The 256390-nt window shown below is 40.1% G+C and overlaps 2 protein-coding genes across 10 annotated transcripts; both read left to right on the top strand.

Annotated features, from left to right (window-relative positions):
* The first annotated feature begins 48394 nt into the window (after positions 1-48394).
* Usp15 (ubiquitin specific peptidase 15) lies at positions 48395-143544 on the top strand. 4 transcript variants are annotated; one of them, XM_036169852.1, is made up of 22 exons: positions 48395-48590; positions 67463-67590; positions 76657-76787; positions 82027-82153; positions 85518-85663; positions 90268-90329; positions 101725-101811; positions 108241-108385; positions 127731-127904; positions 130590-130748; positions 130834-131058; positions 132786-132869; positions 132960-133054; positions 133155-133346; positions 135086-135201; positions 135338-135610; positions 136248-136318; positions 136618-136733; positions 137149-137298; positions 138042-138145; positions 140315-140403; positions 143105-143544. In XM_036169852.1, the coding sequence occupies exons 1-22, from the start codon at positions 48502-48504 to the stop codon at positions 143279-143281; spliced, it is 2940 nt and encodes a 979-aa protein (XP_036025745.1). In that variant the 5' UTR covers positions 48395-48501; the 3' UTR covers positions 143282-143544. The 4 variants fall into 4 exon arrangements, 3 of the variants coding, with proteins under 3 accessions (XP_036025745.1, XP_036025746.1, XP_036025747.1); XM_036169853.1 differs by lacking the exon at positions 101725-101811; XM_036169854.1 differs by lacking the exons at positions 48395-48590; positions 67463-67590; positions 76657-76787; ... (3 more) ...; positions 101725-101811; positions 108241-108385 and adding an exon at positions 121018-121134.
* A 31670-nt stretch (positions 143545-175214) lies between these two features.
* On the top strand, positions 175215-251931 carry Mon2 (MON2 homolog, regulator of endosome-to-Golgi trafficking). 6 transcript variants are annotated; one of them, XM_036170227.1, is made up of 36 exons: positions 175215-175878; positions 184105-184168; positions 193672-193799; positions 194219-194350; positions 197879-198008; positions 198796-198890; positions 199444-199569; positions 200862-201056; positions 204113-204237; positions 204801-204937; positions 205992-206145; positions 207770-207996; positions 210099-210180; positions 210956-211140; positions 212189-212301; positions 213050-213154; positions 213490-213570; positions 213929-214002; positions 214086-214176; positions 218017-218118; positions 218953-218955; positions 219142-219252; positions 224462-224637; positions 226253-226415; positions 227684-227977; positions 229123-229321; positions 232670-233295; positions 235732-235875; positions 236483-236500; positions 236783-236911; positions 237990-238180; positions 239369-239429; positions 240224-240347; positions 243428-243635; positions 246377-246459; positions 250106-251931. In XM_036170227.1, the coding sequence occupies exons 1-36, from the start codon at positions 175768-175770 to the stop codon at positions 250267-250269; spliced, it is 5151 nt and encodes a 1716-aa protein (XP_036026120.1). In that variant the 5' UTR covers positions 175215-175767; the 3' UTR covers positions 250270-251931. The 6 variants fall into 6 exon arrangements, with proteins under 6 accessions (XP_036026120.1, XP_036026123.1, XP_036026121.1 ...); XM_036170228.1 differs by lacking the exon at positions 218953-218955 and having other exon boundaries at positions 175310-175878; XM_036170229.1 differs by lacking the exon at positions 236483-236500 and having other exon boundaries at positions 175310-175878.
* Positions 251932-256390: the final 4459 nt, after the last annotated feature.

Below are 256390 nucleotides of genomic sequence, written 5' to 3'. Positions count from 1 at the left end.
CCAGAACAAAATTATGGTATGTTTGTTAACTAACTAAATTGTTGGAATATTATCAAAAAAGAAAATAATCTCCTAGAATTATTTTACTAAAGGCAACTTCTAAGGAGTCAAAAACCTTTTAGCAGAGGGAGGGGTTAGGGGGAGGGGTTACAGGGAGGGGTCAAGGGGAAGAGCCAGAGGGGGTCAGGGGGAAGGGATCAAGGGAAAGGGCCAGGGAGAGGGGTCAGGGGTCAGGGGTAGAACTCAAAACTAAAACAAAAAGTAAGTCATACAAAACAAATAATGAACTCATAGCAAAAATAAATGCAAACTAACACTTGCTTTGAAATTACATTTGCAAAATTAAGCCCACAAAAATAACAAAACACAAAATAATAAAATAGAAATGAAACAGAGAAATGAAGATAAAATATTTTTTGAAAAGTCCTCATTAAAGTAATGGAATAACTCTATCCATATTCTGATGCCCCGTACCTAACAACGGGCAATGTCAAAGGCTGCTAAGGGTGGAGAGAGTACTATAAGTGAGTACACATTGCTAGTGACCGTGCAAAGTGGGACAGCCACTTTGGGCGTTTAGAAGTGTCTTCCAAACTGTCTACTCTTACTCTCCAACACAACATTGACAGTGCTGGGCATTTACCAAAATAAGTGTGCTGACATAAAAACCTGTACACACATGTTTACAGTAGCTTGATTCAAAACTGCCAAAGCTTGACAGCAGCCAAGATAGCCTTCAATGGGTCACTGGATAAACTGTTCTATCCAGATAATGGAATATTGTTTCACACAAATACAAAATAATAGCCATCAAGCTATAAAAAGATGTGGAGGAAACAGAACAGTAAATTACTGAGTTGAACAGATGTCATCTGAAAAGTGTTCACACTATGTAATTCTAATTATGTAACATTCTCGGGAAGACACAACAATGAAGACAATGTAAAGATCAGCAATGATTAACCATCAGGGAAAGGGAGAGACAAATAGGGAGAATACCAGAATTTTAGTGCAATAAAACTACTTGTATAATACTATAATAATGGATACACATGGTACTGGCTGGTTTTATGTCAAGTTGGCACAAACGAGGGTCATCAGAGAGGAAGGAGCCTTAGCTGAGAGAATGCCTCCATGAGATCCAGCTGTAAGACACTTTCTTAATTAGTGGCCAATGAGGGAGAGCCCAGTCCATTGTGCATGGTGCCATCCCTGGGCTGGCGGTCCTGGGTTCTATAAGAAAGCAGGCTGAGCAAGCTATGAAAAGCAAGCCAGTAAGCAGCACCCCTCCATGGCCTCTGCATCAGCTCCTGCCTCCCAGATCCTGTCCGGTTTGAGTGCCTGTTCTGAATTCCTTTGATGAGGAACAGCAATGTGAAAGTGTAAGCCGAATAAACCCTTTCCTCTCCAACTTGCTATTTGGTCATGGCATTTCATCACAGCAATAGTAACCCTAACTAAGATACATACATATGCCTTTGTCAACATCCATGAACAAATAACAGCAAAAGTGTGCCCTAATATGGATGATGGGAGTTTGTATAATTAGATATCAGTGTAGGTGTATAGACTGTAACAAATGTACGTGTGAGTGAAAGAAGATGCTTCCAAAGTGACTATTCATGTATGGGGCAGAAGGCATGTGCTAACACTCTATATACATCCCTCTCAATCTTCCTACTTGCCTAAAACTACTCAAAGAAAATGAACATTGGAAAGTAACCCATGTCTGCAATCTCAGCTATGTGGGATGATAAGGCAGGAAGATAATTTGGGGCAAGAAGGTTTAAGAGCAGCCTGTGTAGGACAGCAACACTCAGTCTCAAAAAAACACGAGAAGGAAGAAATGGTGAAGATGGCCCCATCTATAAAGCGCTTGCTATGCAGGCTTGAGGACCTGAGTTTGATTCCCCAGCATGTAAAATTCCAAGCACAGTGGCGGATGCTGGCAATCCCAGCACTGGGAGGTGGGAGTGTGGGGGTGTGGGGTGCGGGGGTGGAGACAGGCGAATCCCTAATGTTGCTATCCTTTTATAGGACTCCTCATGTTGGGGTGACCTCCAACCATGAAATCATTTTGTTGCTACTACATAACTGTAATTTTGCTGCTGTTATGAATCATAACATAGATTTCTGATATGCAGGATATCCAATATTCCACCCTCCCCACAAGGGGTCATGATCCACAGATCAAGAACCACTGCCCTAAGGCTTTCTGGTCAACCAATCTAGCCAAATTGGCAAGCTTCAAATTCAAAACCCCTGCCTCAAAAAATAATGTGGAGAGCTACTGAGGAAGACAGGGAACATCAACCTCTGGCATCCATATGCACCCACACATAGCCACACATAAAGAAAAATTGAAAATACTATCCAGTTTATTTCACTAGCCATAACTAACTAAATAACAGGTACCAAATCCTAGTATAAAAAGATGGCCATTCAATCTGATATTAAGGCAGCACCCTGATAGGAATCTACAATGTCGCCCCCAGGCTCATGATTTGGACACCTAGAACTTAGTGTGTGGCTCTGTTTTTCAAAGTTCCAGAAACTGTGAGAGGTGACACCTAGTTGGAATATGTAGGTAGCTAGAGGTAGCCATTATTGCTCCCTGTCATTTCTTGATACTCTGCTCCTTGGCCTGCCACCGTGTGTGCTGAATTGCTCTACCACACCTTCTCCGTTACAGACCAAATCCTCTGAGAGTGGAAGCCAAAATAAAGCTCTCCTCCATTTGAGTTGTTCCTGGAGTTTTGTTGTTGTTGTTTTGTTTTGTTTTGTTTTGTTTTGTTTTGTTTTGTTTTGTTTTGTTTTTATCAAGGAGAAATGAAAGTAACAAATACAGAAAATCCATATAAATGCGGTGGGATCGCTTTTCTGATTCAAATTGTCAATGTGATTCTTAGGCCCTCGGCACTGGTTCATAGGAGGAATTTGGAGACAGGCTGGAGAAACTTCAAAGTGCTGTAAGCAGAACTCAATAGGCCACTCAGAGTCTCTTAGAAGGCCAGAACTGGGGGCTGGAGAGATGGCTCAGTGGTTAAGAGCACTGACTGCTATTCCAGAGGACCTGGGTTCAATTCCCAGAACCCACATGGCAGCTCACAGCTGTCTGTAACTCCATTTCCAGGAGATCTGACACCTTCACACCAATGCACATAAAGTAAAAAAGAAGACCAGAATTGATAGAAGTGCGCACAGTTAAAGACTGTACTCACAAGATTTCAGGTAGAATCAGGACTCCATCACAAACTGGACAAGAGGCCCTTTATGGTCCATTCTGGCAAAGACTTGTCTACGATTTGGCCATGTGCTGAAAATCTGAATGAGCTGGGATTCAAAAGTAATGGACTGATTAATGTGATACATGAAATTTGAAGATAACATGGAGTTCAAACTGTGACATAATCATTGATGGTTGCTTGTCGTTACATTAGTAGTGATTTTCCGAAGCAAAATGCAAGGGACCAATTTGAAAAAATGTGCTGTTTGGACAAACAAGGAGCAATTTCAGGGTTATAAACAGAGTTCATAGCTGATAAAAATATTAGTGGCATAAAAAAAGTCAGGCACTTCACGCTGAAAAAATAATAAGGAGCCAGGCAGTGGTGGTGCACACCTTTAATCTCAGGGAAGCAGAGGCAGGCAGATCTCTATGAGTCTGAGGCTAGCCTGGTCTATAGAGTGAGTTCCAGGACAGATAGGGCTACACAGAGAAACCCTGTCTTGAAGAAAACTAAAGGAAGAGGAGGAGGAGGAGGAGGAGGAGGAGGAGGAGGAGGAGGAGGAGGAGGAGGAGGAGGAGGAGAAAAATAATAAGGGTGTAGTGGAGGCATTTCAGCAAATAAGGAGACCCCACCCGACACTCAAGGGTGTAAAAGTAAAAAGCACACTTAGAAAATTTTCTGTGTTGAGAGAGTACCTCCAGGACGCCCTGCTCCTACAGAGCCCACGTGAAAGAATTTTCCTGGAATCAGCCAAGCAGTCACGCAGAAGCGGCTGCTGTTGTGAAAGCGGGAGGGGGTGGGGGCATGACAGGGGAACTTCTGCACCACAGAGTGCTGACTTTGCAGGCACACAAATACAAGATTGCCAGAGTCAAGGTGGCTTTCCCTGAGACGCCAGATGAAAGCCCACAGAGGCCAGAAAATTGGCGGCACAGTTATAGTCCCTGCAGGGGAGTATGTAGAACAGTGAAAGTGAAGCTTGAGTTGCAGTGGAGTTCCTGGGGTGTTTGAGATGCTGGAAATGTGGAAATACACATAGGGAAACTGTACAAAAGGGTAATAAGAGACCTAAGGAAGAAGTGACATATATATATATATATATATGCTGGCCAGGATACTCACATCAGCCCATCACATGCCTCAAATGTCATACATGAGCTACAGTATACATGATTCACTATTGCTTAGATGTCTCTATTTCCTGCAGCCCTGTTCATCTTTTGGGGGGATTTGAATATTTCACATTATGGTTAAATAAACCCTTCCACACGGTACTGGCTTTACAGGCACGATAGATGTAAGAGTGAAGGGGTCGTGGAGGCTTGGGCCAATGTCCTCGAAAGCTGTTAAGGTCAAATAACAGGAGGTAGGATCAGATTCTCTACAAGGAAGCCCTGAGGAGCGACTGTGTGGAATTATAAGGGTGAAGCCTAAATTGTAATGGATACCCCAAGATGTTATAGACGCCAGGGTCATAAGACATCCACCGAGAAAAACTGTTGACACAAAATGGATCTGGCCCAAGAGGGAATTTTGTATGCTTTAGGCAGCAGAGATGTAGTAACCCAAGCCTTTGGGGCATGATTCCATTAGAAACTCTAGGTGGCCAGCATGGAATTGCACAACTCGGTGTTTAATCTGCTGCTGCGTTTCAGGCTTGCTTTTATCTGATAGTCTCTTGCCAGTCTCTCTATCCTCTCTTTCGGAGTAGGGATGTTTACTCGGTGCCATTGTAGTTTGGAAGTATGCAGTTTGGTTTTTGTTGGTTGATTGATGTGATGGGGGCTCACGGTTGAGAGACTGCCTGAGTCTCAGAAGGCAATCTGCTCTAGAACTTTCGAGCAGTGGAATAAAGCTGGAAAAGGGGTGTAATGGATGAAAAGTGATACCTTTGGGTGTCAGTTTGACAAGGGGTGGACTTGTGATGGTTGGTCAATACTGTCAACTTGATAGAATCTATGATAACCTATAATAAAGTTCTGAGCATATCTGTGATGCAACGTTATTATTTAATTGTTGCAGGGTTTCAGTTTCTGATGATGAATAAGACACAGAGAAGGTAGTGGTTGCCTGACAATATGATTGTTCTTTATGCTACTATAATTAAGAATGGTTAAAATGGTACCTTTTCTGTGATGTGTATTTAGTCATAATTTCAAAACATAAAATTTTAAAACAAGGGCCAGCAAGATGACGTGGTGGGGAAAGGACCTGGTGCTAAACCTGACAACCTGAATTTGAGGACAAAGAACTACAGGCTGGAAGGAGAGAACAACTCCTGCAGCTTGTCCTCTGACCTCCATAGATGCTGGGGGAATGTCTCTCTGTATGCTGTGAATATGCGTTGCTCTGATTGGTTGATAAATAAAGCTGCATTGGCCTATGGCAAGGCAGCTTAGAGGCAGGCAGAAATCCAAGCAGATAGACAGGAAGAGAAGGGAGAGGCAGGGAGACACCACCCTGCCACCCAAGGAACAACATGCCAGCAGACAGGTAAGCCACGGAATACGTGGCAAAACATAGATTAATAGAAATGGGTTAATTTAAATTATAAGAGCTAGCTAGCAAGCTATGCAATTGGTAATTAATATAAGCCTCTGAGTAATTATTTTATAAGATAAAGAGAGAGGCTAAGAAAAGAAGAAAAAGGAAGAAAGAGAACTAAACAGAAATATTTGAAATGAAAGACAACCTGGTCCTGGCATTAAAAGCAGACCATTAGACTAATGGAACAGGATACAGGGCCTGGAGACAAACCAGCAAAGCTATGGCCACCTAATTTCAACAAAGGTGACAAAAGTATACAAGGGGAGGGAAAGCCTATCCAACAAAGTCGCTGGGAAAACTGGATCTCCACCAACAGAGGGATAAAATTAAATCTGTATCTCTTACTTTGTATGAAGAACAACTCAAATTGAACCAGAAACTTTAACTTAAAAACTGAAATGCCGAAACCACTACAAGAAAACTTAGATAATACCCTTAAACACATTGGGTTAGGCAATAACTGTCTGAACAGAACTCAAATAACCCAGGAACTAGCTCCAAGAATCAACAGATGGGACTACATGAGGTTTAAAAGTGTCTACACAGCAGAAGGAACTCTCCACAGAGTGAACAGATTGCTTACAGAATGGAAGAAAATCGTTGCCAGCCATACTTTAGACAGGGGGCTGACGCCGAGAATTTACAAAAATGTGCAAAAAATTAAACACCAAGAGAATACACCATGCAATAAGTGCGCTCATGAAAGGGATGGATGGTTCTCAAGAAGAGAAATACAAATGGACAGTCACTGTTTTTAAAAGTGTTCTGCATCTGCAGTCATCGGGAAAATGTAAACAAAGCAAGCGTATCTTGAGATACCACCCACCTACCCCCAAAGAGAATGGGCATCATCAGCAAATCTCACAACAAATGTTGGGGATGGTGTGTCTGCTGGAAGAGTAATGCTACTTGTGTAAGTGCAACACACACACACACACACACACACACACACACACACACACCACAATTAAAAAATATTGATCTCACCTCTCCATCCAGAAGAATGTCCCACTTCCTTGCCCGGGTCTAGCCTGGTGAGTATCCTTTGCTTTCCTTCTATCCATGCCTTCTCCCCAATCCGTCATACCTAGCCTGGGTTCCATGTCCAGTTCCCCACCTCGTTTGGCCTCCCCTGGCTACACTGGAACCAATCTCTAGGCTTCTGACAGAACTATCTCTACCAATCCTAACACCCAGAGGCCCCTCCCATGCCAAATCCAACCTTTCTGCCCAGCCACATCTACCTCCACACTACAGGTGTGAACTAAGAAGCACATCTTACCACTAGCCCAGCCCCCTCTTTCCTCCTGAATTCATTCTACCCAGGCTGTTCCCAACCTCCAGGGCCAATCTGCCTGCACATCCTCTCTTCTGCCCCAATCTGCTTTGTCCATATCAGACTTAAAACTAAGAAAAGAAGCCCACATGCCCAGATCTCATCACAAAAAATTACAAACAACATGGAAGACCAAGCCAGTTTCTCTTCTCCAAAGCCTGCCAGCCCTGTAGAAATATTTACCAATGAGAATTATCCAGACAAACCCAAGAGCATAGTTTCTAAAAGAACAACCATAAAATTCATAAAAGAATCCAAAGAGTTTAAAGAAGACAAAGAAACAGCTCAATGTAATTAAAGATAAAGACCTTAAGAATAATAAATGCCTGAGTGATATGAGGAATGAAGAGTAATAAATGCCTGAGAGAATAAAAACATGAAGCTGATGGAAATGACGAAGATAATCCTGGGATGGAGAACAAAATCCAGTAAGGAGACAGAAGCTCTCTGTCTTCAAATAGAAATGACGCTGGTATGGAAAACCCAATAACTCAACGAGAAAACTCAGATGAAAGCCTTTCAAGTAATGAATCAAGCAGAAGATAGAATATCAGGATTCAAAGATAAAGTAGAGGATAAAGAATTTTTTTTAAAAAAACAAGGAATATGAAAAAAATCATTAAACACGGGAAAGAAGCATACAGGAAATGTGGGACACTATGAAGGAAAAAAAAAAACCTTTAATTACAAGCATACACTAGAAAGAAGAATCCCAAATCAATGGCATAGGCCAGATCTCCAACAAGATCATAGAAGAAAGCCTCCCCATTCAGACACCTAAAGACGTAAGAAGCACATGGAACACCACATAGACAATACCAGAAAAGAAAATCTCCATTTCTGTCTTCATCAAATCCCTCCAAAGGGCTCAGGGAACGATGCAGAAGAGGAGACGGAAAGAATGTCGGAGCCAGAGGACATGGATGACACCATACACAACAGACAGTGTTGACATACAGAGGAACTCAACGAGACAGAGCCTACGCAGGTCCCAGCCTGATATGGCCCCAACCCTGAGAGGGAAAAGGTGGACAAGAGCCTCCCAGCCCTAACCAAGAGGCCATCTCCAACTTACAACCACTTGCAAAGGACAAAATAGGTTTCTCTAGGAGGATTCTCACTGTGTCTATAAAACAAACTTAAAAGCAGGCCCCAGCCCCATAATAGATGGTCAACACAAAAATGAACTCAGTGGTATTGGGGGGGTTGTTTGTTTTTGTTTTGTTTCCCCTCTTGTTGCCTTGTTTGTGCATTTTTTTTTTTACCTTATTGATCTTTTGTTTGTATATTATGGTTTTTTAGTGTGTGTGTGTGTGTGTGTGTGTGTGTGTGTGTGTGTGTGTGTGTGTGTATATGTGTGTGTGTGTGTGTGTGTGTGTGTGTGTTTCTTATGCTTTTTCTTTGTTTTAGTTCCTGTTTTTCTTATTCTGTTCTGTTTTTTATTTACCTATTTGCTTCTAAGAGGAGAGAGAAAGAAGGTATGGAATTGGATGAGTGCTGTGCTGGTTTGAATAGGAATGACCCTCATGGGCTCATAGATTTGGATACTTGATCACCAGAAAGTGGCACTATTAGGAAGTGTGGCTTTGTGGGAGTAGGTGTGGCCTTGTGGGAGTGGGTGTGGCCTTGTGTGAGTGGGTGTGGCCTTGTGTGAGTGGGTGTGGCCTTGTGGAAGTGGGTGTGGCCTTGTGGGTGTGGCCTTGTGGGAGTAGGTGTGGCCTGGGGCGCCACCACCCCCCAGCTTAATGTTCTTAATTGAAATAGAATTATATAACCTTCTCCCTCTCTTTCTTCCTTCTAGCACCTCTTAAACTACCTTTTCTCAAACTCTTCCCATTTCTTCATTCTCAAGTTGATAGCTTTTTTTTCTTTGATTATTTTTGTCACATGTATGTATGTCTATGAACACATACACATACACACACACACACACATATACATACATATATATGCTGTAAAGAAAGGCTTCTTTGATGAGAGGTCTTAGTTTTGCTCACCTGTGGGTGTAAGGGCGAGATTTAGAATGTAGTAAGGAATTATGCCAGTCTAGCAAAATGGCAGTTGTAGAGTCTCTTCTAAGATCCATGACCTCACCAGTCCTGGGAAGCTGGGCAGGTTTCCAGTATCAGGAATGCTTTCCATCAGGTTGAGTAGGCTTTAAGTCCAATTAGCTGTTGCTTGTCACCAACATGAGTACCACTTCTTACACTTTCATGCATATCTTGCCATGCCGGTAGTCATCTTGGTTCATAGATGTTGCATCATAATAGGACCTGTTCAATCCTTCCCATGGAAGCTACATCACAGAGAAGAGACTTTCAGGTCAGATTCAGCTCCCATCACCTGAGTCCTATGTCCAAATTATATGGTATCTTCAGCAATAGGAACCCAGTCTCAATCCCCAAGAGGCAAACGAAGGCTACTCAATAATTTATATCATTTTGAGAGTCATACATATAAGGACATACATATAAAGATACACTAAAATCTATGTGTAAGTTTGTCAAAGATCAGGAGGTTAGTGTAGAGGAGGCACATTAGGACTGGGCTCCCTACGACCTCTTGATCTCTGCATTATGTCCAGTTAGAACTCGAACATTGTTCTGCTTATCATACGTTTAATGTTTTTAATAGAAATAGAATTATATAACTTCCCACCCTCCTTCCCTCCTTCTAGCCCCTCTCAATTACCCTTCCTTAAGCTCTTCTCATGACCCCCCTTTCAAATTGATAGCCTCTTTTTCTCTGATTATGTTTGATACATGCGTATAGGTAACATGTATGTATGTGACCTGTATTATGCAACGTGTGTGTGTGTGTGTGTGTGTGTGTGTGTGTGTGTGTGTGTGTGTAACCTGCTGAAACCGTTTTTGTTGTTTGTGGGTTGACTCGACTCTTCACCAGTTTCCAAGACCAATTGGGTCAGAGAATTCTATTCATCCTTTATCTGACCTGAGCTCTGTGGCCCATAGGCGAAATGTAATTTCCAATTAATATTTAATACCTTTGTCAGATTTTGAGACACTTTGGTCATGAAGGCCATGCCATTGTTGAACCCCAAAGCTAGGAGCAGTCCAAATCTAGGAAGTATCTCCTGAAGAAGTTTCCTTGTAGCTATTAGAGCATTCTATTCCTGTTATTAGGCCTGCACCCATCCTGAGAAGATGTCAACAAATACCAGCAAATATTAATAACCAAAAGCAGCAGGCCTGGTCTCCTTAAGTCCATCTCCGAGTGGACCTAGGCCCATCTCCTCAAGCCTAGATCCTTTGTGGGATCTTTCTTCCCACATTGTTTTTTGTTTGTTTGTTTTGTTTTGATTTGTTTTGTTTTGTTTTGTTTGTTTAGGGTTTTTGTTTTTGTTTCAAGACAGGGTTTCTCTGTGCAGTTTTGGTGCCTGTCCTGGATCTCACTCTGTAGACCAAGGTGGCCTCAAACTCACAGAGATCCGCTTGGCTCTGCCTTCTGAGTGCTGGGATTAAAGGCCTTCCTTCCCACTTTGGAGTTTATCTGAGCCTGGGTGGCACATCTAAAAGTGGTGTCTTTGGAATCAGACATTCCAAGTTTGGATCATAATACCTGGGTCTGAGGAGCAAAGCAGTTTCTATGACTCCCAAATGGGTAGCTTGGGTGGAGATCCTGAACCAGTTGCCTTCCCAGACTCCCAGCATCCACCATCCTTGTTTATACTGCTTGGTCAGTTCTTTTTTCACCCCTTCAATCCTGGGGTGCATTTCAAGTGATCAGGTCAGGTCCAGTAAGTTGGTCTCCAGCAGGGCTATCAAGACTTGGAGAGGCCCCACTGGTTCTGGGGCCACTTTCTGGGTGGCCACATTAGCCTCTCTGCTGCTTCTGGCTTCAAGGGAATCACCTTTTGGGTGTCCTTTGCAATGGCCAATGGCCACCCCCTTGAGTAACCTGATAGCTTCCAAAAAGGTTAAGATTTCTTTTCTATGTTTTAATCTCTTTTCCTGCTGGGGTTAGCAATCCTCTTTTCCCCATATAGAGCCTCGTAGACATGGGCCATGTCTTTGAGTGCTTGAGTCAAAGCTAAAAGCCAAGCTGAGGCTCCTCTGCTTAAAGATCATGCCTAGACAATCTTCTCTGAGTCACCACTGCTGCCCCTGCATACCGGATCCCTTCCTGGACAAAACTGCTCCCTTCGGGGAACAACATCTCATCTGGTGTCACCAATGGATGTCAATCATCCCAGTCCTGATGGACAGGATCAAGTCAGTCCCCTCAAGATGGTCATGCAGAAGACCCTGCTTGGAATCTATCAGTGAACCCAACTGCCATAAGCTTAAAACCCGGGCTACTTGACAAGACACTAGGGCGTCATGATCCAATTCCCTTTCCTTACCCTCACCCAGGTTTTTTGTCATCCCATATTTGCATTTTGTTCTCTGACACTACAGATTTTTCTGGTAGTTTCCCCTTCATACCACAGTTCCTTATCCTCTGAAGTTATCCTTTACGCCTTTCTTCTTTTGTGGTAAATTTTTTATCTTTCAAGACACAAATCATTTGTCCTATCATCCAAAGGAGCCTGTTCTAAATGGGATAAGGGTCCTGTCCTACTGTGCGCAGCTGTACCATCTATTTCCTAGTTGATAGGACAAGTTGGGACAGCCTACTATCTGGCAGAATGATCATTTTATAATTTTAACAAAGGCACCTGGGTATAATAGAATTATTGTTGCATAATACACTCTGTGTAAAAGCCAACATACTAATGTTTAATTCATAGTAACATTTTAGCAAGAGGTGCTAGTTTTTAACCTTGCACTAATCCAACATGGGAAATGGTTAAGCCTTTTAAATACTCCATTGTCTGTGTCCTCAGGGAATCCTGTGCATTTTCAAAACTTTATATCAACTATATTAATCATGTTATATAGCCACCACTCAATTTGTAAGCACTTTTCTGTATGCCCAGGCACTAAACTAAATGTTTGACTTACATTTTCTCACTTACTTGTCCCAACAGCTCTCTGATATATAAACTAATTTGCCCATGGTTAGATATTCTGATTCTACAATCCAAGCCCTAAGCCCTTCAAATTTTTAATTGAAACTTACAATTAAAGTTTAGTTCTGCCAGCCTGATAAATCCAAAGCAATAATTTAATTTTATTCTTCATTGTATCCCTAACAACTGATGTCTGAAATATTCCATATACTTCTTCTTAAGTGCTTGAACTAAACTTAATCTATACTGAATTGTATTTGGAAGTTGTCAGCAGAACTGTAGGATGCAATATCAAGATGATATGTTTAGTATTTTATGTATTCTGACTGTGACCAGATAACACTGAGTCAGCTACTCTCTCAGTTTCTTTTAAGACAACCAGAAAGTGTCTTCACAACCTCTCAAAAATCCAATCCCAGAGGCATCGATAAATATATAAAACAGAAAAGTAAATCATCTTAATTCTTAGGAGACCTGGGGTATTTTCTTTTCTTTTCTACTTGCTTATTGGTTAATGTTATTATTGTCTCTTTATTGTTTGTGTGTGTGTGTGTTTTGATCAATGTACAGATGTGAACACATGCTCATGTGGAGTTGTCCTGTGACACTATTCCTGGAACTATGTAAATAAGTCTCTGCTCAAGCCATTTTAGAGAACTGCCAATATTCCAAAGTACAAATCCCACCAAAGTTCAATTTAGTGAGTTTTCCTGGGGTCAACTAGAGGAATATAGGTGAGAGGTCACTTAGAACAGCTGCATCACCAAAATTCCATCCCTGCATGGGTGACAGGTCACAAAAGCTCGATGCCTGGAGCGCACTTCACAGCCTGCAGGCAGCTCAGCAAGCCTGGACAGTGTCCAGGTATCTCAGCTAATCTAGGCAGTCAAGCTGGTCTCTGCTTCGTTTCAGCTGCTTGGCCAGAAGTTTCTGCTTCTTCCGGGCTGCTCTTTCTGACAATCTTGAGAACTCAGGGCATCTTCTTTGTGGCTTGTCCAGTCTGAGAATAACTCTTCGCCGTCTTGGCTACTTGTATACTCTTGGGGATGGAGGGACCCAGTGAATCCACCCAGTTTCTGGGACTTCCTGAAGCTCTCTTGCCTTCCATGATTCCTTAATCTGTTTGCTTCCTGTCTTAAGACGTTTCCTTACAGGATGGAATGCATCCCTTAGAGCATCCTGCTGTTTGACCTCCTCATAAACATCCTAAAATATCTTGTTTCACTTGTCCTTTACATCCTGTGCGTGGAGGAATTTCCCTCCAAGATGGAAGATTTAACCTCAGAGGAAACACGTGCAGCCGGAGTTCAGAGGGCAACTTCCAGGAGTTGTTCCTCTCCTTCTGTTGTGGAACTGTGGCTCAAAGTTGGGCATATGTGGTGAGCAGTTTTACCCAGCAAGGCATCTTGCCAGCCCGAGTTTTTGCTCTCTCCAGCAATCATCCTGAATCTTCATCCTTCTGTTTCTAACTGCAGTCATCTCTGCCTCCAGAATCTTCCATGCTTACGTAATCTGTCATGAGAAAACAATTGAGTTATTAAGGTTTACTGTGGCACGAAACGCTAAACGGTCTTATTAATAAGAAAATAAAACCCAGAGCCAGACATTGGGGTGAATGCTGAAAGATCAGAGAAGCAGAACAAGCCACAGCCAACCTCACCTGGCCAGCTCCTTAGCTGATCCTGTTTCCTCTGACTGAAAGCCTCTACATCCTCACCCCTGAGGGGGCTCCATTGAACTGCTGCTAAAAAGCTCTAGTTCCTGGTCCTCACGCCTTATATACCTTTCTGCTTCCTGCCATCACTTCCTGGGATTAAAGGCATGTGTCCTTCCCATGCAAAGACATGAGATCTCGCCAGGCGGTGATGGCGCACGCCTTTAATCCCAGCACCTGGGAGGCAGAGGCAGGCGGATCTCTGTGAGTTCGAGGCCAGCCTGGTCTACCAAGCGAGATCCAGGGAAGGCGCAAAGCTACACAGAGAAACCCTGTCTCGAAAAACCAAAAAAAAAAAAAAAAAAAAAAGCAAAGACATGAGATCTCAAGTCCTGGGATTAAAGGTGTGTGCCACCACATTTGGCTCTGTCCCCAGTGTGGCCTTGACCTCATAGAGATCCAGACCAAACCAATCTCTGCCTCCCAAGTGATAGGATTAAGGTTGTATGCCACCACTGCCTGGCCTCTATGTCTAATATAGTGGCTGGCTCTGTCCTCTGATCCTCAGACAAGTTTATTAGGGTACACAATATATTGGGGTGCACAATATATCACCACAGTTTATGCCATTTTCATCCTCACTGTAGCTGACTATATTTCCCAAAGGTGCTCACAATAAATATCAACCCACAAGGCTGTCCCTTAAGTAAGTACTATTGTGTTTTAGGGTTTCATTCTTGGCTTATATATTTTTATAATACAGTATTTATTTATCTATTTATTTATCTATTTATCTATCTATCTATCTATCTATCTATTTATTTATTTATTTGTTTGTTTATTTATTTATTTATTTATTTTGTGGAGCTGAGGACTGAACCCAGGGCCTTGCACTTGCTAGGCAAGCACTCTACCACTGACCTAAATCCCCAACCCATAATACAGTATTTCTAAGCAATCCTATTTCTCTGGACTGCAACTGCTATTTGTATGCTAATGGCCCCCAAACTATCAATACTGACCTTCATCCTGAGCCTTTTACACAAATCCACATAATAAAAAACATCTTACTGTCGATTAATACTAATACTGCTCTTAAATAATAGCCCTCATGAATATGGGTGAACAATTATAACGACACCAATACAGCGCTGTGACCAGCTCAGAAAATATTGCACACTTCTGCGCTGGTCCCTTGGTTCGCTCTCACTTTCAACCCAGCTAGCTTTCCATGAGGGAGTCAAATGGTCACACTGAGGAGCCATGTGTAAGTGATCTATCTGACCAAAGCCCCAAGGCAGGCCCCAGTAAACAGCTGGTGTTAACTAGCAGATGTGTAAAGATGCCTTAATGTGATTACCATTCCCCGGGATGAGTCATGCCAGGTGTTCCATCTGATGCCACATGAGGCAGAAATAAATGGTCCTCACTGAGCACCACACAAAGTACAGATCTGTGGGCAAAATCTATTATTGTTACTGCTGGAAGTCACTGAACTTGGGGTGAATTGTTGTAAAGATGACTACAACAGTTAAACAGTGTATGATGCCTATTCTTGGTTGCCAACTTGGCTACATCTGGAATTAACTAAAACCAAAGTGACTGGGTTCACCTTTTTGAGGTTTTTTGTTTGTTTGTTTTTTTGGTTTTTTTTCTAATTACATCATTTCAAGTGGGGAGGCCCACCTTGAGTTTGCATCTTTTGAGGTGGGGTGTTGCAACTGTATCTGGGCCACACTTGATGGCAGCCTATAAAAAGGACAAGGGAGAAGAAAGCTTTTGCTTTTTGCCTGTTTGCCCTCAATCTTGCTGGCAAGTCCATTCCTTACTGGCATTAGAGCCCACACACTTCTTCATGATACTGAAAACCAGCTGAGATATCCAGCCACATGGACTGAACAACTGCTGGCTCCTTGGACTGTCTGTTGGTAGACAGCCATGGACTAGCTGGACCACAGCCTGTAAGCCACGTAAATAAGTCCCCTTCCAATCATTTGTGTTATAAGATGAATATATTAAATAAATATATTTTGCATATCATAAAGTAGTAGTATTTTAAAAACAATAGTAATAATAAATTTACTCTGTATTTAATATAATTTATTTCATAGTTTATAAGAGTAATGCTCACATAAGCATGTAAGTTATCACAATAGGACATAGAACTTAGATGAGTGGTAGAATGCATGCTTAGCATCTGTGAAGCCATGTACTCAATTTCCAACATTGAAAAACATAAAGAGTACATAAAGATATACAAATAATCATGATGTATTGTTATTGTTGGTATTATTTTATTAATGTTAACATTGAATCCAAAGTTAAAATAGAGCCCTTAAAATTTATGATAAATAGATAAGTGAATTAAGTCCCTCTGACTTATGCAAATATTAGTATCAAGAGTGGTGGACCACAAAAGCAGTAAGCATCCATGACTGAACATGTTCTTTAAAGGCTTATTACTGTCTACCTACACACCACGTTATATAAACTCCCTGAGGAAGTATGTCTGATTTGGGGGTTTGGGCACAGAATTTTTTTCCCAACTCTGAGCACAGCATTGATATCTTTCTGGGTTCAGAGACTCTATCAGAGTTGGGGACCCCAAACCACAACTGGCTAAACAGTGAGAGGGTATATGAGTAGTTGTTACTTGGGCTGAAACTACTCCTGCTTTTTATTTGTTTGTTTGTTTTTACTCCATGAAATTGCTTTTTCTTGGCTGATAATCTAAGAGAAACATGATTATGGTAACAGCAAAGTATTTCTTCAGCAAAGAGCAAATAATTTTCATATTCAGGAAGATTTTAGCTCAACTGTAACCAGGGTTGGATCACTAAGAAAAAGGTGCTAAAATAAATGTGAGTTTATAAATATGTTTGCTTTCATTCATTGATCTATAATTTCTGATTTCCCTTGTTAGGTAATTTTTTTAGTCAGCAAATCGCTTTCCTAATTATCTGGCATGAGGGTCTATAATAATTAAAGGCAGCTTTCATTTTACAGTTGTTTTCTAACATGGGAAATTATAGCTGGCAAGCTTGGATGAACCCTTAAAGATCTGTATGTTATTAATCTTTGGAAATGTTATAGTTTGCCATAGTTTTAATCCTTAAACTATGAGATCATATGTGGAAAAATCAATGATGCTGAGTTGCCACTGACTTTGTCGTTATTATCATGCATCATCTAAGAGGCTTGAGTTACACTATGCAGCAAATGTTTATTGAACACCAAGCCCTATAGGTCTCTGTGCTTCCCTCTGTGTGAGACATAAAAATGGGTATGTTCGCAGGTGGAGGGTCACTGGCATAGGGGAATACAGCAAAAAGAATTGACATGGAACAGTGGGACATTTTGCCCTCTCTTCCACTTAGCTTCCCGAGAAAGGATCAGGGAAATCACAAGGATGGCCAAAAATAATAATAGAAGGGAGCACCAAGATAACAGTGACAGTCAAGTCAGAGAATGCATTAGTACAGACTGGTAGACTTCATGTGGATACAATATGTGGCAGTTTAAATGAGAATTCTCCCATGGGAGTGCTTGTTCAGCAGCTGATGGAACGCTATGGGAACATTTAAGAGGTGTGGCCTTGTTGAGTAAGTATGACCTTGTTGAAGGATGTGTGTCATTGGGGGTAGGATTCAAGTTTCAAAAGCCCACGCCATTCCCAGTTAGTTCTCTGCCTCATGGTTGTTGTCTCAGCATGAAAGCTTTCAGCTCCTACTCCAGCACCATGCCTGCCTGTCTGCTGCCGTGATCCCCACTATGATGGTCATGAACTCTACTCACCCTCTGAAACTGTAAGCCCCAAATTCAATGGTTTTTTTTTTCTATAAGTTGTCATGGTCATAGTGTCTCTTCAAAGTCATTGCAAAGTAACTGAGACAGAAGTGGGTACCAGGGGTAGGATATTGCTATGACAAGCATGACCATGCTAGTGTTTTTGTTTGTTGTGGTTTTGTTTTTGAGAAAATGTGGCAAACGTTGGAACTTTGAATTAGAGAGAGCAGCTGAATGCTGTAAGTGGGGCTTAATGGGCCATCCTAACAGGAGCTGGGAAGACAGTAGTTCTGAGTGCAATGTAAACTACGGAGGCTCAACTGAAGAGGTTTCAGAAGAGAACGATATTAGCAACTGGGTTACAGACCATTCCTGTGATCGTTGGACAAAGAATGTGGCTGGGTTTTTGTTTGTTGTTTTGTTTTGTTTTGTTTTGTTTTTGCTTTGTCCTAAGAATCTGCCTGAGGCTAAATTGAGGAGTTTTGGACAAGTTTCATTTGTAGACTAATTTCAAGACAGCCTAATGTTGGCTGTGTTATGTGATTCTTAGTGATCTCTCTTATTTACATCTACAATAGAAAAGAGCAAACAGGGCAAAAATTTTAAAAAAAATGTACAGTTTGAGGAGAAAGGAGCATCAGGAAATTTAAATGGTGAAGCCTTGGTTTGTATGGTGCCCTCAGAGTAAAACCCCATCCAGCTAATCCTGGAATTTGTGAATGGAAAAGACTTAAGGAATAATCTGTCTCCAAAGAGCAACAGCAAATCATGAGTTATGCAAATTTAATTTAAGGATTGGTCAGGTGCCATTCCAAACAGTCAGCAGAGTTTGACAGCATCAGCCACATGGTTCTGTCTTAAAAGTCATGAAATAGTTAGAGGGGTTGTGGAATCTTCCTCTGTGGTTAAAGAAAGCCACTGAGGCTGGGGGTGTGGCACAGGAGTCCCTGCTTGGAGGCCCAGAGAAGCCACTGCATGAAGCTGTGAAGGGGAAGCCTGGATTGTATTGGAGGCCCCAAGGTACTGGAGATGCCAGACCCATGGGATGTTTGCCGGGGAGAGAGCGGCATTCAGGGAATGGAACCAGTTCAAAAGAAATCAATGCATTGCCGTCAACAAAGCTGGAAGGGTAGAGTCCTCTAAGTCTTTTGATTCCCTACTGGGTCTTGGCCTTTCTTTTGTCCAGTATTTCCTCACTATGTCTCTATCCCTCCCTTTTGGAATGGTAACGTGTATTCTGTGCCACTGTATGTTAAAAGTATAGACTTTACTTTTTTACCTTATAGGAGGTTACAGTTAAGATTGCCTTGAGTCTCCAAAAGAGGCTTGAGCTTTGGGCTTTAAAACTGTATTGAGACTGTGAAAGACTATGGGGACATTTGAAGTTTGGACTAACTGCATTTTGCATCATGATATGGCAACAAGCCTGTGGGGGCCAGGGAGTAGACTATGGTGGTGTGAATGAGAATGACCCCCATAGACTCATGTATTGGAATGCTTAGTCCCCAGTTGACAGAACTCTTTGGAAAGGATCAGGTGTGGCCTTGTTGAAGGAGGTGTTGTCACTGGGGGTGGGCTTTGAGATTTCAAAAGCCCATGCCATTACCGGTTTCGGCCTTGTGGTTGCTGTCTCTACATGTAAGCGCTCAGCTACTGGTCCAGCATGATGCCTGCTTCCATGCTTTTCACCGTGGCTGTCACGGGCCCTGATCCTCTGAAACTGTAAGCAAGCCCCAAATTAAATGCTTTCTTCTATGAGTTGCCGTGGTCACTCTGCTTCTTCACAGATACAGAAAAGCAACTGAGATACAGTATCAGTGTTTCCATGAGGCGATTAAAAAACAACAACAACAACAAAAACAGATCTAAAAGGTTACCTTAGGGTTTACGCCTAAAAATAAGTTGTATTGAGTTATATTTTCTTGCAGGCTCCAAGAATATATCATAGAGATTCAGGTGTATATTAAAGCTAAACTTTGAACGGCCAAGGCAAAGGCATTTATTATGAATATTTGGTGTTATCCAGCCTTTAATATTTCAGCTGTCTTCTGCTATGAAACCCTTGTGTGCCCAGACCTACTGGTAAACAGTTCAGCTCTCCAGACCTGCTGAACCTACTAAGCTACTAACTGCCCTGCTGAGCTTAGGAGACAAGCTGGTGGGAGACACATAGCTTTGTTTCCTGTGCTAATGAAGCTCAGACCATCCCTTCACCTTGAGGAGCCCTAGTGGTTCTCTAGAACATTTGACTGAGAACAAAAGAGGTTTTCACATATCAAGGAGAGAGGTAGAATAACATTCCTGAGGAGGCAGAGAACAGCTTGCCCAGGGAAAGAAAAGGCAGGCATTTTCTGTAGACAAGGACAGAACAGCATGGCCAGAGAGAAGAGAGGATGGCAGAGGTTCCATAGAAGGTAAGCAGATCTCAAGTAGAGTTTTCTGTGTGCCAGGAGTAGAGAGCAGCAGAGATGGAGAGAGGGGATACAGAGGACGAAGATGAGACTGGAAGCATAGAAGTTTAGTCGTTAGCAGAACTATGGTCTAGGGAACTGGACAGAACTGTAGTTATGGAGAAAGGATTTCATTCCGGAGAAATAAAGTAGATGGACATAGAGGTTGGTATGTATGGAGTTATTCCTGCCTTGAATGCCTGGTGGAACTATAGCTGAACTGATAGAATTTTGCCCTAAAGGAATAAAGTTAGCAGACATAAGAACATAGTGTACTTAGATTTTTTTTTTCCCTCAGATATCCCACATCAGATGTAGCTAAACCCTGAGAACCCTGGGTACTGCAATAGTATTTTGTAGAAGTTTGGGAACCAGGAAATTATTTTAACCAATTTTTAAAATATCACAATGGATAGAAATTTAAGACCAAACAATTACTGACTTAAAATTAATAAGTAAGAAATACAAATCATGCATACACTGTGTAACTCAGTATTTCTACTTCTAGATACAAATTAGAGAAACTCCCACATTCTAGATACAAATTAGAGAAACTCCCACATTGTATGAGACAGGCAAGGTGACTAGCTTCAGTATTGTTTGTAGATGCCAAATATTGGCCCAAAAAGAAGTATCCATTATAAGGAGAGTAAATAAATAAATGCATTTTGATATGTTTAAATGATAGAATATTACATAGCAGGTATAGATAATACACTAGTAATATGTACATATTACTCTATTCATATATATATATATTTTTACTTTATAGGAGGAATAAAGCAATAGTTGTAGGCCAAGAGGCGTAGATATGGGATCACTTGTGCAGACTGAATGAACACAGTGACTAATTATTAATGAAACAGTCAGTTCTTTTCTTATTTCTCACTCAGTGTTGTTTGTAATTTTATTCTATGGCCAATAAGTGTTGTAGAGTAGTGTGTGCTCTAAAGGCACCTTCTTGCCAGACAGATCTAGGGTCTGGGACTCAAGGGCTAAGTTCTGGGGACACACAGTGAGCAGCCTGACACCAAGCTTATCATGGGAAGGAGAGGAGATTCCCAGGAATCCAGATGTCAGCTCCCTTCTTCCATATTCTGGGCATGTTCATATCTGTTATGGTACAGGTGCTGGGGTGGGTATGTGTCTTTTTATCTACTTAGTAAGAGTATAGTGAGCCTAAGATTGTCTAGAATGTGGACATGGTGTCCAGACCAGATCAAGCCAGCCTAGTGCCCCACCCCTTTTTCCTCCTCCAAATGAAGTTGTGATAACATGGTAACTGGAGGGTAGCAGCTGTGAACATGTGCTTATCAACACCCAACCTTTTGCAAGTAATCAGCAGAGCTGCCAAGACAAGAAGTTATCAACAATTTGGGGATTCAGTCTGGTGACAGTAATACTATCCAGTTTGGCTGTATACGTTTATGTATACAAAAAAAAAAAAAACCAAAAAACAAAAAACAAAAACTTTTGAATGGAAGCTGGAAGGACACTCACTAAATTTATAAGGGGACAAAGAAAGAAATGGGATTGAGTACATAAAGACTCCAAACTATTCTTATTATTTTATCTTCCATATTACAAAAAGATAAATATGACCAAGTTGTAACTGTCGGGGATTCTTATTTTATAGGTGTGTGTTTTATAACTCCATGCGATTTCTTGTCCTTAAAATGTGTTTTCAGACTTTGTTTTAATTGCGCCCACTTTTGCACATCTAGCCTTTGACTAGATCCATGGTGGGTACAGGGAAGTGAAGCTTCCTAGACCAAGAATATTCTGAATTTCGCAGGAAAATTACTATAGATTAAATTGTATATACTGATGCAAATATCATCTGTAAGTAACAGGAACTAGTCGATTCATAAGACTGTCACCAGAAACTCTTTTAAGGGTCTGGGCAGATGGCTCAGCAGTGAACCCCTGTTACAAAACAGAAGTATTGGGTTTGGATCCCCATGACCTCCGTAAATGCTATGTGGCCCATCTGTGCTATGTGGACCACCTGTCATTCCAGCCTCAGAAAGTAGAGGAAGAGGATCCTTAGAACAAGATGGCTGGTGAGACTTGGTTTGACTGAGAGACTTTGCCTCAAAAGAGAAACTGAGGAAGTCTGCCAACATCCCCGGTGGTCCTGCACACATACATGCACCTACACACTTGTGAACACACATGCACCTACACCCCTGTGAACACAAGTGCACCTACACACCTATGAACATACATGCACACCACATACACACACATGAAAAGAAGAAAAAGAACCTTAACAAAACATCGCCTTTGTTCTCAAAATCCAGATTCGTGTGGGTCCTGTAAATGACCCATCGGCCTGAGAAGTAAAAGACAGTGCACCATATAGTCATGTTGAAATTGTAGGATACATTGTCCAGATTTAAGCTCTGCATGAGGATTTTTCAGTATTAGCAAATGGGAGATAGTCATGAAACTTCCTTTAATTCTGGATAAGATTTTCAAAGTCAGAGGTGAAAGACTGGGGTCATACCCAGAGAGGCCTGCCCCTAGGTCCCATCCCTGAGCCCCAGCCGTTCCTGGGAAAGACCCACCCAACTCAGCCCCAGTTGCCGGCCAGTGGGCACAGCTCCTGAGGGAAGGTTCCCCTTCTTCAAGACCCCCCCAGCAGACCCTGCAATCTACACGCCCTGCCCCCACACCCATCCACCAGGGACCCCTGGCACTTCCTGAGACTTAGAAACTAGCCCCCAGCTCCCATCTGGCCCAGAGAGCTCCTCCCATCTAGCGCAGAGGAAGAGAGAGCTCTCATTGGACAAAGAGCCATCATTGGACCAAGAGTAAACACAGGAGACAGGGAATCTGCCAGCCCTGATTAGACCAAGAGCGGCTTCCTGAGAAGTAGAATGCGCCACCTCTCATTGGACCAAGAGAGGCTTCCTGAAACGCCGAATCTGTCAGCTCTGACTGGACCAAGAGCCCTGATAAGACCATGAACGAATCCATGAGGGGATGGGCAGACGTCAAGGCCGAAGTACATACAACATAAAGAGCAATACAGCATCACCAGAACTTAGCCCTCCTCCAACAGCAATACCTGAACATCACAAACTGGAAGAAGCAGAAGAAAGCAACCTTAAGAATAGCATCATGATGATGATTGAGAAACTAATTTAAAAAAAAAAAATGGTGCCAGACACCACAAAAGTAACAGGACTGTGCTGTTTTCTGGGGTTTTGTTTTTTACTTTCTTTTTCTTTTTCTTTCTTTCTTTCTTTCTTTCTTTCTTTCTTTCTTTCTTTTTTAATGGAGTGTGCTGGATGTCTCTACAGTTTTGTTCAAGTGACTGCAGAACCTGGAAAAGCTGCTGCTGCAATTGATATATAATAAACTGCTATTATTGGTCTTTTTATATAAATATATATGTAAAATTTGGATTTTTGGAAACTAGCTGTGCTGTCAACTTTTTTTTGGAAAAAAAGTATTCCAGTTTACCATGTTGAGTTGGCATTGTACAGAAATTTAACAGCCATATTGGTCTAGAAATGTTGAACTTAATTTTTTTTCCCATTTGTACAGGGGTAACGCACTGTATTAAATATGTAAGGTTTTATCTATGTGGGTTTGATTACAAAAACTAATAAAGTATTCTCTAAATTAAAAAAAAAAAAAAAAAGAATAGCATCATGACATCAGTTAAGCTGTGGAGCCCCCAGCTGGATCAGGCCCTCTGGATAAGTGAGACAATTGAATAGCTTGAACTGTTTGGGAGGCACCCAGGCAGTGGGACCCAGACCTGTCCTTAGTGCATGAGCTGGCTTTTTGGAACCTTGGGCTTACACAGGGACACTTTGCTCAGCCTGGAAGGAGGGGACTGGACCTGCCTGTACTGAATCCACCAGGTTTAAATGAATCCCCAGGGGAGTCCTGGTCCTGGAGGAGATGGGAATGGAGAGGGCGGGAGGGGGGAGGACAGGGAAACCCATGGCTGATGTGTAAAATTGAAACACAAATATAATAAATAAAAAAGGAAAAAAAGAATAGCATCATGAAGATGCTAGAGGCCTTTAAAAAAACTCAAAAATGAAATTGAGGAAAAGATAAACAAAAAAGTGGAGGAAATAAAGAAAGAAAATGAAAAGTCAAACAAAAAATGGGAAAAACTCTATTTTAAAAAACTAGAGGAAAAGACAAATAAGACAAAAAAAAAAAAACAATAAATCCCTTAAAGAAAACCATGAAAAGGCAATGAAACAGGGAAATAGAAACAATGAAGAAGACACAAACAGAGGGAATGCTGGAAATAGAAAATCTGAGTAAACAAACAGGAAACACAGATGCAAGCATAACCAACAGAATACAAGAGATGGAAGAAAGGATTTCTGGTGTAGAGGATACAATAGAGGAAATGGATTCATCAGTCAAAGAAAATACCAATGCCAAAACGAATTATAACACAAATTGTCCAAGAAATCTGGGACACCATGAAAAGACCAAACCTACAAATAATAGGGATAGAGGAAGGAGAAGAATACCAACTCAAAGGCACAGAAAATATATTCAGCAAGATCATAGAAGAAAACTTTCCCAACTTAAAGAAGGAAATGCCTATGAAGATACAAGAAGCCTATTGAACACCAAACAGACTAGACCTCCCCCAAAAAAGTCCCCTTGCCACATAATAATTAAACAACTAAACGTACAGAATAAAGAAAGAATATTAAGAACAACAAAGGAAAAAGGCCAAGTGACATAAAGGCAAACGCATCAGAAAATTGTTCCACACAACAGAAACAGAAGGAATATTACCAAACTCCTATGAGACTACAATTACCCTGATTCCTAAGCCAAACAAAGATGCCACAAAGAAAGAGAACTACAGACCAATCTCCCTCATGAACATTGATACAAAAATACTCAATAAAATACTGGTACACAGACTCCAAGAACACATCAAAACAATTATCCACCATGATCAAGTAGGCTTCATCCCAGGGATGCAAGGGTGGTTCAACAGACGAAAGTCCGTCAATGTAATACACCATATAAACAAACTCAAAGAAAAAAACCACATGATCATCTCACTAGATGCTGGAAAGGCATTTGACAAAATCCAACACCCCTTCATGATAAAGGTCTTGGAGAGAGCAGGAATACAGGGAACATAACCAAACATAATAAAGGCAATTTACAGCAACCCAACAGCCAACATCAAATTAAATGGAGAGAAAATCAAAGCAATTCCACTAAAAGCAGGAACAAGGCAAGGCTGTCCCCTCTCCCCATACTTATTCAATATAGTACTTGAAGTTCTAGCCAGAGCAATAAGATGACATAAGGAGATCAAGGGGATACAAATTGGAAAGGAAAAAGTCAAGCTTTCGCTATTTGCAGATGACATGATAGGATACATGAGTGACCCCAAAAATTCAACCAAGGAACTCATACAGCGTATAAAACACCAGCAACCTAGCAGGATACAAGATCAACTCAAAAAAATCAGTAGCCCTCCTATATACAATTGACAAACAGGCTGAGAAGGAAATCAGAAATACATCACCCTTTACAATAGCCACAAATGATATAAAATACCTTCAGGTAACTCTAACTAAGCAAGCGAAGGACTGGTATGACAAGAACTTTAAGTCCCTGAAAAAAGAAATTGAAGAAAATGTCAGAAAATGGAAATATCTCCCATGCTCATGGATAGGCAGAATTAACATAGTAAAAATGGCAATCTTACCAAAAGCAATCTACAGATTCAATGTACCATCAAAATACCAACACAATTCTTTACAGACCTGGAAAGAACAATACTCAACTTCATGTAGAAAAACAAAAAACCCACGATAGCCAAAAGAATCCTGTACAATAAAACAACCTCTGGAGGTATGACCATCCCTGACTTCAAGCTCTACTATAGAGCTACAGTAATAAAAACAGCTTGGTACTGGCATAAAAACCGACATGTGGACCAATGTAATTGAATTGAAGACCCTAACATTAACCCAATCAGCGAGAAAGAGGAGGGATTGTATGAGTGAGAGATGTTGAGACCATGATTGGAAAAAGCACAGAGACAAATAGCCAAACTAGTAGAAACACATGAACTATGAACCGATAGCTGAGGATCCCCTAACTGGATCAGGTCCTCTGGATAAGTGAGACAGTCAATTAGCTTGAACTGTTTGGGAGGCACCCAGGCAGTAGGACCAGAACCTGTTCTTAGTGCATGCACTGACTTTTTGGAGCCTGGGGCCTATGCAGGGACACTTTGCTCAGCCTGGGTGAAGGGATGAAAGGACTGGACACCTACCTCGACTGATTCTACCAGTCTGAGCTGAATCCCCAGGAGAGTCCTTGCCCTGGAGGAGATGGGAATGAGAGGTGAATTGGGGGGAGGGGGGAGGACAAGGGGATCTGTGGTTGATATGTAAAATTAAATCAAATTATTTAAAAATATGGATTAATAATCATCTATAATACCAAACTTATAGTTATTGTTAGGTTTGTGTTCAAGGTCATACAGAGATATCTTTCAGATAGATAAGCAATCTTCAAACACTTCAAAGACCTACAGAATGTGGTATTTAAAATGTTTTAACTTAGACCTTTCTTGACAGTGAGACATATGTGTCCCTGACAGCACCAGTTACTTCAAAGAGGATGATGGGCATTGAAGAAACTCTATATGAAGTTTGTTTTCTTTATGGCAAAAGCTAGCCATGTGGCCAAAGAAAGTGTCCTTGCCTCAACTGCTGACAGCACGCAGTACAAATTAGACAAGCAGGACACAAAAGAAAGTGAACATGAACTTTGCCAAGACAAAATAGGATAGTCCTTCAAAATTTCCTGCTTCTGAAAAAGGTTTGTCAGATATGCTAGGCCTTTAGGCCAAAGATGGATGCTCCAATGTTGCAGAGGTACTTTGGGTGACTGTCCAGGCAGCCTGATGTCCCTGTCATTAGGGAACATGATATCCTTCTAGAGTCTTTGATAGAGTTGAAGGCTAGATAGCTATAGTTTTCTTTAGCTATAATGGAAGATAAATTAGATACAAAACTTTAGACTCACTAAGATAAGATAGATAATTAAGTATTTTATCTAATTATGCCAAATGCAAATGGGTCAGATAGTATTACTGTAATTCTTACTTAATCACTGTTTTTGTTGTATATAATCTTACTATGTTAAAGTTAAAACCTTTCTTTTTAATTAGACAAAAAAAAAGGGGAAATTCTGTGGACTAACTCTCTTGTACACTGTAAAGATTTGTCACATGAATTTGTTTAATAAAATGCTGATTGGCCAGTAGCCAGGCAGGAAGTGTAGGCAGGGGACCAAAGTAAGAACGCTGGGAAGAGGAAGAGCAGAGTCAGGAGTCGCCAGCCAGATGCAGAGGAAGCAAGATGAGAATGCTGTACTGAGAAAAGGTACCAAGCCATGGGGCTAAACACAGATAAGAATTATGGGTTAATTTAAGTGTAAGAGCTGATTAGTAATAAGCCTGAGCTACCGGCCGATCATTTATAAAATAAAATATAATAAAATAAAAAAGATTTTCAAAGTCCATGAAAAGTATCAGGATGTCAGTTTACTACCATGTGTTTTCATATAGAGTCCATGTTTGAATGTCAAGATGAACCCCCTTCGTGACCTCACTGCTAAAGAAATATGGCAGGAAAATGCTTTAGTGTGTGTGATGCTGGATTCAAAATGTAGCATTTCCTGGCTTTAAAAGCTTCCTAAGTACATATTTATATATACATACCATGTATCTTGTAGGCTGGAATAAAGCCCTATAGCCATTTCAGTTTATTAGACAAATGAAGCAATTAAAAAAAAAACAACAACAACATTATGTAGTTAATTAAACCAAGCAGCAATATATACTCATGCTTATTGTAAAAAGTACCAACTTACAGACTAATTTTTGTTTTATTGTGTGCTTAAATGCTAGGAACGTGAACCAGCAAAAACTAGCCACCTTGTGTAAATACAGAATGCTAAGATGACAGCCCAAAAGAAACCTTCTCTAATTATTACAGCTATTATTTAGCAATCATTACACACTGGCGGCATTCTAATCCCTTCCCAGTGGATTTACACAGTTAGCATCAAAAGAAAGATATTAACATCACTGAACCATTAGAATATCTGCTTTTTATTACCCTCTCAAATTGCCCAACATTATTCTTTGTGGTTGTTGTTCCCTCCTACTAAGAATAACCAACAAAAGCTATGGAAACTACAAAGCAGGGAAAAAAAATTATCAAGAGTAGCACATCACTCAAAGTCAACTCTTTGGAGATTCCCCTGACCCCTACAGGTAATTATATTGGGGATGGAGATGAAGATACAGATAGATGTGTAATCATAGTTTATATAGATATAGCGTGTGTGTGCATTCATTCTAAGTATTTTCTGTTTAAATTGTTTGTTACGGGAACAAAGCCAAAGGTCTAGCCCTGGAGATACCTACGGACTATGTCAGGCCATCTGTCCCAAATGTCTGTGTTAGTGAAGGCAGAAAAGGAGCTTAAAGGGCATTACATTACATTACACTACATTACATTACATTACATTACACTACATTACATTACATTACATTACACTACATTACATTACATTGCATTACATTACATAGGCTGATTGCTTATGGTAATAGGGTCATTTTTACCATATTGATTCTATCATTCTGTGAATATGGAGTCTTTCTATCTTCTAGTGCACCCTTCAATGTCAACATGTAATTTTAAGTCTAGGTTTCATACACGAGCAAAACCAGTATTTACCTTTCCGAGTCTGGCTTTTTGGTTTGTTTGTTTGTTTGATCAACATAATGACTTCCCAATTCTATCCATTTCCCTGCAAATGTCATCACTTCGTTTTTCTTTATGTCTGCACAAAATTTCACTGTGTATATGTACCACATTTTCTTTATTCACTCATCCAGCAATGGGCTGCTTCTGTTTCCTGGCAACTGTGAACAGCACAGCAACAACCATGGATGTGCAACTGACTCAGAGTCCCTTAGGTGCAGACCCTAAAGGGATGGAGCTATGTCTGTTTCCAGTTTTTGAGGACTCTCATACTGATTTCCACAGTGACTGCACAAGTTTACCTTCTGACCAGCAGTGAAATAAGTGTTCTTCTTCCCCTCACTAGAATTTGTTGGCAGATGTCTTGTGTCTCTCTGTTTTTATTTTACTGACAACCATGCTGACTGGGGTGAGATGAAACCTCAAAGCAGTTATAATTTGCATTCCCTTGATGACTAAAGATGTTGACTGCTTTCTAAAGTACTTACTAGCCATTTGTATTTCATCTTTTGAGACATGTCATTGACCCTTTTATTGACTGGATGCTTTGGAGGAGCTGGTGCTTAATATATCAGAAGCGTTGGGGTTTGAGAGATGGCTCAGGAGTTAAGAGTACTGGCTGCTCTTTTCCCAGTGCCCACATGTCAGCTCACACCTGTCTGTAACTCCAATTCCAGGGGATCTGACACCCTCACACAGATAAATATGCACATAAGATAAAATAAATAAATAAAACATGAATATATGTGTATCTGAAGTGTTAATCTTCTCTCAGATGAGTAGTTGCCAAAGATGGTTTTCCAATAGTGTAGGCTATCTGTCCACTCAAATGATGGTTCCTTTTGCTTTGCTAAAGCTTAACTTCCCATAATCTCCTTAGCCGATCACATGAACTATGAACCAGTAGCTGAAGAGCCCCCATGGAACTGGATCAGGCCCTCTGGATAAGTGAGACAGTTGATTAGCTTGAACTATTTAGGAGGCCCCCAGGCAATGAGACTGGGACCTGTCATTAGTGCATGAGCTGGCCTTTTGGAACCTAGAGCCTATGCTGTGACATTTTGCTCAGTCTTGGTGTAGGGAGGAGGGGACTGGCCCTGCCTCGACTGAATCTACCAGGTTGAGCTGAATCTCCAGGGGAGACCTTGCCTCAGAGGAGGTGGGAATGGGGAGTGGATTGTGGGGGAAGACTGGGGATAGGAGGAAGGAGGACAGGGAATCCCTGGCTGATAGGTAAAATTTAATTATAAAATAAAATAATAAAAGAATTATTTTCTGTACTGTCGGAAAACATGCAAAAATCTTTGCCTGTATGTATATCTTAAAGCCTTTTATGTTTTCTTTCACTGTTTCAAAGTTTTGGGTTTTACATTAAGGCATTTTGATACGTTTTGAATTATTTTTTGAGCAGAGTCAGATATATGGATCTAGTTTCATCTCTCTAAAAGTAAAAATTCAATTTTTCCAGTACCATTTGTTAAAGAGGTTGTTTCTCAAATTTATGTATGACTTTCACAACTTTGCCAAAAACTTAATTTATAGTAACTGTGCAGATGTATTTCTGGGTCTTTATTATAGTTCGTTGGTCTATGTTTCTGTTCTTGTACCAGTAACATGATTTCTGCTGTTGCTAAAGCACTGTTCTAAGAACGGGTATTTTCATACCTCCAGGGCTTTTCTTTTTGTTTATTGGCTATCTGGGGTTTTTTTTTTTTTCTGCTTCCATATGAAATGTGGGGTCATTTTCTTTCTATTTCTGAAAAGACTGTCACTGGATTTTGATGGGGATTGCATTGCACAGGTAGATTGCTTTTAGTAATAAGAGTCATTTTTACCATATTGATTTTGTCAGTCTGTGAGCACGGAGTCTCTCTATTGTCTTGTGTCCTTCGGTGTCTTTCTTCAATGTCTTAAATATTTGATTGTATAGGCCTTCCAACTCCTTTGTTAGGCTTATTTCTTGGTGTTTTCTTCTTCTTCTTCTTCTTCTTCTTCTTCTTCTTCTTCTTCTTCTTCTTCTTCTTCTTCTTCTTCTTTTAAGCTATTAACAATGGGATTTCTTCTCACCTGATTTCTTCCTCAGCAAGTCCCTTATCGGCGTATCAGAAAGCTACTGATTTTTGTATGTTGGTTTATTTCCTTCTACTTTTCTGAGTACATTTATCTGTGCTGAGAGTTTGGGGGTGGAGTCTATATTGTCTTTTATGTACAGGATCAAATTGTCTACAAATATGGAAAATTTGACTTCTTATTTGTATCCCTTTACTACTTGCTCTTGTCTTACTGCTCTGGCTAAGACTTTGAACACTGTATTGAATGAATTAAAAAGAGCAGACACCCTGTTTTGTTACATATTTGAGGAAATGATCTTAATTAGGTTTGTTGTATATACCCTGACTATATGGAGGCATGTTCCTTTCATTCCTAATTTCTCCAGGGCTTTTCTCACAAATGGATGCTAAACTTTGTTGAAGGCTTGTCGTCACTGACTGAGATGGTCATATGATTTCTGCCCTTGAATCTATTTATGCGATGAGTTACACTTACTTATGCATGTTGAACAAACTTTGCATACTTGAAATGAAGCCAATTTAAATGTGGTGCATGATCTTAATATGTTCTTCAGTTCAGTTTGACAGAGTTTTTAAAAGAATTTTTGCATCTATATTCACTAAGGAACGGAGTCTATAATTTTTGTTGTTGTATCCTTATCCAGTTTTGGTATTGGGGTAGTACGGACTTCACAGATGATTGTGGTAGTGTTCCTTCCTGTTTGTGTAAGTGCATGTGTTTGTGTGTGCATGTGGGGATGTATACACATATATGCATGTGTAAAGGGAAGCAATGGGTTGACATTTCTTGCTCCACTATACACACTCTCTCTCTTTGAGAGAGAATCTTTCACTAAACCTAGACTTCATCTGCCAGGTAAACCACCTGGACAATGAGCCCTAGGAATCATCCTGTTTCCACTTCTCCAGTAGGAGACATGGAGGTGCTTGTTCTCACAGATAAGCATTTGGGGACCCAAGAATGTTAAGCACATATGGTTGTCTCTTGAGAAAAATGCATAACCTGTTTTCTGTCCGGAAGGCTGAGAGGGGATGCAGTTGATAGCCTGGTGACCTTTGTAATATCTGTGTGTTCAGGCTACACTGGTGCTTCCCCCAGACACTCATCATGAACTTGTTTATCTTAAGCCTGTTTTCTCAGTTAGTCTATAGGAGCCATCTTTATGGAAGATGTCACTTGTATGTTACAAAGAGTTTTGATGTAGTCATGTTTGTTGTTCATAGAACATTAAGTTAATGGTCACCTGGAAACTTTTTTCCAAATTGTGCTGTGCTTGAATAGGCCTAAAATAAACTACTCAAGGTCAGATTCTCAAAATTTGAACCAACACCAGCTACTGAGTCATGTTGAACTCAACTGCCTTCATCTCTCTTATGGAACTACCTTCTTATCTCTTGCAGAACTACCTTCTTATCTCTTGACTCTGCTCGCAGTGGTGGTCTCAGAGACACCTGCTCTCCAATGCTAGGATCATAGCTCCATGACACACACCTGGCTTTCTAAAACAAGTAAGAGGGATCAAAATCGGGTCCCCATGCTTGTAGAGCAGGGACTTGACCAACTGAGCCATCTTCCCAGCCTCTCCCTTTCTATTTTATGAACATTTTGATGAGAATTTATGTTGGCTCTTCTTCAAAGGTTTGGTCCTTGATTTTTTTAATCACAGTTTTTTAGGAAGCTGTAAAGTTCACAGATGCACCTTTATACAATTTAGAATTAGTTTCCCATCCCTTTTTCTCTTACAACAAAAGCATTTTTGTATAATGCTATAAAGATATAATATCCAAAACAAATTGAGTAAGCACTGCAGTCAAGTGGCAGAATTGTGCATAACCAAACTTCTCCTTCAATTCCACACAAGAACTATGATTATAGGAGAATATTCTAGAATACAGACATCAATATTTGCCTCTGTTATGTCTTATAGAAAATCTCATTGGGTTCTCCTACATTATTTTGCAATGTATCATGTCCAAAATATAAAACTACATTTTTTTTTTACTTTAGGGATAAAATAAACAGGATTTTCAATAGTATCTCTGACTATACAATAATTTTAAAGACATTTATAACATAACCCTTATGTAGGATATGACTCCAACCTAACATTATAAAATCAATATATAATTAGATTTATGAAAGAATACATAAAACCTATGAGAAACCAAGTGATGTATCTATAAGCACATCATTGCACTCAAAATGTACCATGTGCATGTCTCTTAAGACTCAACACTAATCGTCTTACAAAATAAAATGATTACCCTATCAGTAGAAAATGACAACTTTCGGCTATGCTAAGATGTGATCCTTGATGCTGATCATCAATTTGACACAATCTTGAATCACCTCTGAGACAAGCTGCTAGATATGGCTGTGAGAGGTTGTCTAGATTAAGGCTAATAAAGGTGACAAGACTCACCTTAAATGTGGACAATACCATCCATAAAAAGGAAGAAAACTAACTGAGCATCATTATTCCTTATTCTCTCTTCTTCCTGACTATGGAAATCATGTGACCAGCTGCCTTATGTTCCTGCCACCATGACTGCCCAGCCATGATGGTCTGTACCCTTGAACTATGAAGCAAAATAAAGCCTCACTTCCTTCTTTCAGCTACTTCTATGTAGTATTTTTCCCTACCTAAATGTAAAGTAACTATGTATAGCAACTGTCCTGGTTATATTTTATTGAAAACTTGACACAACATAGAGTGTAAAATTGCCCTGTGGTCATGTCTGTGAGGGATAGTCTTGATTTATGATTGATGCAGGAGGGTCCAGTCCACTGTGGATGGCACCATCCCTAGACAATTGAGCATGGAGTGTATGAAGAAACTAGTTAAATGAACTAGAGGAAGATCCAGCAAACAGTATTCCTCCACAGGCTCTGCTTGAAGTACCTGCCCTGAGTTCCTGCCTTGACATCCTTCTGTGACGAATTGTGAACAGAAAGTATAAGGTAAAATAAATCCTTTCTTCACCATCTTGCTTTAGGTCACAATGTTTTATCATAGCAACAGAAGGAAACACAGTAAAAAAAGATGATGATCCTAACAACTTTAGTACTAATAAGATTTTGCTGTAGAAAGCCCTATCTGTGACTTGTTCACATTATAAAGAAATGAATGTAGATGCTACTATATAAGTTTTTTAATTTTTTCATTAAAATACTTTTTAAATTTATTTATTTTTATTGATGTTTTGCCTGTATGTACATCTGTGTGAAGGTATTGGATCCTGGAGTTACAGTTGTGAGCTGCCACATGGGTGCTGGGAATTGAATCTAGGTCCTCTGGAAGAGCAGTCAGTGCACTTAACTGCTGAGCCATCTCTCCAGCTCTCAAATATTTTATTCTTTCCATTTAAAGGTTGTCCATTATTATAAATGCCTGTGCATTTCATCTTGCATGGTTACAGGGATTGACCTAACTGGGGCCATTAGGAAATGAAGAAAAGACAGACACACTGACCCAGAAATCCTGGGTTTTGGTAGATTGGGCTCTCTACAGAGCAAGCCGCACATCCAGGAAGTTCAGTGTGCTTATTGCTTACATTTGAACAGGGAGGCTGGGTTGCTGCACACTGCTGAACAAGGAGGCGAGTTTAGCTAATCTCAGCAGGAGCAATCTCTGTAGAGGACCAGTCTTTAGGCCATAAACATCCGGAGTGAGAAAATGATGGTGGACATTTTCTGTACACACTGTCAATATTCACATTCAGACCAGAGGAAGGCTTTGCCATCCCCCTGAGACTTACCTGAGGAAAGTTTTGCTGCTTCCATGGGGCTGTGCTATTGGATCCTAGGTACTGCTGTGCCCATATGACAATGCACATTCACTCAGGATTTCACTTGTTCCCTATACTTGTGTGGTGAACAAAATTTATTGTGTATTTTGTGATATTTATATTTAGTCGGTAAAGTGCCTACTATGAAAACACAAAGGCCTGGGTTTGGATGCCTAGAATTCAAATAAAAGCTAAGTGTCACAATGTATACCTCCAATGCCAGCACTGGGAGGCAAACAGAGGCTAGTATCCAGAGCTTCATGACAAAGCAGTCCAGCCAATCAGAGCTCCAGTTCAGTGAGAGACCCAGTCTCAAAAAATAAGATTGGTGAGCAATAAAGAAAGACACTCAATATCAACATCTGGACTCATCACATAAACATACAGGTGTGCACACACACACCTAACACATGCATGCACACACACACACACACACACACACACACACACACACACACAGAGTGTTGCTGCTCTCTTCATAAGAGCCAGAAACTGGAAACAACCTAGATGTCCCTCAACAAGAGAAGGGATAAAGAAAATGTGGTACATTTGCACAATGGAGTATGACTTAGACATTAAAAAACACGACATCGTGAAATTCACAGGTAAATGGATGGAACAAGAAAAAAAAATCATCCTGAATGGGGTAGCCTGGAAAGATAAATATGGTATGCATTAGCTTATATACAGATATTAGCTGGTAAGTCAATGAGAACCAAGCTACAATGCATAGAACCAACAGAGGTTAGGTACAGAAAAAGGAGCTGGGTGGAGGAGATAGATCTCATTAGGAGAGCAAACTAGAAAAGATAATTATTTATGGATGGGGAGTGGGACAGAAGGGTCAGACTCAGAGGTGGAGGGGAAAGGGGACAAGGGAGAGAATATGGGGAGAAGGAGCTAAAATTAAGGGCCATTTGAGGGGCAGTGTGGAACTCTAATACAAAAGAAACTTCCTAAAAATATATATACATATACAAAGGTAATCTGACTTAAATTGCCAAATAATGGGGGAAACAGAGCCTCAACTGGCCATCTCTTGTCAAGTGTCCAGTCCTGATATTCGATTATATCTAATTAAGTTGTTGGCCAAATGGGCCCCATGGGAATACCCAAACAACCCAGGATGTTGCCAAGACTAGAGGTTGCCCTCCACAAACTGAAAGCAAGGCTTTCCCATTACTGAAAACAATATCCACACAACTCACTGGACATGGAGAAGCCAAGCTGGTGCCCACATAGAACCTTCACCCCTATGTGCTAGTGTCTTTGGCACAGGAAGGTATTAGGCACCCTACCAAAAGAGAAAAACATACATCAAGCTAGCCACAAACTCTTGGATCAACAATGTTCTGCACGAAAGATATGCTAGGGCAATGGTGGCACAAAGCTTGTGGGAGTAACCAGTCAGTATCTGGTTTGACTTAAGGCCCACTCTATGAGATGGAACCCATCATACCCAGCACTGCTTGGGCGACCAAGAACCAGAAACAAGATAGCCCAGGGACCAAGATAGACCAGGCTAAAACCAAATACTACTGTTCTTAAAAACCAAAAAAGAAGCAATAAAATGACTCCAATGACATTCTGCAGACTTATAGATCAGTATCTAGTTACCCAGAGATGCTTCCTCCTGCAGCAGCTGGGAGCCAATATAGTGACTCACGGCCAGAAAAAAATGCAGAGGGTGGGAGACCTGGAACAGTCAGCCAGAAACCAATGTCTTATCAAATCTCTCCCCTTAGGGTGCAGGGAAGGATGTGGAAAGAGTATAAAAGCCTGAGGGCATGGAGAACACCAAGAAAACAAGGGCCTTCTAAATCAAGATGATCAGAACTGGTCACAGAGACTGAGGCAGCGTGCTCAGGGCCTGCACAGGTCTGCACCAGGTCTTTTTTGTGTAAAATAGAGTATGACGACTTCCAGTTTTAGTGTTTTTGTGGCATTCCTGAGTGTGCAAATGAGTTGGGTCTGTTCCTTGTGCCTTCTCTTGGGCTCTTTGCCTTCTGTTGGTCTTGCTCAATTCCAGTGTGTTAGTTTTTATTGTAGCATAATATAGTATAATTATAATGATGAGTAATAATCCCTTCGAAGCCTATCTGTTTTCTAATGGAAGACAGAAGGGGAGGGGATCCAGACAGGAGGTTAGGTGGGGAATAAAGGTAAACCATAATCAGGATATATTATGTGAGGAGGAAAAAATCTATTTTCAATAAAAAGAAAACAGTATTAAAGCTCTTTCAAACCTGAAAGAAACTGTATTCCTATTTAACTTACTGTGTCTGTGTCTGCACCCTGTCCATAGGAGGGAACCCCACTCCACACTTTTCTGAAAATGAAGACACCACAGATAGACCTTTCAGAAGCTCACTTCCACTGCCCAGGTCTCCAAAGACTCACCCAAGGCTGCAGGCAGAGGCCACTCCTTCTCACCGCAGCCTCCAAGTCCCCGCACTTCAGTGCAAACAGGACTGTTCTGCAGCTGCATCCAGTCCCCAAGACTTGCTGTTCCAGAGACCTCCAGAGAAGGAAACTGCCGCTCCTGTATAATCTGTTTCAGAAGCTTGCCTTCTGCCAACTTCCTCTGCAAGGGACAGCTCTCAGTTGGCACCCAAAGCCCTGGAGAGCCTTCAAGCTGTAACACCTGCTAGTGACCTCTCTCCCTGTGGCACTCCAAAGCCTGCCCAGAGCACAGAGCTATACTGCTCACAACTTCTCTTGGTTGGCATGCTTTTGCATTCGAACTTTTACTCTCTTGAAGCCCGCTGTGTTTCTGTTTCTGAAGGGAGAGCGACAGAACCCCCCCTAGTTGGGAGCATGGACATTTGGAAACAGACTCTCACTGTATCCCCTTGCAGGCTGACCTGGAATTCACTCTGAAGACTAAGCTGGCTTCACACTTGTGGTGGCCCTCCAGCTCTGCCTCCACAGCGCTGGGATTCCAAGCCTCCCGAGTCCAATTCCTGTTTCTTCTCAGAGTTGGTTTAAGCAATGTGAAATTAGTGTTTTCACATGCAAAGCATGTTAACAGTTGAAACTTTGGGGAAGTATTGTCAGGATCCAAGAGAAGCCCCCAAGAAAGACCAACAGCCGCGTATGCAATTTAGCAAAAGCGTTTATTGTTTCCAACAGGTTAGGGTGGCAAATAGCGACCCCAAAGGGAGGTCCAAAGGTCCTTTTAGGCGGAGTTAAGGAATTCCAGGGAGGAGGGGTTAATCTGATGCTGATTGGTGGAAGAAAGATCAGTCTGAGGGCTGATGGGTGGGAGGCTCTAGTGGTTAGGGACCTTCCAGCTACAGGGTAGGAAACGCTATCTTCAGCTAGCAGAAGGCTGGAGGGCATCTGCTGAGCCACTGGAAGGGGCTTTGGGGTGCCTGCTGAGCCAGCAGAAGGCTGTGGGGTGCCTGCTGATTGGTTGCCCCAAGTGTGGTCTTTCTGAGAACTGCTTGCTCAGCTCCAGCCAGTTCCAGTAAATGGAAGAAACTAAGGCCTGGTCCCTGGTAGGACCGTTAGAAACCTGTGATGGCTCTGGTCTGGCTCCCTAGCCCTCTCAGTATCTACTTATTTGAGAACCTGGCAGTTCTTAACTGTCTTACTTTTGCCGCTACACTGTCTTCTCATGAAGAAGTCTGGCATTTACTTTTCTCTGCAGCGATTTAGAGAAATTCATTGGACAGCATCATTTAGATGAGACCATCAAAAGCAGTGAGAACACTCGTCAAAAGCGGTGGTTCCCAACCTTCCTAACGCTGCGACTCTTTAATACAGTTCCTCATGCTGTGCTGACCCCCAACCAGGAAATCATTTTCTTTGCTACTTCCTAACTGTGCTTTCGGTACTGTTATGAACTGTCATGTAAATATCTGTGTTTTCCGACAGTCTTAGGCAACCCCTGTTGAAAGCGTTATTCTAACCTCCAAGGGTCTGAGCCCCACCCACGGGTCAAGAACCACTGGTCTAAAGGGTATTACTCAACCTTTGCTCTGATAAAAGCACAGGGATTTGGGTGCTGGGTCTTTTTTCTTCTGGGATGTAGCAACTTCCTCCCAACTGAAACACTGCCTCCTGGAAGAAGCTCATTAAAACTCGGGAAGTTCTTTAAGATTCGGGAAGTAAACAACTTAAAAGTCTCAAGAAGTCTGAAGACTGAATTTACCAGATGTGCAGTTTTTATGAACAGTAAGGGCTGTTGAGGAGAGGGCACTCCCCAACTCCAAGATGTATAGAGAGCTCTCGGGTCTTGGCTTTCATGGATCTTCATCCACACTGGGCTGCTGCTGCTGCCTTTGAGTCATCCTGGAGGTAACCCCTCACCTCCACTCCTGTAAGTAACACCAAGTCATTTGTGCACAGAGTTGGTCTTTGGTGGGACTGTGGCTCTGGATGGCTGTCAGTGTCCTACCCAGAGACGACATTTGTTCCTGTCTCTACGGTAGTGTCACACACCACTTTGGCCCACTTTTACCTCCTGCTAACATTAGTTGACTTAGAGTTTACGTTTGTTTTTAACTTCCCTGAGAAATCATGCACTCAGTAAGTACTTACCGGGGAACCACTGTCCATATAAAATCATACCAAATGCCTTTGGAGATAGAAAGGACTAAAGGAGACAGAGAGGAACAGGGGAGGGAGGAAGAAGGGAGAACATGAGGCTGGAAAATGGGCTTTGATTTCTGACCTTTTTCTAAGAGTGGTGTGATATCTTGGACTGAATGTATTTATGGATCTGCCTCTCATAAGTCATCTGACTCAGTTTTCTCTGGCTGTAATACATGACTGTGATAGTCAACTAACTCGCCAATTGACTGAGCTATGGATGCCCATGTGGTTAGTAGGATATTGTTTCGGAGGGCGTCTGTGATGATGCTACCAGAATCGTTTAGCAGTGGAATCTACAGACTGGGTCAAAATTACACTCAGAAATGAAGGTGGGCACCATCCAAAACGTTGATGGGCAGACAAGAAGAACAAGGAGGTGCTAAGTCTCTCTGTAAGATGGGCTGTCTAATTCCTGGTGTCCTCGAAGATTAGCTCTCCAAGTATTTAAGCCTTCAGATTTAAACTGGGACTTAGTACCATTATTATTCGTTTCTCAGGGCTGCAAGTTTAAATAGAACTATACCACATTTTCCAGTTTAGAAACACACGAATATGGGCATCTTCGTCCCTGGTCCTTCGTAATAAACATCTTTTTCTATATCCATGTAGGCCATGTCTATAACCCATTGATCCTTTTACCTGGTGAACCATAATATAATGAGATTCATTGGGTGACTGTCCTAACTTGCTTCGGAGATTCTACTCGGAGTCTCTATAGACTTTTTTCTGCACGGTGGGTCAATGACTGTTCTGCAGAAACCTGTCTAGAAACTCTCTAGTTATCAACTGTCGCTTATCCTTGGCTGATGTGGCACAGCTTAAATACAGTCAACATAGTTTATAAGTTCTAGATGTTCACTGTGTATGGATGGGCATTTAGTAAAAGCTGATGTTGGGAATCGGATGTTATTGCCTCTGAAAGTTAAAATTGTCTCATAATCACCAAAGACTTCTACGTATCTGTAACTTTCCTCATGGTCATTTCCAGAGCTCACTGCTAAAAAGATAAGCCTTCCATATGTTTCCAACTTGTAACCCAGAGAACAACAGTCAAATTTATTATTATTATTTTTGTTATTGTTGTTGTTCAGTGTACCATGGTAAGTGGATACAATGACTGATCTCAGACCTGACTAGATTTTGCTTTGTTTTGGCTGCTTGAGATAGTCTGCCCTACTATTTATTAGTATTCTACTGCTGCTGCAATAAATTACCAGACACCTTGTGTCTGGAGACAGAAAAGTGCACTGTCACATGGGTTAGGCCTTTGACACAAATCCTACGAAGCTAAAAGTGATGGTGAAGCTGTATTCCTTGCTGGTGGCTTTAGGCGGGAATTAATATTCAGTTGCCTTTTCTAGCTTCTAAAAGGCATCCACATAACTAGCTCATGGATCTTTCTCTCCTATTCTAAGCTGCTTCTCTGTGTCCCTCCCACCTTCTAAACATAAGCGAAAACACTTCTTTTATTTTTTAAGTATCCTTGTGGTTAGCCTGGACTCCATTGGAAAATGCAGGATAACTTCTTCATTTCAAGGTCTTCAACCTTAACCACACCCACAAAGTCCCTTTAGCCATGAAGAAAACTCATTCACTGGTTCTGACATTGGAATGTCTGCCTTCCCCATTATAAATCCATAGGCAAAATGACTGTAAATCATGTCTTTTATCTGTCATGCTTATGGCTTAATAAAAAACTATTCATAAACACACAAAATATGCTTTATCATTTATTCTACCATCAGCTTCTAAGTACACTGTTTTATCCCTAAGAATTCCTCATACAGATCTGGTGTTGTAACACAGGTTTGTAATTCCAACACTCAAGAATTGGAGACAGATGCATCACTGGGCTGGGTTAGTCTAGGCTACAGGGTGCATTCCAGCCACCCTGGCCTTATAGCGGGGCCCCATCTCCTAAAAACAAAAACAAAGCAAAACAAAAGAATTCTTCACAGAAAACACTAGGCATAAAGTTAGCCTTACGGTCCTTTTTAACCCTTCTAGTAGTTGGCTATCTTTAACTTAATTTTAACGAAACTGTTTGCTATTACATAACAATTGTGTGATCTTAATGAAAATGAATTTGTTTCAATACTCACATTTAGTGTCAGCCCAGAACAGTGTATACTGAGGTCTTCAAATAGCTTCACATTCATTATTGAATTCACTTTTTAAACAAGTGTGCAATTATCTTCACTTTGAAAACAAACTAAATCTTCCAGTATTACAGAAGTAGTATGCACAAAGAGTTGCTTGCCCTCTTGTATGATTAAGAAAGTTGGATTATCTATAGACGTATACAATTATTTCTTACTCTTCCAATGAATCCCTTCTGTTGTAGAAATTGTGTCCAGTATTTATTTGTGTAGCAGTCTTGGACCATTACAAAATTATGAAACATGATTACCACCATTCAATCGGTCCTAAACAGAAGCATACCGGCTAGCAAAACAAAGTAATGAGGAATATTTTTATAACATCATTGAGCTTGCTCTTCTTCATTATTGGTGTTTTCTCACTTTACCAAACCTACTCTATGGTCAGTAGTGTCTTGCTGCTGAGACAGGATGGGGAGACGAGTGTTATAAAGAGTGCCTTGTCAAAGTTCCATCAGGATGGGAGCGCAGATATTGTTTAATAATTACTATTATATTCTTCTAAAACTCTTTGTAAGCAGTTTAGATCTTTGGGCTCCTCCAGCCAAATGAAGAGAAGCACTGTGCAAAGAGAAAAGCTGAATAATTCAGTCCTCTCTTGGGAGAAACCAATGTTAATCTCTCTGGAACCTGAACACTGGCAGACTCCGCGCATCATTAGTTTCTCCACTTTGGTAGTATAGGTGTCAGTTTTACCAGCATAAAATGTTCTCAGACTTTTGAATGCAATGAGAAGAACAAACAATGAGTATATAATGTTAAAATGATTATTGTGTTCAAGACCAGCATCTCCAAAATCACTTAGCTCTCTCTGCCCTGTCCACCGGGAGGAGGCTTGGGAAAGGAGAAGGCCCCAGAGGCTGCTACTTAAACATTTCTAGATTGTTTTTAATTTTTATTAAATGGCTCTTTAACAGCCTCAAAGTCCATCCATAGAGGTAAATAACAAATTATATATATATATATATATATAAAATAGTGGTTGGAGAGAAGGTTCAGTGGTTAAGAACCCCTGCTGCACTTAGAGAGGACCCAAGCTCAGTTCCCAGCACTCATGCCCATCTGTGACTCCAGTTCCAAAGGACACAACACCCTCTTCTGACAATCACAGGCACCAGGCATGCATATGGTGTACATACATACATACATACAGACAGACAGACAAAACACTCACACATAAATAAAACAAATACATTAAAAAAAAAAAAACCAAAGATTGTTTTTCCCTAAAACTAGCTTTGGCTTGGCTTACATCACTCTTGATTGGACAGTGTAAGTTATTTCTTTTTTTTTGAAAAGTTTCCAGCTGTACACAAATATTTCACTTTAAAAAAAAAATCAAGCACCAAGAGACGATACTTTCTATCAAAGTTTTATTGTGACTGATTCTAGACCTATTGGACTAGATCTGAGTCATTGACTGAAATCAGCCCAGTTTTCTCATCATATAGTGAAATATACAGGGAAGCATGCTGCCTACCTTTAGGTATGGTATGACCTTTCAAAGCACTCTGTGTGTGCGTCTGAAAAGGAGGAGGATACAAACAGCAGCCAACATTAATCTGTAGCCCTCATGCTCCCGTCCAAATTAAACACTCCTGATCTTCCAGAGCCAGAGGTAAAATTTTGTGTGTTCCGGTTCCGTTCATTTTAATGCCTTTAGGTGGGGTGCAGAGCTCAATGGCTTCTTCGCCCATTTACATTAGGCATATCTGAACTGGGCAAGCACTTGCGTTTTAGACAATACTGTTTAATCACCTTAGGCTGCCTCGAGGGGGCAGATGCTCACGGAGATTAAATAAATTGGCAAAAGTACTGGTTAGTCGGTGGCACCAAGCCAGACTCAAAATCCAAGCACTCTGGCTTTCTGTAAGACGTCCTACATGCATCTCACTACTTTTCCCTCCTTTTTATCAGAACCTAACCTGTTTCTTAAGCTTCAAAAGCTGCATCGTGGCACTCCAAGTTTCAAAATATCATTAACAGATCAGGCATTTTACTACACGCTAGTCTGGTGTTTGCGCTACTCCCCCACCTTTGCGCTGCCTTCTAGCTGTTTAGGGAGCCGGTGGTGGGGAGAGGGGAAAGAACACAATTATATAACAGAAAGAGAAAAAAAAAAAAACCCTGAAAGACGAATAAGAACGAGTGGGTGGGGGTTACAGAAGGGTACAACCCACAGAAGAGCGAGGAGAAGGGAAACTGAGCCATCAGGGGGCTCATCGCGCCAACGCTACAAAACTGTAAAGCTGGCAAAGCTAACCTTAGAACCGGCTCCTACTTCCATTCCATACTATTCATGAACACAGCACTTTATAGTCTTTCCCTGTTCACCCCAGACTGAACACAGCTCACCCGACACTGCAGGCTTGGGGTTTTCTTTTTTAAACTTTGACAGTTTCATAGAGGTACAACCCCGCCCTCCCCCCAATACATGGGTAACACTCCTACCAGAAGCCAAAGTTTATGAAATGGGAATTCCAGCCCCAGGTATAGGATCCCTCCCTAGAAGTTTTGGTCGGGTAGCCCCAGAGGCCACCGTAACATTACGGGCTAATGCCAGGGCCCTTGGGTTGCAGGACACCGAGGAAATCACACTAGATGGGTGCTGGAAGTTTCTCAGTGCCTGCAGGCGAGTTATCATGGTGCTGGGAATGTGATACAAGGAGCTGCGGGATGGGCAGTCATCAATGTTCCTACCCAGCTGTAGACCCCAGGAGCCACAACAATTGCCTGGCTGGCAAGACATACCCACGGGTGGGATATGGGTGTGCCAGTTCTGGGAGTAACCAAGCACTTTCTGATTAGATGGGATGCCTGCTCCACAGCACAAAACTCATTCTTACTGAGCCAAACCTGGCCAAGAACCAGCAGAGAAGATCATAGAGCCCTGGAGGGGAACCTACCACCGTTGTTTTTGCTAAACTGACACTTTGTTTGTAAGCCTTAGTCTCTTGTGGAATATTTATACGTGAAGCCCTATCTCTTACTTGTTCAGTACAGGAATCTCTCAAAGTTGAACAAGGGAGTGTTCTAACATCAGTGGGAGAAGAGAGCACTTAGGAGATCAAAAATATCCCTCCTAGTAATAGCTCAGATTTCAAAACCGGTACTTTTTTTTTTTTTTTGGTTTTTCGAGACAGGGTTTCTCTGTGTAGCTTTGTGCCTTTCCTGGAACTCACTTGGTAGCCCAGGCTGGCCTCGAACTCACAGAGATCCGCATGCCTCTGCCACCCAAGTGCTGGGATTACAGGCATGTGCCACCACCGCCCGGCCCATCCCTGGGTTTTTTAACTATCAGGAACAGTGCAGCGAGTCTAAGGAAGTAACAAGAGAGCGTGCTTGCTGCTCAGTGATGAGGACCCAAATGCAACCAACGGGCACATGCCTATCATGCCAGCCTGCTTGCTCCAAGACGGGCAAGGACAAGAGGATTACTGGGACTCCAGTCTACCCAAGAAAACTCGAGTCTCAGATTCAGGGAGAGACCCTGCCTCAAATGAATGTGTGGAGTGACAGAAGACACTGGCACCCTCTTCTGGCCTCTGTTTGCACACACACACACACACACACACACACACACACACACACTCCAACAGACATGCAGGCACACACTCAAATAAGAAAATAAAAAATAACAATCACCAGCCTCGAAGATTTACCATGAGAAGAAGTCAACTCAAGAGAGCAGCAGTGAAGACAGTAATTCTCCATAAACAGTACCAATCCCTCACTTCCAGTCAAAAATCTCTGTGACTTCAGGTCATGAAGTTGTTTTCTCCTCTTTATTCAAGAGGGATGTAAAAAGAAATGATTTTAAGCTTCAGAAACAGATCTCTGGCACTAATCTAGCTGAAATAAGGCAAATTCTAGATTCAGAGGGACACCCCATCTCAGAGGAGTGAGGCAGAACAATGATGCTATTTTACAGGCCTATTAAATAAGACATTGTAACCACATATTGACTATGATGCCAACTAGTTAGATTTCCAAGATGATCTCGTAACCCTGATGTATAATGTGAATGGATACATCTTTATCAAGGGCCCACTCCTTTGTGCACAGTGTAGGTGAAGATTGTTAGGGTATTTTGTTTGTTTGATTTGGGGGGGTCTTTTTTTCTTCTCTCTCATGGCTATAGGTCTCCACCATTCTGTCTGAAGGGAAACTAGAAGAGAGGGTGTGAATAATGCATTACTTCTTGGTTCTGTTATGCTTATAAAATAGCAGACCACAGAGTTTTACCTTTAAAGTCCTGAATGCTTTGTTAAGGATAGCTTTATTGAGATATGATACATACACTGGCTACACAATTTATCTTGCCATCAGCCCTACTCTTCCTACCAACATTTATTGATTGGCTACACACATTGTTTCTTTTAACCTTCATTTTTAAAAAAAATCCTTAATGGGGGACCAGAGATGGAACCCAGCTGGTAGAGGTCATAGGTAGCAAGCAGGAAGTCCTGAACTTGATCTCAGCACTGGGGAGCAGAAGGATCTGAGAAGTTCTGAGTTATCCTGTTACAGGCCCAACTTGGAATACATGAGATTCCCCTCTGTTTAAAAAAAAAAAAAATCGAGGCTGGCAATTGGGCTTAGCAGGTATAGTCACAGCTACCTGAGTTTGATCCCTTGCAACCCACCGAGTGGAAAGAACTGACTCCGGCAAGCTGACCTGTGCTCTCCATGACAGGCTGCTGCATGCACACGCTCAACTCATAAACAGAAAATAAATGCAATACAAATTTTAAATAAAATAAATAAACGACAGATTGAGTATTGGCACCTAGAAGTCTGAAGCCATGTGTTTGTGGATACAGCATATTCTTTGCATACCATGTTGCCTCTCTTTGGAAACTTTGTTCCACTTTAGAGTGATGGAAAGGCGGGGGAGGGGGAGGAAGAGTCCTTGAGAATGTCCATAGTCAGAAAAACTCAGTTTTTTTTTTTTTTTTTTTTTGAAGCTGAGGATGCGAACCCAGGGCCTTGCGCTTGCTAGGCAAGCACTCTACCACTGAGCTAAATCCCCAACCCCAAAAACTCAGTTTTTTAATCAGGAGTGGTCAAATAACACAAGAAACGGCAGTAAATGGAAATTACTTTTAGACTCTCATGGAGTATGAAGTAACACAAAAAAGTACCATGCAGGAGGAACAAGCAGTCATAACCCTGACTCATCCAAAACATGACACCGATAAGACACTTGGCCCAGTTTGCTTTCTGCGAAACATTCCGAACAAAAGCAATTTGGGGGAGGAAAAGGTTTGGGTTGCTCACACTCGGGTTAGTCAAACTGGGTACTCAAGACAGTAACCTAGAGACTTTAAAAACATGAGGCAGAGAGCATGGACCATGGCTTCTTACTGGCTTGCTTTTATGGCTTTGTTCAGCTTGTTGGGTTTTTTGTTTGTTTGTTTGGTTGGTTGGTTGGTTGGTTTTGGATTTTCGAGACAGGGTTTCTCTGTGTAGTTTTAGTGCCTGTCCTGGATCTCACTCTGTAGACCAGGCTGGCCTCGAACTCACAGAGATCCGCCTGGCTCAGCCTCCTGTTTAGTGTGCCACCACCAAAGGGCTCAGCTTGTTTTCTTACACAACTCAGGATCACCTGCCCACAGGGGGCTTGCCACATCAATCATTAAAGAAGGAAATGCCTCATTAACTCGCCCACATGCTGCTCAGGTGGAGGCAATTCCTTAATTAAGGTTCCCCTCCTCCCAAGTGACTTTAGATTCGGTCAAACTGACGAAAACTAAACGGCTCAATCCCACTTTCACGTGGAAGCGTTCAGAACTTCCTGCTAACGCAGCCACGCCCATCTCCACAGCACTCCCACCAACTAGGAGGCATTAAAAATGGAGAGACGATTGCCCATCTTTTAACTTATCACATACCGCTCGCTATACTGGGGGTGGCTGGGTGTCTCCCTTCTGGGAAACAGCAGTTTTGCCACAATTAATTTGGAAACGTGTCTCTTGGTATTTGATATAGAATGATAGTAGACACCAGTGCAGCAGTGAACATGCATACACAGAAAAGCAAATTATAAAAAGAGATGTTTAAGCTCTTACGGACTTTATATCTTAATTCAGTCTTCCCATGGAGGTAATGAGTACTTCGAATTTGGAACCTGGGTGATAACCTTGCGTTCCCAGTTGCCCTGTGACCTTGGTGTTTGATTTTTTTTTTTTTTTAAGAGGCTGACTTTCCCCCTTTGTAATTGTTGGCTTCAAAGGCAGTTTATATTATCTAGTCTAACTTCGGGAATATACACCCATGGAAATTAAACGAAGGAAATGCTAATCTGATACTGATGAGGTTTTTTTTTTTTTTTTTTCCATACCTGGCCTTATTCACTTATTCAATACATCTTTCACCGGGACATGTTTTGCACTGCAGCTACGGTATGGGGTGTGTGTGTGTGTGTGTGTGTGTGTGTGTGTGTGTGTGTTTGCGCGCGCCACACACAGGAGGCGTCACAAAGAGCCTAAGAAAGGTACGGAAAGGTAGGGAAGGTCCCTACGGAGGCACCTGGGAAGGGCAGGCACTGCGTCCAAACCTTTGGTTTCAGAGCGCTCTTTGTGCCAACCGTCAGTGGGCTTGGGCTCTGCTGCGGCTGGAAAGGAAAAGCCCCAAGTCACGGAACTGCGCGCTCTCTGCCGTATCTCAGCCGGCCCCGCCCTCCAGCGGGCAGTGAACTGGCAAAAAAATGGGTTTGGGAGGCGGCCAGGGCAAGAGAGGGGCCAGCCGGGCAAAGGCGAGCCAGGCCAGGGAGAGCAAGCGCCATGCCGCGCCCGGCGGCGGCGGCGGCGAGAACCGTGCAAACACAGAGGTCCGGGGCGTCGGTGCAAGCGCCGGGCCGCGGCGGCAGCGACCACGCCGGGAGGGATGCAGGGGCGAGCCGGAGGGCACCGAAGCGGCCCGCAGAGCGCAGGCGCCGCCAGCCCGCGCTCTGGGCGCCCGAGCCACGCCCCCTCGCTCCCCCGCCCTCGCGTCCCATTTGGTACGGGCCTGCCGGCGGGGCGGGGCCGCGGACGCCATTCCCACAATGCTCCGGGGCGTGCCGCCGCCGCCGTCGCTGCCGCCTCCGCTGCCGCTAGTGGAAGAAGATGGCGGAAGGCGGAGCGGCGGACCTGGACACCCAGCGTTCTGACATCGCGACGCTGCTCAAAACCTCGCTCCGGAAAGGGGACACCTGGTAAGGAACCGGGTCTCGGAGGCCGCGGTGGCCCGAGGCGGGCCGGAGAGCTTGGGGCGGGAGCGGCGTGGCTGGTGGTGTCTCCGGCTGGTGGGTGACAGGTGCGGACAGGTCCGGCGGCGGCCGCCCGGGCAGCAGATTTTTTTTGGGGGGGAGGGCAAAGGTTGAGACCGGCGCGGAGGACCGGGGTTCGCGGTGGGGCGGTGCGCGCCCGGAGCTGTGCGGAAGCGGCGGCGGCGGCTGGGGCTCTGTGCGGCTTCCCGGTCCTCCTCCCTCTGGCTGAGCCGCTCCCACCTCGGGCCTTCCCAGAGATCGGGTGCAGTGGTTCGGCGTGAGTCCGCCACTGGGCTGTTTGTTTGGTTTTTTTTGGTTTTGTTTTTTCGGTTTTGTTTTTGACAGATCCCGGTCCCGCCGCTCCACCACCTCTCTGGCCGCTCTTCTCCGGTTTTTATGCCTTTCCGCCGGCATGGTCGGTCCCCCCAAGTTGCCCCATGCTTGGGGTTCTTGGAGGAGTCTTTCCCGGGTACTCGGGGCTTCAGGATGTCGGCGGCGGGTACCCACACAGGTGGTCCGTGTCAGGGATGATCCACTTCACACAGGAGGACCCCCCACCTCCACCCCCACACCCCATCCCCCTCATTTCCACTTCCTTGTCCAAGGGAGGGAGCGTTGTAGGGACCTTGGGTTTAGGAGAGACACCACGTGGTCCTGGGCTTGATAGAAGCCGGCAGCGTTTCGGTGGAGAAGTGCAGCCCTTCGCCCCGGTTTGGGGGAGAGCGTAGGCCTGCAAAAAACAAAAAAACAAAAAACAAAAAAAACCCAAGTAGATAAGTCCTAAGAAGCTTGGAACTTGAGGGAGCATGTAGAAATGTTAATACTTGTTAGCCAAAGCAGTTGAATAACTTAAATAAAAAGGTGGCTATGTCCGATGAAGGGAAAGTACTGTTTTAAGGGAAGGGTAGTGTGCCTGTTTGTTTTTTTGTTTTTGTTTTTTTTTTTTTAAGTTACTTTCCCTTCTCTCTGTCGCCATACCAGTGGTTTATAGCTTCTCCGAGTGTTTGTTCAGGTACTCCTGTGTGGCTTAGGGGAAAGAGACTTAGATATGATTTATTTCACAGTTCCACCCTTTTTTTTTTTTTTTTTTTTTTTACCTTGCAGTGTGACTTTGAAGCACATTCATTTAAGCCATTGTGCACCTCCGTACCCACCTGTTAAGTGGACAGTAACAATTTTATTGTGTGTGTTCTATATTGATTCAGTTAAATTTTCTGAAATAATCTGGTACTCACGAAATACTACGTTTTGGTAATCTTTTTATTTTCTCCCATTAATCCCTAACAAATGCTGTGGGATTGAAAGCGTTTTCAAGTACGCTAATAGGTGACAGTGTGGAGACCCGAATTTGAGTACTTTGATCTTAGTTTGCAAGGCTGCATAGAGTTTCTGTAATTAAGACCCTTAATGGTTTGAAACACTTGTTGCATTACAGCAAGCGGTATGAGCTTTCAGTGGCTTAAGTCATTATTGCTTATATGCTGGTGTTTCTACCACGTTTATTACTGTGTAGAATTCGGGTATTCCCTAGAACATCTGTGTTTCACTTGGCCTGTGAAGCCTTAAAGATAAATTCAAGCATGTTCTCTTGTATATTGAAGAACTTTAAAAAAACAAAAAACAAATTTACCCATTCATTGCTTCATACAAATACAAATGTGGCAATCTATAAAATAGAAATCTACATATTTAAAGTGTAGTTATTTTTCTCTTTAATGTTTCTGTGAGCTGAGCAATATCCTGTATAATTGGTGTTGACGCTGCAGTATGTTTTAAGAAATAAGTGTTTTGTGGACATTAAACATTTTATAAAGTTGGCTACTTTTTAAGCGAGTGTATTTTTACTTCTTGACAGTTACTGTAAGCTATGTTAAAACAAAGAAGTTAAGTTCATTTTGAGTTATTACAGTGCTTTCATTTCGAAAAGGAAACTGAAGGCCACTTTTTGGGCAGGAGCTAAATGTGGAAGTTTCACCTTCCTGTTAATTTTCTCTTTTGTGTAAATCAGTGGTTCTTAACTTTCCTAACATTTCCACCCTTTAATACAGTTCCCCATGTTGTGGTGACCCCCAGCCATAAAATTATTTTTGCCGCTACTTCGTAACTGTAATTTTACTACTGTTACCATAGTCTCAGGTGACCAACCTAGGTTAGGCTGCTCTAGGGGTCCTGACCCACAGGTTGAGAACCATTGGTGTGAGTGGCAGGAAAATGCATGCACAACATGGTATTAGGAATTTGCAGAAACCATTTTGGTGCATGAATCAGTTCGTGTGTAAATTGGGAGGTCCCATGTGGTCCCGTGTTGTGCCCCCCCCCCCAAGAAACAGTAATTTGGAAAGTACAATTTGATAATGAACTTACAAGTTCTAAATTGATAGGGATGTTTAATGATAATTTAGTTGTTGAGTTTGTTTTGAAACTTAATAGTTGTCTTTTAATACTTAAAAAAAAAAAAACAAGTTCAGATTGGTGATTTCCTTTTCTGGGTTATTTAGGCAAACCCTTCCATTTTATAGCTGGCTATAGGCAGATGGAACGTTGTTTGGGCACTTGCATATGATCATCTGTGAAAAACTGATTGCTGATTGGGCTACTAAGAAAAAAAAGGATAGGTTTATCATAATCTTGAACTTAGTACATATTTTTGAAATTATAGTCAGATGTGTTAAATTTCAGCAATTAGCTCTTGAGCACTTTTCGAATAGGAGTTACTTATAATGGTGACTGACTCAAATACCAAGGCAAATAAAAAGATTTGATTCTGCTTGATATCGGCTTGTTTATTTGTAATGTGAGTGATTTTTTACAGCAAATGGAATACACAAGTCTGAGAGGAAAAGAAACATTTTTTATAATTGGTACTAGATTTGTAATAAGAAGTCCATTCACATTGATACTAGGGTTACACCTGTAGAAAGTGAGACAGCAAACTGACAGTCATCTACATAAGGGGTGAACAGTCTCCTATGTGTTCATCTCTGTTTCAGTTCTGACAGGACATTCAGAAAGCCACAAGCAAAGTCAAACTAGAATTTAGCAATGACAGAAAAAGAATTAACTTAGGATAAATTAGAAAGTTTAACTTAGGATAAATTAAAGACACCTTTAAGATACACGTGGGGGCAGGATTCCTGGTAAGATTAAAAAAAAGTGTTTAATTTTCATGCTTAATTACTTATAAGCTCTTTAGGAACCTAAGGAGTGGTAGTTGAATGAGGTACAAGGGAAGTTATGAGTTGTAAAATGTTCCTTTTTGAGATTTTTTTCAAAATGAACCTTTTATGAATAGATGTGTAAAGTTTCACTAAACTGTATCTGCCAATCATTTTCAGTAATTTCTGTGTCATGTTTATTAGTAATGTGTAGTTCACCAGATGAGCTGTGTCGTGTTTATTAGTAATGTAAAGTTAACCAAATGAGCTGTGTTGTGTTTATTAGCAATGTGTAGTTAACCAGATTAGCTGTGTTGTGTTTATTAGTAATGTGTGGTTAACCAGAGTAGCCGAGTTGTGTTTATTAGTAATGTGTAGTTAACCAGATTAGCCGTGTTGCTTGTTTGTGTAAGCCTAGTAGGTTTAAGTAACTGGAGAGTAGCCTTAACTTGGTGTGTCGTCATTTAGCATGTCGTAGTTTTGTTTCAATACATTTTCAGAGAATCTCAACAGTGAGGTTTGGACAGGAGACGTTGGTTCCCATTGTAGAGCTTCCCTGCCTCCCTGTTGTCTTACCCAGGAACCTTTGAGGCTTTCTTTGATTGTTTATGGAACTTTGACACTTACAAGATGATCTGACAATCATTCAAAGGAATGTGCTCAGTTAGCAAAAAAGACACCATTGACATAAATTCCCAAGTGTATACTCACAAAAGAAGTTTGGTGTTTGCCACCAAGTGAAGTGAGGCATATGTTGTGTCACTTACAGGAAATGAAAATAGAAAGCAAAACTTAAGAGATATTGGCATCTTAGTAAAAATTAAATAGAAAGTAATCACATCAAAGCATATTCTTATTTAGATGCTTAAAATAGTAGAGAAGCAAGTTTACTTAGTTTAACTCTTCATTACAAGCTTGCTAGTGAGTCAAGGGTTAATGAGTCCTTTTTGGCCAAAATCTAGAGGTATACACTGATTTAATTTATTTCATGACATCTAGGCTTGTTGTTTCCAAATCATACAATTTCCCCATTGGTACATTTAAAATATGATTTTTTACAAAGTGGTTTGTGATGGTTATTTTTCTTGCTTGTATAAGAAAAGTCAGCTTGTGGAGCCATAGCCTATGGTTTTACATTTCAAAACACAAACTGCCCAGGTGACGTTCCAAGTGTATGTTGACTTAACTATTCATTGCTAAAATTCAAGGAACTGCTGCTGCTGTGCACATTTGACAAAATAGGAACCCTAAACTCAGAGACCTTCACATGACAGCTGGAATTTGACCATAAGTAGTTTGGAGCTGAAGTTCATGCCCTTAAATCGCTGTACTAAACTGCCTCTTACTTTTAAAGATTCATTTAAAATAGTTCTAATTTAAGGAGAAAAAGAGACTTCTTTTCCTCTTTAGAGATCCCATTTTATATTTAGCAACAGAATTCTAGCATTTTATCCCACACTTGTCTCTTGTGGCTGCTCCGTTCCTATGTGATGGAGTGTGTAGGAAATCTTAGCATCTTGCTTCTGGAAGTTAAATGATGACTACAGACCAACGGGCAAATAACCAGATAGATAGAGCAATTGTCATCTTGAATGAACACTCTGGAGACAAGATTACCTATGATCATTACTATTTAGGCTTTTGAATTTTAATGATCAGTAATCATAAATTCAGAGTAGTAAGGCCCATTCTCACTGTTTTACAGAAATATCACAACAAACATGGTAATAAGGTCTTGTAGTGTAGAATATTTTAGGATTCTATCAATATTTTAAAAGCATTTGTGTATTGCCACAGACACATGAAGTTCTTATGAACAGTCTAGCATTTTAAAAACAAATAGTTTATGACTCATGTTTACCAGCAGAAAAAAATTTGTAAAGTCAAAAAACATTTTTAAGAGAAAGGAGGGTGTGTAGCCAAGTTGACACTTCATGAGTGTCGTAAAAAGCCTCATGGCTCCACTGCTACTGAACAGTCGGTTGTGCTGTCTTGTCATTGCTTATGCCTGTTCCATCATGAGTTTAACACGGTTCTTTTCTCCTCTGGAGAATCACTGTTACGAGGCATATCAGTCATATTGTTGGAAGGTAGTGTAAACTGTTGGGTGTGTGGGCAGAGTAGGAAGAGGAGCTTCCTAAAACAACTAATACAGGACGCCCCTTAAAATAAGTGCTAGCAAACGGATTGTTATTTCTTTCCTGTAGGTGAGGAATTGGAGAGGAATTCATTGGCTTGCCAGTGGTTTGCATGATAATGCCACTGTAAATGAACATTTATTGACTTGCTTAGTCTGTGCCAGCCACTGTTCTAAACTCCTTACGAGTGTGTGCCCTCAAAGTACACGCCCTGAACTCCATTGGCTTTCTGAGCTTGTTTAAATACCTGGGTATAATTCTAAAATCGTAGGAAGTATTAATAATTGGATGCTGTTACTACTTGGATGTAATTCATACAGTGGCTGTTGTCCTTTCTTCTTAGTTCTTAGATAAACATTTTCAAGTTGCTCGGCATTTCGGTTCCTGGCTTTGTTTTCCCTTGACTTGTGTTGTTCCAGCTTGTCCCCATTTTCATTCTCGGGGTTACCGTTTAATTCACAATCTGTCTCTCATTTATTCCCCTGAAGTGACTTCTTTAGACTTTCTTATCTAGTCTGAAGATGAGGAGATGACAACATCTTTAAATTTGAATTTCTTTCAATTCTATCATCTAGTTCAAACCAAAAAAAAAAAAAAAAAAAATTGCTACTAAAGACCCTCAAATAGGTTTTCTAGTAAACTAGGAACTGGCCTCAGTTTCTAATGCACAGTACAGTATATAAGGAAGGCAGCAGCAAGAATTGCTCTTCAATAAATTCAGACTGTGAAGTAAAGTAGGAAACCCTTTTAGGAGTAATTTGTAATTGATTACTGTCTGTAATGCCTTCCATCGCTAAGATTCTACATAGATTTGTTTATTTTTTACTCAGGAGAGTGAATTGTAGGCATGTGCGTGCCGTGAGTGCATGTGAGTTCAGAGAACAACCTTGGTGTTGGTCCTCACCTTCCACTTAAAATGGGATTTCTGTGGTGTTTGTCTCTGCATACCAGGATGGCTAGCCTGTGAGCGTCCAGGGATTCATTCCCCTGTCTCTGTCTGCTATCTTCAGGAGAGTTGGGGGACTTGAGCACAGCTCCCCATGCCCACATGAGGAGTTTTTACACCATGTGAATTATCCTGCAGCCTCCTACCTGGTCCCTTATCACTTTGCAAACAGAAAGGGAGCTGGACCTATTTCTCTTCTCCAGCAGGAGAGCTGAAAATACCAACTGCCTCTTCCACCCTCTGTGAGCTTGACAGACCAAGCTTTGGGGCACAGGGGTAGGGGGTGGGTGGGTAATTCTTCACTGCTATAGAAAATTGTTTAGCAGAAGTACCCACAAAAAGGCTCTCACAGTTACCCCAAGAGTGTCTTTGAAGCCAGAGTATTCTAAGTTATAGAGGTGGTTCAATCAAAGCCTGGGAATATTCAAGACAAAATTTATTAACTGCATGAAAAAAGAGCAACAGCGTCCTTTAATGTGGTAAAAGATAATTTATTTGATGATTTGGGTTTTTTCTATTACTGTCAAGATCTGTTTTTGCAGCTTGACAAAGTAACAGATTAGTCAAGAGGTTTACTTGATATAGAAAAATTTTATTCATATTGAATAAATTTAATGTTGAACGTTGAGATTCTGAGAGGATATATAAATCTGTGGCTGTGGTTTACAAAAATATTGCTTGTGTATTAAGAGCTTTCTTATGTGTATGAAATAAGTAGCATCATTTTTGTAGAGAAACTGGAGTAAAGTGTACACAGTCATATTCTGAATAAGTTTGGGGGGTGTTCTAACCTAAGCAGTTTAGCCCCCAGAAGACTCTAACTGTATACTTTCCTGTGAGTGACTGAGCCATACTCATTGACTCTTTAAAAGTAAACACTTAACGGTATTAAAGTCAAGAGGAGCCAACGTTGTCATCACGTTAGTTAACACCATTTACAACTGTTGTCCGTATGGGGAACCTGTAGAAGTTTCTGTCCTTCCAGTCTGTGCCTTACACCTTCTGACTTGATGCAGGTGGGGTTGCCATTTCCTGTAAATTATTTACCATTTCCTGTATCATTGGACTTTAGGTTACACTTTGTTTATTTCAATCATCTTCCTGATTCTTTTCTAAAAATTTCATCATATGTATTTATTGTGTAAGTGTGTGTGGGCGTGTGTGTCCGGGTGCAGATGTAGAGAGTGGAGGGCAACTTGCTGGAGTCTGCTCTTGTGGGTCCGGGGATCAAACTCAGGTCTTCAGGTTTGGTGGCAAACACCTGTAACGGTTGGGCCATCCTGCCCTTTCCTTGATGATTGATACTTATTTCAAAGAACTCAAATTTGATCCCTATAAAGACATTTCTTAATATAGCTGTATAATCTCTCTACACGTTGAGCTTTATTTTGATATAATTTATGTACTACACAGTATTCCCACTAAGAGTGGGCATTCCTCTGAGTATATACATCAAAATTAACTTTAGAATAGTTTCATCATCCCAAAAGAAACCCCATATAGTTAGCAGTTACCTCCCACTTCTGCCCAAACTGCTTCAGCAACTTTGTTCTAGCTGTTTGCCCTTCCTACTTCAGTGTTTCTTTATTCTCATTAATAATCTTGTCCACAGACTCCCTCCCACTTTCCCATGCATTTCTAGAGACAGTGAATGTTGTATGTCTTTTTACTCAGAGATCTCTCTCCTGAATTTTAACCTTGTATGACCTACAGGTACAAACAGGATTTACTGTGTATGTAACCTATATAAGGGCCAGGAAGCTGGCTGAACAAATAAAGGGGCTGACCCTAGTGACCCACATGTTTGAGTCTCAGGACCCACATGGTGGAAAGAGAGCCAGTTCCTGGAGGTTGCCTTTCTGCTACCATGTGCACATTGTGACATCCGTGCACTGTGTGGAGCAGTGGTGGATAGACAGACAGACAGATGGTAGATAGATAGATAGATACATACATACATACATATATACATACATTCGTGCACTGTGTGGAGCAGTGATGGATAGACAGACAGACAGATGGTAGATAGATAGATAGATAGATAGATAGATAGATACATACATACATACATATATACATACATTCGTGCACTGTGTGGAGCAGTGATGGATAGACAGACAGATGGTAGATAGATAGATAGATAGATACATACATACATACATACATACATACATACATATATACATACATTCGTGCACTGTGTGGAGCAGTGACGGATAGACAGACAGATGGTAGATAGATAGATAGATAGATAGATACATACATACATACATACATACATACATACATACATACATTCGTGCACTGTGTGGAGCAGTGATGGATAGACAGACAGATAGATGGTAGATAGATAGATAGATAGATAGATAGATAGATACATTCGTGCACTGTGTGGAGCAGTGATAGATAGACAGACAGATAGATGGTAGATAGATAGATAGATACATGCCCATACATAACATAGCATTCGTGGAGGCAGTGATGGAATTAGACAGACAGATGTGGAGCAGTGACGGATAGACAGACAGATAGATGGTAGATAGATAGATAGATAGATACATACATACATACATACATACATACATTCGTGCACTGTGTGGAGCAGTGATAGATAGACAGACAGATAGATGGTAGATAGATAGATAGATACATACATACATACATACATACATACATACATACATACATTCGTGCACTGTGTGGAGCAGTGACGGATAGACAGACAGATAGATGGTAGATAGATAGATAGATACATACATACATACATACATACATACATACATTCGTGGAGCAGTGATGGATAGACAGACAGATAGATGGTAGATAGATAGATAGATACATGCATACATACATACATTCGTGGAGCAGTGATGGATAGACAGACAGATGGTAGATAGATAGATAGATAGATAGATACATACATACATACATACATACATACATACATATATACATACATACATTCGTGCACTGTGTGGAGCAGTGATGGATAGACAGACAGTCAGATGATAGATAGATAGATAGATAGATAGATATGCTGACTATCAAAAAGACATTTTAATTGTTTCTATCTAATAAGCTCTAACAAATACTAGAACCCCTTCAGCAACTGGAAAGTGAGTGACGTCCTGAAAGGATGCTTAGCCCACACTACTTCCTCTAGTGAAAAGCAGTTATCCATACTTAAAGTTTGCAAACATTCAATAGAATGTATATTTGGTTTGGAAATACCGTTATGTTAAAAAAACAAACATTTGTGGAATAATAAATGCTAAATTCAGGGCAAGAGTATTCAGAGAGTTATCCTCAAGACTATTGGGTGCCTGCACATGATGTAATTTTTTAAGAGAGGTTGGTTGTAAGGATTATTTTTAGGGCTGTCCTTCTATTTCTTATGCTCTTTTGTTTATTCCTTCCCTCCCTCCATCCTTCCCTCTGTCCTTAGCTCTTGTCCAGTAGAAAAAAAAGTTATTATACAACGTTAGATCAGGGAATTTGTGCAGGAAAGGACAAACATTACTAATTGCTGTTCCTTGTTCTCATGCTCATCCAAACTCTCATGGCAGCTAGAGTTGTGGCGTCCTTTTAATGTGGCCTCGTATTTGAGGGATCAGTGAGTGTGTACTGACTTTCTGGACGAACAGAAGAACAACCATACTTGGCCTCCTTCTTGAGTTCCTTATTTGTCTTATCTTAGGTTTAAAAATGGGTCATAAAAATTAGTTCTTTCTCACTGATGGAGTTAAGATTCATAGCAGAAAGTAGGTTTAGAAATGCCTGAAATCTGAAAGATATGAAGAGCAATAAACCAGGCCACTGATTTACTGGAAAACTACCTCATAGTTGTCTTTGGTTTTACTAAAACACTGGAAGTCTGAGTTCAAAGAAACAAAATACTTGATTTATAATAAAGTACTAGTTACTCTGCAGGCACACTGTTCACACGCCCACAGAGCTTGTTGGGAGGATTGGATGTACCTGAAATGCTCCATCAGGTTAAAAAAAAAAGTTCTGTTATTAAGAGTATTAAAAGTAACCTGAGTTTAACTCTCAGGACCCCATAGTGGAAAGGGAGAGCCAGTTCCTGACCACCATACACAGGTTCTGTGATGCTGAATATTTTGCATGCCCCAAGAAAGACAGTGTAGTGTTGTGGTCTGAACAGTAATTTTCAGTGGCTCTGGAGTGTAGTCAATTTTAAGATAGTCTTCAAATACAATAATGCTACAGTAACAACAACAATAAAATCCTCAGATTTGTTTTTGTGGGAGTATGAGGAGGTGAGATTGAAGAATTTTAGTTGTCTTTTTTTTTTTTTTTTTTTTTTTTTTGGAATTTCATTCATATTCAGAAGCAAATTTAAGAAGCTTTATAGGGACCAGTAAGTGATTTAGCAGTAGTCCAGGTGTAACAGAGGTCTGCAGAAATATGGGGAAACACCGGAGGAGGGTTTAGGAAACTAGAGCAGTTGTGGATATGTGTTTAATACTTTTTGATTTGTATAGATTGATGCTGACAACTTTCAAATAAAGATTCTTGCTTTATTACTTACAAGTATAATCTCATTTTAAAAGAATGGGCTAAGGCTGTAATCCAGTTGGTAGAGCCCGTCCCCAACATGCACAAGGTCCTGATTCTGATTCTTCAGCACTGTGTAAGCCAGGTATGGTGATATACTCTTTAATTCTATCACTTGGGAAGGCATGAGAATTAGAGGCATCCTGGATACATAGAACGTTTAAGTCAAGCTGGGGTTCATGAGAACTTGTCTTCCAAAAAAAGTAAGAAGTAAGTAAAAAGGAGTGAACTCATAATTTTGATTTTTTTTTGTTTGTTTTTTTCGAGACAAGGTTTCTCTGTGTAGCTTTGGTGCCTTTACTGTAACTCACTCTGGTAGCCCAGGCTGGCGTCAGACTCACAGAGATCCTCCTGCCTCTGCCTCCTGAGTGCTGGGATTAAAGGCGTGTGCCACCACTGCCCGGCCATGATTTTGATTTTTAATAGACTTGCAGCAGGGCCAGTAAGACAGCTCAGCAAGTAAGGGTGCTTTACACCACACTTGACAGCCTGAGTTGTATCCCTGGGACCCACATGATGAAATGAGAACCAGTTCTCGAGTGTTTTCTGGCTTCCACATCTGCTCAGTGGTTTTACCATACCCCACCCTTAATACAAAAACCTTGAAAAGTCCAGTTGTAGAAGGGAGAACAAATGTGAGAAAAATATGAGGCAGAGAGAGAAATCAAACAACTATTTCAGTCATTTGTGCCACTAAAAATGGTGGAAGTGGTGAGGCACACAAATGTGGTTCTTGATGATAATAAAGGGGAGAGCACCAAATGGCCAGGAATGTCCGGAAAGTGCTTGGTTACTGGTTACATAGAGGGAGCTGGGCTTCTAGCTTAAATTAAACTACTGGTGGAATGATTTGTTTAAATGATAATAAAAATTAGTAAATGTAGATGTGAAGATTGGAAACTTGGGGTTGAGGTGTCTGGAAAATTCTAGTTGACATGGCTTGTTAATTGGAAATAACAAGAACTGAGAGCTAGCCCTGCTTTGCAGGTGTTGGTGGCTAGAGTGAGTTACAGAATCCGGAGGGCACACAGTGAGAGATGCAGAGAGTAGGGCTTGGTGACACTGGTACTTGGATGGGGGCAGGCTAAAAACCAGCATTTAAGTTGGGAGTGACAGAAGAGGGAGAGAAACCTGTTTATATGCTGGGTGAGAAGCCAGAAAGAGAAATAAGAGAAGAAGCTGTCGGTTGGGAAAGTCTCCAACAGGAGCTTTAGGTCCAAAGACAGGAGTCAAACAATTGGCCTGGAGTTTGAAGAGTTACATTGTCCACATGTGTAAGGAAGAAGGAAGCTGAGACAGGCGTCAGAGCTTCCAGCTTTTTATAAAGTATCTAGTGAAGCTGTCTACTAATTGAGAGAGAATTGTCTGGAGAAAATGTAAAAGCGTGCCTGTGTGTACCTCCTACAGATACAGGTCAGTCAACCTGTCTCCATAATCCTGCTCCCTCCCCTTGCTGAATCAGCCACAGTTCCAAAGTTAAGCTTTGTAATCACCTTCATACTTTTACTATGTATCCATGGGTTTATGTAACAGTATCTGTAGCATATCTTAAATTTTTCTATGATTGTACTGTGTGTGCATGTATACATTTCCTTAACATGCGTTATATGGAAAGTATCTTTTTGTGGCCTTTTTCATACATCATTGTAATTTTGAGATTTATTAATATTACATGTACACTTATTTGTTTTTGTTTACATTTTATGTGATATTTCCATATGAATGGGGCCTATTTTCATTTTCTCCAACTTTCATCATGTTATTGCCATTAATATTTTTCCAGTTTATTCTTGTAAATATGAGCAAGAGTCTTTGTAGAATAGAAATTAACTCTCCCTGTAGATATTTATGTGGTACATCTTCATCTTTAATAGATATTGTCAGTATTTTCTGAAGTTAGGGTTCTTACTTATTCCTGCAAGCTCCCTTCTAGCAGCATAAACATTCTTAATTTACTATACATGGTCTTCATATTTAATATTGACATCTGTATATATTTGCTTGTTTGTTCAGTTTCATTGAAATAAAAATGTTTCTTCGTGGTGTTAATTTGCATCCCCCCCCCCTTTACTCTTTTGGGGGGCTCACCACCCAGCTCCCAAATAAATCACACACCAAGGCTTATACTTAATTATAAATGCCTGGCCTTTGTTTGACTTATTTCTAGCCAGCTTTACTTAACTTAAATTATCCCATCTACCCTTTGCCTCTGGGTGTTTCCCGTTCTCTAACTTCTGTAAATCTTACTCTTAGTCCGTGGCTTGCTGGTTGTGTAGCTAGGTGGCTTGTCCCTGATGTTCTCCTCCTTCTCTGACTCCTCGCTCCTTAGATTTCTCCCTCTATATTCTCTCTGCCTGCCAGCCCCACCTTTCCTTTCTTCTGCCTATTATTGGCTGTTCCGATCTTTATTAGACCATCAGGCGTTTTAGACAGGTATGGTAACACAGCTTCACAGAGTTAAACAAATGCAGCATAAACGGAAGTAACAAACCTTACAATAATATTCTACTACACTCCCTTTACCTTGTTGAGTATCTATCTTATTGAGTGTAGAAACCATTCCAATTTCCTGTTCTAGATATTACCTATTTTTCTTTTCCTTTTTTCACTTAAATGCAAAACAATATCTTCCCCAGTCTGTATCTGATTCCTTTATTTGGGGAAGTCTTTTGTTAAACAGAAGGTTCTGGGGCCTGCAAGATGGCTTATCGTATAAAAGCACTTGCTACTTAAGCTTGATGTCCTGAGTTCCATTCCGGGATCCCACAGGAAAGGGGGAGAATCAACCCCTGAAAATTGTTCTCTGTTTCACACACACACACACACACACACACACACACACACACACACACACACGTGAACCCAGGGGTGTTATCAGGCAGGGGCTCTAACTCTTAGCTGTATTGCCAGCCCCTCACTTCTATTCTCCCATCCATGTATAATTTTTGGAGCAGCTCTGCTGTAACACAGCTTGTGTTTCTATGAACCACCTTGCTATGCAGATGACCACAGTTAAAAATGACCAGGGAGGGGGCTGGAGACGTGGTGCTGCAGCTAAGAGCACTTGCTGCTGTTCCAGAGGACTCAGGTTGGAGTCCCAGGAACCGTGTAGCAGCTCACACACGTCTGTGACTCCAGTTCCAGTGGATCTGGCGTTTTCCTTAGGTACTGAATGCATGTGCTACATAGACAAACATGAAGGCAAAATACCCATACATAATCAATAATAACAATTTTTAAATTATGAGACATACAGAATTGAAAGTAGGGTACAAGACTCAGAACTCTGTCAGTGATACTTAAAAAAAGCCTTAGCCAGGCGTTGGTGGCACACACCTTTAATTCCAGCACTCGGGAGGCAGAGGCAGGTGGATCTCTGTGAGTTCGAGGCCAGCCTGATCTACAGAGCGAGACCCAGGACAGCCAGAACTACCCAGAGAAACCCTGTCTTGAGAGGGGGGAAAACGCCTTGTAGAAGTGATCGCACAGTTTTAGTGTAAGTGGTTAAGAAATATATGAATGCCAAAATAAGTACGAAATTTTATTGTGAAAGATGAGAATTGCTTATAGGTGGAAATGAGAAGTATTACAGCTTGTGGGTTACTATAAATTGGTGCTGGGTGGATTTTCCAGCATGTGCCAGGAGATTTTAATAGCAGGTGAGAAGTGTATGGTTTATAACACATAGTAAATTAAGGTATGTGTACTTGTACATTTCTGTAGGCTAAGTACAGGCAAGTAGTTTTCTTTGTTTGCACATCTCTTCTAGGACACCAGATTTAAGAGGCATTCGTGTTTCAGGTCCAAAGGCATGTCTCTGGCTTCACCCTAGTTCTGCCTGTTTCTATATAAAACACTGCATGTGTTCAAACTGGACCCTCATCTATTACTTTATATGGTGATAAGAACTTTTTAAGAAGCATTGACTACATTCATTGACTTGGAGTGGTATGTGGACATCCCCCAGCACTCACGTGGAAGTCAGAGAACAAATTGGAGGATGAGTTCTCCTCTTGTGCTGTGTGTGTATCGGGGATGGAGCTCAGGTTGTCAGGTGTGGCAGTGTATGTCTACCCACGTCACTATCTCATGGCTATGTGATAAGAACTCTTGACAAGAAATCTGCCCTGCAGTACAGTATTGTTAACTGGAAGCACAACGTACAGCTCATCTGAACAGTCCTCATATGTAATTGAGACTGTATAGGCACCGAGCAGCAAGTTATTTCTCCCCTCGTGTCCCCTGCCATTACTGTCTACTCTCTTTTACTGTGGATATTTTGCATACCTCATGTAAGTAGAAACTGGTTTATTCCATTTGGCACAAGCCCTCCTGGTGCTTCTGTGTTAGTACGTATAGCAGGATTTCCTTCATGTCTTCTGTATCGGCTCCTCTGTCTGTGGGCATTTAGGTTGTTTTTGTGTCTTAAAGTGATGCTGCAGTGAACATGGCAGTGCATATGTGTCTTCAGCGTCTTGATATGTGTTTCGTGAAGTGGGTTGCTGGATCACATATAGTTACTTATTTTGTATGAGTTTGAGGAACTCCTGTACTGTTTCCCACAGTCATGCACCATTTGCATTCCTCCCAAAGCCTGAGTGGCTTTTTCTCCACATCCTCTCCAGCTCTTTGAAGAACACCATCCTGATAGGCAGGAGATGGTGTTCTTGTTGTCGTTAGGATTCACCTCACATTACAATTGCATCCTAGCACGTTCAAGTTTCCAAGACATTTCTATACAATTCTGTAAATAAAATATAGGAGCCTGTAACAGGATACTGTTTCGTGAATTCTACATTTTAAATTATAGTATTAATGGCATTTCAAGCTCACATTTCTGCTTTTAATTCTATTAGATATTTAAGACAGTTAGGGTATCTGTGTCCCCATGATAAATGTAAAAGCCAAAATTGTTTAAGAAAATTAACTGGGGATCAAAACAAATGTTGACTCTCAAACAAACTTGGATGTCAGTACTACCAAATGTCTAGGAACAGACCATCTCCATCCTCACAAAACTAACCTTTGAAAAGTAATGGAAAAGTTACCCTATTTGTTTTTAATTAAAAAAAAACTTCGCACATTCAATATTTAATCATGATAAATGAAATGATAAAAACATGTTAAATAGAAGGTAGTTTCTCTAACATTTATCAAAAACTATAGCAAATTATTTTATCAAATGGTAGAAATTTAGATAGTTCTATTAAAAACAAGAGTGTTTCTTTCTGGCCGGATGTGGTGGCACAGGGAGGCAGAGACAGGAAGTTCTAAGGTAGCCTTGTCTCGATACCTAGTTGCAAGTACACCAGGATTGTACAATGAGATCTTATCTCAAAAAAGAAAAAAGGCTCTTTCATCTTCTACCCTAGACAGTCCTGGTCAGTGATTTGGGTAAGAGAAGTGAAAACTGAATTAGAACATGATCTACAGCAACATTGTAACTTTTTTACACTGAAAAAATCAAGAGGAGCCCCATCACTCCTGAGTCTGATGCAGGAGATCCAGGTCAGACTGGGCTGTAGATTTGAGAGAAAAGGAAAAGTTCAAGGGCATTTCCAACAAAATAAAACTATTAAGGACTTAGACAGCCAGTAGATATGAGATTTTTTTGCTTTTTTTTTTTTTTAATCATTTCTTGTAAACAGCCTCAGTGTCCCATCGTCAACCAATGACTGGATAAAGAAAATGTAATGCAAGTACAGAGTGGGATGCTGTTTTCCCTTTTACAAAAGGATAAAAATCCTGTAATCTGCAGCAGTAGACATGATATTAGTAAAATACGGCAGGTTCAAAAACAGGAATTACTCAAATGCGGAGTCTAAGGGTTAGAGCAGTTGGGAGAAGTGGAGAGGCTAGGGAGAGTTTGATCAGTGGACACTAAGTTGTTTGGACTAAGTTCTGGTGTTGTACTATGGTGCTGTAGATAATGATTATGTAGTGTATATTTCAAAAAGCTACAAGAACACTTTGAATCTTTTTACTGTAAAGAGATGATAAATGCTGAGGGAAGCATGTTTTTGCTGATTTAAACATTGCACTATGTACATGTATGGCACATCACATGGTACCCCCATAAACATAGACAGGGATTCTATGTATCAATTAAAAATAATAAAACTGTGCATTTCTGTGCACTAACTACCAAGAACTATAAACTGTAATTGCTTGGAAACTGATCTTGTTTGGTTTGGTTTGGAGGTAGTGTGGTATGTCTCAAATCCAAGCTGAGCTCAGACTTAGTCTTCCTGCCTGAGTCTCATGGATGCTGGGAGTACAAACAGGAGCCACCATGCCTGGGAAAAGAAGCTCTAGAGAAACTGAGATTCTCTATGGTTTTTTCAGTTTTTGCTTGATTAACAAGGATTTTCTTGAATTGTTATCATTTGAATGTTTTTTATAAAGTGCTACAGGATTATTTTCCTGTTTTTTTATGTCAGTACTTGACCTCAAATAGTAACTACTTATTTAATAGTGAAAATATTTTGTTAACATTTATTAAAACACATTAAATAGTACCTGAGTAATTGAGAAAAATTCCATCCCTGTAGATCAAAAGACTAAATCCACAGTTCTCCCAAATTTTTCTGTTAAGTTCAGTGCGATTCCAATCATATTCTTTGTGTGTGTGTGTGTGTGTGTGTAACCTGATAAGTTTATTTAAAATTCTTTTGAAAACACAAATGGCCACATGTAACTGAGGCAATTAGAGCAATAAGCTGAAGGAAATGTTCTAAACAGTATCACGATTAAGGTAATTAAAACACTATAGAATTGGGACAATGATAAATACGTAGATGAATGAAATAGGGAAAATGTCTCTTGGTGTGACATTTATCTGCAGAGAAAGCAAGTCACATGTTTTAGTATCTTAAATTGCAATGAAGGAAAAGTCCAAAATTTACTGAGTGATTTTTTTTTCATTTGTATATATTTATGGCTTTTAAAAACAAATTTAGCTGGGGAGGATATGGAAAGATCATATTTTGAATGGAAAAATATGATCAAGATATATTGTACTATATGATGTTAAATTAAGTAAAATTTTGCAAAGTGGGTTTATTTAAGAATTACTACCTCAGAAAGTTCTCAGTGTGAGAGCTTTGAGTTGCATAACTGGCAGTGGGATTGAGGCATTGCAGACTTCTTTATATCCACTTTTAGGGAAGGAAATTGCTCATGAATATTCTTTAAGAATTAGAAGGTTTTGTTAGTTGGTGCCTTTGCTTTAGCTATTTTCAGACATAACTGTGGGTTTTTTATTTCTCTAGTGCTGTATGTGGTAAGCCAAAAATGTTAGGATGGTGATCCCTGAAAATGTGCCTTACACACAGAGCCGTAAGCGTCTCCTCAGCCTCTGCTGTTGGGTGTTCTTGCAAGTGAAGCTGGTTACATGCTAGAATGATGTCCAGAGACTGTAAGACTGCTGTGAAGTCAGTCCCGAGTGTAGTGTTGAAACGGAGCTGATAAACTACTGTTTTTAGGTTTGATTGTAACTAGTACAATCAACGTTTAGAATCCTTAATGATAAGTTTTCCTCCCTTTCAGAAACCACTAAAGTGTATATTGTGTTTGTAGATTTCTAAAAGAGCCATTTTTATACTTTTGTCTTATCACATTGTACCTTAAATTTTTTATTGAGTTTTATATTGTTGTTGGTTTTTTTGTTTGTTTGGTTGGTTTTTTTTAAGTTTTGTTCAGTTGACAAGGGTTTTCTTGAATTTTTATCATTTGAATGCTTTTGTAAAGTGCTACGGGGATTGTTTTTCTGTTTTTATGTCAGTACTACTTATTTAACAATGAAAATCTTTTGTACGAATGAAGTCTTTCCTTCCAAGTACTAGTGACAGTATGGCTGTAATTTCAAACTATTCTTGTTCTCAGTGGTTTTTTGAAGGGAACATGTTCTCTAATACAAAATGAAATAACAAAAGGAGATTGATCTGTTGCGATTCTTGTATTTCCAGGTGTTTTAATTAACCAGTTTCTTTTCCTTTCTAGGTATCTAGTAGATAGTCGCTGGTTCAAACAGTGGAAAAAATATGTTGGCTTTGACAGTTGGGATAAATACCAGATGGGAGATCAAAATGTCTATCCTGGACCCATCGATAACTCTGGACTTCTCAAAGGTATTATTTTCTTCAGTCAAGTTGTAAATGTGTTAAATTTAATGACTGTCTGTGGGTGTAACATGGGGAATGTTAATGTAAATAAACTGATAGTTAGAAATTCACTGCAAGCGTGGTGTCATAAGTAGTGCACATCTGTATCCCTGGACAAGAGGCCAAGTCAGGAGAATCACTATTTTAAGTCAGCCTTAGATACCTAAAGAGACTTTCAGAAAAGGAAAAGAAAAAGATACTTGTTTGCAGATCATTCTGAAATTATTTGCTACATATATGACACATTTCTCTTTGTATTTATGCTGTGAAGTGATTTAGGATTTAAAGGTTAAAATCAAGAAAGTAAATTATAAAGCACTGTTTTGGGGAAATGCCATAGCACACATTGTTTTCCTCATGGACACGTGACTTCTTTTCAAAGTTAGTTCTCACCAATGTATGCTCACATCCTTGACTTTGTGCTGTCCTGCAACCCTCACTGCTTGCCTGTGCTTCTCTCTACCTCTTACTATATTTACAGAAAATAATTCTTAAGTACCAGCACTCCCACTTACGATCGAATTGGAGTCAGAGGTACTAGATCCATAGACCTGAAATAACTAAAACCCTGACAAGTATGAAAAGGACGCAGTACATCATTTGTGATTTGATTCCAGGAACCTACATCAAAGTAGAAAGAGGTGACTGACTGTACTGTCAGTCTCTAACCTCCATACATGATCCACACTGGGCATGCACCCACTGTGTGTGCACACAACAACCACCACAATAATATATTTCAATTTATTCTTTGGAACAATTATATAACCATAAAATGTCTCCATTTAAGTGAAAGACAATAAGGAATGCATATTTAACTTCCCACATTTCAGTGTGGTTAGCTGTAGCTGAAGTTATCTCCATCCCCGCCCGGGCAGCAGCTACTCAGACTCAAACACACAGACGCTTATTATTTATAAACTGTATGGCTGTGGCAGGCTTCTTGCTATCTAGTTTTTATATCTTCAGTTAATCCATTTCTATAAATCTATACCTTGCCACATGGTTCATGGCTTACCGGTATCTTACATCATGCTTCTCATCACGGTGGCTGGCAGCGTCTCTGTGCCTCAGCCTTCCACTTCTCAGAATTTTCTCTCCTTATCCCACCTAAACTTCCTGCCTGGCTACTGGCCAGTCAGCACTTTATTTACCAATCAATCATCCACAGCACTTCCCCTTTTCTTTTTTTCAAAAAGGAAGGTTTCAACTTTAACATAGTAAAATTACATCTAACAAAATAATTATCAAGCAAGAATTACAGTTACAATATCTAGTTCTATTTGTATTTGGCAAAATTAAAGAAAATATTCCATCTATCCTATATTTGTGAATCTAAGGTTTTATATCTAACTTAATCTTTTATCATAACTAAGGAAATTATAACTATCTAGTCTTCATCTACATCAAAGACCTCAAAAGGATGTAATATTACCTAAGAAAATAGGGAGAGCATTGTAAGCAACTTCCAAAACTCTGGAAACAACAGAGACAGCTGCCTGCCTGGACAGTCATCCAAAGTTCCTCTGTAAAGTTGGGGCATCTGTCTTCAGCTCATAGGCACAGAGATTCTCAGTCACTTCTCTGTGTGTCCTGTAGAATGTCTGGCAGTTTCCTCTGCAAAGCAGGAACCTGAAGGACCATTTTGCCAAGCAAAGTTCAGTGGTCACCTTCCTATGGGTTCTGCATGTCCAGTCAATCAAGCAGTCCAGGCCAGGCAAGAACAGTGTCTTGCCCAAATGACTGTTTTTGCCAAGAAGATAAATTCCATATAGAGTTTCTTCAATGCCCATCCTCCTCTCTGAAGTAAATCGGGGCTGCCAGGAGCAGACATATCTCACTGTCCAGAAAGTCTAAACTTTTTATAACATTTTAAATGCCATATTCTGTAGGTCTTTGAAGTGTTTGAAGATTACCTACCTAATTGAATTGTATCTATGTATACCTAGAAAACAACATGACTATAAGTTTGACTATCATAGAAGACTAATTATTAATCTGTATTTCTTAATTATCCATTACAATCTAATTGAGTTACATAAACATATACCTCAAACGAGAGTAGAAAAATATATATATATATATATTTACAGTATAACAAAATTAAGTTTAAACTTGTATCAATAAACTAAAATCCATAGCAGTGTAAAACATTTATAAACAAGCTGTTACTATTTGTCCTATTTATCTTATCATATCTGTAGTCCCTTTGCTTCTTTAGAAAGCAGTCACATTTATAATCAACCTACTTTAAATTAAAATATTGGTTTTCTTCTGCCCCACACCAGAGGGCTCTTCTGATATGAGACAGAAAAAAAACTCTCAACCTTTTTTTTGGGGGGGGGGGTGCAATATGCTTGGGTTTAGAGAAGAAGTGAGCCAATTCCGTCTCTAAAGCCAGCTTGGTATATTTGGGAATTTGGGTGTAGCGTCTCATACTACTTCCTGCTGGATGAGGGTGCTGTATCTTATGGGGACACAAAGAAAATTTTAGGCTTATGGGGTAGTCTGTGAGGCTGTATTGTCTGAGCCAATCGCCTTGAAACCATTCTGGATGTTAGATCATCTGTGCCATGGTGTCATCGGAGACCTTTCAGGGGTCTTTGCTGGTCCAACCTGATGTATCTTAATCTGGAACAAATCCATAGCCTCTTGCTTTTTGTGGAATCAAAAGCAGAGCCTCCTTTCCAAAGCAACATATCTTTAGATCCAAATTTTGAAGTCAAGGTATCTTTAAATATATATATATATATTGGCTTAACTCAACAGCTTTTACAATCAAATGTCTTTCTGCAGTTAAAAATACCAAAGACAACACAAACCAGATTCTCTGTGTAATATCCATCTTTACATAGCTTTTTTTAATATTACCTTTACTGTCTCTTTAAAGTCCTTATTTTTAAAAACTATTTCTTTATATAATTGTATATATTTCTTTTTTTTTTCTTCCAAGCCTATGTACATTTTTACATACATTGTAAACCATTCCATCTGAATCTGTCTTATTGTGAATCTGTTGCTTTAAACTGCAGCTTTCTGTGCCCACCTCCGCTTCCCAACATGGTGGTGATACGTTTACCACCAGCTCTGGAAACCATCAACTCTCAGAAGTAGTGGGTCTATGCTTCTTTCAAAGCAGCACAGTGTAGTCCAAAAACATTTTTTTTTTTTTTGTACCAACAAAGGCTAAGTCCACCACGCACCATGTTGCGTTGCTTACAGAAACCTCTGTGTAACTTGGCAGGAATAGGTCAAGCCTGCATGTTGTGGCACTGGCCGCCCGCATGAGACATGTTTCCTTTTAAAATTGGTTATTAAGTATTTTCAGGTCAGATGGAAACTCGACCCATTGGGCACCATTTGTAGCTGAAGTTTTCCTGGTACTTCCAGGCCCACATTCAGGACAAATCTCTCTCACCCTCCAGTTCCGCAGCTGCTCAGACCCAAGTAAGCACAGAGAGACTTATATTATTTATAAACTGTATGATTATGGCAGGCTTCTTGCTATCTAGTTCTTAGATCTTAAATTAACCCATTTCTATAAATCTGTACCTTGCCACGTGGCTCATGGCTTACCGGTATCTTAACATCATGCTTCCCATCCCGATGGCTGGCAGCATCTCTGTGCCTCAGCCTTCCACTTCCCAGAATTCTCCTCTCTCCTTGGCCCGCCTATACTTCCTGCCTGGCTACTGACCAATCAGCACTTTATTTATCAATCAGTCATCCATAGCAGTTAGCCTCTAAGTGCCACACATAGCTAACTTTCTGGAGCAAGGGTGGACCACGCTAGTTCTGATGTCTGAGAGCTGTCAACAGGAACATATGTGGTTGACTGCTGTACTCAAAATACTTTGTGAGATATAGAGAAGTAAAAACCTCAGGCTTCCCTGGTAGGAGGGCTAGTGAGGATTGAGGCACCTCCCAGCATCCTGGCTTGTTGGTAACATCCAAGCGACTGGGTTGTATGTCTGAACTGGTCTGTTGGATCCTGGAAGTGAGGAACCAGGGAAGTGAGTAAGGAGCTTGCTCTAGTTGCCGCAGCTCTTAGTACTAGGAGTATTGCAGGACGGGATGGTTGTTCCCACAGTAGAGAAACAGAGTGAGCCCGTTTCCATGTGCCTATGTGAAGGGCTGCTGTCTGTTGTGTCTCACTTGGGATGCCACCGAGGCCAGCTTAGTTAGATAGGGAATTTAACAATAAAAGAGGCAGTGGCTAGACACAAAGGAAGGCTCAGACAATGGTGTTTTCTGCAACAGGAACAAGAGGAGTAGAGTATGCCTCCAGTATTCTGACCTGTGGTGTGTAAGTTGGGAATTAGAGGAAGAGATTGATGGATCCTGCATACGGTTAAAAGGTTTTTTTTAAAAAAAAAAAAAGAGTCCTTGCCATTGATAATTTACATGTGAAAGACAGAAAAGACACACCCATTAAAAAACATTAGAAAGACTCAGAATCTGTAGCCAGTCTGATGGGTGTGTATGAATGGCATTTACCTAAATGGACCATATTCTGAATCATAAAACATGTCTCAAATCATAAAAAGTATATCCTTTTACCACAGAAGAATAAAACCTACTTTTAAGAAAACATTAAGCCCAATGAAAAAGTAGGCAAAAAAAAAAAAAAAAAAAACTGAATAAATCTTTACTTTACCAAAAGAGGGGTTGGGGAAGTGCAATGAAGTTCTTACTGCACAGGGATGAAGACTTGAGTTTCATCCTCATATAACAGCCTAGTCTACATGGTAAGTCTCTGGGCCAGTGAGACACCCTGTCTTAAATCAGGTGGTCAGCTCCCGAGTAAAAGTGCCCAATCAAAACCCCCTTCTACATACATGCACATGTAACCATGTAACTACACACACGTGAATATGCCCATACAATTTGTGCATACTCATAGTTTTCCAAAAGAATAGGTATGAATGTTCAGCTTTATTAGTATGAAAGAAATGAAGAGATTAGAGGCTGGAGAGGTGGCTCAGCAGTTGAAAGGGTGTGCTTCTCTTGTAAAGGACCCAGGTTCAGTTCCTAGCACCAACAGTGTCAGCTCACAACTGCCTGCGACTTCATCCTCATGGGCATTGGATGCCTCGTGGCACAGACACACATATACACATAATTAGAAGTCTTTTTAAAAAATGAAAATTAGCCAGGCAGTGGTGGCGCATGCCTTTAATCCCAGCACTCAGGAGGCAGAGGCAGGCGGATCTCTGTGAGTTCAAGGCCAGCCTGGCCTACAGAGCGAGATCCAGAAAAGGCACAAAGCTACACAGAGACCCGGTCTCAAAAACCAAAAAAAAAAAAAAAAGATATAAAAGATTCACTGTTTACACTCACTGTCAAGGATAAAGAGCAAATAGACATCTATTAGCCGTAGTACACAGTCATACTATGCTGAGTATTTACCTAAGAGAAATGAAAGCATTTACCCATAAGAAAAGTTCCATGGTAATATTCATATAGTGCTTTTAATAGAAAAACTTGCCAGCAACTCAAATGCCTGTCAACATCTCTGAATGAATAAGCAAATGATAGTATAGTCATATAATGAAGCCTACTTAGCATTAAAAAATGAATAAATTGCTGATAGATAGAAGTATGTATAGATCTCAAAATAGTATAAATAAAGCCAAACAAAAGGAAGGCATATTATTTTATGTGCATTTATAGAAAGTGCAATCCTAGGAAATACAAATTGGTTATAAAGCATAGTTAATGATTACCACAACGGTAGAATCCAGACAAGCAGAGAGAAGGAATTACAGAGAGCCACGAGGGAACTTGAGGGTGATAGATGGATTATTATTTTGCTAGGAGTGGTAATTTCACAGTTGGTAGATAGGACAGAACTTACCCCTCTTTGCCCACATATTTCGTGACATGGGACACAGTCTCCTTTGCACCAGCACTACCTGAGGACTGTGGAAGCCCCTGCAGCAGGAGAGCAGCAGGAGCTGGAGAGGAAAGGCCAAGGGTGGAGAGACCTGGATGGAGGAACAAGATAGTCTTGAAAACAGTCCTAGCGGCTGGGACAGATAGATACTGTGGTCGTCACATTTTGTATTGCACGAGAAGATTGTACCCTAGGAAATGACCTCGTACACAATGATGAAGAATCCAGTAGTGAATTCTACTACTGCCCATCCTTGAGAACAGAATTACTGTACATTCAGACCAGAGATGCTCTTTGGACTGGTCAGCTGGTTTTGCTCTTCAGCCATTTTTGAAAGGCCTGAGTGAGCTCATGTCATTAGTCCGTCCTTGACAAACATGAGATAAGACTATAAAGATCAAAAGGCAAGTAGAAATAACCCTACATTCTAGCGAATCATGCAGGGGACAAGCAGGGATGTTTTCATAAATATGCACAACCCAGACTTAAAATTTATGATTACGGCGTGTTCTGTCCTATAAAAGGAAGTGGTTTTAGTTGAACTGGGTGGTGGTGCTCACACACCTTTAATCCCAGCACTCGAGAGGCAGAGGCAGGTGGAGCTCTGTGAGTTCAAGGCCAGCCAGGGCTACACAGAGAAACCCTATCTTGAACCCCCCCCCCCAAAAAAAGCATGTGGTTTTTGCTGTTAGCCCATGACTGACAGCTGTTGGAATCTCTGCAAGTGTACTGGCCTAATAAATTTCCTCTTCTGTTTAAAAAATTGCCAGTTTGTATAATTTATAATTTATGTACAGTTTATTGTTCAGCAATTAAATATTGTTAGATACAGAAGTGATAAATCAAAAAAAAAAACAAATCTCTTCTCTGTAATTTGAAGGTATTCTCCACATACAAAAAGATAAAGTGGTCATTTTATTCTGTCTACCAAGTATAGTATTATGTGAATTCTGTCACATAATCAGACTATATACCTAAACTCAGCTATTGTAAAAAAAAAAAAAAAAAAATACCATGTATGTCTTGATTTTAGAATTTTCCCAAGATTTCTTCAGGCTAGATTGTGTTATATGGCAAAATATATGGAGTTAGAATAAACAACATTGGTGTTTGAATACAGTCTCTGCAGATTTCTGTATATAGAACCTTGGGCAACTTCCCTTGGTCTATTTACTAATGAAAATGGAGCTACCTACTTCTTAAGGTTACTCTGAAAAAATAAATTTAGAATAAAATAGCAAGGGTTTTATCCCTCCCCCCTTTCTTCCCTCCTAGCTCAGGATGGCATTTTAACAGAAAGAACATGCTATATAGCTGATGACCTCTAATTCCACCCTCCAAGTGCTAGGATTAAAGGTGTACAACACCACCATATCCAGCTAATAGCATGGTTTTCTAGAATAAAATGCTTCATATTGCCTTTAATTTTATATGATTACCCAGGGCAGGTTACTCACTGGCTCTGGATATATTCTTTTTTTTTTTTTTTTTTTAATTTTAAAGATTTATTTTATGTATGTGAGCACTCTATCTGCATGTACACACCTTTAATCCAGCAGAGGGCATCAAATCCCACTATAGATGGTTGTGAGCCACCATGTGGTTGCTGGGAATTGAACTCAGGATCTCTGAACGAGCGAGCAGCTAGTGCTCTTAACCACTAGCCATCTCTCCAGTTCCTCTGGATATATTCTCATACAAAGACATCCATCTTGCAAGGTTGGTTAGAGAATTCTCAGTAGTGTATCTGCCACAGTTATCTGCTGTGTGATGTCTCAAGGTACATTTTGCTTACTTAGTATATGTAATTTTCTGCACTTTCACAGTTTCTGAAAACATATTCCAAATTGTATTTGCTGACAATTTACACTTTATAACCACAGTTTGAAGCCTGTGTTTAAGGTTAGTCCTCAGGGCTAGGAAGATGGCTCAGCTGGCAAAGGCACTCGTCTCCAGGACTGATGACCCGTGCGGTGGAAGGAGAGAACCGACTCCTACAGTTGTGCTTCTCTATGGGTGTGCCATGATACGGGTGTGAACAGACCATGCATGCACGATGCATGTCATCATGTTTAGCTAGTACTCGCTTTACTTCTATCAAAGATCATATAAAATTCTGACTTTCTCATTTTTGTTTCTATATTATATACAACAGAGCTTTCTTGAAGTTCAGAAATCCACAGGTGAATTCTAAAAGAATAATAATTCTATTACCCTCTTGAGCTTTTTTTCCTGCAAGAATAGAACATTCTCATCATAGAAATGCCACAGAAACAGTGTTCCTTTCTTTGATGATTAAAATCTACTCAGGTTAAGAAAATCCCCCTTAGGTTAGTTATAACTCATTGAGCTAGTTCTCTTTCCGTACTTTGGAATCTCAAATGACTAATTAATAAATGAGTCCCACAATAGGACAGTGACATTGCTTTAGCAAAGGAAATTATTCCTAGGTTTCTGCCCTGAAGTATACAAGAGTTCTGAGGTTAGCTTAGATATTTTAAAGCATTTCAGAATTAAAATTACTATTACACAACCACGGTTTCATTCAATTGGGAATGAATCTCAATTGTGGGTCTTCTGGAATAATGTAGATGCTTTACAGTACAACTTAAAAATTTTATCATGGTTTCCAAGCTTATGTATATTGGAGTCATTTGATATGTTATTGATTTAGTGCCTTAACGGGTTGCTATTTGATGCTGGCTAATACCATTCCTGTGCTAACCCTAGGAGACTACGGCAGGAGAACTGCAAACCCTAGGCCAGCCTGGGCCTCTTCAGGAGACCCTGTCACAAAGAAAAGAGCTGCTGACTTAGGAATTTTCTACCTACACTTCCTGTTGGTACCCCCCCCCCCACTACACACACACACTGTTGTGTGAGGGAGTCACTGATACTCAAAATATTTGAAGAACCTCTTGTGTTGGTGTCTTAGCTACTGTCGATGTGTTGGTACTTTAGGAACCAAAGGAAAATGACACATTTAACACTACTGGTTGACTAGTGGTACCTGGAAACGTTTTCAGGCAACAGCTCATTTTGATTCGACCGTTTTTGGAGTTTTGTTTTGTTTTTTCTTTTTCAGAATTTACTATTATAAATACTTCCGATCACTAAGTTTATTTTTCCCTTTGCAGATGGTGATGCCCAGTCACTTAAGGAGCACCTCATTGATGAGTTGGATTATATACTGTTGCCAACAGAGGGCTGGAATAAACTCGTCAGCTGGTACACGCTGATGGAAGGCCAAGAGCCAATAGCAAGAAAGGTATATTTGAGAGTAACTGAGCACAAATATATTTTATAAGTAGCTCACATTGGTAATTCGATGTATTTTGAAGCCTTCTTAACAGATCTTAGGAGAGCCAGGAAAAATTCCTATGCACTGGATCCCAGTAGCTGATAACATAGATAGGAATACTTAGCTGCGTTCTCCCCATTCCTAGGACAGGACCCGGGATTACTGGTCAACACAGAGTGGAAGCCTTTATTTTACAGTTGAAGACAGGGCCAAAAGAAGGGGCCACGTGTCTATATGCATACTGCTTTTCTTCTACGGCAGTTTTAGAGACAAACTAAACGGTGATGAAATGGTTTTTGCAACATAAAATACTTTAAAAATGAAAATGTAAATTTTTCAATTTTTTTCAGTTTTATAATTATAGTCTAGAAATACTAAAAATAGAAATACTAAAAATAAGCTTTGTGTGTGTGTGTGTGTGTGTGTGTGTGTGTGTGTGTGTGTGTTTTGAGGCAGGATTTCTCTGTGTAGCTTTGGAACCTGTCCTGGAACTCCCTCTGTAGACCAGGCTGGCCTCAAACTCACAGAGATCCACCTGCCTTTGTCTCCCAAGTGCTGGGATTAAAGGCATGCACCACCACCGCCCTGCTAAAAATGAACATTTTTTTTAAACTAAAATGGGCAGTACTCTAGTAGAATACCAAATTTCAAGGTGAATAAGCTGAACTTACATGTCTATTGAATAATTTATTTTGATTTGTATAATGGGAATGTAGGTCTTTTCGTTTTATCATTCTTGGAAATTGAGTGCTCTGAGTTGTTAAAGATAGCCTTTACCTGTAAAATGGAACTGTAAGAACAGCTTCAGTGTTTGAAAAACACTTCTACCTTTAAATTGTTTTGATAATTTCATAGGAATGGATATGCATTGTATTTTGAATGTATTCACCCTGTTACCCTCTCTTACCCCCAAAACTCACTTCTTAAAGGAAAATTTGAATGTGTATTACGTTTTCTTCCTTAAACCTGGAGCACATTGCACGCTACAAGTTTCAGTATGGTACTAGATCTGCCAACAAATTAGTTGCCTTTTAAAAATTCTTAAGTCTTTAAAAGGACTTACCAACGTTTGGTTTTCAAAAACTAAGAAAATTGAAGTGAAAAGAAAAAGAATCATGGAAAGTTCACATACTTATAAAGAAAAATTTGAGAAGTCTGTTAGAAGGTCATACATTTGTTCTTAATAATGTGAATGTAAATCTTTCAACCTGTAAAGTAATTTTCAAACTTTAATATACATAAAATTGCCTGGAATCCTTATTAGAGGTGCATCTTCCCTCCAAATGAAACCAGTAGGTCTAAGAAACTACATTTCACTCTGCCCTAAATTACCAATAGAGAGAAACGGTGCTTCAAGAAGTAAACACAGTAACTGTTCTTACAGAGTCTGATGTTCAGCTCTGAATTGTATCAATCTCTGGTTACATTAAAGGATCTGTGATACATAAACAAAAGTAACCAGTTTTAAACTTTTCAACTAACTTTAGTGTTATACACTCAGCCATAAAAACAAGCTAACCAGAAAACAGAGAAATAAGCAAGATATGCAGTGAGCCAAACTGGAAAAGTGACTGTAGATTTATGTGGTGATAATAATAAACTTGCTTGGGAATCGGAGCCACTAGATTAGACATAGAGGCCAGACAGTGGTGGCACACACCCTTAATCCTATCACTCTGGAGGTAGAGATTCATCTGGATCTCTGAGGTCAAAGCCGCATTGGGAACGACTCAGGCGTGGTGGCACACACCTTTAATCCCAGGACTGGGAAGCACACATGCATTTAATCCCAGGAAGCTATATAAGGCATGAGGAGACAGGAACTAAAGCAGTTCAGCTGAGACCCTTTCGGGTGAGGACTCTGAGGATTCGTGGCGTTGGTGAGGTAATGCGTGGTAGCTGTGGCTTGCTCTGCTTCTCTGATCTTTCAGCTTTCACCCATATCTGGCTCTGGGCTTTATAGTAAAGACCCTCTAATATGGGAACAAACAGAGGTGGACTCATAAAGACAGCTCATGGTGACAGCTGACTTAGTAAGCTCCAGAATAAATGACTGGAAAGCAGTGCAAAACTATCTAACAAGACCCCGATGCTTCTGAAATATAAATGATAGACTTTACGTTTGAGTGTAATGGTCAAGAGAGCAGAAAAGTGAATTTTAGGCCGGTTGATGTTTGTAGAAATATGCAAGTGTAGAATTTATACTAAGGAACAGAACGTCTTTGAAAAGTGGAGTTGTGCTTGGCTAGTGACTGAATGCAGCGTAAGAACCTGTCATTGGAGTCTTGGGAGAGACAGGAGTGGAGCAGGAGAACTAATGCCTGAAGTGGGGAAACTGAGAAAGTGCCCAAGACAGAGTCAGGAAACACCGATTCTCAGACTGCAGTCACATAAACACATAAGCAAGAGTTCAGGAGAGAAAAGAATTCCTCAGCATTGTTAGACAAGAAGATACATTGCCCTCAAAAAAGTAAGTCAAGGAGGTGGTTTCCCAGCAGAAACCCTGGAGGACAGGAAGAAGCCTGCTATTCTCAGTACACTACAAGAAAATAACTGCCGGTCCAGAATCCTATGACCAAAGGATGGGGCCTTCAGGAAGGAGCAGAAAACAGGAGGAGCTACGCTCCTTACCCTCCGGTGTATTTTCTGATGCTAATCCCTTAGTTTGGGAATACTGGTGTGTTCTCCTACACCTGGTGGGACATACTGTAAGATTAGGTTAGGGCAGATCTTGGAGTGTATATCTCAGGTGTCTATCATGGGAAACTGAACTGCACATGTCAAGGACATTGTGCGCACTCTAAGTAGAGGCCCACGCAGCCAGTAAAGTGGACTGTCTGTCCTAAGAGCATCTTCGGGTAACTGAAGCCATAGCCCAAAGCTTGACAGAAGCTTCATGAGAAATCTCAACCCAGATCAGTTGCTCACAGAGTTTTGACCCTCAGAGATGATGTGAGATGTTTGTAGTTCGTGAAGTCTTAAGATAATTCATCATGTATCAGTAGGTTGTTCATACTAGTTTTGGTACCTGGATGCCATAGCATTAACTAACAGGAACTATGGTGGCTTTGGCTGTACAGTGATCAGAAGGTATGAAACATGAGTATCAATAAAAGCCTAAAAGACCATGAGCAGACTGAGGAGAATTTGGGGTTTGAGGAGGGTACTGGTGAAAACTTAAAGGAAAAGGAGGAAAACCTTGGCAACTGTAGGAATATGGTCTTTGTTGCTAATGTCTCTACTATAAACTGAAAGATAAAAAAAAGTATCATGAAATTAGTGATTTGACAAAATGGTGCCTAGCACCTACTTGCACTGCCTATAGTCTGTATATAAAGATAATGAGCTAAAGATGGAGTACTTAATACAATGAGGCGGTACTGTACCAGCTTAAAACATGGTCTTGATAATGTTAGAGCCAAGCTTGGACTGTTACATCACCATGGCACGGTCAGGGATGTTTCTCTCAGAAATAGATTACAAGACCTATTAGGAATTAAGGATGTCATTATCTTAATAATATTCACTGATAAACTGATCAAATCCTAGGTTATCAGACAAACTCCCCAAAGGTCAACTGATAGAAGTTATCCTTTGTGTTTCCTGTCCCTAGTGGGATTAAGCTAGAAATTCATAGCAGAGACACTTGATCCCCTACCTGTTTACAATAGTATAATTTTAAATAGTGAAAACCAGAGAAGAGATAAAGATCAGAATTTAAACTAAATGATAATAAAAATACAACTTAAAAAATAGTTAAGTCAGACATGGTTCCTGCTGACATATGCCCTGGATCTCAATATTCAATATTTGGGAGGTGGAGATGGGCTAGCTTCGGTTACATAGTGAGATTGTTTCCATTTCTACAAAACTAAAGAACAGGGAATGGGTCAAGTCATTCTTAGGAGGACCTTTAGAACTAAATGCAAATCAGTTTTCTCGGATTAAGAGAAGGAAGTGTAATTTTAATGAAGAAATACTGTAATGTGGACATTAGTGAAGCTAAATAAGATTACAGTGTATGGTATCTTAGGATTTTACTCAGATATGAGTCCCAGTCCCAAAGTTTCTGTTGCTAAGAGTTTTTGATTCCTAGTTTTTTATTATCAAATAGCTACAAGAAAATCTTATAGGAACTCAGTATATTGTTTCATTCTTAAACAGCATAACTGTGTTAAGAAGATTAAAGCATCTTATTTAGAACTTAGAAGTTTTGTGCTGTGAGTTAAGTTATTAAAATGTGAGACATTGAGGGGTTGGGGATCTAGCTCAGTGGTAGAGCGCTTGCCTAACAAGCACAAGGCCCTGGGTTCGGTCCTCAGCTCTGGCAAAAACAAAAACAAACAAACAAAATGTGAGACATCGAGTCTATAAAACTGTTATAAAGATTTATAACAGACATGATTAAGAGAACATAGCTGAAAAGGTAAAATCATGCTGGATTATACAGGAAACTCGGGATAAACTGTTTGAAAACCCTGGTTGGAACAGTCCTTCCTGGGAATGAAAGAGGAGCTTGTGATGCTTGTGTTGACTTTGAGATGAGCCGCCCTCCCTTTTGCCATATCTGACCGATGTCTCACATTTCAGGCCAATTGCTATTTTCAGAAACAGTGTTCATGACTGAAATCCTACAGCTAACCTTTAGAGGAGCAAAAGGAATATACTTATTTAAAAGGTGAACCTAATGTGTAAATATTTTACCGTCCGGTGCTTTATTACTTGCATGCTTGACTGCTTTTCTTTATTCTGCTTGTGTGCTGCATAGACTTACTAAGAGCCCATTTAAAGGTCAGACAAAGTCATTTTAGAATGAAACGAATGTGTCTATTGCAGGACGGAGCGGTCATTTTAAGAGACATATTTTAACATAAATAGTAATAACAGACCTTGTAGATAGTTACACAAAGCTTTGTAAGGTTTTGGTGTCAGAGCACTGTTAAAAAGGTAGGCATCTATCTATATCTTTATTCAGAGCTGAATGAGAAAATTAAACCGGTAAATTGTTGTTTATTGCATACCAAAATATTCATAAATTAGTAGAATGCCTTTCTAAACTATTAATGGTTTAAGTTGTTTATAATAGCTAATTATATTTCACTGGATAGCTGTAGTTTTTCTGAAGCTTTGTTAAAGATATGTATTACTATGAGAAAGAACTCCATTGATAGAATTCCTACTAATTGGTTTGTTTTTTGTCTTTAAGGTGGTAGAGCAGGGTATGTTTGTGAAGCACTGCAAAGTAGAAGTCTATCTCACAGAATTGAAGCTCTGTGAAAATGGAAACATGAACAACGTGGTAACTCGGAGATTTAGCAAAGCGGACACAATAGGTAATGCAAGCCTGCCCAGAGTGCTGTGCCTGTTGGCTGTGGTGTGCTGTGCTGCCAACCTGCTTAGGGTATATTCATCAACATTATAGAATCTCAGCTTAGAGCTGACTGGCCTCTTTTCTTACTTTATTAAATGAGTTCAATGTTTGTCCCATTTTAATGTAAAAAATCCAATTTTAAAATTAGCATTTGAAAAATTGCATGCCATGTTTGGAACAACAAAATATAAATTTAAGTAGAACTTTAAGTGAACCATGTTAAATAAAAATTGGTCAAGTATGGAGAGAAAAAGTCAACTGGTATTTCCTTCATTCCAGGTAAGTAGCTAAGGCAACAGGCTTGGTGTTGCTATAGCATATTGAGGTGTTTATTCATGGGTCAGCTTGAAAAACAGTCTCAGCTACCAGTGGACACAATTCTCTATAGCTTTGTATAGATAGTGACAATGACTTGAACACATTAAAATTTTAATTAGCACATATTAATTATACATGCCAATAGGTTTAATTATGAAATGTTCGTACATGTGTGAGATTTAATGACATATTCACCCCCATTAGCCTATCTTCTGGAACCTTTATAATACACCATGTTAACAATTATGAACACATTTATCTGCACAGTGTTTATTTAAAAGATAGTAATAATAGTGATCTTGTTGGAAAATACAAATAATAGAGAAACGTAACATGCATAACTCAGCATGCCAGAGAGATTAGCAAATTGTGAAGTTCTGCACTGTGTGAGTGTTCCTAATTTGAGCTAGTCACTAAGAACACTGATTGAAAGTAAGTGAGGGGTGCGAGCTACATTGTAACCATGGTGATAAGCTGAGTATTTAGAGGGCAACTGGACCAGGTTAGTGAAATGGTAACAGTCAATCATCCTGTGGGGTCTGTGACCTCTCCTGCCACAGGATCTTAGCCAGGTTTACAGTACCAAGCCTGAGTTTCGTCTAACAAGCGGGCCTTAAATCAAATCGGATGGTTATTGGCTCCCTGAAACTGCTAGGTGTCCTTACATTATTGCACTGAGAGACCCATCATGGCTGGGTAAGGCTATTGGAAACTTCTCTCCGAGCAACCTGCATACCACCTTTTGGCTCTATAAAAGATCCATAGCCACTTGGAATATAAATGACTACATGTTAGTATAATTAATAATCATAAAATCTCTAGCAAGTTATAAATTTTCATTTTCATGTTATAGAAAATCTGAGTCCATCAGAACCTTTTTTAGATAATTATTTTACTTACAAAACTCAGGAAATCAGCAACTGATTTTAATTTCTGCATTGAAAACAACCACTAGGAAGTTTTTACATTAAGTACTAAATAAAAATGTATAGGGGATAAATGTAATTTAAACAGAATTATCTGTTTCAGAAAGTTTGATCTGACAGAGATTTTAACCCATATACTTTAGATATCCTACTACTTTTTAAGGGCGCAGGCACTAAATATATATCTTAATATAGTAAATGAACTGGATGTTTGGTAACTTGAAATTTCTTATTGTTAACTGGATGTTTTTCAAACTGCTTGGAATTAGGATAATAAGCGCAAGATGGGTGTGTGTGTGTGTGTGTGTGTGTGTGTGTGTGTGTGAGCTTGTGTGGTGTGTGTTATCCTTTTGGTCTCTAAAGAAACTTGATTGAAACTGACTTTTTAAAAGCTCTATTAAATTGTCTACCCAGAATTAGGAAATTGACACATTTTTGTGTTGTTGCTAAATTAATAAAATAATTCTTTTTTTCAGCTCATACTACCCACATGATAGTAAAATGATAATGGGGGACAATTTGAGATAGTTTAGAATATTAGAGCTGAAATACTTAGTATTTAACTGTATCTAAATTGCTGTAAATGGGCACTGAATGTGTTCCAGTAAGAGATAAAATTCAACTTCATATGTTTTAAGGCTGACCACTAAGAACATAATTCGTTCTAAGACTTCTAAAAAAGTTTCTTAATAAAAATTCATAAAATTGGATGATATTCCTACCAGAAATGTTTTTCATAATTTTTTATGTATATTTAAAATGTTTGTTTCCTTCCTGAAGTAATAAGGTCTGAGTGATACATGGAAAAGAAATGCTTAGTCCCTGAAATTTGTCTCCAGTGATCTCGACAGTACAGGGTTCCAGTCACTGGTCCCATGGCCGTCTCTCACCTCCATTATCTTGCTGGTTTCTTGTTGGCTTTTTTAGACTAGATTAGTGCAGACAGGCAGGACAGCAGGCTAAGGAGTGGGGGGGGGGGATTACTGTTGGCTGTACTTCCGTCTTGGTAGCGCGTGTCTTCTGGCCTGACTGCCTTCTTTCTCTGGGGCACATTGCACCAGTGCCAGCTCTCTTTACTCTTTCTCTCGGGGTCTCTGGGGAATTCCTCATTGGCTAGCTCTTAACCCACCAGCAAAGCTTAGCAGAATATACTCCCTGTCTAGAAACACCACCATAGCCTTGATCTGAAAATACTGGTGTCTCCATGCTTGGCCTCCTCTCCCTCGGGCCCCCTCTTTTTTAAATTAATCTCATCTGATTTCCTGGCTTAAAATATTTTATTAATGTTCAACCCAACACTCTTAATTCCAGTTTCAGCCACCTTATATCTTCACTTACGTCTCATAAGAATCTTAATTATATGTAAAGTTAAACTCTCTTCCCTTGCCCAGAAAGCCTACTTCACCTTCTCCCCATCTCAGGGATTAACTGCCTCCTCTCACAGTTGCTCAGGTGAGAACTGTGGATGGATTAAGCCAGCAGTATGGCTCAGCAGGTAAAGTTGTACCTGCGGCCATGCCTGACAATCTCAGTTCCGTCCCTGGAGCTCAGTCCTCTGACGATGACACCCACGCACGCACGTGCCTCCCCAAACACACACTACATAAATACAGTAATGGTCGCCTTTATGTAAAAGGAAATCTGTAAGGAAACGATGGGAAGTTTGGGTTTGTTTTTGCCATCCTTCCCATAATCTCGTAGTATCTCTTGGGAATATGTTCTCATTCTTCAGTGTATGATATTCTTAAACTGAGTGCATTGTGAATATGAATATCTTTTATTGTTGGTGTCTTATATTTTAGTTTCTAATGCCTTTTGCAGTCTTAAATTTCTCAAATAATCATCTCTCAGTGTTAAAATTACCATTTCCCCTTTAAAAACACATAGCTGGCCTCATGACAAAGCTTTTTAATTATTATTTCTTTTGTATTTGTTTTTCTGTTTTTGCTATTTTATATTTTATAATTTATTTTGTACTTTATAAATTTATAATGTAGTCTGGTAAGCATTTAGCACTTTGTAACTAATATACCTATTTTTTAAATATATTGTATTTACATATCTTCCCTTTTTAAATCTTAGATACAATTGAAAAGGAAATAAGAAAAATCTTCAATATTCCAGATGAAAAGGAGACTAGATTGTGGAACAAGTATATGAGTAATACATTTGAGCCGCTGAATAAACCAGATAGCACCATTCAGGATGCTGGCTTATATCAAGGACAGGTATTTTTAGCATTAATTCCTTTTAAGATTTGTTTATCTTTATTTTATGTGTATGTGTGAGTGCCTGTGAGGATGTCTGTACCGTGTACATGCCTGGTGCTCATGGAGACCAGAAGAGGGCGTTGGATCCCTTAGACAGGAACTGGAGTCACAGGTGGTTGTGAGCCACCTAATGTGGGTGCTGGGAACTGAACCTGGGTCCTCTGCAAGAGCAACAGCTGTTCTAAGTACTGAGCCATCTCTCCAGCCCAACAGCAATGTTTCTGTTCAATGCAGCTTTTTGTATTAGAAAACTTTCTGAATGCTATGAGTACATGATGGGTCTATCTCTGGCTACCTCTTGCTAACTCTTCTCTATCCTCACTGGTCAGTAACTGTAATTTTTAGTTTTCTTATTGAGCTTGGAAACGCTACTTCAAAAACAGACTTCCTATAAAGGGTCAAATAATGGTTTTGTCTCTACGGACATCTCTGTTCATCTGTGACTCTTGGGCTGTCACAGTGTAAAAGCAGCCACAGATGACACATAAAGAAGTGGAGGTAGTGCATCCAGGAAAAGTGGGTCTGGCAGAGCTGTAGGTTAAGGGGACCTTAGTTTGTCCATCCCTGATGGGCTCTCGGCTCCCACTTTGATCTTCCCTTTGGTGTAGTCTAAAATCATTAAATACAGTGAGAAATAAGAATTTATAATTACAGTTAGCAACCGAGTCTTTCAGTTAATTTCTGTTCCTTTCCCAGCCCTTGTCTTTCATAATCAACGTGTCCTGCTGCCTCCAGCTTCTTACCTATTCGCATAGTCTTAACTTTCCTAGAGTAATTATTCTAAAATGTGAATCTGTTCTTTGCCTCTCATAAACCTTTCCCGACTGCTTAGGGATTATGAAGTCCAGAACCCTTAGCCAGCATACAGGTGTCTATCTTTAGACGATCCTTGTCTTGGTTGCCATAGTCTTCCTACAGTATGCTTTTGAATGCATTGTTCATTTACCCAGTGGACCTTTCTTCTCATTTTCCTGCATTGATATTTTAACCATTCAAATGTTCGTATTGGCCATCTTATCCAGTTATATAGATGCATCAAATCACATTAATTTATCCTTCAAATTTCAGCCCAAATGCCATAACACCTCTTCTCCTTCCCTTATTTTTCTCAGTATCTATTGATCTTAATTTAAGAAGAATTTCTCCCCTAATTTCTGTATTGATTTATTAGTATCTTTTAAAAATATACTGAGACTATACTATACTGAGGTTCTTGTTTTGAGTAGAGTTTGTTTTTTTTAATTACTGTTACCTAACACAGTGACTGGTGATTCAATATGTAGATGACTTTGTTATGCCAGTTTATTTGAAAATTACTATTAACATCAATAATATGATAGTTATTTTAAAAACTCAGAGAAACTGAGATAAATTGTTAGTAAACATCTGCTATGTATCAAGTATTATACTAGGCTGTCAAAGGCAATTTGGTGAGCTGGGGAACTAGTCCCATGTGCCAGGTACTTGCTCTGCAAGCCTAAGAACCCAAGTTTGATCCCCACAGTACTGTGACCAGTACTGCAGCGATGGAGACAGGCAAATCCTGAGGTTCCTAGGTGGGCCAGTCCAGGTTCCCATGAGGAACACCCACCCCACCACCCCACTGCCCACCTCAGAGAGCAAGAATGATTCCTGAGGTTGACCTCTGGCTGCACATGCATGTGCACATACAATTAAAATCTTTTAAAGAAAGGAGAAAATGGTGGCATTAGCGATATAATAATTCCCCCTAGAATCTCAAAAACTTCAAAGCAGTGATTTTCAAACTTACTTTAGCCATTCTTAAGTGAAACTCCAAAATTGAGAATGCACAATAGGAAAGTTGCCTGATTGAAGATCCAGTGAGACCTCATTAATCTCCTGCACAGCTAATGAGCCCCTTCGTCGTCCACTGGAGACAAACCTGTGCCCTGGTTGCTGTCTGTTGGTACAACAGTAGGGGTGTAATTTGAAGTTGTTCGGAGTTAATTCCTTTAATATTCTAGTGGCCTCATGAAATAGATGTTATTTTCCCCAGACATACAGGAAATGTCGTCTTAGAAAGTTAAAGAATTTGTTGTTCTTGATGACACACACTTATCAAACTGAAGATAAGACTTGGATGAGAAAATTAAACTAGTTTAATAAGATTAAATATTTGTGAGGACTTGTTCATTTGGGAGGAGGTGGGTTTCAAAGAATATACATTAAAATTTTCAAATAAAAAAATTGTGTATGTTGTCTATGTATAGAGACCAGAGGAGAATATCAGTGTCAGCTTTCATTGCATCCCCTTGATAGGGCTTCTCACTGAACCTGAAGCCCACTGTTTGCAGTTCCCTGTTTCTCATCTAACACCCGACCGACCCCTGTGCTGGGATTATGGACATATGTAGCCATGGCCGACCGGCCTTTTTATGTGCATCGTGAGCATTTGAACTCAGCACAACAAGCGAGCTTAATCACTGAGCCTTCTCCCTAACCCAGAACACACTCTTCTACCCACCCCACCTCTCCTGTAACTTAAAGTGCCCTAATTAGAAAGTGAGAACAGAACTGGAGAGATGGCCCAGTGCTTCAGAGCGCTTGCTGCTCTTGCAGAGGACCTGAATTTGGTTCTCAGCACCCACTAGTGGCTCAGAATCACCTGTAACTCCAGTTCCAGAGGATTCAGTGCCTCTTCTGGCCTTCCTAGACTCACGTGCACATACCAGTACCTAGACACAAAACTGTACATTCCTAAAAATAAACAGAATTTTTAAAAAGTAAGAGAAGAAAGTGTATATAGTACCAAAGTGTTTACCTCCCCATACTGGTGAATTTTCCCTTTCCCTTTGATGTGTATATAATTTAAATTTTGAATTTTTCCTAAATTTTAACAATAAGCAAAACATTGCTCAGAAAATGATTTAAATAAAATGAGTGTATTTTATAACTTCCTGTGGCTGTAAAATATGGAATTTTAAGTAAAATGCTACTAGATAGTTAGCAATTACCTATTGCTAAAGATAATGCATAACTTTGAGAGTTTTTAATAGCTGAAATAACTTGTTTTAAACCTGATTTAACTTCTCCAAATGATCATAATATTTATGTATATGCAGATATAGTTTATGAGTTCTGCTTAGTAAATCTTTGAAAATATATATTTCCATATTGAGATGATAATTGGAAAATTGAGATAATGGATACACTGGTAGGTAAGGAGAACATACAATGGGTCTGGATGGGAGGTGCTTGGTACCCTTCACTCTTTGAGTGACACACATCAGCCAGCTTTCCTGAGTGTGTGAGGTATACTCGCCAAAGGCAACTTTAGTAGTTAGTTAACATGAATGCTCTTCCAGCAAATTATGTGAGATTTTTACATAAGTATTTCAATATCAATTACATTTCACATTTTATATTTTATCCATTACATTTTATCTGTTGCATTCTGTGTGACTAGAGTCAAAAGGCCAATTTATAAGTGGTCTGGAAGGAAGCACATAATCCTTCAAGGAGTATTGCTGTAAGGATGTAGAGTAGCGTGCAGAATTGCAACTAGAAGAAAAAGTATATAAACTTAATACATAGAATGTATTCATTTGTGGTGCACTGTATTTCAGTTCATGTTGTCTGACTTTGTAGTTTTAAAGTGAAAATTTAGATTTTTAATTTCTTATTAGTAATATCACAAATTCCTTTAATAAGTTTTAAAATTACATTTTCTTTCTTACATGACTCATCCTTAACAGAAACTAGAAGAAAGGCCTTTTTATTAATCTGGAACATAAAAGGGGAAGGAGTTGGGGATGTTTTTAAAGTATAGCTTTGTCTTGGCATGGACTTTTTATTAACGTAGATGATTTTTGTCTGTCTGAAACATGCTGCAGCAGGGGACTTGAGCTACTATAATTTGATTATTGGATTCTTATAAATGAGACTGTCGGTTATATACTAAAAGATTTTATAATTTAAGGCTGGCAAGATGGCTCAGTGGGTAAAGGCACTTGCTGCCAAGTCTGACTTAGGTCCATGCACACTGTAGAGGGAGAGAAGTGACCCCGCCAATTGCTCTGTCATTTCCAGGAGGGCATCAAGCACAGGCCTGCCCATATATCATGGGTGCCTACACAAACAGGCTCCCATACACACTACAGATAAATCCATAAATGTAATAAAAACTAGTTCTAAAAGAGATTTCAAAGCCCTAAACAAATTACAAGTACTCTATAGTTTGGAATTTTTTTGCTACTGTTTCTCAATAATATTTGCATATTAATAGTTAAATCATGATCGAGCCACTGATAGAACATCTGTTAATTGCACAGTCCTATGTTACAAGTGTAAATACAATTTAAAAACATACACTTTTAACTGAAACAACTTATAGTCTATTCGGCTTACTTACACGTTATTAAAGTTATAGAAACTGATTTTTTATTTCCTTTTCTTCACTGTCAGTACTGGCTTATTTCAGACCGATATTGTCTGTTTTGTCCTTAAATAATCAGTTACTTTAGTTCCTTATCAGCTTATCTCCTAAAGCTGTCTGACTTCATAGCTGTGGACAAACACCCTGTATTGTGTCGTGTTTGCAGGTGTTAGTGATAGAACAAAAAAATGAAGACGGGACGTGGCCAAGGGGTCCTTCTGCTCCTAAGTAAGTGCTTCTCTTGTGCTTTGTTGCATGATTTTGACACTTGGACACTTTGGATACTGAAGTCCAAAACTAGAGCAAAATGGAACTGTGTGTTGCAAGAATACATATATCCTTTATCTTTTCTACTCTATTCTTGGAGAAGTTTTCTGAGTTTACACTTAGATTCATATGGTACAAATTTAAAACCTCCAAAGTCAAATTGCTTTTAGAATAAGTGATAGTGTAAATAAATGTTGCAGTGTTTAATATAGTCAGATCCTTAAGTATTTTGTTTTGTTGAAGTATTTTTGTGATGTTTTTGAAGTACACCTATTAATGAAATGCTTCTTTTATGAAAGATAGTCTGGTGTGAGAGTAGTATTTCCATTATACAAATGTCTCAGAATTTAAGTGACTAAGTAGACACAGCATCTGGAGTATTGAGTTGCTTTTGATGATGAAGGAAGAAAAAGTGAGAGTCTTTTCAAAATCACAAGATCTACACTGCATTATTGAAAACACTTAAACCCATTTATATCACAAGATCTACACTGCATTATTGAAAACACTTACACCCATTTATATCACAAGATCTACACTGCATTATTGAAAACACTTAAACCCATTTATATCACAAGATCTACACTGCATTATTGAAAACACTTACACCCATTTATATCACAAGATCTACACTGCATTATTGAAAACACTTACACCCATTTATATCACAAGATCTACACTGCATTATTGAAAACACTTACACCCATTTATATCACAAGATCTACACTGCATTATTGAAAACACTTAAACCCATTTGTATCACAAGATCTACACTGCATTATTGAAAACACTTACACCCATTTATATCACAAGATCTACACTGCATTATCGAAAACACTTAAACCCATTTATATCACAAGACATAAACTTTAAATCTCTGAGAAGTAATACACGTGTCTATAGTTGTAATATTTCTATAGCCTAAAGAGACCGTTTATATCATACCAAGACCATTTCCTTCTGCAAATACTTGTGCTAAATAAGTGAGATAAATGAGAATTATAGATAACTTCATACCTACTCGCATTTGGTTGATGCCAAATAAGTTGGAGGGAAATTTAATTTTCTGTAACTCTGAATTTCTGGTTTTCTGATGGATTTATGGTTTTCTGATGGAATAATGATTTGTAATTAAATGACTAATATATTTGGTGAGTGGACATGGCAAATTTGTAAAAGCAAACAACCTTGCTACTTGCTTAGAAATCTTCTTCCCAAGGAGGAAAGTATATTTTTGATCTTACGTGAAGTTTTTTTATTGTTGTTTCTGTCTACTTTCTTGTGAGTTGGTGCCTAAATATAGTAATTACCTAGTGGTGTGTATTGTTCAGTGCCCTGCTTAGTTGGACATAGGATAGAATTTAGAGTAAAGCCAAAGTTTTTGTAGGAAGATGTAAAAGCATGTGAGTTGAATGATGAATCTCTCAACAGGTACAGACATGGAAATTATAGACTTCTGGTGAATATTCACTTTAGTGTTTGATCAAAACCACTGCGTTTGTTTTCTCACTTGTGTTTAGATTGCTTTACACTTACTAAATTGTGGAACAATTTTTGAAGTGAAATTGAATTCCATATTCAAATGTCATGAGCTCTATGAGAAGCCTTTTCTGTATAAAATGGCTGAACTCCCCTAACTGTCTCCTCTTCTTTACCTTCTTTTTTTGAAAACAAGGTATTGCCTAAGCTGACCTTGAAAACTGGAGCTTAGGTAATGCTCTTGTCTCAGCTTCCCAATTAGTTGGGACTACATGTTGTAGACCACAGTCATTCAGTCCAGATCAATTTTCCTCTTAATCATTTTAATTTGTTCAGGTAGGTGAAGTACCTAATACACCATACTGACATACCAACTATTGGTGAGTGAAGGTGTGGTACGTGGAAGTACAGCTAGAGTACCCACCAGTTTAGTAAGGTTGCCAACAAAAGTTTACATATTGGTCAATGCAAAATGTACACCAGATGTGTCTTGTATGGTCAAATGACAACTTACCAAATATAAAACATTTGATGTTTTCCCTTGTGTATGTAAAGAATCCTAGAAAGGTAATGATAAAAGAAAATTTTCCTAGTTTAAGAAAGCCTATGTGGCCAAAATCAGCAGTAAACAACGTATTTCATTGTAAAATTTAAACATACTTCAATTAAGACAGAAGATAAATTCACTATTGACACATAATATGGAAGGGCCTTGTAACACTAATGATCAGATAATCTACATAAAAATCTAGATGGGAAGAACCCACCAAATGGTTGTTCAGTGCTAAATGATCTCCCCTGAAAACATACATTAAAAAATGACATGTAGACATGTAGAATACATGTATATACATACACATACATATATTGTGTATGTATATGTATACACATTCATACATACATACATACACACACACATATATATATATATGCATATGAAATAGTGAAAGATGAGGCCATGAGTTTAAAGGAAAATGGAGCAGTATATGAGAAGGCTAGAAGGGGGAAAATGTTGTAGTTACATGATACATGATAAACTCAAAAAAAAAAAAAATCTAGATCAACAAACTGCTGAAAGCTGTGGAAACTGAGCAGATTGGCAATGGACCTTTTCCATGCCTAGGGGGTCAGTGACCTTTTCTTAGTAGGGTAACTGATAGAGACCTTCCATTTTTGGATCATGTGATTTGCAGCTGTGCTGATGTAGCATGCAAGCAGCAGCCTGAGCATTGTTAGCACAGAGGTATAATTACATTGCAGTAAAGTTTTTTTTATAGAAAGCTAAAGGCTTATATTTACTTAATAAGCTATACATCTGTGAGCTCTGGTATATACTAATACTAAACTGTAGAAAATAAAGCAGCATAACTGTAAATAAGGATGCCTAAATTTGTTTAGAAGGTAACTGAGAATTAGTACAATGCTAAGTAAAAGACCTGATGTCACACTAGCCAGAACAAAACAGAAGGCAATGGCCTGTGACAAACAAGTGAGGTGAAAAAGAGATGTCTAACTCAAGATGTGTGGTACGGTAGTGTATTACCACCTGGCAGTTAGGCTGTCTGAACATCTGGATATTCTTTCTGGAGAATAATCTGCAATATAATAATATAATATAATGGATTTAGATGATTGCATTTATTAGACCTGTAGGGGCAAGAGTAGAAGAATAGCAGGTAAGTGACATCATCAAACTGGACATAATCACATCCAACAGAAATGAGTAGGGCCACCAGTTGTTCTGAAACAGTCTACTAGAGAGGTTTTCGGACAGGGCCGAGCATCTCCCTGGATGAGCTTCCCAGTTCTCATTCCTGCCACAGGCATCTTTATGCCAGAGGCTGCAGTTGTAACCCTGCTGGAAATGTCTTTCTCTCAGTTATCTTCTGAAGTGCAGTGTTTTCACTACCCTTAGCTGTTAGCCTTTCTCCTTTTTCGCTGTGACAGAGCAGAAGGCCAGCCTGATCCATGACAGGGTGTTTTAGAGGATGCTTGAATAAACATGCCTGTCTAAGACAGGGAGCTCCTTACTTCCAAAGACTGCTTCCAACAAACTCGTATAACTGTGTGCAAGTTTAGTTTATAATACAGATGAGCAGTCGGGTTTGGTTTGGTTTTACAGTCTGGGGTTCTTTTAGGGGTGGCTTAGGGTTTCTATTGGTCTGGTAAAACACCATGACCAAAAGCAACTTGAGGAATTCAAAAAAGGAACCAGGAGGCATGGAGAGATGCTGTTCACTGACATGCTGGACAAGGCTTGTTTAGCCTTCTCTTATGCTGTCTGTGACCACCTGCTTAGGGGTGGCTTTGTCCCCAGTAAACAGGGCCTGCCCACATCAGTCATGAATGCAATACAGGTTTGCCTGTAGGCCAGTTTTCCCAGGCCCATTTTGATCATATGGAAACCATTAACATTTATATTAAACCATAAATTTTAGGGGCCACTTAAAGGAAATGTTAACTATTATAAATACTAAGGAATAAATATAATTTTACTTAAAACATTTAAATATATTTTAATTAGTATGGAAAGCAACCTAAAATCTGTTAGAAATCTGAAAATCTAAGAAGCACTCAAACTATTCAATTAAATTTTCCTGCTAAATACCAACATATAATTTGGTGTTTTAACTTATACACACACAATATATATATATATATATATTTAAAATGTTCTGTGCTTATGAGTTGCTTTAGAACTTGCATGTATAATCCAGCTTTGAGTATCCAATTTTTTACACTTCACAAAACAGTCTTTTCCAGTTTTACCTTTAAACTGGTTTTCGTCTCTAAATTTTGTATTGTAACTTTTCTCTGCTTTGCAAAGACAAGAGCATTAGTGATCCTAAATGATTGGAAATTCATTGATAGCCAAGTCTATGTTACCTTAAAATAAGAAATGTTAAAGTAAAATAATTGTGGAAGCCTTGGGGTTCCTAAGAAGAAAACTACATCAATAAGTTAACTCTTACTTAACAACAACAACAACAACAACACTACAATGGAAGTTAATTCTTTATTCCTGAGCTGTGGCTCTAGGTTGTGGAGCTCACTAGTTTCTGACTGTATTGCACTATTGTATTTTTTTCTCTGTTGTTTCATTTAGGTGTAATAATTTAAAGCATTTTGAAATAATTGTAGTTACATAATAAGAAAACTAAATTGGTTTTCAGGAATAGTAAAAAATAGTTTAAAAAATTGCCTTTTGTGAAGATAACATTAGAATTTAATTCATTATTACTAAATAATGCTGATAAAAGGACATGTGAGAAGATACTTGGTGAAGAGGTGGAGAGCCGTTGATACTTCTGTGTTTCCATGGACAAGTAAAAAGTAAACACCAGAGGAATTTACCATCAACTGGTTAAAGCATGTGTGACTGAAAGATAAACAATGCCAGTAACTCTTTTATGTTGTGACTGACATGCCTACATGTTCATGTATGCATCACAAGTGTGCCAGGTACCTGCAGAGAACAAAAGAAAGTATTAGATTCCCCTTGGCATGAAAGTTATGCATGGTTGTGAACACTTGTGTAGATGTGAGGAACTGAGCCCAGGTCCTGCAAGACTATCAAGTGTTTTTAACAGCTGAGCCATCATTCCATGCCAATAATTCTTACTCTTGCATTGTTTCCTGCACTGTGTGATGTTCTTATTAACAGAATTCTAAATTGATAACTAAAACTATAAAGCATAAACTTAATCACATAATAAACTTACTACAACCAGTGTTGTAGTATTTTTGCAGAATTCTGCAAGGAAAGAAGAAATATTCTGAGTAGTGCAATCACCTACCACTTTTTTGGGAGGATATATATTAAGCATGTAGGTGACTGGTAATTGTTTCTGTTTTTCTACACCAGCTGTATCAAGCACTTCTTTGAACATTTTTAGAGAATAAACACCATTATAGAGCCAAAAGAGTAAATAGGGCATAGACTTAACTGGGTTAAAACTAAGGACCTATTAGGAAACTTAACACACAATAATGTACCCATTTTATTTTAACAATTAAATTGTACTGGGATCTCTACATTTGTTACATTTTCCTTATTCACATAGTTCTTATAAAGAAGCAGCTATGGAATGGCTTTTGCTCAGATTTCTAATATGTAGGATGAGGGAACAACCAAACCAAAAATGTGTTGGAAATAACAGAAAAGAAGCCAGAGTTTGAGCATGATAAGAACTGTGGATTTGAATAATAAATTATCTTAAACTCTTTTGAGTACCTACGACCCCTTCTTGGCTAGTAGGAGGCACACAGCAAAAATGTTTCTGAATAGAAGTAATCACAAAGTAAAAACATTTAATATTTGAAGAGATTCAAGTTTTTCTTTAAGAACTTGTTTTGGAATAATTGGTAGAAATATGGAGAGTTTATGATTGGTGTTATTTTTTGTTTGGCTAACTTTGTCATTAGATTTCATAAAGTTAGGATGACTGTTTTGCTTTGGCAAAGTTAGCTACATTTTAGCTGTTGAACATTGTGGTGTTAGATTTTAATGTATGTTAAATATTTAGTTAATTCAACAAGAACAAGTTGATAAGTTATATTTTCCTCATGAAGAAGGTCAACTTTGTACTGAACTATACACATTTAATTGAAATATCACATTGGACATAAAATTCAGACTCAACAAACATTGGAGTGTTAAATAAGGTTTATTCAAACCACTTAAGCTAAATTGACATCTTACCTATCTGATTTTTCAAAGAGAAGAATGCACTGCCTTATATTATACCTAGTCTACACTGACCAAAATTAGTTTACTGCTAGGTAAATGATTGATCTCTAGTCAGTCGATATGTAGTGTTCCATACATTTCCTTTCTCTTCTGTAGAAAGCCATTAGAAAACGAAGAGTGTAATTTTCAAATTAGATCAAAAGCGGGAGCTAAGTGTCACTGGTCACCTTCAGTAAACTAGTTGACTTATAAACAATGTGGCACTAACTACATCTTAGGTAGAATGAGCTATGTGAAATGTGGTTCAGCAGTTCAGTTAGAAGGCACGAACTGTCTTCATTTATCATAATTCTTCATCTGCTGTCTGCATGCACCACTCTTGCTCTAGTTTTCCTTGGTAGTTAGCATTCGCCTATGTTTTTGTGTCACTGCATCCTAGACCTTTCATTCCGGTTTCTTTATTACTTCCTTTTTCCTATGCATATGGTAGATACTAATTTATTTGTTTCCTTTCTAATGTCATTTCTTCATGAACATAAGACAATTCACCACATTAGAGAATAACCATTGATTTCCTCCAATGCCTCTTTGAGTTTTTTTTCTTGTTTTTGGTGTACTACCATCACCCCCTGCCTGCATTCTAGACAGGTAGCTTTTTCCAAAACTGTCCTTAGTCCCATTCACAATTTAATAAAGTCCTTATTTCTCTGGGGAGAATCATTCACTTGTGATGTATGAGCTTCTCCCTGACTTCACTGAGTCTATGCAGCAGCTATGCTTATGTTTTAAATATATTAATAATCTTCTGAATGTAAAGATCTTCTTTCATCCGTAATAGGCACCCAAAGTCAGTAAACAGTCACAGATGCTATATTAATATCAGCTTTCTCCTAATGCAAGCCAATGTTAATAAACTTCTAATTTTATCTAAATTCCTGTTCTTCTTGAATGTCACACATGACACCACATCAGTTTGAACCAGATATTTGTTCTCTATTTTGCATACTTAAATATATACATTTCTTATATTGGTTTTACCAGGCGCCATTCCAGGCTCCCAATTCCTCAGTCACTTTTCTCATCTAACTAGCACATCTCACTTCTCACATCACATCTCACCTGTGAAATGGTGTTTCCTACCCAGTGCTATTAGTATCCTGTTAGTCTTCAAAGTTTCTAGCCTCCCCCTTTGAGGCAGAGTTTCTCTGTGTAGCCCTGGCTGTCCTGGAACTTGCTCTGTAGCCCAGGATAGCCTCAAACTCACAAAGATCCATCTGCCTCCGCCTCTCAGGTACTGGGATTAAAGGCCTGCACCACCACCGCCTGGCTCAAAGAACTTCTTTTTAAGTGGGTTTTATCAGTTGATTTTAATACATTGAAATGTAAAATATTTATGAGTAACAATATTTAACAATTATTTTAATATCAGTAACATGTTTATAATGTTAACTATTTTAAAAATGAAGGCCTTCAGAAATAGCATTAAAATACTTTTGCTAGGCAAACAAAAGAAAAACACATAAAACCACAAAAACACTTAAAATAGAAACAATAATATACAAACAAAAGATCAATAAGACAAAAATAAAAAGCCAAAACAAAGCCAAATGAGGCAAAAAGAAAAAAAAAAGTCTACAAAAATACCATTATGTTCATTTTCTGTTGGCCATCTACTGCTGGGCATTGCACCTACCCTGAAGTGTGCTTAGTACACTCAGACTATCTGGTTAAGAAGTGGCAGCTACTCTCAGACTTCTCATGTAGTTAGTTCACTGTGATGGACTGGATGAAGTGCCTGGAAGAATTTAGCTCTGAATAGACAGGTAGTTAGTTGGAAAGAACTTTCAGATGAACCAAAACTTGACAGCGGGGTATATGTTTCAAAAGACTGATTGCAAAATGGAGATCTAAAGTATATCAATGGCTTGTAGCCTTACACTAAAATCTATATTTAACTATGCATAATGAATGGTCAATTAAAAAATAGTCACTGAGTTATACAGACCTTCAGAACACCGATATGTTTCATGATGTAAATTTCTTGTAAACTCACATTTTAAAAATCAATTTTTTGAGAAAAGTCTGAACTTAACATTGTGGTTGGAAAGTCAGCATTCACAGAGATTTTACTTGGAAATTCAGATTTTGTCACCATTGGTAATATTTTCACTTGTCAGACTTCCTCTACCTGTTTTTAAGAAAATGTCTCCTAGGTCTTCACAGCTCAGGGGCTGCAAGTCATTCAGTTCTTCACACACAAACTAGAGAGAGTGATGCTGAGTGACAAGTTACACTTGCAGTTCAGATTTGTGTTCCCTTCCGAGTGGAGCACATCTGCTGTGTGCAGCCTTCCAACGTTTGGGCAGACACATACAGTATTTATAAGAAGCAGAGTGAGCTGCGGAGAGAGCTGGGTTCCCAGCCCTCCCTCTCCAGTGCTCCCTAAGCGTCTTGTAACTCCAGTGTCAAGGATCTGACACGTTTGGCTTCTGCTTCCTCGGCACCTGCAGTCTCGTGCACATACCTATACACACATCCACATACCTAGACGTCATTAAAAATGAACTTGGACGTGTTTTTAAGAGTCAGGGTGTAATACAGTCTTGATTTGCTTAGTCACACGGTGATGGATGTTCTTAGGTGAAATTGTTTTTCACTCTTAGGTTGTGGTAGTGCACTTTGCTCCATGTACACGTGCCAGTAGTTTGACCTGACGTTGACTTTGAATAGCCAGCAAAAGCTACCAAATGACGTTTTAATACTGTCTCAGTATTAAGAAAATAATTTTAACCTCACAGATGCCATGAAAGGGTCTCTGTCCTTGGTTCCCTGAGTCCATGGACAGTATTTTTTTGACTTGCTTCTTAAATACACACGTGTTGCCCTTGTTCACTCCACTTCTTAGTTTCAGCCTTTATTGAATTCCCCCTTTGTCAGCTTGATAGTTTCCTAATCTATGTTCTGTTCATTACTGTATTTCTCTCCCCCAGTAAGTAATCTCACTAGAATATACATCTGATTGAGTCGATGGTCCTTATTAAAATCTGTAATATGTCCCATCAGTTGGGTGAAATTCTGATTCCTTCATAGGACACAAAAGCTGTTTATTAACGTACATATCTTACTGCGGCCTCTTCTTACCACTGTATACCTCCTATTTCAGCCAGGGTCAATTGACTGTTAATTCTCCAAACACAGTTATTTCTACAGTCCCACACATTTGCATATACTGTTCTTTGTACCTTAAATAATCGTAACTACTACATATACCTCTTACTGCATATCATTTTTTAAGCTACTTCCTGTCCCACTTAGAGAATTCTGTATTAGAAGTTGTTAAAGCACTTAATGCTGATGTCATTCTTCCCCACTAGACTGCAGACCTGCTTGAGATGAGGAACTGTATCTTTGTATATTCTCAGACTCCCTGAAAATGAAGCATATAAGAATTGTTTAATTCATGATGAGTGGTTGAGCGAACTTCATAGAAATTACTATGAAAATGCAAATTAACTCCGATATTTTTTTCCTTTTTTAATATAACCTATAAGTTCAGTTACTCAATAGTAAAAGCTCTAGACAGTTAGGAAATATATGTGTAAACATATGTCTCTGCTTGATTAAATGAAGTATATTTTTATTTTCATACTTTAACTGAAAGTAAAATAGAAGGGATTTCTGGAAAATTGTGCTGAATCAAGTTTTGAAAATTTAACATATTTAATTCATTGCTGCAACTCAAATTCTAACCCTATTAGATTTTTCCCCTGCTTAAAAATTCTTATAGTGGCCAGTATAGTGGTATGTACTGTACCTTCAACTCAGAACTTGGGAGGCAGAGACAGGTGGGTCTCTGAGCTTGAGGGCAGCCTAGTGGATGCTCTGTATTGAGACCCTATCTCAAAAACCAACAAACTTTTATTATCAAAAGGCAAAGAATTATTTTTATTAATGTTTGAAAAGTACTAGGTAAAATATTAGCAGCATTCAAGCTTAAAAGTGTGTCCTTGACTATATGTGCTCTTAAAACTTAGCTGATTATATTTCTATTTTAGCTCAGTACAGTACAGTCCTCTGAAATACTTTCCTATGAAGAGGCTCCTGTTGGGAAGGTATCTGACTTCAGGAACCCATCAATATGCAGTTTTCAGTAGCAAAAAGAACCTTTACACAAAGAAATGCAGTTCCTACTAGGATTTCTTTTATCGTTTGAACTTCAGAAGTATTTTTCTTATATTTAAGAAATTTTATTGTGCAGCACTTATTTCATGTGTGTATATAAAGATTAAATTACTTGAGGTAAATTTTGTAGATTATTGTCCTGCCTGTTGACCAAGTCACTGTTTGTTAGCACCCAGGTGGTGGAGGTTAATTTTTAAAAGTACAATAGTACAAAAGTACATCACTTTGGGCCTTGTTTAGAGTTTACTGTGACTGATTTGGCACAGCACAGCTTTCCCAGCTCCCAGCTAGATATTTCATAGGAAATGTAATGATTACAGAACTCAAGAAATTGAATCTTTGAAACGCCTTTATGTACTTCCTTTCTTATTTATTGATCTTCCTGTCTGCCTTTAACATACATTTACTGTCTAAAAGCCAGTCATGGTAGAAATTCCCCCACCCTGAAAGATTGTGAATTAATGAAGTGTGTATCATATAGTCATATATATGGTCTTCAGTTTTTCCAGAGACACTTTTGGCCAAATTCTGCTTTTTGGGATTATGTTTGGACTTTTCTTCTTCTTTCTCCCCTGACTTCAGGATTGATGAATGGTTAACTTTCTCTGAGCCCTGTGTCAGTACTGTGTGTACTTACAGTGTCCCGGTACCTGCTAAGGAAGTAAAGGAGCCTGCCTCATTCTGTTAAAAGCACAGAAAATGGTCGTAAAATATTAGTAATTGTTACCCTGAGAAATGAATATATTGAGTTAGTGGATTTATAAGAATAATATCAAGTTTTATAATTTCATAAATTTTGTTTGAAAAAGTTCCCTTGTGTACTATTGTACTTCAAAGGAAAAATATATTGAAAATTAAAAACCAAATATATATAATTATTTTGACCATAAAACATGTTTTCCAGCATTCATTTATTACAAACATTGTCATCTGTTTCTTTTCTTTATTTCATAATTTTGTAATTCTTCATTTTTTATCTAATTTGACATTTTCATATTTTTAAAGGTCCCCAGGTGCATCCAATTTTTCAGCTTTACCAAAGATCTCTCCTTCATCTCTATCAAATAATTATAACAACATCAACAGCAGAAAGTAAGCACTGCATCTTAAACTCTTTCTCTGACTGGTTGGCCCTGTTAAGGTTGCAAATTTAGGGTAAAAGTCTTCATGAATCAAAATGTGCTTTCTTTTAAATCACTGGTCAGTTCTTCCAAGAGTCACTTCACTAGAAATAAAACACATTAAAAAAACTACTTGATTTAATACAGGATAGTATATAATGGCTGAAAATTTTTATATTCTAAAATTTAGATTCTAGTTATTGAAATTTTCATAGGACTTTGTTACAACTCAAGTTTATAGGACGAATATAAATCTCATGTGTCTTCTAGGTCTGATAGTCACCCGTAATAAATCACCCCACCCACGTGTCAGTGATTCTTAGCTGGAGAGCAGATCCTACAGAAAAAGCAATTTTCCTTAGTGATTTCTTTTCTCCATAATACATGATATTTAAAATTATATAGCTTGTGAAAATATGTGCTTCACTGCTTCTTTTAAGAAACTGAAAGTCAACTCGGCCCTTCCTATAACATCTCACTCTGGGTGTGCTGCCTGGATAATCACACTGCTGTGGAGTCCGCTCACCCTTCCACCTTCAGTGGGTTTCAGGGTGAAATCAGGTCACCAGGCTTATATGCCAAGCATTTTCCCTGCCGAACGATCTCACTAGCAAAACCAATTTTATCTTAGTGAAAAAGTAAAAAGAAAACCATTTTCATTGTAATTTGCTCAACCAGTGAATGAGAACTTTTATCCAAATATATTATCCATCTTTATTAATGGGTATGTTATGTACCTTGTGGTTATGTGTTACTTTCACAGTTCAGATGGCTTACACATTAGTGTACTTCACAATGGCATCTAACTTATAAATTTGAAAACACTAAAGCAGTTTTTTAAGTAATCATAAATCATAATTACATTTATGAGTTAAACTTCCTTGTTAAAATCCTCATGTTTTGAAGGAACTTGGTAAAGTGACCCTGACACATCTAGATTTTAAGTGATAATAATAGCTAAGATCATTTTAAAGGGGAAAAATAATGAGAAAGGTTAGTTCTGTAACACACTACAAAAATAGAAAATGTAAACAGCACAATTTCATCCAAGAATACACATACAGTCCGACAACCCAGAACATCTTTATATGTAAAAGATTTGATATCACCACAAAGCATTCTAAGCAATGAAAAATGTTTCAGTTATTCAAGAAATGCCATCCAAAATTGCCTAGCTTTCTGGATGGTTTTTCTTCAGAACCTTCAATCCAAGATTATTATCAAGCATTTAAAAGAAGGTAAAGAAATTAAGAAAAATAAACACTTTTTAAAAAAGGATAGATATCAAATTCATAAAGGTTAGAGATTTCCTGGAACAGAAAACTAAATAATATAACTGGGCAATAAAAGGAATTGAGTATAAATATTTTACATGTCAAGCTCCCCTCTACTTCGTTGGTAAGTTACAACCATAAAAAATTAAACTATGATTTCTATTCGTGTAAGGCTTTCTTCTGAGTAGTTGTAATAGTGATACATTTCTTTAGTAATAAGTTTCCCAATTCAGATCAAGCAAGTTTAAAACATATCTTTATTTCATAATTCATAAGAATTATGTATACTATATGTTAGTATTACACTATAGTATAATAGTAAAGCATGAAGGTGTGACTATCCAGATGTTTTATTTCTTTCTCTTCCACGTAAAAATACATACCAGTAGGAATAGCTTCTCAAGAAAGAAATATTTTATCACCCAGTTTGTATTTTACATGTATTTTGATTCATCAAAATTACTTTTTTAGGGGATAAAATTTTATATTTGTACCAGTTGCATTCAGATGGCTCCCACATCTACTATAAAACTTATGCCCTTATATTCATTTTTAAAGCAATTTTAACATGTCTAGTATTGACAATAGACTGTGTTTTGACTGGAGTCATTGTGATGGTATATGTGGTTTCTTGTTTCTCTGTTTTTGTCTGATTTTCTCCCTTCATAAAAAAAAAAAAAAAAAATCATAGTGTACTCTAATCTCAACCACTGAAAAGAGAAACTCCTTAGGAAATCTGGAGATTATTTTAGGGACTTGTGGTAGGAACTCCCTCCTGAGGAACTGCTGTGAGCATTTGTGAGCTTGAAAGTAAGTCCTGTATATGTCTGACTTCCCTTTCTGAGTAATGAACAGAAGTAATTTAGGGAGCTTTGTTTTGTTTTAATTTTTTAAACTTGAATTAATACATTTAAGTAATTATTTGACATAAGGTTTGTTTCTTCAGTTTCACTGGACTTGTGGATCAATAGTAGGCAAAGACTAGATGGAAATAGTGTAGTTTCACTACAAGTTGGTCAACAAGATAGAGACCTGTCTAGGTAATGGAGTATCAAACTTCATGTATGTGGACTTGGTCTACAGAATTAAATCGTATATTAAAGTTTGTGATTATACTGTAGACTTAATTATATATTAAGAATAGAAGATACACAGGATTATATGAAACATATTTACAAGTCCAAGACTAAAATTATTATAAACTGATAACTTCACTAAGAGGTAAAGTTTCATTTCCATAGATAACAGTTTTATTATAACTGTGATAAAGTACACTCACAATTTAAGTTTAATAAAGTGTTTTTATTTAAAAAACTGTCAAGTCTGTTTTTAGAATACAGTTCATTTACCCTGTACAGTAATGTTACTTTTTAGGTCATAAAATATTTTTGCCTCTTACAATTAATGAACATTTTTTAAATATGCTAATTTTTTACTATTAATGGTTTCATTACCTTTATTTTTCTGCCTTATTGTATTTGATAATATTACTAACATTGCTGCTATTAAAGCTATTTTAATGATCTAGGTTTTAACATTCCATATCAAAGTAGGTGTTTTGTTAATTTGTCTTTCTTTTGAAATTAAAATGATACCTTGTATGAGATTAAGTCATTGCAATAACTGTAGACTTGGTGATCTTCTAGAACTTGCCATCTGTTTTTGCTGAATGACCAAGGTGAACATGTTTTTGTTAACTGTGAAGTGAGCATGATTAAATATATGTTTATGATGTCAGACACCAATACTAATTGAAAAGTCAATCAGAAAGTTAAAAAAGTCAGATGTACAAAACTTTCTATTTCCACATATCGCCATTAAAGAGGATTTACAATACAGTATTATCACAGTACAGTATTAAAATTCTTACTAATGCTTCTGTAAGCTTAATCTTTCAAAATAGTGTTTAAAGATGATGGCTACCTTTCAATTGTTAGCAAAACAGAGAAGCAGAAGCTTCCATGAGGCCTAGGAAAGCTTTTCCAGTGTGCAAGTATTCTGTTAGGTGTGCACACGGCTGCTACTGTACTGACCAGGACAGGTCCTCTGTGCAGTTAAAATGCATAACACGGATCAGCATTGTGCATGTAGACGGTCTTAATCTTTGGGTGAGCATTATACTGATCCTGCATTTAAACCAAAGTACAGACACCTCTGAAGAGATTCAGATTTTTTAAAACAACCAGAAAGCTGCTATAAGGTATAAGATCTTGGTTTTCATTCATGTTTGTCCTAATGAATTAAAAACATTCCAGGGTTGGGAATTTAGCTCAGTGGTAGAGCGCCTGCCTAGCAAGCACAAGGCCCTGGGTTCAGTCCTCAGCTTAAAAAAAAAAAAAAAAAAATTTCCAACATCTAAGGAAAGATAGCTGAATATATACTTCAGGGATGTGCTTTAATTGGTGGGTGTGTGTGTGTGTGTGTGTGGGTGTGTGTGTGTGTGTGTGTGTGTACATGCACGCACATTCGCACTCATGAGTATGTAGTGAGGGTACTTTGATCTTTTGCTCTGGCTACTTAAATTTCACAGCCAGAGTGTATCTGTTTTTTCTACTCTATCATGTGTAGAAATGTCTAAGAAATACAGGCCTCTTTAAAAACTGTAGGAGGTCTTGATTTTAATTACATTCTGAGTGATGATACATTCAATTCCTAACAGGTACTTGGTGAGTCTTTACTTACTAGGACTATAGAACAAAAGAAAACATAAGTTAGATGGCTAGTAATTAAAAAAAGAAACTTGAATTCTGTTTATCTATTTGTAATTAAATTCAAAGCTAAAGCCTTAAGTCCAGTGTTTGTGAGTCTTAGTTCATCAAGGTTCTTTTTCTCTGGGCCTTGATATTTTCATTTAATCTTACAGTGGATTCTTTTTGGAAAGCCAGGGAGTTGATATTTTTGTTGTTGCTAAGAGGGAGGTGTATATTTTTTAAGCACTAAAAATAGTCATAGTCTGAACAAACACACTTACGAGAAATCTAAAGGCGAGTTTTATGGGATTGTATTAGAATGGAAGAGAAAACAAGAGGGTAACCAAGCTGAAAGTCTCAGCTTCAGCTGTGGGGATAGAACTGGGTAAAAGGAGAAAGTGTGCTTGTCTGAGTTAGAGGTAAGTCTGCAAATGAGCTGTTAGAGGTATGGAGTCCTTCCAGGAAAAATGAGGTTCCCTGACTGCTGGCGCAGATGTGCTTAGGAGTTAGGATAGTATCAGAAGAGAGAGAGAATATGACAGGTCAGGAGAGCAGACAGGCTTGGCAATGAAGATCTATAAGCAACCGCATCAGAGCAGGTCCTCTGGTGTCTGTATGACTGTCTGATTAGAGAAGAGAATCATTTCAACATGTCTTCAGACACCGTAGCTTTCCTAAGGCATGGCCTTCCCCGTCAAGTGGCAGGAAAGGGGCAGTGACTTTTGTAATCCTGTGACCTTTACTAGGCAGTGGCTTTCCCTCTTCCATTACAGGCTAGCCTGTAACACAGCTCCTTGTGTTGTGCTGACCCCAACCCTAAAATTATTTTCATTGCTATTGCATACCTATAATTTTGCTACTGAATCGTAATGTAAATATTTTTTGGAACTAGAGGTTTGTCAAAGGGATCATGACCCACAGGTTAAGAACCACTATTTAGAATGTTGTCTCCACTCAGGGCCAGAGATAAAACTCAGATCACATTCTGTTGACCAAATTCACTAACAAAGTCGATTTCAAAATAAGTAAAGAAAAAGATTTTAAGTAAACTATAGCTGTACTTTATAAGAAAGAAGAAACTTTCCTATAATGTGCCTCAGCCAAGCTCTAAGTGGTGTTTCTAAACCTAAAGACAAGAACTGGGATATTTTCCATTCTTAAAAATTAGTATATTCCATGAAAGTGCTGCAAAGGCTGACATGAGTAACAGGAGCTGTCCTTGACGACTCCCGGGCCTCTTGACGACCCCGTCTGCCGACAAGCTCCCAGCACTTGTGTCTACTCTTGGGCTGTTGACGTTTCCTGTTGTCTGTTGGGTATGGTGTGCATATGTTTACTAAAAACCTTTGTAGAATAAGCAGCGCTGTAGTTCTTTTAAACCATTCCAATCTAGTGGGAGTGTAATGTGCAGAATAACAAAACAGAATATTTGAAATTATGAGGAAATTAAATATCAGGAATCAGTTCTAGCCAGTCAGTATTTATTATTGGAGTTACTGATTTATTGTGTTTATTTGTAAAACTGCATTTTATTTTATACCATCATTTACTTTTATCCCTTGACCTTGATTTGCATCCCGGTTCATCCTAATGAATAAAAAGAACTGAAAATAAGATTTTTTGAACTGTTTCCAAAGTACTCTTATAAATAATCTTATAAAATAGCTACCCTATAAAAATTAAGAATTCATCTTTCTCATAAACTTATGTAAAAATAACAGATTTAACTTATTGACTTCTTAATTCTAAAATTATTCTGATTTCCTAAATTATAGATTATAGCAGTTTTTTAACATTTACTATACTGGTCAATTTTTTTTGAGTTCATAAAGTTACAGTGCAATATTGCAGCAGCTATAGCAGCTCCTGGCACACAATCCTTTCTGATTCCTGATGAGAGGCCATTCTCTGCATTTCAGTACTAGATTTTGCTAGTCTAGCTTAGAAGCTATAAATAGAATCTTGAGCGCATCTCAACCGTGATGTCACAGTGGCCTTGGGCCTCGCAGTGTTAATCTGTAACTAAAGCCCAACTCTTCTGGGTTCTGCAGTTCTCACCCTTACTGTAGAAGGCTAACTTAAAGAGACATTAATGAGATGATTTATTGCTGTGGGTGGTGTTTAAAATCTGAATGTTTTAATTTCGATGGAGCAATGCAGAGTGGAACGAGACATGATGCTGCTCCCATTAATCCAGGGTAGAACTACAGGACAGTGGGTTTTATTGAGTGATGTGGCTCCTGATATGGTGCTTTGTTGCTTGGATAAAGAATGCCTTAATTACTAAAGAGGTTACTTTGAAAGTGGTATCTCAAAATGTACCGGTTGAGTGTTCAGTAAAATATACTTAATGATAACCACATATTTCGTGCATGTGCTTAAAGTACTCTTCATTGTGATGCAGTTGGCTACATTTTTATACTTTTTTTCTTCCAGTGTGAAAAACTCAAATTACTGTCTCCCATCATATACTGCTTATAAGAACTATGATTATTCAGAACCTGGAAGAAACAATGAACAGCCAGGCCTCTGTGGCTTAAGTAACTTGGGAAATACATGTTTTATGAACTCAGCTATTCAGGTAGGTCTTTCCTAACAGGATGAAACTCGTGTTTCATGGGATCCATTACTACAAAAAGAGTAGAGTTGTTCTGTCTTTATTTTTTTCATATGTAAGAATATTACATGTTTGACAGTTTGTAGTTCATGGGATATTTAAACATGCGCATGTGGCTCATGTTGCTGGTGGTAGGATGGTATCGTGCTTCCCAGTTAGGTAGCATGGCTTATTGCTATAGTCAGACTAAATGTTACTTCATGTAAGAAAGACATAATTCCAAGCAGGAAATTTAAATTCCCAAAGTAGAAGCAGATAGTGGCATCTCTCCTTTGTTCAATAGAGGTCTGTTGCTTTAAAGGATAAATTCTTAAAACTTTAATGAAGGCTTGACATTTAAAAATAGAGAAACTCATTCTTCCTTTCCCATACACGTTTTAAATCCTTTCTCGTCCAGAGCTTTAGGCTTGGGTGTACAAGAAAGAGATGATTACTGCCTCCTTGTCCATTTCCTTCCATGAAGTTTACTTTTCTTTCTCTTACCTTCTGTTCATTCTTCATTATTTGTTAAATATGTTTTTAATCTGAAGTAATAAAGTATATAGTGAAGTAATTATCATATATATAAATTAGAGCAGGTTACTTCATTCCTTTGTTTGTTTGGTTGTTTGGTTGGTTGGTGGTTGGTTGGTTGATTGGTTGGTTGGTTGGTTGTTTGGTGGTTGATTGGTTGGTGGTTGGTTGGTTGGTTGATTGGTTGGTTGGTGGTTGGTTGGTTGATTGGTTGGTTGGTTGGTTGGTTGTTTGGTGGTTGATTGGTTGGTGGTTGGTTGGTTGGTTGGTTGGTTGGTCTTTTTGAGGCAGGGCTTCACTGTGTAGCCATGGGTGTCCTGGAACTCACTCTGTAGACTAAGCTGTCCCCAAACCCATAGAGGACTACTTGCCTTTGCCTCCCTAGTGCTGGAGTTAAAGGCATGCACCATCACCTGCTGGCACTTAATTCTCTTTTTATAAATAAAATTTGTGTGTTTTAAAAGTCCAAAGAATGGGAAGACTATCTTGATTTTTTAACTTAATGACATTTTGTATTTTCTGTGAATTATTAATTTTGAATCTATTATTTTTTGTTCCTATTTTAAAATTCAATCTCCTCTACACAGGAGGTAACCTCCAAAGATAAGTCCAAAGTATGGACTGGTGACAATACAAGTCTTTGAGAGGAAATGATGGCACTTGGCCATCTAGTATTTTGTCTATAAAATACCTTGTTGATCCAACTGAATCATAACTTAACCTTTCTTTTTGTGGCTTCTTGGCCAGTTAAGTTCAGCTGAACTCTCTAGACCAGGGATCAGGGAACATAGTCAATGGCTGACTTAGTGGGGCCATTGGAGAAATTGCCTGTCTGTCAAGCAGAGGCTGACTGGCTTAGGACACTCCTTCTGAGTCCTGTGCGTGAGTGAGCACTGAGCTGGTAGGCAAACCATTGCACCTGCAAACTAAATCTGAGGACGACTGCCTTGGTCAGCTAGAACTGGGGTTGATCCAGTTTTTCTTCTGTTCATCTGATAGCAATTAATTGGTAAACCCTGATTCTTTCTTTTAACATAGTTCAGTCTGACCGTGAAGATGATAGTTTGAAATCTTTCAATAGTGATCATAAAGATCTTCAATGATAATTTCAGCAACAACTGTGTGAAATAGTGGATATTATTTCATACTTGTACCATATTTTAATTGAAAACTATACTTTCTCCAAAACAAAGCTCTCTAAAATAAGCTAGAAAAGGGGGTCAGGGGGAATCATGTTATTTTCTTTATTCTCATGAGTATTGGTGTTTTGCCTGCTTGTATGTCTGTGTATCAAGTGCCTGCCTGGTGCCCACTAGAAAAAGGCATCAGATCCCCTAGGACTGGAAGAGCAGCCAGTGCTTTTCACTGAACCATGTCTCCAGCCCCAATTACTGTATTTTATTTTTTAATATGAAGGCAGAATCTCGAAGGTAGGCCTTCGGTTTGTCCTTTTCAGAGTTCCTCAGTTTTTTGTTTGTTTTTTTTTTTTTTTTCATTGTAAATTGAAGCCCACTCATGAGCTTCCAAACATTTTAAACATTCCTACAATGAATTTTAATGTAATGTCTTCTAGTAATTCAGTAATCTTAAAAAAAAAAAAAAAGTGAGTGATCATTTCATTATATAAAATGGTATAACAATATCCTACAGAAGTGTGTGAAAATTACACTTCATTATGAGAATGGGTTATCTTTAGCAGGGACACACTTGATCACCAATGCCAAACAACAGTCTGCTCCAAATTACTAAGTTCAGTGACTGGCCCTTCTTACAGACCTGGAAAGCAGCTGTTAGCAGAGACACACGTGATGGCAGGGAGCCCCCAGGGATGGACGGCCCTTTGCATCAGAGGCGGCATTCCCCTCTAGACACTGAATGGCGGTGTTTTCACTTTGTCCTCTCTTTGCATTGGAGCAAAGGAGAAGTCTACTCTTTTAGAGACAGGATGGTAAGGAAGGAGAACCTGGGATCCCAGACAGGTGATTTTAGGAAGCACTGGAGCTGCAGTATAGTTGTGAGAATTTACTATTTACAACTCGAGAAAAAATGGTTCTCTACAGGGGTGTCCTACAGCATGTGGCTTTATTAACAGGTGTTTCTTGTCGTGAAGACATGGCTTCACCTCAGCTGAGGAAAAAGAGTGTAACTGTTCTTCACTCTTTCTGTTAATGGAAAACTTCTCTAGAATCAGTGGTTTTATTAACTGATACAGACTTAAATGTTTTGTCTGTTCTTAACTCATGTCATAATATGACAATGATACATGGTTATAGATCTTAGAGACATTATTTTAAGGAATCATAAATTAGTGCATCAGATTTTAAAATACAGACTTTGTACATTATACCAGCTAACATAATCAACACTGATTTCCAAGTCTAGTCAGTTCTCTGTACCCGTGGGAATGTAACAGCTAACCAGCATTTGCATTATATTACTGGTTATAAGTAATATAAGAATGGAAAATTACAAAGTACACAAGAGACTGCATCGTTACATGAAAAATACCATTTTATATAAAAGATTTGAGCATCCACGGGTTTTGGTATCCATGGATATTTAAGAACTGGTATGTACTTATTGGGTGATACCATAATGGTTACATCTCTATTAACAGCAGCTTATCAGTATAATTAGGCTGAAGTATCTTAATTTTTAAAATTACTTTAATGTAGGAAAACTTTGCCTCTAAATTTTTTCACATTAATTGTGTGTGTGTGTGTGTGTGTGTGTGTGTGTGTGTGTGTGTGTGTGTCAGCCCATGTGTGAAGATGAGAGAATGTCAGAGTCAGTTCTCTCCTTCAACTATATGGATTCCAGGGATCAAATTGAAGTCGTCAGGCTTGGCGGCAGGTACTTTCCCTTGCTCGGCCATCTCACCAGCCCCCATTCTGTTATCTACATTGGGAACTAGAGAATTTATACCTATAAAAATCAAATGAACAAAAACTGGTTCCAGCCTTTCCTCTGTTAATAGAACTCATTTGCTTAATTATAGAAATGCTGTTTAAGCTAGCTACTCTTACCAAACGCATTCCAACATCACGATTTTCAGGAAGATTTAAGTTTCAGGCTTAGATTCTCTTTCCTGGATCTCGCTCTGTAGACTAGGATGGCCTCAAACTCAGTGATATGCCTGGCTCTGCCTCCCAAGTGCTGGGATTAAAGGCGTGCACCACCACTGCCCAGCTCTCCTTTCTTCTAAAAGTAAATTATAGTTACATCATTTCTCCCCTTTCTTCCTCCCAGTTCCTCCCATGTTGCAACCCCCATTCCCTCTGAAATTATAGCCTGTGTCTCTGTTACTGTTAGTGAATTATGTGTGTGTGTAAGCAGGTATGTACATACAACCTGATCAGTCCATCCAGTCTTACTTGTTTGTGTAGATTCCAGGGCCAACCAATTGGGAGCTCATCCTTTAATAAGAAGGCTATTTCCCACTTTCCTCATTCCTTAGTTGCTTGTAACCATTTATCTAGGAGTGGGGTCCCATGCAATTTCCCCCTGCCATGCTAGCGTGTCTATTGGTCATTGTTCAAATCATATTTAAGTAGCTGTGTTGTTGAGGTGTCATGGATAAAGCTTCCCTGTCATTTCTGGGAGACATGATCTCAGCAGATTCCAAGGTTTTCTGCTCTCAAAATCTTCCTGCCCACTGTTCCACACAGCCCTATGTTCTCATTGCATTTTGGTATTCTCAAATAATCACTATAAAATATAGTAGATTTGGATTGGTAAATTCTTGAAGGATGAAAACCACACTAAGTCCACATACTTTGTCTTTTGCCAGCTTTTTGACAGTTTTTTCTTTTAATCTTCTGCCTCTCTCCCTCTCCCTCCCTCTCTTTGTTCTTGAAACCATCTTTCTTTTTTGTTTATTTCAAGAAATAGTTTGTGATTGTGCTTTTTACACATAATCAGCTGAGTGCAGTATTCTTTATGTACGTAGAAACCATTCACTAAATAATATCAATCACTTTTTTACAGTGAAGTCACTGTATAAACTAAGTTTTCAGTAGGAAAAAGGTTAATGAATTGACTACTAGACCCATTGTTCAGTGAGTAATATCTACAAATAAATTACTAGCTCTTAAATAAACTCATAGTGAGATATTAACAGTCAGAGATTGAGTTGTGTCTTCAAATAATGAACCAAGTATTTTTGGGGTGCTCCGAGTTACTCCTCACACTGTTTCATTCTCTTCACCTCCTCTCCATACGAGTCAGGCAGGCAGGCCTAAGAATCTGTCTGACTACTGAGGAAATAGAGACAGGGAAGTTTACATGACTGCGGTACATAAATAAATCAGAGACTGGAGAAATGCCCAAGCAGTTAAGTGCACTTACTACTCCTTCCAAAGAGCTGGGTTTGGTTCCCAGGACCCAAATGGAGACTCACCTTAGGCATCCTTAGTTTAGGGAACCTGGCACCCACTTCTCTCCTCCATGGGCACAAGGCCCACACAGTGCACATGTGCACTTGCAAGCAAAATACTCTTGCACATAAAAAAAAAAATAACTTTTAAATTACACTAATGAGTTAACAGGAAATTTTGTTAGCACCTTTCATTCTGTTAGGTCAGATTAATACATAACAATGAAGTATAAAGTTCAGTGGCATTAAAGGTATTCACGTGATTGTATAACCGTTACAAACATATCTGTGACGCATGAAAGCTCTGTAAAATGCACAATAATTCCATAATATAGCACTCTTATTAAGTCATTAGAGCAATTTCCTTGAAAGTTATATCTACACATAATCATTTGATCATGAGCATGGTCAAAATACTTCACACGCTCCCTTGAAATTTTATTCTTCTCATATCGTTGGTATTTTTATATCATTGATGACAAAATTAACATTTCAGATTTACATAATTGCATGTATGAAATCATAGTACTCATTAGGTTCTTAAATAGTCTAATATGACTGTATATGTTTGTCAAATACATAATTAAAATCAACTTTTGGTATAATTTTTTAAAAACCAAAGTTATTCTGACCATTATCTTCCAAATATTATATGTTACCAAACTCAATAATTATTTCAGATAAGCTACATCTGTGATGTGACTTTTTTAATTTACTCTACAAAAGTCCTGTTGAGTATGTTTTACTCTGATAGGTACTAATTATACTATGACAAACCAAACAGTTTTGTTCTGTCAAGTTTATAGTCTAATAGAGGAGATCAGTATTAAAGTCACCATAAATTATAATAAGCATCATGAGGAGGAAAATGGATAGCTCTTAATTCATCCTAAGTATCATGCTACTCAGGCATTCATGCTTGAGCTATAACCAAAAAATCATAGTTAGATGGAATAAAACGATGTATAAAGTCCCTAAAATGCACCATGTTTAGGAACCAAAGGAGTGCTGTGGAATAATAAGTGAATTATGTGGTCACATATGTAGTAGGCACAGGGAAGGTGGTCCCCTGAGTAAAGTGCCTGCCATGCAAGCTTGAGGACTTGAGTTTGAATTTCCCAACACCCAAGTAAAATGCCAGCCATGTAATCCAGTGCTGGGAAGCAGGGAGAAGAACATCCCAGGGGTGGCTTGGCCAAATCAGTGAACTCCAAGTTCAATGAGCATCTCTGTCTCAAATGATAAGGTAGAAAGCAACTGGGAAAGACACCCAGTGTTGACCTCGGGCCTCCACACATACACATACACTCACACTACATAGTTCCTCCTTAAAATCATACAAAGTCCTATGTAATCTAGGCCTGGTGTCAGCATTACCCCACCATTTCACATCAAGTTTATTTTGTCTGTAATGGATCGCTGTACCAAAAATTTTTTCTGCTTCTGTGTCTCTGATAATCTTGGCTGCCTCTTTGCCCTCTGACTTTGCCAGGTCTCTAACAGCCAGAAAGAAGGCCTTTCCCGAGACCCTGTAGAAAACAGTAACTGCTCTCCTCACCTTCTGCATACAGCTCATGAGCAGCTGATATGCTATTTGTATTTGGGGGATTTTGTTCAGCTCTCTCTGCCTATTCCAATCTCACACCCATACACGTGAACAAATACCAGTTTTATGAAGCAGTCTCTGTTGGCTTTCTCTCTGTCCCTATACCTGGAATAGCATCTCACATATAGAAAAGACGAAAATTAAGAAAGGATAAAAGGAGTCCTAAGTGCCTCTAGCTTCTGTCTTGTACATTATAGTAGCGAATATTAACATTGACAGAATCATAGACGTGGAAAAGAAATAAATGTAGAATGACATTTGCATGAGGAGAAGATTATGAATTAATTTCAGGTAAATGACCATAACTAGCCAAATGTTCTTGTTTGAGATTAGAGATCAGAAGCCTAAATGGAAGGAGGGAATGCAGCGCAGATGGTATTTCAAATCCTGGAAGCTGTTGCATGGAAGGGGTACTTCAAAAGTGCTCCAGGGTTTGTAGAGGAAGGACACTGAGGTTTGGTAGGAGAAAAAAGAACTGCGGATGCAAATATTTTCTAGGCTTTGTAAGGAATTCTTTTATCTCCAAAATGCAGCACTGTATCCTTCTCAGAGGGTTAGAAAGGGTGTGATTGGGGGCTTACTCGGGGCCAGGCAGCACTAACTTAGAATAACATTAACTTGTTCGCTTGAGTTTTTCCAAGCAATGTTTACTTATATGGTACATGAAACAAATTTACTAAATTCATCTAGAGAAAAATGAGCAAAGTTCAACTGAGAAAAATAAACTGTTTTACTAGTTACTTTATCTGCTTGAACAAATATCCATTAAGTATTTATTCCAGACATGATGATACAGAGTTTAAAAAGACAACGCCTGTCTCTGGAAACTCATGGTCTATTGACTATAATAGACTTATGAATACCTAAGAATTATCAGAATACATGATCTATATAATGTTGTGAATACAAAGAAAAGAAAGCCATCAGAAAATAAGTGGGGATTTACTAAGAAGTGGCTGGGGTTTTTTGTTTGTTTTTGTTTTTGTTTTTTTTTCGAGACAGGGTTTCTCTGTGTAGCTTTGCGCCTTTCCTGGAACTCACTCTGTAGACCAGGCTGGCCTCGAACTCACAAAGATCTACCTGCCTCTGCCTCCCGAGTGCTTGGATTACAGGTGTGTGCCACCACCACCCGGCTTGTTTTTGTTTTTTTTTTAAGATTTATTTATTTATTATGTATACAGCATGTATGACTGCAGGCCAGAAGAGGGCACCATATCTCATTACAGATGGTTGTGATCCACCATGTGGTTGCTGGGAATTGAACTCAGGACCTCTGGAAGAGCAGTCAGTGCTCTTAACCTCTGAGCCATCTCTCCAGCCCCAAAGTGGCTGTTTTATTACTATTTTTTTGCTGCCTTGGGTGCTGGAGGTCGAAGTCAGTGCCATGCACATGGTAGGGCAGTGCTCTACCACACTCCAGCAAATGTCACCTTTTGAATTAGCTCTTACTTGTATTTGTAGAGAACATGACTATTCATCCTGTGATACCATATCAGGGAATTACCAGTTACAAACATTATACCTCATGTCTTACCCCCTTTTTTTCACATAGAAGTCTCTGTATCAGAAATCTACACCACAGCAAAAGCACACCATTCATACACTCAGTGAGTACGTGTTAGAGCCCCTTCATGCTACTGATACTTTTCCACATGTTGAAATGCTCTTTAACAAAAGAATCACATAAAATATTTAGTGTAATATACAATGGTTATTAAAGTGCCTCAGTTATATACCCGGTTTTATGTATACTTGATTTGATTGCCTCTGTTATACTGACATTGATATAATAGAAGGGAATAATTACTAAGAACTTTCCTAAATACTATATATTTTGTCAGGAGAATTATTTTAGTGTTTGTTTTTCAAAGAAAACATTATTATTTCATAGGAAAAGCCTTCTGAGAGAAATAAAATTAATTCCAGATTCCTTTTATACTTACGGTATTATCACTGAATGCCATACTAAAAACAGTAGTACACATGTTGTCAGGATTATACCACCGTTCTCCTGGAGTCTGCATCCTTTCCCAGACTTTGTTTCCATTGTCCTGTACTTTAACTTCCCGACTTCACTGTTCTTTTCAGCTTATATACAGGTCTTTTAAATGTCCTAAATGGGGAATAGGGATAGGAAGACCCACGGCCCTGAGAAGAATAGACTGCAGCTGCCCACTGTCACTACTGTTTCTACAGTCCTCGCTGCACTGTGGGCTGTCTGCTAAGTATGATGGGTAAACACGTGGTTTTTCGACCATACTGCCTGCATTCAAACGGTAGCTCTGCCACTTTTTAATTGTATCGCCTTGAATAAAGAAACTTCGTGGTTTCTTCATCTATAACCTGAAATAAAGAGCTTAAACCATGCTTGACACATAAACTGTCTGTCAGCTAATGCTATTCAGTATACTACTTCACAGAAATTGCCTTTTATAAGATCACTCTTCGTATTTGCTAGGTTCTTAACCCCTTTATGTTTCAGATTTTGATATGTAATTATATACTAACAAATCCCAAGTCTGTCCCAAGTATAATTCTCCCTCCTGAGTTTCGACTTTAACATACTGTTGTTCAGTGAATATTGGTGCCAAGGTAGCTTACAAATGACTCCAGCCCAACATGTCTATTAAGTCTGATCCTGATCTTGATTGATTGGTTGGTTGGTTGGTTGGTTGTGGTTGTGGCTGACCAAGATGACCCTGAGCTCACAGCAGGCCTTCTTCCTGTCTTCTGAATGCTGGGATTGTTGCTACAACACCATCACGTTGTACTTTCTTGTACTTTGTGGCAGATAGAACAATTCACCCACTGACCCAAGTCAAAATCTGAGACTTACATCCCAAGTCCTGTTGACTACATCTTACAAAGCACTTACATTATTCATTTCCTCTACATACACATTATTTCAATATTCAGTTGCTTTTATGTTGTGAACCACCAAAATATATCTGTAAGTCATCTCTCTTGCATCTTTGATCATCTTCCAGGCCATTCAGTATACTGCTTCCAAATTCATCGTTTGAATAAGCAAATAGGAGTGTTATATGCTTCTTTTTTTTTTGGACACCTAAGGATAAAATTTAAATTGTAACCAGCTTATCTCTTTGACCAGATCAGTCTAAAGGACTTTCAGTTCTTAGAATTTATGGTGTGTCCGATTTCTTTGTTTATACTGTTAACATTTCCCCTTCCTTCTTTCCCTTTCTCCGAGCTAATCTACGGTGACCATTGTGAAAGCAGAGGCTGTCCTTGATATCTTGTATATCTTCAGTATTTACTATGGGACCAGATAATAGTAATAACGCTAGCACAGTGTTTCTCACAGATGTCATGGGCTGGTCAGTGATGGAAAGGGTTTTGAAACTGCAAGTGATCAAAGTCTTCTGTGTCAATTTGATAGAGTAATTTTATAGTTCTGGGATAATCAGGTTTGGTTTTTGTATGGGATTTTTATTTTTTTCATTTAGTCTGGCAAAAGTGATTTGGAAGGCTGCTTTTTTTTTTTTTTTTCCAATTGACCCCTCCACAGAATTGACTTGAGAAATACTGCATTAGAAAAGAATCATTTACCATATATGTACTTGATGTGTACCTGATTAGCAGTACTTCCAGAGCTACAAAAGAACTACAAAGGAGCACAGTAATTTAAACAGAACTGCAGCATACAATAGTTAACTTCTTGCCGTTGAAAAATGAAAGCTTTGGACAAGAAATAGTACATAAACATTACAGTTTGTGCCCCACAAACGTAACCAGTGTGACTGCAAGTGCCACATCATGGCAGGCCGGAGTAGCACTGTAGTGCAGGGAACCCCGTCCTGGTTGCTCCTGGTTGTCCAGTGAATCGTATGCATGTAACCCCCATCGTGATCAGTCCCGCCGTGACAGCTCTCTGGAAATAGTGGTTTCCATAACGAATGTTTGTGGAAGGACTGCTCACACTTTTTTCTCACAAAAGTAATCTGTATCACGTGATTCTCCAGTTTCTGTTCGCTGTCAGTACGGGCCTCTTGTAATGATAGTTACTACAGTAACTATTGTAAGGATAGTTATGATACAGGGTTGTATAGGACTTCATTGTTTCTCTTAAAGACTGTAATAAATTAAACTTACATTTTCCCATCCCATGCCTTTGAAAGAACGCTAAAACAGCAAATCATACAATTCTTCATGTTCATTTATCTGAAAATGTTTCTATACTGAACATTATGGAGAAGGAATAACTACTAAAAAAAATAAGATAAACCATTTTCTTAAATCCTTTATCTTGCATACCAAAAAAAATGGACATTTATTTTATTGTGTCTCAGTTTTAATTAATGGGTTAAGAGGTCGTTTGACATTAAAATTGAATCAGTCAGCTATGGAAATAAGCAGGACTTACACTTTCTTAAAATTATTTGAACCATGTGGTTTTTACTTGTTTTTCATGAAATGTGTAAGCATAAATCACTCATGAATAGCTTGTTGCTGAAAATGTTTTTAATTAGCTAATTGCTGTGAAAGTCTAGTAGCGTTGAAACCTCATTAAAATACTCCATACCGCCTGGCGTTGGTTGCACACACCTTTAATCCCAGCACTCGGGAGGCAGAGTCAGGCGGATCTCTGTGAGTTCAAGGCCAGCCTGGTCTACAAAGCTAGTTCCAGGAAAGGCGCAAAGCTACACAGAGAAACCCTGTCTCAAAAAACAAAAAAACAAAAACAAAAAATACTCCATACCTAAAGTCTGTAATAGCTTTATGGCCTTGTTGGTAGTGTAATTTATCACAGACTTGTATATATCCATATCAAAAGGAATCCTCTATTCCGTTTCTTGTGCTGTTCATTATGAGAATCATAATGATATGTTTTTAAAATAGTGACATCCATAGTTAAAGGATGTACTTACTATAAGTAATCTATAAGGTAATTACATACTTTATATTACTATAGGTAATATTTTTGATAAATTTAGGATTATCCTTTCTCAGTCTTATAGATGAAAAAGGAAAAAAGGGATTAATATTTCTTTGCTACCCAACAAAGTGTATGTCATCAGTTGTCATACTTCTAGAACGTTGATAATCATTCTTTATTGGATTTGATACAACAGAAAGAAATGCCATGAAGGACTAACAGTGAGACATTGAGTGGTTTCATTTTATCCATGTCATAACCTAGTAGTTACACTGACTATGATAGCATGCAAACAACATCCTTGCCCAACCCCATATCCCTGCCTTTGACTGTGCATTACTTATAGATGTGGTGGCAGACTCTTGCAGTCATTGGCAGGCTGAGACAGAAAGACTGGAGTCAAGGCCAACCTGAGTCATAGCCAGACCCCATCTTAATAGATGAAAGAGAAAGAAGTGCAGGGAGCCAAGGAGGGGCTCTGCTTTATGTGAGATCCTAGCGTTGTCAGTTAGGGTAGTGTCAAATGATTAAAAGACTCGGTTTTCTAATCACCTTGACAAAGCCCTATGTGTGTAGTTCATCCCATGACTGCTTGCCTTATGCTTCTCAGTTAAACGCGTGAAGAGCCGGAGCTGGTTATCTTGCTAAGAACAGAATGCTTCTGATCACACAGTACTATTCAAAAGCTCCTAATGTTTTCATAACAGATAGGACAACAATTGACAAAAAAATTGAAAAAGTCTTCATTCACCTAATTTAAAATTCAGAAAAAGTTACTTGAGAATATTCGAAAATGATTGTAAACATAGATAACTTGAAGTTTTATTTTTAAAATTCTAAGAAAATGCCGGGCGGTGGTGGCGCACGCCTTTAATCCCAGCACTTGGGAGGCAGAGCCAGGTGAATCTCTGTGAGTTCGAGGCCAGCCTGGGCTACTGAGCGAGATCCAGGAAAAGGCACAAAGCTACACAGAGAAACCCTGTCTCAAAAAAAATTAAAAAAATCCTAAGAAAATAACAAGTTCCTTAGTGGATTGGGTTTTTAGTTTCAGTTTGAAGGAGTAGCTGTTCTTTAAAAAGTGTTGAGTAACATTCATTTTGATCAGTTACAGAATGAGTTACAAAACTCAAAAGCTTTAGGTAATGAAAACTTAAGTGTGTTTTCTCTCCTGTTCTAGTTACCGGTTTACTAAAGTAGTGAGCACACATGATCACTTGAGCATTGGGCCACTGGAGCACCCGAGCAGAGAGGGAGTGGTTCACACTCAGCTTACAAAAGACAACTCTCTCTTTTTGAAGGGGATTACTTTGACTATTTTCCAGGTACTGGGGAAATTCCAGATTCATTACAAGTTATGGGATGGCTATTAATTATTCATATGTTGATTTCAGACTTGGTTTTGGTTGTATAGTAAGACTTTGAGTTCTTCAGTTTAACCAAAAATAAATAAATAAACTAAATAGAAGTTAAGACTCAACATACATTACTAAAAGTTTTGTCAGAGAATTCAGGCAATATCAGTCTCACTGACCAGAACATACTTAGTGAAAAATTAAATCTTTTACTTTCAAATACTACTGTAAACTGTGAAAGCATATGTGTATAAAAACAAAAATTAGGTGCAATGTATTCCACCATTTAAGTAACAAAACATTTCACATAGTATTCTAGTTTTTAGCATACTGGGCTATGGACACTTAAAAGTAGGTTGTTGATTTTTGTTTTGGGGTTTTTTGTTGTTGTTTTGTTTTTAGATAATTCTTTATAAAGTACTTGAAGTTTTCTGTATTTCTTTATTATACTGTTCTTGAGGGTTACAATGGGTAAAGGTCTATTTACATTGAACCAAATAGCAGAATGTCCAGTGGGCGAGACATTTGAGTATTTAGAATTCCGGTAGAATTCTTGCTTGGTTCCTGGATAAAGATTTAGAGAAACAGTTTTAGCTTATATAGATGAAGTTTGGTGGGTATTGAGGCTTTGACAGTCTTCATTTTCCTTCCTTAGGAAGATTACATAATGCCTCCTTAAAGAGGACTTCTTGAGTTAGGTGGTGGTAGTGCACACCTTTATTCCCAGCACTGGGGAGACAGAGGCAGGCAGACCTCTGAGTTTAAGGCCAGCCTGGTCTACAAAGCAAGTTCCAGGACAGCCAGGTCTATTCAGAGAAACCCTGAATCGAAACCAACTTCCCTGCACCCCAAAACAAGAACTTTTTGATCTTATATAGTTTTGGGAATAAATATTATAACCAGGTACAAGTTAAGTGTCCTTTGGAGTCCCTTCGTCTCCCGAAGTTCTGAGTCTCTTTCAGGACATTTTCTGGTGTCTGCCTGATAGACTGTCCTTGTGCTAGATGCTGAGGTACATTGGTGACTAACACATTGACTCTATGATTGAACTGAAAGTACAGAGTTAGCCCAGAGGAAGGAGTAATTACTAACTCCCCCTTGATAGACTAAGGTGGAACAATGCATGCCAGAGAAAGAACACTCCAAGGAGTACGTATAAAGGTTCATTCAGTACATTAATCTAAGGGATCTATATAGATAGATAGATAGATAGATACAGACTTCTAATTTAAATTCAGTAATAGCAATATTTGCAGTTTCCAATATGAAATATGCAAGTATCACACAGCCCCTTTGAGAAACAGATCCTGAGCAGTCACTTCTCACTAAGTCATTTGTTTGCTTACACACATACTTATTTTTAATTAGTTCGTTGGGAAATTTGTACGGAGTGTTTTGATCATGTTCACTCTAATCTTCCAACTCTTTCCAGATCCACCCACCTTTGTGTCCTGTGTTTTTAACTCCTTTCAGTCCAGTCTGTGTGGCCCTTACATTGCTGGATGTGTAGCCTGCAGTGGAGTATAACCAACTTACCAAAAGCTCCTCTACCTTCCCGGTAGTTCAGTTGTCACTAGTTCCTCGGCTAGGGCTGGGACGTACGGCCACCTCCTTCCTTATGCCGAGATTTGGTATGGCTTTTGCTTGCCTAAGTCTTGTGCATGCTGTCCTAACCGTGGTCCATCACCTTTTTTACCGTTTCTCCGCAATCAGTAACTTTGTGTAGTAGCTTGTTTACTCAGCCTTGTCTCTAATCATCCTGTCATGAAAGCCAAATTAGTCAATGCAAGAAGATTACCATACACACCAGATACGAAACGTGATTACTCATCCTTCAATTTCTGTTGTCCTTGCCAATTTCGTACACTGTTAGCTTGCATAGGATTGGTTTTTAAATATTTAAATAGAGAAATATTTAGCCTTTTTATCAAGTACCTTGCCTGTTCATTAACATAAGTTGCTTACTTTTTTCTCTTTTGCATTAAGAGTTGAAGATGCTATTAAGAACCTCTTTTGTCTAGTTATTGCTTTATTTTTAATTAGTATTTATTTTTAATTATATATAATTATATATTTTTAATTAGATTTGTACATGATAGTAGTTTCATAATGACCTTATCAACCATAGTATTACTTTATCTTTAATATGATCTTCAAAAATTTTCTCCATTTGAGGAACAACTCTAAGCCTAATTATAGATAAAAGACATGGCTTAAGGGTTGGGGATTTAGCTCAGTGGTAGAGTGCTCGCCTAGCAAGCGCAAGGCCCTAGGTTCGATCCCCAGCTCAAAAAAAAAAAAAAACAACAACAACAACAAAAAAAACAAGACATGGCGTAAGAGCTGTATGTTGTTTTCCGGTACTGGGAAAGCGAAGGGAGAAGGATCAGGATTTTATATTCAATTTTGGCTCTATAATAGAACCATATCTCAAAAAATTTATATACATGTGTGTCTTAATGTCAATACATTGTCTCATACTTGGGCCCCATTTTACCATAGATAATTAGAAGATCTAATTTTCTTGATTTTGATATTTCACAGTGTCAGGTGGTTAACTTCAGTAAATTAACAGAGAACGGTAGCTTATCAGAAATGGCCAAAAGTAATACATTGTCTAATACTGTTTATGCATTTGGTTTTTCTTATAAGGTGCTCATACATGTTTCGGTTTTGCTGACAACAACCGTATATGTTAAGAAGTTAGAGTTGTTTTGTTTAATTTTACAGTCAAGGAACCATTTAGTCTACATACAGTACATTAGACTTTCAGTCCATATTGTATCATTCAAAGTGTCTGAGTCTAAATGGGCAATGTCCTACTTTAAATATGGAGAGACATGCATCTAGGTATATTTTAAAGGAGTTGTTTTGAGAACATTACATTTAATGGCAGCCAGTCTGAGCGTCCAGTCTCAGTCATCAAGGACTTCTTCATTTCAAGATAGGCTTCTATGAAAACACTAAACAATGCAATAATGCCCATCAAACAGCAACACACCAGATGTAAGAAACGGGCCTCTTTTCTCCTGAATGATGGTGTTGAGCATGGATAGAGTGGCAGCTGCGACATGCAGACACTTGGATGCCTGACTTTAGTGTTCTATTCTATCTTGAAATCTGTACCAAAAGCCACAGGAACTGGTCCATACATTATTTCAAGAACAAACTTCTCATGTCCCAATATTTTCAAGCTTAGGAGACAATTCTGACATCATTAGAATTTAAGCCATTGGGAAATGTATAGTAGTAAAACAGTTGACTAGCTACCGGATCTCTATATTCATGTGCTTTTACAAAGTGTTAGAGAAATATAACTTGAAAGTTCCGTAATACATTATATAATTCAATACATTAGATTGAATGTTTACATTTAAATATTGCTTATGACGTCCCCATAAGTAGTCCATGCCCCCATTTGTTTAAAGTATTTGTATTTCATTATACTGTGGCAATACTGAGGTATAATCAGTTCAAACTGGCATGTTTCCCTGTGAAAATAAGAGCTAGTCTAGAAAATCAGAACAGGTTCACTGCAAAGCCAAGAGAAAATCAGACATAAAGGTAGAATGCATTCAATATAGTCCTGTTGCCTTCATCCTTGGGTGTGGAGGTTACTTCTGAAGTCGTTCATTATAAGCAAATACGTATTTACTACATGTGCTAAGATTTCATTAGACAAAAGTTAATTAAGCATTCTATGGTAAGTAATGAGAGAGAAGAATAAAAACCGAGAGAATACATTAGTAAATACAGGCAGAACATTTTTATTAAGCATATGTATTTATTGTGTATTGACTAGTGCCAAGTGATACATTCAGTGCTAAAGATTGGAAATATGAAGGCTGTCATGGAGCCCATGTGACATAGACTAGCAAAATATTACATTGTATCACAAAACCAGTGCTGTAATGAAAGTGAACACTGAGCAGTATGCCAGCACAGCAGGAAACATTGCTAAAGATCTGAGAGCACATCCCAGGCAGGATACCCGAATCTGATTCAGAGGATGGAGCTACTAAGGCAAGAGGACGGGTTTTCAGATAGGTGAAGTTGTGTGCTTTAGGCAGCGAGAGGAAGCATAGGCGTCAAGAGCCTGTCAGTGAACAAAGTAAGTGCAGGCATTGTCAGAGGGACATGGATGAGTAAGTCTCCTCTAAGAATTGGGGTTCTGGTATGAGTAGAAGGAGTTATTGAAGGGTTTATAGCAAGACAGTAACATGAACAAACACATTTAAAAGATCACTGGTAGAGAGTTAATGTTTTTTTTTTTTCAGTTGTGTTTGGAAGGTCTTGGAAGTTAACAGTTCATATGAATATTTAGTGAAAATAAAGTTCAGAAATTATTCATGTTTTGCACACTTATTTTTAGCAATTTGGTTATTTGTATAATAATAGACTTTATTAATTAATTAATATAACCAAAATTAATAACCAAATCAAATATGAAGATTTGGAAACTAAGTGCTAGTTATTATATATTGCTGTGCCAGCCCCTTTGCCTCATTGTCTGTTTAGTGTTGGTCCTGGTAGGGGATGGCATCTGGACTCGGATGGTTTCTGTACTGCCTGACCCTTCCTCCAGTGCTGGGGGTGTAGTTAAAAGTGAAATGTCATGCAAAAGAAGAAAATGGAACTTAACATAAAAGGACTTAGGAATAAATAGGAAGTGCCCTGTCCCTTAGTGACTTTCCACATTATAAACGACCTATGGATTTTTTCTCTGCTTCGAAGATTTCTATACTGGAAGTAAATGTAAAGGACTGTAAAGACCTACAGAGCCCAGTCTAAGTCATACAGTAACTTCTGGACCTAGTAATGGTCCTGGAATCTAGTTGGTCTAGAGACCAAGGCAAGAGATGATAAGTTTAAGGCCTCTTTGTGATACAGAATGAGTTCAAGGCCAGCCTGGGCAACAGATCTTGTCTCAGAATCAGAAGTACAGTAAGAGATCAGGGTGGAGCTCAGCTGTAGCATCTGCACTTACTCTCGCGCACCTCAGATGACCTCCGGAAGGAGGGGAGAATCAAAACCATCAATGCCAGGATACTAACACATTTCCAAGTTCGTCTTGAGGGCTAAGGCTAGATTGCACGCAGATTTTATAGATAATTATGATTACTTAGTAAACATAAGTTGATAGAGTTGAGACTGAAAAATAAATGAGTATCATAATGTACTTCCAAGAACCAAGTAAAAGAATATGCTTATTTTGGTGTTTTGACCAGACTATAGACTATGGTCGTAATTTAAATTATCTATATGAACCCAGCAAGCTAAACTTTAATAGCTACAAAGCCTATTTAACTTAATGCAACTTAATTGCACACCAGCTCTCCAAAACTTTCATTTCCATGAATATTAATTGAGACTCTGAACAAAATGGTTTTTTTAAAGTTATATACAAGCAACTGGTTTCTCATATAGCACTTTATCACGTGACTCTAAGACAAATACATTCCTGCATAAACAGATATGTATTTATATTTGTATAACTTACATGATTATAAGTGAATAATGCATTGCATATTCAAAACATTAATAAAGTAACATGGCTCCTACTGAGATCAGATTATATACATCATCTATTTAAAGTTATTCCATCATACGATAAAATATTTGGAAAAATGTTTCTGCCATCTTTTTAAATTTTTTTAATCAGGAATTAATTCAAATAATAAAGAATTGGAGTGCTTTGGTGTAGTTTTTTATTTTTTCAAAAAAGAAAAGTGGATTGTTACTGTATTAAGAGCTGTCAAAAGAACACACCCAGGGTTTGCCTAAAGTTTGTCCTCGTAGGCCTTCCTGGTCAGTACTACCCGTTCTGAACACTGCTGCCAGCCAGATGACAGGTTTAAAAACGGTTCCTTTATGATAAGGCATTGGCTGCAGAAGCAGTAAGTACAGTTGTAGTCGTGGTACCCATGAGGTCTTGGTACGAAAATCCACAGGATGGCTTACGATTACCACATAACCTGTGTATCTCCTCCTGTACATTGTAAATCCTCTCTAGCTTGCTTATAATGCATTTAGATTGTACCAGCTAAAGAATAGTGACTAAAAACTTTTGTTCAGCGTGAATGTAATTTTTCCCAAAGTATTTTCCTATCTGCAATGATTTGAGTCCATGGACACCACAAACGGTCTACCTCCTTTAAGTTATTTTTTTTTCTTTTTTGCTTGCACACAATCTCAGTTTTTACCTACTCAGGCTAATCTGCAGGTGCCTGGGAGGATTAGACAATCCATAATTTCTGCCAACAAGTAAAAGAAGGAAAGGAAACTCTGAGCTTCTCTCCCAGTTAACAGGTAGTTTGCTGTGGTTAAAATTAATGTAGATTTTGCAGCAACTGACAGTTTTTTATTTATGAAGTAACTGATTGAAAGTTTGGGAGATAAATAATATGAGTGCCTCATTTGAGTGTTTGACATTTACTTAGAACAAGAAACCGTTTATATTTTTCTGTATATGTTATAGTAAATCAGTTTGTTTCACTCTTCCTTTTAACATTTGTAACATATTTATGTCGTTACTTTGACTTTAAAATCTCTTTTGTTCCTTGCAGTGTTTGAGCAACACACCTCCACTTACTGAATATTTCCTCAATGATAAGTACCAAGAAGAACTGAATTTTGACAATCCCTTGGGAATGAGAGGTGAAATAGCTAAATCATATGCTGAACTGATCAAGCAGATGTGGTCTGGGAAGTTTAGCTACGTCACTCCCAGAGCATTTAAGGTTAGTATGGTAACTCATTCTCATCGAGCGCACTCTTGTCCCGGGGAGGGATCCTCAGATGGAAGGGATGAAGTCCCATGGCAGTGTCTCCCGATCTCCTAAAGACAGTGCATCCCATCCGTGGGACATAGAACTTCAGGCCGTAGAACAGGACGGGTGGTTAGGGCTTTTTTGTTTGGTTTTTGTTTCCGTGATCCCTAGAAATGGGCTGGAGAGGGATGGCTGAGACGTTAAGAGCACTTTCTACCTTTCCAGAGGACCTGAGTTGCCAGCATCCAGCTTGCCAGCACCAACCTCAGGTGGCTCAGAAATGCCCCTGAAACTCTGGAGAGGATCTGATGCCCTCTTGTGACCTCCACTGGCCTTTGCACTCATGTGCACACTCAGGCGTGCACACATAGTCTTATTCACAAAGGTTTAGTTTGGATTATCAGGGAAGGAGTAACAAGGGGGACAAAAAAGGACTTCATATAGTTTAAAATGGTTTAGAATGTTTCTGGAGACCATGACTATTTTATGTGATGTAGAGAACTTCCTCCTTCAGGCATGCCACTGTGCCACTAAGTCTAAGTGATCTAGTTTATCCTATGGTCATGCAGATTGTATTTTCAGTAGTTCCCACACTTGGGTGTTTGTGTGTGTGTGAGCTAGTTCCTTCTTAGATCTTGCACTAAGTTATTGTAAGTCATAGTCTTTATAGGTAAGTGGCATCCCTAGAACATCTGCTATAAAATGTTTTGTTAATTATCTACCAGTTCTTAAAAATGAGTCAGAACATGGTCCGTGCAGTTAAGAGCACTGGCCACTCTTCCGGGTGACCAAGATTTAGCTCCTAGCACCATCTGTAACAGCATTTGGGGGGCGGACGGTGGGGGTGGTGTCTGACACCCTCTTCAGGTCTCCACAGGCACTGCATGCAAATGATGTGAAGACAATGCAGGCAAAGCACCCATACATAAAATAGTAAGAGTTAGAAATTGAGTCCTTTGACGTCCATGAGTGTGCGCACAGACAATGAATAAATGTAGTTAAGAAATCCACATACAATGTGAAGCAGTCACCAAGTCAGCCTGCTCCTGCAGTTATTCTCTCACATTCTGACCTTGGAGATTTGTCCAGACAAACCAGCCCTCAGCAGTTTGATGTGGCTACATTGTTTTCTCTTGAGATTTCCTGTAGATACACACCTATCAATTGCCAGACCTTTCTCACTCTGATTCAGATTGTATTTCTTCTAAATCGTATGTATTTAAAGTCCTAGTACTATGAAGATTAAGGAAAATCGTAGAAGAACTGTAATGTGCCTTTTGGCCATCAGACTTGTCCTCTTTTTTACAATGGATAAATGAGAGATTTGTAGTTTCTCTTTAGTGACTCAGTAAAATGTTAGTAGCTTTTACGTCTCCTGTGTTTCACAGTGTCGTGTACAAAGGTTTTCCATATTTTCTTTTTATTTGGTTCTCAAGTCAGTGTTTCCTGAAACTTAGAAAGTTATTTCAGAATGCTTTTAGAGATATATTTCTGTGTGTATAATGTTTACATATTAATATAGCTGGGATTAGAACCTGTCCCTTGTCTGCCTGCCTGCCAGTCATTCTAGGAAGACCTGTAGCTAAATAATGCCCAAAGCCCTTAGATAAACAGAGAAATGCTGGTTCGTAACAAGCCAGTTCAAGGCCACACAATGATTAGTGCATTTAGAGAGAGTGCTTTACGTAGGTTTGTATGTGTATTTTTTCTTCGTTTTATTTTATTTGCAATGGATTCTTTCTGTATTGCCCAGACTGGTCTCAAATTCCTAGACTCCAGCATTCCCTATATTAGCCTCCTAAGTTCTGGGACCGCCTGCTTATCACTGTGCCCAGCTCTATTTTTAGAGCATCCACATGTTGAATAAAGATAAAGACTTATCACATCTTCACTGGAAATGCAAAACAAATAAACTACATAAACACATCTGCATATATATATATATATTATATGTATGTGTGTATATATATACATATATATAGCATATTTGTGTTTACCCCTATTCTGTGTAAATACAATCAGCTTTAATTTTTCACAGAAGTTACCCTCCATAATGTTAGCACAAACTGAGTTAACAAGTGCAGAAACACACTCCTAGGGGAAGTGCAGGGTTTGATCCCACCAAGTCTTTGGTCACATTTCTGTTAACCCACCAAGCATTCTTTGTCTTAGATGTGTGTCTGTTTGAAAAGTCCCGATTTTGTATGGTTGACACATTAACACTGATTTCATAACCAACACTATAACTTATTTTTACCAAAATTTATCCAATTGTGGTTTCCCCATAAAACACACTACCACTCCCTGCTTATGACCTCTAGCCAACCCCTTAGCAGTCTCCTTGGGGAATGTTCTATACACTAAATAGCCTACCTGGAAAGCACAAAAGTGTAAAGAAAAAAACATATTTAAAAAAAATTAGAAAATAATGCTGAAACTAAAAGGCAGTAAAGCTTTCTTCCCCCCAGAGATGGAACGATTTTTTTTACTGGAACATATCTTGAAATAATTTAAAATGTGTCACCGATTTGACTTGGGGAATAGGAGTGATTTTTAGTAAGTGGTAATTCCCATGTGTGGACTCATGAATGAGCAGAACGACTGTGTGCTTCTGAAGGACTCCTGTCTGACTCTGTCATCTTGTTGGTCTTCCAGACACAGGTGGGACGATTTGCACCTCAGTTCTCTGGATATCAGCAGCAAGACTGCCAAGAACTATTAGCTTTCCTATTAGATGGACTCCACGAGGATTTGAATAGAATTAGGAAAAAACCATATATTCAGTTAAAAGATGCTGATGGCAGGCCAGATAAGGTGAGTGGACTTGACGCCACAGTCCTCCTCACCGGCACAGCTTCCTCACACCGTCAGTGACCTGTGGCGTTCACTTTCCTTGTAGGTGGTTGCTGAGGAAGCCTGGGAAAACCACTTGAAAAGAAATGATTCTATCATAGTAGATATATTCCATGGCCTTTTCAAATCTACTCTAGTGTGTCCTGAGTGTGCTAAGATCTCAGTGACCTTTGACCCTTTTTGTTACTTGACGCTTCCGTTGCCCATGAAAAAAGAGCGGAGCTTGGAAGTTTACTTAGTCAGGATGGACCCACTTGTGAAACCTGTGCAAGTAAGTAGTGACCTTTTCCTTTGTAGTCGTTATTTTTACTTACTTAGTGATGGGGCTAGTATAAACCTTGGTAGTTTCTCCAGCACAATTCAATCATAAAGAGTATTTGTAATAGATTTTATAAGCTGAATACTCTGGAAGTTCCACCTTTTTAGAATTATGGAAAGTTGAAGGATGTCATAGAAAAATAAACTTCTGAAATTTCTTTCTCACATCAAAGACAACCAAGATGTTTTGTTATTTGGGATATTTGCTTAAAAGATTAATAACAGTACTATTGTCTGTATTTTTTCTATCAAAATGTATTTATTTATAGATGTAGGTATTTTGCCTGCATATATGTCTGTGTACCACATGTGTTCTTGGTACCTTGGAGGCCAGAAGAAGACATTGGCTCCCCTGGACCTGGAGTTATAGATGGTTATGAGCCACCATGTCGGTGCTGGCAAGGAACCCTGGCTCCTGTATAGGAACAGCCAGTGCTTTTAACCTCTGAGCTGTCTCTGACTCCCATCTGTTGAAATTTTTTATGTTCTAGGTTTTATCCTGGTCACTTCCAGAAATAAAGCTAATAACGTATTTTGTAATTTGTGATGTGGTCATGCATTTAAATATCAATAATCTTAAGGCATTTCAACAACTTTGATGAGAAATAAAACATTAGTGTAAGAATACTTGGTTCAGGGCCAGCGGGGATGCCTCAGCCAGGTTCAGGCAGTTGCTGCCAAGACTGACAGAGCCAAGTTTAATCCCTAGGACTCTACGTGGTAGACACTGTTCTTACTAAAGATCTGGATACCCTTCTGCATTGGGACCTACAAGTCACTGTTCTGGAACTATAAGCTCCCTGCCTACAAAGAGCTCTTGGGTGGTGAGAGGAGAGATGAATAGAATGTGAAGGGGTGGTGACGGTTTCCAGGAGCTACTGTGAACTCAGCAGGGAGGTGACACACAACTGTCTAGGGGTCATGAGGAAGCGCGTTGACTTGAACTCCCATTTGTGCCACGCCAACTCGGAAGCCAAGAATCTCGGCTTATACAAGCATCTGTGAGGAATTCATGCCTTTCTGGGAAGAGTCCCCATGACCATGGCAACTCCTTGAAGGAGAACATTCCATTGAGGCTGGCTTACAGCTCAGAGGTTCAGTCCATTGTCATCAAGGCAGGAAGCGTGGCACCATGCAGGCAGACATGGTGCGGGAGAAGGAGCCTCTCCAATAAGGCCACAACTCCTAAAATCTTTTCAAATAATGCTGTTCTCTGATGACTAAGCATTCAAACATATGAGTCTGTGGGGGTCATTTCTTAATTCACAGCACCACAGTTCAACAAAAGTAGAACAAAGAGGTAAAGACACAAAGTTTGTGGCAGGATGGTTGAAGTAATAAGGTGGGGTCTAGGTGAGTGGATATCATGACAGTAGAGAGAAACCCACCCAAGAATTAGAAATCTGCACACAAACCAAAAAGAGGTATGAAGTAATGTGTTGGAGTGCAAGACCCCAGAAGTGATGACAGGTTGGTTCTTTGGGCAGTGGGCTACAGCAGGTCTTTGACTCAGTATAGCTAGGAAGTCATCATGGTGGACAGTATCTCGGGAGCTTTCGAGATTACAGAAGTGCTGAGACACCCGAGTGTGGGGCAGTCACAAGCCCACGCTCAACTAACCTCAGTCGGTGTTTTCCAATGTCATGAATTCATTATGAATTTTTGTTTGTTTGTTTTTAGTACAAAGTTATTGTGCCCAAAATTGGAAATATACTAGATCTTTGTACAGCATTGTCTGCGTTGTCAGGAGTACCTGCAGAGAAGGTGAGATGTTTCTGAGATTGAAGTGCGTGAATTGGTGTTCAGTTTCTCAGTATTGTAAAACCAGCTTAATAGACATTTATTTCCTTCTAGATGACAGTCACTGACATATACAATCATAGATTTCACAGGATATTTGCCATGGATGAAAACCTCAGTAGTATTATGGAGCGCGATGACATTTACGTGTAAGTATAATATCCATTTGCAACCTATGGTTGAGGGGGTAAAAAACTTAAAGAAGTAACATAAAACTTAGAAGTTATTATGGTCATTCCACCCTCGTAGGTTCGAAATTAACATCAACAGGACAGAAGACACAGAACATGTGGTTATTCCTGTTTGCCTAAGAGAAAAATTCAGACACTCAAGTTACACCCACCATACTGGCTCTTCACTGTTTGGTCAGCCTTTTCTTATGGCTGTACCACGAAACAATACTGAAGATAAACTCTATAATCTCCTACTCTTGAGAATGTGGTAAGTGCCAAATAAGCCTGATTATGCAAAATAAACATGAGAATAAAATAGGAAATAGCTAATGAATGTCCCTGTTCAAGGTACAACTGGAGTGTTCGACACGTCTCTGTTACTCACAGACAGCAAACCAGACAGATAGAAAACTGATGAGAGCCAGCGTGGCAGTGACACACGCCTGTGACTGCAGGCCAGACAGTCACGAATTCTAATCCTGCCTCTTTTACATAGCGTATTTGAGGCCATTCTGGCCTACATAAATGAGTGCCTCAAAACCCCCAAAGTAAATAATTAAGTAGAAATAAAATTACAATTTAATCCACTGACTTGGTCACATAAAATATACAGCTGAGATGATTTCAAATACAGAAACATGAATTCTTAGCTGTTTTACACCAAAAGTTTACAGTTAGAAGTTTTAGTTGACAAGTAACTGTAATATAAGTACAAACTAGAAATCTTAATAATGTTAAATGGGCCAGGTGGTGGTGGTGCACGCCTTTAATCCCAGCACTCGGGAGGCAGAGGCAGGCGGATCTCTGTGAGTTAAAGGCCAGCCTGGTCTACAGAATGAGTTCCAGGAAAGGTGCAAAGCTACACAGAGAAACCCTGTCTCAAAAAACCATAAATAGATAGATACATACATAGATACATAGATAGATACATAGATACATAGATAGATACATAGATAGATTGATTCGTGACAGCTTTCCTGAGGTAGTGCCCCACACAATCTTTGCTTTTTGTATAAGGCTTGAAGTAAATAAGGTAATGGTGGATACCATTGTAGGCCTTTCTTTTACCCTTTACAGCTGACATACTTTATATTTTCTATATTCCAAATCATTATAATTTCATGGTCCATGTATAAAGATCACATTACACAATTATAAATGTTCCTAACAATAATATCATCATGTAAATGAGAACGGTTTACAAAATTCTTGCTTTTAAGTTGAGAAATGATCTACTGTGCTCTACTTGTAACATATAAAACTTGGAAAATCCAGAGCTGATGAGATGGTTCCATAGGTAAGAATGCTTGCCACCACAACCAGCAACCTGCATTCAGTCCCAAAAACCCACAAGGTGGAAGGAGAGAACTAGTTGCTACAAGTTTGTCCTCTGGCCTCTGTGTCCACACACACACACACACACACACACACACACACACACACACACACACAAACATGTAATTAAAAAGAGCATATAGCTGGGTGTGGTGGCACATACCTTTAATTCCAGAATTGAGGCAGAGACAGGGGAGCTAGTACAATGCCAGCCCAGTCTACATAGAGAGTTCCAAGTCAACTGCAAATGTACAGTGAGATCCTGTCTCAGAAACAGCAACAATAAAAAGCAAAACCTTAGCCAGGCGGCAGTGGCACACACCTTTAATCCCAGCACTCAGGAGACTGAGTCAGGTGGATCTCTGTGAGTTTGAGGCCAGCCTGGTCTACAGAGCAAGATCCAGGACAGCCACCAAAACTACACAGAGAAACCCTGTCTCGAAAAGACCCCCCCCCCCCAAAAAAAAAGCAAAACCCTAGAAGTATAGGCGGGGGGGGGGGGGACCCTAGAAGTAAATACTTAATTTATATTTGGGTTGTTTTTAAATATAAAAAACTATTAGCCAGCTTTACTATATGAGTGTTAGATCTAGAGTTTGAATTAAAATTGTTAGTTTTATTAAGTAAAATGAAAAGTTACCTTTGGTTGTTGGTTACCTGATTTTACTGCAGCCGGTATGTCAAGATGTCTACTGAAACCGAAGAAACTGATGGGCCCCTGCGTTGCTGTGAGGACCAGAATATTAATGGGAATGGCCCAAATGGCATACATGAAGAAGGCTCACCAAGTAAGACTTTTTTATCATGTTCTCCGTTAAGATGTGGATTAATAAAATAGAACACATGAGAAGATATGAAAAAGCAACATTTAAGACTTTTGAAATGGCGTACAGGTTAACTTCAAGATCTCTATTAAATACCCAGGTGAGATGGAGACAGATGAACCAGACGACGAGTCCAGTCAGGACCAAGAGCTTCCTTCAGAGAATGAGAACAGTCAGTCTGAAGATTCGGTTGGAGGAGATAATGACTCTGAAAACGGATTGTGTACTGACGAAACTTGCAAAGGTCAACTCACGGGACACAAAAAGCGATTGTTTACATTCCAGTTCATCAATTTAGGCAATACTGATATCAACTACATCAAAGATGACACCAGGCATATAAGATTTGACGATAGGCAGCTTCGGCTAGATGGTAAGTATCTGTGAGAAATAGCTTGAACACTGAACTTGAGCAGAACAAAGTGTTTTTTTAGGTGAAGACCATGAAATGTAGCCTGTCATCAAAAAAATACAATTACTTATCTCTAAGGAACAAAAGCCTTAATGTCTTCCTATAGTAAGTGATAATCTTTACTACAATGAGGTTGGTTTATGTGTGCTCACACCTTTTATTGTTTTTTGTTTTGTTTTTTGGTTTTTGTTTGTTTGTTTGTTTCTTTTTTTTGGTTTGGTTTGGTTTGGTTTGGTTTGGTTTGGTTTGGTTTTGGTTTTTTGAGACAGGGTTTTCTCCGTGTAGCTTTGGAGCCTGTCCTGGATCTTGCTCTGTAGACCAGGATGGCCTGGAACTCACAGAGATCCTCCTGGCTCTTCCTGCCAAGTGCTGGGATTACAGGCGTGCGCCGCCACCACCCAGCTGTGTTGTTTTTAACTCTTGGATTATTTCAGTGACTTGGAAACAGCTGTCAGTGTTGCCCTGACCACCTAGTGCAAGTAGAAACCTCTGTTTTAAAGAGATTGCTGGGTTTTCTGGTGTATATGTTGGCATTAAGATATATTTATAACACTAAAACTTACAACATTGTTAACAAAAATATTTTTTCCTACCTTAGAAAGATCCTTTCTCGCTTTGGACTGGGATCCTGATCTGAAAAAGAGGTACTTCGATGAGAACGCCGCTGAGGTGAGCCCCTAACTGCTTCTTGGCTTTTGTTTTACATTCTTTATGTGACGGAGTTGATTCTGTCCTCTCCCCTGATGCTACAAACAGGTTATTTTAGCAGTTAACCAAAAAACCTTTTTACTTTTCAAGGGGAAGAGTTGGCTTTGAACATGCTCTCTGTGTGCTGACTCAACCACAGAGGTTCTAGACACATTTCTGCTGGGGCTTCTGTAGTCTGAGTTTTCGGGATGCTCAAGGTGTGTCACTAAGATGAGTTTTGTTTAACTTGTTTTCTTAACTCAAGAAATACTTCTCTTTAGGATTTTGAAAAACATGAAAGTGTGGAATATAAACCTCCCAAAAAACCCTTTGTGAAATTGAAAGACTGCATTGAGCTTTTTACAACAAAAGAAAAACTCGGTGCTGAAGACCCCTGGTAAGAAAGGACGTTGAATGTTTGAAGAGTTTACTCTGGTCATGCTGGCAAGTATTAACTGGGTTTCCGTGCTAGTTTAGTAAGGTCTTTATGGAGTAAGTTCTAGTCCAAAGAGGATGCTAACCCCTTTTTGAAAGTACTACAGTGGTGACATTGCCTCTCACGACTGTCTTCTCTCCAATAACCATTCATCATTGCTTTGAGTGTTTGTACATTTGTAGTGGTCAAGCTTATCTGAAAGGTGTGTGAGATGAGAGTGAGGAATTGCTTTCATGTCATATATATTAAGTGGACAGTAATTGCTCACTGATAAAATTTAGAACTTACTAGACATTGATTTCTTATTCTGTAGTTTCCATTAATACAAACCATTTGTTTGAGCCTCTGTCAAGCTTTATTTCCTTCTTCTTTACAGGTACTGTCCAAACTGTAAAGAACATCAGCAAGCCACAAAGAAGCTGGATCTGTGGTCGCTGCCTCCGGTGCTTGTGGTGCATCTCAAGCGGTTTTCCTACAGTCGGTACATGAGAGACAAGTTAGACACTTTAGTAGATTTCCCCATCAAGTAAGTTCAGACTGTGTTCAGTAAGCATAGGGCCTTCTTTTTTCAAATGATGTGGTGATATTCTTATTTTTCCTTAGTAAACGTCAGGTATAATTGGATCAGCTTAAACCTTGAAGTTTTGAGGAGTTGTAATAATTTGTTAGGATTGCTATTTCACAATTTTGTTGTAACTATATTCACTGGAAACAAGCACCTCCACAGTCCATTGGCCTCTGAGTTTTGACCAGTTATGGCTGGAAATGATCTCCCTCTACAGCAACAGATGCTTTTTTAGTGAGGGTGGGAGCCGCATTTAGAGCACAGTTAGAGATTATGCTTGTTTAGGAAAGTAGCAGAGTAGATTCTTGAAGATTTTAATTCTTGAGTGTTCAAAAGGAAGTTGCTTTTCACTTTTTGTTTTAATTTTTTCACTGGCACACTGTAAGTTAAATGTGATAGCATGAAAGCATTAATCACACTAGCATTCAGTGTCCAATTATCAACCCCTAAACAAGGATTTCCCAAACATTCAAATCTCGGGGATATGTGTATAATTTGTTTGGTAGGTTATCTCTGGGTAATTTCTAGTATGAGGGGTGGGTGGGTGTGTGTGTGTGTGTGTGTGTGTGTGTGTTATTAATGATTATGTGTGTATATATATATGAGTCAGTACTAACAGAAGGCACTAGAATTTATTGCTTTAAAAGAAAAATGTTTCATCACTTTTAAAGAAAGCATAACTTTTCTGGTTTCCTTTTTAACAGTGACTTGGATATGTCAGAATTCTTAATTAATCCAAACGCAGGCCCTTGCCGCTATAATTTGATTGCTGTTTCCAACCACTATGGCGGGATGGGAGGTGGTCATTGTAAGTTGATAGTTTACCTTTTAACCTTTTTCCAATCTGTAGACTTTATCCTGTAAGATAGTTAATACTTTTTAAAGTAAATAAAATGTCAGATGTATCTTGCATGTAATCATTGTTCAATATTTATAAATGAGTGAATCAATGAATCAGCTGTATAACTTTTGTTTTAAAACCCAGTTCTAAAGGAATTAGTTAATCCCCCTCCTCAGCTGAAGACCCAGAAGAAGCATCTTGTCTGTTCAGGGTGCTTCTCCCCAGCCCCCATTCTTCACTCTTTCCTTCTGTGTCTGGTGCTGTGTTCTTTTAAACTGTGCAAATGTGTTAACTTGGGCAATAGGTACTAACTATTGATCTCAGTAACTCTTTCTCTTGAGACTTTAGACTTAATCATGATGGTTCATGTCTATTTAATCTGTTTGTTGCTTTTACCACTGGTGATTAGATCTATTGCACTGTAGCTTTTCATTTAAATTAACACTTAACTTTCTACTACTCTAAGATTGAAAAATGTCATTGATTGTGGTCTGTTAACTCAGGATTCCTTTGAAGTGACATTCTTGACAAAACTGTGTGCCAGGTTGTAGTTCAGGTTGACTGTAACAGTTGACACTCTCACCTAATAGATTTCCATTCCTGTGACATGTCTTTTTGTCACGTGTAATGCAGAGTTGATTTCATTAACTCATCAGGATTGCTAACACTGTCTTTCATAAATTAGTCTTTTGTTATTATTTCACTTTGTAATCAAATTTATGGTCATAAAATAAACTAGATTAATTTTTTTTTATTTCCCGAAATCATCAGAATAATATGGGGAGTAACTGTCTGACAGGTACACAAGAATTCTCAGTGAAACTATGGGCTTTACCTCATAACATTTTTACTTATTCCATTATTGGACTACCAGTTTTCTTTGTGTTACATATAGATTTGGAACATTTTTCTGCTTCTGTAAATGTATATCCATTTCACCCAAAGTCCAATTTATTTAAAGCTGTTCATAGTTACTTTGAGGCTATATTTTTATTGTGGTTATTATTCGTTCCTCACTATTACTTTTTAATAACCCTCCCCAAAGGTGTATCTTGCTAATATCTTGAAAGGCTTGTATTAGTTTATTGTTTATTATGTATTCAGTCTCATAGGTTACATATTTTCTTTAGGACTGACAACGTTCCTTCTATAAGTGCATTGTCTACTCAGTAGTTCTCTTAAGTTCAGGCTAGCAGACTCGCTGCATGCAGTGGACTTCCCTGAGCTGAGTTCATGCAGATTCATGAAGGAATACAGAGCCATCAGCATGGTACTGTTGGTGGTGGATCCTAGATACAGTACAGAGCAAGAGACATCACAGCTGTTTAGTAGTCAGTCCTGGTGGTTGGAGGGAGGGAAAAGGTGTCTGAGGAGATGTGCAAAGGAAGCTATTGAGTTCACGCAGACGATTAGCCAGCGTATGGGAATAACCATTGTTGGGAAGTGTTCTGTTAGCTCACGGGAGTTTTAAGTGAGTAGTTTATACAGAGCATGGAAGGAAGAAAGAAGTAGCATTTTTTTTCTTTATCTTTCTCTTCTTATTCTATACTTTGTTAAAGACAGAAAAGAACTCTAGTGTGAAGAAACTACAGATTGAGTAGAGTTATGAGAAAAGACAATGAATGTCACAGGGAATTTAAATAAATGATAGAAGTTCGGATGTGGGCGTCAGAAGCAGTCCTGAATTTAAGTCCTAGCTCTGCTACATAACAGCAGCACCCCCTTAACAAATGATTCTTTTAGGAGCCTTAGTTTTCTAGCTTTACAATGAGAAGAAGAAGATATCTTAATGTGGATACAATGCATAGCACTGTGTATTGTCACATAATCACTACATAAATGGTAATTACCATTAATTGGCATTAGTTTTTTTTCTGTGAATTAAAAACAAAGTCATTTTCCTATCTGAAAAAGTCACAAGTTTCACCTTAGAAAAAATATTTCTTAGTCATTTAAATTGCTAGAAATTATTCTAAAAGCCTTTGTCAAATCGAGTAAATGTATACTAGGCCTGGTATAGATGATACTCATGTCATTTAGCAGATTATTTTTTATGTAGGTGATCATAGAGTTTTGAGGAATCCACCCAAAGCCATAGATATTCCAGTGATAGAAGTAATTATATTTTTTCACTAGATACTGCTTTTGCAAAAAATAAAGATGACGGAAAATGGTACTATTTTGATGACAGTAGTGTCTCCACTGCATCTGAAGAACAAATTGTGGTAAGTATGTCTTCGGTGTTTGAGGTCGTGGCTCAGCTTCTTATGGAGTAATAAAAAGTTAACTGAAGAGAAAACTTGAGCTGATGTTGCAGGGCCTTTGGAGGGTCAGGCATGGTGGTGCACGCCTTTTGAGACCAGCCTGGTCTACAGAGGGAGTTCTGGGACAGCCAGAGCTACACAGAGAAACCCAGTCTCCAAAATAGAAAAGAAAAAGGAGCCTCTGGAACACTAGTCTACACTCCAGCAATTGCTGTAGCTAAGAGCGCGCGGTCCGACTTCAGTATCTAGAAGATTGCTCGGGCAGAACAAGTGTTTTCAACGGTTTAGGAAGGGAACCTGAAGAGAGGGAACCTAAGGAGAGAGAGGCAGTGTCACCAAAGACCAAAGTCACTGGGGCCAGGACTCTGAGGTGTTAGTGCTCCTGAGAGACAGACCAGGATTACCATAAAAGGCCACCGCTGACTGAGATGCTGTGACCCCATGGAAAGCCGTTCCATTAGAATGCCTTGGACAGACGGGGTGACAGAGCTGAGGGCCGTTGAGGAGATGGTGGCCACACTCTGGGAGCCCAGTGGAGAGGAAGAGAGAGTGTGTGCAGTGGAGAGTGGAAGTTCTCTGGGTAGCAGTTTTTGATGCAGAAAAAACTTAAATATTTTTTAAGCCAGGGAGAGATGTCTGGTATGGTGGCACATGTCTATGATCTTAGCATTTCAGAGACTCAGGCAGGTAGATCTCAAGTTCCAGACCATCTTGTGCTATGATACACGTTCCAGGTCAACCTGAACTATCTTTTGTTGTGTTGTTAGCTTACAGAATATTAGGTTTCATTATGACATTTTCAAGCAAATTTTTGTTGCTTTCTTTTCCTCCCCATTTCCCATGTACCCCTCAACCCCCATAGCCTCCTTCCCACTTCCGCGTCGTATGTGCCCATCCCTTTTCCTCAAAGCTTCTTGTTCCTTTCACATGGTTTGTTAGATGGTTTCATTGTCTGGACCCACTCTCACACCCACTTACATACATACAAACAAATATATGCATGCCTAAGATATTAAATACATGCGTACATACAAAAAACATGAAAAGTTTGGATCTGCTTATGAGAAAACATGATTTTTATCTTTTTGAGTCTAAGTCATCACACTTATTATAATATTTTCTAAATCATTTATTTTTCTTGACTGCTGAATAAAACCCCTTGTGTGTATATACCTCATTTTCTCGACCCAGTCGTCTGTTAACGAACACGAAGGCTGTTTCTGGCTCCCTGTTGCTGTGAATATAGCAGCAGTAAATCCGGATGTGCAGGTACCTCTGATAGGCTGTGCAGTCCCTTGAGACATCCCCAGCAGTGGTGTGGACGGGCCATATGGTAGTTCTCGTTTTAATGTTATGAGAACCCATACTGATTTCCATAACGGGCTGTGCTGGTTTACGCTGCCCCAGCAGTTAATAAAGGTTCACTTTCCCTATATCCTCAGCAGCACATCAGCAGTTTCTTGATGCTGACTGGTGAGATGGATGGATACTCTGAATTTGCCTTTTCTTGTGGCTAAACATAGTTCATATTTTTAAAACTGTTTATTGGCTATTTGAGTTTCTTCTTTTAAGAGCTGTTTATTTCATTGGCCCATTTATTGATTGGCATTTTTGATTTTGGAGTGTTTAATTTTTGTAGTTCTTTGTATATTTATCTGGATTTCAACCCTGTCTGAGACACAGCTAGCAGAGATTTTTTTCTCTCATTCTGTAGGCTGTCGGTTTACTTGGATGATAGTTTCCTTTGCTTTGCAAAAATGGTTTCATTTCCTACAGACTCATATGCTCATTCTTGGCAGCCTGGGCTATCTTTTAAATGATACAAGAGCCACAAGTACGGCTCAGTGGTTAAGAGCACTGGCTACTCTTCCAGTGGATCCTGGGTTTAATTCCCAGAGCACACACATGGTAGCTCACAAGTCTGTAACTCGAGTTCCAGGGGACCCAGTGCCCTCTTCTGGCTCTCCAGGCTTCTAAGTGATGCTTTACATGCAGACTAGACCAAATACAAACTAAAATATTTAAAAAATAAATTTTAAAATCTACTGTTATAATTGATGGAAAATATTCTTTTTAAAAATTTTTTTTCAAGCTGGGAGTAGTGGCTGCACACCTTTAGTCCTAGTACTTGGGAAGCAGAGGCAGGTGGATCTCTGAGTTCAAGGCTAGCCTGGTCTACGGAGCTAGTTCCAGGCCAGCCAGGGCTAAACAAGTAAATTGTGTCTCAAAACGGGGGGAGGGGGAGTATTTTCACCAGCACATGTTAATTATACCAAGACTGGGTTTCTTCATGGCATTGTCGTGAGAAGGGTATGCTTCGGTAGGGCTCACCCCTCTTTTCTTGTCCCTCTTCCATCCACTTTTCCCCGTTCTATTCCTCAATCTTCCTCTTGTACTTTCATGTCTTTTTTTTTTTTAAAAAAAAATTCAATGTTCTCCCAGTAGATCCTGGGAAACCATTTTTGATTATCAGGGAAATGTTGGTATAGTAGAGGACATTACACTGGAGGCCAATCCTGAGTGTTGGATACAAAAACATTCACCTTAAAGTTACAAGAAAGAAGAACAGAATTGTATTTTATCTTTATAGGAAGTGAATTTGTGTTTGGGCTGTATGTAACTCTTTGTCTCTGTGTGCTGACATCCTGTGCTTGTTTGGCAGTCCAAAGCAGCGTACGTCCTCTTCTACCAGAGACAGGACACTTTCAGTGGGACTGGCTTCTTCCCCCTGGACCGAGAAACGAAAGGTGCTTCAGCTGCCACAGGCATCCCCCTAGAAAGTGATGAAGACAGCAATGACAATGACCTAGAAAACGAGAACTGTATGCACACTAACTAACGAGAGCCCGAGAAGCCATAGAGAGACCCTCCTGCTGGTGGTGGCGACGGCAGTGGAGTCCTCCACCACCTTAAAACACAAGTCTGAGATGAGGCGTTTCAGATAACCGAATGTAAATCCTTTATCAGATTTTAACTTGTGCAGTACTTGAAGTGAAACACAATGAAAACTTTAACAGAAATTGTCTCTTAATACATTTACAGTCTTGTATTTACAAGCTAAATATATATAGGAAATCACAAATAAATCCCTTTTAAGTTTGCTGCTGTTTTGACGAATTATGTTTTCTTTAATTTTTTGGATGTGACTTAATTGATGACAAATGTTAAACTTGTGGATGTCGGTCATTAATTTTGCTCTAATAATACTGCAAGAAAGCTATGGCTGAACTTAGTTCTTGGGTAATCTAGTTCATGTGTGTTAGGCTGCTGTCTGCACCGCTCCGGTTCTCACTGCAGTATCAGTGTGGTACAAATACTACAGTGTGTCCTTGGAATACTCAGTCTTCAAATCTGTCCCTGGGAATCAATGTGGGTCTGTTAAAAGAAAAAAATTCCATCATACCATGAGAGATAACTTTGGAAAATTTTCCTTTTGTTGTATCATTAAAATGCAAAACATGACATTTACCTCACTCACCAATGGGAACAGGTTCCATGCTCCATCGAAAGTCATTTTTCAGCTACATGTAAGTATTTTTCACTACGATTGGAATCTGTTCTTTACATTTTCAAATTCGTTTTGGTTTAAAATGCTTATCTTTAATCCACTGTTGGTCCAAATTTTAATTTTTTGCTGTCTATTTTTTCTTTACCCCATTTTTGGTAATTTAGCAACTTTTTAGCTCTCCCAATTACTGTAATGTAAGGACAGGCTGAATAATATTCTGTATCTGTAGTAATAATTGCATCAAACTTAGGTGACAGGATTTTTGTTCATGTACTAGCCTTTAACTCATTGATAACTTGGCTATAGAGGTAGGTCTGTTAACTTTCTCTGTGTGTTCCTGACGGAATTCACCATAGCCTTACAGCTTTTCTCAGAAGGTAACTTGTCTAAGAGAGGTGGTATTTGCATGTTCCCAGAGTCAGACCTGTGCAGCATAGGAAGCATACGAACTTTGGGTTTCATTTTAGTTTCTCACATTCAAGGATCCAGGATGCCAAATAGACGTGTGAACATTTGAGACATTTTCATTGGCTGCTTTCTTTCCCTATGATCCAGTTGAAGGAATGTATCATTGATTGGCATACAATACTGCCTTTAATAGGAAACGAAATGCTGGGGCACATTTCACATATGACTACCTGAGAAATCGCTTTGTGTCCCACTGTTACTAAAGCAAAAAGTATAATGTTCTTCACTTGAACTAATCAAATACAATAGATATAAATTGTGTATTGTAAATAAAAGTTCACTCTGTGAGTGCACATTTTGGTAAATTATTTATTTATGTTAGCATTTTAAAAGAAAAAAGGAAAAAAAATGCATTTGACCAGGATAAGTAAGGTATGTTGATCATGGCTTTGCTTTATATCGTGATATTAAAGCTGGTTTTTCATCCTGGTCTTTTAAAAGCTGCTTTGGCTGTTTTATTTTGTTTCATTTCTTCCTTTTTTTTTTTTCCTTTTTTCCTTTTTTCCTTTTTCTTTCTTTCTTTTTTTTTTTTTAATGTAAACTTACCTCCTGCATGACAGAGGTTAATATTTTGTCAGCATTGGGTTCACTTGAGTTTACATTTGAAATGTGCATGTTTATTTATACAGATTTCAATAAAGCTATTGAAGGCCTTATTTAGTCTTTTATTTCTTAACTCTGGAACCGTTGAAGTCAACTCCCTGTTTTCTGCATAATGACTTTACAGTACGTTATGGTTAGTACAAGGTACAGAGTGAGTCAAGTCCTGTGGAGGATGCTTTAGACTTGGGTAGCTTTGGTCTGTGTTGTTATGTACATAGTCCTGAAGCCAACTGTGCAGCCTTCTGCCTGCCTTCCGAGCTGCTTCTTTTCTGCCCTTGATCTATCCTTCCTTCCTTCCTTCCTTCCTTCCCTTCCTTCCTTCTTTCCTTCCTTCCCTTTCTTCCTTCCTCCCTCCCTCCCTTTCTCCCTCTCTCCCTTCCTCCCTTCCTTCTTTTTCTTTCTTTCTTCCATAAGTTTTTAAGGTCAATGTTTACTTCCTGGAAACCTAGATTAGTCTCCACCCTGATTCTCCGAAGAGTCTAGTTCCTTTTGTTTGTCTGCTTCCTTGACTTGGTAATGCATTTGTTTATTTTTCAAGTGGGTCTCAGGCTGGCCTTCATCTCACCCTGTAGCCCAGGCCAGGCTCCAAGTCTTTGATCTTCCTGTCTGGGCCTCTCCAGTGCTAGGATTACAGAGGAGCACCACCAAGCCCTGACTAAGACCACATCCTGAAAAGAAACATTTTAAATCAAGAGTGCCGTCTATGCCATTGAATCTGTCTATTGATAGCTTCATCCACCAAAACTTCATAGCATAAAAAGAATTAAAAGGACATATCCATATAGGTAATACAGGGTAGTAGGAATATATTTAGAATTCTACTTATAACTTTGCCTGTTAGTAATCTTTGAACTTAATCTTTTTAGTCTGTTTCTTCACCTATAAAATAATGGTGACAATAATAGCCAATGTTTATTGAGGGGCTTATTCTAAACCAGTATTAAAGTGTTTATGTGCATTATCACATTTCATCCCACAAAAGCTGTATGGTAGGAACAGTCACCATCCTCACCTCCCATATGTGTGTGGCAAAGTCCCCACAGTTACTTTGTGGTAAAGTCAGCTCTCAGCCCTCAGATGCTTACCGCCTCACTGTGTCACAGTGCCTTTCTCACCCGGGGACTCAGATGAGGTCATCTTGTCTTCCACCAGGAAGAGTTTTGTGAACAAGGTGGTACTAGTTACTGATCCTTTGTCTGCATAGAAAGTGGTGTTAGCTAATTTTGCTTCCAAAAATTCCGCCTTCTCCTCTAGTTAGAAGGTGGTATACTTAACTTTTCATTCCAAAATGAACGTTACCAACTTACTTACATTATTCACTATTTTAATTAAATGTTAAATATTATGTGGTATATAACTTAAACCATTGCCCCAAATTCAACTCTGAATGTCAAATCTCTTTTTTTTAAACTTCCCCTGTCATTCTTTTTATTACATCTCATTCTGTTTGGGAAGGAGAGTGCTTGTGTGCATGTCCTGGCACAAGGGAGGATATCAAAGGGCAGCTTGAGCAGGACAGTGTTCTCTTCTACCGTGTGGTCCTGGAATCAATGGAAGTGCCTTTACCTGCTGAACCACCTCACCTTCCTTTGGTTTCTTAGTTGGGGGAGGGTGCCATGTACCATGGTGAGCACAGAGTGGCCAGAGAATAATGGAGTCGATTCTCCTTTCAGAGGCCTGTCTCTTGGCATCAGGGTTTCACAGAAAGTACCTTTGCCCACTGAGCCATCTCACTGGCCCCTGTATTCATATTAAACAATCTCTATGAAAAAGCTGCAGCCTAGTGCTTGAAGTCATTCTTGCTTGTGCTTAGGGTCTGATTTTGGTAGTTCTGTCTGTGTTTATCCTTGCTTTCCAGACAACCAGGTATTAAAAACCATACAAAACGTTGATTTCAGAATAAAGAAAAACAGTTCATACCAAATAGGTGTTGCACAAGGGCAATGCTCTTCATTATGAGCTGAAGTGAGGTGAAGCTGTCTGAGAAGGAAGCCAGGGGACTGTAAGAGATAGGGGATGCTCTCCAGGGTGTACCTACCGAAGGACAAAGATGGGAGTTTCCATTGTCACTTATGGTGTTCAGTACTGTGCACAGTTAGCTTTGAGTCAGTTTTACTACTTTTCAGGACCCTGCAGGCTACTGTTTCATGGCTGCCTGCCTGTTTGTTCTGGCACACAGTTGCAGATGAAGTGGACATGCTCTTGCCAGCTTAGCTTAGGTGAGGAGATAATGTGTCCCGTAAAGGAGTCAGGTCCTCCAAATGGTCAAAAAAGTGGTCAAATGAAAACTTAGTTCTGAAGCCAAAGAACAAGGCAGTCTTCATATTTTTTTACTTTATAACAAAATTGATTTTTTTATTACTGAATAATTTGACCTGTGAAGATTGAAGTAGCTTCTCTTGAAAATATGATGATGCTTTCAAATAATTGTTTTAAGTGCTACTTGATAGAGAATAAATGAGTGTATTTACACCCGTGGTGTTACAGTTGCAGGTGGGTGTTATATATTGTTTCATACCCTAATTTTTTTATTGAGAAAAATATTTTTCTTAATCATTCTAGATTTGGGACATTTTAATTCAGTATGTGTATGCTTTGTGTGTTTAATTCATATTTACTATAAGTTACAGAAGAAATTGCTAAATAGTTTAGATGACATGTTCATATAAAACTGGATATATTCAGCTTTTTGTCTTTAAAGAAATGGCTAATAAACACAGTCCAAAGATTAATTTTTGATAATTATAAGCATTGAAAAACACTTATACCGTGGTAAACCCCATCTCTGCTTTAGGGCACCTGCAGCTAGCCAGAGGAGCTGAAGGGAAAGACCCTGTATTGTGGGAATTTAAAAGTAGATGAACTACTTACAAAATTGAGTTATAATATTTTGGTAGAGAGAAAAAGTCAGTCAGATGGGTCTTATTGGTTTATTGTTGAGGTTCTTGCCCAAATTATTGTTAATGTAGTTCTGCAAAGGTGCTAAAAATATACAACTGTCTCTTTGGAAATATTATAAATAGTATAACACTGTAAAAATAAGACTGCATTTTTAAATAATTTTTTATCTGCATGGGTGTGTGTGTGTGTGTGTGTGTGTGTGTGTGTGTGTGTGTGTGTGTTAGTGTATGCCACATGTGAGGATGCCCATGGAGGCCAGAAGAGGGCGTTTGGTGCCCTGGAACTGGAGTTAAAAGTGCTTGTGATCTGCCTAACGTGAGTGCTGGGAACTGATGAGCTGGTCTTTGGGAAGAGCAGTAAGTGAAGTGCTCTATTACCTGCTGAGCCATCTCTCCAGCCCCAAAACTGCATTTTTTTTAATATGCACAAAATCAGATATTCTAAATGTTTACATTGTTTGGGCAGCTGACTGTTCTGGGGGGGGGGGGGAGCATACCTATGTTTAGTGTTTGTTTTGCTGAATTCTCCCCCCCATCAGGAATGTATAACTCCATCTATATACTTTGGTGGAAAACGGGAGTTTCATCTGCTATGACCTTGGTTGAGATCTGTTGCTAGCTACAGTTAGGTCCATGTACATTAAACAGTAAGTCAGGGAACAGTACAAGAAACTTAAATGCATCTCTTCCAGCATTTTCTTGGTGATGGCAAGTTCCTCATCTGATTCATGTGGCCAAGAGACGAGGGAATAGACTGGTGTCCCTTTTTATAAGGTCTTCACGTTGTTACTAAGACTTCATCATAATCCTAACCATTGTTGCATAACCATTACTCAATGGTAGCTCTCAATAGGAGAAGCTGCATTTTTGGAGAAGTCTGCTCACTAGGATTGTGTGGCTCAGCCCAATCCCTACTTCAGTGCAATCTCTGTTCATCTCTTTTTAACCCTGGTGTTAGGAGTCTCCAGAGAAGCAAAACCGATGGGATGTGCATGTAGAAAGTAATAAGGAAGTGGCTAGTGTGAAGGAAGCTGGGAATTTCTAAAATCCACAATTGTCAAGCTAGATCCAAAAAGGGTGGCAGTTCAGTCATCATCTGAAGGCCTGACAACCAGAAAAGCCCGTGACATTCATTGTAGCCTAAAAGCCAGCAAACGAGATCAGGAAAGAGTTGTTTCCATTTGAATCCAGAGGCCAGGGAAGTCAAGTTCTTCAGATGGGAAGTATTAACATCTTTGTTCCATACTGGCCCTCAGTTGGGGTGAGACTCAACAAGGGGAAGACAATTACTCTGGGAACAAATTTTAGTGTTTATCTCTTCCAAGGACATACCCAGAAGCAACCAAAATAATCCTTACCAGAATTTTGAGGTGCTCTGTAAAGCAGTCTAGTTTATATAAACTTAGTCATTTAACCCCTTGGCATGTAAGTGTGGTTTAGACACGGCAGACCGCCGGAGTTGTGGGCCTATCACTTCTGTGCACCTCTCACCTCTCACTTTCTTGATTTATAAAGTAGGTCAAGGTCAGAATCTCCATCAAAGAATACTTAGACTGAGAAGTTATTAGGAGACAGTTCTATCTGAAAAATGTTTGCTTAGCTAACCAATGATTTTTTTCTTAGGATATACAGTTGAGGACTAGTGTGGAATCTACATTTTCCATGCACTTAAGTCATGGCACCCAGCATGAATGAAGTTCCTTAAGAATGGTCACAAGATTTAGATAGTCATCAACTTTATGAAGAGTGCAAAGAGTGTTATTAAGGAAATAGTGAAGACACAGGATAATTATTGCTTGAGCCATGTCATCTGCTATAATGGTGCTTAAGGAAAAAGGTAAAAATTGTCCTCATCCAATTTCTTACCTTCCCTGTAATGCATTCTACAGTCTCACCATCTAGGCTTTCCCATGCGTTCTGTTGACATGGTTTGTTTTATCTACTACCAAGTGAACTTTCACACTTCCTCCACATGACACATCTACCCCAAACTTTGTTTCATCTGTTGAATCAGTTGCCACTCTGGCTATGAATCATGAGTCTGTCTTCCCCCCTACACCTGATAGAATAGAGTGGTGTAGGGTATAGTGCTTCTGTAAAAAGGAGACATTTTCTTAAGGCAGACCTGTACTCCCATCTCAGGAGGCTGAGGCAGAGGCAGGAGGATCATACACTTAAGGGTCTTCTGAACTACAGACTGAGTTCAAGGCCAGACTGAGCACTTTGGTAAGAACCTGCCTTGGAAATAGAAAATACAGGCTAGGGATGTAGCTCAGTAGATCATATGCTTAAGTCTCCAGCACATAAAGTTTCTCAAGCATCATTGTCCTTGTGCTTTTTATATTTCTTATACTACTAAGCATATATTTAAAGATTAAACTAGATACCCTTGAGTGTACACTAAAAATAGTATATTATTAGGAATACCTTGTGTCCCCAGTATGGGGGCGGGGGCTTAAATGCTAGATGCAGTAACATTTTAAATTCAGTACATTTATGAAAAAATGTATGCTGATTTTCACTTGAATTAGCTTTTCTAAGAAGCCCTGTGTCTACCTGTAATCTTTTCACCTCATAACGTTTAGGATTTTGTTGACATTTTGATGGATTTGCAGCTTTGTTACTCAAATACTATCTGTGTGAACTTGTGTATTTTTCAGGAAGGGGTGTGCTGGACTCAAAGTAGAGCATGTCGTAAGTGGCTCGTATTAAATGGTTCTTGTTTCATGGGTCGTCTGGGAACTTTTACTGTAAGGAATTCTTTGTTCCAATAAAGAAGACATTGCTGCTAATCGTTTGCTCCTAACAGAGAGCAACCCGAACTTCCATTTGTGTAGAGGCTCTCTTTCCCTAGGACTAATAGACACACCAGGTTGTGAAGAGACAAGAATAGCCTTTTAATCTGAGGAAGGGATACCCCAGACATTTCTCTGCCTGGTATAGTTGCCTAAAGAGGAGCAAGAGGCTTACTTGGTTCGGTTTTCTGGTTTTAGTTTTGGGGGCTCTGTTGTGGCTTGTTTGTGTCAATCATCTAGACAGGATCTTAAAAAACTTTTAGATGACAGAAGGAGATTGTCATCTAGGACTGGTGAGATGGCTAATGAGTAAAGGCCCTGGCCTGTAAACCTGATGACCCAAATTCCATCCCTAGTACCCACGTGGTGGACGGAGAGAAAAATCTGTCAAGTTGTATTGAAAGTCCTTTATAATTTGCAGTTCAGATATTCTAATACTTCTCTTTGCAAATTCTGGATTTTTCAAAAGTTATTCTAGTCATGTGAGTGTTTCACATCGCGTTAGACTCATGACCTGTTCCTGGAGCCAGTGTCCAGAAGAGCTGGCATAGCTTTGTTTTTTAGAAAATGGAGAATCCTCCCTTAACAAAAGTCCTGTTCACTCTTCCCTGCCCAAAATTACAAAGTGGCATCTTGAAACTGGGATGAGAATGGAGAGGTATGTCACATTAACCTTGACCATACTCTACTTCTTTGTGACTAATGTCAAGGATTAACAGTCCCCGGAGCCAAGATTATGCCCTTTCATCCCTAAGACCACAAGCTTTGTCTCGTGAAGTTTGAGCTTGAAAAAAAAAAAAATGGAATTTTTAACTCTAGCACATAGCTCTTGATGAAATTCACGGGTTCGGGACCTTTTCAGGTGCTATGGCTCTTACCCAGGGCCTCACACATTAGGCAAGCACTCACTCTCTCAGCCGTATTCTTAGTCTCTGACACTATCATTTCAGTGACACGGTTCACAATATAGATGAATGTATAGTGTATAAACAGATACTGCATTACAATGTATGATCCATTTGTAATATCAATAAATGTAATAAACATGTTTTGGTCAATTTAATCTATATCTCTACAGTGAATTTTCTTGCCACTTTTCCAAGCGATGTATAATTTCTTATACTTTTTCCAGTTCTCATCCCCAGCTTGTCTTTCGAGGGAAGACATGTACCACACGTGTAACAGAGTAATGATGTGGTAATCCATTGTTTTTTAGTCACTAATTTAAAAGAACAAAGGTATGGTGTACAATGATGCTTGCCTTTGCCTTTAATCTGGGCACTTGGAAGGTGGATGCAAGCACATCTCTGTTTCATGTCAGCCTGGTCTACAGAGTAAAGTTTCAGCTGGAATGACTCAAGTGAAACCTTGTCTTTAAAAAATTATTTAGTTTTTAAGTAAATTTTTCAAGCAAGGTGATACATGCCTATAATTCCCAGCACTTTGGGGTGGAGGCAAGAGGATCAGGAGTTCATGATCCTTGACTGTAGAATGAGTTCCAGACCAACCTCAGCTGCATGAAACCCTGTCTCAAAAAAAGTAAAAGAAAAACTCACTTGAAAACCTGCTTTCAGGTGACAAAGTATCTAGATATAAAATAGAAATGACTGAAGATACTGAGATGTTTAGTGACAATCATAATAAACTCCATGTTCAGAGGGTTTATGTGGAAGGTGCTGGTTCTTGACAAGGAGTCTCATAGTCTAGGGATCCCAAGGAGCCAATTACCAAGGGAGAAAATTTTAAAGTAATAGTGCCATTGTACAGAGCCACAAAGTCTACCTTCAAACTCTAAGTTCTTAGCTTACTCCTAAACTCTACACAGAGCAGAAACTACAGGGAAAATAATAATTGCTAAGCTTCAATATTTTCAGAAGCAGTTTGGTACAAAGGAAACAGTTTGGAGTTCAAGTCTTACCAAACAGAGACTTCACAAACTATTCAGGCTTTTTTATTGAAACTTCTAAATGACTGGGCATTAGGAGTGAATAGAAACCATGAACTGGGCCTATGCCAATCCCTTAAAAAGAAAAGCAGCCTTAATAAAGATGGAGGAACTAGGTAGTAACTAACCTACCTATTGAAAGAATTAGTGATATTTGTTGAAAGAATGAAGAGATGGTTGAGTGTTAAGCACTCACCTCTGTTATTACTAGGAGATGATCTCACAACAAACATCCTGATGCCTAAACATGAGCTGACACCAATGGACATGCCAAAGTGGATGGAAAAGCTCATGAGGACTCAGCCCTACACAAATAAGTATAGGCAACTGAGGGAAGCTGGGAGAAGGAGAGTTGGTCTTCTCCAGGGAAAAACATACTAATTGGTTGTCCAGTGCCAATGGTCAGTCCTGAAAACATTCAAATATCACATGGACTAAACGCATTATACTTAAGAATATATACATACACACATTCAATAACAGTGAAAAAGAAGTCATGAATTTCTTAAGGTTTGGGGGGGAGGAAATGGGAAAGAGAAATGTAATTCAATTAAATTATAATCTTACAAAAAAAAAAAAAAAAAAAGGATTTGCTATTCCAGAGGACTCAGGAATGATTCCCAGTACCCTCATGGTTGCTCACAGTGGTCTAGAACTCCAGCTAGGATCCAATGCCCTACTACAAACTCACAAGTGGTGCACAGACAGTCATACATGCAAGCAAAACATCCACACACAAAAAAAGTGTGTTTATGAGCCACCTTTCCTGGATAAGTATAGCTACCAACCCTCATCAAAGAAGTCTCTCCACAACAAATGAAGACCATCACAGAAAGGACCGTCACAAGTGGACACACTCAGAGGGAGGGCATAGATCATGGGAAGCCCAGCACCAATGGATACATCTGCATCTGTTGCTCAGAGAAGATCATTGACAAGGAAACAGAGTGTATAAAAGCCATAGTACCAGGAATTCTGCTGTGAAACAGTCTCATCTAGAAATGACTACATAAACTGACTAGAACAATGTCAGTATCAATGGACATGTTAATGGGGAAGCGGAAAAATTTTGGCATCTCACTCTGGACAAAGGACTCCAGGCAACAAATGACTGCTGGGAGTAGGAAAATTAGCCTCCCCTTATTGGTTGTCCAGTACAGAGCAGTGATCTGTCCTTCATTAGCCAACAAAAAGACTCAGCAACAATATAAATATATATACATACACAAATATAATTTTGTAACAATGATCAAAGCTCTCAACTTGAGGGAGCATGAGAAGGGTTCAGGGGAAGGTAGTTGAGGGACTAAAGAGGGGAAAGGGAGGAGGTAAAGGGAGATAATTCTCTTTTAACTAAAAACATAAAAAGAATTACAGCTAGTAGAAATATAGACTAGAAATCATAGTGTATGGTCAGTAGGAAACAAAAAACAAGTGCTAACATCTAACAAAGACTTTCAAATTAAAAAAAAAACATTAAAATAATCTAAAGGGAAAGATGAGTAAAACAGAAGGATATGAATTAAAATAGCAAAGCTAAAGAATATAATAGCTGGAGTCAAAAGAAATGTATTGGTGGGGTCAATAGCAAGAAAAAGTATTTTAAAAATCAAATATCCAGAGGAGTGGGGATATGGCTCATATGTTAAGATGTTTGCCACGCAAGCATGAGGACCTGAATACAATGGGAAAGCAGAAAGGAGCCCTGGGACTTGCTGGCCATCTGGTCAACCCAGTATTCTCCAGGTCGGAGGCCTTGTCTCAAAAGTGAAGTGGAGAGCAAGTAAGGAAGACACCAAACATCAACCTGTGGGCTCTGCCTGTACACACACACACACACACACACACACACACACACACTCACACACACTCACACACACACATGCATACACACAAAAAATAATATATTCAAAACCAAACATAACAGTGGTTATTGGTTATTTTTACTCCTTTGGGGGGCCCACCAGCCAGCTACCAAATAAACCACACAAAGAGGCTTATTCTTAATTATAAATGTTCGGCCTTAGCTTGGCTTGTTCTAACCAGCTTTTCTTAACTTGTCATGTCTACATTTTGCCTCTGGGCTTTTCCTTTTCTTCCTGTATACCCTTCTTTGTTTCTTACTCCATGGCTTGCTGTGTAGTTGGGTGGATGGCCCTGATGTCTTCTTCCTTCTCTTGCTCCTAGATCTCTATCTCCTAGATTTATCCTCCTATTAATTCTTTCTGCCTGCCAGCACTGCCTATCTTTTCTCTTGCCTTGCTAATGGCCATTCAGTTCTTTATTAGACCATCAGATGTTTTAGACAGGCAAAGTAACACAGCCTCACAGAGTTAAACAAATGCAATGTAAACAAAAGTAACACACCTTAAAACAATATTTCCCAACATTTCTCCCCTTTTTTCCTAAACAAAAAATGAAAAGTTTTAACTTTAACATAGTAAGACTGTATACAATAAGAACAATTATCAAATAAAGATTACATTCACACTCTACTGAATTCAAATTCATTTGTGTCTGGTACATTTAAAGAAAATACTCCATAAACTATCCTATCTTAGTAAATCCAAAATTTTATACATAAATTACTTTCTATCATATCTAAGGAAAATTGCAACTATAAGTATCTAGTCATCAACTCTATCAAAGGCCCCAGAAGGATAATATTTGAGTAAATAAAACATGCATTGCAAACAACTTCCAAAACTCTAGCAATGATAGACATCTGACTGACTGGACAGTCACCCAAAGTTCCTTCTGTAACATAGGGGCATCCATCTCCAGCCTATAGGCCCATAGTATCTGGCAGACTTTTCAGTGAAGCAGGAATTTTGAAAGACTGTCCCACCTATATTGGCAAAGCTTGTCAGTCACATTCCTCTGTGTCCTGCAGAATGTATGACAGTTTCTTCTGTGAAGCAGGAACTCTGAAGGACCATCCCACCTTGTTCTGGCAAAGTTCAGCAGTCACTTTCCTGCGAGTCCTGTATGTCCAGTTTATACAACATACTATCAAGCAGTCCAGGCAAGAACAGTTTCTTTGTCCAATGGCTAGCCTTGCCACATTGAAAGTGAACTTCTAAGAAGTTTCTTTGATGTCCATCATCTCTGAAGTAAATTGGTATTGCCAGGAGCAGATGTATCTCATTGTCATGAAAAACCTTAAGTTAACAAAACATTCTAAATGCCATATTCTATAGGTCTTTGAAGTATTTGAAGACCATCTATCTAAAATATATCTATTTATCCTAGAAAACATACATAATATATCCATAAATTTGATTGTTATAAATGACTAACTACTGACCTATGTTTCTTGATTGTCGATATATATATTTTATAATTATAGCTTTCAAAAACTAGAACTTTACATTTTTAATGAACTGCATAGGTACAATACCTTAAACAAGAGTAGAAACATATATACAGTATAACAAAAATAACTTTAAATTTTACCAGTATACTATATTTCCCTAAATGATAATAAACATCCATAACCCATCAAATAACCAAAGACCACTTACACCCCCCAACTCTTGGGAATGTGGGCATAGTTTTCTCTAAGCTGCTTCCTGCTGGCTGTGGGCAAAGGCATCTTTAGGGATCCCTGAGAAATTTTTGAGATAATGGCCAACTCCTGGGAAAAAACAGATATAATCTTTGTTGATAGATATCACCTGTCAAGAATCAGGAGCTCTCCCCTGATCAAACCTGATCCATATTAACCCTGAAGGAATCTACAACCTCTCATCTCCTGTGGGAACAAAATTCAAAAGTATTTTTTATTTCCATCTGACAAATGTATTTGTTGACTTCTTTTTTAAAGTAAGGCATTTCTAAAGTATCTAGATTGGTTCAATTTAGCAGTCTAGTTCACAACCTCATGCTTTCTCAACAATCAAAAAATTCAAATTCAACACAATAACATATATGATCCAGACTTCCTGTGTATTTCCCATCTCTACATGGCTTATTCTTTTTATATTACTTTACTTCTCTCTTTAAAGACTTTAAACTATTCATTTTTTTTCTATGACTATACCCTTTTTCTTTTTCTAAGCCTACACACATTGTTAAACACACTGGGACCTATTTAGAGGTTTTTCCATCCGGATCTCTTTTATTGCATATCTCTAGTCTATTTTGACCACACTAGCAAACCTTAATCTGCTAAGCTACACATGTGCTTAGCTCTCTGCTAACTCTGTGTGCTTTTTGGGTCGTGAAAGTCAGGCCTAAAACTCACAGCCTGGTCAGAGGTTCCTAACTGAGAACTGTATTCACCCTTCCTAGAGTTCTAGAATGCCAGTGCTTGCACTGGTGGCAGGTGTTCTTACCTAGTTTTTTGTTCCCACTTAATGTACTAGCTGCTCAAGAGCTCACTGTCTGCCAGGAACTGTCCAGCAAAAAGTCTTAAAGGAGCCGGGTTTTTTGTTTTGCTTTTTTAAGCTTTCTCAAGCACTATGAAAATTCTAGCCCCATGTTGGGTGCCAAAATGTTGTTTGTTTTTGTTCTTTTGTGGGGCCTGCCACCCAGCTCCTGAATAAATCACACTCACCGGAGACATGACTCAGTGGTTAAGAGCACTGACTGCTCTTCCGAAGGTCCTGAGTTCAATTTCCAGCACCCACATGGTGGCTCACAACCATCTGTAATGAGATCTGGTGCCCTCTTCTGGCCTGCAGGCATACTTGCAGACAGAACACTGTATAAATCACACTCAAAGACTTATTCTTAATTATAAATGACAGGCCTTAGCTTGGCTTATTTCTTGCTATCTTTCCTTAACTTTAAATTAACCCATCTGTCTTTTGCCTCTGGGCTTTTACCTTTCTCTATTTTTGTATACCTTTCTTCCTTACTCCATTGCTGGTTGTGTAGCTGGGTGGCATCCTCCTTCTTTTTTCTGATATTTCTCCTTCTATATATTCTCTCTGCCTGTCAGCCCTGCCTGTCCTTTCTCCTGCCTTGTTATTGGCTGTGCAGTTCTTTATTAGACCATCAGGTGATTTACACAGGAACAGTAACACAGCTTCACAGAGTTAAATAAATGCAACATAAACAAAAGTAATGAACCTTAAAATAATAATCTACAACAGTGGTTTTGTTTCCATAGTTTGGGAGATGAAACTACTGAACTACATCATCATCCTTTGTTTTGCTTTTAGCAATAAGGGATCCTCATTAGTTGTCATGGCTCCTGGACTTTCTGTGCAGCCCAGGATGGATTCAAACTCAGTACACATCTCTCAAGTCTGGGTGCCTGAAATGCAGGGAGGCGTGACCATACCAACTATATATTTTTTTCTGAATGGATATGACCTTGAAGACCTGTGAAACAGGACCACACACAGAGAAAATAACACCAAAAATATATTTAAGGAAATATAGGTGAAGTTTTTCCTAATTTTTTTGTTTTGTTTTGTTTTGTTTTTCTAGACAGGATTTCTCTATGTAGCCCTGGCTGTCCTGAAACTCACTTTGTAGACCAGGCTGGCCTTGAACTCACAGAGATCCACCTGCCTCTGCCTCCCAAGTGCTAGGATTAAAGGCGTGTGCCACCACTACCCAGTAGGCCCTATTTTGATTTCTTTCAAAACAAAAAACAAACAAAAATCCAATCAACTGATAGAGAAAGCCAACCGGCCCTAAGTAAAATAAACAGAAAGAAAAACACAGACATAATAATTAAAACAAAATCTGTAGCATGAAAAAGAAGGCTGAAAAACAGATGGGGGGTGGTGGTGTTTCATTACAAGGAAGCCAGGTGACTGCTGACATCTCATTAGAAATGAGGAAGGTCACCAGAAAATGAATGGTACAACCTTTGGGGTTCTAAAACCTAGGTGGTTAGACAGAAAGAAAAAAAACGAGATTCTATATGCAACAAGATAACTTCAGAATTGAAAGAATTCAAAATATTTTCAAATCTAAAAAAATCAGAATTTGTCCATTATCCATCTATGGTCCAGGAATGCTAAGGGAAATGCCCCCAACAATCTCCATTTGGGAAACTCATAGCCACAGAAAAGTGAAAAGTACAGGAACTGTGAATACATATCTGGGCAAAAGGTAAGCCAAGTTTTATTCCTGAAAAATAAGGTCATGGTTCAAAATTTTAGGATAATTCCTTTTTCTAACCGGTTTTTTACATTTACAAAAGACATTACACACAGTAGGAAGAATACGCTCAACATCAGTCCTTTAGTGATAAAGCACTCAATGAACCAAGAACAGTACTGTTTTCCTCCATCGGATAAAGGGTAATAAGGTTTCTTTGCACCCCAATAAGCCTCTCTGCCGATGTAGCAATCCAAATCAAACCAAATCAGACCGAATTAGAAAAGCCTTGGTTTAATGGGTAAAGTGTTCCGGGCAGTTCTCCAGTCCCCCAGAGAGGAGACAGGGACAAGAGACCAGAAAACCACCTATCTGCTTTCTGGGATGCAGCTTTTATACCCTGTGGGAGTGGTCTTGAGCCTCTTTGGGGGAGGAGCCGTGTTTGCGGGCTTTTTTTTTTTTTTTTAAACTGAGGATTGAACCCAGGGCCTTGTGTTTGCTAGGCAAGCGCTCTCCCACTGAGCTAAATCCCCAAGGGGTGGGTTTGGGGAAAGAGATGGGGGAAGGGAATTGAGGTGGATCTTCTACCAGAACATTCCAGACTCTTTGGGTATATAGGATGTCAGGGTGCCAGGAGCTCCCACCCAAACAAAGGGTGTCTGTGGAAAAACTACGGGAAGCACTGTACTTCATGGTGAAGTACTCAACTGTTTCTCACTCAAAATTGTTGTCCACCAAACACTAGGTATAATGCAAACATGTATTCTTTCATTACCCCTGTTACACATTGTACTAAAAGTTGGAAAAACAAGAAGGTGTTTGACTTGCAATGCCTGGAGAGAGTAAGGTTGTATCATGTTGGCTTCGAACAATTAAGCACGTCCGACTCTGGTGTGGCCTTAGTTACATTTTGTGTTTTCTGTGGTGGTTCTTCACCTGTGGGTTTATCATCAACTTCATTGAGTTTAGAAAACTTCCAGCTTTTATTTCTTTCATTTTATCCATGTCCTTCTTTTCTAAGTGCAAGAATGGACTTACGCACAACCCCCGAGGCTCCGAGGTCACTGGGGACATTTTCATGTTCCCAAAGGTTCTTTTTGGGTAATTTCTATAATACTATGCTAAAGCTCACAAATTCCCCTTCTGCCTTCTAATCTACTGCTAGTCTCATAGACTGCATTTTTAAATCTTGTGTTTTACAGTTTTCTTGCCCTCAGGTGTCTCTCATATCCTCAGCATTTCCCATATTGGGATATTTAGGATATGGTTTTATTATTCTAATTTTTTTTTTTTTCTGCTAATCGTGACGCCTATATCAGTTCAAAATCAGTTTTGATAGTGTGGTCATTCTCCCACCTTGGCTCTTGTTTTCTGCAACTGTGTATAAATGTGATATATATTCAGTCCTTACTGGATGCCAGACTTGTGAATTTTAGCCTGATGAGTGATGGATATTTTTCTATATTTCTGTAAGTGTCTTGGAGCTTCGTTCTGGGGATGAGGTTCAATTACTTGGAAACTGATTGTTTCAGATTTTTTCATGATTTGCTTGGCAGGTTCAGAACAGTTTCCAGCCTCGCACCTCCAGGCTAGTTATCACCCTCCATGAAGCAGTCTCCCCCAAAACATTCTTCCCAGTGTCACACGCTTGAGATCTGCCCGTAGCCGATGTGAACAAGCCCCGGCCCCGGCCCCATGTGAATGCCTGTCATAGTTACTGGTACTCTTTCTCCGTGATCCCCCAAACACTACTATTCTAAACAAACAAAAGCGTAGCAGTAAAATGACTCCAACGACATTCTCTTACACTCATAGAGCAGTGCCTTGCTCGGCCATGGTCAGAGAAACGTAACCACTGGCAACGAAGAGCAGGTCTCCCCTAAGGGAGTCTCACCGGGAAACACATTGTTCTTCAGGGTCTTTTGTGTCTGTGTTATGGCATCCGCTACAGTGTTTTCATGAGATTCCTGTGTAGTGGGTAGCCATCCCAGCCTTGGCCTGGAAGTTCCAACCCCATTGAAGCTTCGGTAATGGTCACGCCCCCCAGGATCTAGAGGAGGGCTCTCTCTTGGGTGGACTCTGGACGCTGGTGGTAGACGGAGCAGAGTTCTCCAGAGAACACCGCCGGACTGCGCCATACCTTTCCCAGACCCTGCAACCTATCCCTTCATTTGTAAGTCACCCCACAAAATAAACCTCCCTTTTAACTACGTGGAGTGGCCTTAATAATTTCACCAATATTCCCGTGTGTAGGAATGAGTGGGTCTGTTTCTTGTGCCTTCCCTTGGGCTCTTTTCCTTCAGTTTGTTTTGCTCAGTTCTGATGTGTTAGTTTTTGCTTTAGCTTTATTATATTACATTGTATTATAGTGGATCATTTTCCCCTAGAAACCTGTTTGTTTTCTAATGAGAGACAGGAAAGGGGTGGATCTGAATGTGTGGGGAGGGGAGAAGGGACTGGGAGAAGCAGAGTAAGGAGGAATCAAAATCAGGATATATTATGTGAGGGAAAAAAAATCTATTTTCAATAAAAGAAAAAAAAAGTATTTGAAGACATCGCTAATGCTGGCTGAGTCTGATCCTTAGAATCCTCTAAGATGATCTGTGACTTTTGAGTTTAAACCAAGACCACCGCTTTTTAGCAACATCTTTTCTTCAGTATAGCTGGAGGTTTGGAAAATGTTTATATTAAAGGGGAAACAAAGAAAAGATTGTATTCGTGCTTTCACACTGGAATGAGCGCCATGGCAGAGTCACGAGACGTATGCCCCTAGGATCCCCGAATATCGGTTTCACTCAGTGGTATTTTTGAATGTTTTGTAGCACAACAACCAGTTGGATAGAAAGAGGATGGGTTGTTGAGCTGTAAAAGCCTTTGTCTCTGTGAAACACGCCTGTATGCTTTACCTCCTCCAGGGTTCCTTTGACTGAGTGTGGGAAGCAAGTGGGTGAAGTTGGGTCTCTTGAGTAGAGACATCATCTCTGACCTATTAATGTTCCCACGAGCAGGCCACTTCCGTGGAAGGACCTGTACAATGCTTCTGCTACCGTTTATCCCGTCTCTGCTCCCCTTCTCTCTGCCTTTACAAGTTGTGGAGAGATATCAAGCTCCAACTGTGGAGCCGAACACTCTGGATGCAGCTACCAGCCCCCACCACTTAGGTTTTAACATTGGGGGAGTTTAATTGAATCTCTTCTAGCTCGAATCTCCTCGTGTAGAAAGGCATGTCACTTTGTAGTATTAGCATAGGACCATGGAGGGATATCTGTAGTGAGGGACTGGAGACATGACTCAGCCCTTAAGAGCACTGGATGCTCTTCTAGACGACCTTGGTACTAAGTCCCAGCACACACATAGCAGCTCACAATCATCTGTGACTCCAGTCCCAGGGGATCTGATGCCCTCTTCTGGCTTCTATGGGAATAGCACGCAAGTGGTGCACAGACGTGCTGGCAAAACACCCATACACATAAAATCAAAATTAAAGTAAAAAATATATTTTTTAAATGTATCTTGGGGTTTCTATTGCTGCAGCAAAACACCATGATCAAAAAGCTGATCAAGTTGGGGAGGAAAGGGTTTATTTGGCCTACACTTCAACATAGCAATGTTGAAGGAAGTCAGAGACAGGAACTCAAGCAGGGTAGGAACCTGGAGGTGGGAGCTGATGCAGAGGCCATGGAGGGGTGCTGTTTACCGGCTTATTTCCTATGGCTTGCTCGGCCTGCTTTCTTATAGAACCCAGGACCACCAGCCCAGGGGTGGCACCACCCACCATGGGCTGGGCCCTCTCCCACTGATCACTAAATGAGAAAAAGCCTTACAGCTGGATCTCAAGGAGGCATTTCCTCAGCTGAGGCTCCTTCCTCTGATGGCTCTAACTTGTGTCAAGTTGGCACACAAAACCACCCAGTACAATCTATAAAGTCCTTTCAGACGATGTCTGCTTGTATGGACTTGGATGCCTATTGACTCTGCCTGGCACCTCATCTCCCAAGTAGAAGTGGGAAATTTAGCTTCTCTTTTCTGCTTCCTCCTGACCCCTCACAGCTGTCTCTGCCTGCCTTCCCGTGGCTTAACAAACATTTCCTGGATGCCTCCTGTGTACAGGACACTATTTTTAGGCTGATTCTACTTCACATGTAAAAGTCCTGTTCTTCTGTTCTTCCATATAATGAAATGAATGAACACTTAAGCAGTCTACTGCAAGGGGGCAGCTGAAGAGAGGGGAGGGCAGAAAAATCAAGGTATCCTGTTTGTTCTCTCTCCCTTCTGCCTCCTGAAAAAAATGCAATGGAAATTGACCAGTGGGGCTACCGGAGGATATAGGGGTTTTTGTTTGTTTGGGTTTTTTGGGTTTTTTTTTTTTTTTGCTTTTTTGTTTGTTTGTTTTGTTTTGTTTCGGGACAGGGTTTCTCTGTGTAGCTTTGCGCTTTTTTTTTTTTTTTCCTGGATTGTTTTGTTTTTTAAATTGAGAAAGTTTAAATGTTGTTTTGTATGATTATTTGGCTGTCTTCAGCTCTAACCAGTAGGGGGCAGTAATGCCCAGCTATAGAAACCTTCACAGTTAACACTGCTGCTTTCAAGAGGGCACAAAGGAATGGAGGGGTGAGGATGTGAGGTGGGTTTTTTGTTTATTTGTTCTTGTTTTGTTTTTAATTACTTTGAGGGGCGTGGTATGGGGGAACTGGGGGGGTGAGCAGTATTGGGATGTATGATGTGAAATTGCCAGTCAATAAAGAGTTATGTTTAAAAAAAAAAAAAGAGTGCAGAGAGGAAATGATTCCTAACTTGATTACTGTAGGATCTTCACATTCTTAAATTGTGCTATTGGTGCATAGAAATTAAAAAAAAAAAAAAAAAGACTATTGGTATTGGCCTGTTAGAATTTGGAAACTGCAATATATTTCTATCGATGCTGGTGTTACCCATGAAGGTCCTCTACCTTGCCTCAGATCTGTAGGAAACTAAATCATAAGCTAAAAAAAAAATAGCTTTTATTTGTTCATTTGTTGTTGTTTTATATTCATCAAATATTCTCAACTGGGGACAGGGAAAGAGTAAAACATTCTCTCGAGGAAGGCAGTGAACACCAGCTGGACATCCTGGCTTCTACTTAAGAACTTTGCAGAAAGTAGGCTGAAGGTGGGCTGGGCTAGTCAGGAAAGTCCACCTTTTGGGGGCAGTGGACAACGGAAGGAAATGTCCAGTGTGACAGCGAAGGGCTAATCCAAGAAGGTCACCCTGTTCTCTGAGATGCTGCCCTTCTGCATTCCACCACTGTCCAGCAAGGCTGTGCATTGCCCAAGCAAAGCCCAGCTCAGATCTTTGTATAGAAGTTGTCCTATCTGGTGTGCTGGTACTCTGGGGACAGCAGTGTCCACCAAGGCTAGCCTGGTCTGCATAGCAAGTTCCAGACCACTCTGTCCTAAAAGAAAAGAGAGAGAAAGACAGACAGACAGACAGACAGACAGACAAAACAACTTGTATGCTGTATTTTTCAGGGAACGAATATTTCTCCTTTCTTGTGATATTTGTTTTAGGTAAAGTTCACTTTGACTTTCTACACAGAGTATATATTTTAGCTAGTACTTGTAACGTGTTACATACAGCTTTCATTTGTGTATTTTAAGCTTTCTTTTAAAAAATTTTAAAAGCTTTATTTAAAATAAAAAGATCTGGTATAGGCTGGGCGGTGGTGATGCAAGCCTTTGATCCCAGCACTAGGGAGGCAGAGCCAGGTGGATCCCTGTGAGTTCGAGGCCAGCCTGGGCTACAAAGTGAGTTCCAGGAAAGGCGCAAAGCTACACAGAGAAACCCTGTCTCGGGGAAAAAAAAAAAAAAGAAAAAATCTGGTATAGACAGAACATTCGATTTCCTGTTTTTCCTTTTTTGTTTCTTCTTAATCTTGAGTATCATTTTTATTGTTAAAAAATGTCTAATGTGGGGCTGGAGAGATGGCTCAGGGGTTAAGAGCCACCGACTGCTCTTCCAGAGGTCCTGAGTTCAATTCCCAGCAACCACGTGGTGGCTCACAACCATCTGTAATGAGATCTGGCGCCCTCTTCTGTGAACATAATAAATAAATAAATCTTTAAAAAATTTTAAAACTCGAGTCACGTGGTTAAAGCAAAACCTGTTCAATATCTCACTGACTAGTGATAGCTGTTAGGTCTCGACCCCCAAACTAGGTAGGACAAATGGCTAACTGAGGCGCCTATTTAACATATCAAAGCAGTCACTGTCTGTACGGAGACTTCCTGGCTGGCATACCCAACCCTCTACTCTAAATGCTCCAGCCCAGGGACTGTGCTGGGACTCTTCCCCAAGCTGCTCTTCCCTGTAAAATCCAGCCGTTCCGGCTCTCCCTGTCTCTTGGTCTCCTGGTCCTTCTCTCCGCTTCCCCTCTGCTCTGCTCTCCCTCTACTCCTCCTCTTAGGGCCCGGTTCATCTGGATTCTCCTAGATGCCTCTGCCACTTCATAGCTGCAAAAACCTTCTCCTCCACCGTACCCAGGAACAATCACATCCCCTTTTATTTCATTGTATTTTTCACTCAACAGCAGCGCCAACGTTTTCCTACTTACCTTTCTGTCGGGCTTGGAGGATGGCAGTGTACGGTGGAGAGAACCACCTTCCCGAACATCCCTGAACATTGCTGTCCTCTGCTTCCCAAGTCTTTGGCTCCGGATCTGAAGGTACAGCCTTCTCTGGTCATGTGACTCAAGCTCTGGTCCGCCAGTACTGCTAACTTCTTTTAAGAGGGGGCATTTCCTTCCTTCCCATCTTCCCGTTACTGCTCCGTAGACCGGGAAACGTGAGGACGCAGCAGTAACACCCAAGGACTTTGTGTTTCTGAGAACCTGAACATGGCTGGAGGAAACCTTACTCTATTTGGGCTGTCTGGGGTAAGGGTTAAGGTTAGGGTTCAAACAGCCTGTTTTGGGTTGTTTTTTCTTATATATGTATGAAATAGGAAATATCATAGTGCATAGATTTTTCACTTAACATTACTGTATGTGCCCACATATATTTGAGAACATAACCTTTAGTGGGGGATATAATATTCTACTATACTATAGCTTACCCCGTCTTCTATTTTCCCCCATAGGTTACTTTTATTTTGTTACATGCATGACCAGGGACCGGCTTTTATTTTGTTAGATGCTTAGCCAGGGAAGGGCTTTCTGAGGGGGTTTCCTAGCTCCTCTCCTGCTGGTTCTCTCTTAGGTTTATGGACGGCTGACAGACCGAATTGTGTCCTTAATTTACTCCCTGGTGTGTTGTCTGTTCACCCTTAAATGTCAGCATCATGAGCTGGAGAGATGGTTCAGTGCCTAAGAGCACTGGTTTCAGGCTAGGGAGATGGCTTAGTGTGGTAAGGCACTTGCTGCCAAGTCTGATGACTTGAGTTCAATCCCCAGGACCTACAAGTTGTCCTCTGACCTGCACAAGTGAGCTGTGGCTTGTACACACATACAAATACATTCATAAAAATAATAATAATAAATAAAAGGCTTTAAAAAAAGAAAAAAAAAGAGCACTGGTTGCTCTTCAGGTAACCGATTCAATTCTAAGCACCCACATAGCAATTCACAATCCCCACTTCAGTGGTAAATTCATCTTCAATTATAGTGTCATAGTTCAGTGTGTCTGTCGTCCTACACACACACACACACACACACACACACACACACACACACACACACACAAATGCACATTTATTTATATTTATTATAAGTGTAAATTTATATAAACGTACAAATATGCCTTTGGACTCTTGTTAGCATGTCTTTAGTTTACTATAAATTTCTATGATTGGTGAGTTAAAAGATATTCCTGATTGAAGGTTTGATGCTGATTCTAATTTTTAATTGTGGTTTGAAAATACGTAACAAAAGCTGGGTGTGGCGGCAGCAGACCTCTGAGTTTGAGGCCTGACTGGTCTACATAGAGAACTCTAGGCCAGCTAGGGCTACAAAATGAGACCCTGGCTCCAAAAATAAAATCATAAGGGGTCTAGAGAAATGACTCAGCAGTTAAGTGTATTGCTCTTGCAGAGGACTGACCGGAGGTTGGTTCCTAGGATCCATGTTGGGTACTTTACAACCACCTCTAACTCTAACTCTAGGGAATATGGCATTCACACATAAATAATGCTTTTTAATGAATAACAAAATTCACTGTTCTAACTGATGTATACAATTTGGGTTATGAGTATGTTCACATTGTTATACAACAGTTGTCTAGAGTGTTTTTATCTCATAAAACTGTAACCCTATACCCATTGGACAGTGACTCCCAATCCCCCCCACCCCCATTCTGTCCTATGGCAGTTACCATTACACTTCTGTCTATATAAATGTGAATACTTCAGATATACCTCGCATAAGTACACTCATGTAATATTTGCCTCGTTTATACTGGCTCACTGCATTCGCGTCATGTCTTTGAGATTCATCCATGTTACATATAGCACATGATACAATTCTTCTCTATAAGACTATAATAATATTCCTTTTGTATCTATTTATGTTGCATTTTCCTGAAAATCTATTTGTGAATGGACATACTGCTGCTTCAGTCGGCTGCTTTTGCTGATAATGCTGCCTTGATAATATGCACACCTCTCCTCAGGGCCTTGCACGTAACTCATCAGGAAATATACCTGGAGTAAGACTGATAGGTCAAACTTATGGTAATTTTATTTTTAGCCTAGCTCAGTGGTGGGATGCTTACCTTGCAAGTGCGGAGCCTTGGGTTTGGTCTTCAGCTCAAAAACCAAACCAACAAACAAAAAGAACACCATCTTCACCTGTGTAGAGAGAAACCTCTGAAAGGAACTCCCAGGCTGCACAGCTGGTGACTGTGAACTGCTGTGTCTGCTGTAAGTGTGACTCCTCTTTGGTGGCCTGTACAGAGAAGTGACCTCTATGGGGATACTGAGGGGCTGCTGGTCAATTTCCTGGACTGCCACACCTCTAAACATACCACTTGCATGCTGCCTTCATATCTTTGCCTTTTTGTTCTGGTTTATTGGTCCTTTGTTTGCTGTCCACGAGAAGCACCAAGTGATTACATGCACAGTGGTCGGGGAAGAAGATGGGAATTCATCCCTCAAGTGTCTTGGGCTCATCGGTTTTAGTTATCTGGGCGGAGGAACACCAACTGAGAAAATGCCCCCATCAGATGACCTGGAGACAAGTCTGTGGGACGTTTTCTTCATTAGTACTTGATGGGGGGGCGGGTGCTGAGCTTACTGTGAGTGGGCCACCCCTACGCACAAGATCCTGAGTCCAATAAGAAAGCAGGCTGAGCAAGCCGTGGTGAGCAAGCCAGTAAGCAGCACTCCTCCATGGCCTCTGTATCAGTTCCTGCTTCCAGGTTCCTGCCTTGAGATCCTGCCCTGACTTCCCTTCATTACAGACTAGGACTGTAAGCTGACATGTATCCTTTCCTCCCCAAGTTACTTTCAGTCATGGTGTTTTATCACTGCAATAGAAACCTGAGTAGGACATTGCCCTACCCTGTTTCTGGGTCAGGTTAAATAAACATGGCTTGTCTAAGAAGACATCATCATATGCCCCAATCAAATCATGTCCTCCCTTACTTCCAAGTTAACTGCCCGAGAGTCTGCAGAGGTGAATAGACTCTAGAGCAATATATTGATAAGATCAACTCTTTGCCAGGCAAATAAATACTCCTGTCTTCTTTCTCTGGATACGAAACCTTTCCTATTGCATCTCCTTATCCCTTCCAATGATTGCCTTTTGTGAATCACCCAGTCGCATGTACAAAGAAGCCAGCCACGCCTTTTCTAGAAACTGTTTTTGCAAAGTGACTGCCTCAAACTTGACCCTTGCTTAAATTCTGACTTTTGTCACTACTTTTGGATTTTGTAATTAAACAGTGTCTGGAGGAAGGGGGCCTCTGAAATTTTCCTTTGTTGCCTTGATATTTCTTACAGATGCACTCTAATGGGAGACAGACCTCCATTTCAGAGACAAAACTATTCGCTCTCTCTTGGATCAATAGTATGTCCTTTTTTTTTTTTTTTCTGGTTTTTTGAGACAGGATTTCTCTGTGTAGCTTTGGAGCTTGTCCTGGAACTTGCTCTGTAGACCAGGCTGGCCTTGAACTCACAGAGATCCACCTGGCTCTGCCTCCCAAGTGCTGGGATTAAAGGCCTGCGCCGCCGCCCCTGCCACCACCGCCGCCACCCAGCAGCAGTATGCCCTTTAAGGCCTATGTTTTTGTGTATGCATGTTCCTGAATTGAAAATAATAAGAGTTCCCTCTCTTTGGTCATGGGGCCAAATAATTCCTGAGAATAATATTTGTTCTCTGCAATTATTCCTGCTATGACAGTAACAAGAATCCACAGCGTCCACGGAGCAATTTCCTTCAGAGGTGGTGCTCTTGGTTTCCACTTTGAGCCCAGTAACACCTAACGCTGAAGGAGGTGAGTTCCGATTCCATGGATTCCCATTTCATGAGAGGCTAATTGTTGTGAATATGCCACTGTGCCATGGATTCCCATTTCATGAGAGGCTAATTGTTGTGAATATGCCACTGTGCCATTAGGAACTGTCATTGTTAAGAAGTGCAGCACGGTCTGTGTGCTCAGAGCTCTGGGACCTGGAGGGAGCTGTCCACCTGAACAAAGGGAACCACCCAAAACCAGGATGAGGTCATATAGGCAGGGAGTGCCCAGGAAGAAGGAAGTCGGCAATGTGGAGTCTGGTGATACACAGACACAGACACAGACACACACACACACACACACACACACACACGGATACACACACACACGAATACACACACACACACACACACACACACACGGATACACACACACACACATGGATACACACACACACACAAACACACGGATACACACACACACACACACACACACACACACACACACGGATACACACACACACATGCATGCACGCACGCAAGACACTAAAGTCTAGTTCAGAATTGGAAACTCAAAATTACATAGAGAGAGGGATGTGGAAAGATGCCTCAATGGGCAAAAATGCTTCCTGAGCAAGACTGAGGACCTGAGTTTGAATCCAAGCATCTACTTTTAAAAAGCCAGGCACGGCTGCTGTGCCTGTAACCCCAGGTTACAGGGAGAGGGAGACAAGAAGATTCCAGGAGCCGGTTGGCCAGACAGCCTAGCCAAAACGACAAGTTTCAGGTTCAGTGAGAGGTCCTGACTCAGGGAATTAGGTGGAGAGAGAGACAGAGCAGGTCACCAAACATCCACCCACATGCTCATGGGGCCACATATTTACCCACACACGTGTACACACACGCACGCACCATGCACACAACTCCCACACACAAACACGTTATATTTTTTGTCAAAACATATTTAGCACCCTAGGGTTTTGCTTTCTTTCTTTTTTTTTCTTCTTTCTCCTTTTTGTGTTGTTTTTTGAGACACGTCTCATTATGTAGCCTTGGCTGTCCTGAAGTTCACTACGTAGACAGGCTGGCCTCAAACTCATAGACATCTACCTCTCTCTGCTGCGTGGCTGCTGCAATGTGAAAGGTGTGTGCCAGCCTGCCCAGTTAAATAATCTTCCTTTCTTTTAATTGCTCTTTTAGATCTAAAACTGACAACAGGACAATGCCTAAGTATGGGCAATCAGACACTTATTCCCGAGAACTCACTTTTAGGTGACATCTTACCTAGCTGGGGCCACTTTCAGACAGGCAGTATTAGGAAGAGAAAGCTGGCTGGAGAGATGGCTCAGTAGTGAAGAGCACTTGCTGCTCTTGCAAAGAACCTGCATTCACTTTCCAGCACCCACATGGTGGCACACAGCCATCCACAACTCCAGTTCCAGGGGATCTGATGCTCTCTTCTGACATGATGCACATATGTACATGCAGGGAAAACACTCATATAGATAAAATACAGTAAGTAAACCTTTAAATATTAAAAAAATATATAGAAAAAGCTAATTTTTCCTGAAATGTAGCTTGGCACCAACAGAGACTAGAAGATGAGCAAAACTTGCCTTGAATGGATTTCAAATTATTAGAGTACAATTCTGAGGTTATATTTGTCTTTGGCAAAAGAGAAGGCAGATGATCAGGATTTTTATGTTCAGATGTTCACGTCATTACATGGAAAACCCACATTGCAAGGAGTTTTCAAGACTTGCTATTCCCAGGAGTCTGTAGCCCCAAATCTCTACACATTTGTTTTTTTTCTTTCTTTTTTTTTAATTTATTTTTCATCCTGGCATGATCAGACTCCAGACAATTGGGAATTGAACCGGTTCCTCTGGAACATCAGTCAGTACTCTGAACCACTGAGCCATCTCTCTTCCTCAGTCTCTACACATTTGTAAGATGGGTTTTAGAGGAAATTTCTTTATTTACTATCCTTGACTTAAAAGAAGCTTTCTTTGCTATTCTGTGTCCTAATTCACAACACCTGTTTGCCTTTGAATGTACTGAATGCGACACTATAAAAAAAAAAAAAAAGACAATATGTTTGGGTAGTATAGCCAGAAAATTCAATGAAATTCCTCATGTGTTTGGAAACATATTAGCCAAAGAATTAGGTCCCTAACTCTAAAGAATGGGAGTTTACTTTGGTATATAGCTGACCTTATTCACAGTCTCATAAAATTAGAATTTGATAAAAGAACTATTCAAGTTTTGTTTCTGAAAGTTTCAGGACAATATGCATCTTCACAGAAAACTCAAATATCTCACAAAAGGTAAAATATTTAGGACGTACACTAATTCTAGTTAGCAGGCTCTAAGGTCTAGATCAGTGGTTCTCAGCTTTCCTAATGCTTCAACCCTGTGCTGACCCCCAACCATAAAATTATTTCGTTGCTACTTCATAACTGTAATTTTGCTATTATGAATTATAAATAATCAATATGTAGGACATCTGATATGTGACCCTTGTAATAGGGTCATCTGACACCCCAGGGGTCATGACCCACAGATTGAGACCCACTGGTGTAGATTAATGGACTTTGACCTCTGGAAGAAAGGAAGCCCTCTCAAATATAGGACCACGTGCTTGTTAAAAGACACCCCCCCCCCCCCCCCCCCCCCCCGCAAATCGATGCTCTATAAGCAAGCCCAATAAACTTGTTAGTTCCCCAGAGTGGGATCTACTTTGGTGGAATTGTGCCTTAGTTTGTGGTTGGGACCTTAAAGTAGGGTAGACATTGCTTATGTCTCCACCTGGGAAGGACTTTTAGCAACAGCATGACATGACAACTCTCAGAGATAGCTACGTATCTGTTGTTATTGTTTTATTTCCTGGTGCTAAGTTTAAGAACATATTTGAGTGAGGCTGTGTTACCACAGGGTAGTTGAGGACAAATGATTCATTCATGTCTAAATATCCTTAACCACCACATTCTGTGCTGCGTAACTGTGGTGGGATGAGCTAGCCTGCCTCGTTAAAGTGATGTCTGGAAGTTATGTACAGGACCAGTACAGTTCTGTGTATATAAGCCCGGTAATTGCTGAAGAAGATTCCAGAGTGTCTGACCTCATGTATTGCAGAAGGCCTGAATATTTGGACGGTTTAGAAGCTTGTACTTTCATCTCTCCACTGATACTATATTCTTGTGTTTATCTCGTAAATGTGCAAACTCAAGTAGTGTTTGTGGTGTAACACGTCTGTTCACCTGCGATGTCCATTGGTATTTGTCAACATGGGGTTTTATGGGTAATACAAGTAGGGTAGTGGTAATTGAGATTGTTGCTGTGAATACCATTACTGAGAGAATAGATTGAAGAGTGCAGAGAATGGAATTCTGGGAAACACCAGTATCTAAGATGTAGGTGAAAAAAAGAGCATCAATGATGTTCAAACCTGAAGAATTGAACAAATAGAAAATTAGGTTGGGTAACAATTGTGTTCTGTCCTGAGAGAGAGAGAGACAGAGACAGAGAGAGACAGAGAGACAGAGAGAGACAGAGAGAGATGTTTCAGAATGACAGTAGACAAGTTTCTCTGTTAAAGGTGAGTAATTCCTCATTGTGAAATAGATAAAAGTTCAGGGACTAGTTGCAGCTAGTGGTTGCTTGGGGAGGGGTGTCATTTTCTTCAGTGGTGTGCCTACAGGAAAGTAGCCTATGCTCTTACAAAGCAATCTTAAATTCAGACACACACACACACACACACACACACACACACACACACACACGTGCTATGAAAACTAGAGAGAACTTCTTGGGAAAACATTTCAGCAGAGGGAGAAAGAATGAGAGACTCCCTCAGGGTAATAGGGAAAGCAGTGACTAGACCTTCTAGAACTTACTATACACCTGTATGAAACTGTCAAAGAATAAATAATTAATATAAAATATCCATCAGGAAAAAAGGTGGGCTTCCTATTTTCAATGAGATGAGTGAACATTAAAAAAACCCACCTCACTGATAATTATGTTTGGAAGTCAATGGAAAACTTTATTGGAGCAATGACCACTGAAGTCTTCGTTTAGCCCTGGACAGGCAGAGGCAGATGGATGGATCTCTGTGAGTTTGAGGCCAGCCTCGTCAACATGGTGAGTTCCAGAATAGCCAGAGATATAGAGTGAGACTCTGTCTCAAAGAGGAAAAAATTGCAATTTGATTTCCTCAACTCTACAGAGATGTTAAAGATGAAAGAAAATTATTTTCAGTCAATTGTGCCAACGCTTTTCATAATAAAACCTCAAACCCTTGTGTTTGAATCTGTATTAGTGGTTCAGGTACTAGATCATTTCACAAAAGTCCCTGGCCCCTCAAGAGTCATGTGCCATGGATTTCATCTGAGTCCCTCTTTCTCTCCACACACTGAGACTTTGAAACACAAAGCTTATACTGTGAAGCAGCTAAACGTCTCCCAAGTTGTACAATGGACACAAAAGATGCAAACTAGTATCCTGGGAGTTCTCCACTTCTACCCCATCTGCCAGCACTCTCCTGCTGATGCAGAAACAAAGCTGTCACCTCAAAGAGAGTAAGACCTAGTTTGTTCTGAAGCCAGATATAAATGACCAAGACCAGGAACATAGATGTTTGCCCCAAATACCATGGTCCAACATAGAATTTTCATAAAGATTTATAGTAACAAAGCAAAGAAAGTAATAAATCACAATATTTAAAAAATGCATTAGTGCAGTGGTTCTCAGCCTTCCTGTCGCTGTGACCCTTTAACACAGTTCCTCAAGTTGTGGTGACCCCCCCAACCATAAAATTATTTTCATTGCCACTTCATAACTGTTATTCTGCTACTATTATGAATCATAATGTAAATATCTGTTTTCTGATGGTCTTAAGTGACCGCTATGAAGGGTCATTCACACACACACACACACACACACACGCGCCCCCCCCCCCCCCGCCCGCCCCCGCAAGGGGTTCCAATCCAGATGTTGAGAACCATTTCATTAGTGGCAAAGTGAGTTACAGCAAAACAGGGAAGCTTCTGTTACTGGCCTCAGATACTGTCTGATAGTGATCCCCTTTGGGTTGTTGGAAGTTAGGAACCTGGTGGCACATTCCAAAAAAGGTTTTGCTTGATAGTCAAGTCACAAGGATGTTCGGTCAAACACAGAGATGGCAACAAATGGCTGTTGAGGGTGGGGGGCAAAAGATAATCAAGATAATTTGGTTCCGGACCAGCAACATTCCAGTTCCTCACAACCAAAGAGTTCCAGTCAGTCAGTTTTATAATCCTTAACAAAGACACAGCTTCCTTCCCTTCCAATTTCAATCCACACAAACTGGCTTTGCTCACCAGAACAACAACCCGAAATTATGTTTGCTTCCTGCTTATTTTGCAACGGGGAAATGTCTTGGGAGAAAAAAAAAAAAAAAAAAAAAAAAAAGACAAACCTGGATCTTTTGAAAAAGCACACAGTAGCTTTTGCCTTATATTTATTTGGCACTATAATGTCCCAATTACTTATAGTGTACCAGGCATTATTCTAGGCGATGGAGACACACCAAGAAATAAGGGGAGAAACAAAACAAAATAAAACACATAAAAGAGAAGTCCAACTTGCTTGAAACTGTCGGCGAAGAAAAGCGTGTGTGTGTGTGTGTGTGTGTGTGTCTCGGATCTTGTCTTGTAACAGATTAGGAAGAAAAAAAAGGGACTACTCCGCAGTTAAATGAGCCAAAGGCGCTTTGTACAACTCCGCAGGTCTTCAGGGAAAGGTCGGAGCGAGATGTTGATTTGTGTTATAAGGCGGGGAGTGCCAAGGCGGCAGAAGTGAGGGAGGGACGAGACAAATTCATGCGAAACGAAGCAAATATTTATAAGCAGAAGAGAATGGAACACAAACACACGCAGAGAGACAGCCCCCCGCCCCGCCCCGCCCCGCCCCGAGGAGCATCCCCAGCTCTCTCCAGGTTACCACCAGCCAGGGAAGAGGAAGCACGACGCGCCTGCGCAGCTGTGCCGGCCACCTGCGTGGACGCCGGGGGCGGGGCCCTCGCTCGCCAGCTGGAGCTGGTCCAGGCTCCCTGGCTCGGCCCCGCCCCTCCGGCGGCTCGCCTCCGGATTGGCCCGGGCGGGGGCGGGGCCCCGGAGCCCGGAAGTGCGGCTGACGTGTCCGGGGGCCGCGCTCGGAATTGTGGGCGACTCGGCTAATGGCGTCGGCGAGTCTGGGCAGCCGGGGAGGGCATCGCTGAAGCTTCTGGCCAGCTCGGCCGGTGACGACGCCCGCCGTGGCCGGGCCCCGCGGCGGCGGGAGGGACCGGCACTCCTGGTGGGCTCCCGAGCCGGTGCCGGTGGAGCCTCGCGGGGCGGCACGGCGGCTCAGGCGGCGGTAGACGGATCTCGGCGAGCAGCCGTCGGTGGTGCGGGGCGGCGGAGGGGGGACTCTCGGGCACGCCTCGGGGGCGCAGCCCAGGCCCGGCCGTGCGCCCGCGGAGCCCCGGGCTCGGGCTGCTGCGGAAGGCTGAGGGGCCGCCGGCTCGCTGCCCGCCTCCCCGGGAGCTGACAGTGCCAGCTAGCTTGGTCGTGCGGTTCCCTGATCGCCCAGGACCTGGGGGGACCATGTCCGGCACCAACAGCCCCGAGGCTGTGAAGAAGCTGCTGGAGAACATGCAGAGCGACTTGCGGGCCTTGTCACTAGAATGCAAGAAGAAATTCCCACCTGTCAAGGAGGTATGCTTCAGACGACGTCAGGGGCAAAGGCAAAGGAGCACACCTATCAGACCCGTGTCCCCATTCCCCCGGCCCTACGCCTGATTTTCATTCCGCCAGCAGGTTTCAGTGGGTGATTGACCAATGAATGCTGTTTGTAAGTTTCCTTTGAGAGTTCTTAAGGGGATGCGATTTCCTCCTTTTCTCCTGTCATGTTTATTTCGGAATGAAGTTCCTGGAGTGAGCCGCTTTGGTTGAACTGAGTCAGGTGTACGGCTGCTAAAAATTAGAATCCGGCACTGTGGCGGAATGTGTACTCCACACGTACATGTCCATAGTGTGTGTTATCACTCACTGGGAAACATTTCCTTCTTGACTGTTATGCAGCTTAACTCTCAATCTCATAGCCTTAATAAACTAGAGCACATAATTTACCGCAAGTGGTCAAGGCCCACAGTAACTGTCTTAGGCCATCTACAAGCAATATTCTAGTGGGAAGCTTTGGTTTGGATTAAAAACAAATGCACCTGAATATAGCTTCTTGGGTCCTTGAGTTTCGTTTGTTTGTTTTTTTTCAGCTGTAGAAGAGAGTTAAAATCTGGTTTTATAAGATTATGGGAGGCCAGGTGTGGTGGCCAAACTCTTCTTCCCTGCACTCAGAGACAAGCGGATGACTTAGAGAGAGGACACCAGGACAGCCGGGGCTACATAAAGAGACCTTGTCCTAAAAAACCAAAATGATGATGATGAGGAGGATGGTGGAAAACCCTCAAAAGAGTATCAGTAAAAAAGCTCAACTTAAAATATGCTTATAATATTTTCCAAATGCTGAATTGAAAATTTTAATTTAATCACTATTTAATTCAGCCGTCCCTGACCTTTTTTTCCCTTTTAAGATTTTCGTTGAAATATTTTAAAAACTATGTCCTTTCACATTTTTGAAATAATGGAGTTTAGGGGGCTGGAGAGCTAGCTCAGCTGTTAAGAGCACTTGTTGCTCTTCCAGAGGTCCTGGGTTCGACTCTCAGCACTGACCTGGTGGCTCACAACCATCTGTAATTCCAATTTCAAGGGATCCAACCCCCTCTTCTGGCCTCTGAAGACACCAGGCATACACATGCTTGACAAACATACCATATAGGCAAATCACTCATATACATAAGACAATAATGAATTGTTCACATTTTAGATGGTCTTTTAATAAAAAACCTGGAGCCAGATATCAGGGTGAAAGCTGAAAGATCAGAGAAGCAGAGCAGCCAGTCAGTAGTTTTTACCTCTACGAAATCCTCAGCCTAAAGAGAGTGAGTTCCTGTTTTCCTCTCCCCTTATATACCTTTCTCTGCTCAGACATTCCTGGGATTAAAGGTGTGTGCTACCACTGCCTGGCTCTATTTCCAATGTGGCCTTGAACTCAGAGAGTTCCGGATGGATCTCTGCCTCCCAAGTGATAGGATTAAGGGTGTGTGCCACCACTGCCTGACTTGTAAGTCTAATCTAGTGGGGGGCTCTGTCCTCTGATCCTCAGACAAGTTTATTAGGGTACAAAATATATCACCACAATGAATAAATCTAAAAAAAAATTAAAAAGAAATAATGTAGCTCAATGATACTGTAAAAGTAGTTAATTTTTATTCCTAGTGAATGTTGTTGCTTAGCATACCTTCAGTTTAACATACTCTTTGCTATTAAAAATTACCAAGTGAGTTCATATTTTCCCACTTAAAACTATATTTATCCTTATTATAAAGTTTTGTAATTAGAACTTGACTGGTAAAGTTTATAATTTAGACTTCTAAGGAATCTTTAACTTTTCTGTGAGTGATTTGCAGAACCTGTCTTCAACAAATTCCAATTTCTTTAATGAGCTACTACCCAGAATAAAGACCAGATGTATCACTTTGAGGAAGATACTATGTTTTATTTCAGATAACCACTAATTTGCTTCGGTGTTTATTTTCTCTGTTGTTTCTATATCATCTTTCTGTTGAAAGTTATAGCAAGTAATTTTAAAGAATTAGGGTGTTTTACCAGGTATTATGGGTCACACCTGTAATTCCAGCACCCAGGAGGTTGGGCATGAGTTTGAGATCCTGTAGAAACATCTCTCCTGGACACACACACACACACACACACACCACACACATACACACATACACACACACACACACACACACACACACACACGCACGCACGGGAGGGGAAGAGGGAGAGAGGAAGAAAATTTTTATTGGAAAAAAATTTTCTTGTTTTGAAACATCAAATCCTAGTTTATTAAGAACTGTGACTTGCTGGGCGGTGGTGGTACACACCTTTAATCCCAGCACTTGGGAGGCAGAGGTAGGCGGATCTCAGTGAGTTTGAAGCCAGACTAGTTCACAGAATGAGTTCCAGGACAGGCTGCAGAGCTACTCAGAGAAACCCTGTCTCAAAAAAACAAACGAACAAAAAAAGAACTGTGGTTCCTCTGTGTTGTAGGCCTCTGGGTTACCTTAAGAATTTAGCTGCTATATACTGTGGTATTTTTATTTTTATTCTTAAAGTTCCAATATGTAACTTACATATTCTAGAACCCACTCCATTCCTAATCCCGCACTTTGATTACTTTTTATTTAATCGCCGGCCAGAGAGCCCCACAGTAACGGCTCCTAGCCTTTGCAGTGATGGCAAGAGTCATTCTTGTGACTGTTGCTAATAGTGATCTTGTCTCTGGTTCATGTTCCGTGAGGATGTGCTGAGTGAGGGTTCTTACTTGGTTAAGAGCACTGCTGCCCTCCAGAGGCCCCAGCTTGATTCCCAGCACCCATGATGACTCTGAGCTCTCTGTAACTCTAATTCAAGGAGACCGGGTGCCCTCTCTGGCCTTCACTGGCACCTCGCACACACGGGATGCACACACAGGCCTGCTGATAAGCACCTTTACTAGGGAGCCGTCTTCTCCTCTCTGTACTGGCACAGACTTGGTGAAGCATAAATGACAAACCAGGCTGTGTGCTTTCAAGCTTTGTGCTGTTCATCGGCACTCTGGCTAAGGCTTGTGTCTAAACCAGAGGTTGGTACCCTGGGGCATAGTTGTCCAGTGCAGTTTTTGTTCTGTGTCAGTTGGTGGCTGCTGAGACCTGGCAACAGAAGGCCTTTTATTGCCACGGGAGGGTCTTATGTGTGTGTGTTCTTTGGTTTGGATCTGAGGCTGAGGTTCTTGGCTCTCTGGGTGGATTTCGATTTCATTTTCAGGACCGTTCACAATGAAGAATGGCGGTTGGATAATGTAGCCATGCCTGGCTGTGAGCTGTTTTGGTCTAGTGTTTTTAGTGCACCGTTATTTCCCCCTTGGTAGGTGTTCTTTCTCTCCTAAGAATAATAGAGTAAATTCGTGCTTTATGTATTGAAATACATAAGACTAGAGACAAATACTTAAGTATTTGCATTATGCTGATTACTGAATGGCACTGTGCTTTGATGACATAGAAATAAAAGACACTGTCTATGGCTTAAAATCATCTTGAGTCCTTTTTCTCTCTCTTCTGTGGGATAGCTTATTGTCTACCAAGCCCGAAGTAGATGGTGCTGATAGGTAAAGTCCAGAGCAATTACTAGTCTCGTAAGTGCAAAACATGGCAAAGCAAACAGAAATAGAAACTGCCTTTGATTTCATGAAGTTAACTGGATTAAATAAAATATAACCTTTACAACATACCACGTTAAATGTTTTATAGCTCAGCACACCAGACTCTAGCATTTAGAAGGCCGAGGCAGGAGAATCTCAAGTTCAACACCAGGCTGAGCTACATCACAAGATTCCATCTCAGAAGAAACAGGAGCTGGGTGTAGAGTGACCACAGCACTTGGGAGGCCGAGGCAGGCAGCTCTGAGTTTGAGGCCAGCCTGGGCTACATACCAAGACACTGTCTCAAAGGAAAAAGAAGAGAATAAAATAAATCAGTACTTCATTTTACACATGAGGAGGTTCAGAGGGGCTCAGCGAGATAGCAAAGCTGTGTACCCATCTCTAAATCCTCTCTCCTCCTAACAGCAGCCTACAAATGCCACTGTTCCCGTTACCTGTCCGTGTCATTACTTACTGCTGCTGACCGTCCCTTCCCCTGACGCTTTCTCATTTTGATTTTGTAGCACACTGTTCCTGTGTCTCCTCTCTCAGGAGTCCTGTTCTTTATATGTGAGTGTATCCTGGTTCGTCTTCAGACCTTGCTTCATTCTGTGTACTGCCTGCTCCTCTTGCTATTGGCCTTAGCATGATGCCAGCGGCTCTATCTGTGTCGTGCATCCTGGTATCGTTGTGAGCGTACATCTGTGTTTGCACCGGCCCGTGTGGCACCTTTACTGGAAGATCTTCCGCACAGTGCAGATGCAAAGAACTTCTTGTCACGGAACTGTGCTCTGCTACAACCAGCCCTTGCTCCCCAGCCCTTTGACTTGTTACTGGTGGTTCTCACTGTTACTTCTACTCCTGTCTGCCTGTCTTTTCTCTCTTGCTGCTTTTGGTAGTTTCTGGTTTTTTGTTTTTGTTTTGTTTTGTTTTTGTTTTTCTTCTCTGTTTTCTCATGTACTATATCCCTACACCAGGTTTTAATTTTATGTCTGACTTTTGATGCACATCAATGACGTAAGCAAATAAATTAGCACACTTAGCACTCACTCAGAAACTCTTGGGTGCTACCATGTGATGATTAAATTTCTTGGGATGGCATTTCATACCTCCTTATCTTCCTAACTCTCCTCTCTGGCTTCCTCATCCTTACCCACTCCGTTTAGGCAGTGATCATGTGATCATGTGGCGTCTTCAGAGGTGCCCTTGCTTCACCTTTCATTCTGAGGTTACTGTTCTAGTGTGGAATTGACCCCCCTACACCCCCCAGTCAGAATTCTATCAGGTAGTAATCCTACCTGAAATCCTTCCCAACCCGTTTATCATTTAAGTGAACTAAATTCACAGGTAATTTTCTGATTTCATTCCTCATCTGTTCCTTCATTCATGAGATAATTTTAAACACTTAACTGTGTGCCAAACGGGAGCTGGGTGTTGGGTAAAAGTTCCTCCCAGTCTGGAAGGCTTCTCTGTCTAGTGCTTTCCTCTGCTTTTTTTTTCTTTTTTTTTAACTTAAGCTTATTGTGTAAGTTATTGCCTATAACTCTCTTACATTTTATCTTCTATTATAGTTTTGAGGTTTTTTTCCCCCCTTTTATAAGTAAATCCTAAAGGATCTCTGTTTCATCTTATCTATCTTTCTAGCCAGTGCTAACTAGATCCTTTATTGAAGTTTAAAATTTCAGGAAAAGGACGGGAAAGAGAAAGGCATATCACATGGATATTTTTAGCCATCTACATATCCCCTGCTTTCTAGTCTTCCATTTACGTAATAAAGTTTTATTTCTTGGAAACCATGGGTTTGGAATAAAATGTCATACGTGGTTTTTGAAACCATACTTGTAGACTAGTTGAATGTTATGGAAGAATATTTTATTGGTTTCAATGTAGTAATTCTTTTATAAGCATATTGTCCTTTAGGGGATATTCTATATCTTTTCAATACTCCCAAGTGTGTATTTGACTTTGCGTCTTAGCATTTACCTGACATGGAAAAAGTTTCCAGGGCATCCCCATACTTCCTTTGTGTCTCATGAATACTTATATTATTATCTAAGGTGGCAGTAAGTTAAATTTCACATTTTTTAACTTTATTTCAGTGTTGTGGTCTATGAATAATTAATTTGGGATTTTGAAATTTTGGTTCTAATTTTAGATTGTTTTTCTCACGAGTTGCAGAAGATATGTTTATTAAAAGCAGAAGCATGAGTTTTTATGATAGGAAGCAGCATGTAAAGAAAGCCACCTGTTTATTTTTTAAACAGTCATGTATTCCAGACGGCCTGGAACTCCTGATCCTCCTGCTTCCATCACCCACCTGGTGGGACTGTAGACATGTGCCACCATGCCTGATTTATAAACCTTAAAAAAACTCATTAGTAGTAGTTGTAGTAATTGGCATGTTCATCCCTTCTGTAGCATACATTGTATCCTTTCTTCATTGGTAGTTGACATTCTCCACACAGAACCTTCTGGATTTAGATGAACTAATTAATTCCTATCTACTGAGTGCTTTGGTTTGCTTAATCTAGTTTGAATAATCTCTGATAAGTAAAAAATACCACTGGTAGTGGGTAGCACCACCAATGCAATAAGCCAATCAAGATTAAAGTCTAAAGTCTGGATTTTAATCTGAGCAAAGTGTTCCAGGGTGATCTCAGGGGAAGAGGAGAACCACCAGGTTACTTCCACATAGGGAGCCTTAAATACCCTGGGGCAGGGGGCGGGGTCAGGCTGCTTGGCTGTCTTTCTTTGGGTGGGACCTGGAATGGGAGGAGCTGAACATCTGGGCGGAGCTTGGAATGGGGCTCCAGCCGGAAACTCCCAACATCACCCACTTTGGGGCTGGAGAAAGGGCTCAGTGGTTAAGAGTTCTCGTTGCCCTTGCACTGAGGTTTGGTTCCCTGCGTCTACATGGTGGTTTACAACCACTGGTGACTCCAGTTCCAGGGTTTCCAACATTTCCAGCATCAGGTTTCTTCTGACCTCTGTAGGTAAACATGCCGGCAAAACACTTATACACATTTAAAAAGAAATTCCACCCCTCTCCCCAATGCGGCCCAATTCACATAATGCTAATGCATACTCCTAGTTAGAAAGGGGGTGGGGCTTCTATGTCAGAATCTACTGAAAGAGCCTCTGCTCTCTGTAGATAGAGTCATAGGATTTCTGAGGTGTTGAGTAGCTGCAGTTATTTTGTTGCTAAGATTGGAGACGCTTGAGAATGAATCCATCACACAACAGGCAGGAAAGTGACAGAAATAAACTAGATCTGGTGACCTTGTGAATCTGGGGGTCAGTGAGCCGGTAAATCCCCTCCTATTTCCCACTTTTTAAGTGAGTTTGAATTTCTATACTATGCTAACTTTTCATTTAGAAACCTTTATTATGTAGCTACTTATTTTAAAGGCAGTGTGGTAAGCATTAGTAGTATAAGGGCTTTTACTAGACTAAAGACACAGGTATAGTCACATTCCCGGTTGTATCCCCTGGAACTGGGGCTCCAGATGGTTTTGTTGAACCCAGGTCCTCTGCAAGAATAGCCACTGCTCGTCACTGCTCACCCATTTCTCCAGTCCTGTTTGTTGTTGTTGTTTTGTTTGGAGCTAGTGTCTGCCGTGTAGCCGACCCTGGCTCAGAACTGGCTGCAGTCCAGCCTCTTAGTGAGTGTAGGTTAGTGAGTAGTGGCTAGCCGCCACACCCAGCCACACCCAGAGGGAGATGGAGACCTGCCTCTGGAGACCCCATTTTCTCCAGGAACCTCTAGATTAGGTAGGCTATGCTAGGGTTAATGGGGCATGGCGTAAGACTACAGCAGTTGGGGTCAGGGGACCTTGATAGTTGTGTTTTGCAAATAAACATTTTTAGTAAAAATTTCTAGCAATACATGTTGTCAATGAGGGTAAAATTTCAAGTACTTTGCTGGATAATAATTTAGTTGTAAAAACTGGAGAATGATGAAGTAGGTCTAATATTAATACCTAAAATAGCAAATAGTCTTTTTTGTTGATTCCTTGCATTTAGGGATGATTTTTTTTCTTGTTCCCTTTTGTGTGTGTGTGTGTGTGTGTGTGTGTGTGTGTGTGTGTGAGATGTTCATGTACGCTCATGACCTGAGTTTAGATCGGAGCACCCACATTAGGTGTCTCACAAGCACTTGGAACTCCAGCTCCAAGTGACCCAGTGCTTCCCTCTGGCCTCTGTGATTCCCCAGAAACACACACACATAAATAAAAGAAAATAAATCTTTAAAATATAGAAAGGAAAAAGTAGGACTGGCCCCTATTAGTTCAAGATGGTACTTGGTCTTGGGGCTTTGGGGTTTGAGGTGGAGAGGGGAGGTGCGTGCAAGGAGGGGAAGAAGAGTCTTGTTCTTCTCGTTGATTTTTGTTGGTTTTATTGTCTGAATATGGAATTCCATACATTGCTCCAGGTGTTCCAGGTCTGCCTCAAGGCAGAGCCGGGTATCAAGTAAAGTGCAGTTTGTTATGTTTTATGCATGTCCCAAACTGGACTCTAATGTTTTAAGAATAAAGATGATAGTGGCTATTTGTGCTTTTCTTTTTTTTTTTTTTTTAATTTTCGCACCATAATTCATGTTTGTAAGAAGTTTTATTTTCTAATTATTTTTGTTCCTACAGGCTGCTGAATCTGGAATAATAAAAGTTAAAACAATAGCTGCAAGAAACACCGAAATTTTGGCAGGTAATTTTTTGCATATAAATTCAATAATTAGTGAAAATTTTACTATTAGTTAAAGTAGCCCTTAAAAGGAAGCCATCGGTTTTTTGTAGCATCATCTTTCTGTGCCTTAATGTGTTATTAATGATATAGGACATGTGACTGTTCCTAAATTGTGAACGGGTTATATTTCCCAGAGGTGAATACTATGGCACACACCTTTAATCCACCAGCACTGGGAGGCAGAGGCGGGTGGATCTCTGTGAGTTCAAGGCTAGCCTGGTCTACAGAGAGAATTCCAGAACAGCAGGGCTACACAGAGAAACCTTAGTCAAAAAAACTTAAAAAATTAAAAAAACTTTTTTAATTAAATAAAAGCTCCTTAAAATGAGAAGTCTAATACAAGCTACCAGTTCCTTAGAGTAAAGAATTTTCTATTTAAGAGATTTATTTGTTTATTATGTGTAGTGTTCTGTCTGTGTGTATGCCTGCATAACGGAAGAGGGCATCAGATCCCATGTTAGATGGTTGTGAGCCACCATGTGGTTGCTGGGAGTTGAACTCAGGACCCTGGAAGAGCAGTCGGTGCTCTCAATCCCTGTGAAGAATTTTCTTACTCCAATTTTCTTTCCCCACCGTACTCCTCAGCTGACACACTTTACCCATAAAAAGTACTCACTTACTATTTCTGTGCTGAATTGATTGACGGGTTGGTTCTGAACACATCTTCCAAACTGTTTCTGAGGTAGAATGGAGACAGTTAATAAAGTAGTGCTGTGTACAGAAGTAGTGACATACACTCTGAGTCCTGGGACCGTCCTCGGGAGATAGAAAAGCAAGAACGTGGAGGGTTGGCCTGTTTCGTGTCTCCGGTCTTTATTGGACTTGGTTTTCAGGAAGGACTTTTGAGCTTCTCTGTGTCATGGCTTCCCTTCTCCCTTCTGCTCTTTCCTCTGTGGTCCCTTCTGTCCTTGCCACAGTAACGATGATGGGGGAGGTGGACTGAAAGTCTCCTAGGGGAGTGTCATTGTCTTACTTGGTGTCTTACTCGGCAGAGAAGGATGCAGAGGTCAAGGTCTTGCTGAGCATCGGATCGGATCTGAATCGGGGAGTTTGCAGAGTGCCAGGGTTTCCACACTGGCTGCCACTCTCCGTGCTCTATATTCCACCACTGCTCGCTTCCCGGGGCCCACTGTCTTCCAGCTCCCTCAGTGCCTTGCCTCTCAGCTAGAATACCAGAAAGGCAGTCTTGGTCACACAGTTTAAATATTATACTCTGTAACATAAACTTGAAATTTAAACATTAAGAATCCCTACTTTAGCTGGGTGGTGGTGATGGTGCATGCCTTTAGTCCCAGAAATCCCAGCATTCGGGAGGCAGAGGCAGGCAAATCTTGTGAGTTCAATGCCAGCCTGGTCTACGGAGCGAGATCCAGGACAAGCACCAAAACTACACAGAGAAACTCTGTCTCAAAACAAACAAACAAACAAACAAACAAACAAACAAAAAACCCAAAAACAAACAGAAAAGAATTCCTAATTTAGAGATGTCATCCCATTACCAAATGAAATAAATAAAGACCTTGGACAAGAGTAGATCACCGTTGGGCTTCTCAGCTTGACTAGAAACTTGTCATTAGGGTTAGTTTTCCTAAATTGTATCTTTCTCCCATAGTTTCTCCCTTGTTATTTAACAGTTTATTAAAATCTCCAAGTAGTTTGTGACACTTTTCACAGCAGGGAATATGCTGTCCGGGTGTGTGGAGGAGGGTAGCAGTGTGGAGGGTAAAGTGTATTTGTATGTGTTTGGGACTGGAAGAGTGGGCAAGTAGGTTTGGGGAGGTGCATGTTGGGTGGGCTGACGACTTATTCTCTGTGAAGAAGTGCATGTTTAAAGGTAATTTATGACCTGGAGACTTAGTACAGTTGAATCAAAGTATCATTGTAAAATATTTACCTTTGCTACTATCATTGCTTATAACAAATCCTTAATAATTCTCCAACAGTAGTTTGCATTGGTCTTATAACTGATAGAAGAACTTCAGAGAATCACTATGTATTCTACTATTCTATACAGAGTGAAGTATCTCATGAATTAAGCTTAATGAAAAATAAGACATCTTAGAGTCATCGAGATGGCTAAGAGGATTGAGGTGCTTGTCCCAAGCCTGAGGAATTTGGTTCCATTCTTAAGACTCACATGGTGAAAGGAAAGAACCAACTATTTCGAGTTATTGTCTTCCTTCCATATGTGTGCTGTGGCAAGCACACACCCCTACACACCCCTACACACACCCCTACACACACACACACATACACACACACTTACTTATAAATAAATGCAATGCAATTTTTAAAGAATAAGACATTTTAATATGTAGCTAGATTCTTGATTACCTTGTAAAACATGTAGCCATATTCGCATCACAGATCTTTACACTTTAATCTCCATATTCTCCAAGGCCAGCTATTTAAGGAGATATATTAGCATTTAAACTTCACCTAAGCATTTTTAAACCAGTTGATGCCTACAGATATAGACAGATATCATTTTGAAATCAAAGGTTCTTATAGCTGGTCAGTATAGATATACTTTCTAAATTATCTAGTTAGTTCAGAATACAGTTAATACTGAAAGAATTTTTTTATTTTAATTCCCTGAGAAGTTTTATTTCTTTATAAAGCATGAGATTATGGGATACTAATTTTGTCCTGCAACAAATGCCAATGATTCCAAACAATTGAGGACAGGCCAATGAGCCAGAATGTTGAGTTCTTTCTATGTTTCTTTATGTCTAGAAACCATGAAGAGTTGTGGTGAAGGTAGACTTCGGATCATCAAAGCTACTAATGATGCTCAGCACCATTTCTAGTCAGCTGTAGTTGCTTAGCTTCAGGGGAAGGTGACTTGCATTTCAGGATTAGCCTTTGCCTTATCTCCTGCTCCTTTCTCAGCATCCTCTTTAATGTTTACTTCTCTTTGTCTTCACTGCTGTCATGCATGCTGACATGAGTGGAAATGCTATGCCAGGTAATGTCAGCACTGATCACACGTGGAGGTCTTTATCTGCTCCTTCCTTAGAGCCTCGAGGACAAGAGAACACCGGAAAGGTTTGCAGTTATAGCCAAATGCGTCATCTTACCCTTGACTGCTGTGTGACAAATTATTTATTCTCCTAGATTACAAGCTACTAGAAACCGAGAAGGCATGTGTAACCTACAATTACATATTCTGTTTTTAGTGTGTAATTTTAGCAGGAAATCTATGAAGCTGTAATATCTTTAAAAGGTATATATTTAACTCTTAACCCAAACCCTAATGGTTACATCTATCATGGCTGCTTTCAACTACTGTCAGTATACATGTAAAAACTTAATCATTATCTGTGATTTGTGTTCATTTCTCATATCTTCTCCTATTTACATAGCCTTAATCACTAAACAGTCTATAAGTAGAAACGAGTAAATATACTTCAGAATTTTTTCTGACATAAAGAGCAATTTGTTTGTTTTAGTATAGTTTTATCAATATATGCATTTGTGATGTCTTAAAAGTTTATTTTATGTGTATGAATGTTTTACCTGCATGTATGTATATGTACCATGTGCATACCTGATGCCCAAGAAGGCTAGAAAAGGCATTGGATCCCCTGGGACTGTAGTCAGAAGCACTTGGGAGCCACCATCTGGGGAACAGAGCCAGAGTCTTAGCTGCTGAGCCATCTCTTGAGCTGTACTGGTCTCCCATCTGTAGACTGGATCGTGCAGCAGCATAGTCTTAATAAGTCAATCATTGCAGAGGCCTCCCAGCAGGAAGAAGATGGCTGCTGTCTCTCCGTGGTCTCCACTCACGGCGTCATTCATCCGTTCACTCTCCTCTTCTTCTCTTGTTTCCCTCTGCCAGTAACTTCCCTTCTAAGATGACGTCTTTCCAAAACTAGAGCCAGCATCTTGTTCCTTCTTAGACTGTATTGTTTATCACATTACATGGGAATACTAAATCCTTCCTTAATGTAGGCTTTGAATTGCATCATGTAATGTAAGTGAGTCTCTTAAAATTGCCTCTAGTGTGGTGATTTGTTTTTGTTCATTTGTTTGTTTGTTTGTTTGGTTTTTTTGTTTTGTTTTGTTTTTTCAGACAGGTTTTCTCCCTGTAGTCCTCACTGTTCTGGAACTCACTCTGTAGACTAGGCTGTCTTCAAACTCAGAGATCTGCCTGCCTCTGTCTTCCAAGTGCTGGAGTTAAAGGAGTGTACCACCACTGCCTGACTTCTTCCTTGTTTTTCTCACATTTTAATTTTATGTTACAATTATTTTAAGTTCATAAATTTTGTCATCTTTAGTTTATAAAAACTAAATAACAACAAATATAGGGATATCCCTACACACACAGGTTTCTTCTTTCTTTTTTGGACCTAGTATCTTGCTATGGATGAATCTATTACAGTCTGGTACTGTAATACTGTACACCAAATGCCAAAATGAAAATATACAAGGGTTGTTAACAGCAGCTTAGGGGAAGCACCTAAGCAAGTTTGGAAATCTAAAGCTGGGTCTGAAAGCCTAGGGAGGTGTTAGCCAGACAAATGTAGTGTTGGATGGCTTAACAAAAACATGAGGCCTAAACCAGCCTGATGTTACTTGGGTATGCACAGGCAGCATTGGCTGATCATAAAGTCTGAAAAAGGACTTTCTCTGGTCTCATTGCCTTCAGACTTCTGGTGAAGTCCCCCATTGTCAAAAAAGGTTCATGGGGCACTAGTCAAACGGCTGTGTCACAGTTAGATGTAGCTGGAAGAAAGGCAGAACTGTTGGTAGTAAGGTGTGGAGAAGATTTAGGGGCCAGATCTTGATGCCTAACACTGGCTTTAAGAGCAACAGGAAAACAAAGCACGTGCTGTTTAGTGGATTCCAGAAGTGCAAAGTCTGACGTGCAGCAAATGTTACTGTATTGAGATTGCTCACAGCATTTCCTCCAAGAACTACAAGATTATTGTGAAAGGAGTAGCCCTGCTGGCCTCACAGCCACCACCTATCCCTAGCAAAGAAAATGAAGATGTCTCATGCACACTCCATCTGTGCTTAAGTGCTGGGGGTCTCTGCGACCATCATGGCCAGCAGAGGAAGGATCAGTGGGAAGCAAAAAGGTAGTTTGGTCCAGTACAGCTAAGTAGCTGGTATGGGTTCAAACTTCGGGAGTTTGATCCTCAGTAGTTTATTTTAGGTGTGTTTAAGCACAACACAATTTGGTGAAAACTTTGCTAGTGATAATTAGCTCAATCCAGTGTGCACCATAAAACTTAAGATGTGACTACAGCAAACTCATTCTATGAAGCTAACACTACCCTGATACAACACTGGCTAAGAACTGCACATAAGGATCAGTGAAAATACTCTTGTCCACTTTCTCTGGTGAACATAGAAGCCAATGTTCTCAGTGAAATACAAACTAAATAAACAAAGACGAGAAGGAACGCATTTCAGCATAATGAAGGTGATCTGTGACAACCTTGGCGCCAACACTGTGCCAACCGGGGGAGATGAGCGCAGTTCCTCTCAAGCTGGGAGCCAGGCTGGGATGCCCACTCTTCCTTTCCACTTCTGTTCCATCAGTGTAGTTCTCAAAAGCTAGAGCAAGAAGCCAGGGAAAAGAACTAGAAGGGGATATAAACAGAAAAGAAAGAAGTCAAAATGGCCCTATTTGCAGATGACCTTATGCTAAAATGAGATCCCAAGTATTCCACCAGAAAACTCTCAGATCTGGTAGGAAACTTCAAAGTAATAGTGGGGGAGTGGAGGAAGCTTTGAGGGGATGTGTAGAGGTCAGAGGAGTTAGGAAGGTTGACCAGTGTGTGGTAAAAGCGGCAATGGTGATTCTTCTCCCAGATCACCACAGTGGAACTGCTTACATACCAAGACTGCAAGAGTCTGACTAACCAACCACACCCTGTGCCGTTCGTAATAAACACGCAGAGGTTCCTGGTTGCTACATACTTGGTGATGCTCCGGCAGAGTGAGCATGGCCCGTCTGCTCCCAACTTGTCTGTCTGTCCTTCCTTCCCTACAAATTCCCGTTCAGATACTGATGTCTTGCTGTTTGTTTGTTTGTTTTTGTTTGTGAGACCTCACTAAGTTAACTAAGCTCATCTGTGTGACCATGGATTTGGAACTCGGTGTGCAATAGAAGATATAATTGCCGTCCCTCTTCCAGAATCCGTCAGTAGCCAGTACTTCTACATGGAGGGGTAGGGGCACGTGACCCCTCCCTAATCCACACTTGACTTTTGACAGGCCCAATTTTTTTTTTTTCCCTCCAGTTTTTCATGACAGGGTTTCTCTGTGTAGTTTTGCGCCTGTCCTGGAACTCGCTCTGTAGACCAGGCTGGCCTCGAACTCACAGAGATCCTCCTGCCTCTGCCTCCCCGAGTGCTGGGATTAAAGGCGTGCACCACTACCACCACCACCCGGCAACAGGCCCAGTCTTGTGTGGGCTATTGCAGGTGCCACAGAGTCTGTGTAGCCTTGCCTGCGCTGGCCGTGCCATGCCCAGAAGACGGCATTTAACAGCCCCTCTCCCTATATTCCTCTCACTTCCTTCCTCCCCATCTTCTACAATGATCCCTGAGCCTTAGCAACAGTATTGTAAGTGACCTGTTAGGACTGTGCACTCAACAGTCACGTGTTCTCAGCATCTTGAACAGTCATGTCTCTGTGTTCACTGTCATTTGTTACATAGAGCGGCTGAGAGTGAGTAGCATTTGTCAATAGTTATAAATAGTTGGAAGATGGCTTAGCATCATGACAGATGAGCTCATCAGCAGTAGCTACGTTCACTGCTAGGTCCTAAGTGGATAATAAAATGTGGTACAGAATGCACAATGAAATTTTGTTCGGCTGTAAAGAAAAATGAAACTATAAAATTTACAGGTAAATTAATAGAGAGGGCCAAGACAGAGTACAGAGAATGAGTGACTGTGACATCCATCCCTAAATGGCACTTATGTATTACACCCTCTTCCCACTGCACTCAGGAGACATTGTAGAAGAGGAAGAAGTACTGTGAGAACCAGGGGTTGCCGAAGACTGTTGTGAAAATGTCCTCTGGAAACAACAGGGCCATTGCGCCCATGAGCTCGCTCTCCGTGGCTGTGGTTGTCAGCATAAGATAGATGTTCGTAGGAACAAGCCAGTCAGAAACCTCACATGGCTGCAGGAGGGACTCAGGAAGCCCCGCCCTAACTGAAGGGCTTAGGCAGTTGAAGCCGGCATACAAGCTCAGTGTTTTTCAGGGAAGTACTTACTCTCTGTTAGGTTGCCCATGCTCCAGTGGGTGCTCTTACACCCAGGACATAAAGACAGCAATGATTTGAACCAGTGGTCTGTGAAAAAGGTATGAAGTTGGGAGGGGAACAGGAAAGGGGGGAATTTAGGAGGGGTTGGAAAGAGTGGAGGGTTGATATTATCAAAACAAAAACAAAACAAAATGTTGTATACATGTATGAAATTCTCAAAGTCTTAATTTAAAATGAAAGCGTATAAAACTAAAATTTATTTGTCAGGATACATAGCTATTGTAAAAAATACAAACTGTTACATCATGGATAAATGTCAAAAATACTAAGTAAAACAGGAATAAAAAACTAATCACATTGCAAGTAATTGGATGGAAACTAGAAAAATTGTGTTGCATGAGGTAACCCAGGCTCAGAAAGACAATGCCACATGTTCTGTCTCTCATGGATCCTAGCTTCAGATCTTTAGATTTGTGTGTTTAACCATAAAGCATTGGTTCTCAACCTTCCTAATGCTTTGTCCCTTTAATCCGGTTCCTCTTGTTGTGGTGACCCCAACCGTAGAAGTATTTCTTTGCTGCTTCATGACTGTTATTTTTTGCTGTTAGGAATTGTAATGTAAACATCTGTGTTTTCTGGTGGCTTTAGGCGACTCTGTGGAAGGGCCTCTCAACCCATAGATTGACAGTCGCTGGTGTAAGGAAACTGAAAAGGGTTCATTTGGGTGGAGGTTGCCTCAAGGGAGGGAGGAGAGCTGAGCATAGATGATATGAAAACAGATGAGGAGTTTGGGGAGCAGAGTGCAAAGGAACATGGGGAGAAAAGAGATCAGGGTGGAGCAAAACTAAGGATACATGAAAAACCCATATGGAAACCTACCGCTGGTAAGGCGGTTTGAAAATAGCAGTTGGGAGAGTCGGAGGGAGATATCCTGAATGTCTAGGTAATGTCACTTCTACAGCCCCCAGTGCCAGGCGTGAGGACCTCCTTATGAATTGTTTGCCAGGAGTCCACAGAACAATACAAGCTCTTGTCACTGTCCGTTTGCCGCCAGAGCTAGGTGATAACCGATGGTGAAAACACTGCACACTTTGGTTGTGATATGTAAGGAAATGGAGCTGAGCTTCTCTTCTCTTGTGGCCAGCTATCACAGTGCTGGAAGGTGCAGCACAGGCCGCTGGAGCAGGAAAGTCATCAGTGCTCTCCTCCTAGCTGAGACTCCTACAGTCCATAATGCCAGCCTTCCAGGCAGGACGTGCCTAACTCTGCTATAGTGGCACAGCTGTTAAGGGTGAAATCAACTCTTCTCTGGTTGAATTTGAGACTTGCTCCATAAGAGGGAATTCATACCTGCTACTGCCAACACCACAAGAAAGAAATAGTGGCTGAGGTGGTTTTTCACTTTCAGTGGTGATTATCAATGTCTTTTTTTCTGAGTTCTTTTGAAAAAAATACTTATGACTCAGATATACATGTAGTTTATTAGTGAGTTTTGTTTCCTTGAAAACAGTTATCAGACTCCTAAGTTTAATGTTCTCTACTTAGAATTCCATGTTACTTATTAAGTTTCTCTGAATGTGACAAACTTGTTTTATTTGTCTTTTTTTACTTTAAGCAAGTTTTTAATTTCATGTAATAAATTTAATTGGTTAATTAAATTTAATTATATGAATTCTATATCTTTGTTGCTACTTTAAAACTTCTAGAGTTGGTAGAAGTTAAGATTTGGAATAAAAGTTTGTGTATTCAAGTAGTTAATTTAAAGCTCTCTTTCCATAATAAGAATAATGCTATCGTTGTTAAAAAATGTGTTTATTTCTTAAAGAAATTAGAGCTACATTCATAGCATATACAAATAATCTAGAGTGCTAGTGAACTGTGGAAGACATAATGTATATAGGATTTAATAATTCTTGCTGCTCTATAATACGAATTCTTATTATTTCCCTCCTGTACAACATGAAGAAATGGTAATTTCTGATCTTGTGAGAATCCATGTCCTCAAAGAGTATCTTGCAGGTGGGAAGCCCCCCACAATTCCATGGTAGAAAAAACCTGGGAAGCCTTTGGTGAGGTGGAGACTGTACTGTCTGAAGTACTTGAATTCTTGTTATTTGTTTCTATTTGAGTGTTTATTTTACATTAAAAGAATCATCATAAATTGTAAATATGTAGACAAATATTTCTAATTATGACTAGATCCAATAATTTATCTTACATGTTTTCTGAATCAAGCATTGAAAGAAAACAGCTCAGAAGTTGTGCAGCCTTTCCTAATGGGGTGTGGCACCAAGGAACCGAAGATCACTCAGCTATGCTTGGCCGCCATTCAGAGACTCATGTCACATGAAGTGGTGTCTGAGGTAGTGTGAAGATTTTATCTGAACTGCCTCTTCAGAGTCCTAGCAATGGCTTTCATGGGGATGGGTGAAGCCTATCTGATGTGTACTGTGAAGCAGGTCTATGAAAGCAGAATAATTTAAAAATAATGTTAGCATTAAAGATTAAATATATTTTATTGAGTTACTTGTAACCTAAGAGGGCATTGTTCAGAAGTACACTTGCTGATTTTAGGATCAAGCAAATTTTCAGTGTCATAGAATAGTTATTTAATATAGTTCATATTTTAAAATGGAGATTATGTAAATTGATAATGTGTTGCTCATTGATGTATTTTGTTTATATTTGATTTGATGATGGAAAATAGAACAAATATTACTGTGAACATCTTCATCATCTCTCAGATTTGAGTTGATTTTGTGCTCCATCTCCTGATTCACAGACTGCTGCTGGAAACATAATTAACATGCTTTGGCAGCTGATGGAGAACAGCCTTGAAGAACTTAAGCTGCTTCAAACAGTCCTTGTTCTTCTAACAACCAACACAGTAGTTCATGACGAGGCACTGTCCAAGGTAAGGAACACATTGAATTGGTATTTATAAATGCTTAGAGGTAGCATTTGAATAAGCCGATTAAAAGAGAAAGCTAGTGCCTTGGAATGGAGAGCAACTAACTTCCTACAGTGATCGTGATGGTCAGCATTGCGTGTTAGTAGCCACCAGTGCTTGGCCAACCTCTGGCCACTGCTTAGTTTTGAATAGTAGGTGGAAGAAGAGGAGAAAATGTAGAGCAGGATGGAGAAGGGAAGGAAGGGGAAGGGAAATGCCTTGAATTGTGTTGGCTTGGGTATTTCTCTGTAATTGCTCCCCGATTCTCAAACTAATTTACATGTGTGCATTATGTAAACTAACAGTTCAAGCCTGTCTCTTTAGGTGGCCAAAAACCTTCTTCGATCATTTATACTGGATGAGGTTTCAGGGCTGGATTTTATTTTTCCCCCTTTCCCACCCTCTTTGGAATGTTCATAGTTGTTCAAGTCTTATGTAGTTAGCTCTTGAAGAAGTTCTGGAAGTCGTGAGATATTTCTGTAGAACAGAAAGAAACAAATGCACAGTCTTCAGCTAATGCTTTATTCTCAAGAGTACTTTGAACTTTTTTGTTTGTTTGTTCATTTTTTGAGACAGTCTTATCCTTGGCTGGCCTGGAACTCGCTTTGTAGACCAGGCTGGCCTCGAACTCACAGAGATCCGCCTGCCTCTGCCTCCCGAGTGCTGGGATTAAAGGCGTGCGCCACCAACACCAGCTTTGTTTTGCACTTTCAGTAGTTTCATCATAATTTTTGTGCTTTTAAAGATGGATAGTTTATAAAAGAGAGAAGTATACAGTCTCATGCACAATATCTCAAGTGGATTTATATGTTCATCTTTTCTAGATACTAATTTGATGTGCTTAGAGCATAGTGAAAATATACTTAATGGCAACTCTTTTGTTCTTCTAGGCTCCTGTCTGCTAAGTAGAATTTTTACATATATACTCTACTAAGTAGAGTTTTTGTATACAGGTCCATTTGGTTTCTTGCTATCAAATTATTCTCGTAATAAAGATAATGAAAATGTATCAAATGTCACCAGTTGGCATGCTAAAGAAAGAAGCTCTGGGGCTTGGGAGACGGCGCCGTTAGTACGGTACTTGCCGTGTGAGCATGGGGACCTGAGCTGCATCCTTACCTCCTCCCCTGTGCAAAGCTGGGTGTGGTGCCTCATGAGTCAGTGGGGGACAGACAGGGGGACCCTTGGTGTCCTCATTAGCTGTCTTCTGCTGCGATAAACACCAGGGCCAAAAGCAGCTGACAGGTCGCAGTCCATCATGAGGGGGAGCGTGAGGCAGGAGCTGAAGCAGACCATGGAGGAATGCTGTTTACTGGCCTGTTCCCCAGGGCTTCCTCAGCCTGCTCTCTTATCCAACCCATCCACAGTGTGCTGGGCCTACACGTCCACCATTAGTCAGGGAAATGTCCCACAGACTTGCCCACTGGCCGGTCTGGATGGAGGCAATTCCTCAATAGAGGCTCCCTCTAACGCGTGTTGAGTTTAAAAACACCCCAGCACACTGAGGATCATTGGTAAGCCAGTCTAAAATAGTAGACAAATTCCAGTGGTAGACCCCATCTCAAAAACAAGATGTGTGGTACTGGCTTTCACATAGCCATGCACACTGTGTGCACCTGAATCCAGACACACACACACACACACACACACACACACACACACACAGAGAGAGAGAGAGAGAGAGAGAGAGAGGTAATTAGAGGATTTATTTATTTTAGTATGCTGCCTTGTTGAAAATGAAATGTTTGCTGCTCAGATTCAAGTACAAAGGTATAATACAAAATCGATCAGCATGAAAGCTCCCGTGTGGCAACATGATGTGCTGTTAGGTTGAAGTATAGCATGATCGTGCTGTTTAAGGCCATGCCATTTAAAAATGGAATGTAAGAGCTCTGGAGAGATGGCTCAGTGGTTAAGTGGTTAAGAGTACTGGTTGTGCTGGGCAGTGGTGGTGCACACCTTTAATCCTGGTACTTGAGGGGCAGAGGCAGGTGGAGCTTTGTGAGTTCTGGGACAGCCAGGGTTACAGAAAGGGAAAAAAAAAAGAGTACTAGTTGCTTTTGCAGAGGCCAAGGCTTTCAGGCAGTGTACTTACATGCAGGCAAAGCACTCATACACATAAAATAAAAATAAATCTTTTAAAACTTTTGATATAAGTTGATAAGGCACAGCATTTTATATTTTTTCCAAGAGTGACGTATTTTCAAACTATTAAACTCTTAGAAGATCTTTGTGATACCGGTGTGCACAACCATTTCTTAAAGTTTGAATTTCATGGTCCGTGAACCATAAAAGAGTCATGGGGTAGGAGGAGAACAATCACAGGATCTGACAAAGGGCACACGTGTTCTTCTGAAGAGCTTTAAAGGATTATCTGGGACAGAATAACCTGGTGAAGAACTGACAGATTCTAAAGACACTTCACGATTGGAGCTCAGCATCAAGCAGATGCGTGGCAGAGGCTCCTGACCTCCGCATTTCCCGGTGCAGTGAGAACTGCCACCATAGCCATCAGGACAGTGACACTCTGTAAACGCCACCAATGCAAATATTGCCGAGGTCAGCCTAGTTCTCAAATCGCTCATACAGTATTACCGATTGTAAATCACTTTAGAAAAGTCGCAGTTTCTTAAAAGTGAATAAACCTGTGTTACCCTGTGACCTAGCCATGCCATTCAAGACATTTATTCAATGTAAATGAAATGTTTGTCTTCACAGAGACAAACTTATATTTGAATATTCATAGCAGCCTAATTCAAAGTAGCAGCAAACTGAAAACTATTCAAATGTCCATCAACAGATGAATGGTTAGGTATAGGTGGAATCTCCTCAGTAATAGAAAGGGAACTCCTGCTGATACCCAGGACAGCGCACACACACTCAGGAATAGGGTTCTAAAGAAAGACGCCAGACCATAATACATGAATATTTTATATAAAGTTGTAGAAAACGCTGAGTGGTCAATAGTGAAGAAAACAATCAGACAGCTCTCCATGGCTCAGGGAGAGGAAGAGATGGTCCGTGGAGATGCACAAGGAAATGCTGGGGGTGATAAAAATGGGTCAGGCAGAGCTCATGAAATGATACGCCTTAAGGAATACAACTTAGTATATAGAAAGTTTCCTAAAGTTGCTTTTTAAAGAGAAGAGTGTGGCATCTTTTTAATAATAGTATACTTTCATTTGTTTTAATTTAGTCATTGACATACTACTTCTCTAATGATTTAGTGAAAGGATAAACGTGAATACTTAAGCAAGTCATTCTGGGAAAATAAAGTACAACACACTATTATGCAGATTAAATGACCCACATTTGGAAAGACACATTTCAAACTATGTTAGCTAATCTTAGACAGCTGTGGACTTTTATAGCTTTATTTTCTAAGAAGGTGGGACTTTCAGAGTCTAACTGAGTAACTTCTCTTACTGTGTCCATCCGATAGCTAGCATCCATGCTCTTCAGTCTGACTCACACTGAGGAATTGCTTTGCAGGCCATCGTCCTTTGTTTCCGACTCCACTTCACCAAGGACAACATCACAAACAACACAGCTGCTGCTACAGTCCGGCAGGTGGTGACCGTCGTCTTCGAGAGGATGGTGGCTGAAGATGAGCCACGCAAAGGTAACGTGTGACATGCCTCCTCCTGTTTGGGAGGGGTTCTTAGTGCAGGATTTGATCTTCATTCATTGCTACCTTTCACCCTGTGAGCTATAATGCCCAAAAGCTAGAAAATTTACCCGTTATATTCCTTTGCAGACAAGTGTACTGGTGCACACCTGTAACCCTAGCTAGCCTCAGAAGGACCCCAGGTTTGAGGCCAAGATACAGTCTCAAAGAAACACAAAGCACCCGAAAATTTATACACACATATACGCACATGATATAACTCATACATACATACATTGTGAGAATTAGCTCTTATTTCATACCATGTGGATCCTGGGCATCAAACTCAGATCCGCGGGCTTGGCATCAACCACCTTTGCCCATAGACTATGTCATCAGCCGAGAGAATGGTACACATCATATTAGTGTTTTGTTTTTAAATATGCTATGAGCCTGGAAAAACCACCGTAGCTGATTCTTAGCTGGTGCAACCCTTGACTCACAGCTGTAGATCAAGCAGTTCATCCTTTGGAAGCTAGTAAAAGGCAGAGGAGATGGTTATGTAGTGAACTTTATGTTTGGTATTTAGTACAGATTTAGCTGGGAAAATCAAATGTGTAAATATAATTAATAAGCTTATTAAAATGTATGTAAGAAAATGAAGTGTGATTATTATGGTACTTTATATAAAAATATCAATTTTTCACTTTGGAGACATAGTTCTGAAATTACTAGATTTTGAACAGAGTATATGATTGCTGGAGGTTGTTATGAACTCCCGTCCCACCTGTTTGGATTGCAGACATGGAGCCGCCAGTGCTGGCCCAAGGAAACAGTAACAGGAGATCTGTCAGCACCCTGAAGCCGTGTGCTAAAGACGCATACATGCTCTTCCAGGTATTGCGGCTGACAAGTCATTTCCATTGTAGCATGGAGTTTGGGGGGGCGGGATTTGTTTTAGAATTCAAGTATTTCTAAAGACTGAAGAAAGACCTCTGCATCTGCTATATGCCTGACCAACATGTCAAATGCTGTGACTCACTGTAAGGAAGTGAAATTAAACTTGGAAATGGAAAAATAAATATATCAGGGATGGTTAATTCTACAGAAACAGTCCCTTAATGAGAAAAGTTTAAGTAATAAATTTACTGTCTACTTAATGTAATCTGATACACAATACCTTACATGAGTTGGCACGACTCAATCATTTCAAGTACAGTAGGATTAGAAGTTTATTCTTTATTAAAATAATGTCTGTAGTTATCTGCTTATTGTCTATAGTTAAATGCTTCTATAGAGGTTTGCTAAAATCTTTTGAATGTATTTATCAAAATTTGAGTTACTGATGCTTAATTATTAGGAGAAATAGAATTTTTGCTTCAGTTTTACAGACTTGAGTTGTGGAAAGCATATCTTAGTGTATACGTGATCTTGTTTGGTTATTTCCCAGGACCTTTGTCAGTTGGTTAATGCTGATGCCCCTTACTGGCTGGTAGGCATGACCGAAATGACTCGGACATTTGGCCTTGAGTTGCTAGAGTCTGTCCTCAATGACTTTCCACAAGTCTTCTTACAGGTGAGCCGGTTGCTGTCATCTTGTCACAGAATTAATGTTAGTTTTTCATAGGTATTGGTCAAGAAATCAGCATGTCTTCTTCCATGTTGGAAGATGCAGAGACATGCATAGCCTTGGGCTTTAGACCAAACTGCTTTGTGAGATTTGGTTGTTCTTTCTGTGAGAGTTGAAGGTACATTTTTCTTGGTGTTTTTGTTCTTTTTTGACAAGGGTTTTACAAGTGCAGCTGCCTCAGTCTCCTGAGCACTGGGGTTACAGTCATAATTTTGATTTAGTGTTTGTCTGTCTGTCTGTCTGTCTGTCTGCCTATCTCTTCCTGCCTTCTTGTCTTCCTGTCTGTCTCTTCCTGTCTTCCTGTCTTGTCTTTCTGTCTTCTTGTCTTCCTGCCTTCCTGTCTTTCTTGCCCCTGGCAGTTTAAATTTCATTATTAGAAGAAATCTTAGAAACTTTTTAGACAGATAATTGGAGTTGTGAAAGTAAGCCACTTCTTTTTCTTTTCTTTTTCTTTCTTTCTTTTTTTTTTTTTTTTGATTTACATGGTTGTTTTGCCTGTGTGTATGTTTGTGCACCACATGCGTGCAGTGTTCATGGAGGCCAGAAGACGGCATTAGATCGGTAACAGGAGGTACAGATGGTTGTTAGCCACTATGTGGGTACTGGGGAATCAAACCTGGGCTCAAAATCAAAATCAAAACTCAGAATCAGAGCTGGCTCTGTTAACCAATGAAATTATCTCTTCAGCCCCCAAATCAGGCATTTCTTAACAAAACCTTCTTGAAATATTTCCAATTTGGGTTTAGTCCATTTAAGAACAGTGCACATTTCAAACCTGTGTGTAAATTATGACAAGGGCCACATGAGACCTTGCTGCTGACTCATGGGCAATGTTCAGATTCTGGGAGAGGGGCAGGCATCATATCCAGTTGTCTACCCAAGAGTGAGTGTCCAGTCTCTAACTGATACTTTCAAACCCAGCTTGCACAAACGGTACTGGTTAAGACTCTTAGGGAAACAAGCAAAGGAAAGGAAAAGCAATGGATATGGGAAAGAGGTCTGTAAGGAAAAGGGAGGCCAGGTGAAGGCAGAAGGGAAGGAAATACAGTGGGGGAGTAAGCAGAGTACATTATAGACACTATAAAGTTGTCAGAGCAAACTTAGCAAGAAAAATGTAACTAAATTAGATTATTTATGCTGATTCCATTTTTTTTTTGTTTTTTTTTTTTTGTTCGTGTGACTGTGCTTTAGAAGTATTACCACAAACTAAGTCAATTCTTCTTTTCCTTTGCAAATAGCATCAGGAATTCAGTTTCCTCCTCAAGGAGAGGGTGTGCCCACTTGTGATCAAGCTCTTTTCTCCAAATATAAAGTTCAGACAAGGCTCCAGCACTTCCTCTTCTCCAGCACCAGTGGAAAAACCGTATTTCCCCATCTGCATGCGTCTGCTGAGAGTGGTGTCTGTTCTGATCAAGCAGTTCTACAGTCTTCTGGTAAGTGTCGGCTCCAAATGTGTTTGCACATGGAATTGCGTGTGGTGTGTGCCAGCGTCCTGTCTCTGACAACTTACAGAAGGGAAGGCTTACTCTTTGGCTCGGGAGTTTCAGCTGATTGTATTATTGGGGCCTGAGTTAGGCAGACATATCATGGTTGTGGGGATGTCACAAAGGCTGCTCTCCTCCTGGGAGCCAGGAAGCAGTGATCATGTCTATGGCCTTGGGCCTCCTCCATCTCCCCATTATCCGTCTGGGTCCTGGCTTTGGTTAGAGGTGTCACCCACATGCAAGGTGAACTCTCTTCCTTAGTTAATCCTCCTCAGGACCCTCACACAGGTACCCAAACGTGCACCCCATGAACGCCCTAGGTGTTTATTAATTCAATCACGTTAACAGTGGAAACTAGCATCAGGTCGATTTTAGATAAAACAGACACACACACACACACACACACACACACACACACACACACACACTAGAATATATATTAGAATATTTTATATTTATATGCATCTTTTAATTGTGTATGGCAGTGAAGACACAATGATGCTAGTACAATTTGACGTTGCTTCCATGATTCCTGCTGAGGCATTTCCTGTTCCAATGCCAGCTTTTGTGCTATCAGATTGAGTGTTAACTACATTGAAGAACAAGTCCGAACAGTGTTATGAAACTGACCTCCAGTACCCCCACATGGCAGCCCAAGGTGCTCCACAAGCACTTTGTCTCCACTATTCACTAGCTCATCTTTTCAGGTAGCTCAGAGGTGAAGGGGAATGATCGCAGTTAGTTCTCCTCACCTACGAGAGTGGATAGAGAGTGAATGTTCTTTGAACGTCTGACCTGGGTCCATGTTCGCCTTTCAGGCCACTGACAGTGTTTGCATGGATCCTTTTTCCTTGAAGGTGCCTTAAGGAGTTTATAAAAATTCATCAATTTTAACGTAAAGTGGCTACCATAGCTCTAGTCTGACCTTGATTTCTTGCCTTTAGGAAGGAAAGAATGGGTTTTTAATTATTTATCCAATTTAATCTTTCACTCCCCCCCCCTTTTTTTTTTCTCAAGACAGGGTTTCTCTGTGTAGCAACCCTGGCTGTCCTAGATCTGGCTCTGTAGACCAGGCTGGCCTTGAACTCACAGAGATCCACCTGGCTCTGCCTCCCCAGTGCTGGGATTAAAGGTGTGTGCCACCGTACCTGGCTCCTTTTCACTTATATTTTAATTTCACTTTTTGTGTGTGCATATGGTGTATTGGTTACGTCAGTGTGTATGCTCTGTGTGTGTGTGTGTGTGTGTGTGTGTGTGTGTGTGTGTGCAGGTCAGAGATTGACATGAGGTATCTCCCTCTGCCTCCCTCCACCTTATCTCGATAAGGATCTCTCACTGAACCTGGACCTAGAAATTTCTGCTAGGCTGGCTGCCTACCCATCCCCAGGGATCCACCTATTCTTACAACCACAGTGCTGAGCAGAGACATCACCTGAGCCACTGCACCCGGCTTTCTCATGTAGGGGTACAAGTGATTGAACTCGGGTCCTCACGGCTCACTCAGCAAGCACTGTACTGATTGAGTTATCTCACTAGCCCCAACTTTTTACTCCCTGACATTTACTGACATTTTTCTAAAAGAGATTTGTCACTGACACATCCATTAGCACCTGAGCTAGTGGTTGCCATGTGTACATGATTCTGTCAGACATTTACCTGATGTCTGAATTTCCACCTGCGGCGGTGTAATTTTGACTTTTTTCTTTTGTACCCCAGACCAGTAGCTCATTGTGTAGCTTATGATGACCTTGAACTCCTGACCCTCCTTCCTCCATTTCTTAGGAAGTTGTTACTGCTCTGTCATCCTCCTAGTTCCGTCCTGCTTTCAAGCACCTATTGAAGATGCTGGAAGACATTAGAAAACACCAGTAGCTAAGGCTTGGGACTGAAGGACTTTTTATTTGAGTCGTAGCCTCACTGTGTATTCCTGGCTGTCCTGGAATCAGATATGCAGACCAGGCTAGTCTTGAACTCACAGAGATCCAAATGTCTTCCCTCCTGATTGCTGAGGCTAAAATCTTGAAGGCTACTTTATTTCCCCAATTTCTTGCCGCATTTTGGGGCATCCGCAGCTGAAATGTCAATTCCTTGCTGCACTCAGCAAGAATGGATATTTGATTTAGTAATCTCAAAGTGAGTTTCACTTTTACCTCCCATAGTTCCTGCTGTTTACCTGACACAGCAGTAATCCATTTACCTTTACACTGGTTCGTTTTTGTTAGTCATTCAGTCGTCATGCATGTAATGAATAATGGAAGAATTAGATGGCTTAGCAGGTAGGTTCCCTTGTGCTCTTCCGGAGGACCCAGATTCAATTTGTGTCTGTAACTCCAAGTCCAAGGGATCTGATGCTCTCCTCTGACCACTACCGACAGCATGCATGCATGAGGTGCACAGACATACATGCATGCATAAGGTGCACAGATATACATGCAAGTAAAACACTTACACACATACAATTAAAAGAAGAGAAAAAGCGTGGCACTAACAGCAGTGAGAACTGGTGCTCAGTAAAGCAGCAGCGGGCCTGCGCCTAGTGCCTCACCTGCCTGCGTCCGTGTGTCTGTCAGCGGCTGCAGGTTTCTCCTTGTTTTCCTGTTCTCTTTCGGTTTTGAGACAGGGTCTTGCTGTTGGAGCCCAGGCTGGCTCCTACCTCTCCTTCCTGAATGCTGGGATTATAGACTTGTACCATCACACCAAACTGCCTCTTTGCTTTTTAGGCATCCAGTTGTCTACACATGTAGCGTACTGCTGAAGGGCAGATCATACGTCTGCTGGTAGTTTGCAGGACTAGAGACGGCAAGACAGTGTACTACTATGTTTTCCAGAAGTAAGGGTTACAGATAGCAGGTCTGTTAGCAGATCACCAGTGCTACAGGTAGAGCGTTAGAGAAGCTAACTTTTCTCATCCTCCATTTTATCCCAGTTACGGTTAAGATGATGTGACAGTGTTGTTAACATTTCTTTTGACTCAATGGAATGTTTAAAAATCCTGTTCTTTTTAGGTAACCGAGTGTGAAATATTTCTGTCACTTCTGGTGAAGTTTCTGGATGCAGATAAGCCACAGTGGCTTCGAGCTGTTGCAGTGGAGTCGATACACAGGCTCTGTGTGCAGCCTCAGCTATTAAGGTAAGTTACAGCAATGTTCTGTTAGACAGCTGGCTTGATAATGCTGAGCTAAGAAGAGCTGAGTTCCTGTTGGAATGTTTTATTAGAGAGGCTTATCAAAGAAAATGGTGTGTGGGGGAAAGAACTCGGAGAGATCAGTTACTAAGCAAACACTGCCAATGTTTCTTTTTTTTCTTTTTGGTTGTTGTTTTGTTTGGACTTGAATCTAAACTTTTGTCTCTAATCCAAATTAGAGACACCACTCGGGTGTGACGAACGGCACAAATATGGGGTTGGAACTACTAAGCAGTATTATTTGCTTTTAAAATGTGCATATCATAGTCCATTAAAATGCTTTTCCAGGGCTGGAGACCTGGCTCAGCGGTTAAGAGCACTGGCTGCTCTTCCAGAGGTCCTGAGTTCAATTCCCAGCAACCACATGGTGGCTCACAGCCATCTGTAGTGAGATCTGGTACCCTCTTCTAGCCTGCAGGCATACATCCAGACAGAACATTGTATACATAATAAGTAAATAAATCTTTAAAAAAAAATGCTTTTCCAGACCGTTTAAAATTACTTCTCAGGTCATTTTGTCAGTCGTATGACATGAAGCAGCACTCCACCAAGGTTTTCCGCGACATCGTGAACGCGCTGGGCTCTTTCATCCAGTCCTTGTTTCTCGTCCCTCCGACTGGAAACACCGCCACAGCCAACCAAGCTGGTAACGTTCACACTGGTCTCCATTTTCTCTCTTGGTTTTTTGGTTTGCAGTACTCCCTGTTAGGAGAGAAATCTTGTGCACCCGAGTACATCGAGAGTAAAGACTTTAAATATTAAAGATTAATTTGACCTTACCATGGAAAACTAGTTTATTTTCTTTTCAGAATAGATTTTCTTCTTCTTTGATTTCATAAGGGCAAATGTTTAGATGCTGTTCTTCAACAAAACAAAAGTCTTCGTTGGATTCTTTTAAAGAGTCTGGACATTTCATCTCTTCATAGAAGTTGACTCACGTGATTTGAGTTTGTTTGAAAATGAGTGTGTGGCTTCTCATTCCCCTTTATCTTCTTCCGCTGTGACTGTGAGCTTTTACTCTCCCTTTCCAGAAGAGGTCTAATATAAAGTAATAAAAAATTGTAGTTTTGTCTGTTCCTGTGACTATGTATGTGTTCATACATGTGCAGGCACAGGCTCGTGTCTGTGTGTCTGTGTGTGTAGGCCAGAGGTCAGCCTTGGTTGTTATTCCCCAGGACTTGTATTTTGAGAGAGTTCTCTCACTGTAACCTGGGCTGGCAGGCTGGCAAGTCACTGGGACCCGCCTGTTCCTGCAGCTTTGTTGTGGGTACTGGGGAGCGACCTCAGACACTCCTGTCTGTTTATCCATCAGTTTATTCATACTGGAGCTTCTCTGTTGAGGTGCTGGAGTTTGTTCATTTACTATGAGGTTCAGTATAACGAACTTCCACTATTTTCTTTGAGACATACGTATAAAACTTATGTGGTACTTAGGAACAAACTGAGGTCTGCATGCTTGTGTGACAAATGCTTTACCAATAGAGCTATCTGCCTAGGCTGTCTAGTAATTTTTCATGTTTAGAAAATGTAGTGTTTTGAGGGAATAAACTCTCTGGGTAAAAGAGAATTACGAATGTCATTTGTAGGTATCACACTTGTTTTGCTAGCACAGGGTCGTTATGTCTGAGTAGGAGATGGAATTCATTGACTTGTAATCAACTCATAAATTGATGTCTTTGTTTTTCCTCCTAATCTAACAGGAAATAACAATGCTGGCGGTCCAGCCTCAGCACCAACTAGCTCAGGAGTGGTGGGCATCGGTGGGGGTGCCACTCTGCTGCCAGCGTTCGAATACAGAGGAACTTGGATACCTATCCTGACGGTCACAGTTCAGGGCAGTGCGAAAGCCACCTAGTAAGTAGGAGCAACGTTGTTTTATGATGAATAATGCCACTGAAGAGGATATTGAAAATACTTCTGTCTGCACTATATTTCATGTTGGTAATACATTTTGGAGCTTATTTTCTTTTGTCATATTCTAAGAATTTTAATCAGGACTAAATTTTGTTTTCTTCCATTTGTAGGCTGTTAATAGCATTATAAAGCAGAAATATGATTGATTTACCTAAGAATCGACTCACTTGTCATATGTAGCTTCTTATAAATCATGTATATGACATGATTTTTAGACCTCTTGGTCATAGTTCTTCCAGAATTAAATTCCCTTTGGCAAATTCATCTTTATTTAAACTAATTTCTTCAATATATGAGATGGAAGTTGTTGTATAGGTAAACTCCAGGACTCTCTATGAGAGAGAAATTAGTTTCAATATTTAGGAAGTCAGTAGGTCCTTTTCTCTTCTGGTTATTCCAGTCATCGTGTTTTATTCAGCAACAAGAACAAACCAGGACGTGTGTTAGGTCTCTGTCGTACACAGGATCCGCTGTTTTAAGCTGTCCTTTGGCACAGCCTGGGAAGAAGCACACGAGTTTGACATATTGATGAAGTCATTTCACTTAGTTTTTAATAGTGCTTTTGGGGTAGCTAACAAGCTGTTGCATAATCTATCATAAAGATTCATGCCTACATCTCTAGGAGTTTTGTAATTTCTTTTATGTTTAGATCATTGATTCATTTCAAGCTAGTTTTATATACAAGAGATAGGAGTCTAGCATCTCTTTTTCTTTGGATGTGAAGATAATTATTCCAACGCCATTAATTCTTTCTAGTTGAACTATTCATTCTTTGTGTTGTTAGCTCAAGAAATAACCATTTAGAGGGATTCAGAACCATAATTCCTCATTTGTCCTAATTTAGAACATAAGATTTATTGTCTTGCCTTCTGAATGTAGTAGATTTGAGCTTGACACAGACGTCCCTCAGTGTTACTTTTACTGTTGGCTGACTGACTCTGAGGTCACATGGGATCTGGGTATCTCAGTTATGTTTCTCTGATGTAAAATCATCTTTCTCTTTGTAGGTTATTTTGTTTTATTACTTTATAATTTATGGTACTTTATTAAATGTAAGAGTTTAAGAAGCATTGAATTCTGTCTTAATATATTTTATGCTAGTTTTTCTATCTCTCATATCAAAAAATAGTGAAGATATCAATACATCTCAAGGAAAAGTTATGGTAGCAGCCAGGCCTTCATTTTTCAATTCATGTTTTTACATGAAAAAGAATACATTGTTGTGTGTGTGTGTGTGTGTGTGTGTGTGTGTGTGTGTGTGTGTGTAGGTTGGAGGACAGCTTGCAGGAGTCAGTTCCCTCCTCCGTTATGTGGGTCCAAAGACTCAAACTCAGATCATCAGGCTTGGCAGCAAGCACCCGTTATCCACGGAGCCGTTTCTCCAGCCCTTCTAATCAGTTTAAAATACTGAAGAGGGGCCCTTCTCCAACTGAAACAAGCTCAGTAAAGTCTCTTTATTTTTGTCTTCCTGTTAGTAAGTTTTAGAGTCTACAGCTTATGGAGACAGCTTCCTATGTTTTCTCTCCTGTGTCTTCTCATTAGTCTTACCTTTTCGTGATTTCAGCCTAGAGATGCTGGACAAGGTTGAACCTCCAACTATACCAGAAGGCTATGCCATGTCTGTGGCATTCCACTGTCTGTTGGATCTTGTCCGTGGAATCACCACTATGATCGAAGGAGAGTTAGGAGAGGCTGAAACGGAGTGCCCTGCTGTCCCTGAAGGAGCAAACTCACAGTCTTCAGAGCATCAGGATGTGCAGTCAGTGTCGGACCAGGCAGATAAGGAGACAGGTGTGCTACATTCTCTCCCTGTCACTGTTGCTTTTCAATAATGTGAAATGATGTCCCTGTGTTATCATTTACTCTTATTTCCCTGTTATTAGCACTTTATCATGCTGATCATAGCTTTTCCTTATTTGTATACATATCACTATCCTTTTTCCTGAACTATTTGAGATTAAGTTCTAGACAGGATGTCCCACTACCCCCTAATACTTGGATGTGCGTTTCTAAAACTGATTATCATCTTCCCCATTCTGATGCAGTTACTAGCAGAAATTAGGGTCAATCCACTATTTCATCTCAGTCTAAATCTTATTCAGATTTTGTCAGTTGTCACAGTGTTTTTGTTTTTGTTTTGTTTTTGTGGTCCCCTGTTTGTTGAATTTATTGCTGTATATGGATATTTTCCTACAATGTAGAACACTGTAGCTGGAAGTTTTCCTGTGTCCTGCCCGGTCCTGCAGCCACTCAGACCCAAATAAACACACAGAGGCTTATGTTAATTACGGATTGCATGGCCATGGCCTATGGCTCAATTTTCTTGCTAGCTAGCTCTTAGAACTAAACTCAATCCATTTCTAGTAATCTATGTCGCCACATGTTCCATGGCTTTACCTGTGTGCCATTACATACTGCTCCCTGGCTCTCCTTTCTCCTCTCTCTCTCTCCCTTGGATCTTCCCGCCTGGCTTTCCTGCACTGCCATAGGCCAAACAGCTTTATTTATCAACCAATCAGAGCAACACACGTTTACAGTGTACAGAAAGGCATCCCACAGCAGAACACCATTCTTTAGTTCTTGTTTTATATAACCTTGACATTTTTAGAAGGATATATCCCAAATTGGTTTATTCATTTCTGAGATTAGCACAGGGCAATTACTGTGTTTAATTTAGCTACTGATTTGATTTATCAATATGTGAGGATGCATAAATACCAGTTTGTATCATTTTTGGAGATGTTCACTTTTGAATAAAACTGGATTTTTATTGACTCCAAAGAATTATAATCAGTGGCCATCAGCTTTTGGTGTGATGCTCAGAGTGAGGCTTTTGAAGCTGGACAGTATTCTTTTGACATTTTGGATGTTCTCTTGGTGCTCCTTACAGTTTAACACTACAGGGTTTTCTGCCCTGATCTCAGATGTTTCTTATCCAGCCCAGGTGTCAGTCAGTTTTCCAAGGAGCCATGGTGGGTAGTATTGAAACTGACATGTGGGCACAAGGTGTGCTTCTTGCTACTTGGTGAAGAGGCACATGTACCGCAAGTCTGGGTTGAAAATATCTGCTTCGTTATATTAAAGGCATCACCCCAGCTTCTCTAGTCCCCATCCATTTCTACAGAGTCAGTTTTAACTTTACATATTTGTAAATCCCATCTTCAGCAATGAGGTACCCAATGCCATTTTATTCATGTGTTTACTTGCTTGATTCTCAACAGATATAATAGTATTCTAGCTGAGCAAATATTTTAGATGGTAGTCTGCACTAATTTCCAGTTGATCTCACAGATGGACAGTTTGGTCTGTTGAAGGTATAGGGAGGAGGAAGTAGAATTATGTATTTTTAAAAAGATATTAGTTAACTGAGGTATTGAAGTATCTTATAATACATTTTTTTGTTGTTTTGTTTTTTCAAGACAGGGTTTTTCTGTGTAGCTTTGGAGCCTATCCTGGAACTCGCTCTGTAGACCAGGCTGGCCTCGATTGCTGGGATTAAAGGTGTGTGACATCACCGCCCAGCTAATAATTTTGTTTTGTTTTGTTTTGTTTTTTGAGACAGCGTTTCTCTGTAGCTTTGGAATCTGTCCTGGGTCTTTCTCTGTAGACCAGGCTGGCCTCAAACTCCCAGAGATCTGCCTTGTCTATGCCTCCCGAGTGCTGGGATGAAAGGCATGTGCTGCCACTGCTCTGCTACAATATATGTTTTAAAACAACTTAACTTTAAGACTTATTATAAAACTATCTCAGATTCTACATTTTCATCATTTGGGTATTTTAGATATTAGTGTTTTGTGTCTAATAACTGGGTTGTTAGTAGAATACTTGAATTTTATAGATGACAGTTGACTGTAGCAGGTATAACATGATTGAGTGTTGTGTTTCCTTTTCAGTTAGCAGAGCTGTTTGGGAAGAGATGGTGAGCGCCTGCTGGTGTGGTCTTCTTGCTGCGCTCTCCCTCCTCCTTGATGCCAGGTACTAAATCTTTGTAAGTTCTCTGTTACGTCATTGCAGCTCAAACCGACACGAAATTTCAGTCCACTTGTCTGCAGAAGGTTTTTCCTACCTGAGTTTTCTGTATGATTAGAACTTGGTTGCTTATCTTTAATTTCCCGCACAGTGTTATCCTTTGTGTGCACACTGCCGTGATGACGTTAGGATAATTAACGTAGCCACTGCTGTATCGCTTCTTAAAAATGGTGCTCTTTGTCACTGCCCCCAGGCGCCCGCGTTTGCTCTGAACTCTCACTGGGATTGTCATCATGCTTTAACCCAAAATACATTTTCAGATCACAGAGCCCTTGCAGCATGCCACGCCTTACCACGGCTTCTGCAATGATGATATGTGCTTGATGTTTCTCCTGAGATTTAACTGATTTTAAGATGTTTGATGCCAGGTGTGGTGGTTCCTGCCTGTAATCCCAGCACCTAGAAAGGCTGAGGCAGGTGAATCGCAAGGAGTTGGAGGCCAGCCTGGACTACAGACCCTGTGTCAAAACAAAATAGATAAATAAAATGCTTGATATTTTCAGTGAAATCTTTGAGTTCCCAATCTTTCTTCCAACTGTGTATGTGCATCACAGCACATAGTTCTGTTTTTTAGATATTAGGTTGGTAGGTTAAGATTCCATGCTAAGTCTGTTGGTTTCAGCTTTCCTTAAAATCTCACTGACTATGTAAGCCCACATCTTGTTGTTAAAGTGTAACCCTAAATAATTATTCAGATAAACACAATGCCTTATCTTTTCAGCACAGATGAGGCTGCCACCGAGAATATTTTGAAAGCTGAGCTGACTATGGCTGCTCTGTGTGGAAGACTGAGCCTTGTGACTTCAAGGGACGCTTTCATCACCGCCATCTGCAAAGGCTCCTTGCCCCCACACTATGCGCTCACCGTGCTGAATGCCACCACTGCGGCTACCCTTTCCAATAAATGTAAGCGGTAACTCGTCTAGGGGGTGACAGGAGAGAGCGTGAGTTCAGGCCTCTGCTGTCTGGGCATCGACTGTCGCCTCCGGCAGCTAGCTTCCTGCCTTCCTGTTCTGTCTGCCTCTTCAAAACACTTCTGTTTGTTTTGGCTTGATTTTGATTTTGATTTTGTTTTTATGAGACAGGGTTTCTCTGTGTAGCTCAGGCTGTCCTGGATCTCACTCTGTAGACCAGGCTGGCCTCGAACTCACGGAGATCCGCCCGGCTCTGCCTCCCAAGAGCTGGGATTAAAGGCGTGCGCCATCTCCTGGCTCAAACAGTTCTTTCATCTCTTTAAAAGGGAAGAGAGAAGATGTGACTTGGGGTCACTGGACCTTTATGTTTCTCCTCCCAGTGTGGCCATTAGCAGACATCCCCTCTTTTCTGCTCTGCACTGACAAAGGGTGGGGAGAAGAATATAGTGATAGCAATTTTAAGTCATAATTATGCAGAGAAAATAATATAATTCTGGCATTCTTTGTAAACTATAATATGTTGTTGAAGTGATTGCTGTTTTTCTATTTGACCTAGTAGAACTATAATATTTCCAATCACTTATATTCCAACCACTAACATTCAAAAATGAATATAATACTTTGAAAACACTGTTTATTGCATTTAGTGTCTGTATATTTAAATGTAATATAGCTTACATTTAATATACATATATTTCAATGTGACACTCAGATTTCACACTCAAAATTTATTTGCCTCTAACTAGAAAAGTACATATAGCTACATGTTTAAAATACTTTATATGTCTTAATTCTGTTTTGCTTATAAATGAGCTACCAAGTTTAATAATTGTAATAATTTATATAGAAACTATTTCATAGTTGCTTCTTTTAGTGTTTACACCTTATAAGTTTTCAGATGTTTGTGTGCATCTGGATAAATTGTACTGCTGCTGAATTGTTATGGTTGTACTTTATTCAAATTAGTGTTTTACAATATAACGTGATCTTGAAAGAACTAAAAGCAGTATCTTGCATCCAGGCTTTCCTTTGTGTTCTAGCGTATTCTATCCAGGGCCACAGTGTCATGATGATAAGTCCGTCTAGTGAATCCCACCAGCAGGTTGTGGCAGTGGGCCAACCTCTCGCGGTGCAGCCTCAAGGAACAGTAATGGTGAGGCGTTGGGGTGGTGCCGTTCATTTGGTTCCTCAAGGAACAGTAATGGTGAGGCGTTGGGGTGGTGCCGTTCATTTGGTTCCTCAAGGAACAGTAATGGTGAGGCGTTGGGGTGCTGCCGTTCGTTTGGTTCATGACCCATGAACGAGCAGACTGTCGTGCTCTTTTTTTTTTGTACTTTCCAAATGTTTTTATGTACTTAAATTCTTTTACCTGGAGGATGTTCCAGAACAAGCTAGTTATCTATTTTCTTGACATTATCATAACCAACATAATAATACAACTTCTTCTGCACATCTGTATGTTTATGTGGTGTGCATTCACATGTGTATACATATGTTGGCACATGTGCATAGGCCATCAAGTGTGTACATGTGTTTGTGTGTGTCTTCCTCTGCTGCTCCAATTTATTAATGATTCAGGGTTTCTAATTGTCTTGAATGAGGAGCATTCTGCTAGTCTAGGTCGCCCAGTCTCCACCTCCCCATGGCTGGAGTTACAGGCAGGTCACCATGCCCTCGTGTGTGGGTTATCGGGATCTGAACTCCAGCCCTCACATGGCAAACATTTTACTCAATGAACCATCTCTTCAGCTCTGATAACACAACTTTAATGAAGCAAACCATCCACACTTATTTTCTTAGTATTCTTGGCTTTTATTGAAGACAGTCTCTGAACACATTCATGCTGATTTGATTTTTAAGACTCTGCAGCAGTTCATGCAAATATGTCTTTTTCCACACAGCTGACTTCCAAGAACATCCAGTGTATGAGGACTCTACTCAACCTGGCACACTGCCATGGCGCTGTGCTCGGAACATCATGGCAGCTTGTCTTGGCAACTCTTCAGGTGTGTTGTAGCGTCAGCTTCTAGGTTGATGGTTGCTAACAACTAAACATGCCTGTTGGTCCTGCAGGCAGGCCTGATAACTAGTGTGAAAAAGGAGAAGGTGAGAAGGGATGAGACAGGTGGCTTGCAGGCTTATATTTTAGGAAGTAATGGACCACTTATAATGCCCTATCTACTGCCTCTGCATGCTATAATTAGTTTACATGAGTGGTGCTAATTACTTTGATTGTAATTATTAGTAAACTACCGATTTTAATTTTTATTGCTAGATATTGCTCCTGATTTTATTAGTTATTACAATTTTTATAGTTTTATAAACTTATTTTAATTGTCAGCATCTTGTGTGGATTCTGGGACTAAAGCCTAGTGGTGGTGGCGCCTTGAAGCCTGGAAGAGCTGTAGAAGGACCCAGTACAGTAAGTGACAGCCCTTCCTATCCAGTGGGCACTTCTTAAAATGTCACACTTGGTGCATGAGCTGGCTTTCTGGAGCCTGGGGCCTATGCTGAGACATTTTGCTGAGCCTTGGAATAGGGAGAAGGGGACTGGACCTGCCTTGGCTGAGTCTACCAGGCTGGGCTGACTCCCCAGGGGAGACCTTGCCTTGGAGGAGGTGGGAGTGGGGGATGGACTGGGGGTAAGGTTGGGGGGGGGGAGGAAGGAGGACAGGGGAATCTGTGGCTGATATGTAAAATTAAATTAAGTATAAAACATAAAAGAAAACAGCAAACAAAGAAAAAGTCACACTCCACCTTTGACTTCGTCTCTCCTTTAGGTTCTAACAACAGCAGTGATGGCAGATTTGCCAGTGATTTCCAACATTCTTTCAAGGCTTTTTGAAAGCTCACAGTAAGTCTGTGTTTTAAATTGACAGCCACATTGTTCCTAGCTGTATATTTGAGATGAAACTGTCTTTTTCATTTTCATTTTAGGTATCTTGATGACGTATCTTTGCATCATTTAATAAATGCACTTTGTTCCTTATCTCTAGAAGCAATGGATATGGCCTATGGAAATAATAAGGTGTGGTAATTTACATTTCTTTCTAGTTCTACACAGTGTATAAGTGACCTTAGTGTTTGACGGGCGGGACTGATGCTTTGGTAACAGTGGCCTGTCAGTGTTGACCATTTGTAGAAGGAGGAATAAAGAGGGCATGATGTAGCTTGTATGTGATAGAATTTAAAATGATGTCCCTTTTTCTTATATGTTGAATAGTCTTGGTCTTCTATAAGTAATGCAGCAGAGTTTTATAATAGCTTTCATGAGAGATCTTGACAGTGTTTGTATTTGGCATTTATGATTTGGGGAATGCAAGACTGCAGTTAGGGACGGTGTCTGGCAGGTCTCGGTAGCTGTGCTGTGCTGTGCTGTGCTGTGCTGCGCTGCTCATAGGAATGGAAACCCAAAGCTCGTTCTTTGTTTCGGAAGCCGGGGAGTCTCCCCGCCTTGCAGTGTAAGGTTTTCATTGCCCATCAGTGAAGTAGACTAGGTCTTCTGCCAGGTAAGTGTAGGACGGTATTTCTGACAATGGCGTTCAGGAACAGCCTTTCCATACTCAATACTTTCTGTAACATTCATAAAGCACAGGGAAATTTGAGTCTAGTCATATTTTAGAAATTGTTATCTTAAATGAACTGTGTTTGAAGCTCACAGCATTCAGTAGTAAAGCACTTGCCTACACTGTGGGAGGCCTTGGGTTTTATTCCATTACCACAGAAAAAGTGAATCAGAGAACAAGAAATAGTTATTAGTTGAGAGAATACCTCATGGTACTTGTCTAATAGGCATGAGGTCCTAGCACTGCAAAACATGAAGGAAGGCCTTTGTACATTTTGAAAATGGTGTGTGTATATGTTCGTTCATTCAGGTGCCCTTGGAATCAGAAGGTAGTACGTCCCCTGGAATTACAGGTGTGAGCCATTAGTGTGGTTCAACTGCAATCCTGCAGGAGCAGCCAGCACTCTTAGCCAATGAGCCGTCTCTCCAGCCCCTTTCTACATTTCAAAATGAGCATAGTTTGATCACTTGCTAATATATGAAGCCAGTTCAGTTCTATTTTTCACTCGGAAAACTCCTGCCTGTGCCTCTATGCCTCTAAGTTGAGGTATACTCCCTATCCCCCAACAATTATGCAGTTTTCGCAATATCAGATATTTTTGAACCTTATTTATTTGTATTTTATGTACATTAGTGTTTTGCCTACATCTATGTCTGTGTGAGGGTGTTGGATCCCCTGGAAAAGGAATTACAGACAGTTGTGGGCTGCCATGTGGGTACTGGGAATTGAACCTGGATCCTCTGGAAGAACAGCCAGTGCTCTTAACCACTGAGCCATCTCTCTAGCTCCGGCAATTCAATTTTTTTAATAATAACTATACAGCCTCAAACTCTGGTGTCTCCGAAGTTCTTAATTATCATTGTTGCTCTGTGACTCGTCTCTTCCCTCCTGGAGCTGACCAGTAGCTCAGTTGGTAGAGCGCTTGCCTTGTGTGCATGAGACCCAGACTGCATCCTTAGCATCACACAAAAGCAGATATTGGTGATGCACACCTATAATCCTGTGCTTGGGAGATGCAGGCAGCAAAATCAGAAGTTCAAGTCCATAGTCAGTTAGATCTGACTATGAAGTCCAGGTTAGTGCAGGTCAGCCACAAGACAAGCAAGCAGAAGTTCTTATTAGGGACAAGAGAGTTAGCTCAGAGGTTAGGAGCACTGGCTGCTCTCCCAAAGGACCCACCTTTGCTTCCTAGCACCCACATGTCGGCTCACAGCCACCTTTAACTCCTGTATCAAGATCAAAGTTCTTTTCTAGCTTTCTTGGGCATTGCGTTCACATGGTGAACAGACATATATGCAGTACCCAAACACATACAAAAATAAAAATAAAACAGAAAAAGTTCTTACTAGAGTATGGTTTATATATCATATATCTAGTTAACGACATGAACACTCAGGTGTTTGAAATATGTATTACTAGTTGTTCCAAATCCAGGCAAAAACAACATTAAATACAATAGTAAACTAATCAGTTTATTGATATCTTGAAAAATGTTACATCTTGAAATTAAATTTCAACACAAAACTATAGTATTTTAATAGAGTACCAGATGAAATCAAGCAAATCTGCAGTGCTTTGTGAATTGTTTCTGTTTGATAAACACAGCATGCTTATTTACATGTCTGACACTTAACTATGAGATATAAAGAAAATAAGAGGTCTCCAGTTTAAAAGGGAATTGGAAACTGTGGAATGAAAATAAAACTTTTATGAAATGTGTAAGTCAAAGAGTCCTGGGTTCTGTTTCCATCACAAAACAATATTCAAGTATAAGTTTCATAAAATATATGATAGACTTTAAAAATGTCCTACGTGGACAAGATGTCCTTGTCCCCCTTTTTTGCTGAATTATATCTCTAGTCTTTCTTCCCAGTAGATTTGTTAGAGTTCTTAAAGAACCCTCAAACTTTTTTTTTTTTTTTTTTTTTATGTTTCAAGACATGGTTTCTCCGTGTAGCCCTGGCTGTCCTGGATCTCGCTTTGTAGGCCAGGCAGGCTTTGAACTCACAGAGATCTGCTTGCCTCTGCCTCCTGAGTGCTGGGATTAAAAGTGAGTGCTACCACTGCCCGGCAAGAACCCTCAAATCTTAAAGATACTCACTACTTAGGGGTGCATTCAGAGTGCAGAGCATCAGTTTAGCTGGTGATGCAGACTCATTTTTAAAAGGCCAGTTCCTTATCCATATATAGTATATAGATGACCATGGTTTGTTTTTTTTTTTTTGCTTTTTTTAAGATTAAACTTTTATTCATCATGTTTCGTCTTCTATTTGAAGGACAAATCTAAACCTAAACTCTTTTTTAAAGTCTCATATTCTTGCATGATTAATTTATTGCAGTATTGGAAAATATTTGAGTAGAAGCCAGGTGGTGGTAGCGCATGCCTTTAATCCCAGCACCCGGGAGGCAGAGCCAGGCGGATCTCTGTGAGTTCGAGGCCAGCCTGGGATACTGAGTGAGTTCCAGGAAAGACGCAAAGCTACACAGAGAAACCCTGTCTCGGAAAAAAAAAAAACAAAAAACAAAAAAAACAAACAAACAAACAAAAAAAATTAGAGTAGAATATAAAACTCATGGAACTTGAGTTAAAGCTTCTTTTGTAAATGTCTTTAGGTATGATCCAGGACATGAGTATGTTCTTGCTGCAGATGATTGTCGTGTATCCCCGTTTCATGAAGAAGAAGAAGGGAAAGTAGTAGCCCTCACTTGGGGAGACTCACCTTCACCATGTACTTTCTGACATGATCTAGTTTATGTACTGTTCTCTCCATTTCCCACATCAAAAATTTCAGTAGATACTGTAGTTGGCCTGAGTTATGTAGCTGTCGGTGACCTAATCAAGATGAGATAGCAGCATTTAAAACTCTGTAGGCAACAGTCTTACTTAACCTTCTACAGTAGTTCTCTGTAAACATGAACTTCTACCATAATTCCTAGGGACCTGTTAGATTAGCACCAGTTCTCTTAAAATCTCAGTGATCTTAGTTTACGGCTTCCATTAGGGAAGGAAAATACTATTGAACATTTTTCATGTTACAGATGTTTTCAGTACCAAAAAAGTTATAGAATTTTTTTTAATTGGGTTTGTAGGTCTTTAAGGTCTATAGCTTATTCACGTTTTATGCAGTGTGATTTGGGGAACTTGAAGAGCTGGTCTTGGGTGGCAAAAAGCCTTGCCTTATGATAACAGGTTCTGTTGTATTTACTGCTGACTTTACATATAGAGACTAATCACAGCTTAATGATGGTAATGCTCTATTTAATTATTTTACATATCAAAATGTAATGTGTTTCCTCCTTAGGAGCCATCTCTCTTTGCTGTTGCCAAACTGTTAGAAACTGGTCTAGTTAATATGCACAGAATAGAGATTCTATGGAGACCTCTAACTGGCCATCTGCTTGAGGTGAACTGTCTTTCTTAAATACTGTTTATTTCTGCTGATGAAGGTGTGTACATTATCTTAGGATTCAACATAATGACAGTCTGCCTTTCCCCTCCCCTTCCTTGCCCCTTCTATTTTAAGACTGTAGTTGTACAGTAACTAGCTTGGGGAAAGGTTAATCAAATAAAAATGGTAAATACCATGATGTCAGCTGTCTGTTGGGAATGATTTCCTCTGATGACAGGATCTTAATTCACCTAATTTCAAGTGTTTCTGAAAGTTTGAAGTTTGGGATGCGAGTGATTTACAGATAGACTTTGTTCCCAGGTTTGCTGCACTAGAGGGAGGGTGAGAGATAAAAACTGTTTTGCTGCCACTAAATCATAGGTAGTGAGAGCATTTTATCTAGCTCCATCTCTTCTTCCACTTGCAGCTGAGATAATTAGCTGGTGTTTAACTCCAGCTTCTTCCGTTGGTACAATGTTTGTGTGTCATTTAATGCTTTTTAGAAACCAGAGAAAGAGCTATTCTTCCTAAAATGTTGCCCATTTTATTGGAATTAAATTTATCAATAAAGGCTATGTGCAGATCTCTCTATGGTCAAACCATTTTATCAGGTGAGATTAGGCTCAAGACAGTGTGCCAACGGTCATATCAAATGTTGAAGTCCTGGGTTCAATCCCTTGCACCAGTTTGGGGGGACTACAGAAGCAGCAGCAGCCAGCCTTGGAGACGCTTGCTTCTGTTTCCTCTGGTGACGCGCCCTGCAGTCATGGACCCTCCTTCCTGTGACTTGTACGGCTTCATCTTCTGTCTTTTGTCTTTCTCTCTACCGCCTCCCTTGCCTTTGTTCAGAAGGTAAGCTTACAGAAAGTTTTGGATATAATTTTTCTTTTACTCTTTACTGAATATATGATATTTTTAAGTTGTAAAACGTCTACAAAGCTGTAATACAGTATTGGTTTTCCTGTTCTCAAGTTACTGCATGTTTCTTACCCACCTTATACAGTGAAATGTAACCTTAGCGTACGTGCATTTCCTCAGGTGTGCCAGCATCCAAACTCTCGAATGAGAGAATGGGGAGCAGAAGCCCTGACGTCCCTCATTAGAGCGGGGCTGACCTTTAACCACGAGCCTCCACTTTCCCAGAACCAGGTAAAGAGGGTGTTTAATGATCACTCGCAATGTCATTTTATGTCAGGGGCATCTCATGATACTGTAGTGTCAATCTTCTTAGGTGAGGCAGGGCCTTAGGGACCCCAGCTGGCCTCCTGTCCTTACCTCCCAAGTGCTGGAATTTTGAGGTGTGTGCCACCAAGCCAGTATCTAAAACAGAATTCTTAAACAGTATTCTATTTGACTATGGGCTGTGGACTGCTTTTTAATGCTAACAGTTTTAGGATGGTCTTCATGAAAACATTTCCATGATGCTGAATGAAGTTAAATTTCCTGGAGCTGTCCTCCAGTCTGCAGAGAGCCCTCCTGGAGAAGGTCTAGAGTTTCTCTCGGGGGCCTCCTGTGCCCTGTCCCCGTGCCGCCTCTCACACAGGGACAGGGCAGGGGCAGAAGCAGCGGTACAGTGAAGCAGGTTGGGGTGTGGTGTGTATCTGCACTGGGGCGCTTGCTCCTGGCTGGTTGTGGAGGCCAGCAGCCAACACTGGATGTCTTCCCTCACACTGCCACTTCCCTGGTGAGACAGTCTCGGTGTACCTGGAGCTCTCCATGCCAGCCACACTGCTCTGTCCACCCCACCAGTGCCAGGGCTACAGATGGCTGTGTGCCTGCCTCTCTTTATGGTGCTGGGGATCTGAACTCAGGTCCCCATGCCTACCCTGCCAGGCTTTTACCCACGAGCATCTCCCCAGCTCCAGTAAAACAGATTCTTTTTGAAAATCATTTGTCCGTCCGTATGTTCAAAATTCTCCCTTGTGCTTAGTTTCTGTCCCTTCTTTACCGTGCACGTATATTTTACAGTTTGGTTTTGAAAGTTCACTGAAGTAGCGTTGTTTCAAGATGGAGTAAAACAAGCAGCTAATAGCTATCACTGTTCCCCTTACCATCTTACTGTGTTGTGAGTGTATTCTGCAGTGAATTGGGCACGTCGCTGTTGAATATTGGCACTAGCTAGCACAGCATGATTGGCACCCAGAAAGACCTGTGCTCTTGTGGGGCTGGCAGTTAAGTGCTTTGTAGTTGGAGTTGTCCTGCCTGGCCCACATTCAGGACAAATCTCTCTCACCCGCCAGGCCCATAGATGCTCAGACCCAACCAAGTAAACACACAGAAACTTATATTGTTTACAAACTGTATGGCCATGGCAGGCTTCTTGTTATCTACTTCTTTTATCTTAAATTAACCCATTTCTGTTAGTCTATAAGTTGCCTTGTGGCTCGTGGCTTACCATTACCTTACATCTTCCTTGTCATGGTGGCGACTGGCAGTGTCTATATCTCTGCCCCAGCCATCCACCTCCTAGAATTTTCTTCTCTCTTGTCCCACCTAGACTTCTTGCCTGGCCACTGGCCAAACAGCATTTTATTTATACAGAGCAATATCCACAGCACTTCCCCTTTTCTTTTTTTTAAAAAAGGAAGGTTTTAACTTTTACATAGTAAAATTACATATAACAAAACAATTATCAAGCAAGAATTACAGTTACAATATTAAAGAAGATATCCTATCTATGCTATATTTGTGAGTCTAAGGTTTTATATCTAACTTATCTTTTATCATAATTGAGGAAATTATAACTATCTAGTCTTCAACCACATCAAAGACTTCAGAAGCATATAATATTACCTGAGAACCGGGAGAAGGATGCAAGCAACTTTCGGGAGTCTTGCAGGGTAGACAGAGACAGCTGGCAGCCTGGACAGTCACCTAATGTTCCTTTGTAAAGTTGGGGCATTTGTCTTCAGCCCACAGGGCAAGAGTCTCTTGGTCACTTTTTTTAGTGTCCTGTAGAATGTCTGGCAGTTTCCTCTGCAAAGCAGGAACCTGAAGGACCATTTTGTCAAGCAAAGTTCAGTGGTTACCTTTCTATGGGTCCTGCATGTCCAGTTGATCAAGCAGTCCAGGCAAGAACAGTTTCTTGCCCAAATGGCTATTTTTGCCAAGGTGAAGATAAACTCCATATGAAGTGTCTTCAATGCCCATCCTCCTCTCTGAAGTAAATCAGTGCTGCCAGGAGCAGACATGTCTTACTGTCCAGAAAGTCTAAATTTTAAAAATATTTTAAATGCCATATTCTGTAGACCTTTGAAGTGTTTGAAGATTACCTGTCTATCTGAAATATAGCTATGTATACCTAGAAAACTTAACATGACTATAAGTTTAACTATCATAAAAGACTGGTTGATCTGTATTTCGTAATTATCCATTACAATCTAAATGAGTTGCATAAACATAATACCTCAAACAGGAGTAGAAATATATATACAGTGGAACAAAATTAACTTTAAGTTTGTATCAATAGACTAAAATCTATACCAATGTAAGACATTTTAAACAAGTTGTTGTTCTTTAAAAGTAAGTTCATTAATCTACCCTTTTATTCTATTATATTTATATCATATGCCCTTTTTTTCTTTAGAAAGAGATCATATTTATAATCAACCTGATTTAAATAAAAATATTGGTTTTTCTCTGTCCAACATCAGAGGGCTCTTTTGATTTGGGACACAAGAATCTCTTAACTTTTTTTTTTAAGCAATATGTCTGGGTTTAGAGAAGGAGTGGCCAATTCTATCTCTAAAGCCAGTTTGATAATTTTGGGAAATTGGGCATAGTTTCTCTTACTACTTCCTGCTGGAGGGGGGCGCTGTATCTTATGGGGACACAAAGAAAATTTTAGGATTATGGAGTAGTCCATGAGGGTAAACCTCTGAGCCTGTTACCTTGAAATCATTTTGGATATTGGATCATCTGGGCCATTGTGTCATCAGAGACCTTTCAGGTGGTCTTGGTTGATCAAACCTGATGTATCTTAATCTGGAACAAATCCATAGCCTCTGGCTTTCTGTGGAAACAAAAGCAGAGACTCTCTTCCAAAGCAACATATCCTTATTTCCAAATTTTGAAGTCAAGGTATCTTTAAAATTTACATATTTGTTTAACTCAACAGCTTTTACAATCAAATCTTTTTCTGCAGTTAAAAATCCCAAAGACAACATAAACCAGATTCTCTGTGTAATACCCATCTTTGTAAGACTGAAATGCCACTGTGGCTGCTGGCTCCACCAACCTCAGCTTCCCAACATGGCGGTGGTACAGTTTACCGCCAGCTCTGGGTCTGGAGCCATGTGTATTATATAAGAAGCAGTTTTATCAAAGCAGTGCATAGCCCAGAAACCTTTTTTCTTTTCTTCTTTTTTTTTTTTAACTAGCAAAGTCTAAATCCACCACGCAGCCGAGTAAAGTGCCGCTTGTAGACTCCTCATTCCCGACACACTGTAGATCAGACTCACATGCCAGGAACCCACCACAGTAGCTCAAACCAGTGGGCTGCCACTAACTTGAGAGAGACAACTAGGATGCTGTTTTTAGCTCCGTTTTAGAATCTTTCTTCTTAGGTTTTAGGTGGAAACTCTAGCCAACACGTTGGGCGACATTTGTAGTTAGAATTTTCCTGCCTGGCCCACAGTCAGGACAAATCTCTCTCAATCGCCAGGCCCATAGACACTCAGAACCAACCAAGTAAGCACACAGAGACTTATATTACTTACAAACTGTATGGCCGTGGCAGGCTTCTTGCTATCTACTTCTTCTATCTTAAATTAACCCATTTCTATTAATCTATACTTTGCCATGTGACTCGTGGCTTACCAGTACCTTATATCTTTTTCTGTCATGGCGGCGGCTGGCAGTACATCTCCACCCTAGCCTTTCATTTCCCAGAATTCTCTTCTCTCTTGTCCCACCTATACTTCCTGCCTGGCCACTGGCCAAACAGTATTTTATTTATACAGAGCAATATCCACAGCAGTGCTTCCTGTTTCTGTGCTACAGCCTGAAGGGTTTGTCTTGTTTGTTTCCTCTTCCTGCTGCTAAGGACTGAGCTGCAGCTGTGCACGCGCTGGGCTGTTAAGGCTCAGCGGCAGCCAGCGCTCTTGATGTTTGAGGACAGGCTCTTGCTGGAGTCCTGCCTCCTGAGTATTGAAACTGTGGACACACACTACCAAACCTGGCTCGGATTGGAGGCTTTAAAAATATATACACTAATGGTGGACCAAATGGCTCAGTGGGTGAGGGGGATTGCCATTGATTCTTAGTCCCTGGATTCAATCCCCAGGCCTCTGTGGTGTAAGGAGAGGGCTGATCCCACACGCTGTCCTCTGACCTCCACATGTGTGCTGTGGCACACGCTCTGCATACTAAATAAGTAGTAATAAACTGTTTAGACTTACTTCTATTCGCTATATTATCCTCAGTGTCTGCCCAATGCCCAGTACACAGTGAAAACGTGAGAAAATATTTGTTTAGTAAATTAACCACATAAAATAAAAATTGGAGAGAAGAGAATTAAAATGAAGTGCTTTTTAGATGCTGAAAGGGATAAAATAGAGTACTTTTTATCCCAACAAATTTTATGGCTTAATAATAATTGTTATTAAAGCATATAATTTCAAACTTTAATAGTTTTTATATCATACTTGAGATTTTACATCTAAACACATGCTATATGTGAATAAAGTAAGTGAAAGATAATACTAGATATTGGGAATTGGTGTTTTTTCTTCAAATGCAGCAGAAGATAGATTTCTTTTGGTGAGGTTCATCTCTCGTGGGTTTAAGAAGTAAGGTAACTCCACTTTTATTTAATATACTGAAGATTGGTTTGTTTGCCCCTTTACTTATAAGCCTGGCGTGGTGGCACATGCCTTTAATCCCAGCACTCGGGAGGCAGAGCCAGGCGGATCTCTGAGTTCAAAGCCAGCCTGGGCTACAGAGCGAGATTCGGGCAGCCAGGGCTACACAGAGAAAACCTGCCTTGGAAAACAAAAATCAAAAAACAAACAAACAAACAAACAAAAAAACCCAAAAAACAGCAGAGCTAAGTGACAAACCTCCAAAGATTAATGCTAGAGAAATCAGAGCCTATATTCTTTTAGTGGGAACCTTTGTGTTCACTACAGTATTGTGAGTGGAGGCGAATCGAACCCTCAGAGGGAACCGGAGAGAAAAGTGGTGCACTCTGTTCCCAGCACTTAGGACACTGAGGTGCAAGGTCACCTGGCCCAAGACTTCTAGAGCAACTTCGGCGGCATAGAGACGGCATTGCCAAAGGACGAAAGTGAGGGGCGGCTGTGAGAAAGCCATCTTTGCTCCTCCTGTCTTCTCCTAATTCCCTTCTTGTCCCTTCTAGAGACTGCAGCTGCTTTTGTTGAACCCACTAAAGGAGATGTCCAGTATTAACCATCCGGATATTCGACTCAAGCAGTTAGAATGTGTGCTGCAGATTCTGCAGAGTCAGGGGGACAGTCTCGGGCCTGGATGGCCTTTAGTTCTTGGAGTCATGGGAGCAATCAGAAATGATCAAGGGTGAGTGTTGGAGATGGATGCCCAACATGTGAGAGAGTCAGAAGAGGTCCATCCTGCTCATGTCCAGGATTTACCATAACCTACCATAAGCTACCCCAAGTTAGTGCTGGGAACTCTCAAGTATTATTTTGGTTTTAAAAGGATAGGAGATAATGCTGTTTTATGGCATTTATATTAGATATAAGATCTTATTATAAGATAAACAAGCCAACCTAACATTTTATAACAGATCTAAAGTCTTAAAAAATTGCTTTAAAATGACTTTATTCATTTGTTTCTTAAACATTTATTCTGTGCTTAGTATATCCCAAATACTGAGCTTCTCGGCTGTTGGGAGTACACAAATAAACAACCACTACCCTAGAATACACGTAGACTACAAGTAAGAAAGCACTTTAGCACCAAAGAAAGCTCTAGTGGTAAGTGGGGGATCAGAACTACAAATTCTTAGAAATGACTTTGTGTGCTTTTAAAAGCTGTTTGCATTTGCCTTGGGTATATTTGGGAGGCATTTTAGGGGAGTGACATAGTTTAACCAGATAGGCAGTTGACGATGTGCCACCACTGTGACTGGAAGAGCCAAGGGGAGAGCAGGAAGTGTGGAAGTCGTGACAGGTGCTCTCTTAGAAGGAAGAGATCCTGGAGGGGCTAACAGTGGACCCTGGGGGCAAAGGAGAAGTGGCAGTCCAGATCGGTCCTCGGGTCTCTGACTGAGGGAGACTTGTGAGTGTGATGCCCCTGGACTCATAGGGAATGCAGAGGGAACACTTGCTTCATTTAGGCTAGACCACCAGTGGAGCAGTCTAGCAAGTACTGGACACGCTGGTCTGACATTCTGCAACGTCACATGCACAGTCTTCTCTTAGTGACAGGGATAGTTGAGGTTTGGTTTGGTTTGACACAGGGTTTCTCTGTGTAGCCCTGGCTTTCCTGGATCTCGCTCTGTAGACCAGCCTGGCCCTGAACTAGCCTGCCTGCTTCTGTCTCCCCAGTGCTGAGATTAAAGGAGTGTGCCACCATGCCCGGCTATTGTTGAGTTTTATATTAAAACTATTGAGAAAATTAATGAGACTGGTAGAGAAAATTAATATTTGAGCATTTGTAATAGTAAATTTCTTTAAAAGTATAACATATTGGAATGATTAAAGTAAAAAAGACCAATTACATCAAGTTGAAGTTGATCTTCTCAACTCAATGCAGTTTACAAAGTAGGATATATCCTATAAGGATGAAATGAATTAATATGCATTCAGTACTTAGAAACTACAGCATATTGAAAGCTTGTTAATTAGTAGTTATTATTTTTCCTTTACATTATTTGCTATTTGTTCTAGTTTGTTTTCTATTGCTGGGATAACCACTGTAACCAAAAGTAGCTTGAGGAGTAAAGGGATTCTTTGGCCTAACACATCCCAGTCATCCTCCATCCTGAAGTCAAGGCAGGATCTAAAGTAGGGACTGGAGGAATTCTGCACACAGGGTTGCCTTCCTTGGATGGCAACCAGGAAGGACTTGCTTGTTCAAATTCTAAAGTAAAGTTTGCTTGGTTGAGATTATTGTAGGTGTGTTTCCTTATAACTTTCTTTTAAATGTGCAATATCTGTTTCTTTTTCAGAGAATCACTAATAAGAACTGCCTTCCAGTGTCTTCAGTTGGTTGTGACAGATTTCCTACCAACAATGCCTTGTTCTTGTCTACAGATAGTTGTAGATGTTGCAGGTAGCTTTGGACTTCATAACCAAGAACTTAATATTAGCTTAACTTCAATAGGCTTATTGGTAAGTATCATTGCTTTTCTTATGATATCATTTTGAAATGACAGTTATGCAGTAAGCAGTGAATACTTAAAAGTGTGGTCTGGACTCTGGAAGTTTTTACTGACTTTTAAGTGCCAAACATTGTCTGTGGGGAGTTAAATAATCTTGGAAACAAACCATCCGTAACAGAACATTTGCAGGTTGGCTACACTGAGCTTGAACGTTCGTGAAAGAGGACTTAGTGAGGTAATCAGCATAGATTAGTATAAAGGAGGCTGGTGATTTGACGTTAGTGTGCAGATGTAGGGATCTTAAATAACTTTAAGATCATTTTCATAGACTAGTAACAGAGCTTTGTTTACAGTTTACGGAGACTTGTAGTGTGTCAGCAACATTGTTAGACATCATATCATAGTGGACAGCTCTGAGGACAGGCATGTGTGTATTGGTTATTGAATTATTGACATGTGAGTCTCATTTTACGTATCATGAGTATAGAGGTAGTATGTTAGGGTATTGCAGATATTAAACTTTATTAAAAGTAAATATGAAGAGAACTGACCCCAATATTTGTAGTTTATCTAAGGAAATTGGACTCTCTTACCTGTTGTTAAAATTCAGAAAGTTTATAAAGCTGAACTTAAATTTCTCTCCTAAGTTAGTTAAGTACTTTGAAGGCAGTTGTTTAAAATCTCCTAAATGCTATTATAACTCAGAAGTTCCATAAAATTGGACTTTAAATGTCTCACACAAAGTAAGTTAGTGTTTTTCTATTAAAAAAAAAAAAAATGTGAGCATGGAAGACAGTGTAATCTGTCACATACAAACCTGTTGCCAAAGAGCTGCTGATTAGTTGAGGGCTCAGCTACCCTAGACCCTCCTTCACTGTGTTTCCGTCATTGGCCACCATCATTCATTCACACACTTTATTATGGTTGAGGATGAAGTCTGTGGTGTATGTTAAGCAGTTCTTTTTATATGAAATTATAAATTATTAAGTGGTACTAAGGAATTTTGTTGTGTTGATGATGTATTGTTTTATAGTTAACAATTATAATGACTAGGTACTATGTATATCAACACATTGAAATTCATTATTCTATATATAATAGAAAATTTTCATAATAAAAGGTACAGGACATTAATGAAAATTAATGCTAAGGCAAAATAATTAGCTACATTTTCTTGAAATTAGAGACACTAAGAAGAGAAATACTTTTATTAAACTTATTCTGAAGCTTAAAACAAAACTCGTGATTAAAGTTATGTTCTTATACTTTTCTTTTTAGTGGAATATTTCAGATTATTTTTTCCAAAGAGGGGAAACTATCGAAAAAGAGTTAAACAAAGACGAGGCAGTCCAGCAGAAGCAGGCGGAAGAGAAAGGAGTGCCTCTGAATCGGCCATTCCACCCCGCGCCCCCATTTGATTGCCTGTGGCTGTGTCTTTATGCGAAACTGGGTGAGCTTTGTGTGGACCCGCGCCCCGCTGTGAGGAAGAGTGCAGGCCAGACTCTGTTTTCCACCATTGGTGCCCACGGGACCTTATTGCAGCACTCCACCTGGCCCACGGTTATCTGGAAGGTACTGTGAAGTGGTTTGGGCTGGCGGCTTTTAGTTGACATGTGCTATTACAGTACACATCCTCCAAGGACATGAGTCGGCTTTTTAGAGAATCATTCCCATGCATTTGTCTCTGTGTGTGAATGTGCATGTGTGTGTGTGTCTGTGTGTGTGTGTGTGTGTGTGTGTGTGTGTGTGTGTGTGTGTGAGTGCATGCATATCTGTGTATGTATATGTGTGTCTGTGTGGGGGTATGTGTGTGTCTCTGTGTGTGTGTATTCGTGGTGTGTGTATATGTGTGTATGTGAGTGTGTGTGTGTATGTAAGTGTGTGTGTATGTAAATGTGTGAGTATGTAAATGTGTGTGTATATAAGTGTGTGTGTGTGAGAGTGTGTACACGGGTGTGTGTGTGTGTACATGGGTATGTGTGTGTATGTAAGTGTGTGTGTGCATGTAAGTGTGTGTGTGTGTGTGCACGCACACACACAGGAATACGGGCACCCACAGAGACTTGCGGTTTCTATCTCCGCCCCCTTTTCCACTCTGTTCCCCCTGATAAATCAGTCCCCGATTCCTAAAATCAGCATGGAACAACCTTGGTTGTCCTCCTCCTCCTTCTCTTTCCTCTCCTGTCCTTCCTTCTTTCCTTTCTTGTTGCTCTGCTGGGAATGGAACCCAGGACTTTGTGCCTAGCATGATTAATTCATCTTCTTGGAAGTTTTCTGTTTGATAAAGCACGCCTCCTCTGCTTCTCTGTTCAATCCCCCCACCCCATCCCATTTGTTCTGATTTTCCTTTAAGTGTGACCATTCACCAAGTGCTGACTGTTTTTCCAGTACTTTATTGAGTCATTTAGTCCTCAGCTCAATCTGGGCATCTCCACAGTAATGCTTGTCTGGACCTCCATCCTTGTCTAGTATTGTCCATAGATGTTCCACAGGGAACAAGTCTTAGCCGATGTTGTGTCCGGTTAGTTTTACTTTTTTATGTTCTATGACCTTAGGGATAAGTTTAAAATACATGGTTGACTATTTTAGTCAGTTTCCTCTGATTTATGTAGACTTAATAAAATTGTTACATATTTTTATAGCTTCTAGGGGTTTTTGCCATTACTTAAGCTATGCCATCAATGACCTTTTTTATGACTTTTAAAATAAATATCTAGGTACTCTTTCATCTACTGGACCGAGTTCGAGAATCTTCTACAACTGCAGACAAAGAGAAGATTGAGTCCGGAGGTGGAAATATTTTAATTCATCACTCCAGAGACACAGCAGAGAAACAGTGGGCTGAGACGTGGGTGTTGACGTTGGCTGGGGTGGCACGAATCTTCAATACCAGGCGGTACTTGCTGCAGCCGCTAGGTGCGTGTGGGTTTTCTTCTTCTGGTTGTACAAGTAAGTTATGTGGAAGAAGTTTGGAGCACTTACAGAAGATTCCTTGGGACTTGATAAAGAGTACTACTTCCCAAGAGTAATCAGTCTTAACTATAGCCTTTGGGTGTGGTGGATTCATGTTCATTTCATTGAGGAAAAAATAATGCCTACAGCCTTTGGACTAGCCTGCAAGGGTATAGTGATGAGCAGAGTACATACAATGTTGAACTTGAGAGAAGAGCCATAATTATGCTCATAAATGCAACATGGGTATAGTGGTAAATGCCACAAAGGAAGTTGGGGCGCTGTAGGTTTTGATGGGTGGAGCCTCTAGTGGCTCCCTGAGAACTCAGTGTTTTACCTGAGATATGCAGTGCACATAAGAGTTCATCAGGCCAGGTAAGGTGAAGTGAGCATAGCCTTACAGACAAACAGATGAAAGGCTGCAGAGGAGTAGTGAAGACCTAGCGTGCTTGAAGGTCTGGCACAGGAGTGAAGAGAAATGTGATTCTCAAGGAGGTGCACATGTAGTAAGAGGTCAGACCATGTTAAATGTGTTCAGCACTTAGACCTCGTCCTAACAGCAGATAAAAACCCAAGAAATGATGAGAAGTTTTGAACTCTAAAGTGACTTGATCATATTTTTGGTTCAAAAAGAAGATCACTGTGTTTGGAGAGAGAGACAGAGACAGAGACAGAGAGATGGCATGGCAGACTGGTGAGGAAACTATTCATGCAAATTGGTGGTTCTGAAGCACGACCAAGTTTAAGGCTAATTTTATAGGAAACATTTGGTAATTATGGAGACTTTCTTATTGTACTATGGAGGGAAGAGAGCTACTGTCACCTGGCGTGTAGGGACAAGGGATGGTGATATACATACTAGAGTGTACCAGACAGTGCCCAACATAAAGATTGTCCCATTAGGAATGGCAGTGGGTTTGAGGCTGAGAACCCAAGGGCAGGCTGTAGTGCTTTGGCAGTGTTGGAGACAGTGGTACTGTTGGACAGTTAGTGGTGTGGGAGAGGTCTACACACCTGTGTGTGTGAGTGCATACACTTGAGTACCAGATGGTCAGCAGGCAACACTGGGTGTCCTGCTGTCACTGTCTTCTCCAAGCCTGGACCTCTTCTCTCTGCCACAGTGCTGAGGTCACAGGCTCCTCCTACGCAGCCACATCTAGTTTTCATACAGTGGTGGGATTTGAACTCCTGTCTTCATGCTCGCCCAGCACGCACTCCGAGACTATAAAGCCCACGCTACCGCACCTCTTTGGTTTCATTTGCTTTGTTTTTCAACATGGACACTAGAGATTAAACTCAGGTCCTCCTCACACTTGCATGACAAGTACTTCCCCCAGTGAGCCATTCTCTGGTCCCCTCGGTGATTTTGAGACAGAGTCTCCACGTAGTCCTGGATGTCCTAGAACTCATTATGTAGACCAGGCTGCCTCTACCTCTCAAGTCCTGGTATTAAAGGCATGTGCTACCACACCCAGTATATTTTTGTTTAATTTAGTTTTTTTTTTCCTTTGTGTATAATTTATATATGATGGAATATACAAAGCATCACTATTAACACCTGTGTTGACTTTATGTCAGCAAACATGCCATGCTAAGTATTGCTTTAAATTTTTTTAATGAAAATATATATATAAGGCAGCTCAGGTGGCTTGGATAATTTTTATAATGTAAACACTAGTGAGTCTGCTTTTAACAGACCCATGTCCAACATATAATTATACATAGACTTTTAGAAAGCTAACGTACTGGTTGGTGTTTTCTCATGTTTGTTTGTTTATTGTGTGTATGTGATGGGGAGCATGCATACATGCCATAGCACCCGTGTGGAGGGCAGAGGAAAAACTGGAGGAGTTAGTCCTCTCCTTCTACCATGTGTGGGCCATGGGATTTGAACTCTGGTCTTCCAGCTTGGTGGCAAGCTTCTTATCACCCATCTCGCCAGCCAATGAACATTCTTCTTTTGACTCTATGATGCATTTTATCCTAATAAGCCATTACTGTTGTGGAAAACATGTGTAAGAAAACTTAGAGCTCTAAATTTATTGTAACGTGCAAACCAAAGCATAAAATCAGAATTTTATGCAGTATGAATGACGTAGATCATTTTAAACATTTAGATGGTAAATCATGTAGCATACTGTGAAGTTATAACTTCTCCAGGGATTAAGAGTGAGAGCATCTTAGGCTAGAGATACAGGTCAGTGGTAGAGGATTTGCCTACCATACACGAGAACGTTAGTTCAGTACCTAATCCTGAAGGGGTGGGGGCCAGTAAATTATTATTACTTACATAAAGGTAAATAAAATCTCTACAAATAGGTATGTTACCTACTTAGCACATACATACCTATTTGTAGAGATTTTTCTATTATTTCTGTGTTACGGTATTTTGTTTATGTTTTTTGGTTTTTCTTTCTTTCTTTCTTTCTTTTTTCTCTGAGATAGGGTTTCTCTGTGTAGCCCTGGCTGTCCTGGAACTCTTTCTGTAGACCAGGCTGGCCTCGAACTCAGAGATCCGCCTCCTGTGCTGGGATTAGAGTGCTGGGACCAAAAGCGTTTGCCACCTCCCCAGCTGGCTGTGGTGGTGTCTTTTTAGTTTGCATTTGTATTACTTGTGCATGGGAGGACATGTGTGCACATTCTGCTAGCATGTGGAACTCAGAGGAGAGCTTCGGAGGTCGGTTTTCCCCTGGCACCTGTTTGACACGGGGTCTCTTGTTTCTGCCACTCAGTGTACTCAGGGTAACTGGCCTGTCTCCACCTGGTGTCTTTAGTAAGTGTCTGCATTACAGTATCAGGCGACCCAACAGGCTCTGGGATATAGAGGCGGGCTACCCAATAGGCTCTGGGGTATAGAGGCGGGCTACCCAATAGGCTTTGGGTTATAGAGGCAGGCTACCCATCAGGCTTTGAGTTATAGAGGGAGGCTACCCAACAGGCTTTAGGTTATAGAGGCGGGCTACCCAACAGGCTCTGGGGTATAGAGGCGGGCTACCCAATAGGCTTTGGGTTATAGAGGCAGGCTACCCATCAGGCTTTGAGTTATAGAAGCAGGCTACCCATCAGGCTTTGAGTTATAGAAGCAGGCTACTTGTCAGGCTTTTGTGGTTCTGGGATGGAACTCTGAGGCTTGTGTGCAGGTGCCTTTCCTCTGAGCCATCTTGCCAGGCCCTAATTCATAGTTTTAATACCTTAGATCCTAATTATATTCTTTTGAGTTTGACGTCAATTTAAACAGAAAATAAAGCAAATATGCTCCAAAGTGTCTAAGAGTATGTGGTAATTGGTTTTTCCCCCCTTTTCCTGACACAGGAGACTTTTCAAGAGCTTGGGATGTTCTTCTTGACCACATTCAGTCAGCCGCACTCAGCAAAAACAATGAAGTGTCCCTGGCTGCTCTGAAAAGCTTCCAGGAAATCTTACAGATTGTGTCCCCTGTCAGAGACTCGGAGAAGCCTGAGACACCACCTGTAGTTAATGTGCCCATGCCTGTCCTTATAGGAAGCATTGCAGGCCCAGGCCTGAACAGGCCGTTTGTCAGAACAGATTCCGTTGGAGAAAAACTTGGGAGATACAGCTCTGAGCCCCCCGCGGTGACGGATGAGCTTGAAGATTTGAACCTCTGGTGGGCTGCCTGGAATACCTGGTATAGAATTGGTTCTGAAAGCACAAAGCCACCTATTACTTTTGATAAGCTGACCTTTATTCCCAGCCAGCCTTTCCTCACAGCTTTAATTCAGATCTTCCCAGCTCTCTACCAGCACATAAAAGCTGGCTTCAACATGGACGACTTACAGAAGTTGGGGGTCATATTGCACAGTGCTGTTTCGGTCCCGATCAGCTCGGACGCGTCTCCTTTCATCCTTCCGTCGTATACTGAAGCGGTCCTAACAAGTTTACAAGAAGCTGTGCTTACAGCTTTAGATGTTCTTCAAAAGGTAAACAATAGTGAATATGGGCTTCTGGGGTTTTTTATTTTGTAGTAAGCTTCATAAGATAAATTCGGATTTTTTATTTTTTTATTTTTTTATTTTTTTGAGCTGAGGATCGAACCCTTGCACTTGCTCTACCACTGAGCTAAATCCCCAACTCAAATTCAGATTTTTTGAGGTTGCTGTGTATGTATACTTTGGGATAAATTTAAGATTGTCAGGATTTTAAAAACTTACTCTTTCTGATATTTTCAAAATAAGTAATTCAGGTCTGTTTCACTTGTTAAGAAGGTGCTTGTGTCCTCTAATTTCAGTTGACTTAAAGTTAATTCTGGGACTGGAGAGACAGCGCAGGGGTTAAGAACATTGGCTGGGATTGGGAATCTTCCAGGGGACCAGGTTCAAATCCTAGCACCCACATGGCAGGCTACAGCTCTCTGTAACTCCAGTTCCAAGGACCCAGTACCTTCACACAGACATACATGCAGGCAAAACACCAATCAATGCTCATTTAAAAGGAAAAAAAAGAATGCAGTACAAAGTTAGTTCTGGAATTATTGGTAGCCTGCACTAAGACACAGGGTAAGATGCAAAAGTATTTTTCTTACTGCAACTTTAAAATGTATGATTTTACCTGTGTGTTTTGTTTTCTACAACAACAAATTGCAGATTTAAATAGCTCTAAAGATCTTTGAATAAATTCAGATTGATAAGAAAGATCATATAAAAATGAAAGAGGTTTTAGATTGTCGAGGACGTTGATTCTACAGTTCATAACTACCAAAATCTTAAACAGAGGCTAACAGGTGGTTGAGCAGGTAAAGGAGCTTACCTCCAAGCCTGCCTGTGCTCCCTGGGACCCACCTCCCACATACATGCCATGGTATGAGTGTATGTACACACATATAAGTGTGTTAGTTGGGTTAGAAAGGCATATGCCTTTCATCCCAGCACTCTGGAAGCAGAGGCAGGTAGATCTCTGTGAGTTCAAGACCAGCCTGATCTACAGAGGGAGTTCCAGGACAGGCTCCAAAGCCACATCGGGTGTAATAATTCCTGTGACTCCAGCACTTGGAAGTCTTGAGGCAGAAGGCTCACATGAAGTTTAAGCCCAGCCTTAGCTACAGTGTGAAACTCTACCTCAAGAAACAAACACTGACAGAAAAGGTCAGTTCAGGAATTAGCCATTTCAGCACAGTGTTGGAGATGAGAAGGAGCCAAGATCTGCGGTCCAAGCTCATCCGTGTGCTGCCAGCCCTGTTCTCTAGTAACCAGTGGCCTCCTACACTGTTGGGGTGATGGAGCAGCCAGTGATGTTTCTGCTAATGACCAGGGTCTCCATAAGCTGCCTCTGGAGACAGTCAGGCTAAGCAGTAGTTCTTTATCTATGTAACCATCTTTCTATTGTACAAGGAACAAATTATTAACAGACTCAAAATTTAAGATAATCTGACATTCAAAGACTGTTTGAGGGGCATGAATTTCCACAACTGAAATCAAAATGAGTTTTAAAAGTTTTCATTGATGAAAAAATATAGTTCATCAAACTTTTCCCCTCTGATTAAATAACACAAATACATTGTTTATACATTTCCCTAAAGTGAATAAAAAAGGTTTTCTACCAAAACAAACAAACAAACAAAAAACAAAACAGTACTCATTTGGAGAATTCCCAGATTCTTGAATCCGTAACTACATATTCAGGTTTGTCACACACACAGGCATAGAGGGTAATAAAGGAAAACACACACACCCTTTATTTTTCAAGGTGAAACTTGAGATTTTACTTTTTAAAAACTCCACTTTAGCAGAAAAAGAACAAATATAGTTATTCATAATGGCTACGAGGAATTTGATCTTTGGCTCTGAAAACAGAATATAACACCGTTCCAAAACTTGAAAACTTCTTTATATCACTAAAATAATTGTGCTTGAGTTTTTTAAAGGTTGACTTGTTTTTCAAATATAACGCCTGTGAGCATATAGACAGGCACAGGCAGCGATCTTCGTGGCTGCACTGTGGCAGAGCTCAGTTGCTGCACCTCAGCATCACCTGGTGTGGCAGAGCTCAGATGCTGCACCTCAGCATCACCTGGTGTGGCAGAGCTCAGATGCTGCACCTCAGCATCACCTGGTGTGGCAGAGCTCAGATGCTGCACCTCAGCATCACCTGGCACTTACCTTAGTATGCTAGCCCTTTCCCTCTCCCTCTGTGTTAAAGAATAAACCACACTTCATTAAAGTCGTGTTTAACCTGACTGACACTTTCAGGTTGGCTTTCACTTAATCATTGTTTATATAGCTTGAATTCCAAGTATGAACAGCTGCATACTGCACGAGACGGTACGGTTCTTAGGACTGTTGGGGTAAGCAAATGAGTGCACAGGAGAGAACTCTTTAGAGTTCACACATGCATCCTAATATTCACTTACTGTTTCGTAGGCCATCTGTGTCGGCCCAGAGAGCATGCAGACAATGTACCCGGCTGTATTTGACCAGTTACTGGCCTTCGTAGAGTTCTCCTGTAAACCGCCGCAGTACGGACAGCTGGAGACAAAGCACATTGCAAACGCAAAGTACAATCAGGTAGTTTACACATTGTGTTCATCCTGTGACGAGTCCTGGCTTATGAGTGAGTTCCAATGAAGGTGAACTGTGGGCACCTAAGAAAAGGGAGTTTTCGTTCCTACTCTCGTGTCTGTTACAGAGGAGAATGTTACTGAGACACCATGTCGGTGAACCTTTTCTTCTTGTTCATGTCTCTCCTCTCCCGATGGCCCTCCTGAAAGTTTGCCCTGCTACATCCCTTGTTTCTTCAGAAATGAAAGTTCTGTTGTACCTTTTTCTTGGCTCACCCATTCCTCTGTAAAATGGCCTGTAAATCTCTGAGGCTAATCTTACCTTCAAATAGATATCAAATAGATATGCAAGATGAAGAAATCTGTGTGTACTCAATAAGTTGTTCATTGCTGGTGTGAAATTTAGTTGGATTTTTATATAAATTTTCATAGCCTTAGTTGGCAAATTATATCTTCATTTTGACTTAGGACAAAAGTAAATTTTTGAATGCATGTACATGCTGATTTTCTTCACTCAACATAAAAATTATAATTATATATAGTCCGAAAGTAGTTTTAATATGTATTAATTTTTCTCATTCTATTTGTCTTGCATCACAATGGAATCACAATAGATCCAACTATTTGCACCGGTGAGTTAAATTTCCTAAAACTGTCCTAACCTACTGGCAACCAGTAAAGCCCATCTTCCTAGTCCTGACAGAATGCTCTCTGTGCTTCCCCGGTAGTTGTAACTTCTGCCTGGCTGAAAATGATTTATGAAGTACATATGTTTTTGAAACCTTTGCATGTAATATGATCTGATCTAGAACCAAGGCCTGAACTTGTAAGGAAAAGGAGCTTTCTTTTCAAAAACAATATCATTTCCTTCAGTCCCATTACCTTTAACTCCATGTGAAAATATTACTTTCTAGGCGGAATGGGTAGCCTTGAATTATGTACCATTTGCTGAAAGATCTTTGGAAGTAGTTGTGGATTTGTACCAAAAAACAGCCTGTCATAAAGCAGTGGTGAGCGAGAAAGTCCTCCAGAGTATTATTAAGGTAGTGTATCTTTTTTCTCTCTCTAATTTTATTTGATATTATAAAATCATTGAAATTTCTCTTTAGGCAATATATTGGAATAAATGAAAAATGTTGTTACTAATAGTGACTTCAAATGCATGCATTGTATTTAGCAACTCCCCTTTTTTTAATCTATGAGATACTTTGGGGTGGGGTGTCAGAGTCCTAGAGATTAATCCTAAATGCCAGGCAGATGCTGCTCTGATAACTATATCTCTAGCCTAGTAAGGTCTTTCTTCACAGTGGATTCATTATACGTCTTAAAGAATCCTCAGCTCTTGAGGATGCTTAATATTCAGGAATGCACTCAGAGCATCATTTTAACTGGTAATGCAGACTCACTTTCAAAAGGCCAGTTCCTTGTGTATATAGTATATAGAGGGCCGTGTTGGTTTTAAGTTTAAATTCTGTTCATTATGTTTCTTCTTCTATTTGAAGGACAAATCTAAACCTAAACTTCTAAGTTTTATATTTTTACATGGTTAATTTATTGCACTATTAGAAAAAGTACATTAAAATATTTGAGTAGAATATAAAACTCAAGGAATTTTAGGTATGAAACTTGAAAGTAGTGGGATTCAGGTTGCTAGCTCTCCCCTAAGTGCTGGGGAAATATGTGCAGTACTGACCTCTTTTGAACGGAGACGCATCTGAACAAAATTCCGTCCTGCTGGGAGAAGCAGGGAAGGATAGCTGGGGATGGCGTGAATGCAGGCGGCCTGGTTGCGGCACATATGTAACCAGCACTCAGGAGACTGAGACCGGAGACAGGCAGAGGCTGAATCCAACCTGAGCCTCGTCAGGGAGACGTGTGTCCAATAAAAACCCGTGGAGCCTTCAGAGCTGGAGTTAGCTCGGTGGTACTGGCATTCTAGCGTACAAAAGCCTGTTGCAAACAAAATGAAGTGTGTCTTTCTAGGAAGTAGGCTTTGGGGACTGTGCCTGTGAATCAGCTTTCTCAGTCTCTTCAGTGACTCTAACTGCGATGTGTGTGCTCAGTGTTGGTGTTCTGTTTTGAGTGCAGCTATGTGTGTCACTTAACTGTCTCCCTCTTCAGACTCTCAGGGTTCCTCTCAGTTTGAAGTACTCCTGCCCTTCTGAAAGCACATGGAAGCTGGCCGTAGCCTCTCTCCTCAAAGTCCTTTCCATTGGGCTGCCTGTGGCTCGACAGCACGCCGCTTCTGGGAAGTTTGACAGCATGTGGCCAGAACTCGCCAGCACGCTTGAAGACTTCCTCTTCACTAAAAGGTCAGCTCATTGATCCAAAGTGAAGAGCCTTTAAAGAACTGTTCAGATTGGGTTGACAGTCACTGGCTGCACACACTGGACAGGCACTTGTGTGCTCCTTACATCCGTCCTCGCTGCCCTTACCTAGTACCTGACAGGAAGCAGCTGGGGGGAAGGGTGTTTACAGCTCACTGTGCTGGAAAGACCAGTGCCTGATGGATAGGAGAGGCCTGAGTCCTTTGAAGGCCTGCCAACCATCTAGCTGTAGTGTGTTTACACATGCAGTATAAAAGAAAGTAAGATAAAGCAGTTCAAATGGCAGCCTGCCTTTACCTGAGGTGTGATGGCAGACATGTTCTTAGGCGCTGCGGCCTCAGTGTTCCCCTCTGTTGACTGGGGTTGCAGTGAGGAGCCATGAGAGGAATGCAGACGAAGCTCTGGCAGACACTGGCTGGCTCCAGCTGCTGTTGTACCAGTTGTTCTCAGTGGTTTCACTTTGTGACCAGCTTGCTCTTCCTGAAGCAGAAAGTCTGGAGTCCACCTTGGTTCTTTCAGAACTATTGATTTCTCTGTTCTTGCTGGAATAAGTTGGTTTTAGAAAATCTAAATTGGGTTTTTTCTCTATGGAATTTCTCTTTTTACGTTTACTGTAAAAGATTTAATTTAATATTACAAATTAATGGGCTTGATTGAGGGTTTTTTATGTTATGATCAGCATAAAGAAATTCAGGGGTGCCGGGCGGTGGTGGCGCACCCCTTTAATCCCAGCACTCAGGAGGCAGAGCCAGGTGGATCTCTGTGAGTTCGAGGCCAGCCTGGTCTACAGAGCTAGTCCAGGACAGGCACCAAAACTACACGGAGAAACCCTGTCTCGAACAAACAAAAAACAAAACAAAAATCCAGGTATACTCTCAATGTTGAGTTTAGTTGTGGATGGTATTATCTATAAACCTTTCTTTCTTATACATCATACCAAGAGAAGTTTAGTTTTACTGATGTTCAGTTCAAGATTGTTCCAAGTGTTTTAACAAATCATTTACCCTAACTGCTTGAATTTCAAAGTGTATTTTTTTAGAGTGTACCATAATGTCTCAGCCTAAGGAGGAAGAGCTAATATTTTATCCTTTGAATACTGTTTATCTCTTTTCTGTTTGGTTGTTTGGGAAATGTTTTACCTTTAAAAATCAAATCTTTTTTTTTCTTTCTTAGCATACCTCCAGATAATCTTTCCATTCAAGAATTTCAAAGAAATGAAAGTATTGACGTTGAAGTAAGCAACCTTAGAAAAATGTCCTGGTTCTTACTGTACTTGAGGGTTGTAAATGGAATTGGAGACTTTGAATGTTTTTAATTTTAGTAGGGGAAGGGCACATGTATGATGTATGCATGTCTCTCTCTGTCTCCCTGTGTGTGCCTGTATGTAGGTCAGAGGACAACTTTGTGGGGTCTTCCGCTTTTACTGAGTTCTGTACACACTGAACCATCCTGCCACAGTGAAGTTTTTAGCTTTGAAGATTGGGTTGATGAAGGAGTTGGGCTCTATTGTCTTTAAGTGAGATCGCTTAGCTTTTAAGTAAATCAAATCCATTATTTTCAGGTGTAGACTTGAGAGTGTAAGCATCTTCATATATCTATCAAGTGTTGCCATTATATTTTAAAGCTTGGATGAAAGCTTTTCTTTTCCTTCCAAGGATAAAATAAACTGTATTTCAGGATAAGGTATTTGACAAAAATGAGTATTACTTTAGTTTCTCATATTTTATAATTTCTGATTATAAAAAATAAATTTAATCTTAATTTTGGATATTTTATTTTAGCATGGGTGAGTTTCAGTTTTTCTGTATATTTACAGTTGGAATGAAGATCAACATGTTATAAAATTATAGTGTGGTAACCTTAGTGTCAGTGGTCAGGTTGTACATAACAGTAGATGTTGATGTAGTTTAGTAATCAGGGAAGGTTGTTTAATTTCCTAAAAAATAAAATTTAGCTTTTACTCTAGAAATTATACTTGAGTCAGTCTCTTGATGAAAAAATCTATGTTTGACTCCCCTTTTGTTTCAGGTTGTTCAGCTTATCAGTGCAGAGATACTCCCATACGCCAACCTTATTCCTAAAGCATTTGTGGGCCAGATGATGACCATGCTCAACAGGGGCTCCATCCATTCCCAGTCATCCTCGTTTACAGGTGTGTGGCTTCCAAGGCTTTCTCGGTGGTAAGACGAATGAAGTGCTTTTGAAGCAGCTGGGAAGGCGTGTCCAATCCTCTGTTCAACTATAAACTGGAGAATGGGGAGGTCACTCTCAGGGATGAATGTCGGTCTGATGAAATAAGTTCCATGGTACTTGTGGAATCTAATGGAGTCATAGGCTGACAAAGGTCAGTCACTCATTCTGTGAAGTTGTGACTGTTGTAAAGACTGTGGTATAAAAGAACACCTTGTCACTTAGGATGTCGTCACTTAGTGGGTCGGCTCTTTAGGGGAAACGCCTTAACATGTGCTAAAGGCACAGGCGCTTAGAGAGCACCTGCTGTGTGCAGACACTGTGCTAGAAAGGTGGTGCACTCCACAGTGTTTCTGAACGTAGGTACACAGTGTTCAAGAAAGAGATGTGTTCTCTCATTGAAAACACTCCCGTAGTCATAGGACTGGAGACCGAGTAAGAAAGAACATGCTCCTTTCATTATGGCATCATATCTTAATTTGAGCTGCTACCTAAATTGTGGTTTGTTATTATTTCCCTCTATTTAAATATGTATTCAAATCTCAGATGTAATTGTAACATCAGATTTTTTTTCCTGTGAGATTATTTAGAAATTATACATTTCTGCAGAATATATCCTTAATCCCAGCATTTACTACACCCAGGAATAAGCTGATACTTTAAAGAACATTTGTACAGTTTGGCCTCTAGATGGCTCTCCTGCTGCTTCAAGACACTAGATTCCCCCGATTACCCATCAATTTAAAAAAATTAGCCTGTAAGTTAATGAGCATGGGAATTTCAGAGAAAAATATTATGTGGACTTAATTTTTACGTCATACTTCTATTTAAAATGCTAGATGTTTTAATAAAGGAAAATTTAAAATGAGGTATAAATCCTCTAGCTAAGTAAGCACTGAGTCATGAGGTGTCTAGTCCTGGACTTCTCTCTGGCAGTACCAGTGCTGTTTCTGTGTGAGGCGCCAACACTGAGAGGCGCCTGCTCACCCTGGCCCTTCTAGGGATTCTGCGCGGAGCGCATGTCCTTCAGCTTCACCTGGAGCTTTTCTATAAACTCACAGAGACAATCCATGCTAAACACATTCCTGTGATGACTCTGCTCTTTAGCATCATAGCCAAAGTTCACAGACTCTAGAAGGAGAGGCCAAACCAAGGAGTAAATAAAAGAACCGGGGTTTATTTGTGTAAGATTCAAAAGGGAGGAGAAGACTCTGTCACCATCATGGCGGGGAAGTGTGGCAGGGGCGGTGGCGGCATGGCGGCTGGAACAAGCCGAGAGCTCATCTGGAACCCAGGCGCAACACCGAGAGTGAGAGCAGGGGCTAGACAGGGAAGGACTGACTGGGAGCCTGAGAGCTCACCATGTGGGAGAGAGGAGGGAGCGAGTGCACGCTGGGTGGCACAGGCCTTTGAGGCCTCACGTCCACCCTCTGACACACTTTATTCAGCAGTGTTCCTTCTCCTAAGCCTCCCCAGAAAGTCCTTCCGTCTGGGGACCACATGTTCACATGTCACAGTAGTGACTGAGGAAATAAGATGCCAATAGAAAAATATTTGCTATGATCAAAAAGAAAGAAATGAAGCAGAGGTGTCTAACATCTGATACTGCATCTTCCAGGAGGGAATGGAGGAGAGATGTAGACAAGGAGATTTCTGAAGACGTTATCTTCACCTTAGAAATGAGAACTCAGTACCAAAAGAGGGAAAGATAAAAGGCCCTTAGTAAGACATATCAGAAGACATCAACATACTTATAGTAAAAAGACGTTAAAAACTCCAGAGACAAAATCTTTTAAAACAGCCTAGAAGTTCTCCATAGGAACTGCATGCTTCTCAAAGACCTGTCATGGCAGCCAGAGATGGAGTTCTCACCATGGAGGTGCGTGCCTAGGCGTGCTGGGCAAGTCTGGGTACAGAGAGTAATTCTCATACTTGAGCAGAAAGCATGTCATGTTCCCAGCGTTTTTGCTTCAGAGAGGGCAGGATAGGAGCGTTCCCATTTCCCACTGCTGCTCTAGAGCAGGTGGAGGTGCTGGGAGCCATACCTGAATACCACGGTAAAATAATGACGTCTCCAAAGATCTACAGAAATTGACCTTCCATTCACCCTTTCTTAGGAAACCACTGCAATATCTTTCATGAGAACAAGAGTGAACCAGGAAAATGGAAGGCTTGCGTTCTGCAAGTGTGGCCTGAGGGAGAACGGTGTCAGGCGAGGCTGCTCCCAGGCTGTGGCTAGAAAGCATGGTTAGAGAAGAAAAGGCTCAGGTTCCAGAAAAGTTTGTTGCTAGGAAAGGAGAAAAGATAATTAAAACAAAAAAGGCAATTAATTGTGACTTGATTTATAGTAAACTCTTGAGAAGTTTGGTGAGGTTTTGTTATTGTTTAAGGTGGGGTTCCAGGTACCCCAGGCTAGCCTCAAAAAATATATAGCTTCAAATGGCTGCCTTCAAATTTCTTATTTAACCTAGAATGACCTTGAGCTTCTCCTTCTCCTGCTGGAGTTACAGACGTATGCCACCCTGTCCACTTCATGTGATACTGGGGCTTGAAGCTGGAAACCAAACTCAGGGCCTTATGCATGCTAGCCAAGCATCTGCCAATCAAGTGACATTCCTTGCTGTTGAGATTCACTTACAGTATTTTCAAAAGGTGTAAAAAGATGAGAAAAGTGTTGGAGCCAACAGGTGCTTGCCACCAAGCCTGATGACCTGAGTTCAGTCACCAGAAGCCACATGGTGAAAGGAGAGAGGACTGACTCAAACAAGTTGTAGTCTGGTTTCTATATGCACACTGTGGTGTGTGTAAACACACACACACTAAATCCAGTAAAATCAAGAAAGAAAATGCCGATTATGGACAACCTTATTTTTCACATTCCAAGAAGGAAAATTGTTTTTTCACTACATATTATTAACTAGGTTGTTTATCCGTGCTTTTCCTCCTACTGAGGGGATGTTTGTATTCCTCACTTGCTAGACTCATTCTTAGCATGCATTATTTTTCCATTTTATTAACAATCAAATACTGTTAATTTTACAGAAGCGGAGATTGACATCCGTTTGAGAGAAGAGTTCTCTAAAATGTGTTTTGAGACATTGCTGCGGTTTTCCTTCAGTAACAAAGTCACAACGCCCCAGGAAGGCTACATCTCCCGGATGGCGCTCTCGGTGCTCCTACGGAGGTCTCAGGACGTGCTGCGGCGCTACATAGAGGACGAAAGGCTTAGTGGGAAGTGCCCTCTCCCAAGGTACGTGTTTAATTAAGAAGGAAATACACTGATACCATAATTAGTCACAAAACGGCTCGAAAACCAAGAGATTTCCTAAGTGAGCTGGATGAACCTGAGGTGGTTGATAATAGAATTCACCCTTTACAGTGTAAGTGTTCATAGGCTTTGTTGCATATACGTATGGTTTTTTAAATAATTATGCTGTTTCAGGCCACTCTTGGAGATTAAGAAATATGTGATACATGTATTGAATTACATGCAGAACCTGAAAAAAAAATATATCTGAAAATAGACCCTCTTCCCGAGGTGTTTGCCTAAGGACTTTGTGGATTAAATCACTTCCCAGGGTTACCTTCCATTGTCACTTCTTCACATCTGTTCCCTGGACCTCTCTTAAACCTCCATGCCTTCTAATCTGCCTAACAAAAGCCCTTGCTCCTAAGCTGGCCCCTTCTTGGATACCTAACTTGTGTTCATGGCAGGGTCTTCAGGGCTAAGTCACAGTGGAGTGACAGAGAATTCAGCAAAGGATGTAATCGTAATTCTTTTAAGTGTGAAAACAAGTTTAAGTCAAAGCAAATAGGAAATACAAGCAGAGAGAGATACCAAGTTAGGAGAGTCAGGAGACTGCTTGCTCTGTGATTGGGTACGGGTACAGAGGCTGGCCACGTCCACAAGTCCAAGTCTGTGCACTCTTGTCTCCTTATCAGTTTCTGAAGTTGGACCTGACCTGACAAAGGATACAGGTCTTCTTCTTAAGTGTTCAAATGTTATTTACCAAATTGCCTACTACAGGTTCATACCAGTTTAGATTTCCCCAGAAAAATATGGATGCCTTTTCCTCAGTTTACAGTATCTTAAAATTCTTTACTCATTTAGTGTTTATTTTATAGTTTTCTAATTTGATAAATGAAAGTCACAAAATCACATTTTTTTTTAAATGACCAATACTTAAAAACCATATACAATCTTGAAATTTAAATTTCTGGATCAAAAATTATAGGTCTCTACTTTCAAATGTATAGACAAAACTATCCCATTGACAGCGTGCTAGTAATTTGATTATGGAGACAATTAAAAATTGGTTAATTAAAGTTGATTCCTGATATGTGCATGAAAGAGACAAAGCTGCTTTGAGTGAATATTGTATTAGATCATATTATTCAGAAAATACCTTTCCTTCCTTTTCTGTGTTGAATATTTAACTAGCTCATTTTAGTATTTCTTTTAAAATGTATTTTTGTTATTATTATTTATGTGTTGGTATGCAGGCATTAGTACATGTGCCTGAGGAGACCAGAGGTGTTAGTCTCCTGAAGCTAGAACTATAGGCAAGAAACTAGAAAGAAAGACTTGAAGTAGGGTCCTGTACAGTACTGGGAAGGCCTGGCTCTCTGTGGGATTAGAGATCTGACCAGTGGTAGAAGGGACCATAGAGCAAAACAGCCTTTCCTGTTGGGGCAAAGGAAAGAGCCAGGGTGCTCTTTTGGGCCCGTCTGTCCTGATTATGTGCTTATTCTTTATGTTACATGTTGCTACTTAAGCAATCTCAGAATTAATTTCAGGCATGTTTCATGATAGTCATATGAAAATATCAATAAATAAATTAAAAACACTTGAGTATCATTGCAATTTTAGCAGCATTATAAAATATGTATCAGATATTAAAAGTATCTTTTTCATGTAGCATTAGTTAGAAAACAAACAATCATGTTGTAGAGAAGTTTTGAAAGCATGTGTTATAAAGGATTGTAATTGTAAATAGTTGCACGGGCTGTCTTATAAATGTAGACTTCTCAAGAGTTGACTCACTCCTTCCCCTTTCATTGATAATTCTGGAAAGAGTAGCTACAAATTAGATTTGTATTGGGAACACAGGTATTTATGATTGTTTGTTTTTGCTCTTTGGGGGCCTGCCACCCTGCTCCCAAATAAATCACACATGGAGACTTATTCTTTTTTTTTTTTTTAAAGATTTATTTATTTATTATGTATACAGTGTTCTGTCTGCATGTATGCCTGCATGCCAGAAGAGGGCACCAGATCTCATTACAGATGGTTGTAAGCCATCTTGAGGTTGCTGGGAATTGAACTCAGGACCTCTGGAAGAGCAGTCAGTGCTCTTAACCTCTGAGCCATCTCTCCAGCCCCTGGAGACTTATTCTTAATATAAATGCCTGGCCTTAGCTTGGCTTGTTTCTAGCCAGCTCTTCTTAACTTTAAATTATCCTGCCTATCTTTGGCCTTAGGGCTTTTATCATTCTCTATTCCTGTATTTATGTATTTGTTTGTTTGTTTCTTCTTTCTCTGTGGCTTGCTGTGTAGCTGGGTGGCTGGCCCCTGATGTCCTCCTCCTTGCTCTCTTCCTTCTTTTTCTACCAGATTTCTCCTTCTATCTATTCTTTCTGCCTGCCAGCCCCGCTTATCCTTTCTCCTGCCTTGCTATTGGCTGTTCAGTTCTTTAATAGACCATCAGGTGTTTTACACAGGCACAGTAAGTAACACAGCTTCACAGAGTTAAAACAAATGCAGCATAAACAAAAGTAACACACCTTAAAATAGTGTTCCCCAACAGGTATTTACATGTATTGTTATTAATATGTGTTTGAAGATTTTTCCTTTTATAAGAATTTAACGTTCTTTTACTTTATTGTATTCAATATTTTTCCAAAGTACATCTATTTGTACAAACATTGTGGGGAAAAAATACACAATATATCTTTAAAATCCTAAAGGAAATCATCTCTTATCTGTTTTAGGCAACAAGTAACAGAAATCATATTTGTATTAAAAGCTGTCAGTACTCTCATTGATTCACTTAAGAAAACTCAGCCTGAGAACGGTAAGTGCTTGAAACTTGGTTATCCTATGAGACACTGCACAGACATACTTCCTGTTAGTGTGCTTTGTGTTATTGCTGCGTAGCTGAACTTCAGAACACCACAAAACTCAAGGCCCTCCCGGTGTCCGTTCCCTAAAAGGAATTTACAGTGTTTGGTCTTTATATTAGATGACCTATTTTTAAAAAACATGGTGGGCAGGGGCTGGAGAGATGGCTCAGAGTTTAAGAGCACCAACTGGTCTTCCAGAGGTCCAGAGGTCCTGAGTTCAATTCTCAGCACCCAGGTGGTGGCTCACAACCATCTGTAATGAGATCTGGCACCCTCTTCTGTATACATAATAAATAAATAAATCTTTAAAAAACAAAAACAAAAACAAAATGTGTTGGGCCAGCAAGATGGCCTTAGCCTGATAACCTGAGTTTGGCTCCAGAACCTGGATACAAAAAGAAGAGGACTGAGTGCAGAGTTGTCCTCTGACTTCCATGCATCCTTACACACGTGTCTTACATGTGTACCAGACACACATTGATAAACAAACAAACAGAAGTTCCAGATGATTTGATTTTTATGTGGGCAGTGCCTGAAGAACCACATCGGAGCTGCTGTCTGGCCTCTACATACATGTACACCTGCACACACACACACACCTTTAAAACAGTTTACAGTTGGAATTCTGAACTTACGAAGTGGACTTTTTAATTTCATGTAACCATAAGTTATAACGATATATTAGAAAAGTATAATAAGCTATATTAAGAAAGAAGAAAAAAATTAAAAAGCCAGCCTTCCTAGCAGAATTGTGCTGGATTGCAAACAGCCGTGCAAGCCTGGTGCAAGAGACTGGCTGTCAGGTGTGGAGCCACCAGGCTCCATGTCTGTTTAAACTTCTATCATTGTCTCCTGTGGTTATGTTGCTGGGGATAAACCATTTAGAGACTCATTTTTGTTGGAAGGGATTTTTATTTTTATTATTTTACTTGATGGTGGTAAATTTTTGAGTAGGCACTATTAATATACATAAATTAAAAATATAAAAACAGCAGGTGATGAGGTACTCCCTGCATAAGGGCACTTGCCACCAAGCCTGAGAACTTGAGTTCAGTAACAGAAACCACACGATAAGAGGAGAAAACCGACTCCCACAGGCTACCCTCTGACCTCCAAGTGCCTGTCATGCTGCACACACTGAATGAGTGCTGAAATATGTGTGTGTGTGTTTATTACTACTTGATTTTTGTGCTTCTCTCTAGAAGTTTATCATATAAATACAAAAGACATAGTCCAGTAATCCCTAGTTTTCTATGCAAAAAGTAACAATATTCCCTGTTTATAACTACTTTTTTCATTAACAAACATGTATATTCTTCCATATCAATGCATACATCTTTTTAATATTCTTTTTATAGTTTGGCATTTTTGAAACAGAATCTCATATAACTCAGGCTGACTTTGAACTACTACATATGCAGCCAAGGATAACCTTGAATTACTTACCTTTTCTCCTTTACCTCCCAAGCCCTGGGTTGCAGATATGTGCTGTTCACCTGGCTTCCTGTTAAAGAGTTCCTCAGAGATTACAGCAGGCTTTAGAATAGCCTATGAGAACCTGAGGAGACTCCCCCAAGTGTTATGTCAGGTGTCTGCTTGAAGTATCTCCTCTAGTAAGCCAAGAAGTGGTATCATAATAGGGCTGTTGATTGACAGTGTAGCTAGTCTGGATTTGTTTGCTCCTTGGTGGGTTGGTAGGAAGTGCTGTGGAGGGCAGCTGGAGCACCGGTGCTTGGCTTCTGTTTATTTTTCAGTTCCTTTTCTGACTTCTTTTAAGCCAACCCCCACCCCAAGCAAAAGCAAAAAGGACTATGGTATGGATTCTTCTTTTATTATTATTCCATTTTATTTACTGTGTGTGTAGAGGACAGGTGTACACTGTCACACCCCACATGTGCAGGTCAGATGAAAACCTCAGGGAGTTGGTTCACTTCTTCCACCACGTGGGTCCTGGGGATCACACTCAGTGTGTAAGGTGAATAGTGAGTAGTGTGAAAACATGCTAGATGGAAAAAATCCCATAAGCACCTTCATTTTGGAAACCCTGGATTAGATAAATTTGAGTATTCCCTTTACTCTAAGCCTTTAGTGAATTCATATGAGTTATTGGTCTTTAAGAGGAGAGATATATGTGATGTCTCCCAAGCTTGTTTAACCAGGAACTTATTTCGGAAGTTGAGAGAGACTATGTTAAACTCATTTCCTCATTTCACATCAGGAGAACTGAGATACTGACTTGACCACAATACCAAGCACTACCTTATTCCAGGGAAAAACTTGTCACCAGCTAATACAAGACAGAATAATTATAAAAGTGCTTTGAGCCAGGTGTGGTGGCATGTGCTTTTTATCACAGCACTCAGGAGGCAGAGGCAGGTGGATCTCTGAGTTCGAGGCCAGCCTGGTCTACAGAGCGAGATCCAGGACAGTCAGGACTGCACAGAGAAACCCTGTCTTAAGAACCAGGCCCCCCATAAAAGGGAGTGTTTTGTACATTTTCATAGTATTCTTTATTGTATGCTCTCTGCCCCAAACTGGAGACTTGCTCTGTGCAATAACATGACATCTGTCAGCAGGTTTTATATGGAGACTGAGCACTCTGCAAAGTCCTAACCAGAGACTAAGATGGAGGTGCTATCCTAGGTAACTTGGTGAGACACTGTCTCAGACTAAAAGTGGAAAAGATTAGGGATACAATATTTGCTTGCATGTATAAGTACTTGGGAAAAAAAAATCCAACAAACAACAGAAAGCATAAATGTCATATGTGATCTTCAGCATAAGCAGATTATTGGATAAGATGAGTCGCTGTGGCCCACCTGATGAGAGGCACCTATTTGGTAGCCATGGTGAGGAGACATGGTGATGTGCATTAGAGGTTAGCAAGCACTGCGAGAAGAGCAGGACTGTGCAGTGGCTAAAATTATAATCAGTATCAAGGGCTACTGAGGGACTCCTGGGAAGATATTTTAGTAGGCAACTGAGTAAAAAATGTTTCCTAATTGTTCTTGACATGCACACTATGTTTTCTGGCAGCTATATAGAAAATAATGATTTGGATTATTTTGTTACCTTGTTAACTTCAAGTTTTCAAAAATTGAAGCATCATTTAAAATGTGTTTTTTTTTTAAATTTGTTGGTATTGGTGAGTCTATATTCACTGATCGTTTCTTTCTCTTCCTTTTTTAAGATTTTACTTACTTTTGTCTGCATGTATATATGTGTACCACTTTTGTGTGTAGTACCTGAGGAGGCCAGAAGAGGGCATTGGATTCCCCTGGAGCTGAAGTTAGAAATGGCTATTACCAGCCACGTGGGTGCTGAGAACCAAACCCAGGTCCTCTGCAAAAGAGCAGCCACTGAGACATCTCTCCAGCCCCTTACCTACTTTCTTACCTAATTTCTAAGTACATAATACTGTATTAACTCTTCCTTTTTGTGCTTTATTATATATCAGGAAATCTTATAAAATGTAAAAATGAAAAGATGCTTACAGAACCATTTCTGTTATGGTTTTTAAATTTGTGTTTATGTAAATTGGGTGACTGCTGTTTACATACATTCTGTTTAGAGATTTTTATACTTTTTATATTACAGTTGATGGAAATACCTGGGCACAAGTAATTGCCTTATACCCAACTTTGGTAGAATGTATCACGTGCTCATCCTCAGAAGTCTGTTCTGCTCTTAAAGAGGCACTAGTTCCCTTTAAGGATTTCATGCAGCCACCAGCATCCCAAGTTCAGAATGGAGAATCTTGACCAGCTGCAGTGGTGCGAAGGAAGATGATATCCTAAGGAATGTCGGCTCCTGGGGCGGCTACAAGAAGGACGTTTCTTCCAGAAGTAATTCCTGGCAGCTGCTGTTTGTCTCTTTGAACTGAAGTAATTATCTGGTCAGTAATTCATAGAAAAGCATCCATGTCCACAAAGGCTCCTGGAGGAGTCGCAGCCGTATAATGAGTAAATACTGATGGGAGGGTAGTGAGTTCCACGTCATACCTGCTACCACATCTCCAGCTGGTGACTGAAAAGTGAGCTTATGTACAGTGTGGTGTGCGTGTGTGTCAATGGTGTGCTTTTTAAAAAGGAAGGCAAGATACTTCCATTCAGATTTTTGAGGCTGGTGTTTTGCACCCTTTTTCAAGTACAGAATTGTACTAAAGTTTTATGCAAGGTGGTACTGTAACATTCCATATTATCTACAACCAGCCTTTGTGAACAAAGGGAACTGATATACTGTGTGTATAATAAATGGTACAGTTCTGTATAAAATAGTTGCATTTATTTAAAATTTAAAAATATTGATGATGTTTAATGCTTGAAGCCGTATTTATTATTAATACAAAATTATTTGCTTACATTTTTACTTCTGATTTGCCTTCTTATGGGGCAGATAAGCTTATGGTGTAATCACACAGTTAGCTTCATGCTTTTTCCGTGCATTGTTAGTGACCTGTACACCTCTGACCAGAGGATCATGTGAACATGCAGAAGTTATGATCTGCTGACTTTGCACCTTGGAAACACAGGTTGTAACGTATTACACTGAGATACATTGTAGCACGATGACCCAATCATACCTCATTTCTTTAAGCCTCTCTCTAAGCTTTCACCTGTCTGTTTTTATATTTGCTCTCTGAATTTTAGAGACTTCATATTTTATATTTCTGCTGGTTTTTCCTATGGCATTTGTCACTGTCTTCGAATGACAAGGCAAGATGACTTGAGATGTCATGAAACTTTGCCTGTGAGGTGTTTCATTTCTGTGCTTCCTTTTCTGAGTTCCTTTCAAGAAGAGACAGCACTGGACTAGCCCACAGTATCAACCACGCGTCACGGGCAAGCGAGTGAGCGGAGGCAGCCGGCATTTCGCAGGGCAGTGAGTTTACTGTGGGAGGGCGAAGCACCCGCTGCCATTAGGGAGCGAGCACATGGTCTGTCTCTTACAAAACTGACTTTGACCTAGCTCACTCTATTTTTTATTTAATTAATTATACCATTGTAATCTTTTTCTTCCAAGTTAAAATTTCATTTCACAGATCCTGAAAACATGAAAAATACTGAAAACATTGCTATTATTAATAAGAAATGATAGTGGGTTGATATTATTTTATGCACTAGAAAGCTTTTGACTTTAACAAGATTTATAAATTCTGGGCTGTCCAGAATAATCATAAAACTATAAGGAGACATTAAAGTGGAGTAATCAATGAGATACAATTTTGAGGCTATTTTAATTATATAATGATTTAATTTGCACTATATTCTGTATACATGTGGTAAGGCCTATTTTGAAGGAGTATTATTTTTATTCACATGAATTGATGAATTTCTATTTTATTATTTCATGTAAGGTTAAGGTAAAACATGGTATTTCATAGACTGTGCTGTCAATGTTTTCTTAAAGGTGTAAAAAAATGACTCAAGCCGTGTATTTTTTATATTTTGATATATTCACTTGTTGATTTAAAAAATAGGGATATCACTGATAAAATATCAAAATAATAAGGGTGGCAACATTTTCAAAATATTGCCCTGAGTATATAAAGTGAAAGTGTCTGCTCATAACAGATTCAGTTGCAATATGAATGATTATTCTCCAGTGAGGGTTATCTGTAAGTCAAGGGTCTAAAGCATACAGTTATATAAACTAAATAACTTGAGCTAACACAGTATTAGCTTTCAACACCAATGTCATGCTGTATAGTTTTCAAACATAAAATGTGATGAGTGTGTTAATGTACAGTAATTAATGACAGTCTCAATGTCAAGCAAGTGGGCCACTCCCTCCGTGGATTAATTGATCAGCTTCTCCCCCAAATGTCTCTCAACTCCCAAGGAGTCACTACTGTAAATAACTCCTCGAGGTCACACATTCTTCTCAGCTACCTTTTCTAATTTGTGCTGGTCCCAGCCAGATCATCCATTGTCCTTGCTCTGTAAGTATGAAGTGGGTTCTTCAGTCACTACAGTGACTGGGCTTTGTGGAGTTAGCAGACTCAACCATGAAGCACTCGGTTCCAACCCATGGCCCCCATCCCAGTGCAGGGAGTTTCCACTGCTGACCATCTCTGTTAGAGACTGCTGAACACAGGCTGAGCCAACTGTGGGTGATCGCAGAGGTTTAGTGTAGTTGTGTACCTACATAGAGCACCTTTTGGAATCTAGTAATGCCACCACTACCAAGGGAGGAAAGGCAGTTTTGTAGTGTCTTATTTCTTTATGATTAATTTCAAAGTTCTGTTGGTTTTACTATATGAATTTTGCATAACATTTATTAAAAGCCTATCATGTGCCAAAAGGAAAAAATTTGTCATTAAGTCTGACAAAAAATGCTTTTAACTTGCTTATCTTTGTATTACATTAACATTTATGTTCTCACCTGTTTCCCCATATGGTTATTGAGTGAACAGCTGCTACATTCTTTAAATTATATATAGCATCAGAAGAAAACAGTGTGCAGTTTAGTTTATTTATTTTATCCTAGTGAATAACATTCACTTTAAGTAGCAGCCAGTAACAGTCATCTGTCCTTTCTTCTACACTGTTAAGAATGTTGCGTTTGTTGTCAGTTTGGTGCCAACTAGTCCTGGGTGAGCATCTGACCTATGGTCAGCTAAGAAACTCAGAGTGAAACAGCATGCGTTCTTGAACAGTACCAGAAAACGTCAGAACCGCACCCCTCTAATGAAATGTTCATGACAGCCATGTTGGTGAAAGGCACTGCTTTATATACTCCTCAGATGTAGACCGACTCACGTGGATAGCCGAATCTTTTAAGAGTTGGCTAAGGGCCACTAAGGCAGGACACTTCCAGGAAATACCTACCTGTGATTGCCACAGAACTGAACTGGAAATCAAAATCCCGAATAGATTAATGTCCAGGTTCAGATTACTGTGGTTTATAGATTTTTTTAGAAAACTACCACAGAGGGAGACAAAAATGGTCTCTTCAAAAGCATAACTAGCATCCTAGAATGTTCCTTCCCACTTAACTAGATTTGGCATTTTGGAGAAACTCTGAATTGTCAAAAGTATTACAATTTGCATTGCTTAGAGATACAAGACTGTCTTTATTAGACTGATCTAAGTTTTTTTTAATTATTCGTGAGAACAGGCATTACATGACATGTTGTATTACTGACTTACGTTATCAGTGGATAAATAGTTTTAATACTTTATGGTCATTTTAATTAAAATTTTGTATCTGGAGAGAAGAGTGGTGCTTTTATTTTAATGTTGTTTTGGTAAATGGGCAAGAAAGTTGTCATTGTATCTTAATTTACATGCAAACCCTTTTGGGAGACTTAGATTAAATCCAGTTGTTTTTACAGTATTAGCAGTATTGGTTTTAAAGAGCCGTGTGGATAAGCTGGGTGTAGGGGCTCATGCCTGTAAGCCCAGCAGGACTACGAAGTAAGGCCTTGCTCAGGAAGCACACAAGAAGAGCTGAGGTAAGTCCCCCTTGACTGTGAACACTCTGCGATCTTGCAGGGACAAGCTGAGAGTCTGCCTCCTGATTTATCTTTAAGCAATTTTCCAAAGCTGCTGTTGCTGTTTCTAAAACAGTGATGCTCATAAGTTACTGATTCTTCGACTAACGCTCGACGTGAGTGTGGACTTGTCTTCATAAGCACACTCTTGGGCACTTGTTCAGGCTGTTTGATACGCGCTGTTCTATCCAAAGAGTATGTAACCATTTTCTTCCCCTTCCTTGGCAGCGTTCTCTTCACCCCCTCCAGTTTAAACCATGTGTTACCTTTCTTTCTCCCAGCTTTCCTCTCCTCGTTCCTCTTTGTTCCCATTCCCATGACCTCTTCTTTCATAATGAGACTCAGAGTAATAGACACTGGTGATAGCTTCCCATTAAGTGTGGTCACAGAAGTGCCTTCCTCTCTGACCCTGTTGCCTTCTTGCTGAGGTGACGGCACAGCTGTGTAAAGTCATTTACACTATCGCCTACTGTATTTCTGAGTCTGTGGTTCTGCTGCCAAGACCCCGGATGGGATTGCTATAAATAAATGGATCCAGCAGCTAAACTTGGAGCAGTTATGTCTCTGCTGTGTTGTGAATAGCAAAATGATGTCACTTTTCTTAAAGAGGGCTGTTTACAATTTGCAGGTCTTTTTGTTGTGTTTTGGGGAGAGGGGTTGTTCTGCCTTTGTTTCGGGAGGTGAACACCGTGCTGATAGCTTTATGTCATCTCAGTACTACCTACTGATAATTGCGTTGCTTGCTTTCAGGAAATATTCCAGGCAGCATATCACTTTTGTCTGATCTGTTTCTATTTTTCTGTTACAAAGCAGTCATTTGGGCACTGGAGAGATGGATCAGCCATTACAGAGCACTGACTACTCTGCCAGAGGACCTGGGTTCAATTCCCAGCACCCACATGGCAGCTGACAACCATCTAACTCCAGTTCCAGGGGACCTGATGCCTCCTGAGGTTTCCATGACCACCATGCTCTCCAGTGGTGAACAGTCAGTCATCCCTCAGGCAAAATACCCAAACACACAAAATTAAATACATATCTATAACAATTTTGATGTAAGACCAGATGTTTTATCTTACTTCTGAGGACCCCCAGAGTCTTTGGTGTCCACTGTTGCTTACGGTGGCACAAAGCGGCCTTGAAACACCCTTCATTACACTGTGGAGAATGAGTAGACCCTCAAGTCAGAAAAGGGCAATTTCTGAATTTTGAGAACCTTTTCAGTTGGTGCAAGCTTCATTTTAAACTAAAACTCAGTAAATAGGGTAGTGTTGGGTCTGGGGTCACGCATAATGGGGGACAGACCATCAAAGTCCATTAAGCCAGAAGCAGAATGTATTCCAGAAAAAACAACAACAACAACAACAAATAAAAATAAAAAAATCACCAAGGGGCACAAAAGCTCATCAGCTAGCTGAGACCACAGCCAATGTTGGAATTCTGGGGCTGTGGCCATGAAGGGGGTACTGGCCCCCTTTTATAGTATGAGGCATGGGGTGCATGCTAGGAGTCACTAGAAACAACGATTAAAAGTTAACTTTGGTCCAGGCAGTTGTTGGCTATTAGGGGCAAGGGGGTTAACAGTTAAGCTGACTGTAAAGTAACGAGCCATTGTTAAAGGTTAACTTTTAGAGCTGATGACTGTCATTTTCTGTCTCTTAAGCTTATAATTTTATATTTCTATATTCCTGGACCCTTCAGTAGCTAAAGCAAGAAATCCACAGAGTCTGCTTAAAGGGCAAAGGGATTTATTAAGAAAGGAAAAACTCATAAGACAGAACAGAGGAATTGTCTCGGGGTCCTGCAAAGGTGAGGCATGGTCCCATGCTGTTCTGCCCGAGACTGTCCCAGCATCCAAGTCCCACCAAGGAGAGAAGAGGGTGGTCTACAGTGTCTCAGACCCTTAAGAGGGTAGCCTGGAGCCATGCCCCAGGGGCAGCTACTTCAAGCTCATAGGTAGGTAGGATGGTTACCTGCTACATCTCTAGGGGTGGTGCTTCTGGGTCAAGACAGAACAGCTGTCCACTACAGGTAGCCATGGAAGAGCTCTTACACCATGGCATCATTTGCAAAACCACTGTAATAGAATAGCAGTACTACTTACTGTGAAGTCTTAGTTGATGGAAGAAAAATTTGGAAAGAGCTGCTGTTAGAGTCTTACTGTACGTATCTGGGAAAATAAGATATTAAGATTTAGACCTAACTGCGAATTTCATTTTCTTTCCAACACTTACTCCCCGTGTGTCATAGTTTTAACACATAGCATCCAACTCTGTCTCACGGCACTTACCATATGGTGTTTATGTCAGACTGGATATTTTATCTAATTTTGTAAGATTCCTGTCTTAGCTCCCAACACGATTCTTGAAAGTAATACCATACCACTT

Source organism: Onychomys torridus, chromosome 20 (genome assembly GCF_903995425.1).
Source record: "Onychomys torridus chromosome 20, mOncTor1.1, whole genome shotgun sequence".
NCBI classification, from domain to species: domain Eukaryota; kingdom Metazoa; phylum Chordata; class Mammalia; order Rodentia; family Cricetidae; genus Onychomys; species Onychomys torridus.
Note: the sequence above shows the minus strand (reverse complement) of the source record. Positions and strands in the feature narration are given on the sequence as shown.

What these genes read in the sequence shown, in the direction of transcription:
- Mon2 (XM_036170227.1), top strand. Translation starts at nt 175,768, where the DNA reads ATGTCCGGCACCAACAGCCCCGAGGCTGTGAAGAAGCTGCTGGAGAAC. An exon ending in TCCCTCCTCCTTGATGCCAG is followed by an intron (nt 210,181 to 210,955) that starts GTACTAAATCTT and finishes TTATCTTTTCAG; the next exon opens with CACAGATGAGGCTGCCACCG. An exon ending in AGCCTCAAGGAACAGTAATG is followed by an intron (nt 212,302 to 213,049) that starts GTGAGGCGTTGG and finishes TTTTCCACACAG; the next exon opens with CTGACTTCCAAGAACATCCA.
- Usp15 (XM_036169852.1), top strand. Translation starts at nt 48,502, where the DNA reads ATGGCGGAAGGCGGAGCGGCGGACCTGGACACCCAGCGTTCTGACATC. An exon ending in AAGAGCCAATAGCAAGAAAG is followed by an intron (nt 76,788 to 82,026) that starts GTATATTTGAGA and finishes TTTGTCTTTAAG; the next exon opens with GTGGTAGAGCAGGGTATGTT. An exon ending in CACTTGTGAAACCTGTGCAA is followed by an intron (nt 131,059 to 132,785) that starts GTAAGTAGTGAC and finishes GTTTGTTTTTAG; the next exon opens with TACAAAGTTATTGTGCCCAA.